The sequence below is a fragment of the Armigeres subalbatus genome, chromosome 2 (genome assembly GCF_024139115.2).
Source record: "Armigeres subalbatus isolate Guangzhou_Male chromosome 2, GZ_Asu_2, whole genome shotgun sequence".
In the NCBI taxonomy this organism is placed as follows: Eukaryota; Metazoa; Arthropoda; class Insecta; order Diptera; family Culicidae; genus Armigeres; species Armigeres subalbatus.
This window is the reverse complement of record NC_085140.1, coordinates 48310933-48599290: the sequence shown is the minus strand read 5'-3', so window position 1 is coordinate 48599290 and position 288358 is coordinate 48310933. Positions and strand designations below refer to the sequence as shown.

At 39.4% G+C, this 288358-nt stretch overlaps 10 protein-coding genes, 2 long non-coding RNA genes and 5 other non-coding genes across 20 annotated transcripts; 8 read left to right on the top strand and 9 right to left on the bottom strand.

The window, feature by feature from the left end:
* Window positions 1–109: 109 nt before the first annotated feature.
* On the bottom strand, window positions 110–225 carry Trnay-gua (transfer RNA tyrosine (anticodon GUA)). Its single transcript has 2 exons — window positions 189–225; window positions 110–145 (listed from the first exon to the last, which is right to left on the bottom strand). It is a non-coding gene; the product is annotated as a tRNA-Tyr (tRNA).
* A 4023-nt stretch (window positions 226–4248) lies between these two features.
* Trnay-gua (transfer RNA tyrosine (anticodon GUA)) lies at window positions 4249–4364 on the bottom strand. The gene is made up of 2 exons: window positions 4328–4364; window positions 4249–4284 (listed from the first exon to the last, which is right to left on the bottom strand). It is a non-coding gene; the product is annotated as a tRNA-Tyr (tRNA).
* A 314-nt stretch (window positions 4365–4678) lies between these two features.
* Window positions 4679–4795, top strand: Trnay-gua (transfer RNA tyrosine (anticodon GUA)). The gene is made up of 2 exons: window positions 4679–4715; window positions 4760–4795. It is a non-coding gene; the product is annotated as a tRNA-Tyr (tRNA).
* An 80545-nt stretch (window positions 4796–85340) lies between these two features.
* On the top strand, window positions 85341–87267 carry LOC134208957 (uncharacterized). Its single transcript, XM_062684926.1, has 3 exons — window positions 85341–85434; window positions 85912–86804; window positions 86867–87267. The coding sequence occupies exons 1-3, from the start codon at window positions 85379–85381 to the stop codon at window positions 87265–87267; spliced, it is 1350 nt and encodes a 449-aa protein (XP_062540910.1). The 5' UTR covers window positions 85341–85378.
* A 5003-nt stretch (window positions 87268–92270) lies between these two features.
* Window positions 92271–108954, bottom strand: LOC134218546 (WD repeat and HMG-box DNA-binding protein 1). The gene is made up of 6 exons (XM_062697678.1): window positions 106740–108954; window positions 106211–106678; window positions 104967–106135; window positions 104749–104907; window positions 92843–92959; window positions 92271–92781 (listed from the first exon to the last, which is right to left on the bottom strand). Exons 1-6 carry the CDS (start codon window positions 107296–107298, stop codon window positions 92317–92319), a joined length of 2937 nt encoding a protein of 978 aa, XP_062553662.1. The 5' UTR covers window positions 107299–108954; the 3' UTR covers window positions 92271–92316.
* On the bottom strand, window positions 92999–93095 carry Trnay-gua (transfer RNA tyrosine (anticodon GUA)). Its single transcript has 2 exons — window positions 93059–93095; window positions 92999–93034 (listed from the first exon to the last, which is right to left on the bottom strand). It is a non-coding gene; the product is annotated as a tRNA-Tyr (tRNA).
* Window positions 95529–95626, bottom strand: Trnay-gua (transfer RNA tyrosine (anticodon GUA)). Its single transcript has 2 exons — window positions 95590–95626; window positions 95529–95564 (listed from the first exon to the last, which is right to left on the bottom strand). It is a non-coding gene; the product is annotated as a tRNA-Tyr (tRNA).
* Window positions 108955–110054: 1100 nt separating the features above from the next.
* On the bottom strand, window positions 110055–154301 carry LOC134218547 (mitochondrial enolase superfamily member 1-like). Of its 3 annotated transcripts, none has more exons than XM_062697680.1 (11): window positions 154147–154301; window positions 153924–154078; window positions 150271–150355; window positions 150070–150203; window positions 149886–150008; window positions 111668–111818; window positions 111453–111610; window positions 111249–111391; window positions 111029–111192; window positions 110652–110961; window positions 110055–110593 (listed from the first exon to the last, which is right to left on the bottom strand). In XM_062697680.1, exons 2-10 carry the CDS (start codon window positions 154050–154052, stop codon window positions 110660–110662), a joined length of 1389 nt encoding a protein of 462 aa, XP_062553664.1. In that variant the 5' UTR covers window positions 154053–154078; window positions 154147–154301; the 3' UTR covers window positions 110055–110593; window positions 110652–110659. The 3 variants fall into 3 exon arrangements, with proteins under 3 accessions (XP_062553664.1, XP_062553665.1, XP_062553663.1); XM_062697681.1 differs by having other exon boundaries at window positions 110055–110590; XM_062697679.1 differs by having other exon boundaries at window positions 110055–110961.
* On the top strand, window positions 116128–143245 carry LOC134218545 (inner nuclear membrane protein Man1). Its single transcript, XM_062697677.1, has 4 exons — window positions 116128–116319; window positions 119887–120498; window positions 138589–139336; window positions 139573–143245. The coding sequence occupies exons 2-4, from the start codon at window positions 119979–119981 to the stop codon at window positions 140870–140872; spliced, it is 2568 nt and encodes an 855-aa protein (XP_062553661.1). The 5' UTR covers window positions 116128–116319; window positions 119887–119978; the 3' UTR covers window positions 140873–143245.
* A 7565-nt stretch (window positions 154302–161866) lies between the features above and the next one.
* LOC134214360 (uncharacterized) lies at window positions 161867–165804 on the top strand. Its single transcript, XM_062693753.1, has 4 exons — window positions 161867–162175; window positions 164132–165049; window positions 165125–165440; window positions 165687–165804. Exons 1-4 carry the CDS (start codon window positions 161913–161915, stop codon window positions 165723–165725), a joined length of 1536 nt encoding a protein of 511 aa, XP_062549737.1. The 5' UTR covers window positions 161867–161912; the 3' UTR covers window positions 165726–165804.
* A 2860-nt stretch (window positions 165805–168664) lies between these two features.
* Window positions 168665–169587, top strand: LOC134214359 (uncharacterized). 2 transcript variants are annotated; one of them, XM_062693752.1, is made up of 2 exons: window positions 168665–169059; window positions 169239–169587. In XM_062693752.1, the coding sequence occupies exons 1-2, from the start codon at window positions 168703–168705 to the stop codon at window positions 169344–169346; spliced, it is 465 nt and encodes a 154-aa protein (XP_062549736.1). In that variant the 5' UTR covers window positions 168665–168702; the 3' UTR covers window positions 169347–169587. The 2 variants fall into 2 exon arrangements, with proteins under 2 accessions (XP_062549736.1, XP_062549734.1); XM_062693750.1 differs by having other exon boundaries at window positions 168665–169134.
* Window positions 169588–170331: 744 nt separating this feature from the next.
* Window positions 170332–241815, bottom strand: LOC134218544 (peptidylglycine alpha-hydroxylating monooxygenase). Its single transcript, XM_062697676.1, has 7 exons — window positions 241185–241815; window positions 191242–191299; window positions 179506–179593; window positions 179196–179407; window positions 172688–172739; window positions 172291–172629; window positions 170332–172225 (listed from the first exon to the last, which is right to left on the bottom strand). The coding sequence occupies exons 1-7, from the start codon at window positions 241341–241343 to the stop codon at window positions 172057–172059; spliced, it is 1077 nt and encodes a 358-aa protein (XP_062553660.1). The 5' UTR covers window positions 241344–241815; the 3' UTR covers window positions 170332–172056.
* Window positions 241816–254775: 12960 nt separating this feature from the next.
* LOC134218543 (proteasome inhibitor PI31 subunit) lies at window positions 254776–256375 on the top strand. The gene is made up of 4 exons (XM_062697675.1): window positions 254776–254934; window positions 254995–255165; window positions 255240–255787; window positions 256147–256375. Exons 2-4 carry the CDS (start codon window positions 255022–255024, stop codon window positions 256280–256282), a joined length of 828 nt encoding a protein of 275 aa, XP_062553659.1. The 5' UTR covers window positions 254776–254934; window positions 254995–255021; the 3' UTR covers window positions 256283–256375.
* Window positions 256321–260623, bottom strand: LOC134218542 (E3 ubiquitin-protein ligase SHPRH). The gene is made up of 4 exons (XM_062697674.1): window positions 260321–260623; window positions 258689–260256; window positions 257040–258583; window positions 256321–256975 (listed from the first exon to the last, which is right to left on the bottom strand). Exons 1-4 carry the CDS (start codon window positions 260448–260450, stop codon window positions 256393–256395), a joined length of 3825 nt encoding a protein of 1274 aa, XP_062553658.1. The 5' UTR covers window positions 260451–260623; the 3' UTR covers window positions 256321–256392.
* Window positions 260624–272466: 11843 nt separating this feature from the next.
* LOC134214358 (uncharacterized) lies at window positions 272467–273357 on the bottom strand. Its single transcript, XR_009979750.1, has 2 exons — window positions 272972–273357; window positions 272467–272908 (listed from the first exon to the last, which is right to left on the bottom strand). It is a non-coding gene; the product is annotated as an uncharacterized LOC134214358 (long non-coding RNA).
* A 906-nt stretch (window positions 273358–274263) lies between these two features.
* LOC134214357 (uncharacterized) lies at window positions 274264–275020 on the top strand. The gene is made up of 3 exons (XR_009979749.1): window positions 274264–274410; window positions 274511–274703; window positions 274766–275020. It is a non-coding gene; the product is annotated as an uncharacterized LOC134214357 (long non-coding RNA).
* A 2426-nt stretch (window positions 275021–277446) lies between these two features.
* LOC134214356 (protein mono-ADP-ribosyltransferase PARP16-like) lies at window positions 277447–279328 on the top strand. Its single transcript, XM_062693749.1, has 2 exons — window positions 277447–277837; window positions 278334–279328. The coding sequence occupies exons 1-2, from the start codon at window positions 277640–277642 to the stop codon at window positions 279213–279215; spliced, it is 1080 nt and encodes a 359-aa protein (XP_062549733.1). The 5' UTR covers window positions 277447–277639; the 3' UTR covers window positions 279216–279328.
* The last annotated feature ends 9030 nt before the right edge of the window (window positions 279329–288358 follow it).

Genomic DNA, 288358 nt, shown 5'->3' with positions numbered 1-288358 from the left:
CTTCACACAGGTGAGGTTGCCATTATAGGTATAGCTGACGCGATACATGCTGGACAACATCAACAAAACATTTTGCAGCCAAAAAAATAACCATCAAATACAAAAAATATCCTTCGAACCGGATTTGAACCAGTGACCTATGGATAACTGACTTGATTCGTTTACAGGCGGATTTCGCCCAATCTCTCCTACAGTCCACCGCTCTACCAACTGAGCTATCGAAGGTTGATGATCGTCCATCACCTGGAAATCAAAAAAATCATACATATAAATACAGTAACCGTAAAATACGAGGATCTAAAAAATAGTAAAAGATATGTCACGAAACAATAAAAACTTCTTTTTTGTCAATTAAAAATCGACACATTTATGCCTTATTTAAATAATATTTTATCAAAGACGAAGATAGCTCAACAATAACAAATGGTGATGTGATAGCAAAATGAGACATGGACATGATTAATATAGGAGATAAAAAATCAGACAACAATATCAATCTTTTGCACTAAAATATCTTAATATCATCAATTTTTGACATCAGGTTATGAAATTTAGGATGATGAATCTCGATTAGGCGAGGATTTTTTTTTTTCAAATACTTTATTAAAGTGTTTTTCCCATAGTTTTCAGAGTTCCTCACTGAAGCGAGGATTATCTTAAACTATTACTTTCACGCTGCAGAATTTGATATGATTAAATCTGAAAAGTATATATTGTTGAATTCAATAATAGGCCTATTATTGCATCACACATATGTTATTGTGGATCCAACAATGTTTTATTGTTGAAACTACAATAATATTTTTATTTCAACAATATTTGATTTTGTTTTGAACTTGCCTAATTACGAAATAGTGTCTAATTTTTAAAGTGTACTTATTCCAAGATTTATTCCAAAAAACATTTAATATGTTAAAACGTAAACGTAAAAACATTTTTGAGGCAAAAAAACCAATGACATTGTGGAGCTTGTCAAACCACTTGAACTTCATCAAGCCCAATCCACACCCCACTAGAGGTGAACCACAACACCTTGATGCAATGAAATTAAATCACTGTAAATAGCATTGGAGCGTTGCATAATTCCCTCTCCATTCGTGGAGTCTATTTATGGTCGCCTTTTCTACTTCGTTTTGTAGGTCTTGCAGTATGCCATAGTAACTTTCACTTCTATCTCATAGCCAACCCCCCATATTGATAGCGAGGTTAAATTTAAACCAAAGCATGAGCAATTCAAATGCATTTCGCGTGCCGATGCTAACGTTGTCTACTGTGAGGTGATCGTCAAGCATTGAAGCATCATCAAACTTTGTCTATGCAAACCCAAACGTAATCAATTTTATTCTTTTTCGTCGTATTTCTTATTTTAAATATTCATTGAGCGTGGGACATAAGCTGAAAATATTTAACTTAAAAAAGTAGATTTCAAAAGAATGAAAGAATTGAGATGATACCATTGACTGTTAGTTACATATTGTAGTACAAATACAACAACAATAAAACATAATCTCATGAGCGTACGTTTGGAGTCTCTGAATATTTGTCCTACTCTCAAAAACACCATCACTTACAATTTCAAAGTGTCCTTCCCATCCGGCAACAATTATAATCTTGATAACAATTTATGGAGAGCGTACGCTGCGGCACACGCCCAACGTCACTCATCAGTCATATTTCCCCCGTGGTGGTTTTCCGTCGAACGAAAAAACAAGCACCAGGAAAATAAGAAACATAGCTTTTCCAAGACCGATCTGATCCGGCAGCCATGTTCCCCCCCCCCCTACCTTTTCCTCCCACTTCTAGTGGGTTTCGGGATTCCGAAATAAAAGTGCAATTAGAGCGAAGGAAAAACCTGTTATGTCCAACGGCTCGCCACGTGGCGCACGGTTCGATTCGGAATAGCTTCGAGATCCCGCCGTGCGATGTTTGTTTTACATCCATCACATTATTGTGTTGGCGCTGTGGAAAGACGGTCACCGTGAGATTTGCGCTTCTTCGACCCGAACGCTAGTTGGTAACAAATTGTGTTAAAAAAACGAATGGAGACAGTTTTTGGCATTTGTTTTTCATGTATATTTTGTAGTTTCAAGAAACCCTTGCATACTTTTTGATTTGATTTTAACCTAAAAGACATGAATTTTTTGCATACAATCTTTCTACCAAAATCAATGGTTTGTGAGGTGTTGCGTTGCGTTGCGTTGCGTTGTAACGGAGTATTTCGTAGATTGCATACTGATAGTTGTCATGTATATTCTTTTTACCTTTCTTACTCCATTATCCTTGCCGATGATTTTCCTCGGATGGGGCGAAGGTATTAGCCTTGCCCTGGCTAATAGCCTAGGTTTAAGCGCCTTTGCTCGCTCTCTGAAACGAAAAAAGAGCAAAAAGAAATTAAATTCCCCTTCCCCCCTGATATGATAATGATTTTGATCAACAAATGAATTCTAAGTGGATGAATAAATTATCAAACGGCTGCCAACAAGCCTCTATTGTCGTAGCAGAAGCAAACCCGCCTCAATACGACAGGCAGAAGCACATGTTTGTGATTCAAACGCGATCGACTGTTGTTCAATTTCTATACACATAATTGGGTAGAGAGAAAAGATGTGAAATATTGCTAAAGTAAGATTCGATGGATACGGGGAATTGACTCATATGCCACCGTTATTGAAATGGATAACTGTAAATTATACTTAAAAACTCTTGTAAGGAAGAGTTCTTTATTGCAATCCACCATAATGCTTAATCAGCTGCAATAGTCACGGGATATCAAACTGGAGCTTTACTCATTTATACACTTTATTTTTTTTTAACACAAATTACCTACAAAAGTTTTTTTTTTAATGAATTCTACAACAAAATCCAATGATAGCCATACGTAATATGTAATGCTAAATAAAGGAATGGGTGGTATCCAAAGATACAGTAACACAAAAAGATAACGAAAAAAAATTTATGGAACAATATTGGTTTGATCTCACCAAATTCCGTATAACTTCCGATGAAAAACCGTTCACTGTGAATACAATAGCCGCTCCTTATATACTCCTCCACCTAGAGTTCCTTCATGAACTTTTTTCCTTTTCCTCGAGGATACCGGATATCGATGGCTGCCACCCAGAAAATCGGACGGCGCTAAAATGTGTCATTTCGCTTCTGATCCGTTATTCTTTAGCTCGATTTTAGGGATTTTCGTTTTGGTAACGGTCACCAATGCTTCCTATTCGTCTTCCAGTGCATTGTAGAATTTTTCACTTTCACTTTTCACAAACGAGATAACACCAAAAACGGTAAATATGTTTCTTAAATATGTTCTTCTTGTTTAAGTCAGGGGCATTATCAGCCGAATTAAACAAAAACCGCTGGTATGGGGAGACAAAAAAAAAATCGCGCTGGCGAAAAAAATTGACGTCTACCTTCGCGCACGGTTACTACGATCCCTTCCAAAATCAATGATTTGTGAGGTGTACGACAAAAACCGCAACGAAAACATCAACAAGTTGTAAGTGGTATGGAGACTTAGTTCAAAGTTAATTGCCAAGCGTCTATCTTCAAATTCTTTGACAAACAAAATATTACTTAGTAAAATGTCGACTAAATAACTATTTAAAAATTATATTTATCTCTCACATTTCGGGTAATTGATTGCTCCTTCCATTAGCAATCGCAATAAGCGATGATGATAAAAACGTAAAAAAGCAATGCATAAGGGACCCATCTCCGCCGTAATATAATTATGGTTTGTTTATTAATGTTTCCTTTCCGAAGGATTTCAATTTTCCTTAAATTCGACAGCGAAAGCCTATGCGGTGTGCTGCACACGTTCGACGGATTATGTGCCATCGAGAGGTTATGTGCCTATGCGTATGCTACCCCGAACATGATTCTGGCTGGCGAAGGGTTGCTGTGTTGGCGGAGGAAGTCATCACGACACCGACTGACTGGGAGTCGGGCTCAAGCAGCAGCGAGCGAAAGGGTTCGATGGGCTCAGAACGTGGGAAAGTGTAATTCAAGAAGGCTTCCCATCGGATTGTTGTTGACTCACGATCGCTTTCGACGGATGGATGTTATTTTTATTGGTATTTGAAAATGCATTTGGAAAGCGTGATTGGGGGATTTCATTGGGATTTCGGGAAAGAATTGTGGGAACAAGTGGATAAGAATACTTCCATGCTCGTCATCCATCCTCCCTCTAGTATCATTTGAAACTTCTTCCCTTGAATGCAAACAATTTTGGTAAAAAAATGCTCCTTCGAACCGGATTTGAACCAGTGACCTATGGATAACTGCCTGTACTTGACTTCTTCTCGAATGCCATTAATCATTTCTACAGTCCACCGCTCTACCAACTGAGCTATCGAAGGCTGGTTGCAATCCAATAGTGGCTAGCGAAAGGAATTAAATTCAAAGTTATCATAAATTTTCAGGTGGTACACAACTGTATACATGATCATTGATGATTTATGCGAGTATTAAATCTCAGTAGGGTAAACAAAGTGAAAGGTGTTTGAAAATGGTGCATACTGGCTCGAAGTAGATGATGAATCAAAATATGACGATTGTTTATTAACTGCTGTGCTTCGAATAGTAGGGCATTCAATGCCCTTTCAATCTCAAAAGCAACGTGTGATAGCCGTTCGAATCATATTTTTCTTCGAAGCTAGCTCTGATCAACAAGCCTTCGATAGCTCAGTTGGTAGAGCGGTGGACTGTAGAAAGCGAGATTCAAGGTAATCAAACGATTAAAGTTTAAGCAGTTATCCATAGGTCACTGGTTCAAATCCGGTTCGAAGGATATTTTTTGGTGTTCCATGGAAAGATCTCGTACATTAAATGTGTTTGAAGGCTATGTGATCACTCCAAAACCGAACGTTTGATTTAAAGTTCGAATTCCCATAGTATTCGATTCCGTTCGGCTAAGCTCTACGCATTTAGGTGATGTATGTATATCATAATTCATAAACCAATTTGCTCATTTGCCGAGGAATGTTGGCCCATTGTTTCCTATTGAAAATTGGCCAAATCGTTTATTGTGTTTCGGAAATATTGAAATATGAAAATAATAGGATCTATCTCCCTAAAGTGGTGTTTTGAGTCCTCTAGTGTGGTGTTATCATTATATTTTATAATGCACTTGGATTGGTGCATCGAGCTTTTCGGAGAAGGATCGTTTGGTCGAAACCCATTCGGCCGAATGCCACTAGGACGAACAAACTATTAGGCCGAAATCCATCTGTCCGAAAGTAATTTGGCCAAAAGGGTCATTTCGCCGAACGTCGGATGAAAAGGCAAACTCGTTTTTGCTGCTTTTACAGGCTGCCAAGGATGAAAGAAAATCTCTAAAGCATTGCAATGTAGTTTGTGATAATAAACTTCGTTTGTCAGATAATCCGATTTAATTTGAGTTTGTTTGTAGGAATATGCGACTTCAACAAATGAAGATGAAATGAAGTCGTAAAAAAACCTAATGTGCGGGATAGTTTATGATTAAGCTGACAAGCTTCGCACCACAATGCGAGTTTGATGAAATTTGTATCGGTAAACGATTTGAATCGTACACTCTTATGCGATGTGTGGTTGTCTGGGTAGTGGCATTCTACCGAACGGTATTCGGCCAAACGGCCCATCCCTGAGCTTTTCTACCTCTCCATTACACAAATTGTACATAAAGACATTAGGATTACTTCAAATCCTTCAAAAATGCCGGAAATATCTTCTTTGAAATTCGTCTTTGAAATCAATGAACAGACGGTGCATTGGTACCTGCAATGCACCATCTGTTCATTGATTTCAAAGACGACATACGACAGTTTAGCCCACGTAGAGCTATGAAAAATTATGGACGAGAACAGCTCTGGCCCTGGGAAGCTTACCAGACTGATCAAAGCAACGGTGGGCAAAACTGTGTAAAGATTTCGTGCGAACACTCCACAGTTCGTTCAAATCGTGCCTGGGACTAAGACAAGGTGATAGACTTCCATGCCTATTGTTCAATATTGCGCTAGAAGGTGTCATGCGGAGAGCCGGATGTAACTTGAATCCTTGCTAACGACTGGTAACAATGTTAGTCGTGAAATAAGAAGGGACATTATCTGTGGAAGTCGGGCTTACTACGGGCTCCAGAAGAAACTGCGATCAAAAAAGATTCACCACCGCACCAAATGTATTATGTACAAGACGCTAATAAGACCGGTAGTCCTTTACGGACATGATACATGGACAATGCTCGAAGAGGACTTGCAAGTACTAGGATTATTCGAGAAACGGGTCCCAGAAGGTATCCAGAAGGTAGCTAAAGCCGGAAGGGTACGGTGGGCAGGGAAAGAATGCCGGACAGCAACCCTGCAAAGATGGTGTTCGCTTCCGATTCGGCAGGTACGAGACGGCGTCGAGCAAGGTGGGCAGACTAGGTACATAATGACTTTGCGAGCGTGGGGCGCATTCGAGGATGGAGAGATGCAGCCTCGAACCGTGTATTGTGGCGTCAAATTGTTGATTTAGTGTTATCTGTTTAGATGTGAACTGCATAAATTAAATGAATAGTGAAGAAATTTGCTTTATTCTATCTTTCAGATTTAATTTTTAAATAGTTTTGCCGAGAATTGATCTTATGCCGTTTTTAAAAAGGTGGTCGGTTGTTGGTCATTATAAAAGGTAATAAAAGGTAAAATATGTTGGCGTTATGGATGAAAATATCAATATTCATTATGTAAATGGTAACGAAATTAATTACATTGAAATAAAATACATTATACATATTTAATTAGGCTTTCAAAAATTGTCATTTTCACTCACAACGTGGCTAATAACATAACATTAGTTATAGGAATTATGGAGCACAGACAACGTAAGTTTTTTTTAGCACAAATAGAAGCTTAAAGTTACAAAATCGGTGAATTTTTTTCTAAGGTTTACTAGGTACAAAAATAAGGAGTCGCGCGCGTTGCGCAAATCCATGTGCTTCAAAAATGAGTGATAAAAGCCTTTCGATTTATTGATACAGTATCACAATGTGGGCCTCCTTAGCCTAACGGAAAGACGCGCGGCTAAAAAGCAAGACCATGCTGAGGGTCGATTCCCGGTGCCGGTCTAGGCAATATTAGGTTTGGAAATTGTTGCCACTTCCCTGGGCATAAAAATCATCGTATTAGCCTCATGATAAACGAATGCAAAATGGTAACTTGGCCTAGAAACCTTGCGTTTAATAATTGTGGAAGTACTGAATGAACACTAAGCATCGAGGTGGCAATGTCCCCAGTGGGGGATGTAATGCCAATGAGAAGAATATCACAATGACTCAGAAATCGATGAAAAGTTTTTTTAATATACAACGGCTTGTACATGAATAGCGTAACAAAATAGGGGGTGTAAAGGGGCTCAAAACGGAAGCCACGTAAAACTGTAATTTTTATTATGCCAGCGTTGCTGCGTCGCATCGTTCGTGGAATAATAAAACTCACAGTTGTGCGTGGCTTCCGTTTTGAATGGGGTACATTTAGTTTTGGATTCCAGGAGGCTTGTCCTTAAGAACTTTGAGATTTGCACAGTCAAGATCGGTGAAATAAGTCGGCAGTCGGCAGAAAATATAATGGATAGCATCGGGAAAATAAAAAAAAATCCGCAACCACTACAAGAAAAAGATTAAGAGAGAGTTGCTGAGCAGGGTTGGTAGAATCGTGCTCAAATCTCGCTCACCAAAGCCTTATGCACGAGCTGACTCGCTTGCGATTCTGTACAGAGAACATCGCGCATGAGTTTTTCACGCAGAATTGCGTCGTTTCGCTAATTCGCCAAAAAATGGTTTCGCTCTAAAAAGTGTCAATCGATGTGTATTTTATTTTTACGTATGGATTTGTTATCCATTGTTTTAAGCAAAGAAAGTTATTCCGATTAATTTAACCGAACAAGAACTTGCAAAAATCACGCAATGATGCAAATCACGAGTCGAATCATGGACGATTATCTGGGCTATCATGAGTCGGATGAGGTTTACCTCGCGTTTGATTTGAATCGTGGATGAGAGTTTTTACAGAATGATAAATTGAAAATATATTGATTTCCATGTTATGTTTATCAAGAAGAACCAGCATAGGGCTAAACATCTCGTCAATAAAGACATATTATATTAGGCATCCGAATGAACTTCGCTCTGAACTCTAATAAACGTATGTATGACAAAAGGCCGAAAGACATATGATCGAAAAACCAAAAGATCGAAAAGACAAAAGGTCGAAAAGAAAAAAACGTCGAAAGAAACAAACGGTCGAAAGGACAAAAGGACGAAAGGTACAGAAGGTCGAAAGAGACAAAAGGTCAAAAAGGACAAAACATCGAAAGGGACAAAATTTCGATCAAGAACAAGTTGATAACAAGTTGGGTGTATTCCAAAGGAATTTGTGCTATGCATTTAACTTCAAGCAGAAATAATAACACACTCATATCATCAATCAAAATTGAAGAATGAGCCATTTTCAAAGAAGTAATTTCTCCTTGAAACAAGATTATGAATATCTAAACAAGATTATGAATATCTAGATATGTAGTTCTGTTAGAGATAGAATAGATTGTTCATTAAGGAAATGAATACTCGCCTAACTTTTCAAAAGGGCCTAAGTAACATTTTTTTTATGAATCAATCTGAATAGCTATAACTCGGAATTGGGAACGAATTTCGCTTATCCCAACTGACAATCTCTTTGAAATTTATCTAGAAATGTTCCTACAAAATTTTATGGAGCTACTATTTTCCAAATTTGAATTAAGCTCTAAATACTGTTCTATTTTACAACTGAAATTTTCGCTTCTCAGTACCTCTCTCCGATGATTTGAGGCACAAAGGAACCGAATTTCGCAAAACCCAACTGACAAAAGTTTTGAATTTTTCCAACGATCATTTTGATGTAATAAAAAGTATATGTCACCGCAATAAATTTTGCAGGAAGCTCTTTTTACTTCAACCAAGTTTTTTAAATTCCATACAAAAGTTACCCTTTCGGGAGAACAGCCAACAGCATATTTTCTTGCGGCGTACGACAGGAAAGGAGCGATGAGAGCGGTAGAAAGTCCGTCAACTTTGTATCTAGCGTGACACTAGAAAAAAGCGTATTCCTATTTGTGAACTCGAGGATACCAAATATATATATAAATTGAAATCAAATATAGGAATGAGATGAGATAAACAATTGAAAATAAATAAGACAAATAAGACATATAAAACAAATAAGCCAAATAAAGCAAATAAGACACATAGGACAAATAAGACAAATAAGACAAATTCCTAAGGAAGTCCCTCAAGCTATTCCTCCAGAAGTTCCTCCGGGAATTCCTCCTGAAGTTTCTCCGGATGTTCCTCCGGGAATTCCTCCGGAAGTTCCTCCAGGAATTCCTCCGGAAGATCCTCCGGGAAATCCTCCGGAAGTTCCTCCAGGGAATCCTCCTGAAGTTCCTTCGGGCATTCCTCCGGAAGTTCCTTCGGGAATTTCTCCGGAAGTTCCTTCGGGAATTCCTCCGGAAGTTCCTCTGGGAATTCCTCCGCGAATTCCTCCGGAAGTTCCTCCGGGAATTATTCCGGAAGTTCCTCCAAGAATTCCTCCGGAAGTTCCTCCAAGAATTCCTCCGGAAGTTCCTCCGGGAATTCCTCCGGAAGATCCTACAGGAATTCCTCCGGAAGTTCCTACAGGAATTCCTCCGGAAGTTCCTACAGGAATTCCTCCGGAAGTTCCTACAGGAATTCCTCCGGAAGTTCCTACAGGAATTCCTCCGGAAGTTCCTACAGGAATTCCTCCGGAAGTTCCTACAGGAATTCCTCCGGAAGTTCCTCCAGGAAATCCTTCGGATGTTCCACCAGGAATTTCTTCGGAAGTTCCTCCAGGAATTTCTTCGGAAGTTCCTCCAAGAATTTCTTCGGAAGTTCCTCCAGGAATTTTTACGGAAGTTCCTCCAGGAATTGCTTCTGTAGTTCCTCCAGGAGTTCCTCCGGAAGTTCCTCCAGGAATTCCTCCGGAAAATCCTCCAGGAATTCCTTCGGAAGTTCCCCCAGGAATTCCTTCGGAAGTTCCTCCAGGAATTTCTTCGGAAGTTACTCCAGGAATTTCTTTGGAAGTTCCTCCAGGAATTGCTTCGGTAGTTCCTACAGGAATTCCTTCGGAAGTTCCAAGCTCCTCCTGGAATTCCTCTAGTAATTCCTCCGGAAGTTCCTTCGGAAATTCCTCCGGAAGTTCCTTCGGGAGTTCCTCCGGAAGTTCCTTCGGGAGTTCCTTTGGGAATTCCTCCGGAAGTTCCTTCGGGAATTCCTCCGGAAGTTCCTTCGGGAATTCCTCCGGAAGTTCCTTCGGAAATTCCTCCGGAAGTTCCTTCGGGAATTCCTCCGGAAGTTCCGTCTGGAATTCCTCCAGAAGTTCCTTCAGGAATTCCTCCGGAAGTTCCTTCGGAAATTCCTCCGGAAGTTCCTTCGGGAATTCCTCCGGAAGTTCCGTCTGGAATTCCTCCAGAAGTTCCTTCAGGAATTCCTCCGGAAGTTCCTTCGGGAATTTCTCCGGAAGTTCCTTCGGGAATTTCTCCGGAAGTTCCTTCGGGAATTCCTCCGGAAGTTTCTTCGGGAATTCCTCCGGAAGTTCCTTCGGGAATTCCTCCGGAAGTTCCTTCGGGAATTCCTCCGGAAGTTCCTTCGGGAATTCCTCCGGAAGTTCCTTCGGGAATTCCTCCGGAAGTTCCTTCGAATTCCTCCGGAAGTTCCTTCTGGAATTCCTCCGGAAGTTCCTTCGGAATTCCTCCGGAAGTTCCTTCGAATTCCTCGGAAGTTCCTTCGAATTCCTCCGGAAGTTCCTTCAGAATTCCTCCGGAAGTTCCTTGGGAATTCCTCCGGAAGTTCCTTCCGGGAATTCCTCCGGAAGTTCCTTCGAATTCCTCCGGAAGTTCCTTCGGGAATTCCTCCGGAAGTTCCTTCGAATTCCTCCGAAGTTCCTTCGAATTCCTCCGGAAGTTACTTCGGGAATTCCTCCGGAAGTTTCTTCGGGAATTCCATCGGAAGTTCCTTCGGAAATTCCTTCGGAAGTTCCTTCGGAAATTCCTTCGGAAGTTCCTTCGGGAATTCGTCCGCTAGTTCCTTCGGGAATTCCTCCGGAAGTTCCTTCGGGAAATCCTCCGGAAGTTCCATCGGGAATTCCTCCGGAAGTTCCTTCGGAAATTCCTCCGGAAGTTCCTTCGGAAATTCCTGCGGAAGTTCCTTCGGGAATTCCTCCGGAAGTTCCTTCGAATTCCTCCGGAAGTTCCTTCGAATTCCTCCGGAAGTTCCTTCGGAAGTTCCTCCGAAAGTTCCTGAATTCCTCCGGAAGTTCCTTCGGGAATTCCTCCGGAAGTTCCTTCGGGAATTCCTCCGGAAGTTCCTTCGGGAATTCCTCCGGAAGTTCCTTCGGGAATTCCTCCGGAAGTTCCTTCGGGAATTCCTCCGGAAGTTCCTTCGGGAATTCCTCTGGAAGTTCCTTCGGGAATTCCTCCGGAAGTTCTTTCGGGAATTCCTCCGGAAGTTCTTTCGGGAATTCCTCCGGAAGTTCTTTCGGGAATTCCTCCGGAAGTTCCTTGGGGAATTCCTCCGGAAGTTCCTTGGGGAATTCCTCCGGAAGTTCCTTGGGGAATTCCTCCGGAAGTTCCTTCAGAATTCCTCCGGAAGTTCCTTCAGAATTCCTCCGGAAGTTCCTTCGGGAATTCCTTCGGAAGTTCTTTCGGGAATTCCTTCGGAAGTTCCTTCGGGAATTCCTTCGGAAGTTCCTTCGGGAATTCCTTCGGAAGTTTCTTCGGGAATTCCTTCGGAAATTCCTTCGGGAATTCCTTCGGAAGTTTTTTCGGGAATTCCTTCGGAAGTTCCTTCGGAAGTTCCTTCGGGAATTCCTTCGGAAGTTCCTTCGGGAATTCCTTCGGAAGTTCCTTCGGGAATTCCTTCGGAAGTTCCTTCGGGAATTCCTTCGGAAGTTCCTTCGGGAATTCCTTCGGAAGTTCCTTCGGGAATTCCTTCGGAAGTTCCTTCGGGAATTCCTTCGGAAGTTCCTTCGGGAATTCCTTCGGAAGTTCCTTCGGGAATTCCTCCGGAAGTTCCTTCAGGACTTCCTCCGGAAGTTCCTTCGGGAGTTCCTCCGGAAAATCGTTCGGGAGTTCCTCCGGGAATTCCTCCGGAAAATCCTTCGGGAGTTCCTCCGGGAATTCCTCCGGAAGTTCCTCCGGAAGTTCCTCCGGGAATTCCTCCGAAAGTTCCTCCGGGAATTCCTCCGGAAGTTACTCCAGGAATTCCTTCGGAAGTTCCTCCGGGGATTGATCCGGAAGTTCCTCCAGGAATTCCTCCGGAAGTTCCTCCAGGAATTCCTCCGGAAGTTCCTCCAGGAATTCCTTCAGAAGTTCCTCCGCGAATTCCTCCGGAAGTTCCTCCGGGAATTCCTCCGGAAGTTCTTCCGGAAGTTCCTCTGGGAATTCTTCCGGAAGTTCCTCCTGGAATTATTTCTGTTATTCCTGGAGGAACTTCCGAAGGAATTTCTGGAGGAATTTCCGAGGGAATTCCTGCGGGAACTTCCGAAGGAAGTGCGCGTCTTACCGCACGGCTAAGGAGGGCCCCTTGTCCTATACAGTTGTCGAGAAAAAAAATATTTTTCACTATTTCTATGAATTGAATAAAATGCATTCAATGAGTGCAACTAATAGATGGATGTTTGGGTTTTCTAAATGTCACTTCGATCTGTCAAAAAGTGCACTCCGCAGCCACGCAGGCGCGCGCATTGATGTATTTGATGTGCGGCGTGCACCATTTTGACAGATCGATGTGACATTTAGAAAACCCAAACATCCATCTATTAGTTGTACTCACAGAATGAATTTTAATTAAGTGTTCGTCGAACTATGGGTCTCCAGGCCTTCTATAAAAAGTTTGTTTTTGAAGTGATCATATAGCCTTTCAGTACACTTAGTGTACGAGAAAAGCAAAAATGAAAACATACCACGTTTCAGTAGAAACGTAGAGTAAAAACGGACAGAAAGATGCCTCTTCGACATTTTCGAGCTCCTTCCATCATCACCAAATGGTTAACGTAGAAAAAAAGGCAACATAGAACTTTTTACCATTGATTTCGTTTTAAAATCTAAATATGTGATATGAATTGTGATTTGGTTTAGTTCCAAATTTGGGCCGGCTAGTCCCTAAAACCACAGAGAACAGACATGGAGGCTCGAACAAAATTTCTTGCAAAACATGTGTAAACAAACACACCGAACCTCAACGCCATCGACGTCGACATTGCAACTCACAATCTCATTTTGACAACACGATGGCGCTGGCATGCTCTTGCATGCATAACGACACTAGCGCACAGTGGCATTTTTTGATGACGCTAGCGCTGATTATGCACGAGATAACGGCGACATTCCAAAGTAATTTCAAAATGAACAGTAAAAAGTTATCACAACATGGCGAGTGGAGCTTCAACGTCTGTTCTCTGTGCTAAGGGGCCATCCACAAAGTACGTCACGCCTCTAGGGGGGAGGGGGGGTTCAGAATAGCGTGACGATCCATACAAAAATTTTAGAGGTTTGTTACAAAAAGCGTGACGAAGGGGGAGGGGGGGTTGAAAATCGCACATTTTTGCGTGACGTACTTTATGGATCTTCCCTAAAACCTTAATAGCCGAAACTCCACTGACCACCAACTCGAACTATACTCAACCACAGATCATGTGATAATTTCCTCTGTCAACATGCCGCATCGATATCGGCTGAAATTATGTATTCTATCAACGATAAACACTTTTGTTTAACGCGACACCATTTGCAGGACGCTGTTAATTTTCGAATGCAGACCTTATTTCTTGCTGGAATGTTTCTAATGTATTCATGAAGAAATACATGATACTATGTATTATATGTGCATTATCAACTCGTATAAAACAAGTTGTGTTGATTGGACATAGTCCGATCCGACTAACTTTCAATAGGAAGCAATGGGATAAGACCCTGCATCGAATGCAACTTGTTGCGAGCAAATCGGGTGAGGGTAAGTGCCTGAAAAAATGGCGAAACTTTTTTTACGCGTTTTCGTCGTTAAATAATGAAGTTTGGCCATAACTTCTGATCCCGTAGTCCGATCCGGCTAATTTTCAATATGAAACAATGCAATGGAACAGGAGTCTGCGTTGAATGCAACTTTAAAATCATGAAAATCGTGTGAGGGTAAGTGCTTCAAAAATTGGCGAGACTTTTTGTGCACATACACACATTTACACACAGACATCATCTCAATTTGTCGAACTGAATCGGGAATCCGGGCCTTCTATAAAATGGATGTTTTCGGAGCGAATATATAACCTTTACTCGTACTTAGTGTACCAGAAAGGCAAAAACTAATTATCTTAAGATACTATTCATACAAAGTACAAAACCAAAAATAACGTCACTAATATTCCCAGTTGTCTTTACAGTGAACAGATCCCACCAGATTTGTTCCCATGGCTGAGGCGCAATCACTTTCCGTTTTCCCAGCAAACTTGGTTGAATGCCGGGTTCCCACAGGAACTTTTAGTTTCGTTGCCTCTTCACACGATCATTTCTCATCACTTTTACGAGAAGTCAATCAAATATTAGTGCAGTATGCTCGACGCGCTTATTTTCCATTTCCATCCCACCCTTCAAGTTCCGTATCATGGCAATACAGTAACATTATTGCTTAGCTAGAGCACGTCATATCCTCGGATGCATGTGCGTTGTGGCGAGTAAGTTATATAGCGAGTGTGGAATTCTCACTTGTCCGTGGCGTTTCCCCAAAAAAAAGCAAGCTAGACTCGTCGACGGCTCGATATGAGACGCTCTCCCACAGTGTTCATACCATGCATATATTTATCATGCACTTCAGAATTTGTATCCGTCCCTAGATATTACCTACAAAACAGTTTTGCTACTGGGTCGATTATAGCTTCCTCTTTTGTGGTGCTCTTCGTTCATCCTTCCGATCTGTAATACAGCGCGACAATGCCGTTTAATCAGTAGGGATGGTCAGAAAACTTAACACTGAAAACAGTAAAAACTGAATAACTTAGTAACATGTTATTTGAATAAAGTTCCAACGTGCGTGAGGAGCCTAACCAATGCAACACGTTTCTTTCCGAATATTTTAAACATCCCTAAACTCTCCCATGTATAGAAGCAGGAAAGTCAGAACTTATAGTACCAAGAAATTCCAATAGCACAGCGTTCAAACAAATGGCAATGCAGTTCTCATCATTCCGACGAGGAAAAGTTCGCACGAGAAAATAACATTTCCCATCGTCGTTCAGCCGGTTTCGTGGTCTGGGAATGGGAAAAGACCGCAACCTGCGATCATATGGGAATCAGTATGCTGACTCCACTCGTCATGGGATTGCTGGTATGATAAAAAGAGGTTTTTTTTTGTTTATCGTCAAATCGTTGTCAGTCAGTGGGACACTGAAAGTGTTACGTGCTGTACAGAAGAAAAACATGAAACGAACAAAACAAATTGTTGAATATTAACACATGTGCGAAGAATCTGTTTCAGTGGGTCATACAGTATACAGGTCATACAGATATCACGCAAAGTTGATATGTTGAAAATTTCCACTCCTTAAGCCAGTCCACTATTGGGCATTTTTCCCTAATTATTTCGTTTGTCTTACAAAGTTTTTACCAAAGGCGCTGGTGAAGTTTTCACCAAGGGACGCAACCATTTGGTTTCATTCTGTTCACCCAATTGTCCTGAAATAGATGTGAAAAGAAGAATCTTCCTGCTAACACTACTGATAAATCTGAATGAAAGCCTCCATTGAAAAGATAATGATGAATAAATTACTGTAAAAACATTAATATAAGCGTGCCCAACTGGCGATCGTGTTTTCAATTCACATTCTCGTTAGAATAGAATAGATATGAGGCTGTGTTTTGTAAACCTATGTCTATTTTTATTCACTATGTGAGTGAGTGAAATATTTTTTTTTTAATTTTTACTAGAGATAGGTACATACATTTCATTCTTTTCACAGAAACCATCTGCATTTAATTTTAACCCAACCTGCACAATGGATTTACCATAATAGTGTTAGTTGCACAGCAGTCAGCGGCACAGTGACTTCCGACAACTACACACCTCGGGAAGGAGTGAAGTACATTATTTTCAACTATGTGAGCATCCCAGATCCAACACCGGAGCTTTTTGCACGATTACTAAATGGTGTAATATCGTTTTAATAATATGTCTCAGCTGCGCGAGCCCTTCATGAAAGGTACCGCCGCGCTTTCTGCACCCCGTTTACTTGATTCTTATGGGTGAATAGCATTGCGGTGTTTGACGCGGCCGTATCTTTCGACAGCCATTCGCCGCGTGAAGTTTTGTGCAAGTACCCATTCGGGAACATTGCAAACGCCGCGCATCCAGAAAATCTGACAATATGTTGCGCTTATCATAATGGATATGATTATTTTGTTACAGTTAGATATGGAAAGTGAATTGAACAAGTCGCTTGGATTAAACGCGTCCAAACACCTTCGCTCAACTCACTTGAACGGACAGTAAGTTGAACATGTTCATGATATAGAAGGGACCATCGAGATAGGGAGAGATCGAGGAATGGAAGGAAAATTTAAATGGGTACTAGATCCAAAACAGCTTGTTGCTATGAAAAACGACAACAAAACAAATATCATTACTTATTGTTGATCTGTATTGTTATCGTCCAAATATGGTCTAGTAGCCTAAAAATTTGAATATATCGACATAAGGAGAGTGAATCCAGAACAAAATACGATTACAACACATCGGGATAGAAAGATTTCGAGATAGGGAAGTTATCGGTATGTACACCCAACCAGCGGATGGCAGATTTTAATACAATTCTGCATAAGAACCTTACATAAACTGTATAATAATTGGGCATATACAATTTTTGAAAGATTTTAATACAATCGTTGAATTGAAATTATACAGATTTGTATTATTTTAATACAATTTCTGTATAAAAACCTTACAGATTTGTATATGCCACGTTTTTATACAATAATTGTAAGATCTGTTTTTTTGGGGTGTAGAAAGCCAAAATGTATGTAGATTGAAGGGACCGAGGAAACCATCGACATAGGGAGAGATATCGAGATATAGAACATCGAGATTTACAGAGTCGACTATATTTTGCATTCTTACTGTCAATTGTTGAGTTCATTCAGCGTCGCACTCTAGATCATTTTTAGCGCGATCGTATTGGGTTTCCTTACAACTCGCATCAATATTGTATTTTCACAATTTCTCAACTTTCTCCTCAAAATTTAGTGATATTTTATAACACAGCAGTCCTCAAGACGAATCGATTAATGAGAAACCCGTACAAATCGGTCAACCCGTTCGTGAGTTATATTGCCTCAAAGGAAATGCAAACTCATTTTTATATAGAGAGATTGTACCACAAACGTAATTATGTTTGAATTGTGTTTATATCAGACTCTCATATCGGGCAGTTTGTTCACAAAAGTTCGTTTCTCTCTGTCAAATCATATTCAAAAATTGATAACAATTTGGGAATTCTCAAAAATGGGATTATGCATGCGAGTTAATTTGAAAAGAAATCATCATTGATTTCATAAAATGAAGATAATTCAACGCGGCGTGTGACAAAAAAAATGAGCATCGCTAATACTTTCACTATACGTATACGTGAAAATATAGCTCTTATGGGCCAAACACAATGGATACGTTTGCGTGCGTTTTGGCAGTTTTCCCATGGGACACAAATAGCTTTTTTTTCTCCCTTAAATGGAACCTTTTATTTGTAAAACAGTCAATTATTTACCACGTCACTACTAAATGAGTTTGCTCGATTTTTTTCTTCCAATCATCATATAAAAATTAAGGAAGAATCGATTATTACCAAGTTATAGTCTAAATAACTTGTTTATTGAAGCTCAAGCGTCAAAGAGCATAACGAAGCCAAACTCGATAAATGTATGTAATCCTCTGAAAATAGCTGAGAAACGCTTGGATGGAGATTATGCACTGGTTCGATATTTTTTTTACATATATACCCAATTCTTTCTCAACACCTGCCAAAATTGAAACTTGTTATGCGAATGAATAAGTTTAACTGGTGTCATAAAATTATTCAAAACGATTGATCATGCTAAACAATAATCTACCATAGTAATATAAAAGCCTTCCTTAGCCATGCGGTGATATCCCAAGCAACATTACAAGTTTTATTCCGTTCTAGGGATGGTTTTCAGGATCAATTTATAAGATCTAATAATAAAACCCAATATTACACGACAACTTCCCGATGACCACTATAAGTGTAAAATATGACCAAGTGGCCCTCTCTAGATAACCACTATAAACCTATTATAAGAGTATTTAGGGAAAAAAGGGAATTTGGCTGCCGTAGCTGTAAAAAAAAAGCTTTGAAAAAAAAATTTAACACCACGCACTCTTAAAATAATGTAGTTTTGAGCATTCAATTTAAAATAACAGCAATATCCCTGATCTCCCTTGAATATATTGATATTTCTCCCTAATATATTTATAATGCAAATCAACTACCAAAAAAGTGTTTTACGTGGTGAAAACATTGTCTAATCTTGAATTATTGGAACGATTAATTGAGATGCGGTTTTCACTGAGTGAAAGCTGTTAAGTATTCCTTTTAGCTATGTAGGTTTTCTTTTAACCTGCGCTTGATGAGGAAGCGTTATTACCAGTACAACGAAAAAATAATTTTCCCCATACTAATTTGCATGCAAACTTGAAACGGCTTGTGCTAAATCAGTTTTAATCCAAATGAGCTCAAATTTTCAGAGGAGACTCAGAAAATAATAAAAAATCAGATGAGTACTGTGGAGCAAAATCATTTTTTTTGACAACCCTAATGCTCATCTTACAAGTAAATATTTTGATCATATCATCCTTGAAAATGTGATAAAAATCGTCACGTTTTCAAAAATCCTTAAGTCTTGAATGTCGGAATTCCATCGTTTTTCGAGCTCAAACAATCATTTTGTAAACTCTTATGCATCTATATATCTATAAATCATAAATCTATAAATCATAAATCTATAAATCTCTATGAATTTTGTTAATTTACATTTAAATTCAAAAAGTGTAACAAAACATAAGTAAATTGATCAGGCTCACTTCCTTGCTGTTAAAAAATACCAGTGAGTTAAACCATTGCCTAGCGGAAAATGTATTGCGAGAGATCGGCTGGTACCTGGTGCTGGGAATTTGGTTTCATCAGTACCCGCTAAGCTGCGGTGGACGATGGAGGTCCTTCGTAGCTTAGTAGGGAAAGCACCTGTCATGCGAACTGGGGTCGTGGGATCAAACCCCACCGAAGGGGCGGTTACCCTCCAATACCTTTTCCGAACTAAATCTATCACATGTTGTACATATGCATAATCAAGTTTCAGACATAGTAATTAATTTCCACTCCGGGTGGCTTAATACCCGGCATATAGGCAATTAACTTTGAATGTACTGATCTCGAGTGGCGATCTCTCTTCGCTTGTGTGGTCGTGTTGCGATCTGACGACCAAACTGGCACAACCTCACACAACCCTACTTCATTGAGCGCCGTTGCTGATGAAGCAAGTGTGTAGGAGCCGGACAATACTAAATACTCATCCTACTTGGTTGACATGATGTGTACAAAAATACATTTGAGAGAGTTAGTTCTGAAAATGTATTGCGAGAGATCGGCTGGTACCTGGTGCTGGGAATTTGGTTTCATCAGTACCCGCTAAGCTGCGGTGGACGATGGAGGTCCTTCGTAGCTTAGTAGGGAAAGCACCTGTCATGCGAACTGGGGTCGTGGGATCAAACCCCACCGAAGGGGCGGTTACCCTCCAATACCTTTTCCGAACTAAATCTATCACATGTTGTACATATGCATAATCAAGTTTCAGACATAGTAATTAATTTCCACTCCGGGTGGCTTAATACCCGGCATATAGGCAATTAACTTTGAATGTACCGAATGTTTGCTAGCCAAATGTTGAATTCAATAAATTCGGCTTCGTAAGTGTGTGTGTATAACGATCGTCATATGTTAATATATTATGCATCTCGAGATAAAATAGAATACTGCGGCTTCCTGCTGGTTGCTTTTCAGGTAATTGCAACGGTCAATAAACACAACAGTGTCAATGAAAATCTCACCCACTGTATGCACTTGCCATGATAAACACTCTCCATGTACTCAGTGACTACGGTTGTCTCTCACAAATACAATCGAACACTGCTGTCATTTCGTGGTTTTGTTTTGAGCGAGAAAATTCTGCCTATCTTTTAACACGGCGGCTATCTTGACGTTTACCTTCGCAGTCGAGCCTGCGAGTGTAAGACCGCCGCAGCATTCTAGGAAAAGATTAGCGCGACAATAGTATATTTGATAAAAGTGTTGCAGTCAAATCAGCAAACAGCAACATGGTGTGCATGGTGTGGTTCAGCGTGCGTCAATTTCGATATGGTGCACCGGCATGGTCCCGCTGGATAAGTTCAACGAGCTATATCAAATTTATTATACATTTCCACAAAAATATGCCTACCACACTTCTGCTACAACATTTGATTTTCCGTTTGCATTCGATTGAACATAATCGATTGAGTTTGCAAAAAAAACATCAAGCATCCCTATTTTTTTTTCATGATGACATTTTGAAGTGTGTGTAAAACGATCGTCATATTTTGGGTAGTTCGATTTACGTGTGTATCGATCCTTTTGGACGCGAGTTGGCGCCACATGTGGTGTCGCCAAAATTTCGTGAGAGTGAATCATATTGTTAATATAGTATATTTGCCGCTAGTCTTATTGAGCTGAATATTGGAGACCCTGTACTTCCGATAGAGATCGTTTTGGAGCAAGACATTTCTTATCAACTTAAAACATTGGAACTATCAGGACTTCGTTCATTACCTGATGAAATCGCCAATTTCCGTTGTTTAGAACTTTTTCGATGCAGAAACGTTCCGGTGCCGACATTTGAATTTGAACTTTTTTCCAACATCAAGAATATCTCAATAGTTGAGGTATTTGGAGGGTTCGTAGAAAAAATTTCAATACGAGATTCATTGCAATATCATTTGATTAGACAAATTCGTTTCTGCGAAAATAAATTAACTGCATTCAACGCTACCTCCAATAACTTTCCATCACTGAAAAATCTATTTTTAGTCAGTAACAATTTCACAACGTTGCCATGGCAGATCAAAACGTTCAAAAATCTGGTTATTCTTCATTTATCAGATAATCAAATAACATGGATTGAATTGAATGCATTTTCAGAAATGAAAAGCCTCACAGATCTTAATTTATTGAAAAATCACTTCGCCACTATAAAAGGTGAACTGCAGTTGCCAAAATTGTCGATACTTCGTTTGGAGGACAACCAGCTAACAGAACTGGACGTATCTGAGTGGACGCTACCGGCAGTGACCGAAGTTGATCTGAGCCAAAACCTGCTGAAACATGCACACTTAGAAAAAGTCGTGTAATTTTAAGTTCGATTGCATGCAAATAAAAAGAGCGGCGCATTGAACATACATTTAAGTCTGCTCTAAAAATTACATGACCATGAAAACACAAAAAAAATACACGCCGTGACGTAAAAGTCGACTTTTGAAGTTATCGTACCTTTACATCACGACGTGTAAATTAAATTGAGCTCTTGTTGTATGCGCTTTATTTTATTCACTCGAAAAATCTAATTATTTACCTGGAACTGATAATGTATTTATTCATAATTCTATCGTCAACAGGTACACATTTCAACCCTACAGACATGAGTTAAACAAACACTGATGCTAACATGTTAAAAATCTTAAAATATGTTTTCTTATAGTCGTCCTAGACAGGCTAAAGTCAAATACACAAAAACAATTATTAAATAGACGACACATACTAATTAGTGGCGCGTTATATCCCATTGGCGTAACTACCTCCGATGCCTAGGGGGGGCTATAGCCCCTTTATATTTTTTCTCGAAATTGACACTCTTTTTGAAAATTCTCGAACATTTTAACATCTCATCAAGTTATCAGCGGTAATATGACAAATGCAGTCCAACCACCTAAGGCAATTGCGGATCCATCACACTCATTCATATTATTCTCTTTTCTCAAGCACGTGCACGTGTGCACGTGTGAGCAACAACTCACAGTCTATGTTTAATTGCGCTCAACTAGCGTCAGGCAGTGGATATATTTGAATCATTTGTTTGAGAAACTGCATAAGTCCATTTTACACTGTTTCGAGAAAACGACAAAAAAAAGTTTTTGAACAAATTTGCACCGAATCTTTCGATTTCTTCGATACAGATCAATAGTTTTTGGCAAAACTCAACACCCTGGGGCACTTTTAGTGCAAAAAAATGGCCAGAATACGTATTTTTGAACGAGGATTCAGAATATATTAAAATCTTATTTTGGCCAAAAATGTTACATATGCAGTTTCTCAAACAAACGGTTCATTTGCATACTTCATAAATATTCTATCTATCTAAAAAAAAAAAATATTGCAACTTTCCATGGATTCCGCCGAGAATCTTCCAAGAATTCTGATGAGAATCCTTTAGTGATCCTGACTGGAATGTTCCAGGGACTCCGACGGGAATCTCTAGATATTTCGACATGAATCCTTCAAGAATACCGATGGGAGCCTCCAGGGATCATGAAGGGAATCCACCAGAGATTTCGGAGGGAATATTTCTGGAATTCCAACGGAAAAATTTCAAGGATTCCGACGAGAATGTACCAGGGATCCTTCACCCTCCAGGAATTTCGACGGGAATATTTCAGGAATTTGAAGGGGAATATTCCAGGGATTTCGTCGAAAACCCTCCAGGAATTCCAATATGATGGTTCCAGGTATTTCATGAGCAATGTTCCAGGGATGAAGACGCATATCGTCGAAGGATTCCGAAGCAATCCGTCGAAGGACTTCGAAGCAAATCGTCGAGCGACTCCGAATTAATCCTTCAGTTATTTCGAAAAGAATCCTCCAGCGATCCCGAAGGGAATCCTCCAAGGATTTCGAAGCAAATCGTAGAATGGTTCCAAAAAAAATTCGTTAAGGGACTCTGAACAAAATCTATTAGAAATTCTGAAGCAAACCGTCGATGTATTCCGAAACGAAACGTAGAATGATTCTGAAGCAATTCTTCGCGTGATTCCGAAGCTAATCGTCAGTCGGATTCCTTATCGTCTAGAGATCCCAACGCAGATCATTTGCAAAACGTCGAGAGACTCCGAATTAAATCTTCAAAGGATTACGAAGCAAATCGCCGAAGGATTCTGATTTGTCAAGGAATTCCTAAACCAATCTTAAAACGAATCTGGAGATATTCCGGAGCAAATCAACGAGAGATTCTAAAGCAAATCCTCTATGGATTTGAAAGGGTATTTTTCACAGATTCCCAAGGGTATTGCTTAACAATACTGGAAAGAATCCAGTAGGAATTCTTCTGGATTACGATTGGAATACTTCGATGAATCCGAAAAGAATTCTTTAGAGATTTAATTGAGAATTCTTCTCGGATTCTGATGAGAATCCTTCTTGAATGCTGATGGGAATCTTTCTCAGAATTCAGAAACAAGCAAATTTTTCTTTCACTCATTTCATTAAGTATGATAGAGTGAATATGAGAGATAACTCTTTAGTCTTCAAACTTTTTCGGTAATTCATTATGCTATATGTTGGAAACTGATATCACTGCTAACTAACTTATCAAATCCTAGGGGGGGCTATTTTTTTCTAGGGAGGGCTAAGCCCCCCCTAGCCCCCCCTTATTTCGCCAATGTTATATCCGTAGTTGGTCCTGGTTACTGGAACATGTAGAAATGTGTTGGTGCGAAGATTACGGCTTCTGATGCGGATGTTCAGCAGTCTAAGTATGCCAGGACAGTCAATGTGGAAGGTAAGAAGATCGGAGATAAATGTTGCCTTGGAAGCATCACGACGAATTCTCAAGAGATCCAGTTCAATCAGTCTGCACCTATCTTCATATCTAGGAAGATTTAGAGGATCATTCCAAGGCAGATGCCTCAAAGCAAACCGAACGAACTTTTTCTGCACTGCCTCTATCCGTTGAATTCCATTCTGGTAGAAAGGGGCCCAAACGGATGATCCATACTCGAGGATAGAACGTACCAGCGAACAATATAAAGCCTTGAGACAATACACATCTTTGAATTGTTTGGTCACTCGAAATAATAGCCCAAGCTGTGACGATGCCTTCGCTACTACATAAGATATATGATCCTTGAAGGACATTTTGGAGTCTAAAATGACGCCAAGGTCCTTAATTACGCTGGCACGTTGAAGAGCGACTCCTTGCAAAGTGTATTCATGACAAATTGGATTATGCTTTCGCGAAAATGTTATCACCGAGCATTTGGCAGGATTTAGAACCATACCATAATCCCATACCAGAACCATAATCCAATAATATGCATGTGTATAGCCGTTTTTGCCGTCGTTGATGCAACAGCAATAAAGATTCGAGAGCATGAAGGACATGTGCAGCATCGGCTGCCTTCGCACTGCAGGAAATCTTCCAAACACTCCACTTTTTTTTGTTTTTATATCACTTGTCAAGCGATCCAATCACTTTCTTCAATACACAGTAGCTTAGAAAACAACCATCAAACTTCTTTTAATCCATTACCCTTGTCACAACAGGTCACAACGATCAGAGTAAACTTAAATTCTGCGCAAGCACCTGCAGAAAAAAAGTCAGTCATCGCCCGGTTTTTTTTTGTCGTAATACGAGAGCTTGCTGATGATTACTGCAAGTTATATGCCAAGGTATATCCAATAAATAAGCACTCGTATCGTATTGAGTACACTTTATACTTTTGGAAGCAAATCACTTTCTTATTTTCCAATAACTACGCAATGGAATGAAAAATATATCGCGTTACAACACGAGCCACAAGTTCGCCACTGACGTTCGCTAATAAAATAATTGTGTACATGATGGCACAGGTCCAAATTCATGTAAATTTACATCTTATACATTCTAAAACTCCATCATTCTAAAGACGATTATGTTTTTGGAAGTACCTCAAAGGATACTTAAATATAAATCTTATTTGTGGTTGCGTCACAAAATATTTAAGTACAAAGGAGTTTCAATCGCATGTAAATTTCATATTTTTTTAGTGTGTGTGACCGGATTTACGGGCACGTTTGGCAATGCGACCGTCATTAGCCTGTATGGAACATCGTGGGATTGCGGCTGGTTGGAGGACTTATGGGGATCGATTAAACATTTGATTATCATCTATTACGATGGAAGGAAGATATGCTCCGCTCACCGTATCTTAGATGCCGACTTGCTTGTAATGGATAACGTAAATATAAGTTCTGTGAAGTATTAACGTCAGACTAAACAATTTTTAATCAATTATTACCCATCGTTATACAATGGGGTTGCTTTTTACGCGGGTGATTCTTTATGCGACTTCGTTACGCGGATTTTGGGATTCACGCGTTTTCTACAACGCGGTTTCTTTTATGTGATTTTTACACGGTATATAGGTACATATCCCCAGCGTAAAACCGACTCTTGTGTATTTTTACGAAAAGTTTTGGTGAAGCCTATTACTGCCGTGCATCGCATATCTGTCCCATCTTTGCTGGGTTTCCTATTAATATAGGACAAATGTGCGATTCACGGCACTATACTACTAGAATTCTACGATTCTTTTTCTACACGGGGGATGCGTGCCGTGTGAAAAAAATCCGTGTAAAAAAATCCGTGTTATTTCGAGAAACCATATAAAAATAATCCGTGTTATTTCGAAAATCCGTGCAAAAAAAATCTGTGTTATTTCGAGAAACCGTGTAAAAAAAGTAACCGGGTCCTTGTTAATATGGGGGATGCGTTCCGTGTAAAAATAACCCGTGCTATTTCGAGAATCCGTGTAAAAAAAGCCGTGTAAAAAAATCCGTGTGAAAATAATCCGTGTAAAACAAGAATCGGGTGTACTAGAATCTATAGATGAGCGAAAGTATGGTTGGGTTCGTTTTTTGATCGTGTACCAGCCCGTATGTAAGTGTATATGGGTAACAATTAAAAATTTTTGTTCTTTTTCTTTTATTGTACGATTTCGAATACAAATAAAACAATTTATAGTAGTACATTCAAAGTTAATTGCCTATATGCAGGGTATTAAGCCACCCGGAGTGGAAATTAATTACTATGTCTGAAATTTGATTATGCATATGTACTATCTATCACATGTTGTACATATGCATAATCAAGTTTCAGACACAATTTATAGTACATATCTATATCTTCTCTATATATAAAAATAAGTTTGCATTTGCTTTAAGGCATTATAAATCACGAACGGATGGAGCGATTCGCAAAATTTCCTCACTAATCGATTCGTCTTGTGCTCAGCTGTGTTTATGTATACTATTATTATTATTATCGACATTTTGCACATTGTAGATGCATTCGTGTCTTAAAATAACGAAAAAATTACAAATGAGTATAGAGATTTGTTTCTTTAAGGTACGCTATAAGTTTAGATTCGTCCTCAGGATTGTTACGAAGTATTGTTAAAAGGCTGGATGAATCGACGTTAGATTTTTCACGTTGGTCTTGGTATTTTCTGCAGTCCAGGAGGATATGTTGCACATTGACGACAGTTCCGCAGCATTCACATTAGGGGGAGGGGGGGTCTGATCCTTTTATTAAGTATTGGTGAGTGAGTCTTGTATATCCGATTCTGAGTCTTGTCAGGACTCTTTGGTCTGATGGTATTTTATTGTCAATCCATGAAGTTGTAGAGTGTTTTATTTCACGGAGTTTGAGGTCTCGTGAGGAATGTCAAAGCTCGTCCCAGCGTCGTCGCATGGTCCATTTAACTTCTTTTAATGCATCTTTGGTTGGGATCGGTATTTCTGGAGGTTGTTTCCTTCTACCTTCGTTAGCTAGTCGGTCTGACTTAATGTTACCTTGGATGCCTGCATGACCTGGTACCCAACAGAATAAGACTTCCTTATGTTGGATGTCATCTTCGATGTTTTGGATCCATGGATGATTTGATTTGCCCATTTCTAAAGCTGAAAGACAGCTAGCGGAGTCAGAGAGAATGGCTAGTCGGTTATCTCGGGTTGATTTGACTGCTAGGTGGATGGCGTATGCTTCAGCTGAGAACACACTACACTGTCTTGGGAGAGCTACGGAGATATCGATGTTTGTACCACAGACCCCAACCTCGACTGTTTGTTCCACCTTGGACCCCTCAGTATAAGGTGTAGTGAATCCTCGAAGTCGATTTTCAAGCAATTCTTGCACTACAGGACGGACTTTATCGGGAGGATCACCTTCTCTGATCTGCTGTTTGACTTCCCACACAATTATTGACTTAGGAGAGTTCCATTTCCGCTCTGTTCTGCGGCGTTGGAGAATACCAGGTATAGTTGAATTTGTTTTTTCTCTGTAAATAATTCGGCTGTTCTTTGAGTGATGGATTCATTACTTATTCCATTGTTTTTTTTTTTTTTAGGATACGAATAGATAGAAGCGCTAGTGATTGAAGAGCCAGCCATTCGAATGGGAGAACGCCAGATTCTGCCATGATTGCAAGAATGGGACTGGTGCAGAAAGCGCCAGAAGCCAACCTAATCATTTTGTTGTAGAAGTTTGATGATTGGGTTGCCCCCTTTGCTGACCTTTGCTGAGAAGCGCAGTTTTTCGCTGTTTTTATACCTTGTGCTTTGAAGCTGAAGGTTCGGTCTATAGTGACACCCTAAATGTTTTTTTCCTTGGGATTGCTTTGCGATCACATGTAATATTTTTCTTGGGTGGCCGGCGGGCGTTTGGGCACCCGTAGAAGATACTAGATTTATTGGAGAAATGGAAAAGCCAATGCTTTTCGCCCATTTAACAATCAGCGTTGACAGTAATTTGCAGCTTACGGCTTAAGGGCTGATTCTTTCGTCCAACAACGATCAATATGATGTTGTCCGCATAAAGAAGTATTTGTACGTCATTAGGGACCACATTAAAGACAGGTTACATTGCGACGATAAAAAGCGTAACGTACAACACTGAGCCTTGAGGAACACGAAAATGGCCATATCTCTGCGTATATCTAACGGATTTTCGATCTGCAGCCAGCATTGATCAGCATATTAATTCTAGTTTCTGGGGAATGCATAGAACATGATGGCAGTAAACGTCATATAAAATTACAAGCAGAAGAAAAAATGCATTTTTAAGATACCCTTAGAAAACCCGGAACATGCAAGGGGACAGTATACTAGAAGAGTTTCCGCGTCCGATGGTCCCAGTTTCATCAAAATCGGATCATTCTACGCAAAGCTATGCTGATTTGAACTTCGACAATTGTTTGCATATCTCAACCTTTTTGTCTAACCTCTGTAAATTCTAGTGATACGAACAAATAGAAAGGATTGATGTGCGTAGCTTTATCATTATTGTGTGGTGATTAACAGATTCAAGCAATAATTCTATCGAGCACTGTGACGATTTTCAGGTAGGTACATCCCAAGTAACATTTTAAGTTTTATAACGCTCTTGAAGACCATAATTACTCTACGAGAGTGTAATAAAGCCAGCATAAAACCAAAATGTTACTAGAGATATTTATTTGATGATACCGTTTTGTAAAAATGGAAAGATTCACTCCGCGAATGTTTGATATCTACGTTTTTTATTTTCTATAATTGACTTAATTAGGAGTAAAATAAATAGTTAAAAAATATTAAATATTGTGCGAGTTAAATGGGAAACTTATCTAAAATTATCAATCATAAACCTACGGCTTCCAAACAGTATAAGTCATTAGTTTTGTGTACAGTAAGCCGGAAATCGGGTCTATATGCCCAAGTAGTGATTTACCCTACTTCAAAAAAAGAAAAACCTGGGCAAGATCGAGCAGGTTCGCCTAATTTACAAAAAAAAAAATCCAATGGTTTGCTATTTCTCCGACTCTAAACAAAAATAAATTGTTTTTTTTCTCAATAAATTTATGTTTATTTTCTTGTTTTCTTGCTTATATTGTGGATTTACTTGACCAATGGATTCGAGGGTCGGTTCACTTGCCTATTTCTAACGTTCCCTTTTGCAGCAAGGTTTGCCAAACTCAATAAATGTTTGGTAGATTGCCTTGTTTTCGCTCCTTGTCTGTCAAAATAGATGTCAGGGCATCGGAAAAAGAAAGGGAAATCCGAGGGAAACAGCAAAAAGTACGTGGCAGACTTGACAGTCTTAACAGATTTTACTATGAAAACGGGTGTGAAGGTGAAAACGGCGATTTTAACGACTATTCAAGGAGCGACTATTTCGAACGGTCGGGTCCAATAGGGAAATCCACGTACAATAAATTGTTTCACATTTTTAATTCTTATGGTTTGGTACTGATAAACGAAATTTGAAAATTTTCTAATTTAACTGTTAGCCTTAAACAGGCATCGATAAATTTTAACATTTTAACCTAACTACTAGAGTGATTCAAATTTTGACTGTTCTCCGACGCTTAAACGACTGCATTTGCCATTTTAATAATCATCCTAAATTTTTAGCTAATTTGGATGTAATTTAAGTGAGCACGCGCAGTTTGAAGTTTGTATGGAAATTATTGTGAAAATCGACCCTTATGTGAGAAACCGCTCCTTGGGGAGGCCCATGAACTATTTTAATATTTTGACTGCATAGAATACTTCCTTTGAATTCCGTTGACTACGTTGACTACATAGAATACGTCCTATGCTGAAAGCCTGTTTTTGTTGCGTAGCGATTTGTCGTTTGGAAGCAATGGTACGAAGTAAACTAAAATGCTCATTATTGATATTGATGTTTTTCTTGTTCTGTGTTAAATTGAATTTCCCACGATTCAGTATTTCCTTAATCACTTTTTTTGCAAGCAACAAACCATTTCGAAATTTCCTATATTTCCAATGTACTCATATATTATTATAGCCTAATAGGAAGCGTCGAGGAATGGTTTTACACGAAAATTATTGTGTTCATAATAATTTTTATAGAAATTTCAAACTGCGTGTGCTCACTCAAATTACATCCAAATTAGCTAAAAATTTGGGAGGATTATTAAAATGGCAAATGCAATCAATTAAGCATCGGGGAGCAAAAAAGTCAAAATTTGAATCATTCTAATAACTACACTAATACACTCTGTTTTTTTTTACGCTGTTGGAATTAATTAATTTCTCGGTTAATCTGAACATTCACAGCATTTTAAATACCCCCTGAATTTTCTTTGATATTTTGTGATTTTTTTCGTGGAATTAACTCATTGTTTCATTTACGCTGAAGTTCTTAAACGACTAAAATCAAACCGTGTAAAAAAACCTGGGTGTACTTACATTGAAAATTTGATAACCTAGATTGGAAATAGCGCCCCAATAGCGGCCTGGGCCGAAGCTAAGCAATTGGCCCCTAACCGATCGTTACACTCATCAAAGCGCTCGTGAACTGTTTTATTAGGTACCAGTCAGACGGTGGACCTCAGATCTTCGTGTCCTGGGAGAAGTGTTGATGTTGAATCTTTAGGAACCTGTTGGGCAATCGTTGAAGCTTCAGATGATGAGTTTTAGCGCAGCTATCCCCGGCATGCCGTATTCGTTCACAGGGAGGACGATTTACTTGTAGACAGCAAGCTTATTTTTCAGGGACAATGACGACCGGCGGTTGATCAAAGGGTATAGTAGTTTCAACAAAACGTTACCATTCGTCAACCTGTTGCCGGAAAATAAGTGCAGTCCGTGGCAATGTTCTGTCTAAGGTTGTGTAAGCTGACAAAGTGACAACCTGTTTCGGCGACCTTCCCGACTCTAAGGACCAACGATCCTTAGAGCCATTGTTATCTAATGGGATCAAAGGTGCAATGGGCCGAGTATTGAATTGTAGAATGTTGGTCTTGTCAGAACGGCTTAACACAGCCTGGAAGAGCGTGGATCTTATTGGAGAAATCACTATTCCTGAGGTCCACCATTCTGGTCTGGATGATTTTTGTCGAGCGATTGCAACTTGTCTTACGCTGGAATTGCCTGCGAGTGACATTTCGCAAACGGATCAAATCTTTGGTGAGTGTATCAATGGTTATGGTGTTGCTTACTCGACGAGCTGTTGGTACATGTTGCTCCCGGGCCTCAGAAATCGCCTGTTCGATTGAGCGCAGCTCCAAGTCGATGTCCTCTGCAATTTCGAGACGCGCCTCGTAGATGATATTGGAATCGACGACCTGCTGGAACCGTTCCCAGTTTGCTCTGTGGTAATTTTGCCGGGACTGTTGATGTCGTAGTAACTTCAACACCGCTGGCCTCGATGATGCTCAGCTGGAAGCTTGGCATCAGATGACAATTAGTGTTTTAGTGAAAAACCATGACTCACCACCTCCTCTGGTCAGCCAGTCGAGTCGCACGATGCAAAAGTCTGGGATCTAGACGCTCACCTCAGGTTGTAGATGCGTATCGGTGATGAACGCCACGTCTATTTCCTTCTCCTCAAGGAAATCCTTCAGCTCGATGGTTTTGCTCTAGAGCGAGCAAACATTTCAGTTGACCAGGCCCACCCTAGCAGCCGTTTTCAATTATGAACATGCCAAGAGTGAAGACCTGGTCGAGACGAGTTTTACATCCGCGCAGCCGATTGTCGAGCTGTGCAAAGATCGGCATCAGTTACTCCGGTATGTAGAGCGGAGCAAATTCTTCAGATGGTACTTTTTTCGTTCTCCGGCTGCCGACGGTATCGAGGAGGAGGGAGCGGGGGCCATGCGCTGGAGGATGGAGCCGACGGTGTTGAAGCTTGAGCCGACGCAGCTGCAGGCTGCTGTCAGTCGATTGTGCGGTTGTAACGGTGTGGAGGATTGGAATCGTTCGACGGAGAGCCGCAATGGCCGGATAGTTCACCGCGTTGAGTAAAAGAACACAGTTCTTCTTTGGTCCTGGTGGAAGCCATCTGCTTGGTTGTGGCCCGATGTTTGTCGCCAAAATCAAAGCTTACAGTATTAGAAATGGAAAACTTTTATTACTTGGGGGTAATTTAATAGCCTAACCGACTATGTTTTGGCATAAAAGTCTGATGTAAAAATATGTTGACTGTTGAGCATTTTAAAATATTTCTAATTCAGCTGCTACACCGATTTTTCAGAGACCTTCGGATCCAGATTCGAGCTGGAGGGCGGATTGAGTCAAAACGATTGTCAAAAAGGTCTCCCAAATAAGCTGCCTAAAAGTATCCATCGCATAGAGAGAGGTTTTGAGCATTTTGAGCGTAGCCGTAGGGGAACTGTTCCGTTTTCCATCTTTACTTGCTACTGGATAAGCTCCAGTTCATCGATGAGCCTACGCCGAATGAAATATCTTCCTTCACTCCACTCTAACGCTTGCAGTCACCCTGAACGTTTAGCTATCCAACATCGCTTTGGAGGGGGTAATACGAAAGACAGGGATCGACACGAGTGGAACGATTTTTACTAAGTCCGTCCAGTTATCCGTACCGTACTTTGGACTCCGCAAGACGCAATAGAGTTCGCCGCCGTACCAAACTGACAAAACGCTCATTAGACCGGTAGGCCTCTACGGACACGTCCCGGACGATGCTCGTGGAGGACCTACGAGAACTTGACTTCAGCTCACTTCAAAATTGGGACAGTTGCTCACATTGATTCATATTTCGGACTCTTTAAAATTTCTGACAGTTTCTAATATACAAAATCCATTTTCTATTGATAAATTCTTCTTCTTATTCGCATTACATCCCCCTCTGGGACATTGTCGCCTCACAACTTAGTGCTCTCTTAGCACATTCATAGTTATTAACTGCAAGGTGTCTATGCAAAGTTACAATTTTTGCATTAGTATACCATGAGCCTAACATGATGACTTTTATGACCTAACTTTTATGCCCAGGGAAGTCGATAAAGTTCAAAACCCGAAAATTTCCTAGACCGGACCGGGAATCGAACCCAGCCACCTTCAACATGGTCAAGCTTTGTAGCCGCGCATTTTACCGCACGGCTAAGGAAGGCCACTCGATATTGATAAATTGTTTTATTTATTTATTACCAGACAGTCTACCCTCCGTATCACCCCTTTACCCTTTACCGACGGCAAATCGTCCTCCACCTGATCGATCCACCTTGCCCGCTGTGCATCTCGCCTTCTTGTTCCCGTCGGTTCGTTGTCGAGAAGCATTTTCACCGGATTACTGTCTAACATTCTGGCTACGTGCCCGGCCCACCGCAGTCTTCCGATTTTCGCGGTGTGAACGATGGATGGTTCTCCCAACAGCTGATGCAACTCGTGGTTCATTCACCTCCTCCATGTACCGTCCGCCATCTGCACCTCACCATAGATGGTATGCATCACTTTTTAAATCGTTAGATTCTATTTTAAAGTGCGCAATTATTTAGAAAAAAATGTGATTAACTGAAATAAAGTAAATTGAAATTTGCTTAAAATCGAGTGTCTATAAAAGCATCCATAATTTGAATGAGAATGATTACAGTTTTTGCTAGTCAGCATTGGTATATCGGGAGAAATAGATATGATGAGTAAATTATTTAAATCATTTTAGTGGAATGTCTTCACTTGTCATAAGAGTTCGTAAAATCCCATTAAATTCCACCACTTGATTGTAACTTTACAGGTACGTATTTCGACCTCAATAGTAAGTCTTCAGTGTCTGATACTTGAGTCGAATAAGTCAAGTACGAAATACTGGATACGGCCCTACTGTTTAGGTCTAAATACGTGTAGTAAAGTTACAATCCAGTTGTTCGAATAAAATGGTCTAAAACAAACTCGTCTTATGACAAAATGAGCAATAAACTACAATTACCCCTCATCACATCCTAAGTAAATAGGATAAATTTGATTAATCCAATCGCCCTGGTGAAGAAAAGAAAAGCCCTAGTTACACCCCTGATAAGCCCCATAGAAAACCTACATTGAATGTTAATGGAAAATAAATTACCGTGATTACATTAATATGTATCTACACTACGAACTTTCGTGTTACATATTTCTCATTCTCGTTTGAGTAGAATAGGTATAACGATGTGCTCTGTAAACCTATATTTAATTTTAATCATCATGTGAGAAAAATATTACCTTGTGCATTTTCATTTTGCATTTTTTACTGACGAACCGTTTTTATCTTTTCATAGGAACCTCCTGCCTTTAATATTGACCCATACTGCAAATTGGGAATGTCCTAGTATTACTACCTGCTTACTATACAACGCCACAATGACTTCAGACTTCTATATACCCCAGCAAGAAATGAAGTACATTGCTCTCAATTATGTGAGCATACCATATCCAACGCCGGAGCTTTATGCACGATTGCTAAACGGTACAAGATCATTTACACTTTACGGAAGCTCCACAAGCAGAATATACGTTCCCGCTGGTCTACTTGAACTGGATATTGGAAAACCTGCAGTTCCGATGGAGATCGTTTTGGAGCAAAGCGTTTCTTATCAACTCAAAACATTGGTGCTTTCAGGATTTCATTCGTTTCCAGAAAAAATTGTTAACTTCCGTTCTTTAGAACTGTTTCGATACACAAACTACCCGATGTTAACATTTGATTTCGAACTATTCTCCAATATGGAAAATTTAACATCAATTGTGGTATTTGAAGGATCTGTAGAACGTATTTTAATACGAGACTCATTAAAGTATCAGTTTATTAGTCAAATTAATTTCAGTGAAAATCGATTAACTACGTTTAATGCTACCTCGAATAACTTTCCATCGCTGGAACACCTTTTTTTAAGCGGAAACAATTTCACCACATTTCCAGAGCAGATCAAAACTTTTAAAAATCTTATAAGTGTTGAACTATCATTTAATCAACTAACATGGATCGATCTTAGCTTTTTTGCTGACATGAGTAATCTCACGATTCTTGAATTGATGAGCAACCGTATCACCACCATGATGGGGAAACTGCAACTGCCTCGATTGTCGGTCCTTCGGTTGGACGAAAATCAGCTATCAAAACTGGACGTATCCCAGTGGATGCTTCCGGCGCTAACCGAAATTAATCTAAGTCGCAACATGCTAAAACAAGTGGCTGGCTTTACGGGTACGTTCAGAAATGCGACCACCATTATCCTGCTTGGATGTTCATGGGACTGTAACTGGTTGGAGGACATACAACACTCGATCGAACGCTTGACTATCACCACTGACGGCCAAGGGAAGATGTGTTCTGCTCACCGTACCAGCATTGATGACGTTCCACTTGTCACGGTCAACACCTATGCGAAACTTGGCATCCAATGTTAAAAATAGTGAATTGAGTGGCACGTTTATTATATTTATTGTTTCGGCATTTATATGGAATTTTGTTCATTGATAAAAAATTACCTACATTAAAAAAAAAGAAAAAATGTGTTGTGTTTATATTGTAACAAGTACGCTTTTTGCTTTATTACTTTCCCACGAAAACATTTATATTAAATTTTCGTTTTATTTTTTTCATTTTGCTGCAAAAAAAATCAGTACGCTATTTTCAAATCGCTATATCTCAGTCGTTAGTGAATCGGTTTGAATAATATTGGGACTCCGAACAAATTTTCCCGTCCTCCAAGATTTGTCTTAGACCTCCGATCGGACTAAAAATGACCTTTCGGAACCTCAAAACGTCCGAGCAAGCAGGCATTTTCATACAAATTGCGATGTTCATGCTAATATAAGTAAAATATTTAGCAATCCGTACGATTTAGAAAGATGCAGTCTTCTACAAAATTGAATAAGATGTCAAAACGAAACTGTCGCAGATCATATTGCTTTGAAACTCTTCCGCTTGGCGGCGCTAGTGTATATGGGAATTGTAAGGTTGCCGTCTTCTACTAGTAATGCGCTAGTAATGCAACCGGTGCGTATGATATTATTATTTATATTCTCAGACTAAGGTCGGATTGGCCTGTGCAGTGCATAAAAGTCTCACGCAGTCTGCGGAGGGTCCGCAAATCGTTTTCAGCCTGATCGATCGACCTTGCCACTCTGTTTAAACAGCCCTCCTGCCTGGTAGTTAGTCAACGCCAGAGGCTTTGTTGTTTTCAGTCGGCCGATATCCTCCTGGATTTCCTGGAAATCCGTAGCCAGAAGATGTATGTCCTGCGCGGGTACTCCCAGGTTCATTAACATACCGATACCGATGTCTAGAGATGGGCGTTAAGATCCGGAACCGTTAAAATGATCCAGATCTTTGATGTGAGCGAATGATTCGTAGCTCATTTTATGAAAGATCCGGTTCACCAAGGTGCTTTTAGAAGTTTTCTTCGTTTTTACACGGTCATCACATCATCGCCGTTGTGTCAGCATTTCAATATGCACTAGACTATCACACCGCCTACAAGGATAAACCTACATGTATTATTTTACGACATTGAGGCTTCGAATCAGCAATCTTCTCCACAATCCAGTTCGGTGGCGATTGGAAATCATCGCTGCAAGGTGTTAGCCGTTTGCCACTGTAACAATAATTATTAGTCACCACTGTTACCCCATCCAAGAACTGAATGCTTCGCTGTGGATATTCGCATGCCATACCAGTGCTCGATCAGATCATCAGAACGAGTTGCATAGGAGTTTGAAGCACATCAAAACTACTCGCACCAGGGTGCGATTGTTCCAGTTTCGCGGAGATTAACTATACAATGCTCGAATAGCCTTGGAAAAGGTTAGTACGTGTCCAAGTGACGTATTCGTATCCATTAGACTGGCCCAGATTACTATGGGGAGAAAAAAATGTTGTCGAATTCCACGAATTCCCCCAGAATTGTGTCTTTGGGTGAGAAAATCAATCTCTGAAAGTTTCAGCTCAATCGCTTGTTGCATAAGCTGGCGCATTTGATTTGAAGTTTGTATGGGGATTTCAGCCAAAATGTATAGGAAAATACACCTCCGTCACTCATTCGACCTGGAAATTGGTTCTGATTGCTCGATTGACCTCAGAATTGCAAAAACGGCAGTTGGTATGCTACAGAACAATTTCACAGAACATTGCATGATGATTAAATGAACTTTCATATAATTTTCGTCTGATTTATTAGGAGCTGATTTGTGTATTTTTGGGTTTTTTGATCGAATCGCATCAGCCGAAACCAATATAAAAGTTCATTTAATCATCATACAATGTTCTGTGAAATTGTTCTGTAGCATACCAACTGCCGTTTTTGCAATTCTGAGGTCAATCGAGCAATCAGAACCAATTTCCAGATCGAATGAGTGACGGAGGTGTATTTTCCTATACTTTTTGGCTGAAATCCCCATACAAACTTCAAATTAAATGCGCCAGCTTATGCAACAAGCGATTGAGCTGAAATTTTCAGAGATTGATTTTCTCACCCAAAGACACAATCCTGGGGGGTACCCCGTGGAATTAGACAACCTTTTGTTTCCTGGGCCAGTCTAGTATCCATCCAGGTCTACCCGGTTTTTCTGTTTGCCAGGCACATTCCTACTTTTTTACTGCTACCCTACTCTCAAACAAGATGCCGGATGGAAGCACCAGCTCGACTACCGTGAATGATAGACTACGGGAACAACTTACTACTCGTAGGACGACACTACTAGCGCAGCTAGGCCGAGCAGAACAGTTCATCGCCCAATACGAAGGCAGAAGCTGCACAATCGATCGAAACAATAGCGATTAGTGCTGCGAATTATACTCAGGCATGGGACTCATTAATCAGTAGATATTTCAACAAATATTTATTGAAGAAGCGACATTTACAGGACCTGATGGACGTCCCACGAATGAAAAAGGAAACTGCGGCTGCGCTACATTAGACCCTGGATGAATTTCAGCGTCACATCAAAATTCTCAAGCAGATGGGTGAGCCAACAGATACATGGAGTACCTTGCTGGAACATCTTCTGTGCACCAGACTTCATGACGATACCATTAAGGCTTGGGAAGACCACGACGCTTCTGTCAACAACCAGAGCTACTCCTGTCTAGTCGAGTTTCTGGAGAAACGAGTTCACGCATTGGGATCCATTCGGCTAACCATCATGGCACTCAGCCTACTATCGCATCCCAGTCTAGCAGTTACCAATTCCGCAAGCCATTCATCAAATTGTCTTCCCATTCCGTAACAGAAAGTGCATTCCCCAAGCGTCATGCTTGTGACAACCGTCATGTTTTAGTAAAATGCCCTCATGGCCATGGCTGTTTCCGAAAGGCTACGGCTAGTGAATTCTGAGCGCCTTTGCGTTAACTGCTTCCGTCAAGACCATTTTTCCCGGGAATGTTCATCAAACTACACATGTCGAGTGTAAAAAGCGACACCATTCTCTGCTGCATTTCGAATTCTCCAATAGTTCCAGTCCATCCAACCAAGATGTCCCTTCCTCTGCATCCGGGAGAACTTCAACCCTGTTACTTCGAATAACTCGCAATTCAATGACCAACGCCGAGTCCAGTCCGCGTCTGCGACCACTGAACCGATTGAGATACAGATCAGTAATGTTGCTCGCGATACTATTCCTACGGTTTTCATGTTAACAGCAGTGCTTAAAATAGTGGATACATACGGAAAGGAACACTACGCTCGATCTGGTTTTCGGGTTTTCCAGCACACTCTGGTTGGAATCCGTCAATTATATTATTTTCAAACGTTAACTGCATATTTGAAAAAAGAACTTTCCAAACAAACTCGGGTGTCCGGAGTTTAAAGGCGTCCATAATATAAATTTGCATGATAGTATTTTTATACAGTTCCTTCATACGAGTTACAACAGGAAAAATAAGCTTCATAACCCCCTTAATGAATAGAAAACATTTTATGCAGACAATCACCCTCCTGGTAGATGTGAAAAGAAGAAACTCGCTGGTTACAACACTGGTAAACCTGATGGAAACCCTCTATTGAATGTTGATGGCATATAAATTACTGTAATTACATAAATATGATTGTACGTACATCCCAGACTTTTGTGTTATATATTTCACATTCTCATTTGAGTAGAATAGATGTAATGATGTGTTCTGTAAACCTACCTTTAATTGTATTCTTCATGTGAGAAAAGTATCGTCTTGTTAAAAAAAAACTCTATTTTAACTAACAAACCGCTTTTCGTTTTTACAGAAATCACTGGCTTTTAGTTTTGACGCAACCTGCAAAATGGTATTGCCCAAGTATTACTACCTGGGCATTAACCAATGCCACAATCACTACAGACTTCTATATACCCCAGAAAGAAATGCAGTACATTGCTCTCAATTATGTGAGCATTCCAGATCCAACGCCGGAGCTTTTTGCACAATTGCTAAACGGTACAGCATCGTTTACACTTTACGGAAGCTCCACAAGCAGAATATACGTTCCCGCTGGTCTCCTTGAACTGGACATTGGAGACCCTGTGCTTCCGATGGAGATAGTATTGGAGCAAAGCATCTCTTATAAACTCAAAGCATTGTCACTTTTAGGATTTTATTCGCTTCCGAAGGAAATATTTTATTTTAGTTCTCTAGAAGTGTTTCGATTCGCAAATTTTCCGATGTTAATATTTGATTTCGAGCTATTTTCCAATATGGAAAATTTAACAACAATTGAGTTATTTAAAGGATCTATAGAACGAATTTTAGTGCGAGGCTCATTACAATTTCCGTTTATTCGTAAAATTAGTTTCTACGACAATCGATTAACTACGTTTAATGCCACCTCGAAAAACTTTCCATCGCTGGAGCATCTTTCACTAAGCATCAACAATTTCACTACATTTCCAGAGCAGATCAAAACTTTCACAAATCTTATTAAGATTGAATTTGCATTGAATCAAATAACATGGATCGATATTAACACTTTTGCTGGCATGAGTAATCTCACAGCTCTTGAATTGATGAGCAACCACATCACCACAATGATAGGGGAACTGCAATTGCCTCGATTGTCGGTTCTTCGGTTGGACGGAAATCAGCTATCAAATCTGGACGTATCCCAGTGGATGCTACCGGCGCTGACCGAAATTAATCTTAGCCGCAACATGCTAAAGCAAGTGACTGGCTTCACGGGCACTTTTGGCAATGTGGCTACTATTTTCCTTTATGGATTTTCATGGGACTGTGCCTGGTTGGAGTACATACGGCACACGATCAAACGAATGACTGTCACCTATACCGATCAAGGAAAGATGTGTTCTGCTCACCGTATCAACATTAATTACTTTCCACTATCCACGGTCAACTCCAACATAACCCATGCTAGAAGTGACATCCAATGTTTAAAAAAGTGAATTAAATGACAAACTTTATTTTATCTATTGCTAAGCAGTTATATCATAACCAATTTAGTACATTAATAAAAAAATTACTTCAAAACCAGGAAAACACCGATGTTCTGCACAAATATTTTTAGAGAAAAAATCATTAAAATACGATTTATTCTCCTCTCCTTTCTGCGAGTCGCAAAAACTGAAGACAGAATAAGGACTATTACCTATCTGCTATGCCGGTTTTAAAGGCTTCTTAATTTCATATATTTTTATCTGAACACATATCACGGCAGCTTGCAACAATAAAGCACTTAAATGAAATAATTCTCAAGAATACATATGCAAATTCGACAACAAATGTTTTCTATATTGTAACGACTGCTTCAAATCTGCTACAATCATGTATTAAAAAATTAAAAATTAAATGCGCTTGTAAATCGAATTTCCCACTTAGGGTGCAATAAACGTTGTAGGGTTCTTATGGAAGATAAATACAGATGCTTTTTCTCCAAATTTTCTACACGTCTTATTCTCAATAACATCGGAAAAGAAAGATCTCAAATTTTTCTTCCATAAATAAAAAATATTTTTGTAAAAAAGAAACGTTGAAGCTTCGAAATTCGTTTCAGATTATGAAAGCAAAGATCTTTACTTTAATTAACAGAAAAAAAAAATTGAATCATCAAGAATCATTTGAGATCATTAAAGCATAGGTTCTACAACACCATACCTTAGATTTTTTTCCAATCTTTATTAAAGTGATTTTTCTTGTTCGAATCAAAGTTCATCACTGACAATACCTTAGAAGATTGCACTCTTCAAACATACCTAGTTCAAACAAATTTCAATAAACCAGGAAAAAAAACATTGAACCTTGAGATTCTTATGAGATCATAGACTCAAGTAAAACATCTTTCTTAGCGTAGACTCGAGGGCAGCAGGGACTAAGTCCAAGGGCTTGACAATCCCTCCCCAGGCCATCTGCGAGTTGTGGGGCTTGCCTAGGATGTGGTGGGGTTTGACAGTGGGCCCTGTTAAACCTCTATAAAAAGCTGCATGTATCCGCAAGTAGGCTCCACCAAAGCGACCGTGTACCGCTCAAAGCGCACAAGCCCAAGTCCTGGTGTTAGGTGGGACGCTAAACAGCCCTGACACGACGGCCCTCCGACGAGACAGGAGGTTTGCGCAGGCCCAATAAGCCGCCTAGAAAACCAATCATTACGAACAATATAAGAGATAATGCGACTCGATATAATCGGCAAAGACCTTGGCGACGAATACAGGATCACGATTGGAAGCTTGGAACATGGAATTGCAAGTCGCTAGGTTTCGCAGGTTGCGACAGGATGATCTACGATGAATTACATCTCCGCAACTTCGACGTCGTGGCGCTGCAGGAGATTTGCTGGACAGGACAGAAAGTGTGGAAAAGCGGGCATCGAGCGGCTACCTTCTACCAAAGCTGTGGCACCACCAACGAGCTGGGAACCGGCTTCATAGTGCTGGGTAAGATGCGCCAACGCGTGATTGGGTGGCAGCCAATCAACGCAAGGATGTGCAAGCTGAGGATTAAAGGCCGTTTCTTCAACTATAGCATCACCAAAGTGCACTGCCCACACAAAGGGAGACCCGACGACGAGAAAGAAGCGTTCTACGCACAGCTGGAGCAGACATACGATGGATGCCCACTGCGGGACGTTAAAATCGTCATCGGTGACATGAACGCACAGGTAGGAAGGGAGGAAATGTATAGACCGGTCATCGGACCGGATAGTCTGCACACCGTATCGAATGACAACGGCCAACGATGCATAAACTTCGCAGCCTCCCGCGGAATGGTAGTCCGAAGCACCTTCTTCCCCCGCAAAAATATCCACAAGGCCACATGGAGATCACCTAACCAAGAAACGGAAAACCAAATCGACCACGTTCTAATCGACGGTAAATTCTTCTCCGACATCACGAACGTCCGCACTTACCGCAGTGCGAATATTGAATCCGACCACTACCTCGTTGCAGTATGCCTGCGCTCAAAACTCTCGACGGTGTACAACACGCGTCGAAGTCGGACGCCGCGGCTTAACATTGGGCGGCTACAAGACGGTAGACTAGCCCAAGAATACGCGCAGCAGCTGGAAGTGGCACTTCCAACGGAAGAGCAGCTAGGCGCAGCATCTCTTGAAGATGGCTGGAGAGATATTCGATCCGCCATTGGTAGCACCGCAACCGCTGCACTTGACACGGTGCCCCCGGATCAGAGAAACGACTGGTATGACGGCGAATGTGAGCAGTTAGTGGAAGAGAAGAATGCAGCATGGGCGAGATTGCTGCAACACCGCACGAGGGCGAACGAGGCACGATATAAACAGGCGCGGAACAGACAAAACTCGATTTTCCGGAGGAAAAAGCGCCAGCAGGAAGATCGAGACCGTGAAGAAACGGAGCAACTGTACCGCGCTAATAACACACGAAAGTTCTATGAGAAGTTAAACCGATCACGTAAGGGCCACGTGCCACAGCCCGATATGTGTAAGGACATAAACGGGAACCTTCTTACGAACGAGCGTGAGGTGATCCAAAGGTGGCGGCAGCACTACGAAGAACACCTGAATGGCGATGTGGCTGACGAAGATGGCGGTATGGTGATGGACCTGGGAGAACGCGCGCAGGACATAATTCTACCGGCTCCGGATCTCCAGGAAATCCAGGAGGAGATTGGCCGGCTCAAGAACAACAAAGCCCCTGGGGTTGACCAACTACCAGGAGAGCTATTTAAACACGGTGGTGAGGCACTGGCTAGAGCGCTGCACTGGGCAATTACCAAGATTTGGGAGGAGGAAGTTTTGCCGCAGGAGTGGATGGAAGGTGTCGTGTGTCCCATCTACAAAAAGGGCGATAAGCTGGATTGTAGCAACTACCGCGCAATCACATTGCTGAACGCCGCCTACAAGGTACTCTCCCAAATTTTATGCCGTCGACTAGCACCAACTGCAAGGGAGTTCGTGGGGCAGTACCAGGCGGGTTTTATGGGCGAACGCTCCACCACGGACCAGGTGTTTGCCATTCGCCAAGTACTGCAGAAATGCCGCGAATACAACGTGCCCACACATCATCTATTCATCGACTTCAAAGCCGCATATGATACAATCGATCGGGACCAGCTATGGCAGCTAATGCACGAACACGGTTTTCCGGATAAACTGACACGGTTGATCAAAGCGACGATGGATCGGGTGATGTGCGTAGTTCGAGTTTCAGGGCATTCTCGAGTCCCTTCGAAACCCGCAGAGGGTTACGGCAAGGTGATGGTCTTTCGTGTTTGCTATTCAACATCGCTTTGGAAGGTGTAATACGAAGAGCAGGGATTAAAGCGAGAGGTACAATTTTCAATAAGTACGTCCAGCTATTTGGTTTCGCTGACGACATAGATATTCTGGCAAGTAACTTTGAGAAGATGGAGGAAGCCTACATCAGACTGAAGAGGGAAGCCAAGCGGATCGGACTAGTCATCAACACGTCGAAGACGAAGTACATGATAGGAAGAGGTTCAAGAGAAGACAATGTGAGCCACCCACCGCGAGTTTGCATCGGTGGTGACGAAATCGAGGTGGTAGAAGAATTTGTGTACTTGGGCTCACTGGTGACTGCCGAAAATGACACCATTAGAGAAATTCGGAGACGCATAGTGGCTGGAAATCGTACGTACTTTGACTCCGCAAGACGCTCCGATCGAATAGAGTTCGCCGCCGTACCAAACTGACAATCTACAAAACGCTAATTAGACCGGTAGTCCTCTACGGACACGAGACCTGGACGATGCTCGTGGAGGACCAACGCGCACTTGGAGTTTTCGAAAGGAAAGTGCTGCGTACCATCTATGGTGGGGTGCAGATGGCGGACGGTACGTGGAGGAGGCGAATGAACCACGAATTGCATCAGCTGTTGGGAGAACCATCCATCGTTCACACCGCGAAAATCGGACGACTGCGATGGGCCGGGCACGTAGCCAGAATGTCGGACAGTAACCCGGTGAAAATGGTTCTCGACAACGATCCGACGGGCACAAGAAGGCGAGGTGCGCAGCGGGCAAGGTGGATCGATCAGGTGGAAGATGACTTGCGGACCCTCCGTAGACTGCGTGGTTGGCGACGTGTAGCCATGGACCGAGCCGAATGGAGAAGACTCTTATATACCGCACAGGCCACTTCGGCCTTAGTCTGAATAAATAATAATAATAAGCGTAGACTTAGGAAGCTTGTTGTATGTGAGTTAGAAAGTTAGAAATACAAAACATAACATGTTCGAAGAAAGTTGTGGAAAAGTTTTTGTTAAACATGCCGCCCTTGAACAAATAAGATGTTTTGAATTCAATTTTCACGACTAGCTGATAACATATAATTTTTTGACATTCATTTGGAGTTTCAAGATGTTTGTTTAACACTCGCAAAACATAAAACATGCCGTCAGGATGATTTCACGAACTTACAAATAACATGTTCATTTTTTGACACTTGTTTTGTCGAAAGATATACAATTATGATGCGGGCTTAGTTAAAATCAGTGTTTTGAACCTAACTGCAACATCTTTTCGGATCAGAGCAACGGACATTTTTCATCAACTCTATCGTCTGCCGAGCGAGAGCGCGCCATATTGCTACTATGCAGATTTGAGAATGTGCTTACAGATGAATCCTCAAACTTTATGCTTTTGGTACAGTGCGTGTTTTTCTCCAATCAATGGCGCATGAATTTAGGAGAAGTAAAATAAAAAGTTGCGCGATGAGTATTGAGTCGCATATTATGCATCGAAATTAAATCCAAATTACATTCACATATACTTCAATAAATTTTATCGAGATGAAATTCATAGCTGATTTCACGCAAGCATTTGTTATGTCCACTTCCATCAATCAATATTCTATTTATTCTATTCTATTATATTTATTGAAATATTTGTCAACAACTTTTTATTTGTATTCAATTCAACAGATCAATTCATGCCCTGTGAATGTTTTACGATTTCTTTCCTGCGTCTGAAAGATGTTTGTAATTTATTAGTAATAACGTAAACCTGGTAGTTATTATAACTATGTTTCAGGTCGAGGAAGATACAAATAACAGATGTTGAAAATTTTAACAATTTTTACACTGTTTCGGTCGTGTGAAGGTAATGAAACAAGTTTATAGGCGAAATCATAAACAAGCTATATGTGTGAAAGATGTATTTTTTACTCCTAATCAACAAACTGTTACTTGGGCAAACATTTACTCGACACTTAAATACATTGGAGGATAAAACACTTCTGCATTATTCGAAATTTAAATAAACAGAAATGTAAAATCCTTCGAACCTTTGAGATCGATGTCGTTGTCGTCATCCGTTGAAAATATGCTTCGATCGAACTATACCCGAGCAGGAGAAATTGGCTTAATCATACCTAATTCTGTTATTGATACCATACTCTGTTATGAACTAGCCCTGCATAAGAAGTAAAATACCAAAGGAATAATACCAAAAACTAATATGCAAAATGCTTAAGCCGACGACCTCGATAACAGAAATCGATATAATTTAGCCTTGCATAAGAGGTAAAATACCAAAAACTTATATGCAGAATACTTGAGACATAACATGCTTAGGTATTTCAATACCAAACGAATAATAATTGGGTATGCATTTGGTATTGAAATTCAATTTAATAACTGATTATTTATTATTTAGCCAATTTCTCCTGCTTGGGTACCCATTATCAATGTACACGTTTCGGGAGCTCAAATATTTAAAGTCAATAATGGCGCCGGCCACGTCCTTACGGTCATATAGGAATGGAAGGATTGTTAGTCCGACTCTCGTTGCTACTAGAGACCGAGTATACCTCTGCATCTCCACGATTGTCTTGGGATAGGATATCGTTTTAGTTACAAAGGATAATTTATCTGGATTCACTTTGGTAAGCGATGCGATCTATGGGATGGGAAATAACACTAATACGAGTTAAAAGTTAAAACATGCACGCCCGGTGGCATATGAAAACTGGAGAGATTCGCGTTTTGGACGGCCGCACGGAAGCGCAGCACTCTGTACTCACTTGCTCGATGGCTACAGCAAACTATTGAAGAACGCGCTTTTTTCGACCGCACGAGACATGCGCATGAGCCACCGAACAAAAGATAGATATTTTATTTCTTTCCCGACGACTAAAACACGCACTGCACTTACTTGTTCGATGGCTACTTTTATTACCGGCCGCGCAATGCAGAACACAATATTTCGGCCGATCGCGCGATCGTCCTGCTGTTCGAAACAAGAGAAATCACGCACTGAACTGATTAACTTTATTACCGACCACGCAAATCTTTTCAAGGGGGACCAGAAGAAAAGTCGAAAATCGAATTTTTGTTTTTGATGCCAAATGACTTAAAAATGCATGAAACGTCGAGATCTGATGGGAGTGATTTTTTTTAAATCGTTTTATTATCTTAGAACACTTTTGGGACTTTTTTTCGTCGAATTTTAACACCGGACGATGCACAAACGTTTTCGTACCCAAAAATATCCCCCTATGCAAAATTTGAACTAAATCGGACATAATTTAGGGGTGCTCAAAATCTTGCTACAAAATTTTGATTTTTTTGTAACTTTGAAAACTTTTGAGATCAGACTTACGGATAAAATTATCAGATTGCTAGCCATGTTTATTACTCTGAGGTTTATTGTTACGCGGTTATTATAACGCAGAACGGCATGAATTCAAAACACAACGTGTAAAGATCAAGAAAACTGATAATGTAGAAACATGATTTATGTCATTGCGGAACTTTTTTTAACGGAATTTAAAAAATAATAATGATAAACAGTGTGACTGCTTTCACTTCTAAAGTAATGGGAAAACCTAGAATGGAAAAAAATAAAGTTTGGAAGCAAGATCGGCTACAAAGCCATACCACGCTGAGGGTGGCTGGTCTCGATTCCCGGTCCGGTCTAGGAAATTTTATCGACTTCCCTGGACATAAAAGTATTATCGTGTCGTGATAGCGTCATGACATACAAATGCAAAAATTGTGATTTGGCTTAGAGAACTCGTAGTTAATAACCGTGGAAGAGCTTAATAAACAGAAAGCTACGGGGCGGCAATTTCCCAGTGGGACATCTGTAATGCCAATGAAGAAAAGAAGAAAAGAAGTACTTGAAAATAGATAAATCTTCTTCTTCTATATCTATATCTATATCTATATCTATATCTATATCTATATCTATATCTATATATATACATAAAAATAAATTTCTGTCTGTCTGAACCTTATAGACTCGGAAACGACTGAACCGATCGACGTGAACACTTGTACGCAGAGGTTTTTGGGGCCGGGGAAGGTTCTTAAGGTGGTTCGAGACCCCTCCCCGCTTTGGAAATGGGGCTCCCATACAAATGAAACACCAATTTCTTCATAACTCGAGAATTAATCAAGCAAATGGAACCAAATTTGGCATGTGGAGGTTTTGGAAGGGAAAATATGTTTCTGTGGTGGTTCAAAACCCCTCCCATTTCTGGAAAGGGGGACAAATGAAGCATACATTTCTGCATAACTCGAGAATTAATCGGAGAATAAATCAATTTTAGGCGAAAAAAAGATCGTTAGGTCTGTTAGTGTCATATAAAGGTGGCTAAAAACGTATATTTCGGTTGTTTAATAGAACTTTTGTAAACATGTAGGGTAAAGTGCCCAATAGTGAACCCCCAACCAATAGCTTCAGCTATTTTTGCATTATTACAGCACAATCTAAACATTTTGCTATGAAATTCCGTCGGGAGCACCTACCTTACAGTCCTATGATTTGATTTTATTATTTGTCTTGTCTTGTCTTGTCTTAGCACATGCACAGCCAGTATTGAAAAGCATCCTGGAAATGTCGGTTGTATTCCCGAGCATTTTCTTGTCTGCATTAATATTTGCAGCATATCATAAATATGACAAAAGTATTAAAACGGCCAGGCCCACCGTGCAGGCTTGAATTTGGGAGAAAATCCAAAACATCCCGGCAATCAGATTATTTTGTAATAAATAACATGATCAACGAAGAGTTTTGAATCTACGAAAGGAAGAAACGAGGACAGCCGTACCAACCGTTTCACATTCAGGGGGAAAGATGATTGAAGAAATCGTTGGGAGTGACTTTGCTAAGAAGATTAATGTACACTCCTTGGGTCCTCGACGTCTTGGGATGGGGCACAGTTTTTAGTCTAGTGCCCTGGCTTATACACTGATGAGCAAAAGTATTCGCAAAAATTCAGATAGATTACTATGAAAACATGACAAATGCTTATGTACATCAGTGTACATATAGACCTAGGTTTAAGCGCCATTACTCGCTCTCTGGAACGAGAAAAAGAAACAAAAGCGATGAAAACAAGAGAAAACTCATGACGTTAAAATTATACCATATACTTACAACATCTCCATATTTTCCGTGCTTGGAATCGTTTTTTTTAAATTACCCCCGTCAAAACACAATTTACTGAAATTGCTTACCACAAATTTTCGCGAAAACTTAATGAAAAATGATCAACAGCCCTTCCGAAACAAATTTATTCGTCAAATGAATAATAATAAACTAAAAATGAAGAAATAATAATTGAGCAACGCTCAGATTGTAAACTTCATTGTACAGTCCCCATGTTTCTGATATGTATGACATGCGCATTACAAATGTGTATTAGTCGTCTAACTATTCTTAATATATTTCAATGTTCTTGTTAACATATTAAGTTAACAATATTAAAACTCGTCTCATTGTACGAAATAACTTGAATTTAAATTAAAATATACCGTTCAATTGAGTAGATAGATAGATAGATGTCTTACCTGTCAGATTGAAAACCACAACGATTCTCATGGTGGTATTTTTTAACGTACTGTCACTTTAAGTTTAGTTCCAGTTTGATTTGATTTTTTTAAACTTTATTTTTGGTAATTTTGATACCAGTGATCAGTTCTTCACTTAATTCGATATATGGGATGTAGCTTAGAAGCATATAGACGAAACATATAGGAAACACTCTTGCAGATGAATCGTTTATATTTGTTGTGTCATTTCAGTTCCCTTTTATACGCGTTTTTCTCGAAATATTTAACTTCTATCAAACGGTGCACATTTAGCTCAACATTATACTCGCCTAATTTTCTAAACTACCAATTGTGAAAATGCGTAGAATACAATTTGTGTTAACAATATATTCTTCAATATTTCATTACACTGATGATAAGATTATTCCAAACGCTAATTTTTCATGAACTTTACCTTATTCTTTAACGGTAGACAATATTTATAAAAAAAAAACTTGTGCTTGGAAGAAAGTACTGAAGAATGGGTAATATGGTAGTTAAAACTTTTCAAACAGATTCTATGCAAAAACATTGTTTGAGTGATTTCGTTTGAGAACAAGATAGAGCACCGTATACAATACATTCTCTTTAGCTAACATGCAGTTGTACAACGTGACGGGTAGTTGAAATTGGATTTGCCAGATTTTTAAAACAACTTTGTTTTTTATTGCTTGGAATGTACGCATCGCCTCGTTTGATGTATCCATCATGGCAGCCATATTGGGCATTTGATAACATTCGCGTCAGGAAGCAACCGTCTTCCCCGGGATCGCGCCGTAAGAGAACAAAAGTCATCCATAAAAGCTTGCCAAAATCTGAAGGTAATGGGGGATTATTTAAAATCCCGAAGCAATCTGTCTTCACTGCTCCTTTGGATCCTAGTTGCAGCAAGACATTCCCGCCATTGCCTAAAACCGATGTTTCCAAGTAACATCCGGTTAGCATAATCACTGAATGTAAAAATGCAATTCGCACTACCAGAAAAATATTCCGTCCAAGCGAGGATTGATCTGCTTTAAGAACCTCGTGGACCGTTTTTGAATTTGTTCAATATTCCGAATTCATTGAGGCCACTCATTGACCTCTTTATACCAACAGTAGAAAGTTATCTGAAGCAATTGACTGTTTCATGGCCCTTCTTGCAGAAATTGTATCTTTCGATGGATAATACGGCCATGCAAGATACAATCACTGTGCTGCAGTGGAACTGTCATAGTCTGAAAAATAAATTAGACGTGTTCAAGTTTTTGATTCGCAATTCCGATTGCGATATATTTGCACTCTGTGAAACATGGCTTTCTTCTGAAGATGAAATCAACTTCCACGATTTTAATATTATTCGCCAAGATCGGGATGATCATTATGGTGGCGTTCTTTTGGGGATCAAAAAGTGCTACTCCTTCTACAGAATTCCCATTCCGACTGTTAATGGCCTAGAGATCGTCGCTTGCCAAATAAATGTAAAGATCTTTGCATAGCTTCAGTGTACATTCCTCCAAATGCCTCTATTAATCGTCGACATTTTTGGAGCGCAGTCTCCCTCCTATCATCTCCAGTATTGATATTGGGTGATATGAACGCACATGGTATTGGATGGGGCGAAACGTATGACGATTATAGAGCGCCTATTTTCTATGATTTGTGTGACGATTTCAATTTGAATATTTTGAACACTGGTGAAGTAACTCGAATAGGACCAAATGGTCAACAAAGCCGTATTGATCTGTCTTTATGTTCAAATTCACTATCATTAGATTGCACGTGGAAGGTAATTCAAGATCCCCATGGTAGTGACCATATGCCGATAGTCACCACAATTAAGAGTGGCTATCAACAATCTGAGCCAGTTAATGTTCTTTTCGATCTCACGAAGAACATTGACTGGCAAAAATTTGCATCGGCGGTAAATATTGGTATTGATTGTATTCTGAGAAATCTGATGCCTTCAAGGCCTTCCGTAAACACGGAAGGTCAGAGCTTTTTGAAGAGTATTTGAGGCTCGAAAGAAAACTCAAAAATCTTCTCAAGGCAAAAAAACGTAGCTACTGGCGACGTTTTGTCGAGGGACTATCACGAGAAACCTCAATGACAACACTTTGGAAAACGGCTCGCAACATGCGGAACCGCATTTCCACCAATGAGAGTGAAGAATACTCCAATCGATGGATATTCAACTTCGCAAAAAAGGTCTGCCCAGATTCCGTACCAGCAGAACCGCTATTTCGAGAATCAGTCACTGATCCCGGTTCTTTGGGTGGACCATTCACAATGCTGGAACTTTCTATGTCTCTTCTTTCATCGAATAACTCTGCTCCGGGATGCGATAACATCAAATTCAATCTTCTTAAAACCTCCCAGATATCGCAAAAGACGATTACTTGACCTGTACAACTGTTTCATGGAGTACAACATTGTGCCACCTGAATGGCGACAGGTCAAAGTAATAGCTATTCAAAAGCCTGGGAAACCAGCGTCTAATCACAATTCATACCGACCGATTGCCATGCTATCATGCATGAGAAAATTATTGGAGAAAATGATCCTTTCAAGAGTCGACCATTGGGTCGAAGAAAATGCATTGCTTTCAAATACTCAGTTTGGATTTAGAAAAGGGAAAGGAACAAACGATTGTCTAGCGTTGCTTTCTTCAGATATACAACTGGCCTTTGCGCACAAGGAGCAATTGGCTTCAGTATTCTTGGACATTAAGGGCGCTTTTGATTCAGTTTCCATAGAAGTACTGTCAGACAATCTGCACAGTAATGGATTACCCGTTATTTTGAATAATTTCTTGTACAATTTGTTGTCAGAAAAACAAATGAACTTCACACTCGGCACTCTGACAACTTTTAGAACTAGTTACATGGGCCTTCCCCAAGGTTCATGTTTAAGTCCCTTGCTTTATAATTTCTATGTTAAAGATATTGACAATTGTTTGGAAGGACAATGCACGCAGATGATGCCGTGGTCTCTAAGAGGTCCATGTGCAGCTGTCTTGCAAGGACCATTGCAAAGTACCCTGGATAATCTGACTGTTTGGGCCAGACATTTAGGGATCGAGTTTTCACCGCAAAAAACTCAGTTGGTTGTGTTTACTAAGAAGCGGTATCCTGCTCAACTGAAACTCAAGCTGTTGAATGATGACATCAACCAATCTTTATCTTCTAAATACCTTGGGGTCGTGTTTGATTCCAAATGTACCTGGAAACTCCACATTGAGTATTTGATACAAAAATGCAGGAAAAGGATCAATTTTCTACGTTCTATCTCCGGAACATGGTGGGGTGCTCACCCGGAAGACCTCATTAAACTCTATAGAACGACTATTCTCTCTGTTTTAGAGTATGGCTCCTTCTGCTTCCTCTCAGCAGCTGATTGCCACCTGATCAAATTGGAACGAATTCAGTATCGTTGTTTGCGTATTGCCCTTGGCTGCATGCATTCAACGCATAACATGAGCCTGGAGGTGCTTGCTGGAGTCACTCCTTTAAAGCACCGTTACTGGGAGCTCTCACTTAGAATACTCATCAAATGTGGAACAAGTAACAAACTTGTTCTAGATAACTTCGATAATATGCTTGAACTAACTTGTCGTTCAAGATTCCTGAGAGTTTATCTCAACTACATATCATCAGATCTTTGTCTTCCGTGTTATAATCCCCTCGAGTTCACTTCACCAACGATAGTTCCTCGATTGTATACGATCTGTCCATGAAACATGCTATTCAAGGAATACCAGATCATCTTCGACAAATATCTATTCCCTCACTTTTTCTGAAAAATATGAACATGTCAATTGCAATAACAGATACTTCACTGATGGTTCTCGCATCAACGGATCCACTGGCTTCGGTGTTTTCAATGTAACTTCAACCACCTTCCAAAAACTTCAGGAACCGTGTTCGGTTTATGTTGCTGAGCTGGCAGCAATTAACTTCTGCTTTGGGGATAATTTCCAATCAGCCCGTAGACCATTATTTCATCTTCTCGGATAGTCTTAGTTCTATCGAGGCACTCCGGTCGATGAAACCTGTTAAGGTCTGTTAAGGACGCATCTTACTTTCTTACAAACATAAGAGAGCAGATGCGTGTTTTGGTCGAAAGATCATTCAAGATTACCTTTGTTTGGGTCCCATCTCACTGCTCAATCTACGGCAATGAGAAGGCAGACTCGCTGGCAAAGGTGGGCGCACAGGAAGGTGAGGTTTATGATAGACAATACTCGAGCAACGAGTTTTTCCCATTAGTCCGTCAGAGTACTCTTCAAAGTTGGCAAAGGAATTGGACACACAATGAACTCGGACGGTGGCTATTTTCCATAGTTCCAAAAGTTTCTGGGCGAGCGTGGTTCAGAGGTGAGGACTTAAGTCGAGGCTTCATTCGCGTGATGTCGAGACTTATGTCCAATCACTATTCACTAAACGCACATCTGTACAGAATAAACCTTGTCGATAGCAACTTATGTAGGTGCGGAGCCGGTTATGATGACATCGATCACGTAGTTTGGTTCTGCTCGGAAAATGACGCCTCCAGAGAGCGACTATTGGATACCCTAGTGGCCTGAGGTAAACAACCCTTCAGGGAAATTCGAGGTGTTTTGGGGGATCGTGATGCGGTCTATATGCAGGCCATTTATAGTTTCATTTGTGATTCTGACATCAAAATCTAATTTTTTTTTTCTTCTGTCAAAGTTTTTTTTTGTACTGTCTCTGTCTCTTTGTTCCGTAGATCTCCTGTTACTCAGGCCATCCGGAAGACGCTCCCAGTAGAACCAATCCTCGAGCACGACGACACGCCACATCGTCCCTTACGCCAAATACCCGGATGAGCAGCCGAAATTCCTTGATTCCGAATCCTAAGCCTCGTCCATCCTTTAATATTGTAAACTAACCTCGAGTCACCACGAGTACGCTGGCTCCTATCCCTCTCTTACTAACTGAAAAAAAATGACATTGATTGTATATATCACAAAGAAATATGGCTCCGTAAAGTGTTATACACGCCTGAGCCTACCAAATAAACGAACTTGGAAAAAAAAACATTCGCGTCATGTTATACCCGAATTAATCACTTTGTGTGTGTATATCACTCTTGTCAGAATTAAAAAAGAATCCACCTACCTTGCGGGGCTATACCTTAAGCCTTAGGAGTCCCTTACTTACAGTACAATATCGAATTATCCCCGATGCATCGATACGTAATGATATGAGTTTTTAAATCGATCTTGTTAGATAATATGTTATTTCGATGGAGCCACTTATCGAAACACGAACTCATCCACACGACTATCGCCTGAAACCGCTCTTGAAAACTTGATGTGCCTGAATTACGAACCATCTGAATATTCTCGATCCATCAATGTCTTCATTTGTACGGTTTTTATTGTAAGTACTGATAGTGGCACTAATAATTAGTAATAATTTTTTTTATTTAAAGAAAATTCGAAAATTAGACGGAACGTTCCTATGATTTGATTTTACTATTTTATAAAAAATAAACACAAGAGTGTCCATTATAGGAATATTTTGCGGGTCCATAATAGGAAAGAAGAACGTCCCGAAACGGAACATAAAAATCAAATGAAGTGTCTACTATAGGGAAGCAATTTCCTATTATGGACCCACAGGGGGTCTACTATAGGACGAATTCAGTCAGCCTTTAAAATGTTAATTTCAACGAATAACGTCGAATATTTGAGTGTTTTATGTATGTATCGTAAAGACGAGATGCAGAGCTTGATATTAGATATCAAGCAAAATTAATATTTTGGAAATTTCCACTCTTTATGCCAGGAAGAGCAAAATTTCGCTACTAGGGGGTCCACTATTGGGCATTTTACCCTACGAAAACCCTACTAGGTAAATAAGTGATGAACAAGTTTGCTGTCGCGACAGGGGATCGAGAGGAAAGCGTGCGATAGGTGACAGCAACAGGGATATTGTTCGACTCCTTCGTTTTTTACCTTCCGGGACTCGCATGGTCATGGACCACTCACTCATGATACAGTCGTGCCCCTTTTGTGAATGACAAGGAAGGTGTTGTACTTTTTACAACGGTGCGAGTTAATGTAGGCCCAGAACAATGAAGCATTTTTTTAATTAGCTTGAATACTTTCCAAATGCTCACGGAATCGACAATGTTTCATTTGAGTATACTCCTCTACAGCATACCGCAGATTAGTCGCATTCACTTGAATCATATTTCAGGAGATTTTCTGTATTTTCGCAAACGGTTGCGAGGATTCCATTGCTGTAGCGTCCACCAGAGTCGGTTGAGCGGTTTAGACGGGCGTAATTTTTATCGGTTCGTTTTCTCGGATGATGTGTTCGATGGTGCTATAAAACGCGGAAAGTCAAATGAAGCATTATTCATAACCTGATGCCAGTCCAGGGCAGTAATCACTGCATTGATGATTTGGTAATCACATCTAATGAAGTCGTAAGTCTACATTGGATATTGACACATATCATTTATCTTTTAACTATTCAGTTTTATCGCGAGAACGGATGTCGTCGGTTAAAACTAATGGCTTATGATGGGGTCATTTTTTTGACGATCAGATGGACACTCGAAGAGATTTATGATGCATGGATCGCTTGAGAACACCAAGTCATGAAGTTTACCTTTCGCGTTCAGAAGATCTTTGATTTGAAGCATACCGGAAATAACAAGGACTCAGATAGGGCAATTTCCTGCTCAGTTAAAACAAAATTGAATTTAAGGAACACAAAACGCCAGTGGATAGATTAAGACCGCGAAAAGATGAATCACCAAGCTAAATAATAGGGATACGGTAGGTATTTCCGTTCATCGTCATAGGGGCTAAAACCAACGAAAGCAACGTACATTTGCTAGAACTAAAAAAAAAATGAAAATATTTAAAAACAAGGGTCTAAGACTAATTTACTGGTGGACAACTGTTGCTGGGAAGATTGTACCGTTGAAGCTTGTACACCAGACCATCGTATCAGACGTTATGTTGAATTCTTTGTTTGAATCTTAGAAACAGAAATGGCCATTTTGTTCGCAAATAAGCTGTACCTAAAATAATATATCCTACCCCATTTTAAGACTCTAGGTAAATTACGTTCATCAGAAACATTACTTGCCGAAAAGGCATCCCCCTCGCAACATATAGCACGGCATACATACATAAAGTAATAAAAGTAAAGTTCCCTCTTCAGTTGTTCAAACCATTCAGTTTGTCACAAAATGTAATTTGGCTCTCAGTACGAGCAACAAAAAGATGAAAGCGAAATTAAAGGTGGCACGCGTTTGGTCACGTGGCGCCAAAATTCAAAAATGCAACCGCGCGTTTCCATCTTACTGGCAGTTGCCACCACATGTATGTATGGTAACACATCCTTATGGTTGATGATTGTTGATCGTGGGAGGAGCCGAAAGGAAATGTTAAATTCAATTTGCAGTTTCCTTCATGTGCTGCATCATTGTTCATTTCAGTGTCCATCTCTTCTTGGTGTTTTTCTTGCCAGCGTGTTTCACACTCATATTCAAATTTGCTTTTGGGCCTCATCAATGGAGGGTGTAAATCTATCGACTTGGTTTGGGGTGCGGAATGTTCAGACAACGTAGACCCAAAATTTTCAGCACTTTCAAAGAAGAATGAAATTACGCCCAAATATCGCACATTGATTAATTCAATCCAGAGCCACCACGAACACCAAGGGTCATAATTCAATTTGACACCGGATGGTCACGTATAGCTGCGTGATTCAATCATTGTCGGTGAGGTTCATTTGTCGTTGCAGCGGGCGGACGCGGGTGCAAATTAAAATTATCGGTCAAATTAAAATGGATCGCTTTTGGATGATGAGAGTCAAGTGTGTCCGGATGGTCAGTGAACATTAAAATTATTTACGATGCAAAATATTTGCGATCGTAACTCATTTGAATGGAAAGTTAATTAGCTTTCGATAGCTTTTTGAAATGATGGAATTCTACTGTATGAAATCGTATTATATGTATATATAGAATAAGGGGCTGATTTTCGTCCAGACATAACAATAGAGTGGAAATTATAATTAATGTCTTCGCTTTAAGCCAACTTTAAATATGATATTGGGAAACCGTTCCACGTTCTATTTAACTAATTTTCAGGATTTTCGGCTTTCAGTCACATGAAAATGTTGATAATTTCAAATCATTGCCAACGTTTCGATCCGGGGGTTTGGATCTTCATCAGGGCTCGAGATTAATCAATGAATGATGAAGATGAAGATCCAAACCCCCGGATGGAAACGTTGGCAATGATTTGAAATTATCAGCATTTTCATGTGACTGAAAGCCGAAAATCCTGAAAATTAGCAACTATTCCAGTCGAAAGTTCTATTTAACATTTCTAATTATATTTTATTTTGAAGCAAAAGATTAAAAATGTTATTCATTCGAAACATATATTTAATTTTTCTTACATTCTCATTTGATTTTTTATTTTATTATTAGACTAAGGCCGGAGTGGCCTGTGCTGCACAGAAACGTCTTCTCCATTCAGCTCGGTCCATTGCAGCACTTCGCCAACCACGCAGTCTGCGGAGGGTCCGCAAATCATCCTCCACCTGATCGATCCACCTTGCCAGCTGTGCACCTCGCCTTCTTGTTCCCGTCAGTTCGGTATCGAGAACCATTTTCACCGGATTACTGTTCGACATTCTGGCTACGTGCCCAGCCCACAGCAGTCTTCCGATTTTCGCGGTGTGAACGATGGATGGTTCTCCCAACAGCTGATGCAACTTGTGGTTCATTCGCCTCCTCCACGTACCGTCCGCCATCTGCACTCCACCATAGATGGTACGCAACAATTTCCTTTCAAAAACTCCCAGTGCGTGTTGGTCCTCCACGAGCATCGTCCAGGTCTCGTGTCCGTAGAGAACTACCGGTCTTATAAGCGTTTTGTAGATAGTCAGTTTGGTACGGCGGCGAGCTCTATTCGATCGGAGCGTCTTTCGGAGTCCAAAGTACGTGCGATTTCCAGCCACTATGCGGCTCAGAATTTCTCTGCTGGTATCGTTATCGGCGGTCACCAGTGAGCCCAAGTACACGAATTCTTCAACCACCTCGATTTCGTCACCACCGATAGAAACTCGTGGTGGGTGGCTTACATTGACCTCTCTTGAGCCTCTTCCTATCATGTACTTCGTCTTCGACGTGTGATGACTAGTCCAATCCGTTTAGCTTCGCTTTGCAGTCTGATGTAGGCTTCCTCCATCCTCTCAAAGTTACGTGCCATGATATCAATGTCGTCGGTGAAACCAAATAACTGGACGGACTTCGTGAAAATCGTACCACTCGTGTCAATCCCTGCCCTTCGTATTACTCCCTCCAAAGCGATGTTGAATAGCAGACACGAAAGACCATCACCTTGCCGTAACCCTCTACGCGTTTCGAAGGGACTCGAGAATGCCCCTGAAACTCGAACTACGCACATCACCCGATCCATCGTCGCCTTGATCAACCGTATCAGTTTATCCGGAAATCCGTTTTCGTGCATAAGCTGCCATAGCGGGTTCCGATCGATTGTATCATATGCGGCTTTGAAGTCGATAAATAGATGATGTGTGGGCACGTTGTATTCGCGGCATTTCTGCAATACCTGACGTAAGGCGAACACCTGGTCTGTGGAAGAGCGTTCACCCATAAATCCCGCCTGGTACTGCCCCACGGACTCTCTTGCAATTGGTGTTAGTCGGCGGCATAAAATTTGGGAGAGTACTTTGTAGGCGGCGTTCAGCAATGTGATTGCGCGGTAGTTGCTACAATCCAGCTTATCGCCCCTTTTGTAGATGGGACACACGACAACTTCCATCCACTCCTGCGGCAGAACCTCATCCTCCCAAACCTTGGTAATCAGCCAGTGCAGCGCTCTAGCCAGTGCCTCACCACCGTGTTTAAACAGCTCTCCTGGTAGTTGATCAACTCCAGGGGCTTTGTTGTTTTTCAGCCGGCCGATCTCCTCCTGGATTTCCTGGAGATTCGGAGCCGGAAGTCGCATGTCCTGCGCGCGTGCTCCTAGGTTCATTACCATACCGCCACCGTTGTCTGCCATATCGCCCTACAGCTGCTCTACGTAGTGCTGTCGCCACCTTTGGATCACCTCACGCTCGTTTGTAAGAAGGTTCCCGTTTATGTCCCTACACATATCGGACTGTGGCACGTGGCCCTTACGTGAACGGTTCAACTTCTCATAGAACTTTCGTGCGTTATTACCGCGGTACAGTTCCTCCATCTCTTCACTTTGAGCTCTTCTCTTGTCAGTTTTAAATAGGGATATGCTATAATCAGTACAACGAAAAAATCAATTTCGCCACACAACGGAACTGATTTTTCTAGGTGGAGAAAAGGTGCATTCGCTGTTGGATGGAGAAGGTGGTACTGGTAGACCTGTGCGCCGAAGTATTTTTGAGCGGCGGCGGCGTAAGGCCTTTTTTTTACCGGCGGCGTCACGCCGTAAGCAATGTTCGGCGGCGGCGTGAATCGGCGTGAAGAATTTAAAGCTGAGAAAAAAAATCTTGCTTTTTATGAATTTTAGGGGTTTTTGTACAATTGCTTTTTTTCCTTTATTTATGGTAAATGACGGCTTTGGCAGGTTTTGTTCTATTATTGTCAGGGGGGTTTTTGTTGACCAAATTGTATGGGGGTCCCAGTGAAGCCGTTAAATTAGTTTGTATAGGCCCCCATCTTTTACGAAAGAGATGAGAGCGGCGGTGCTAGCAGCGTTGTTGGATAGTGCATCCCTGATGCAGATATCTGACAACGATGCACCCTGATGCAGATATCCGATATGTTATTTTGTATGTTTGTAAAATAATTATATTGTAATATTTTTTCTTTTCTTTTCTTTTTCTTACAAACATGCAAAATAGATAATTATCACATTCAACAAATTAAGATAACTAACGATCTCTCTGTGCCCCGAGAGAAACGTCCAATGTGTTGTCCATTGCGAGATATGGCGAGGTTTCCTTATAAGATTTTGGTTCATCAGTCAAATCCCGCAAATGTGTTTTTATTGCGTTTTTGCATTTTGTCTACAACAGCCAAGTAGTTGTATACATAGCTCTATTTGGTGTAGGATTCAGATCTTATTTGGGCACCCTCAATTAATTTGTGCCATGTGGCACCAGCAATATAAAGTCTGTGTCTGGGAATTTTACTATTTATTATTTGTATTGCTTATTTTCAGGCCCAAACACAGAACATTAAGAAATGGTACGAACAGAATTCCATTCAAACATTTGTCACTTACTGGTAAGATAAAATGAACCGTAACAACAGCTTTCCTTATTCAGGTTTTTACGTCACCAAAAGGGACGGATGACCTAAAACGCTGACCCTGATATCCGTCTCCGGCAAGGAGATCTGCCGTGATGTTTCGAGGCACTCCGCAGTGCCCCAGAACCCAAGCGTGTTCGGGAGCATGGTCGCCAAGATACTTTGGATCCAGTGGTACTTATGGTCGTCGTTCTGGAGTGCGGAAATGACGCTGGCAGAGTTGTACAGGACGATAGGATTGCTACCTACAGTCAGACTTATGGGGGCAACATCCTAATAGCTAAAGCTTGTGTCTCCACGGCAAAAGTGTACATTGCATCATCCACTAGGACATTTCCGCATCACAGCACATGAGTTCATTGGAAAGTACTTCGGATATAAATCCAGAAATTCGTGTGGAAATTCTTCAAGATATTCCTCAGAAAATTCGAGAAAAGAATTCTAAGAATCAAATTAGAATTTCCTTAATGAATTCTTTCAGAATTTCCACCAAGAATTGCCTTGAAAATTCTTTCCGAAATTTCTTCAAAAGTTCCTTCATGAATTTCCTTCTACATTAGGGATTGCTTCGGAAATTCCTTTACGGACTCTTTTGGGAAGTAATTCATTCGAAACTATTTTTACGGATTCTTTTGAAAATTCCTTTAAGAATTCCTTAGAAAATCCTTCAAGAAGTTCTATAAGAACACCTACGGACACTGTTTTAGGAATACATTCGGAGCTCCATTAAGGAGAAAACCCTCGGAATTTTATTTAGAATTTTTTTTTTAGAAATTTCTTCAGGAATTTTTAATAGAAAATCTTCCAGTAATTTGAGGAATTCTTCGGAAACTCTAGGAAGATAATTTTGGTATTCTTTCAAAATTTTCCTTTGGAACTTTCTTCAGGACTTCTTTCCGAATTTCTTATAGGAATCCCTTCGGACATTCCTCCGGATATTCCTTTAGCAACTCTTCCAGAAATTCCTGTAGACCTTCGAAAATTTCCTTTTTAATTACTTTAAGTATTCTTTCGGGAATCTCTTCAGAAATTCTTTTGGAAAATTTTCGAAAATTTTGTTTGTGAATTCCTTCATTTTTTAAACCTTTGTTCAAGTGTTTTTTTTAATTCAAAATAAGTTTAATATACTCAAATACCTTTAGACATTTCTTCAAAAATTCCATTAGAAATTTCTCCAAATTCGAATTCTTTCCGGAATAGTTCCGGTAAGTAGTAATTTTGTATGGTTTACTGAAGGAATTTTCTGAAGACTCCCTGGAAGAAGTTCCAGAAGAATTTCTAAAAATATTTCAAATTATTACCTTTTCGGAGAAATTTCTGAAGAAATCCCTGGATGAATGTCCAAATTAATTCCTGGTGGCTTTTCTGAAGTGATTTTCGAAGAAATTCTTTGAGGAATTGCCGACTCATGTTGAAGGAAAAACCGAAAGAAAACTGAAAAGATTTTCGAACAGCATTTTTAAAAGAGTTTCTGAAGGAATATTCGAAAGAATTCTTAAAGTAATTTACGAAGGAATTTTGGATTGGATGGATTTTCCAAACAGCTATTGGAATTTACATAGAAATTTTTATTTTCTCCAGGAATTTCTTTGAAAAAATCCGGACAGTAGTAAAACAAACTCAGTTTTGACTCTAGAAGGAAAACTACATGCCAAGAAAAACTCCCAAAATATCGTGATTGCGGATATTCGAATATTTTGAAGCATTCCTTGGGAACTTACTGCCGGAGTTCCTTCGAAAATTTCTACAGATTTTTTTTGTAAATACCCTCAATAATTCTTTAGGAAATACATTCAGGAATTCATTCGGTAAGTCATCAAGCAACTCATTCTAGTATACCTTTAAAAATTCCGTCAGGAATTCGATCGAATTTTTCCAGGAATTCGACTAAAAAACCTCCACAAATGAAACCAATTTTTCTGTAGATTCTTCAAAAACTCTCCTAATATTAATTCTGACTATTTCATCACGAATTCCTTCAGAAACTCTTTTTGGAATAATTTTAAAAATTTCTACCCATGTAGATGGGTACACTTCCCTACAGTTGTAATGGAATTGACGCGCCCTTCCTAAAAAAGCCATCTCTTGAAAAGCTCAAAAAAGATTGCGAATCTATTTATTGATCTGTTGGATTACACTGTTGAAAGGAGATTCTCTCTATTCCGCGGGCTTCGCGCAAGTGTCTCTGCTTACGGGCCCACCACCTCCGTTTTTTACCCTTCACACAGCAGTGCATTGAAAGCAGATTGGTAATTAAATTCGATTGTAATATTGGATGGAGCCGTATGTAGAGCAAGACTCAAGTCAGGATGGTGGATAAATACATGCATACATACCAACTTAGAATTTTTTCAGGTAGGACATTCCATTCCCTCGGAAATTTATCTAGTAATTCTTAAGGAATTCCCTCTGTCATTTCCTTCCAAAATTCTAGGACGAATTTTTAAATATCTCCGTACGAATTCCTAGAGAGATTCTCAAAAGAACTCCTAAAGAATTATCTATATGCTTAAATTTCTTAAAGAATTTCTTTGCACTTTCCTCTAAGAAATTCAGATTCCTCAAGATTCTAAGAATTTTCTTTAGGTATCAGAACTTCCTCAAGGACTTCCTTCGGATATTATTTAAGGAAAACCAAGAAATTTCTTTGGGAACCATTATTTTTAGAACAATAATTATTCTTGCTATTTAAGTTCAAGGAGAGTGAAGAAAATGTCCAAATTGGTTGGTCACGTACCCAATCGTGCTCCAGCTTCAGAAGCCAAGTTACCATTATTGCATTCTGTAGCCAAGAAGATCTTGGATGATCTAACATCTAACATCTAACGCCAATGCGGGTAAAAGTGACAGAAATAAAAGTAAACAAATCTGCTAAGGGTATACCGTGGGGCATCAAAATCCGTACACTAAGCACCTTAGTATATGAAAAAGTCATCAGAAAATAGGAATCGAATGTAAATAAAACGTTTGTCATTGACACAGGCGCATGAAGGCTTCTACTTATGAAGTGTTTCACATTTACTCATTAAAAACTACGAAAAACATGATGAAATTATGAATTAAATCAACTACTCCTAACTCGAAATCCGTCCACCGTGGACGGATTTCGAATCAAAGGATCAAAATCCGTACAGCTATTTCTTAACTAAATATTTTAATTGAAACAGTCTGATTGACTAAACTACCACTGTAAATAGTTCGATACGCACCTAGAGAAGTGATCCCTTCGATTTGAATTCCGCTTATCTTATATGTAATGATATGTAATTAGAAATTAAAACACAGTTACTTTTGGTGCAATTATGCTCTACCCGAAAACAAAATGGTGGCACAAACTACGCGTTTGGTGGGTGGAGATTTGTTTTTGATTTTTGTTGTTTTAATTTCAAAGCCTTCTTTTCAATTCTATGCCCTAAAAGCTTACTGTCAAGTATCTGAACAGGATAAGATTAATTATTCCTACATAAATTACCTTTAACCTCCTTTAATTTGTTGATATCTCATGAGGTGGACGGATTTCGGTGCAGCACAATAGCAATTTAATTGATGCCTGATAGTTTGCCTTGGTTCGGCAGATGCAAACGCACTATTTACATACTGTGATTTTTGTGTTGGCCAATAATCGGCGTGAAGTACGAAATTCGGCGGCGTGGAGCCACCCGGCGTATGGCGCGCCGCCGACACCTTGATCGGCGTCGGCGTACGGCAATAAGTGTCGGCGGCGGCGGCGTGGCGCGGCGGCGCACAGGTCTAGGTACTGGTGCTTGAGCCGACACAGCTGCTGCTGGCAATCAAATGGTAGGATTGGAATCGTTCGGAGTTGGTATAACCGAACCTCGTTGAGTGCTGGAATACGTTCTTCTTTGCTAGGGTCCTGGTGGAAACCTTCTTCCTTGCTTTGGATTGCCCTTTGTGGTGATCCGATGTCTATCACCGTAGTTGATATGATTGGCCAACTCTAATCGCACAGATCTGTTGGGTGGGGGTCTCCATACCTACTTGTTGCAGAGCGGGGTCATGAGGCAATTCTGGGTGCCATGCGCAAAGTAAAAACAGTAACATTACGGTGCACGAGTTGGTATCGCTCCCAGTAAACGACAAGGCAACCTATTACGCCGACCTGCTTCAGGTTTTACCCGGTGGTGGAGGCCTACTCTATTTGCACCAAGTAAAACTGATCACGATACTTTCTCACTTTTCGTGACAAGCAGTGGACTAAAGAGCCCCGGACATTTTTTTTTTTTTTTTTTTTTTTTTATTGAAGAAAAACTTACAAACTAATTTACAGTGAGCTTGATGTGTAACAATCAATCAAGTATGTTTGATAATTCGAGCGTGGAACGCGATGTTTGAGGTGTGGTATAAATGTAACTAACATATTTACTAAAAACTAATACAATTTTTTGTCTCTCGCTTCTACTGAATTCTAATAACTCGGGGAATTGAAATCTTTCAAAGTTCTGTACATTCATTTTTCTTAGATTAATTGTTTTCAATTTATCAAGACACACTTTCCATAATGGTTTAGTAAATCTACACTCAGCAAATAAATGGGATAGCGATTCAGTCATTGCATTGCATTGTCTACATAAATTGCTGGAGCTTCGACCATGTCTAAAGTAAGAGTCCATATTCGGAATTTTTTCATTAACTAGCAAATAATATACAGATTTTTCTTCTGAATTAATTACCTTAGACAAGCTAATGTTTCTCCATATATTATTCCAAATTTTATTCGAATATTTCAAAATTATTTCTGCATGTCCTTTATTTCTAATGTAATGTTCGTATAATAATTTACAAGAAAGGCGATTCGTTATTTCTGGAGGTAACGAGTCTAATTCAGAACGCAATAAACGTATGAAATCAAAAGCAATTGAAATAGTGCAATTATTTGAGTTATTGGTCAAGAATTGATTTACTATAAAAGAGTTATCGTAATTACAGTTTGCAAATGTATTAAGAAGTAAAGACCAGCTTTTACTTTCTGGATCGTGTAATCCCAATCCGCCTGATTTCCTAGGTAATATTAGTTGATTAAAGGCTACTCTCATCCCATGATTTTGCCAAAGAAATATTCCTACCATGTTTTTTAACTTCGCACAGTACTTGTTGGTCAGCTTTATGACTGAACCGACATACCAAACATTGGATAGAGCGAATGTATTCACAAATATTTGCTTTTGAATTAAATTAAGCTTTCTAGGTTGATTTACTTGGAGAACCATAGATACATTCTGCACTACAGATTTCCAATTGTCGTCTGACATTTGTTTAAACGAATTTGAAAAATGTATTCCCAAAATTTTAATACTATTTTCTATTTCCACCCAATCAAAACTTGTGAGATTTGCCGGTCCGAATCCTATTTCAATGGCTTTTGTTTTATTAATGTTGAGCAACGCCCCTGAAACTTTTCCAAAATTTATGAATAATTGTCTAATTCTGCTTAAATCATTAATATTGTTTATTATCAACGATATGTCGTCAGCATAAGCGTTAACTAAGTCTAGTTCATTTGAACATTCGGCTACAATCCTTTGAAGCAGAGGCTCCAAATAAAGCACAAATAAATGCATGGCTATAGGATCACCTTGCCTAACTGATCGTTCTATTTTGATTTCCCTGGATAAAGTTCCGTTTACTAATATTTTGGAAAAAGAAACATTCCTGGTCATTCTCAGAAAATCAATAAACTGTCTATTCAGATTCATCGCTTGCAAAGTGTCAAACAAAAACCTTGGCTCTACTCTATCGAATGCTTTTTCTATATCGAAAGAAACTAGTATCGCTTTTCTCTTTTTGAATTGCAATTCAGCTATTCTATCTCTAATGGAACACGTGGCTTCAAAAATGTTACGCTTGGGGTTAGCACACTTTTGGTTCGAACTAACCAAATCTGGCATAAGTTTATTCAGCCTTTCTTTTAAGATCCTTGTGACAATTTTATAATCAAAATTTAACAATGTCAGTGGTCGATATCCCTCAATTTTGTTTCTCGCATTTTTTTTCCTAACTAAAACTATCATCCCATCACATAATTTTTTCTCCATGTTGCCTTCCATGATGCAATTTATTATAGCTGTTATTTCTACCTTCACTATATCCCAACTATCCATAAAAAATTCTTTTGGCAACCCATCTAAGCCAGGAGCTTTTTTCGAAGCACTGTTCTTAATTGCATGAAAAACCTCATCTTCCGTCACTTCGGCCATTAAATTTTCGTTTTGTATATTCCCCTCAGATATAATTCTCTCGGGCCTAAAATCTCTGCCGTCCTCGATCGGATGTGATTTAAAGAATGAATCAAAATGATTCACTATGTGTTCTTGAATCTCATCTGCTCTACATTCTTGTCTTCCGTCAATTTCTAACATTTTTATCTCGGTTTTACATTTTTTCTTTCTCTTTTCGCTTAATTGAAAAATCGATATTGGTTCGCCACTGAAATATATCTCATTGTTTCTAGAAATGAATGCACTAAAATCCCGTTGAAGTCTCAACATTTTTCTTTGATCCTATTAATTTCTGTGATCTTTCGAATATCCGTCAGATAATCATCGTAAGCTTTGCGCAATGCAAAGTACCAGAATTCCATATTACTTTTAAAATCTTTATAAATTAATCCTGACTTCCACTTCATAAAAGATACAATCTTAGGCTTCGCATATTCAGTCCACCAAACTAACCAGTTTCGATAATATCTTCTTTGTGTTACCCAATACTGCCATTTGGATTGAAACTCTGTACGATTTTGCTCATCGTGCAAAATCAATGATTTATAATTCCATACTCCTCTCCCGAATGGTTTTCCCAAATACGGTAACTTAATCTTAACAATTAAAGCTTTATGATCCGTGAAAGAAGAAACTTGGTATTTAGCATCAACAACATTAGTTGCAAGCGACTCGGATACATATAATCGATCAATTCTTGACCCAAACCCACTTCTTACAAAAGAGAATTCTTGTCTATTGCCGAACAAGACTTCCCACGTGTCCTGTAAACGAAGCGCCTGTCTTAATTTTTTCAACATGGGGCTGAAGTTGTTCGAATTTTGATTACTACTGTCTTTCGCATTTTCTATGCAATTTAAATCGCCACATAAAATACCTTATCAAATCAGAAGAATTCCTTTAATAAAATGGAACAGTCTGATTGAAAAATTGTTCCCTACTGTGCTGGTTCACAGAATCCGAAGGAACATAGATTTTGCAAATAATGACGTCATTATTAAGCTTCAATTTTGTAAGCCTCTAATCGAAACTTCGTTCAATATCACTACATTGAAAGTGTGCCTTCACAGCTATAGCTGTTCCCCTTTTCTCGTGATCGATATTATACACAACATCAAAACCATATAGATCCAAGTTTTCGTTTTCTACCTCTTGAAAAAGTATTACATCTACATCCATTAGATTTACAAATGTTCGAAGCGAGTTAATTTTGTTAGTATTAGATATGTTGTTCAGATTGATGCTAGCAATAGTGTATGAAATTTGTCTATTAGTATCACTGTTAGTCGCCATTGCATTAGTATTAACTTATTATACTTTCTTTCCTCTCTTTTTCTGTTAGCATTGTGTGAAGCCGTAGACTTCATTGAGCTGTCTGTCTCATAAGCAGAGTTATCGCTTGTGTCCTGTATCAGTGCGTTAAACTGATTTGAATCATCTAAACTAGGTGTATTGTTCTTACCTACTATCGTCTTATCCAAACCATCACTACCACCGATGATGCTGGAAACACGAATCACTTTGTTGGGTGTAACAAAATCTGATGTTCGTTGCTCAGAGATGTTTGCTGACGACGAGGATGGCGTATCAGTGGTAGTAATGCTTGGATTTCCGATGCTCTTATCGTGCTTTCGGTTCAAAGCGTTTAGATTAACCATTCTAGGCTCAATCCAGTCCGTTCCCGCTGACCGTTTTGGAGGTTTCGGAATATTAGTAGAACCTACACCTACATTCGCATATCCAGAAGCTGGTCGTTGCATCCTCGCGTTTACGCTACTGTGGTTACCAGTTATCTGTACCGCTTCAGCACATTTTGCGCCGTAGTGAACTTGTCTTCCGCAGTGCCTACACGTGATTTGCTGATTTTTGTAGGTGACCAATGTTGAATGTCCAGCCATGAAGATGTACGACGGGATAGTGTTCGTTAGTCGGATACGCAATTTTCTAACTCCGCTTGGTATTCCTTTCAGCTGTAGTGGTGTGTCCCAGACCTCACTCTTGATAGACAGAATTTCTCCATAAATCTCCATCTCGCGCTTGATAATGTCATCATCCATTTGAGGTGGTAAATCGTGTACTCGAACAATCGTAGCTCCATCATCCATTAGTAGTGGTACCATGAACTTGACATTGTCGAATGATACCTCGTGTTTCCTATCGTGACTTTCAACTATCTCCAATGCATATTCAAGACTGTCACACTCCACATATGTGATGCCACGTGATCCGTTGAATTGAAAAGACTTGATTCGTTCCGTGGGTATCTTAATCTTGTTGAAAATCAGATCCGTAACTATATCGACCTTTGGTTTCTTTGCCGCTTCCGAAAAATTGACCATAAACGTGTTGATTCGAGTGGTGTTGTTAGTTCCAGCGTTGTTCATGGCAGCCATGTTGAACCAATGTGTTTCCGTGTGTTTGAGTGTTCTCTACACTATTAAGCTCTGTTAAGAGGCTCACTTATTTAGATTACTCACTTTCCTCAGCGTTTAGAAATACGACCGCACTGGTCAAATGCCGAATCGAGACTTGAAAGGACATAGGATACGTTTGCGTTGCGTTTGGCATACAGTATACCCCCGCTGATCCGACAAATCTATGGCCGGACTATCGAGGTTACTCTCGTTAATTCGACTGTCAAATCCATACAAATGAATCAAAACAAAATCACAGCACAAATTTGAAAACTGACAGCATAATGCCTTTAAATGGGTGTTTATACTTTTTAATCCGGAAAATTCCGAATTAGCGAGATCCGGACTAACGAGTCGTCGGATTAGTGAGGTCCGGATAAGCGGGGGGATACTGTATTTCCCATGGGATAACTGTCAAACGCAACGCAAAGATATCCTATGTGCGACTAAGACTACAGCTTTTGATTTATCCAATTAGATCTCCTTCCTTCATGTATTTTAGGATTCGAAAAAAAACTTTGAGCCGCTTCGTATAGGGTTGATCATGAATGTAATATTTATTCCAGATTTATCATAATGCTTCTTGGTAGACATGCAGATGCATGCTGCGCTGAGAAGTGCATTTCAGGCCCTTTGCGATCAACTGTCGATTTTACGGACGCAAATTCGGTGGATCGCCTTATAAACAGTGTTAGTAAAAGCATACTCAAATCTCAATCATCCAGGCCTCATTCGCGATCTGACGCACTTTTTGCTCAAAACCACATCGTTTCACTCATTCGAATAATCAAACAAAAATTATCCTGGAATATGTTGGAGAAGTTCCCAAAAAAATACTCTGAGAAGCCTCCGATTGTGTTCCTGGAGTAATACCGGGGATCAATACTATACACGATAACCGAGAAATTAAACAAAACGTGACAATTAATGACGTTTAATATGCTACCTTCAACGTTGAACAATAGTTTGACTTCGAAATAAGCTCAGGGACGATGCCCACGTAGTGTTTTGGAACGCCATATGTGCGCAGCTTAAGAATAACACAAGTGTACATATGAGTGGCCACGCTGCATGACCGCCTTTTCCCGACGCACACCTGTATTCTTTTAACTCCAACTGCACGTAGTGATGAAAAGACAATCCGTGGACATCGAACATCTTAAGAAAAACAAAGCGTACCGTAATCCGGGGGAACATTGATTATATTTTTTATTATTTTGTAAATATTTCTTGCGTGAGCACTTTTCATATTTTTAAAACGTTTACTACTATGTGTAGAAAGGGTAGAAAGTATAAGGCGGGACGTTCTCGGTTATTTGATAATTTTAAACTTGCTTCCAAAATCTTTTTCGTTGCTCTCACATTTCACTTACCACACTTGTAATAAACCATCCAAACCCCCTCGCCATCGTCCTCATATTTCAAAATTTTCCATGAACTGCACAGACGGTTAATTAAAACGCTCCATTATTCACCAAACAACAAAAGACACAGCCAAAGCACTTCGACTCCAATGGAATTGAAAGCACGTGTTAAGTGGTTTCGCCCATCATCTGTCGGTCACTAAACATCAACCATGGCCATCGGTCGAAAACAACAATTGACCTCTAAATCTATAACAATCTTCGGTGCTTTGTTGGCACACGTAGCCGGTTGATATAAAGACAACCGTTTCGCAAATTTACAACCATAACAAACCCATCTGTTACCATCGTGAGGGGGCGGACAAATGCGTTGACTAACCTCACGTATTCGTATTCGAACATCCTCCAACGGCGTTAGATGGAATGACTTTAAATTTTGCAAAAATAACAAGAGGATCGGCAGTGAAATCGTGATGATGCAATTATTTTCCGGTGGCTCAATTAAATAGCGGATAATTTGAAGAGGGCTTGTTATAGTTCGTCCTCTCTGAATTAAGGGGAAGTAAATCGCAATTAAAAATCCTTTTAAAACCCAGCCACAAATGCAAGCACTGCACACCTTGGTTACATGTGACTTTATCAAACTACCATTCACACGAAACGATGCTGGGAAATGGCTACGATTCCCTTGGGAAACTTAAAATTCTTGAGAATCACACACAAACGATCTCGTGAAAATCCGCTTCAAATAGGCTTCGAAGGACGAGGAGGTGGAGAAAGGTCAAAACAAAAGCATTGTCACTTGCATGCTGCAAACGCACCAAAGTGGATTAATCGATGGGTAATCGCTTGGAAAGGAACACCGTTTTCACTTTTTGCACAAGGGACACCATAATTAATGCATCGAAGGTTTTTATAGGCCGCTTCTTTCCCCTCGAGATAGGAGTCATACAAATCAAACGGGGAACATCTATGAGAAACCGATTTCGTCCTGTTACCCATGTCGCAGGGAACGCTCGTTGGAAATCAGTGAAGCAAACAGGGGAGGAATGTATGTTGGACAGGCGAGGATCGGAAATTAAATTAGGAGGGTGCACCGCAATGAATGCTTATTGGGTACGGTTAGTCGAGCATGGACTTACGGAAGGATAATTTCCCTTGTTGATAGGAACAGTATCTAATTGAAAACACTCGTGGAAAGTAATCACTTCTGGAGTTCCCACCGATTTTGTTGATTGATCCGGGATTCCATTATGGGGATAACGTGGATTCATGCTATGTTTGCTTGTTGGTTTACGACAAAAATGTTACCTGCTTTATGGGACTGAGAGCGTTTATTACCACAACATAAGATTCAATGCTAAATTGGATATTTATTTAAACTGAATTTTAAAACACCAAATTTAACCGACCAAGAAAGTTCAAAAAATTTGAATAAACCTTAAAAAACAAATTCGATTTCCATAGGACTTTTTTATTGGTCTATGTCAATAAGTTAATGCAATACTATGAGCTTTCAGCACGTTTTAAAATAGCGTAGTTTTTAGGTTATGTTAGGCTGCATCTTTAGTACCGACTTAATACATTCAAAATCTAAACTGAAACCGTATTCTCCCGAATATCTGACAACAAGTAAACTCCTTCTGCAATGTCACTATCCTCACACTTCCGCTAACGAACCGTGATTGATTGCCCATCGATGAGAGGCGATTTATATTTTTCAACCCATCCAATCATAATTGAGTGCCGGTCGACTCCGCTATTAACCCCACGGGTGATGATGCGACAAGATATTGATTGGCGATGGCGATTCAAAAAAAAACTTCTAAAAGGATAGCAGAACGAATCGTCACATTTCTATTCTGGGCACGTGCGTCGCTGCAGTGGATATGGGATCAATAACGGTGCAATAAAAGTGCGTTGAAGTGCGCCACAAACCGAGATCCCGATTATTCTTCCTGGAAACGTGCAGCATCAGAATCAATTGTCTATTGACAAGAAAAAATGATTGATTACGGAATTGTATAGCGGTGTTGAGCATTCTCCTAAAGCAAGTGGAATAGAAGATATTCCAACTCTTTTCCGATCGGTCATCAATTAATGAAGTTTGTCATTTGTTCTTTTACATCTGCTTTGGAATAGTAAGCACATTACTATTTGAATCACTGTAGTAAAAGGTGCCGCGAATTTGATGAATGATGGTGGGCCATCGGGCAAATCTAAGCCTACGTTACAAAATAACTTGTTAACATATATGCAAGGAGGCCTCTCTCCATGGTCAAACTGATTGCTTGGAAAGAATTTGGAATAGGAGTTTGCACGTACGTATATGAAAAATGAGAAAAACATCAATTGGAGGAAATAAGAAACAAACATCAAGCCAATAAACTCTGCTACCGGTAATGGATCGCCGTAATTTCATGTCCGAAAGTGTTAGAAACTATTGTGAACTTGAGCTACAGGTTCTAAGCCCCGGTAATGGAGGAATGTTACGATGAGATGACTATTGCGTAAAGCAGAAATAAATAAACCCCAATGCCTAGGTGTTATGCGATCAGTACTGAGGGTAAGCAATTCAGTAAGCTGCCGTTAGTGCACTACAGCGGACCAGCTACTTGCCAACGCTGGACGAGCTACCCGGGCAGAAGCCATGAACAGAATAACAAAACTTGATATCGATTTGATTGATATAAGAGATAAAATAACAGGCAACAATATCAAAAATTTGCTCCGAAATAACATTTAAATATCAAGATATGCTATGGATAAGAACAAACTAATGGCACATGATATTGATCACTTCTTACAAATAGCATATAACTTGATCTCCTCGTGATATTTTAGTGCAAAATATTGATATTGTCGTCTGATCTTTTATTTCTTATATCAATCATGTCAAAATCACATTTTGCTATCTAATCAACATGTGATATCATTGAGCTATTTTCGTATAAGGTACACTGGGGGAAGTGGAAAAGGAAAAATCGATAGTGCATGTTTGAATTAGTGTAAAACCAGTTTAAATGATCTAAATGGGTTCAATCAAAATGGGCTATCAAAAACAGTCAATTTTGCACCAACTGAACGGTAATTCATACCATTTTGGTCGCTTGAAATTTGTGGAAAGAGATTCAAAAATAAGGAGTTGTTTTTCCACTTAACCCAGTGGGATGGGGTAAGTGTAAAACCCATTTTAACTTGATCTTCAATTGTGATGAGTAACTACTATAACTAAAATCAATACAATAATTGCTCTGAGTATCTTTTGTGGAATGATTTCATTACCTTAACGGAATAGATACTCAAGGAATTCTCGTAATAGCTAGGGAGGGCTGGTTTTGCCTTCTCGAACACTAAGTGAACGTAAAATCTATATGTTCGCCCCAAAGATGAACTTTTTATAGGAAAAATGGGACTTACAGAGTTATAAACTAATCAACTTAGTTTACCGAATTGAGATGATGTCTGTATGTGCGTATTTGTATGTATGTGTGTGTGCAAAGCACGTTCAAAATTATCAGCTATTCTTAAGCACTTGTCCTTAACCAATTTGTTCGCAAAAAAAAATGCATTCATTGGCGATACTTTTTATGAATAAAAATTAATTTGAATTATAGAATATATTTACCTATCAGTGCTATTTTGAACTTTTTTATACATTTTTTTTTCATATGTAAAACATGTGAAAGGCATCAATACCGATAGGTGGCTTAATCAGGCATTTTCTCATTTATATTAGTCCAATCATCACTGGAATCACAATGATAACAAAGAAGTAACATATTAAGATTCACAGCTATCGAAATAAACCCTGGAGGGAAGACAAAATTTGCGTTATTAGAGCATTATCCACTTCCCCAACAGTGTTTGATACCAGGGGTAAGTGTAAAATCTTTGAATTATTTGCTTTCATGGTACAAATCACTACAAATTGAATGGGATTAGTTTAATTGTATTGTAATAGTAATCTGTGATATAAATTCACTTGAAAAGGGACAATTGGTGCAAATAAGAATTGATTTTATGAATGCAAAAATCAACTTTTCGCGAAACCTTAAATTACAGTTCAAGCGTTAACCGTGTTAGTGTATGTATTATACAAATTTCAACATAGTATTAGTGTGAGGATCAAAGTATATTCTTGCATAATGTTATGATGTGGTAAAAACTGTAAAGTATGTACAATTCCAATTTTTCGAGTCGATTTTTACACTTACCCCCTTTTTCCACTTCCCCCAGTGTACCTTACTCGGGTAAAGCAGGCGCTAAACGAGCTGAAAACAGTAAAGCTACACTGAACCAAATCATCCGCCAGTTAATGTATGAAAAATCATCCATGTTAATTTGATGTTTCCTAATAATGAATGATACATCCGTTTGGATGATTTTCTGCTCGAACTTTATTTTAATGTATATCAGAAGTTGAATGCGAAAATGACAAACATTATCCCATTTTGCTTTCACATCATCACTATAACTAATTTCATTCATGGGCAGTGTGATGATTCGATTCATCTAGTTCATATGAAAATCATTCAAATGGGACTGGGTTATCGACAGTCAGAAGAGAAGAAGATTTTGCACTCGCAAGTTGGTAAATTTCATTTCTTTATTGCAAAATTGATTTTGAAAATAGCACGTACCTTATTATAATTGCATTGTATATATTGATTTTGCCAGTGGTCAAAAAGGTCTTTTCAAGATGAGCATATACAGAATGCTCTGCTAAACCCGTGGCTAAACCATTTTGTGGCGATTCACAATTGACTACGATGTGCACAAAAGTTTGTTTTTGTCTAAAGGAAAAACCTGGTAACGATGTACGAGGTAACGATATTTTCAATCTGTTTGTAGGTAACCTTATAGATTTTAGAATTAGATCCCATGAATAAAGAAAAGTTATTTTTTTCTAGATGATATCGTAGTAATGATCTACAAATGAAAGAGTCTTCAAAACAGGCTAGCGCCAGGGCTGGCGTAGTTTCCGAAAAGTTGGCGAACCACTTAACCGTCCTACATCATCAAGGTTTGATATTTTTCGTTCCAGAACATCACTTACTCTCATGTGATTAACTATAATAATGATACAAATAAAGATAATACACTTTATTATTTTCATTTATTATTAATATGAGACTATATTTTAATTATTGAGTAGAAAAAAATCCAATAATAATACAAAGTTCTTTCTTATTCGAAATAATTTTCATTAGACAAATTAGTGCTAATTCGATTACCTTTTAAATGAAAATCATCCACCTATTTATTTGTTATGATTATCATCCGAATGATTATTATTAGCATTCTGGATGACAATCATATCGATGTTCATAGAATTGGCATATGATAAACTGAATGACGGTCTTTTGAGAATCATCTGTTTTTAGTTATGGGGCTTCAGTGAGGCAAAAATCATACTGCAACTTGCGGAATTTGTCGTTCAGTGTACTGGAAAGGACGAGATCCCGGTCGAGCTTCTCAAACACGGAAGTGAGCCGCTGCATTAATCAATCCACCACATTATCCAGAAAATATGGGAGGATGAAGAACTGCCTGCCGGCTAGTTGGATGACCTCATATGCTTAATTTATAAGAATGGGCACAGACTAGAGTGTGCCAATTACAGAGGAATCACCCTTCTGAACTCGTCATACAAAATCCTGTCGCGTATCCTGTTTAACAGACTGAGACCGTTTGAGGAGTCCTCCGTTGGTGAACACCAGGCAGGTATTCGTGAGGGCCGATCAACGAAAGATCAGATGTTTGGCCTGTTCCTTGATAAATTCCGGGAGTACAACTTGCAGACTCACCATCTGTTCGTTGATTTCAAATCAGCGAACGATTCAATGAAAAGAAATGAGCTGTGGCAAATACTGTCCGAACATGGTTTTCGGCGAAACTGATTAGACTGATACGTTCACCGCTGTATGGTGCGCAATCATGTATTCGGGTTGCAGACGAAGTGTCAACCTCGTTTGTGACCTTAGAAGGATTGAAGCAGGGTGATGTACTTTCGAATTTATTGTCCAACATTGCACTCGAGGGCGCTATTATGAGATCTGGCGTGCAGAAGAACGGCACTATCATCATAGGTCGCATATGCTCCTGGGCTTTGCGGACGACATCGACCTCATTGGAATCGATCGCAGAGCAGTAGTGGAGTGTCCCACTGGCAGGTAGAGATAGAGGAAGACCTAGTGGTGTTGGTGCTAATGTAGTGCTTGATCACTTGTTGAAGAATTTGTTTACCTTGGAACGCTTGTGACATTTGTGCTTAGATCACCTCCATGGAGTCCTCATCGCTATTCTTATAATAGCGCTCCTTCCCGAGTGCTATTTTAGGATAGCGACCCATTTTCCCACCGGTGGTTTCTATTTTACGTATAGCGACTTCATAAACTTATTGAGTTCTCACTGGGTTCAACTGGGATGAATCCTATACGCTTTTGCTCGCAAAGCTAACTGAAGACCCGTCATAGTACTTAAATATATTATATCAAGCATTTTTCATTTTTTACAGTTATTCCTTCTGGATTTCCTTCCTCCTGGAAATTTACCTCGAAACAACTACCGGAAGAATCCGGCTAATTCTCTTGCAAAGTTTTTTGATGAGATTATAGTGCAATTCCAATGAAAAATCCAAAAGATTCTGAAAGAAATCCTAAAACTATTCTGGGGGAACTGCTAATAATTCTTAAAGGAACTCAATTGTAGCTGATGTATTACTTTTATTTTCTTGCTATTTAATTACGTACGCTGAAATTGTTCTGAAAAAGTAAACCAGATTTTCTGCCATTTTTATCAATACTAAAGTGAAGTTTCACAGAATAGCAACCCTGCATAGAAATTTAGCAATCCAGTATGGGCTAAATTTGGAAACTCACGGTTAATTTTGAGTTGCGTTCTCATTTTACATTCCCGTTTAGATACTACCGGTGTAGAAGCGGTTCCCTATATTTACTTACTTACTTACTTATGGATCCTGTACATCTCCGGTGGTGCAAAGGGCCGACTTGAAAGATCTCCATCCTGAGCGTTGCCCGGCTATCGCTTTAACCTGTTGCCAGGTTAGATTTCGGTCGACTTCTTTTATTTCTTTATTGAGGCTTCGCCGCCATGAGCCTCTGGGTCTGCCTCTGCTGCGATGTCCCGCTGGGTTCCAGTCTAATGCTTGTTTACAGATTTCATTTCCGCCCCTACGTAGAGTGTGGCCGACCCAGCCCCACTTCCGATCCCGAATTTCTATTGCTATCGGCCTCTGGTGACAGCGACGATGGAGCTCGTTGTTTGAGATCCAGTTGTGAGGCCACCAGGCCCGAATTATATACCGCAGGCTTCTGTTAATGAACACCTGCAACCGTTGAGTGTTCTCCACTGATACACACCATGTTTCGCTAGCGTATAACAGCACAGATTTCACGTTAGAGTTGAAAATTCGTATTTTGGTGCGTTCACTTATCTGCCTGTTTTTCTAGATAATTCTTAAACACGCAAAGGCAGCCCTTGCTTTCTTGATCCGTGCGCCTATGTCGATCTTGGTACCGCCGTCTGACGCCATTTGGCTACCAAGATATTGGAAGCTTTCAACATTCTCCACTGGTTGCCCGGCTACTATGAAACTGGAAGGAGTCACTGTGTTTACATCCAACGATTTGGCTTTGTTGACGTTGATGACTAAACCTGCCGAAGGAGCGCTCGGCAAGGTCGTTGAGCTTACTCTGCATATCAGAGCGCCGTTGCGCGAGGAGTGCAACATCATCCGCCAATTCGAAGTCATTTAGGTGCTCCATGGTTTAGGCTCCCATAACAGCCCGCGGTTTGGTTCACGGTCAATCGCATCTACAAGAATCTCGTCGATTACGATGAGGAACAGTAACGGTGATAGAATACATCCTTGCCTCACACCAGCTACGACCCGGATAGGGTCGGACAAGACCCCATTGTGCAGCACTCACATATTCTCGTGATTGAGACGGTCGAAAGCTTTTTCGTAGTCAATGAATACCAAGTAAAGGGACTCTTGGAATTCGTTGACCTGCTCCAGAATGATACGGAGCGTGACAATATGGTCCACACAGGAGCTTCCGGCACGGGATCCCTATATAGAGCCCGGAAATAGCGATAGGGACCCAGATGGGGACTTCCGTGGAGGTGCTCTTATTCTGCGTCTCGAATGACTCGAGAACCTCCATTTACGCTCTTGAATTTCTGTCGGAGCTCAGCATTCGAGATCCAATTGTGAGGCCACCAGGCCCCAATTATCAAACGTAGACATCGGTTGATAAATACTTGCAGTTAGAGTTTCCATTTCCCGGCCAATTTCGTTGTCCCGGGATTCGGGATGAACTTGTTCGTATATCCCGGGAAATCCTGGGATCCCGGGATTTTTCGGTGTTTCCTTAGGAAACTCACTTTTTGATTTAAAAATGGTTTTATTCAATGTTCAGGAGTAAAGTTCATATTTTAGAAAGGCCAGATAATACAGATTTCAAATTGGAACTCAATTCAATTCTAATTTGAATCGATTCTTTCGAAAAAAAAATAACTTCAAGAAGCAAATAATATTCACGTTTTTTTTCGGATGGTAGAGTACACGTAAAAAAATAACCTTATATGTTATGGCAAAAAACCATTCGAAAATACTTATACTCTTCATTATGCCACCTAATGAATGATCCCGTATCAAAAAGCTAATAACATTCATAAGTCATTGAAAAGTATAAGTTTCGGAATATATGTGACTAATGCGATGTATAAGTTTTTTTCTTATACATATCATTAAGCGCCTGCTTCGGCAAAAAAGTATTGGAAATCTTAATAATATATAACATTAATTTTTTTTACGTGTACCCTTTTGGAATATATGATCGCCGAGTCCGAGAAGAAGGGTTCGCTGGGGGTTGAACTCGCCTTGACTGTTTGCATTGTTTTGAACAGAGATGCCAGATTTGAAGACATGTCTTCAATTTGAAGACATTTGAATCTCTGTGAAGACATTTATTTCGTGAAGACATTTTGAAGACTTTTCAAAATATTTGAAGACTTATCTACTTATTTGAAGATACCTGAAGACAATCAATAAGCCAGCGAGTGGAAAATACAATTTATTTTTTACTTATAAATTCTGCGACTTCTATATGTAAATTATACAAAAAAAAATTATAAAAGTTATAAAAGTCTTTGTCTTGGGCCTAGAATCTCAAACATAAAAATACCTTCACACTAGCGGGCTGATAACTGCAACGCATTTCAGACCTCATACGCACTTAACTTTGAGTTGTGCGCTGGTTAAAAAATTCCCGATGGCAGATTTTTTTTTGAATTTTCCTTGGCGGTGGTGGCGTTTTTGACGTGTATGTAGAAAGGTATTTCGTGGTATTTCGATTATTACATCGGAACGCAAAAGTTGATTGAATTCTTCTATGACTTGATTTAATCTATTCAACCGTTGAGCTAGAACCTGAATATTATCCTGATTCCTTTTGAACTCATTTGATCTTTTCGGAATTTCCATGTGACTTTCCTCTAAATATCCGTCGGGAAACTCTTTTAATTTTCCGTGAATTTTTAATAGAATTTTTTGTAAAAAATTCAAAGAATTTTTCATGTAAAATAAGGAGAATTTCCGATGAAAATTATGAGGAATTTCTTGTCTTAACTCAAGAGATTTAAAGTTGGGAATTCAGTTCAAAATTTATATCTAATAATTTCCGTAAAAACATATAAAGGGAATCCTCCAAAATTTAAATTGAAAATTCTCCTTAATTTCCCCAAGTTCTGCTGAACTCCCACAATAAATCCCTTTTAATTTCCACAAGAAAATTGTTTCAATTAATTTTAATAGAATTTTTTTAAGAATCTCGAGAAGAAATTGAATTCGTTCTGGTGTTAAATGATTATTTCTCAATGATATATTATTTCTCATTATTTCCATGGTGAATTTCTACGTGAAAATCTTCCTAAAAAAATTCAGCGAAATTCCACAAAAATTAGGGATTTTTAATTAAATACTAGGTAGCAAGATCAGAGGAAACTTATGACACACTATCGTTAAATTCTTCCTTGAATTCCGTTGGTAATTCTTCAAGAAATATCTTTGACCATTCTTCCAGTATTTTCTCTGAGAATTCATCTAAGAAGTTCTTCAAATATACGTTCTGGTATTCTTTCCGAAATTCATCCAGGAAATTGTCCGGAAGTTTCAGGGATTTTTTTCGAAAAATCCTCCAGGAATTCATTTGGAAGATCCTTCAGAAGTTCCCCCAGAACTTCTTCGGTAGTTCCTTCACGAATTCCTCCAATAGTTTTTCCAGGAATTCTTTTAAAAGTTTTCCCGGGATTTCTGCGGAAGCTATTCCAGGGATCCCTCCGGATGTTCCTCCTCTGGAAGAACCTTCAAGGTTGCCGAATTACTCTCCAAGAATGCCTCCGGAAGTATACTTCTATTTCCTCCAGGATTTCTTTCGGAATTTTCTGCAGCAATACCTCAAGAAGCTTCTCCAACTACCTCCAAGAATTTCTCCAGAAGTTTCTTTTGGAATTCCACCAGAAATTGCTTCAATAATTCCTCAGGAATATCCTTCAGAAATTCATCAGGAAAATCCTTCAGGTATTTCTCCAGAAAATCCCTCCGGAATTCATCCTGAAGATTCTACAGGAATTCCTTCTTAAGTTCTTCCAAGTATTCCTCCGGAAGTTCCTCCAGAACTTTCTCCAGAAGTTCCTTCAGTAAATCCTTTGGATGTTCCAACAGGAATTCCTCAGGAAAGTTTTTCAGGAGACTTTCAGAAATAATAAGAAGCTCCATCCAGAAGAAAGTTATATGAAGCTCCATCGAGAATTTATCCGGAAGTTGATCTAGATATTTATTCGGACGTTCCTTTAGAAAGTTGTTTTTCAAGTATTTCACAGTAAATTTTGAATCCCAACAGGGTATTCTTCGAAACGAAATTTGGAATAGTTCCACGTGAAAATTCAGTTTAAAAATCCGACTCAGTACAAAATCCACTCGTTTTAAAAAAATAAGGAATTTTAAAAAAAATCCTCAAACAATTCAAACAATCTAAATGTTAAGAAAATAAACATTATTCAACATCAGTAATACAAGGAGATTATTGAATTTACACACCTAATGGGGTCTCCAGTAGCCTTGCGAGCAAAGGCGTAGGATTGCCAATCCGGAGATTGTGAGTTCGATTCTCGGTCCGGTCTAGGGTGTTTTCGGGTTGGAACATTCTCGACACCCTGGGCATAGTGTATCCATTGTACTTTTGCCACACAAGATACATACTCATGCAATGGCGGACATATAGAAAAGCTTCCAATCAATAACTGAGGAAATGCTAATTAAGTTGAAAAGCAGGCCAAGTTCCATTGGAATATAGAGCCATTGAAGAAGAAGAAGACCTATTGGATTTTGAAATTTTTCGCTGATAATCATAATCTTAATATTGAAGACATTTAAAGACATTTTTAAACAACTGTGAAGACATTGGAAAATATCATCTGGCATCCCTGGTTTTGAATATGCATACACGGAAGAAATAAACTACCCAATAGTGAGTTTAATTCACCCAACCTCGAACATCCGTACGGGAAGCCAAAATTGAGTAAGTAGGGTCGAAGTAGTTTGCCTTTACTCCCAAGTACCCAACGGAAAAATGATTGACCCAAATTTACTTTTTTAACATGGGAGTAAAGACAAACTACTTCGACCCTACTTACTCAATTTTGGCTTCCCGTACGGATGTTCGAGGTTGGGTGAATTAAACTCACTATTGGGTAGTTTATTTCTTCCGTGTAGGGTTTAGACAGTTGCTGGGATTGCATTTAATACCCTAGTGACGATAGATGGAAGATGCGCAGTAAATCGTACTAGGCCCATAACCTATTGGAGATAGGGGAACAACAATACTAGAGTATCCTCCAACCCATGGCAGGCTAATAATTGATACTTTTGCCAAGAGCTGCAGCTCTTCCTAATCTTGAACAGATCGCTTCCTAATCTTGATGTTAATCGTTAATTTATCGTTATCGCCGATAAAGTTGATTGTGTTCAACGTAATCGCTTACTGCGATAAAGATCAATCAACTCAATTATTATCGGAGTTCGATAATTTAACGTAAGTTAACTCAATAATTTAACGATAATGGGGTTAATAGATTACGCGATTAAATTTGGTATATAGTTTTGACAGAAGCCGAGAATTGGACAAATTAGTTGCAGCCTGTTGACCAGAGTTGATTTTGATCGAAGCGATACACCAAAAAAAATAGGCAGAGCATCGGGGTCGGACCCCTTGTACTTGCGCATGTGCTGGAAAGTTTGTTGTACGAACGTCGATTGGAAGGACATAAATTGGACCAAGAATTGTTTTGGAGAAAAGATATTTTAGTTACTAGATAAAGATTGTCGCTGTCGTCGCTGTCCGGAACATCTTTTGCTGGCGAGGATAGGGGAGCTAAATGTCAAAGAAGGAAAATCCATACGATTTGACAGGTATGTACCACACATGTTTCGGACAGCAGAACAAAGGGAACAGTAGCGACAATCTTTATCTAGTAACTAAAATATCTTTTTTTTGGAGGCAAGAAGTTCAGGAAGACTGATTCAATGTTGGACGGTGCGAGGAGATTAGCAAGGCGAATATCAGCTAGTGTATACAACCTCGCTGTAGACGGGATATGGGAAGGAAGCAGGCGTCAAATAGATGTAGCTGATCTTGTACTGTAGATACTTGAAGTTTAATTAATAGAGAGCTGTAGCTGCTGGAAAAAATATCAGTCAATAGTATTCCATTGAGTGGTATAGGGGAATCTAATATTTTTTGTGAAGGTGTTCTATTAACTATCTCCGATATTTTCATGTCTGTCCCTCTCTTACTAATTTAATAATAAGATGATATCGATTGTGCATCACAAAGAACCTTGGCTCCGCATACTTGCCTGAGCCTACCAAATAAACGAACTTGGAAAAAAGTAATGTTTTATGGAAGGTATAAAAATATGATATGAGTTTATCACCTAAGTTGGATTTCGCGTTCTAAACAAATAACTTTTGTAAGAAGAAAAATTGAACTGTTTGCAAACCGGAAAAGAAACTGTATTTTTTTGTTGTTTTGGATTTTCGGGATTTCCGGGATTTCAAAAATAATATCCCGGGAATCGGGAAATCCCGAATTTTACGCGGTTTTTACGCGGGTTTTTAAAATACACTGGATTCTGTTTTTACACGATTTACATTTTCTCAATTTTGCACTCATCCTAAATGTTTAACGCGTATTAATTCCCATGTGATTTTTCTATGAATTATTTAGGATTTTTTGAAATATGTTGCAAAGACTTTGGTGGCAAATTGAAGTCACACGATCCAAAATACGAGCGAAAAAAATCGTGTAAAACAGATTCCTGTGTAGTCGGAAAACTCGAGAAAACCGAGAAAAATCGATTTTCGATTTTTTTACGCGGTTCTCGGGATTCATGCGGTTTTTGGGATTCTCCCAGTTTAAACACGTTTTTTTACGCGGAACGATCCCCCGCGTAAAACCCGACTCTAGTGTACTATGTGCAAAAACTCGATTTCTGCATATGCACAACATGTGAAAAATTTAGTCCGAAAAATGTATTACAGGTAATTACTTCCTTCGGTGGGGTCTGACCACGACCCCAGTATGCTAAAGAGGTTGTTTCCCTGCTAAGCTACCTACGAAGCTGCATTATGAGATTCAATGCGAAACAATCTTATACTTGCAAGAAAAGATGTTAATAATTTGGGCTGAATTAAACTTGAAATCAGCAATGAACTTCTTGTCTGAAATTTGAACTTGTTCGCATATTGTGGCCTAATAGGGTAAAATGCCCAATAGTGGACCCCCTAGTAGCGGAATTTTGCTTTTCCTGTCATAAGGTTTAGACATTTTCAACATATTAACTCTGCTTGATATCTAAAAACAAGCTCTGCATCCCCTCTTCACGATACATACATAAAACACCCAAATACACGACGTTATTCGTTGAAATTTACATTTTAATGTCTAATAGGGAATTGCTTCCCTTTAGTCGACACTTCATTTGATTTTCATGTCCCGTTTCGGAACGTTCTTCTTCCCTGTTATGGACCCCCCAAAATATTCCTATAATGGACAGTCTCGTGTTTATTTTTTAGAGAATTGTAAAAAATCAATTTGACTTTCCATAGCATTCCAAACGCATGTAATCAAATCATACGACTGTAAGGTAGGTTCTCCCGATAGAATTTCATAGCAAAATGTTGACATTGTGCAGTAATAATGCAAACATGGCTGGAGGGTCCACTATTGGTTGGGGGTCCACTATTGGTCACTTTACCTTATGTTGCTCTGTGCAGGTATGACCGTATTGCCCCATAGTTTTGAAAAATAAAGTTTTATGATAAATTCAGATTTTTATCAGTACAAACATGTGTGCGCAATATTCAATTAGATCTTTAATAATAGATAATAGATCTTTTGATTGTGATGAATTTTTGACCTGTATTTTGATCAGTTTTGTGCTAAAACCTTATTTATAAATTTTAAATCTGCCTATGCAGCGAAAATTTATAGTGTAGTGTATTTTCATGTTTGCAAGGATGTTATCGATCATTTAGTAATTCGCGTTCGATCGATTAGTAGTTTGTCAATAAGTCATTCCAGAAGCTGAATTTGAAAATGTGTTGTGTAGTGATATATAGAATAAAGATATGTATAAATAAATTCAATTTAATTTACTAAAAAAAATAATAATAATAAAGTATATCAATGTTATCATAAAAAAAAAATGAACATAGAAACCCTTGAAATAATAAACAAACTAAGAACTCTGAGGAAAAAAACCTTTGCTATTCGATGGATTCAGTCTTTCAACGAATCTGAAGGAAGATAGACGTTTTTATCAAGAGACGGATTACACAACTTGGTATGGATGAAACCCACGGTCACAACATTGGCGCAGCCGAGTCTTCTGATATAAGTGGGTGAGTATTCCGAATTAACGGAAAGAACTAGCAAAGGGAAATCATTATGCAGATAGAGACAGAAATTCTATCTAATGGATTCCGATAGAGAAGGCGGAGACCTTTAAATTCAGTTTCCGACAGGGAAGGCTGAGATCATAGAAAAAAGGTAAAAAAATCCTTTCAAATGCGTTATTATAATGTAATTTGATGTACCATGATTCGGACTCCGATAGGGAAGGCAGAGGTTCTGAAATTGGGACTACGATAGGGAAGGCGAAGATCCTTGAACATAGGCACTGATTGAGAAGGCAGAAGCCCTGTGAAAACTTAAATGTAGTATTTAACCCTAATGTAGACTCCGATTGGGAAGGCGGAGATTCTGATGATTATTGCTCTATTCTACTCAGTCATACTTGCTTTTTTTTTTTTCTATTTACAACTACTAGCAACTACCATAGCAACACTAATAATATTCTTATAATGGTTGTTTCTCAGTAAATCGAACATGACTGAACACGAGCTACTGAAGGAAATAAAAGCTCTCCGAAACGAGAATAGAAAATTGAAAACGAAGATAAGCCACGCAGATCCGAATGAAACTAATGATGTCGAATTACTGGTACAGCAGCCAGAAGCTACACAACATGTCCGCTATAGCAGAGCTCGCATCGATACGTCATCGCCAGTAATGTCTGGGATTTCACCGGCCTCCATGAGCGGGATGCCAATCAACGCATTGGGTATTCCGGAATGTCTTCCTTCGGATGGAGAAACGGAGATAGATAGAAAATCTTATGAGCACTGGAAGCAAATCATGGAAGCATCTTTGGATTTAATGAAGTCAACTGATGAAAAGACTAGGATGGGTATTTTTAAAATAAAAGCTGGTGCAAAGTTGTTAGAAGTGTATGAAAGTACAGCAACCCGACCTGGAATGCCGGATGAGAAAATGGAACCGTATTCCAATGCCCTTGCACGATTAAACGAGTATTTTGGTTCAAGAACGTATATACTATCACAAAGAAGCAAGTTAATCAATATGGTACAAAAGAAGGATGAAAATAGTGTTCAGTTTGTAAGAAGAGTCGGAGCAGCAACAAAATTATGTGGATATCATGAGACCGAAGAAATGGAAGCTATGGTGCGTACAATAACTAGAGGAACTCTTGATAGCCGGGTGCGTATACTTGCACATAGGAATTGGGTTCGACAAGGTTCTTTAAAGGATTTGATTGATGCTGTTCGTGATTCGGAAATAGAGCGATTTAATGAGGAGGAGTTTGAAAAATCTCAACAGCGTAATCCACCAGTGAGGCACAGCCCTGCTATAATAGCAGCTGTCGGTCATTATTCCAATCAACGGAACTTTCGTCATGCAAGATTTGGTGGTATGTAATTATAAGCATAGGTTTGAATGTGTTTTTCTTAAACCAAAATTGGTTTTTATTAGCTGGCAAGCAGAATTGGAATCCAAGCGGCAGAAACGATGCGTACTATAATAACCGCCCTAGTGCAAACAGAGGACGAAGAAAGATCTTTGCGCGTAATTCAGAGTTGCCTGGTCGTAGTACTGAAGCTAACCAATGTTGGAGATGCGGCAGCACATATCACAAAGCCTCTGAGTGCCCCATGATTGACAAAGTTTGCCACAAGTGCGAAATTAAGGGTCATATTTCGCGAATGTGTACAATGAGCTCTGGACCTCGAGGGCTAAAGAGACGATTGCAAAATGAAGATTCATCGAGTTCCCGGTTCAACGAATCCCGTAGGAATGCCATTATAAGTGATCATACTGAGGAGGCTGACGAAAAGGTAGAGAAGGTATTTTCCAATGATGATTTGAATATTTAAATAACATGCTTTCTTATGGCAAGTTGGTTTCAAATTACTAAAAATAATTATTTTTGTTATTGAAATATTTTTATTGTATGTTTTCGTAATATGATTCTTTTAGTTCCTTTTCTCGAAAAAAAATATGAATAGACTTTAACTCACGTATACATCTCCGTTATTTAAATTGAAAAAAGTTCTAATTCAATATATAAGAGCTATTTTAGAGAATGGTAACTTAAGTAAATATATATTATAGATTCCTAGACTAACAGGAGATGATTCAATCTACGTTGATAAAGTCGCTGTCGGGAAAAGACATGGAAAGAAAGAAACGGCTATTATTCTTGGACAAATAGCCAATATTGATGTCGAATTTTTCATAGATTCTGGCGCTCAAGTTAATACGGTTACCAAATCTACATTCAATACTATTCTGTCGAGTGAACCCAGTAAGAAACTTATTTATGATGTTCGTTATCAATCAGACAAACCATTAAAAGGTTATGGATCAGACAAGAATATTGATGTTCTCGCAACATTTTCTGCTGAGCTACATATCACGGAAGATAGACCAAAATTCACAGAAAAATTTTATGTTGTGGACGAGGCCAGGTCATTATTAGGGTACAACACAGCATTAAGATATAGTGTACTTGCTGTGGGGCTTGACGTACCTGTGAAGGATATCGACTACAAAGTTTGGCCTTGTGAGCTGGCTCTATTAGACATGACAGAAATTAACGCAGTAGCAGCATCAAAGCATTTTCCTAAATTCAATGTTCCTCCAGTATCTTTGAAATACAATAAAAATATTCCACCATCTCGCAATGTGTATACACACATACCACCACCATTCAAAGATATGACTAAAAAGAAAATGGATGAATTACTTGCAACAGGTATTAAAAATATATTTTAAATTTATACATTACATGTTATTAACTTATTCCATTCCGGGTCAGGAATAATCGAAGAAGTGACTGAAGAAATGGACAGATCATTTTGTTCATCGCTTTTGGTTGTTCCCAAAGGAAAAGATGATATTAGAATAGTGATTGATCTTCGTGGTCCGAATAAGTGTATCTATAGAACACCATTTAAAATGCCTACGTTTGAATCAATACTCATGGAGCTTCACGGATCAACATTCTTTTCAACCATCGACCTCACCAGTGCATACTTTCACGTAGAACTTGATGAAGATTCTAGACATTTAACCAACTTTTTCGCTGGGGATGCTTGATACCGTTACTGCAGATTGCCTTTTGGGCTATGTAATGCACAAGATATTTTTCAAGAAATACTTCAGTCAATCATCTGGAAGGGCTGCAAAGGAACTGTGAATTACTTAGATGATATATTAGTTCACGGAGAAACCAAGGAGGAGCACGACAAAATCTGGCTGAAGTTTTAAACCGATTGAAAAATAATAATGTTTGCATAAATCTTTCAAAATGTGCGTTTGGACAAAAATCAGTTAGGTTTCTTGGATTCAGATTATCAGAAGAAGGATGGAGCATTGAAGATGATAAAATAAAAGCTATTCAAAATTTTCGAGCCCCTCAATCGTTAGCGGAAGCCAAAAGTTTTTTAGGATTGATTACATTTGTTGAAAAGTTCATACATCAAAGAGCGGACAAAACAAGACATTTGCGCGAACTTATCAAGGAAGGTGTTTTTTATTGGGATCAACAGTTAGAAGACGAATTTGAATATTTGAAAAATAATGCATGGAGAAGTATTCGAACATTAGGATATTTCAGTAAGGAAGATCGTACCGAATTATATGTGGACGCTTCTTCGTATGGCTTAGGTAATAAACTTATATATATTATTTGAATAAATAATTAAAAATTGACTAATAAATTATAGGCGCTGTTCTTGTACAGTTTGATGAAGATTCTAAACCTCGCATTATTGCATGTGCTTCAAAGTCTCTCACGATTGCGGAAAAAAAATATCCACACACCCAAAAAGAAGCTTTGGCTATGGTTTGGGGTGTGGAGAAATTTTCTATATATTTATTGTCAAATTCTTTCATAATTCGGTCTGATGCGGAATCCAATGAGTTCATTTTCAATAGTAAGCACAGAATCGGGAAACGAGCAGTTTCTAGGGCAGAAAGCTGGGCATTAAGGCTACAACCTTATACTTTTGAAGTAAAAAGCATTCCGGGATCGTTGAATATTGCCGATGCGTTATCAAGATTAGTTGAAGAATATAAACCTGCAGAATCTTTTGATGAATCTTTCGATAAACACCTTCTGTATAAACTAGATGCTGGCATCATTGATATATCATGGAATGAAATAGAGAAAATGTCGGAATCTGATATTGAACTTTCAAGAATTAGACAATGTTTGAGTATTGGAATATGGGAGACAGGATTACAACGATATGAAGTTCAAGCTGATCATCTGCGTACCTTAGGAAGTTTGGTTTTCAAGGATGATCGAATAATAGTCCCTGATCGTTTGCGAAGCAAGGTTTTAGAATCAGCACACCGGGGACACATGGGTATTGCCTCAACAAAACGAATTCTTCGTGAATATTTTTGGTGGCCTGGTATGAGCACAGAGGCTGAAAACTTCGTCAAAAAATGCAGAACTTGCTTACAACTTTCGAAGAAAAATCCACCAATTCCATTGTCCACAAGAAAATTACCTCATGGTCCTTGGGAAATTCTTCAGATTGATTTTTTCACCGCTAAGGACTTTGGAAAAGGAGAATTTCTCGTAATCGTTGATATATATTCAAGGTAATGTAGTTAAAAATAAAAATTACAAATACATCTGTTTCTACTATACATAAAAAAAAAACAAAATTACAGATATTTGCATGTCATTGAAATGGATAGTATGGATGCCGATAAAACTAATGAAGCGTTGAATAAAGTATTTTTGGTTTGGGGATGCCCGCTCATAATCCAAAGCGATAACGGACCCCCATTCCAAAGCGAAAGATTTATTTCTACGTGGGAAAATAAGGGGGTCAGAGTAAGGAAGTCAATACCGTTGAGCCCACAATCAAATGGTGCTGTAGAGCGGCAGAACAGAGGAATCAAAGAAGCACTAGCAGCTGCAAAACTGGATGAAGTTAACTGGAAATCTGCTTTAAACAATTATGTGCATATTCACAACAAAGTAAGGCCTTTGTCTAGCTTAGGGGTTACACCGTTCGAACTGTTGGTGGGATGGAAGTTTAGAGGAACTTATCCATGTCTTTGGGAAAGCTCGACAAATACTCCTATAGATAGAGAAAATATAAAAGAGAAGAACGAGTTATACAAGTTCTAGGCTAAGCAATAGACAGATAGTAGAAGAGAAGCAAAAGATTCAAACATTACAGTGGGTGATAATGTTCTTCTAGCTGAAAACTAAAAGGTCAAAACGGATCCGACATTTGGAGCTGAAAGGTTTACTGTCATCGCCAGAGAGGGAGCAAAAGTTGTAATTAGAAGCGATCGTTCAATATTCCAGAAATGTCCAGGATGTTAAGAAAATAGTGCACGATAATGAACTATCACAAGAGGATAAAACAACAAGTCAAGTACAATAAGGCTGTGAACTGGAGGAAGAAACAAATGAAGAAAACGTAGCAACAGAGCGAGTTGAAAGACCAAAACGAAATATTGTTATTCCTAATAGATTCAAAGACATGCACTTGTATTCAATTTTTCAATGAGAGTAGAAATAGAGAGTAATGTAGTGATATATAGAATAAAGATATGTATAAATAAATTCAATTTAATTTACTAAAAAAAATAATAATAATAAAGTATATCAATGTTATCATAAAAAAAAATGAACATAGAAACCCTTGAAATAATAAACAAACTAAGAACTCTGAGGAAAAAAACCTTTGCTATTCGATGGATTCAGTCTTTCAACGAATCTGAAGGAAGATAGACGTTTTTATCAAGAGACGGATTACACAACTTGGTATGGATGAAACCCACGGTCACAACATGTTGTATAGTGGAGTTCTAGTGTGAAGGTTTTTCTACAACTCTGCCTAATGGTTCGTTGTTAGAATTTAACTAATAACGGAGTTGTAGCGCTAGTTGCAGTAACTTAAACTAAATGATTGGAATTTTGTTATCATTTAGTCTAAGTGACTGCAACTAACGCTATAACTCCGTTATTAGTTGAATTATAACAACGAACCATTAGGAAGAGTTATAGAAAAAGCTTCACACTAGAAGTCCACTATACAACACATTTTCAAATTCAGCTTTTGGAATGAGTTATTGACAAATTACTAAATGATCGAACGCAAATTATTAAATGATCGATAACATCCTTGCATGTTTGAATTGAATTTTAATGCGGTTTCCACGTTGTGGGATATGTGGAACAAAAACTGGTCAACAAGCTCAAATTGAGGGTGACACACATTGCTCCGTATGTTAATATTGCCCATACTGCCCCTACAAAAAGGGCCTCCAAAAACCGTGGTTCGAATGACCCCTTCTGGCCACATCGCACAAAAAATCCGCTTGAAAGCAATCTTTCAGTTGACTAACACGTGTGGTTACTTAAAAGTATGTTTACAGTTTAAATTCCTATTCCTAGCCCTAACAGAAATTATTTAGATTCCATGTCAATTTCACGCTTTTCAATTTCACCCAATGGAAAAATGTGCAGCAAAAAAGAAAATAATGGAAACTCTTAATCGTTTGACATCCAAATGTTGTTAATTCTCATACGGATACGATAAATGCAGAAGTTTTCTTTCTTTTCAACCTCTAATTGCTCGGTTTCTCGGTTTGTCACATACTTTTTGTCCTGCTGTCACTCAACCCTCCCCTGCACACAAAAAAGGTGAGAAAAGGTTGCATTTTCTCGGTCGTCGTTTTAGAACATTCGTCTAGCACAGTCAAAAGTTTCTAGCTACGATGCGACACGTACCTACCAAGAAATGGCACAAAAACAGGAATAAACAAATTAATGGTTTCAATCTCCCCCATGGATGACAAACTTAGAGAACGTTCGGATAATTAATGATACCTTCCTGGGATAAACATTTCATTAACGTTAGCTCTTATATTAAAGAAAGATAAAGTCATCAATTCTTGACGAACCCAAACTTGGCCAGTTTGGCCACTCCAGATTCCCCCTGTTCGCCATCGTCACGCTTTCGTTTCTCGTTACCGGCCTGCGGCGTCAAGTAAGTGTTAAGTGTTCTGAACTGCTTCAAGGCGATTTTGATCAGTTCCTGTTCGCTTGCGGTCGGATATTCCTCTACCAGCTGGGTCTTGTTCCTTTCAAACCAAGCCGGAAATTTCTGTCCGTTCGAGGGGGTGCTGCTGGTAGGGGTGTTGGCTCCACTTTTCGGTAGATTTTCATTTGTCACGCCGTTATCAGCAGTACCGCTTTGCTGAACTGAGCCCGAGGAGTTGTCAAATGCGCTTGGGGAAGGGAACCCGATTGCATTGGAAGTGAGGTGGCGCAAAGGGTTCCGCGTTGCGGGACTATTTGCAGCGCTTTGACTTTTTTTGAAAGGATTTTTACGCGCAACTGGTATGGGTTCCTGCAGAGAAAAAAAAGCTGTCATTTCTAGATACGCTTAGATTAAACAAAACTTATCTTACAATTTTGGGGGCTTTATCTTTTTTCGTTACCGCTTCCAGATTGATGTGTTCCAGTTCGCTGACCATAGCCGCATTTTCTCGGATCATTTCCAACTCATGGCGTTCCTCCTCTTTTTCCTGATCATGCAATGAAAATAAAAAGAACAAAAAATTAACTCCTTCGAACCGGATTTGAACCAGTGACCTATGGATATCTGCACGTTTTGAAAATGCCCACTACAGTCCACCGCTCTACCAACTGAGCTATCGAAGGGTCGATGAAATTGGGATTCCAGTAACGGAGTTGCTATGGAAATGATACAACAAGAAGAGGAAGAAAACTGTGGAAGGGTTGGGTTGCCAGATAATCTAAAATTTATTACTCTGTTTTAACCCTCTCCCGCCCATGGTGTCTGTGGAGCACCATCGAATTTTGCACCTTCTAACCTTCATCGAATTGTTTCAACAACAAAAAGGAATATTTGACACATCTTTATGGTTCCATTAGACTGCAAATATAATAAATTTTGAGCACAAATAGTGAAACTATTGAAAACAATCAATTAACTATTGATTTACAATCAAAAACTTTTTTTTTCGTTTTCCACTAATTTTGGCTAGGCCAAATAACTTTTGTTCTAGCATTTTTCTCAAAGATGATTTCTTCCTATTGAAAACTTTGAAAAAAGTTCTGGTCGGGAAAGGGTTAAATATTAAATTAACATTTTACTCGATTCGAATAATTGCGTCTAAATTTTCAAAACTGTCTACATATTGGTAAAAAGAAACACTGGTGCATCGGATGTATCCATGAACACTGCACGTATAATTTTTGAGAGGTTTGTGTTTTGATGACTGTCACAGAAAACACATTCGCCGTTTTGCGATTTGGGCGTAGCTTATTTAGTGAACAAACATTGGAAGGCGAATTCCTGATAAAGAAAGCATTTTCCGATATGTATGTAACAATAAATTTTGGAGAAAATCGCTTGCATTCTACGGAATCTGTAAAACAATGTTTGTTTATAAAACAAGTTACGATCAAATTGCAAATCAAACCCGACGTTTATTTAATCCTTTTTTAAAGGACTCGAAATTTGTGAAGAAAAAAAAATCTAATGCCTACATAGATTTTTCGAATCGGATAGCTCTCCCACGCAAACCCATATGCTTAGCTTAGCTTAGCTTAGCTTAGACTGACTGTACATATCAATGGTTGCTACTCCGTGATTGATCAGAACTGGTGCAAATTGCACTACGATCCAAGTGAATAGTGGTTGGGATTTACCAACTATTCTCGAAGTGCACGTTTCAGCAGCTCGCAAATGTTGATCAATAACGGCGCCGGCCAAGTCCTTACAGTCAGTTGGGAATGGGAGGGATGTGAGTGTGTGGTAATTGTTGCTACAAGAAACCGAGAATACCTCTGCATCTCCACAATTACCACGGAAAGGAAGTTGGGTTAGTTGGGCGGGGTTAACAAAAACATAGATCAAAATTCACCATGGAAAGTGATGTGACCTATGAAACTTCTACACAGCAGTATTAGCATTTCCTTAATTTGTTCAATTGTTCATTCTTCGCGAGAATAAACAATCAATCGCTCAAAGTGAGCGATTGTTCATTTGAATTTCGGATTAGGCGCCCGCGTTATCATTTCATTAACGTAAGAAAAGTAAAAAAGAAATGGGATTAAAATTGAAAATAATTGATAGTGATCGGAAAGCTAATGTTATTCAGCAACCCTTATTTTATCTCTATTTGACGTTAAGAAAGAATGTAAGTTTACGTTCATTTTACATGTCGTTTATTTTGCATGTGTGCGCGCGTATGTGTGTCACTGACCAGTATACCGTAATCAGGATCTCACTGGTATTAATCCTGATGTGCCGGTTGGCACTCGTGTTGGGCTTGTGCGCTTTGAGCGGCACACGGTCGCTTCCCAGTCTACACAAAACCGCACATGGTGCAATACAAGATGCTAAATTGGAGACGATATACATACATGTTGTGTGGAAAAGTACCTCTATCGCCTGCACTTCAGCATCCTACACGACACCATATACGTTCATGTGTTGACTGGGTTTGATAGGGCCTGCTTATGGACACATGCAGCTTTTTGTAGAGGTTTAACAGAGCCCACTGTCAAACCCCACCACATCCTAGGCAGACCCCCTAACTCGCAGTGGCCATGGGGAGGGGTCGTCAAGCCCTTGGACATAGTCCCTGCTGCCCCTAATAGCTCTCCCACGCAAACCCATATGATATAGATAGTCTGAGTTATTTTTATGTGATTTAAGTTATGAATTCAATAACAATTGGAAAATATAGGTAATCAAATTCGTGCCTCTGTAGGTATTTTCAGTGATTATTATACGTAAAATTGTTGTTACCCAAATGGTCCTCTTCTCTAATCTTTTCGTTTTCAGAAATAAGCTTAGCTTTCCATATTTCCATACAAAACACATTAATGTGCATTAATCATTAATCAATTTCGAGCTCTATCTAAAGTAACGACGACATCCCCTGTTTTAAATAAAAGTGACTGACAAGCAAATGATTTGTTTGTGGTGGTCTGAGGATCAGAATTGTAAATAAAATCCTCTGCTGGTGACTTTTATTTGAAGGAGGGAAGAACTTTCTTGAGACATTTTCCAGGATAGAACTTGATTTATTTGGCAAGATAAGAGACTTCAAAAAAAAAATATCCTTCGAACCGGATTTGAACCAGTGACCTATGGATAACTGCTACAAGCGAAATCGACCAACTACAGTCCACCGCTCTACCAACTGAGCTATCGAAGGTTGACAAACTGAGGTTCTAAAAGCCTATTATAAGCTGCAGGTAGTAACATAATAATCATTATTAGTAAAATGAATTGCATACTACAGTGTTTACCAAACTACGGAGCTCACCGACCATGTTGTCAATCAGCAGCTTGTAACTTCATAATTATTCAAATACAAAAAAAAGTGTAAATACCTTGTAGATCTGTTTGAAATTTAGAAAATATCGAATTCAAAATATTCTAGGAAATATATTTTCATCAATGAATCTAAAAACAAAGTGATAAGAATCGGCATGAATCGACGACACGCTTCAATGTGAATTATTGTTTATACTAAAGGAACATGCATTGAAATAAATTTTGAATTTCACTGAGTTTAGCTGAGCAAATAAAAATTAACACTGAAGTCGCTTTTTACGAGAATAGATTTTATCATTTTCTCGGTTCTCGTGATGCAAAAAACAGGGGGACGCAACTAATAAACCCATCTTCTGCAAAGTTGATTGAGGTCCCAAAACTATATTTATAAAAACCATTGGTGTACTTACGGTGGGCTAAGGGGCTCTAAGCCCTGCTAGACAAATCCTAGCCTCCCTATAGGATTTTAAAAGTTAATTAGAAGTGATATCAGTTCTGAACAGAATAGAATATTGAAGTACTGAAAAAGTTTGAAGATAAAAGTGTTACCCCTTTATTCATACTATCATAACGGAATAAATAAAAATTATTTTTTTTCGTTTCTGAGATTTTTGTTTAATGCTAGCCAGGCATTATTACTGAAATTAGTTCGTTTGTGTAGTGCGGTGTAGAGATGCCATGAACATTTATCAGATGTCTATTTTCCATCAATATTCAGCACTAAATAGATTCCATTAACCTGAATTTTGGTACAGGAACTCCATAAGTTGTTACTTTTAAAAATTCATCTAAAAGTTTGTCAGTTTTTAATGATGTTTCGAATCAATTCGAGATTTCTATTCCAGTTGAAAGCCTTTGCTCTTATAGATAAAACAAGTAAATCCTTTGTTTCGTACCAGTATTCGTGAACTGTGTTCGAATGACTGTTCGAAAGATACTCTCGGGGTGGATTTTAACGTTCTTCTAGTACCAGTTCGACTTAATGTTAGTAAAGTGCAGCAATTTATGACAAACGAAATCAAAATAAATTTTGCAAATTGAATAATGTCCAGGTCCAGGGATTGAATCCTGAAGAGAATGAACCAGTCTCTCACTTATCATCTCTTTATATATATACGATATGCAGCATATCGCGAGAGACTTTTTTCGCAAGCTGTCATGATAGAGAACTGATTCAGGAGGCCCCATGACAAATTTCTTTTAGAAAGCTCCAAATGTGGGGAGCACTGGCTCCGATGATACATTTCAACATGTTATATACAGCTGTGCAGTAACCAACACGAAACGAGCGAAAACAAAGCGCGAATCACCATTTTTCTGTGGGTGCTGCCAATCCGATTCTGTTTTTTTTCGCACTTGTATACAAGTTTGATAAATTTGTTATCATGGCTTGTTATGCTTCGGATCAGTTTTGCCTCTCTTTTATCGTTGTTCGTTATCTATTGAGAGCGATTTCCGCAAACCCTGTCCAGGTCCAACACTCGAAAATGTTCATTCCCACCCAAGTAACATTTTTGGTTTTACATATATAAACGGTCTTGCAGGCAATGATATACTCTACAAAACTGCTTTGAAACCATTATAAAGCTTCAATTTTACTGGGAATTCATACAGTGGGCAATGATACGGCGCACCAATATGAACAATCGCATAACATGAAGTTACCGCTCCTGCGATTTTCGTGGCTTTATTTTATTATTTGAGGGGCGAATCAATATTTGATTGGTTATTTACATACTGATGGGCTTTTAAACTGATTCACTTATAAGAGCGGTTAAGAGGTGAGTTAGAAAGAATAAGTATATTTTCGGGACACCATTTGTAATGTGATGTCTTACGTCAACTTTTGTTACCTTTCCCAAAGGGCCCAGCTTTTTCAAAGGGTCCATAAATTTTAGTCCAACATTCGTTTGAAATAGTAAGTAGGGAGTAGTAAAGAGGCTGCACTCATAACAAAGAGACGCAGTGTCAAAATTGGAACGGCGCGCTTGTTGTCAAATCAGTTGTCCCAATCGAGCACAAGGTTCTTAAGAGTAAGGTGCCCGCCAGAGTAAACGCGACGTGCGATGCGACGCGACGTGCGATGCGACGCGACGCGACTCACGTAAAAGAATAACAATCATTATCAACAGGCTGTCAAATTGCACTGTCGCGTCGCGTCGCATCGCACGTCGCGTTTACTCTGGCTTCACCCTAAGAGTATTGCCCCACTTGAATAATGCAGGCACTTTAAGGAGTAGGTGCTGTGAATGGCAATATTATTGCAGGCGGCGGAATCAATTGCAGTCCTTTCCCAAGGCAACTTGTTAACATTTCGTGGATAAAGGGGAAAATAAGGGCTTGATTACATTTACATTTTGTGCGAACTTCTGGAAGAAGATTCTTTTTAATTACCATAGATAATTACCATAGACCACCGCATACGTGTCCTTGTTTATGGAACCACCCCAACCATTTTTACCCTTCATACCAGGAGTTAGATGAAATACAAACAATAAATATAAATCAGTGCTGCCCAATACACAGCGCGCGGGCCGATTGTGGCCCTTGGCTCAAATTTTTCTGGCCTCCGGCGTGTAAAAAAAAATACTTCAGAACCGGCCCGCAACTTTTATTGATTCAAATTATTGGTGGAAAGTGAATTATCGAAGCAACAAACTTTCTTCATTCGGGCAAACACGAAGTCGAAAATTGTAGTACGGGCCAGTTTTCCCTTCATTGAGTGTCGTGACTTCGCGTCCACCCATCAATGACACACTAGTGGTATTCGTACCATGGTTATTGACAAACTACTAAATGATCGAACGCAAATTACTAAATGATCGATAACATCCTTGATTTTTATGTAGTTAGACGTGTGAACATTCGTTTTGACACGTTGAAAAATTAACACGGTTTTTCGGCAAAAAAGAAATAAAATGATCTAATCAATTACTAAACAGAGAATTATTTGGAATCACAAAGCTTATGAATCTTTATAAAGAAAAATTGTTAAAAAAAACTTAATGAATCCAAAATTATGATCACATTTTTAAAATACGATATTTATTAATGAAAAATAACATTTTTAATTGAAACAAATTTAAATACATATAGAGTCCATTTGCCTTTTGTTTTTTCGAGACCCTGATCTCGGTTTCATTAAAAACAATAACTCATATATAACATGAATTTTACCGAACCTAAGTTTTCTAAGTTTCAAGTTTCGTAAAATGTGATCCAAAATCTTGAATTTGATGCAGAAATTGCTTTGGAAAACTCTGATTTTTTTTCAGAAATTTCAGCGGAAGTTGATTTTCTGTGGAAAACCTTTTGAAAATTTCTAGGATTTTTTTTTCAGAAATTGTGCAGAAAATACTTCAATCCTTATGAAATCTATCTCCAGGAGTTCAAATGAAAATTCCAACAGAAATCCGATGGTGAATGTCAGCACAACAACTTCCGGAAATTATTTCATACCATAAATTCAAGGCAGAATATTTTGTAGACATTCCTGCTGTCTTTCAGGAATTTCCACGGAAACTGCACGTCAATTACTATAAAAACTTCTCCGCGAATCCCTGAAAAAAATCTCCTTCAAATACAAGTGGATTATTTCATGAATTCCGGTATAAATCTTTTTGAGATTAGATATCAGATATTGTTTGGTGAATTCCTAAGAAAAACCTTCCGAAAATTATTTCCCAAATTCAAGGCGGAATTTCTACGGAATTTTACATAAAGATTTAATCGCTACAGAAATTACAGTGAAAGTTCCTATAAGAGAAACAAAGTTAGGAAGCTTTTTATAACGAAGGTGGATTTTTCTCTAGATACAGGCAACTTACCCAATTTAGGAAGTAGTGCGCTGGATTCGCATAAAGATGCGCTAAACAACGCATCAATTAGTTTGACAGATAAAACTTCCGAAGAAAGTTCGGTTCGGAAGTCCTGATGTCCGAATTCTAATGTGGTGCTACGCCGACAATATCATGCTGTGTGATTCGTCGTCGAGGGGTTAATCAATCAGAAACTAAGAAATATCTCGGAATTATGTCAAAATTGACGTGACAAAAAATGGATATTCAGAAACGATAAAAATGACAACAAGTGAAATTCTTACCCTTGAAATGCTTATTAAACGAGTGCTCAAGAGTATAATGCATTCAATAATGGCTTGGAAATATCCAAACAATTGGGTAGGCTTAGACTTCTCAACGACATTTTGCTAAGTATCGAAAACAAAACCCTATACGCTCCTTATTTATTAAACTTCCACCCAAAACTAAATCCGTTATGTAAATCCGCATCAAATCCGCGAGAATAGCAAAAACCGCGAAATCCTCGTAGTCGTAACAATCCTGCGCTTTATATACGGCGCTGCCTAAACGTATGCCCAAGCTTCGCTGAGTGGTCTGTCTGTGTGTCTCTCGATCCCGAAGTCCACGGTTCGAACCCACTCTGCCTTTCATAAGACGGCCTTGGAGCAATTTTTCAAACTTTATATATTTTGCTAACAGATTTACATTTGATTTGGTTGATGATAATGGTAGATACAAATGATTTTTATTTTGAACTTTTTTTTTACAAACGGTGGTGCGAAAATAGTGACTTTAGTGACCATTTCCCGAAAAATAGTGACTTTAGTGACTTTTGGATGCAAATAGTGACTTTTTAGTGACTAGGCTCAAAATAGTGACCAAGTCACTAAAAAGTGACTTGCTACCAGCCCTGGGTCAGGGAATCAATTTTTCTGGAATGCACTTGCGAAACAAGCGACAAAAGAGAACCAACGACAAAGCTTTGTTTTTGTCGGAGATATAATGACAAAGATCCGAAGATTTTTGTCAGCAACAAAAAAGAAGACAATATTGTTGCTAACTTTTCATCCCGTTATTTTGCATTATTTCTTCAACAAATTTCAGTTTTATGCTATCATAGTTTCTGCTTTTATGGAAATATTCGAGAATCGAACAATGATTACAAAACTATCAGAGCATGCAAGGCAAATGATTCTTGTCATATTGTGTTCAGGTTCTGATAAAGGTTTGTCGCTAGGTGCGTTTGTCAGTAACAAACTCTGTTGATGACAAAGAGTATAATGCTGTCCAATGAGCAGTTCAAAGTAGCTCGAAGTTGTACCCGTCCTGCTCGCTCTTTTCTGTCAACAAATGGGCATGAGCAGGACAGGAACAAACTTCGAGCTACTTCAAGCTCTCATTGGACAGCACTTATATTGTTAGGCTTTGCTCGAATATTAGTGCTGTCCAATGAGAGCTTGAAGTAGCTCTAAGTTTCTCCCTGTCCTGCTCATGCCCATTTGTTGACAAAAAAGAACGAGCAGGACGGGAACAACTTTGAGCTACTTCGAGCTGCTCATTTGACAGCACTATTGATTCCCTCCTTGAGACTTTTTTTTTTTTTTTTTTTTTCGGGAGTTGACCAGTTGTAGTTTTAATAGACTGGTATCTCGGCTGGGCTCTCCATGTGATACACAATACTAGCAGACGACTCAAGCTATGTTGCTCACTAGGTCACTGCGGCCTGGGTTTGTATTGTGATCATACCGATACATTATTCTTTCTATCTACAGTCTGTCAATTATAAACCGAACAAATAATGGAAGCTCAACATGTACATAGATGTTTTCTGAATAAGTAGTTAACATGTAAATTTAATTATTAGTTACTTGGAGCCGACATTCAATACCTAATAGTAGTCTATGTTGACAACGGGTGGTACTGTTGCCATTTCCAAGTAACAATTTCGAATAAAGATGTAATATCATTCTGGTAGGGTAGTTTCAAAATAGATTAATTTAAGTACTATTGTAATAAATGGACACATTGAAGAGCTTCCCTTATTTTAACACGATTGAGTATCGGATGTTTGTCAATACGTCGTCGAGTTAATTGTATCCTATCAGTCACAATAGTGTCATATGTTAAAGTTTCAGTAGTCTAATAGTGATCCTTATACAAAATTTCTGTCCAGTTGTTCCGTAATTGCTATTTTTTGGTCAAGTTCTATTCCCTTTTCTAATATTCAAACCTTTAGTATTTATTTAAATAATGATGTCTAAAATTCAGTTATTCAGATTCAGGGTATACTATATTCAATATAATAGTGGATGAACGCATCATATGGTCTATCCTCATTTCCGTAAATGGTCAAGTTATTAGTCTTGTAGCAATAATAGTGGTACTAGTTATTCTCTATCTTGTGAGTGCAATGGTCTCAATTAACTATTGTAAACAGAACTCTGTCTCTTGTCTTTCTGTCCACCGATGGTCATGTATTTATTTTCGTTTTTTATTATTTATTTGATATCTTTAAATTTCAGTCATTTATTTTACTATCGGTCATTTATTTTATTATAAGGTCAGCGAATTTGTCTTAATACGAGAAACACTAAGTCATGTCCCCTATATATCCGCTAATTTTTCTAACTAACCTAATAGAAGGAAGAGAGAAACAGTTTTTTTGCGTTGATCCATGCAGCTAGAGAGACTAAAATAAAAAGATTATCGAGAAGATATAATAGATACATTCACTATCTCCAATGCCAAATTAGTAAATCTACAAATTCTACTTTTCACTACTAAAATTCTACTTCAGCTATACGGGTACAAAATGAATTATTGTTAGCTACTACTACAAGTATAAATAGATGTATGCTATTTGGATAAGCGTTTGTTTCAGGGTCTTGTTAGTATTAGAGTTATGTTAGTTAGACCCTTCTGAGCCCTGCCGGCACCTCCAAATTTACCAATAGGCAGTTGTTGTTAGATCGTGCGACACTAACCATTAGTTAACTTGGAGGCATGGTACCTCAAGTGTTTGGTATAACTGTTGACCTTATTTAAGTAAGATGTGATAAAAGTTTCTCTACGGAGCTTATTTTCAAACCATTACCATTAAAATAACGATATTCTTGTGAAGGAGATATAAAAAATGGAAAAATATCTTAATTTTTTAATTTAGTGTTGAACTTAACCTTTGTTTGAAAAAAGCACTCTATTAAACAACAAAAATAAAAATAAAATAAAAATCTTTTTAAGACACTTGAAATATCAACGTCAAGTCCCTTATCCATGGACAGGGAGTGATTCCCTCCTTGAGACTTATTTTACATTTACCAGTAATGTATTATTGATATGATTATTTCTACTACTGCTGCACATCTTGATATTATTATGGCATAATTTATTGTTTATGCCAGCCCTTCCTTCATCCTTAAGCTGGTTTACGATCAAATACTGCTCATCAAAGCACTTCTCCTGTACAGCGTTACCATGTAACAAAATTAAGATATTAACAACGAATGCCCAGAGATCCTTAAGATGTGTCAAATAAAACATAATTGGATATACTGGACTACTGTCGACAAGTTTCCAGAGTTTCCAGACAAAACTTAAGTCGCTTTCGAGAAAATATCGATCAAGCGGAATCAGGAATCCACAAGCTGCAACGAAATGCTATTGAGCTTTTCCATGGACTCCTGGAGATATCATTGGTCTTAGAAACCTGCTGAAGCGTAGATAGCATGATGCTTTCCATCATCAGTAGCGAGAAGGGCTCTGGCTTACCATTATCATTATACAACTAACTAAGCCGGGCACCTCAAATAATTTTTTTTTTTCATGTTTTACACTAGAATAGTTATCCATGATTTAATGAAAAGAACAACAGTTACTGATTACTTTTTTCCCGATTTTTTGTATAATTTTGAGAAATTTCCGACTTTTTCCCGCATTTCCCGCATGGACTTTAAATTCCCGCATATTTCCCGCATTCCCGATTTCCCGACTCAATGGCCACCCTGTTTTACTTATGTATGCACAGATATAAAACTTATGTTTCTTTTCTAATAGTTGAAAATTATAAAATTCACATATAGTTGCTACGTTTGAGCGTTCCAAAATAAGGAACAATAGTGCGATCTGGTTAGATATTCAATCCTTGTATTTCCTGTCTAAATTTTATTTTCTATATTAATTAGGTAGTTCCTTTATTTAAGCACCTTAGTTAAGTTTTGAAAAGGGTCGATGGACATCTAAAAATCTGACCGAAGGCTACCTTCATGAAAAACAACGTTTCCAAAAAACCTATCATCGAAACGCTGCTTCTCCAACGAAAAGGACATAGAAATGTGCATGATGGCTTTTCCGGCGGCTGCGTGTGAAAAGAAGGTCGGTATGGACGGGGTCAGCTTTAGATAAAACTCTTTCCCGGTCCGAGCGATTTATCTTGCGGAAAACGGATGATAATAATATTATGTGAATACCGGCATATAAAGTTTAAAACCTCGAACATAAAGTTTATTTTTTTGATAAGACATAAAAGTTTTAAACCCAAACATATTTTTTTAAAGCTTTATGTGTTTTTTGAACGTTACAATAAGTTCAACACGGAACGCCCAAACATAATCTAATAATAATTATTATTATGTCTCGCGTACATATTACTTCTCAGGTATTACTTATTCAAAAGCACAATTTGCAAAAATCTATATGATTTCGAACATAAAGGATATACGGAATACGGAAAATATCCTCAGTGCATAGATGCTGATCAAATTTATGAGCATTGGCTATAATAATTTTCACTTATCTAAACACACGACGCACTCTACTTTACCGATATTGAAGCAATGAAAGAAGGGGAAATCGATGAAAGCGCAATCTATAAATAGCACATTCGCATCATTGCGGTTTATAGAGAAGAGAGAGAGAGAGTAATCTTGCACGCTAAAATTCATTAGCAAAATTTTGTTACATTCACACACAATCCTGGACCAACATAAATCACGTGTTGTATTGTCGATGCATCGCCATGAATGAATAATTGATTGACAATAATTCGAAGCAACGTACCACACAAAGGCAGAGCGGGCAGAGCTGAACGGCAGTGCATGTCACGAAAATGTTTACACAGCGTTTCGTTCATAGACTCCATCGTAGAAGCATTAATAAAGTTTAGCGTGCAACTGCAATAACCTTTTCTCAAAACCGAACCTACCTGCTCTTGAAATGTGGGCTGCAATGATGCCAGACTTTCCGCCACGTGGACTCGATTGATTTTTTTGGCGTACTTGCTGGCAAGCGGAATCAGTTGGCTAGACGCAATCGTTTCTATTAATTCCTTGGCCCGCTGGTCCATTTCAGCTCGGCAAGCCAGCTGAAATAAGACAGTTAAAATAGAAAATGTATTTAATTTTGCAAAAAATAAGCACATACCGCAAACAACTTGATGGCCGTTTCCTTCATCAATTTTTCTGCATCATCGTGCCTAAAGTAGATACTCTGCAGCAATTCATTCTCCAAGCCACCTTTCTCACTGTCCATCTCACAAACCGGCACCTGAAGTTTTGCATTCATCGGGATGGGTCGTGGGTTCGTTTGGGGATACTTCGCACCTCGACAGACGATAATGTGAGCTTCTCGTGTCGATTCGGACACTTTTACAATAAACAAACTATCCGACGCCCCAACTTTGTGATCTTCGGCGTCCAAGATCGGAAACCACAGATTGGATGCCGCATGGTAGAGACGCATAATTCCTTCTGAATCGTAGATGACCGGGGATCCCTTATCTGAATAACCGAGCCAGCGCAGCTTCGATTCAGCCGACAACGGAATCGGTATCTCGCGGCACCTCAGTTTGTAGTTTACACATGTGATCACCATCAGATTGAGATGTTGATCCTCACTTGCGGGGGAACGGTGGTAGGCTACAAGAAAGTGATCACCATAAGCCGCTAAAGAAACGAGTGGGCCTGGAATAGACAGCACTTCTCTTTGAGTGCCTCTGGAAGTAAAGACACGCAATAAACGGGCATCGGTTGCCACAACTACGATTTTATCGGAAGCTATAACCCCGATTATCTCTTCCGTTCCAGGCATAGTACAGCTCCATTCTCGATTTCCAAATGCTACGAAATTGATGCATACTAGTTTACTGCTTTTGCTCTCCGATCCAGCAGGGCAAGCCATAGCCAATACAGACTCGCTAAGACCGGCCATAGTATGATTAAGAAAGTTTTTCATGTGAATACCATGATGCTGCGATGAGTCGTGAAATTCCACTTCGATATAGTTTTCCCTATCGTCGGAATGAGCCCTCACAATTCCTACGTGATTGTACACCAAATAACGATGCTCCAGATGATCAGGCGTTGAACTGGATTGGAAATACTTCTGCATGAGAAAGGTCTTTAGTTTTGCACTCGCCACAGATTGAGCATCATCATCGTCATCTGCCTCACTGTGATGCGATTCAGTACCACCATGATCATCAGCACTCTGACCATCGTCCATAGCAGCGTACTGGCTCTTAATGTCGAGCACGGAGATAGTGTTTTCGTCATCTTTTGACTCTTCGTCAACTATTTTCTTCGCAGCCACGTCTGAAAATATGAAATTTTTCAGTATTTAGTTCACTTTAATTTTGTAAATATTGAAAAAAAAAGTTTGTTTCTTACGTTTTGTATAAATGTCGTGTATATCAACATCATCATCATCATCTTGATTAATTACTCCATCAGCTTCCTTCTCGGCCATTTCCATCAAATCATTATCGTCGTCTTCATCAGTATCAATGCAAATATCCGTCACACTCCCCATCTGTCCCTGATCATCGCAGATCAACAGCTCCCCGTTGTTGCTCGGATTCCACGTTATCATTGATATTGGATAAGAATCAACCGTTGCCTTCTGCCCATTGATTACTTTCCCTGTTTTGTAGTCCCACACCACAATTTCTCCCTCTGCATTTGCGGCAGCGTAATATTCCGCAAGCGGGGAAAAAACTCCACACGCTATGTCAGTAGTCACTTCCTCCGATTTCAACACTTTGTGTTGTTCCCAAGTATTTGTATTCAACACAACTATCTCACTGCCTTTGGGAAAAGCCAACAGACCACCATGCCTTGGATCGAAACTTGGAGTTGCTGTAATAGGAAATATGATGTTAATAAAAATCTGGAAAGAACATTTAGGTACATCATTTACCGAAAAAAGCGCATCCCTCGAAACTCTTTACTTTCCGCAAGCCATCCACTGTCTTCAACAACTTTTTGGTTGTTAAATCCCAAACTCGTAGCTTCCCATCCCCGCAACTTGCCGCAAGCAGATTTTTCGCACTCAAATCCATACTCAGCACCGGACCATTCTGTCCTCCCAGTTCAAATTCCTCCGCTTTTTCTCCTAATGACTTAACTTTGATCATCCCATCTTCGGAACCGGCTGCCAAAAATTGCCCATTACGTACCAAACTGGTAACAAAAGCCGTGAACCTAAACTCGATTCCGTCTTTCTCTATTTCCGGAAATTTATACGCCTGAACCAAGTTCAAATCGGAGCCAACAAGAATCCGGTCGTCGTACTGCAACACGGCCCACACATTCTCGGCCACGCAGCTCGAAGAGGCATCGTCATCGAACATACTCTCCCAGATCCGAAGCTCACCATCATTTCCGGCGGTGATAATCCGCTTGCCGTCACCTTGATAAATCGCACTGGTGAATCCAGCGATATGGGCGTATCGCATAGAAGAACGCTTGTACGGCATTTTGCGTCGGCTTTAAACGTGGAACTAAAATACACTCTGAACAACGTAATTATACAAAAATTACGGATGAAAATTAAAACATCACAAACTATACGAAACCTCTCCAACTCAACAACCACCAGGTCGCTTGGCGCGCCAAAATTGAAATATTTCAGAGTTGTATCAAAATAATAATGAAACGTGCCAAAATACATTTTTATGTTGCATTCAAATTCAACACGCTAAAAATCTGAGATCTAAAAATCAGCACTGAAATTCAAAATTATCCAAAATAAACACACTGACAAAAATCCAATCATATCCATTATGTGTGGCAAAAGATATTTTAGTTACTACACTCAAATAAATCCAGGAGGGTTTTCCATCAGAAATATCTTATAAGCTTAATATGTTGCTCAACACATAAGTTTTATATGCATCCCAATAGGTTCCACAAGATTGGTCATTCAAATTTATAAACGCTCATATAAATTATAACCATATCAGTTATTGTTAAAAGTATGTGCTTATGTCATGTTCGGTGCATATACTATGCATATAACCCCGATATAGATCATATTATGTAGTAAAAGCTATATGTCTTGCTATAGATAAAGATTGTCGCTTCGGTTTCCTTTGTTCTGCTGTCCGAAACATGTGTGGTACATGTCGTATCCCAAAGAAGTCCGCCGATGCGAGCGTTGCAAAAGTCGTATTCTGTTGTTATTAGTTTGCATCCGGTAAATTGATCTGCAATATTACTTTTCTTGTTACATTTTTCAAAAACTCTGTGAGATGCAAGCTAATTTATTTTATTAATATTATATGACTATTGAAAAAAAAGCATAATCCTGTCAAATCGTATGGATTTTCCTTCTTTGACATTTAGCTCCCCTATCCTCGCCAGCAAAAGATGTTCCGGACAGCGACGACAGCGACAATCTTTAACTAGTAACTAAAATATCTTTTTGTGTGGCACACATAAATTTTGACTATAGCATTTCCCACATAACAGCTATGTGAATTTGCATAGCATATATGTGGAAGCACACATAACCCTTATTAACTAATAACATTTATGTGGATTCTCCTATCCAGCTTTCCACGCTCGGTAATGGCGGCTTGTCGGTGTGTAAAAATCAATTGGTCACTGTACTGTTTGAAACTAGCTGGAGGAAAGCTCACTGGCGTTCCTGATGGGTGAGAGGAAGGGAAAAAAGGCCTTTTCGCCACTAAGTTTTCCTCCAGCTAGTGTCAAAAAGTACAGCGACCGTTTGATTTTTGCATACCGACAAACCGCCATTACCAAGCGTTGAAAGCTGGATAGCGGGTGGTTATTAACGCACACATAAAATTTATTTGTAAATTTCTTCAGATTTTTGCCATTAAAAATGTGTGGATTTTTATTAGTGCAGTGACTATGGCCTTTTAATTTATTTATTTATTTATTTATTTATTTATTTAAATAAATAAATAAATCATCTATTAACTGCGAGGTTTCTAAGCCAGGTTACCATTTTTGCATTCGTATATCATGAGGCTAGCACGATGATACTTTTATGCCCAGGGAAGTCGACACAATTTCCAATCCGAAAATTGCCTAGACCGGCACCGGGAATCGAACCCAGCCACCCTCAGCATGGTCTTGCTTTGTAGCCGCACGTCTTACCGCACGGCTAAGGAGGGCCCCTATCACTGTCACTTTCATAGATGAACTGTCAATTAACGATAAAATCAGCTGATTTTAAACGTCTCGTGAAAAGGCCTACACTGACAAAAATCCAATCATATCCATTATGTGTGGCACTCATAAATTTTGACTAAAGCATTTCCCACATAATTGCTATGTGAATTCGCATAGCATATATGTGGAAACACACATAACCCTTATTAACTAATAACCTTTATGTGGATTCTCCTATAGCGGGTGGTTATTAACGCACAAATAAAATTTATTTGTAAATTTCTTTAGATTTTTCCGAGCCGGTGACAAGCGTGGTGTCATCATCATCAATAGACATTGACTGCTGTCATCATTGAAACGCAGTATGAAAAAAAAAATATAGCCCGGGACATCCTGGCTACGATCTGGCGATGGGCTAAACAATAGGATGTCAATAGCCTGGATTTTTCCCAATAAAAATGTGTGGATTTTTATTAGTGTAGATCTGGGTGCTGCGGATAGAGCCGCTTTTCTGCTCTCAAGCGAGTAGAGGGATATTTTGAAATCAATCCCATAAGCAAAATTATTTTGCAGTTCCTTGGCTGTCAAACATTTCCTGCTCTTCGATTTTCTCTCTCCATGCTGCATGAGGGCGTACAAATGCGCGAGACTCTGCATGACTTTACGATGGTTTACATACATTCCTGCTCCAATCAGTTGTTGAATCTCGTGAAATTTCGTAACGAGTGCTTTTTAATTGCATTCTTACTAATTTTCCACTCGAAATATAATATAAACATATTTGTTGCAAAGAATATAAAACTCAAACTTAATTTGTTTTTATTTTTTCCCGAATAATAACAACCCAGGTAACCATTAAGCACTTTAATAAGCCTTTTATAAACCATAAAACAACATTTCAGTGCCTATAAGCTGTATATATGATTTTCAAGTGCTAATTAGCCGTATAAACTTCAAGCATTAAGAGAAGCCGTATATCGGTATATAACGCTTTGATATAAGCTTTGTGGACTCAAGCCGAATAAGGGAATTATTATTACCAATTTAGAGCTACTATCTATGACGTTTTGGTAGAAACAATAACAATCACATCTAGAATTTTATAACCTGTCTCTTTTACTCGCATTAGAAACATTTTTTTTTGTAAATTCTTGTACACTGGATTCTGTTTTTACACGATTTACATTTTTTTAATTTTGCACTCATCCTGAATGTTAAACGCATATTAATTATCATGTGATTTTTCTTCGATTTATTCTGGATTTTTTGAAACATGTTGCGAAGATTTTGGTGGTAAGTTGAAGTCACACGGTCAAAAATACGAGCGAAAAAAAATCGTGTAAAAACAAAATCCTGTGTATTGTATTTGTATTGTATTGTATTCTCAATTCCCTGGAGGTACATTATTCACAAGGAACGGTTGTATTACTGTTCAAGTACGAAATTTGTTTGTGAAAAAATGAATTTTGATACGGTTAACATTCTTAACAACCCATTATTCGTATGGTCGAGTTTCAAAAAACGGTTAGTACTATGGTCAAAACTTTATTCAGTTATAGTTACCTTAAGGTCCTGGTCACCATTCTGATTATGGTTTTGAAAGGAATATATACCGTAGTCTTTGATGTTCTGCTATGGTTTAGAATTATGCGGGAATTCCTCTATATTTTTCGAAATTTTTTATACATACCTATATTCCTAATATGTCTCTTTCTTGAAAATACCACCAGCAAACATTTTCTGCCATTCCGATCCGATTGGATATTCATACATTGACACAGATTCTGGTTTCAGCTCTGTGGAGTACCCAGGTGCAGTAGGTGCTAAGTAGCATGCATTGTCGTTGATTACCGCAGGATATATGAACTGTTCATGTTGCTGATCGACAAACTCCACCATTCGTTCTTGTTTGGTGCATGATACCGATGTATAGTCCCACATTTGTAAGTGCTGTACCATCTCACACAGTCCAACGCCACCGGCATGGGGGCAAACTTTAACTGCGAATATACATTTAAGCGTTTCATCACATCTTTGTGGAATCTGAGATATCAAGATTTATATTACCGTTAAACTTTTTAGCCATCAGATAAACCGCTAAAATTTCATTCACCCCACCAATCCTGGCTGAATCAATCTGACAAAATTCCAACGCGTTTGCCTGTAAAAACTGCTTGAACAAAACTCGATTGGCGCACATTTCACCAGTAGCGACACCTATATTATATTCCCTTCAAAAACAGGTTATTCAAAAAATATGTCAAAATATTTGAACTTGAATGCGTACCTCATAGCTTCAGCTATTATTTTGTGACCTAAAACATCATCTGGCGATGTTGGCTCCTCAATCCACAATAGTTGAAATTCCTTCAAGTTTTTCATCCAATCAATGGCAGTGCTCACATCCCAGATTTGGTTTGCGTCAACCATCTGCGAGGAGAACAAAATGAAAAGTAATATTATAAAAGAATAAATGTTCACACTACTCTACCAGTTTGTTGTCCCATCCTATTTCTTCTCTAACCAATTTGCACCGTTTGATGTCATTCTCGAGATTTTGACCGACTTTGATTTTGAACGCTGTGAATCCCGCCTGAAGATACTTCTGGCACAATGTCCGAATCTGCTCATCGCTGTACCCCAACCATCCTGTTCAAATTAAAATGATAGCGCCATTTGCAGAGCATAACATGAAAATAAACTTACCAACTTGGGTTGTGTAAGCGGGATAGCCATTCTTTACCAGATCTTCGATATTTTGTTTACGCAAAGGATTAGATTTTTGCAACATATCAACCGCCTCGGCTGGAGTTAGGGCATCCGTGATGTAGCGGAAATCGATCGTGGAAACCAGCTCCTATCCATGGTGAAATGTGAGAATGAAATATGAAAGATGATATGAATTTTCTCCTTTAGATGTAGTGATGTAGAGAAAAAGGATGTGTGAACATTAACATCGAAGGTTGAGAGCTACTTAGAGTAGAAACATATCCATTCTGTGTGGTCCTTCACTCCACATCGTATTAAATATGTATACTAAACCACTTAAGGCCGTTTTCTTCACCTCCGCTTAACTCTTAAGCGGTGCTTACCCATACGTTTAAACTTGGTTTAAGCACTAAGCGGAAGTGAAGAAATTGGCCCTTAAGCGTATGGGTAAGCACCGCTTAAGAATTAGGTGGTGGTGAAGAAATTGGCACTAAGGGCTGATTTCTTCACCCTCACTTAACTCTTAAGCGGTGCTTACCCATACGCTTAAACCTGGCTTAACACCTAAGCGGAGGTGAAGAAATTGGTCCTAACTGTTTTAAAAATCGATGTTCGTTCAAAATCGGGCAAATGTTAGGCCAATCTTAAAAACCAGCGCTTTTTCGTTTTGTTTTAAATTTTAAAAAAATACTTAGAGGCGACAAAAAATATGCAAAAAATTCTCTGGGAAAGTTGACCTTAAATAAAATAAAGATTTGATTGAGCGAATAAAAAAAATGACGGGAAAGATCAGTAGGCCTTTTCATGTGGCACTGCCGAGACTGAACTTGTCTACACTCGCTAAACAGGCCGCGCAAACTCGAAAATGTCATTTTCATAGAAGAACTGTCAATTTACAATGAAATCAGCTGACTTTAAACCTCTCGTTAAAGGTAGCCTCACACCTCGGGAATTTTGTTCGCGGAATTTTTCCCCATGCATTTTTACATATGCGATGTTTTCGGGATTTGGGCACGGAAAATCAAAATTCCGGCCCCATTTAAAATACACGGGGGCAAAAATCCGGCGGAAAAATTTTCCCGAGGTGTAAGGCAGCCTTAGGCTGTGAACCATTCCATCGATTCGTTTAAGTTTTAGTTAAAATTTGACAGTTCGATGGTTATTTCGCCGTGGTTAAAAATAACCCTGCTCCGGAGCATGGTTAGACTTGACAGTTCAATAGTTAAACTTTGTTCGCGAGAAAATTGGCGCCAAATCCATTTCGTTCCGAATAACTATTAATCTGTCAAAACTCAAATGGGTCGGCTTCGAAGTAAAATTTTAACCACGATGGGAAAATAACCATCGAAGTGTCAAATTTTAACTAAAAGTTAAACGAATCGGTGGAATGGTTCACAGCCTTAAAGGCTACCTTACACCTCGGGAAAATTTTCCGCCGGATTTTGGTCCCCGTGCATTTTAAATGGGGACGGGATTTTGATCTTTCGTGCCCAAATCCCGAAAACATCGCATATGCAAAAATGCATGGGGAAAAAATCCGCGGAACAAATTCCCGAGGTGTGAGGCTACCTTAAAGGTAGCCTCACACCTCGGGAATTTGGTTCGCGGATTTTTTCCCCATGCATTTTTGCATATGCGATGTTTTCGGAATTTGGACACGGAAAATCAAAATCCCGGCCCCATTTAAAATACACGGGGCTCAAAATCCGCTGGAAAATTTTCCCGATGTGTGAGGCAGCCTTAAAAGGCATCCCTAATAAAAATCCCAAAAGAATTACAATAGAAATTTTTGTAACAGTACGATGAAATTAATAGTAATAACAGTAAACTCTATTGTGGGCCACAATTTTTGGCTCACAATAGAAAAACACTAAGAGCAAGATTACCGGTGGTGAGTTTAAGCCGTTTGGCAGCGCAGTATCATTACTTGACACTTTACCGGTCGCTACTAAACGCGTTGCTATAACAGTAGCGCGACTGACAGGTGACTAAATTTGGTAGCGCAATAAGAGCGCTACTAATTGATGAACTGTCAACTGTCAAACTTCACCGGTACGGAATACAGCAACCAAATTGAGAGCCGAAAATGATGAATGATACGGAAACGAGTGACGAAACTAAAATGAAAGCGCTGCGCGGGTAATTAAAATGCTCGCGACCGATAATGATGCTCTAAAGATTATTTTTTCCCCCATAAAGCCTATTGTAAATCTCAGTTTTACGAAACAAAATAGGGGTTGTTATTGCCTGATTTTCTCAAAATTTAACGCGGCGAACCCTTCATGAAAGGTACCGCCGCGCTTTCTGCACCACGTTTCTCGATTCTTAAGCTCCAAACGCAATACAACGGAACGGCGACGGATACGGAAAATTTGACAGTTAGCACATATATTTTCTGTCAAATTTGCCGTTTCCGTCGCCGTTCCGTTATATTGCGTTCGGGGCTTTATGGGTGAATCATTGCGGTGTATCGTTTGGCGCGGTCGTATTGTCTGATTTTGTCAAAATTTCACGCGGCGAACCCTTCAGGAAAGGTACCACCGCGCTTTCTGCACCCCGTTTACTTGATTCTTATGGGTGAATAGCATTGCGGTGTATCGTTTGGCGCGGCCGTACCTTTCGACAAGTACCCATTTGGGAACATTACAAACGCCGCGCAGTGTATCACATCTAGAGAATCTGGCAATATACCTTTCGACAGTCATTCGCCGCGTGAAGTTTTGTGCAAGTACCCATTTGGGAACATTGCAAACGCCGCGCAGTGTATCATATCCAGAAAATCTGACAATATGTATCTTTGCAATAAAAAAAAACGATTTTTTCTCGAACAAATTTTTGCCGCTACAATTGAATTTATTGTTATTCTATTGCCAACATTGGCAATAGGCCTTCTCATGTGACACTGCCGGGACTGCACTTGTTTAAACCCGCTGAGCAAACCGTTCAAATCCGACGCTGTCACTTTCATAGAAGAACTGTCAATTGACGGTAAAATCAGCTGTTTTCAAACGTCTCGTGAAAAGGCCTATATACTTTATTGTACGTCTATTGGAACAACAATATGACACTTCAATTGGTGATAGAAAAACAATAGAATTTAATGCTCATCAATAAAATGTATCGTACATATTTTTTGTATGATGTTTTATTGCAAGTCTATTGTATTTTTTATCCGGGATATTGCTTTTCTCACCGAAGAATAGACTACCGTGCAAATTTGTCGAAGTATTAAAACAAATGCTCTCACGTCCAATTGTATGGAAATTAGCGAAAGCACAATCCAAAACATCATTCTTGCACCTTATTTCACACCCCAACACAAGCTCTTCCTTGTAGTGGAGACGTCATCCATATGGAAAAACTAGTGGGAACATATTTTGGTGGGACAAATGGGAGTCGAACACGGCGCAAAATTCGCAATATTTATTATGCGCGACGTGCACTCAGAATAATCTGCACGTAATAAATATGTGTACACTAATAGATTGTGATCAGTTAAAGGCCACCTTACACCTCGGGAAAATTTTCCTCCGGATTTTGGTCCCCGTGCATTTTAAATGGGGCCGGGATTTTGATTTTCCGTGCCCAAATCCCGAAAACATCGCACTCCAAATAATCTAAACGTTTTTTCCACCTGAATTTTCAGGTACATTTTACGTGCACACGTAGCTGCAAATGCTTCAGAAAATTCAGGTGAAACTTACGTGTCCGGTGAATTCTATCCAAAACTCAGGTAGAACTTACCTGTTTTTCACGTAGAATGAGAATTCTATCAAAAAATCAGGTAAAAGTTACGTGAATTTCAGGTGGAAAAAAATCTACGTACTTTTTCAGGTGGAAACAACGTGCAGATTTTTTTGGGTGCGCATATGCAAAAATGCATGGGGAAAAAATCCGCGGACCAAATTCCGGAGGTGTGAGGCTGCCTTAAGGTAGCCTCACACCTCGGGAATTTGATCCGCGGATTTTTCCCCATGTATTTTTGCATATGCGATGTTTTCGGGATTTGGGCACGGAAAATAAAAATCCCGGCCCCATTTAAAATGCACGGGGACCAAAATCCGGAGGAAAATTTTCCCGAGGTGTAAGGTGGCCTTTAACCACGCATTTGTGATGCATTTGTTCGACTAATAAAAATCGTTTTACGCTAATGAAAAATATGTGCAGATGCTAATGATATGTATTACACTTATTTGTTATAAGTGCCTCCTGGGATAGTAAATGGTTATGTGCGCACACTTAAATCTTAAAATTATATTTTATGGATTTTTGCCAATAAATATGTGCGGATTATCCTCAGTGTGCAGACAAAAACGATTCATTTCTATTCGGGTAAGTTTATTATTTTTTTTACCCAAATTATTTAACCGTGTAGAGTGCAACATCACTGGAAATATTTCGTTTCGTTTCCGAGTGCTCCTCGGTAGTGTTTTGACAGACAAGAGATGAAAATATTTTTTTCACTTTCGGCAGTCTTGCGAGGAGTGTGCGTTGTTTGTGATCCGTACGGGTACAAAGTTTGTATTTTTCTCGTAAATTTGATTTTAAAAGTGTTGAAAATTAGTCGCGAGCTAGAGCTTTTACTATTGACAAGATTTATAAACGTTTTTCGTAATGAAAAATAGGTGAAAAATTGATATTTTGCTACTGTAAGTTGACCCCCTTCAAGAATAAGTGGGTTTTTGCGCTCGGATTCCAGTGTGGTGAAGCGGCGACTTCGTTAAATATGTGACTGTGTGAGAGAAACGAAAGCATCCGAAGTTCCTTCATGAAAAATACCGCAAAGTCGTGTATATTCGTGTAGCGTGATAAGTGTTCGTGCGTACGAAGGTGTCGGATAAGGCAGGGTTGCTAGTTTTTTTTTACCTGAGACTACCTTTTGTAGATATTGAAACTTGAGATTGGATTGGATTGGGTAAAACAAACAATTTGTAACCCCCGAAGCTGAACTTTTTGTTTGCTCCTACTGATAGTCTAATTCTCGCGTAACATATGATTACGGTTTATAAACCAAAACCATGATTTTTCATTTTCTAGCATAAACGATTGCTTTGTAAATGATTCTTTATCCTAGGTAAAACTTCGTACTTAATATCTCTTAAGAAACACATTCATTGCTATTTTGAGTGAAAGTCACATGAACCATTTGCACCATAGTGGTTTTTAAGTCCTTTGTTGGCGCCCTTAACTACCATGCGGAATGTTTGCTTTGGTTTTTACGCCGTTCACTTTATATTGTCTATTTAGAAAAAATAACTACAAGTTATTTTAAAATGTATATTCTTACTAGGTTTTTGATATATCGCATAGCAGAATTACTCTGGCTAACAAATCTAAACAAATCAGATGGTGTTAATAGCTTTGAGCAAACGGCTTAAAAACCAGACGTGTTTGCTGGTAATGCGAGTAAACGGCGCGATTTTTGTTTTAGCTGAAATTTTGAAGATTTCGAATGTTTTTTTCAATTAATCTTAATCTGTTGTTATAATATGACCCTTTACGTACGGCATTGACATGGGTTTTGCAATGAAATGAGTTTCTACTTCAATAAATGAATTAAATTAGTCATAGAAAACTTGAACCTCATTTTTCTCGGCTCAGCATTGTTGGGTTTTCGGCCCTAATCATATGTTGCTCGAGAATTTTGCATGAAGAAAAATAAACAAAGCATACAAAGAAGTTTTGAAAAAAAAACTGTACAGACTTCAGAAAAATATACAAAGCTCTTTTAGTGGAATGTATTCAACCGTCTGAGAAGAATTAAGTACTCTCCATTTATTTGGTGCAATTAAATGGAGAGTACTTAATTCGTCTTAGACGGTTGTACAGACTTGTCACTAATTAAAATATTAAAATTCAAAATCGATATGTTGATGCGTGGTTATTGGTGGTTTGATGTTGTACGAAGAAGAAGAAACAGAAAAGAAGATAAACAACATTGCACGGGAAATAAACGAAGAAATTTTCAATTTTTTGAAACTTTAATAATTCTAAAAGCATTTTGATTAAAAACGGTTTGCGAAGCTGAATTTTTCTTATACTTTGTACAAAAGATTTTATATAAAACAAAATTTAGAAGCGAAACAAAATCTTGGTTTATTTACAAGAAGAAGTGTCCAACCCCGTACTGCAAACCGTTTTTAAATAAATTGTTTGCTTTAGAACTTTTGAGTAGAGTTTCAAAAATTTCTTCGTATGCTATCCATAACCGCAATGCAAGCTCCATAACTCTTTTTTAATTAATTTCATTCAGGATTCAGGTTTCTTGTAGGAATATTTTATGTCTGATCAAATACGTTCGACTTTAAACATCTTGTAGATCATAATATTGCATTCATATAGGGTAAAATGCCCGATAGCGAACTGCGAAGAAGTTGCTGCTATAAGGCGAGGAAACTTCCATATATTAAAATCGCGTAATGACAAAAAAAAAACAAGTTCTGCATCTCCTTTGCGCCATACATACATACAACACTCAAATACTTGACGTTGTTCTGTGAATTAAATATTTGAAAGTCGTACTATATTTCTCGCTTAACTTTTCAAAAGGACCTAAGTAACATTTTTTTCATGAATTAATTTAAGTAATGCAATCAATAGCTTTCATGTTGTTCTGTTGACTGCGCTATTCAAATTATTTCATGAAAAAAATGTCACTTAGGTCCTTTTGAAAAGTTAAGCGAGATTTGTCCTCTAGTATATCCCCTGGGGGTCTTTAATAGGAAAGATGTTAAATTTGGGGTTGTTTTTCTTCCCTTTTATGGATTCCTATGCACTGCTAATAATAACTATATATGTATAGTATATGTGTCGCGATTATAAATTTTTGCAATAGCGTCACCCTAATATATCGATATGAATTCACACATAAATCAAATTATTGCTTATAATATATTCCAATATATTGCTTATTAAAATTATTGCATACATAAAATTTATTTCTGTATGTATTTTATAAGTGGTTTGCGTGAAGAATGGTTATGGGTACGCTTATTAGTTTATTATTTTATTAGCTTATTAGTTTTGCCAATAAAAATGTGTGGTTTCCGTCGTGATTTTTTTTCAAATTAAATTGTAAAGAAATATTTATTTTTACATTCCTTGGCATTTCCAATGCATGTAATTATATTAGTGCTGTCCAATGAGAGCTTGAAGTATAGCTCGAAGTTTCTTCCTGTCCTGCTCATGCCCATTTGTTGACAAAAAGAACGAGCAGGACGGGAACAACTTCGAGCTAATCCAAGCTAACCCAAGCACTATACTCCATTGCACAGTGACGTCACGCACGACTTTTGACAGGTACTGGTCCTGTTGTTTACAGACGACTTTATTTTAACTTTGAGATACTTCTATCATTCTTTAAATTTTCTGATCGATAATTACCTAAACTTATCGATAATTACCAATATTTGAATGCGGAATGTACGGAATGTCTTCAACATCGTGAAATATGCAAATTTAATTTGAATCAAAAAAATTCTAAGTTCGAAACGTAAACAACAGGACCAGTACCTGTCAAAATAGTGAGGTTAGGTTTGCCGCGCGCAATGACCTATTGTTGGGTCGTTGGAATGTGAGTTGTTTTAAGCAACTGCGCGAAAAAACCGTAGTCCCCAAAAACGTAGATTTTCGGCGGAGGCTGCTTCTCCGATTCTATTTTTTTGCACATACTATTTTTTTTGGCCGTAGTTTTGATCGTGTGGCTTCTATTTATTATCAAAATATATGCAACAAGAAATCCTAAATAATTTTAAAACCAGGCGGTAAAAAATATACGGTGCACCTTTAGAATGGAACTAAAATTGAGGAAATGTAAATCGTGTAAAAACAGGTGCGATAAACTTGTTTTCATAACTTATTTATAACTCGCGAGATTTGTGTCTCTCCTTGAAGGGAACTTAATTTTCGGTACAGTGGGAATAATAAAGCTAAAATGTAAGAAGGCAACTCGGTTTTAAATAAATTTCAACAATGACTGGCACCCCGGATTTAAATTAATTCGACTCTGGCGCCGTGTGCGTGGGAACTAAAACGGGATGCAAATAAACACTGCCCGCCTGATGGCTTTCGTTTCTATCTTTACCACACAAGAACAAGCGCCACTACCAGAACTAGAGAAGAGAGGAAGCCGCCGCGATTCCGAGGCAGAAGCAGTACCTATGTAGGATTTTGTGTGATTGTGTGTTTGGTTAAATTTTCTCTTGAATCATCGACAGAAAAAGATTTCTGGTTCGTGTGTTTGGTGAAAGGATTAACGCAGATTCGCGACTACGAACACGGTGTCCATTGCGTACGATTAAAGGCCGAGATGAGCAGCCGGATGGACAATCTGGACGTTCTGACGGACGACGAGTTGCGGCATCGTTTGATGCAGTATGGCTTCCAGAATTTGCCCATCACAAGCAACACTCGGAAGTTGCTGATCAAGAAGCTCCGCAATCACATGGAGAATGAGAAAGGAAAACTGAGGCGCGATACGAATTTCGCGACGCGCTACTCATCCGGGGAGGAATCCGACGGAGAAAAACGTTCGACGAAGAGTGCTGGTCGTAGAACGACTACTGCGGCCAGTGCTTCTAGGTCGACGATGCCACCGCCGGCGATGCGGCCAACCAGCCGACGGGCCACCACCAGTAGCAGCATCAGTTCTACCATATCAAGAAACAGCAGCCCATTGACGAATAACAACAACAATAACAGCACCAGTCACAACAAATCGATTTCTCCGGGATCCAGTCGGAGTGCGGTGTACATTTCGCCAGTGATTATCAACGATAGTGAAGAGGAGGATTACTCCGGCAGTTTGAGGACAACAAATCGTGTTTTAGGTGAGTTTTTATCCATTACAAACATCTACAAGTAGATAATTTAAAAGCTAATTTTCATTAGGATTACCAAAATATATTTTAGTTACTAGATAAAGATTGTCGCTTCGGTTCCCTTTGTTCTGCTGCCCGGAACATGTTGGGTACCAAGCTGTCAAATCGTATGGATTTTCCGGATTTTCCTTCTTTGACATTTAGCTCCCCTATCCTCGCCAGCAAAAGATGTTCCGGACAGCGACAATCTTTATCTAGTAACTAAAATATCTTCTGGATTACCTCTTCTGTAGTTTTATTTTGCTCCTTAAAATTGTGAGAAACTGCTACAATTTTTAGTTAAGTTTAGCATCTGTTTCTCGCAGTGTTAATTAACGTTTGTTTATAACAAAATATTCTATTTCTGTGTGTTTTGCGTTGGATCTGGCAGTTAGCCAGTTAAGTTAAGTTCTTCGAACTTAGTTCCTCTTATTAGCATTCAACAGTTATGCTGCTCAATCGAAACAATTTCGAAACAACCCAATCGGCCATTACGTTTTGGAGTTATTGAAAACACATTGATTTTTTCCCCATTTTTCCCAAGGGTCAAAACCGATTTTTTTTTTTCAAAAACTGCTGCAATGCATTCAAATGACCGCAAATAAATATGAATTGATGGAATTAACTGAATCTATCTCCCTAAAGTACAATTTTGACCTCTCTTATGTGCTTTTCTTGTTATTTTTCATGTGTTTCACGAGAACGGCACCATCACCGCTAGGTGGATTATTCTGGGTTTTGCATGATATTTTTAGTTTTTCAAGGGTCGATTGTAAGTCATGACAGTAACCTAACTGTCTCGGTCAGTAACTCACGTAGCAGACGAGTACCCTGGCAACAACAATTGCGCGTCGACCGCAATTAGGTACCTCTATATTCACATACTGGAGTTGTTCTCGCAGTCCACCCGCGACATGTTTGTTGCCAGGGTGAACTAGCTATTCACAATATCACAGGTCTCTACTGCAGCAACTACTGGCGTTGTTCAAAACGCCACCATCGCTGCAGCTTCGACATAATATGTTGAGCTGCTGTGTTCACCGCATTCCAAATATCCTCGTCACCTCGTCCCGATTCGGCACACCCTATCAGTGAGGTTGTCTGGTGTGTCCATACGCTAGGAGAAAAGTCAAGAAAGAAAAAGTAGAATCATCGGTTATACCTTGCCGTTTTTATTTTTTTGTGATTCTACTTTTTCTCTGATGACAGGATTCATCCGATTCTCCTAGCCCATGGCAGGTGATCTGCGTGTCGTTTAAGCTGCGGTTCAATCCATGTGCTAATAATGACACCAATTCTCTTAAACCTATATTTAAATTATCATTCTCAAAACGCCCTCCAACATCAACATTTGTTTTGCATAGAACAAAATGGAATGATTTGAAGACATTTCAAGCTTTATTTCCCATAGCTCAGCGGTTTTTAATCTGGGTACGTGTATCACTGGGCCTGGGGGTACCTTCGGTGGTCCCAGTGGGTACCTCGGACAAAAATACGTAATGGCGGATGTACTTTAATTGAGGGGGTTAGAAGCAGAGGGGTGTAAGTGACATTTGGATCTAAATTGAGTTGACTACAGCAAAATATTATAATACTTCAGTTCTAGAGTTGTTTATAAAAAATGTGAAAATACACAGAAAATTTGTAATATTTTGAACCTCCATACAATTTGTATTAAACGAACAATATTGAACCCATTTTTCTCAACACCCATTTTTCTCAACACATAAGCAAATTTTAAAAATCTTCAATGTGATCTACCTGATTGAGGCAGAATGTTGAATAACATTCTTTTCTGAACAAAAATCTAAATAGTCGTAAGCTTCTGTTTGAGAGACAAGATAGCCTATTTCCGAAAACTAAGTAGCTTTGTTGCAAGATGCTTTGAAGCCTGCTTTTAAGAAGCTCCTTCCAAAGTAGCTTGTAAGTTTTCTCCAAGAGGCTCGAAAGCCTCCTTCAAGAGGATCAGAAGCCGCCAAAAAAACTTGTTACAATAGGCCTAAAACTGTTTTCGAAGCAAAACATTGAGTGCAGATAATAATAAACTTTACACCTTTTAGTAAAACAAGTTGAGTTCAGTTCCGCAGCATGTGCTTTTATTGAAGCTTGAAACCTAACTGGCTCACCAACTGCGAGTCTACCCAGAAACGGAAGTTACGTCTACAGTTCATCTGCAAGAAATTTATATTCTAGGTCATACATATCAAGACATTTTGACGTTTCTGTTGCTATAAAAAAGGTATCGGTACATAATTACAATACTATAGTCGGCCATACTGACACTAGTCGTCCTCGGCTTAAAATCCTTGCAACAACTCATCTTCATCGAATCCTAAGAACCCTTCATCTTCAGATATAATTTCTGACGCTTCTGTATCAACCTCAACTACATCACCAGCAATAACATGAGGCTTCCATTTGCTCATAGTATTTGGTCCTAATATACCTTCAAAAGGACGTTGAGAGATTTGCATACCAGGAATGTCAGTTACCACATAGAGATTGTTGTCAAGGTATTTTTTCACAACATACGGTCCTCGATTCTTTGGTTGAAGCTTAAAATTGACGCCAGGAGTTGGGTTGTTTTTCAGCATGACATATTCTCCTTCCTTGAACGTTGTATTAGCTCGCACCTTCTCATCGTGATATTTCTTATTTGCTTCTTGAACTTGAGCAGAGGTCTTAATTGCTGTTTTTCTAATCTGTTCCAGAGGCCTTTCATCGTTCAGATCTATTTTCAAGAGGTCATCTAGTAGACTGGTTTCTTGTCCTCTACGTTGATTTACCCCAAACAATACCATACTTGGAGTATTATTTACAGAACGACAAAGTGTGTTGTTCAAATAATACTCAACATCATTCAAATATTTGTCCCAGTTCTGCTCATCGCCCTCGTTACGAATTTTAGATAATACTGGAGCAATTACTCGATTAAATCGCTCGATGGCTCCGTTCGCTTGTGGATTAGCAGTGGCGTTCAAAACATGCTTTATATCATAAGAATCAGCAAATGATCTGAACTCCTCACTAGTAAAAGAAGTACCCCTATCAGATACGATCCTCCGTGGTACAGAATACTGACGAAAATAGTTTTCCAGGCATTTCACTACTTCCCCAGAACCAGTACTTTTCGTTGCATACAGCTTGATGTATCTTGTGAATGCATCTATCACTGCAAAAATATGCTTATTTCGCCTCGAAGTCATCTGCAACGGTCCCAAGTGATCAATATGGATTGTGTCGAACGGCTCTGTTCCTTTGTCGATATTCTTTAACCCATTCTCGTGTCTAGCTTGCTTCTTAGTGTATATTATACACTTCAGGCAATTTCCTACGTGTTGCTTCGCTTTGTCGTTCATTTTCGGAAACCAGTATTGACGCCTGAGGTATTCCAACATTTTGGTACTCCCGAAATGTCCCATTTTCTCGTGTGCCTCGAATAGCAAACTAAGCTCCATCTCTGAAGGTACATAGAAAAGCAATTTGGAACCGTCTTTCCTATACACCATGCCGTCCCTTAATTCAAACAACTTGTTTTCACGTTGCTCAAGATCGGTCCGAATTTTCTCGATTTGTGCATCTCGAAGCTGACATGCGATCAAAGCTGTTGACAATGAATCGCGCTCTTCCACAATACCAACCATATGACATCGACTTAACGCATCTACGTGATGCATTTTATTACTTTCACGATGCTTCATATTGAAATTGTAGTTCGACAAAAATAGAGACCAACGAGCAATCTTAGGATTAATATCTTTTTTGTTAAGGGTTTGTACCAGTGAGTTGCAATCTGTGATGAGGTCAAAACTATTGAGACCATATAAATAAACATGAAACCTCTGCAAACAATACACAACCGCCAGAGTCTCTAGCTCAAAACTGTGGAGCCTTGATTCAGATTCAGAGGCTCTTTTGCTAAAGTACATCACAGGGTGCATACCCCCTCCTTGTCCTTCTTGCAACAGAATACCTCCGAATCCCAATGCACTTGCATCAGTATGCAGCTCCGTCCTCGCTGTAGGCGAATAGATCGCAAGTACTGGTTGACTCATTAATTTATCTTTCAATTCCAGGAACGACTTCAAACAGGCATCGTCGAACGAAAAATTGTTCTGCTTAACAATCTGATACAACGGATGAGCTATGGTCGAATAATTCTGAATAAATTTACGAAAATATGATGTCAGTCCAATGAACCTTTGCACCTCAATGATGTTTCTTGGTACCGGAAAATCCTCAACAGCGTGAACATGACTCTGACTTGGACGCACTCCGTGCTGGTTCACATCGTATCCCAAATATGTCACATTAGTTTTCAAAATTTGACATTTCGAAGTTTGTAGCTCCAGTTTATTTTCGCTCATTTTCGTTAACACTTCCCGAAGAATTTGGATATGCTCTTCTACTGTAGCTGTAGCTATCATTACATCATCCATGTAAACCACTATTTTGCCTTCACGAATGAGATCCTTGAAGATTAGGTTAATGAAACGCATGAACACCGCCGGAGAATTACACAGACCAAATGGAACACGAGTAAACTCAAATTGTCCCATGTGTGTGACGAAAGATGTGTAATGTGTACTACCTTCGTCAATAGGAATGTGGAAAAACCCACTTCGAAGATCAAGTGTGGAAAAGTACTTCTTTCCTTGCAACTTATCAATGTGGTCTTCTATCAATGGCATAGGAAACCTGTCTTTGACCACCAGTTTGTTCAGTGAACGAAAATCGACACACATCCTATTTTCCCCATTCTTCTTTTTAACTAGCAAAATTCGACTCGCGTACGGTGAAGAACTTTCCTTTATAACTCCCTTTGCGAGAAGATCTTCGATGATTACTTCCACATTTGCCCGTTCACTGTAAGACAATCGCCGTGGAGTGCAACTGAAAGGTTCCTCTTTTTGCAAAATAATTTTCATTTTATAGCACACTTTTGGATTTGGCGGTCGAAAAGCATCGATGTAGCAATCCTTCAGAACACGTTTAACTTCATAAATTGCGTCAGATGATGTTCCGCTATCTCCGATATCGAATTGGTCCACTTCCCAATCGGCATTATCATCCAGATCTCCAATACTCATTACCGACTTCAACCAACCGTCATGGTCAATAGTTTTGTTTTCATGAAACGCCAGACATGATCGCTCCAACCACATTTTCCCATCATAAACGGCCTTTAGACCATTACTGGTAACAAAATCTCTACCTATTAGCAAAGGAGCCTTCATAGTCTTATCGGACACTACTCGGAAATAGCATGGAAATTTATCACTGTCCACTACTAACTTTCCGTAAAAGACACCTTTGAATAATATCTCGGAATTGTTGATTCCAACGTATCTCTCCTTAAAACTGACTTCTTTCGTCGCTATCCCTGCATCCCTAACAACCGAATCATGAATTAGCGTTATTGGTGACCCTGTATCTATCAAACCTGCTGTTTGTACTGCAATGTCGTTTACATAAACAGTGAAAGTTGTTAGGTCCCTACCTTCATCGATTACAGCAACTCCAATCTCCTTCGATGGTCCGGGCAGTGATACCGGCGTCGGTTGACGCATGACCGCTCCTGTTTCTGCTTTCCTGTTATTCGCACCGCGTAGTCGGCAATCTCGAGCGAAATGTCCTCTGTTATTGCAATAGTTGCACCGAATGTCTCCTTCTCCTGAACGCCAGTCCATCGATTTTTTATCCGTCGTCTCGTCCTCCAAAGTTGCAGCCTCGTAGCGCTTGATGAAGTTGATTAGATCTTGACAGCTTTCGAAAAATTCTCCTTTCAAACGAGACTGCATGGTAGTGTTGTTCAATCCCCGTACAACATATGTCACAATGGCACTTGTTGACATTTTAGCCGGCTTTGCAATCTCCATCATACGGTAGATATATATTTCGTATTGCATATCCTTAGGCCGAACAAACTTTTGCATATCGAAATGTATTTTCGCCTCATTAACGTGGTTCGGGAAAGCATTAACCACCGCTGTCTTAAAATCGTCCCATGTCCAGATATCTCCACGATGCGCATCATACCAAACTTTCGCCGTTCCTTCCAGTCGACTTATGGCGTACGTCATTGTTGCCAAATCCGACCAGGCATACATTCCTTGAAAGTTGTCCAGTCGTTCAACCCAATCCTCGCAATCACCTCGTCCGTCGTATGGTGCAATTAGTGCCTTGACTAGATCCATATTCAGCAATACTTCCGGTTGACGTCTCCGGATAATTTCATTTCGGAGCGACTTCAACTCATCGTCTTTGATATCTTCTTCATCATTTTCGTCATTCTCCACTTTCGTCGTCAAAGGCGTTTCCTGAAGAAACTTTTTTCGATTCTTCCGAACCATTTCTACTTATTTTCCGCTGATCCCACTTCTGAACTTTAGTAAAACAAGTTGAGTTCAGTTCCGCAGCATGTGCTTTTATTGAAGCTTGAAACCTAACTGGCTCACCAACTGCGAGTCTACCCAGAAACGGAAGTTACGTCTACAGTTCATCTGCAAGAAATTTATATTCTAGGTCATACATATCAAGACATTTTGACGTTTCTGTTGCTATAAAAAAGGTATCGGTACATAATTACAATACTATAACCTTATCAATTAAACTGGTTATATAGATTCATCTGTTCAATTTAAGTTGCATTTCTGGTTGTTTCTGGGAAACCCTTGGTGAGCGAGGGCTTGCTCTAATGCTCATTAGTGCATATCAAAAAAAAAACAAGCTTTTCAGTTTTGAAACATAAAAATATTTATAATCAAAATGGAAAAATGGCAATAGATCGGTTGAACATTTAATACACCTGTGTTCAGAGCAGCGGAAGCCGTTTTTCATACAAAATGGTCAATTTTGACAAGCTGTAATTTCGTACCCCGATGACCGATTGAGCTGAAATTTTGGCAGTGAACTACAAATATGTTGAAATTTACACATGCTAGGTATCGATTCGAATGACAGTTTTCCGTTCAGTTTCTGAGACGGACAGACGTGTTTTCGATTGCACTCTCCGATAGTCAAGCGATTTAATCCGGTGGTTTATTTTTCATCCGTTCGTGCCGTGCGCTTCTTGTGTTTCGTGATGAGACGAGAAAACACTTTTCGAATAGACTATTCGCGCTTCCCTGTGAAACCTTCTTTCGAAAAGGTGCATGGCTTTTGCCGCACAGTTCTAGGACTGCAGAAAGAAGATGTAGTGAGACTTCAGTGCCACCGCGTTCGTCAAGGTGAAGGACCTGACGCTCGCACAAAAAATTGTGAATGAACAGACGAAAAACATGAGGATATTGTAGGGTAGAAGCATAAGTTCCATATAACTATGGAAGATGGAAGTGTAGAAGTGAAAGTGCACGATCTACCGGAAAACATTCCCGAAGAGAAGATTGTGCAATTCCTCAGTGCGTTCGGGGAAGTGATTTCGCTGCGGGAATTAACGTGGGGTGATGGATTCGAGTTCGGTGGAATTCCGCTCGGTGTTTGGTCGGCTCGTATGCTGATCCATCGAAACATCGACTCGTGGGTCACGATCGATGGTCAGCAGGCATACATCCACTACAGGGGCCAGATTGCCTCGTGCAAACACTGCAAAGGTCAGACCCACACTGGCATATCTTGTGTGCAGAACAATAAACTGCTGATTAAAAAAAGCCGAATAGCTGGCAATGAGACGGATGACTCACCAACATCTACGAGGAGTAGCCGAAGCCTAGGATGCCCGGCAAGAAACAGCGATACGACAACGGCGACGACGAGCGGGACGAGAATTAGAATTCATAAATGGCTCTCACGTCCTATAACCTCGCGTCAATAAACATCGGAACCATCACCAACCCTACAAAACTCAACGCGCTCCGAAACTTTATTAGCAGTCAATGTCTCGATATCGTGTGTCTGCAGGAGGTTGAGAACGAACAGCTTTCCTTGTCTGGCTTTGTTGTTTTCGCGATTGTGGACCACACGATGAGAGGTACAGCTGTTGCAGTGTAGGAGCACATCCAGGTCACTCACGTCGAGAAAAGTCTGGACAGCCGGCTGATCGCGCTCAGAGTGCACTATACGACCATCTGCAACGTCTACGCTCCCTCCGGTTCTACGTAGCGATTGTCCAGAGAAGCATTTTTCAATGGCACGCTGGCGTACGCCACCACACCGAAAACGTGATCCTCGCTGGCGATTTCAATTGCGTGCTGCGTACATGCGATTCGTCCAGCCCGAATACTAGTCCGTCCCTCCAAACCTCCATACAGCAGCTGCCGCTACACGATGTGTGGGAGAAGCTGTGCCCACGTGATGCCGGCTTTACGTACATCAATCGACATGCGCGGTCTCGACTTGATCGTATTTACGTGAGCCGGGGACTACGCGACAAACTGCAGTCCGCCTTTACACACGTTTGTTGCTTTACAGACCACAAAGCGCTAACGGCCAGAATCTGTCTCCCCTCGTTGGGACACGAGCCCGGGCGTGGTTTCTGGGCCCTTCGACCGCATCTCCTTACTGAGGAAAACGTTGCCGAGTTCCAGTATAAGTGGCAATATTGGACTCGACAACGCAGAAACTATGGGTCATGGATGGATTGGTGGCTGTCGCACGCGCGGTATCGTCTAAAATCAAATCGTTTTTCAAGTGAAAATCACGATGCGCACCAGCATCTCTATGCGCAATTACGGCAAGCGTACGACGGCTACTCTCAGCATAATGATAACCACCATCAACCGGCTGAAAGGTGAAATGTTGGCACTGCAGCGCAATTTTTCATACATGTTTATGCGTATCAACGAGACGTACGTGGCCGGGGAGCCAATGTCGATCTTCCAGCTGGGGGAAAGACGACGAAAGAAAACTCAAAGGTGCAGCCCAATCGGGTTGTACGCAAAGGTGACGTAGGACTACGTAGCTATTTGAAATTGATGGTATTTGCCATAATAAATTGTGTCGTTTTATTTACATTGAGCAAACTGCTCGGAGGCCAACTGAATCAAGAAGTCGAATAGTTGTTCCCAGATGGATGGACTTTGAGTCTCTAACCGTGGAATTAACATTACTCATCGGCCGCTGAAGCCACTCGACTGGCTTTCAGTCGGGGACATCACAATCCTTACTTTGCCACGTACGCTTACATCGCGGGCGACAACCAAACGTTGCAAATAAATATGTTTGCGTTTGGTTTCACGCCACTTCTGATTCTGTTTATTTCTCCTTTATTTCGGCCATTTTCGAGGATGGTGCTCTCCAAAAAGAAGGTTGATCCGACAATCCGATATGAACTTTCTTCAAAGTGCAAAACTCAATCGTAACTAGCAAATTTGATAGCGCGGCGGAGGGAGATGATGCAATTAATTTGAACGGATGGAATCACTAACAGCAGCTAAGCTACCACGCTAAACCCAATGCCGCCGAAACAATCCATTTTCGCAATTAACTCTTTCTTTCTATAAAATGCTGGTCCTGAGAAGAACCAATTTTCTTTTCTCATTGCCAAGTTTTCCAATAACTAACTGTATCCAAACGCTTGTCAGCACCTTGCGTTGAAATTGTCCGACCGCCACTTGATGATTTTTCGCTAAGCCTCCACCGTTTGGAATTAATTTTCAGCATTGCCACTGCTATCCACGCTTTCATGCTGCTGTGTCCGCTCCGCTGCATCAAATTTTGTCGAACCGCTCATTCCGCTCTTTCGCCGGAATCCCGAGCAAAATAGCTCGCGCGCGCCGGAAAGCAGCTTTCTTGTATTCAATCAATTAAGCCCGTTAGCCCCGCCCCTTTGTGATCTCTATGGTTGTAAATATAATGTGCACTCATAACGATTATTGAAGGGGCGGGACTAATGAAATTACTTCATTAGCTATAAGAAAGCTGCTTTCTGGCGCGCGCGAGCCATTTTGATCGGAATTCCGCAGCAGACAACGGACCGTTCGGAGAATGACAAATTCTAAGAATCTTATGAAATTTTCTCGCAAGATTCTGAATTTGGTTATGAGCTGTTGGTTATCTAAGATGCAACCGTCTAAGACGTCTTAGACGGTTGAATACATTCCACTAAAAGAGCTTTATATATTTTTCTATCTAAGATGCGTTTTGTTGCGAAGAGTAACAACAGAAATTTGACTCAAGACGAAGTTTCTTTATATCACCAAACATTATCTCTTGGCATCTGTCTGTCCGAGCAACGTTCACCGATGGGTGGTTGCTGTAGATAGTTTCCACATAGGTGGCGTCTTCATTGATTTTATACAAAAGAAGGTTGATCCGACTATCCGAAATAAACTTTCTTCAAAGTACAAAACTCAATCGTAAATAGCGAATTTGATAGCGCGTCGGAGGGAGATGATGCAGTAAATTTGAATGGATGGAATCACTAACAGCAACCAAGTTACCACGCCAAACCCGATGCCACCGGAACAGTCCATTTTCGCGATTGACTCTTTCCATAAAATGTTGGTCCTGAGAAGAACCAGTTTTCTTTTCCCAATGCGCCTTCTGTCCAGTTAGCAGCCAATCGCTAGTCAACACCTTGCGTTGCAACTGTCCGATCGCCACTTGATGATGTTTCGCATAGCCTCCAAAAGTAGAAATAAATTTTCAGCATTGCCACCCACTCCTTCGTGCTGCTGTGTCCGCTCCGCTGCATCGAATGTCGAACCGCTCTCTGTGGAATCCCGATCAAAATAGCTCGCGCGCGCCAAACAGCAGCTTTCTTGTATTTAATAAATTAAGCCCGTTAGCCCCGCCCCTTTGTGATCTGATATGGGTGTGAATAGATTTTGCACTCATAACGATTAATGAAGGGGCGGGGCTAATGGAATTAGGGGAAAAGACGGCTTTGGCAGGTTTTGTTCTATTATTGGCAGGGGGGTTTTTGTCGACCGAATTTTATGAAATTTGGCCACAATATTCTTTTATATGCATAGAATGTTTAGGCCAAATTTGAGCATAATCAGTCATAAAAAAACCCCCTGACAATAATAGAACAAAACCTGCCAAAGCCGTCATTCCCCCTACTTCATTAAATATAAGAAAACTGCTTTTCGGCGCGCGCGAGCCATTTCGATCGGGATCCCGCAGACAACGAACCATTCGGAGAATGACAAATTCTAACAATCCTATGAAATTTTCTCGCAAGATTCTGAATTTGATTATGAGATGTTGTTTATCCAAAATGCGTATTGTTGCGAGGAATAACAGCAGAAATTTGACTCAAGACGAAGTTTCCTCATATTAACATTATCTCTTGGCATCTGTTTGTCCGAGCGACGTTCACCGATGGGTGGTTGCTGTAGATAGTTTCCACTGAGGTGGCGTCTTCATTGATTTTATACAAAAGAAGGTTGATCCTAAACTTTCTTCAAAGTGCAAAACTCAATCGTAAATAGCGAATTTGATAGCGCGTCGGAGGGAGATGATGTAGTGAATTTTAATGGATGGAATCACTAACAGCAACTAAGCTACCACGCCAAAACCGATGCCACCGAAACAGTTTATTTTCGCAATTAACTCTTTCTTTTCATAAAATGTTGGCCCTGAGAAGAACCAATTTTCTTTTCCCAATGCTCCTTACTAACTGACACCACAATTTGTAATAAATTTTCAGCATAGGCACTGGCGGTGCGGGATCGCCACAGTGCTATTTTTATGGTCAACCCTCTCTTAATATGAAATGCTGGTTCGTTGAGGTTGAATGATCTGCAGCAACACATCGAGCACTACCACCAATGCGATGGATTTCCTTTGAAAATGTTATTAGCGCCTCCGTGATGCTGTGTCCGCTCCGCTGCAATCGCTTTGATGCGTCCGCTCTGCGTAAAATCTTGTTCAAACTAAGGATTAGATCCAAACCCGCAAGTGATTGGTTTTTGATGTCTGTGCTAGTGATGCATGTACGTGATTGGTTAGTTCACCTATTTCTAAATTTTTTTTATCAATTTTCGATAATAAATAGTTAAAAAATAGTATTTTCATATAAATACAAAGAAGCGTTGACTCATCCTTGATCGAATGGTCCAAAAAATTTAAAATCCATCGAGAAACCGCTTAGATAATAAAGTTTAAAATCTATCATATTTTCGTGACGGTCCCCGATTTTCGCAATTGTAAAATCCCAACTAACAATTTTGGTGCTAAAAGCTTCAACTTCTAGCCTTTGGCTGTATAATATTTGAATAAAAGCAGCCAAAGCTGAATAAAAGAAAAGCCTCCGCAAATAATCCCTTAAACTTCAACTCGACTATTACCCAAATCAGAGGCGATTCGTCCATACGTTCTACCTGTTCATGGAACAGGTGACCATTTTTAGGTCAGAAGTAGGAAATTAATGTCTTGGCAATTAATTGTTAGGGCAAATAATTTACCCAGTAAATTTTTTGAACAAAGCTTCACGTAATATTTCCAATGATTTTAACATCTAAAGAAACAAAATATTTCGATCAAGTTAACGCCACATGCTTGGCGTACAGTCAAATTGCAGCTAAATGTGTGTTTTTCCGACACACCACACCCCATCAAATAGAAAGCTTTTGCCAGTCGTACGATCCATAATGAAGAACCAACAGCAGCGCTGCCAGATGTCAAATTTAAAGTTTTGTGCCATGACAAATGATTTGAAATAATTTACTCCTTGGTATGCTCACTTGTTCTCCGCGCGCAGAGAACCAGCGTGAGCGTTGCCAGCTTTCTCCGTTTCCTCACATCATCCTCTTTCGCATGCGAAGCATAAGCACGTTTAGATGCAAGTTCTGCTATGCGCGCAGGAGTCAAACCCGTTCGACGCGCTGCGAGAACAATCAACGACGCGACGCACCTTCGGTTAGACTCGATCGTAGTGTCGGGCTGTGCTTTGCCGAAAGGCGCACCGCGCACGCTTCCGTTCATACTCCGATGATTGGAAACAGTTTGTTTTTCTTTTTTCTCCTGATGAATATGCAATGCATCAAGAACAATATTAAATTAATGTTTGCGTTTTCAAAAAAGAGTTTTTACTAAATTTGAAAAATTAAATAACTGGAACACATTTCAGCTTCTAAATGTGACTCATTGTTCGTCACAATCTGGGGTCGCATCAAACAATAATTGTATAATTATATTCTAATTATATACTATAATTAATAATTATTAATTATTAATTATTATACTAATAATGGTTAATAACATTTCATTCATAGCAACAAAATATGTGAGAGTTTAAATATTAGCGGCGATGGGACCCGTGTACCCCGAATAGTGGAATGAGCCGATTTGAAAGATCTCTATTCTGAGCAATATCCAGTTATTGCCAACTGCTACCAAGTTAGATTTTAGACGATTTGCGAGAGTTTAAAATTTCAAGTGCATCTAAATTTAAAACATTTTTGTTACAAAAGAGATTAATAAGCTATTTATTGTTTTGTAAATCCTTTCTACCTATATATTTTTTTCTAATATTTGGTTAAGTTGTACAAAAAAGGTTGTAATATTAGATTAAATGCACAACTTTCATTCGAAACCACTCAGCTTGATGAATATTTTTTATCAGCATGGTAGAACAGGTGTACCAAAAGTCCACGAGACGCCCCTGACCCAAATATCTATCAGCTAGTCAGTTTGTGCCGAATATTTTTCATCTTTTATCGTTTATGCAGCTTTCATATATATATATATATATTAGAGTGGGGCGTCATGGTCATTTTTTCAAATCAATGGTTTTTCGAAGCCATTCTGGGTCCTGAACAACTGTGCAGAATTTGGGACCGATTGGTTGCTTCCTCGCTTTCCGCATCGCGTTTGAAGTTTGTATGGAAATTAGTATGAGAGAACGTACATTTTTGCATTTCTACTACTAAAGGCTTCAGTTCATCGTAAACCAAGTGGCACATTGCGTTAAAGTATAACCCAAAGGATGCCGAAGAACTTTGCTGAAGAAGGCACGTTGCTGGAACGTCCACGAAAAAAGTTATAACGCTTAGAACATTGAGTGTTCAAACTATATGCAAAAAATCGTTTATTCTGCCAGCACTGCCGTACTACGTAGACCAATAATTTAATTGAGTGTTATTTCAAAATAATTGATATTATAGGGCTTTAGAGCTAATGGGAGCTATCCGGATTCATTTCACAAAGAAAAAAATCCGACGAGAAGGAAGATGGGTTTTGTCCTTCGAGAACCATAGGTTGTCCGGTAGTGCTGGCAGAAACATTGATTTCTTGCATATGGTTTACCCAATCAATTTTCGAAACGTAATAACATATTGTAGACCTTCCAGCTACGTACCTTCTTCGGCAAAGTCTTTCAGCATCTTCCAGACTAGATGCTAACGTATTGAGTCACGTGATTGATGATAAATTGAAGCCGCTAAGAGCAAAATTGTAAAAAAGTACAAACAGCTCTGTCTGAATTAGCAACAAAGCTTATCGGTTAAGAGCTCATGTGTGTAATTAAGTTGCTTGTTAGCAACTTCCTATATTACGGTGAGTAGCATTCACAATGAAAATGTTTTCGCTGTTGTTATAGCACTAACAATATAACGTAATGGCGCTATAAATGAACTAACGAAGCTTTTAGGCAACTTCTGTATCTTTGAAGATTACACAACGTTTAAGTAAACCTTATACTGCTCCTTTTAATAGCTTATCAGTATGGAACGTCAAAACCGCAATGTTTACATTTGATTTTTGTTGCTATTGATTTCTGTAACGCAGCTACAAAGGTATTCACCTGTTTTTCTAGCAACTGACAAAGCGCTGTCATTAATGCTAGCATATAGTGTAAGAAAACAAGCCATTAAGAAGCGATATTGCTCTTGACAGCTACTGTTAAACGATTAGCAGCAGAGTAACATCTATACAGATCGAGAAAATGTTGCCTAAAAACAATTTCAGCGATTGATGATGCATAAAAGTTAGCCCACAGAACATGCTGACAGATGTTTGAATAATGGTTGAAATAATGCTGAAAGCATAATTTTTAAGCTTATGTGCTGAAAGCAGCATGTATGCCTCTTTCTAACGTTTATACAGCATGAATCTGAAAATTGCGTTAGTAAAACAACCTATAGGGTATGCGAAGAAGCACATCCATAATTTTCTTTGTTATTTACATATGTCAAAGTGACGGCGATGACAGAGCAGCGGCCATTGAATCAGGAGATCAGGAGTTCGAATCTAGGTAGCAACAACATTGATATTTGAGTTTTCACAAAAAAAAAACATTGAATAAACTCCGAAATTTACTCTCCTCTCAAATAATATTTATATAGTGGCTGTATAAAACTTATTTAACAGATTTAAAAAATCTGAATAAGGTTTAATAAAGATTGAGAAAAAATTGTGTAACATGCTGTAAAGTAGTTGTGCAGGCACGCCAAAAACAGCTGAACAGATTCGCCAGATTTGCTGGTAAAAGCATTGAATAGAAGTTCTTGATCATATATATAGCACACATTCAGCTTGAAGCCGTATAGACGAGTTGAAATAACATTAACATTGACATTAAATGTTAGTTGGGGTGTACCCCAATATAGAAAACATAGACGTAGTCCTACGTCAAAACAAGAATCACACAGTGCAGACGGGAGATGATAAAATAAGTTCTGTCCAATGAGAGCTTGAAGTAGCTCGAAGTTTCTCGCTGTCCTGCTCATGCCCATTTGTTGACAAAAAAGAACGAGCTACTTCGAGCTGCTCGTTGGACAGCACTATTGTCGTCGAGCCTCAGGCTATAGAATCGAAGCTGTTTGGTTTCTTCTCGAGCCTCTATGCAGAAGAAGCAACACAAAACGACGGCAATAAAACAACAACGGGAACAACTATTTAAAAACATTCCAAAACTTTTGTAGTTCATGTTGAAGGTATATAATTACAATTACGGACACAAAGAAAAAAATAATTTTTTTCCCGTTTTGGCATCATCCCCATTTTGGCAACATAAAAATCTGGTCGTTTTGCCAAAATCACTAAGAGACTATAATCCCAAACTGCACGTACCTCTATCATATCAATCTACATAGCTTCTTCGATAATCACCAGAAAACGGATTTCAATCATTTCCCGTCTACCATAAGTATAAATCATCTGAAAAGTTTCTCAACTATAACGAACTCTATCGTAGCGATCCCGAACTGTCTGAACATCTATCATGAATATAAACACAACCGTTTCTATCTCTACAAACAGTTCTCGAATAAATATGTTCCATAGCAGTCGCTAGAGCCGGAAGTGGACAACAAGCCGCTCCACATTCTCCTCCTCTATCTTCTATTCTTTTATAAGTTTAATACCCTGAAACTGAACTGTTTCGGACCCCTTATGGGTCTGAAGCAGAGGACGGGACGCTCGAACCTACCAGTCAGTGGATGGAAAGGTCCGTTGTGATCACAACCCTCGGATAACCTGTAATAAGTTTTCCACGAGGCGAGATCACATTGATTTCATGAGTTCGATATAGTAATCGTCACGTTGAAAATTTAAGCCAGCAGTGTAAACGTATTGCCTAGTGTCATACAACGTAGATTGGCCACGACCCGGGGATGCATTGAGTATAACAAGTACCTACATAATTGATTTTTATAGCTGATGAATTTGTTGACAATCAAGCTTAACAATCAAGCTCACGCGAGCGAGCAAACTAGTTCGCGATCTTAAAGGTAAGCACTGCCTTTTAATTTTCAAATCAAAATCGGATTGCTCTTCTGAAACTGCTGTTTCATTTGAAAGGACAAGCTTCCATGTGAATAACATTCGGAGAGATGCTGATCGCGATTTATTCTAATCATTATTTCTAGACCAACATTTGAAAAGGGCGTAACAGTCAAAATTTATTCCTTCTGATTCTTCGTCCACATATATAGCTATATATGTAGACGAAGAATCAGAAGGAATAAATTTTGGCTGTTACGTCCTTTTCAAAATTTGGTCTAGATTTAGTGGGTAAATGGTAACAACTACATAGGCATACATTATCAAAGCTCTGAAGCAATTAAATTTGAAATCCAACTTTATATCTGGATGGATAATAAGAATCAGTACATGCGCTTAACAGGTGTAATGCTGATGGCAAATAATTATCATAATAATCCTAAACCTAACCTAAGCATAATTAATAGAACTTTTTGGATACGTTTTCGATATGCATTCTAAGCACTAGTATTGAACTAAAGGAATAAAAAATTGCACAGAAACAACAATTTGAATAATATTTTGCGAAGGGAGTATAGTTTTGTTCGATGTGACTGACTTGCGATATTTTTTCCCATTTTTCTAGAACAAACTTCTCGTAAAGAATAGCATAACAACATAACACATAGTACATGTGAAAATAAAGTGAAATATGCTAATAACTAAAAATTGACAAAAAGTCAGATGTGCTCGACTTGCAATTAGCGCAGATTAGTTGGCCTATCCGTGGCGCGCGCATCGGTTCTGCTCAAGTTTGTCGTTTGCTCACTACCGCCATCAAATTCATGATTTGCCCAACTTAGTGAATACAGCAGATGTCGTTAGTGTTTGTACGACGATGAATTTGATGAGTGAATTTTCAACGTGTTATGTCTGTATGTCTGTGATAAAATCATAGCTCAAGCGAGTTCAGTTCCTACCTAAATTTTATTTTGACCGGTCGGCATGGAACCAACTTTCCAGAGACAGGGATGATTAAAGAAAAGACACTATAAACAAAGACGCGAAATCTGATCCCTGAGCAAACAAATCAACCGGCAAGCTTACTAGCTCAGGAAGCCCCATTCTCCTTTGATTAATTCAAGTTTAGATTGATTTTCATTTACCTTTTTTTCTGCATTGCACATTAATTAGATTTTCGCTCTATTCGTGAAATGATTCGATAAATCTCGAGTTTGACGGGTTGGTCCAGACCTACGTCCACTACGCGGTTATGTTACAGAAATTACCTACTGTTCATTTTTTTCACATTCTATTAACAAGATAGAACTTGAGGTTTATTCTCATTTCATGGAATCATCAAACATTTACCATCAAGGCTATTTGATCTCACAATTGTCTAATAAATATTAGGTACGTTATTTCCATAAATAATGAAATTATGTTCTCCGTTTCACTTTTTCTCCACATAAGGGACCCAATCACCATCGGCAAGCGCATTGTTTCGACGAACTACAACTGCCAGCGCCTATTCGACACCTACACGACCTGCTACAGCGGCAGCGATATCCCCTCTATCAACAACTACGATTCCATCTGCCACCACCAGCTTTCGAGCTACGATTGGCGGCCTTGGTTCCACACCCAATTCCGGTCTGGACCTGAACAGTTCGACCAACTCCAACGGAAGCGCATCGGATTCACCCTTTGTCAGTGAGTACACCAAACGGTTACTGCAGCTCCGCGGTGACACGGTGTCCCACGAAAACTATAACAACGCCATCGGAAATGCTATAGCAAGTGGAATCAGTACTGGTGCAAGTCCCCTCACCACCGGAAGTAATCTCAGCTTGAATCACAGCGGAGCGCCGATCAGTGGGAATCACTTCCGCAGTCGGTACAGCAGCTACGCGAATCGGTATGGTGTTGGGAATCAAGCTGGTGTCGATGGCAGCGGCGGCAGCAGCAACAGTAGCAGCGGAACATTTAACGAAAATGATATTGTGACACATGCTCAACCGGATCCGGAACCACCGCAGATTCCGCTGCGAGTCGCAATGGGAAATTTGATTTCTAAGCTGGACGAACATTACGGTTTCAAGCAGACGTTCATCCCGTGCGCGCTGTTATGCCTGTTTATTGCCTTTCTTGTGTTTGTGGCCTTCATGTATATGACCATCAGTACGGACATTGCCAGTACACTAAGTTCAATTGATACGAGGTAAGTTCATTTTATATTTAAGCCCATGATAGATTTTTGATTCCTTCATCAAGCCCCTCAATTTTGTTTTAAGCATCATTACCAAAATCTATTTTAACATTCTGTCATATTTCTCTGTAACGATAAATTGACCTTAAATTGAGCAAAGTCTACTGATGAATCTAATAAAGTTAATCTAATTATTTCCCAACACCATAAAACATGACTTGAGTTAAATATATTAATTTTTACTACAGGTATGATCTATGTGACAGCACAATAAAAGACACAAACAAATGCGTTTCCCAGTCGGAGCTCGAAGCAGCGCTGGAGCTTTTGAAGGTCGTTGGAAGCGAACTGAAAAGCCAAGCAGTACACAGCAAATGCGTTGATTCTAACGTCCCATACTGGATTAGCGCCAACGAGGTGCTGAAACTGGCCAAGGAGCACAGCCCAAACATTCTGATCCCACAACTGGCCAAGCATCTGCACACGATGGAATACCTGATCGACCGAAATCCTCAATGGGGGATAAACCACTGTGACCAGGACGGGAACGAAATTGACTTCTTAGAAGTAATCCGCAGGCGACCAACCAAGAGTAATTACTTTGCCATATTGCGACCGAAGTTACCGTTCACGTGCATGCTATATAACAAGTTCCACACTTTCTTCGTGATAATTGGCGTTCTGGGATTGGTCGGTATAATTACATATCTGGTTAATTATTTCCTTAAATTCGTGATCTACGTGAAGGAAAAACGCAAAAATCAAGTAAATGTTTTAATTAGTGAGATTATTCAAGCGGTAAGCCAGGCCGCAAATGAACAATCGGATGAAGCTGGCGTAGTCGTGGTTAATCATTTGCGGGATAGGTTGATCACACTTGATAACCGAAAGAAACTGGAATGGGCATGGGTGGAAGCGCTCCAGTTCTTAGAGCAAAACGAAAGCCGTATACAGTTTGAAGTTGGGAACCGCGGAGGGGAAGACTTCAAAATGATGCGATGGATCGATATTGCGCCATTGCCCTCAACCACTCGTCCCGTGCCAGGGGGCGCCAAGAAGTGGCAAAGTCCTGCATTTGATAACACCAACAAAATTCCAGATCCACCAACGCCTTGTCTCAAAATTCGGCAAATGTTCGACAAGTACGAAGTAAACGATCCCAATCTTAAAACCATTGTCCAGGACGCCATTCTGGAAAAGGTTGGAGTGCGGTGCAAAATTTACGATATCCAACTGGACAGGAGTTCCTGCTGCGTGTACGTTCGCTGCGCTTCAGCCAAGGATGCCGGAATCGTACATGACGAAATCAACGGATGGTGGTTTGATAATCGATTAGTTTCGATCAAATTCCTGCGGCTAGAACGTTTTCTGGTTCGGTTTCCGCGCTCAGCCGGCGGTCCAACGTGTCTGAAGCCTTCGAATCGTAACAACAGCTCAATGTCACAGCAGGCAGACCGGTTACCGACGAATCCGCTGGAACGGGACGATGATGAGGAAGAAGAAGAGGATGAGGATGATCTGGAGCTCGAACAGGAGGCCGACTGCTAAGTTGTTTTAGATTTTATTTTGTTTACTAATTCTTGAATAATTTTAATTGTAAATTAACCTGGTTGCTTTAAATGTGGAGCCATTCGATCGAAGAATTGTAACAAATTGTAGCGATTTCCCATCAATTTTATCAAATTTTCCAGGAATATCTAAACGAAGTCAAAAGGTTCTTGATACCTATCTAGTATTTTTTCATTCACTAATAACTTCTGACGTACATGCGCCGCCCATTGAGAGTGGCCATGTTTTTTTTTTATGAATTTGACAGACATGTCAAGCTGAAATATTTCCCTAATTTCCCATGTGTTAGGTTCTCAGGCCGCGTATTCATTAGGACTAAATTTCTTTCCCACGGCAGCTCTGAAAGTCAACTATTTGACATGTGTAGGTATAATAGAGGTCGCTTAAGACAGACAACATAATAACTTCCTCTATGACACGTAAAGTTTGTGTTCCGGGTTTAAACAAGCTTATGTACTCATTATAATTATACTCGTCAGCAAAAAATTGGAACGCCAAATGTTTTGTAACTCTTTTTTGAGATTTTTTAGCAGTGAGCACGAAAAATGGCAATAATTAAAACCGCATCATTTTTTTTTCAAATCGATAAATGTTGGAGTGTGTCATTAATTTAATTAACGATTCAAATTCTCTATATGTTCTCTTGTTGGGATATGATGATTTAAAATAATATTCTTTTCTTTCTAATTAGAATGTATTGCCTATTCATGGTTTCAAGAAACCATTACCATTAGTGTATCGGCAGATATTCCGCGCACGTTATTGCACTTCGGCATACCCATCTAAAACCGCAATTGCATCTTTAGGTTTAATGCCAAATAGCTACATCGTAAATTCTCGAGCGATTACGGGGGAGTTTTGGCAAAATAATGTTTAAATCTTTGGTTTTTGAGACTGTGCCGGGAATGGGATCCTGCCGGCAATATCTTCCATAACCCTACACCCTGGTTGGAATATATGTAACGGAAGTCATGTTAGATAATCAAAATCTGGATTCCCAGCGATTATATTGCGTTGAAATCGGTCCAGCTCAAAAAGCCATAATTGTCAGTTATTTGTTTGCATTTTTATTGCCCATGCCTATTATTTCAGTTGGAAATAATTTTGAACTTGTATAGAGTTTCTTATATGGCTTCATATTTTTCCTCACCATGAGCATGAGCAATCACAAAACATATGAATAACTTTCATTGATTGAAAATTTAATTCATTTTGAGCTGGAAGAGAAAATATCAACTCATATATAATAGCTAGGAATCGAGAAGCTGATCCGTAAACATGATAATTTTGTATAGAAATAAACTGCCGTGAACCGCATATTTGTCCCATATGAATAGGAAATCCAGCAAAGATGGGACAGATATGCGATTCGCGGCAGTAAATGTCTGGCGTTATATGTTTTGCAGTGCAGTGTATGTATTACAATTTAAAAATATAAACAGAATGATAGAAAAGAATTTCACATTTGATATCTTGCATTCCTGAACATTTGTAAGAATAAAACAGAATTTGTAAGAATAATACAGATGGCTATTTGATGTCGATGATGATTTCTAAGGACTCTATACTAGATTAATACATCACCGACTTAAATTTGTTTCACAATTTTACTTTTTTTGCGGCAAGTGATGATAGAAATAACGGAGATGCATTTCAATAGTCTTCCAGGAAGAAAAACAAAAAAAAATGGTCTATTAATTTATGTGTCTGAATCTCAGACAGTTCTGAAAGAATAATCGCATAATCGCTAAGACACAATCAAAAATAGTTGCAAATTGTTCGATCGTATAACTCTTGTAGGACAGTATAGTGTTAACTGATAAATTGTTCGTGAGTTGAATTTCGAGCGTATTTTTTTAAGTAACAGAAAATATAATAAATTTGGTATCTGGCGCTGCATAAAATATCGTTGACGTTAGGAAATAAATCACAAATGAATAGAATAAAATCTTCGTTATTGTACTGTTGAGACGACGTTTGAAAAAACAAAAAAAGCACTTAATCATTCGTGAGCAGAAATGATCATTTTACATTGGGGTGATTCCAACTGTTTACAAATGAGCTCAAACGAGGATAATACATTTTACGAGAGGACTGTTATCGCTATTATTTTTCTTTTACAATTCGTACCGAGTATGTTAAGACAAAACTGATACGGGGTGGGTGCAGTTGACCACACGAGACAACAAACACAGATGTAAACCGACAAGATGCGCTATCATAATTTTAAGTTTGTAATGAAATAAATCTTAACAAATATCTGATAGGGACAAACAAAAACCTGGAACTTATTAATGTAAGAAAATAATGTAAAAAAAAATACTACGGTCAAGAAATAAACCTTTACTAAGATTTCTTTTAGACTCTTTCAACCATAATATCACTTTCATTTCAAATGTAGGGTAAGGTGGGACAATATGGGTCACGGAGTAAGGTGGATCAGGGTCGCATCGTATTCATTTTAATCTCCAATCCGGAGATGGCTAGTTCGATGTTCGATTCTCGGTCCGGTCTACGATATTTTCGGGTGGGAAACATTTTCGACTCCATGGGCCTAGTGTGTTCATTGTGCTTGCCACACGAGATACATAAAGGAAAGTGGGGCGAGACAGTCAACATTGATTATGACTTAGGTGAGCATTATATGCACATTGTAATTACGAGGGATGGTTACAAATAATGTAAAATGGTTATGTAACTGAAAAAAAAAAACACTTTAACAACCTCACCTGTTCTTGAAATATTGATTTTAAGATGGTTTAGTTGAAATTCGAATTTTCTTATAATCTTGTAGTTACATAATTTAAGATTTAGAGCCTAAATTACTCATTTTCAGCACAAACTGATATTTACAAAGCTTTTTATATAACTAAAGCCTATCAACATTTATAATATGAGGAGATTTACCGGAATTATGATTAAACGATGTAAATCTTTGGATATATGTCGGCTTGGGGTATTGCCAGCTGTATACCAGCTGTATATATATGAGGAACAAGGTCATATCCAGGATTAATAGTCGCCTAACCTTCATATGCATTTCAAAACCAAATAGTTTCTGCATGAATCAGAGACGTATTAAAACAACGGATATGGTTTATTCGTAAACATTAAGTTTAGGCAAATTCAGATATTGTCATAGAGCCAGTGGTCAACAAATCAACATGTAATACGACATTTTCAAGCGAAGCATCATTTGAACATAATAAAACTAGAAGTGCAAGAAATGTGTCACCCGATCTAAATAATTTCAGCACACTTTTGATATATTTTTTTGGTGCTTGCTCGTCTTGCCCCAAGGGTGTGACTATATCGCCCCATATGGTAAATATAGGCATCATAAAAAAACTCTGAAACTAGTTTATAATATACTGAAATGTCATTAATCAATAGTTATTGATACTTATGTCAAAGACAGGTCATCATACAGGTTTCATGGACAAATCAGCAGAATTCGAAGGAGTTTTACTATTTTACTACCGCGTGTACTCGGATTCTGATGTCTTTCCCGCAAATGGGACCTTTATGAGGTCTTGTTGTGTAGGGGTCTATCTAAAGAGTAGGAAGGTTCGAGTCCCTCCAAGACACATAGAGTCTTTTTCGCAAATTTCATATCAATTTGTCCATTTTGAAACATGTGCTGTGCATATGCATAGCCAAGATATTTAACAAAAAAATGTCTGTCTGTATCTGTGTGTGTGCGTGTGCGAAAAACCGCAAAACATCAGTCAACTATTCTTATAGTAATCCTTAACCGATTTTCTCGCGATCGGCTATTGCGTTCAAAAGTTATAAAGAAAATGGTGTATCGAACCATGTAAGGTTGGTTGGTTGATTTGTTACATAGCCGTAAGGTTGGCAATTATTTTTAGTACCTATCATAACTAAGGCAAAACCAAAAGATTGAATTGAGAAGTTTTTCTTTTGATTTTTTTGGCGTAAAACCTCTGCGTCCATTAAGTTGAACTTTTTGTGGTATACCCCTGATTACTATTCGCATATTGTATGTTGATGACCATTTATCAAGTAAACACCTAAAACGGAAAGGAAAAGCGGGCATCGAGCGGCTACCTTCTACCAAAGCTGTGGCACCACCAACGAGCTGGGAACCGACTTCATAGTGCTGGGAAACATGAGCCAACGCGTGATTGGGTGGCAGCCAATCAATGCAAGGATGTGCAAGCTGAGGATAAAAGGCCGTTTTTTCAACTATAGCATCATCAACGTGCACTGCCCGCACGATGGGATACCTGACGACGAGAAAGAGCGTTCTATGCACTAATACCAATAGCAAGAGAGTTCGTGGGGCAGTACCAGGCGGGATTTATGGGTGAATGCTCTACCACAGACCAGGTGTTCGCCATACGTCAGGCATTGCAGAAATGCCGCGAATACAACGTGCCCACTAGAGTGGGGCGTCATGGTCATTTTTTCAAATCAATGGTTTTTCGAAGCCATTCTGGGTCCTGAACAACTGTGCAGAATTTGGGACCGATTGGTTGCTTCCTCGCTTTCCGCATCGCGTTTGAAGTTTGTATGGAAATTAGTATGAGATAACGTATATTTTTGCATTTCTACTACTAGAGGTTTCAGTTCATCGTAAACCAAGTGGCACATTGCGTTAAAGTATAACCCAAAGGATGCCGAAAAACTTTGCTGAAGAAGGAACGTTGCTGGAACGTCCACGAAAAAAGTTATAACGCTTCGATGATTGAGTGTTCAAACCATATGCAAAAAATCGTTTATTCTGCCAGCACTGCCGAACTACGTAGACCAATAGTTTAACTGAGTGTTATTTTAAAATAATTGATCTTATAGGGCTTTAGAGCTAATGGGAGCTATCCGGAATCATTTCACAAAGAAAAAAATCCGATAAGAAGGAAGATGGGTTTTACCCTACGATATCCATAGGTCGTCCGGTAGTGCTGGCAGAAACATTGATTTCTTGCATATGGTTTGAACAATTAATTTTCGAAACGTAATAACATTTTTTGTAGACCTTCCAGCTACGTACCTCCTTCGGCAAAGTTTTTCGTACCTCCTTCGGCAAAGTTTTACATGCTAACGTATTGAGTCACGTGATTGATGATAAATTGAAGCCGCTAATAGCAAAAATGTAAAAAAGTACGTTTTCCCATACTAATCTGCATGTAAATTTAAAACGCGATGCGGCATGCGAGGTTGCAACCAATCGAGCCCATATTTTGCACAGTGGATTGGGGTCCCAAAACGATTCAGAAAAACCTTGATCTCACTTGATCGGACGAAGTTTGAGTTTTTCCATACAACTGCGCCCCACTCTAGTGCCCACACATCATCTATTTATCGACTTGGTCTATTCAACATCGCTTTGGTGGGAGTAATATGAAGGGCAGGGATTGACCCGAGTGGTACGATTTTCACGAAGTCCGTCCAGTTATTTGGTTTCGCTGACAACATTGATATCATGGCACGTAACTTAGAGAGGATGGAGGAAGCCTACATCAGCCACAGTGAACCACGAGTTGCATCAGCTGTTGGAAGAACCATCCATCGTTCACACCGCGCAAATCGGAAGACAGCGGTGGGCCGGGCACGTAGCCAGAATGTCGGACGGTAATCCGGTGAAAATGGTTCTCGACAATGATCCGACGAGAACAAGAAGGCGAGGTGCACAGCGGGCAGGATGGATCATTCAGGTGGAGGACGATTTGCGGACCCTCCGCAGACTGCGTGGTTGGCGAAGTGCAGCCATGGACCGAGCTGGATGGAGAAAACTTTTATGTATTGCACAGGCCACTCCGGACTTAGTCTGGTAATAAATAAAATAAATAAATAAATCTACACTTTTTTAATAATTGGGTAAGCATGCCCTGAGCCATGATGAGACTCTCTGAACCAATGGCCTTAGGGTCGGCACGCTCACCTCAAGCTACTCGCGGGCAGAGAACTCTCGCAATCAATATGCAGGGAAAACCACAGAACTTCACTTTGCGTAAATTTTTCGCTTCCTTAATGAAATCCGATTGAGCTGAAATTTCGCATAGGGACTATTTTCGAGGAGAACAAGTCCTGTTCCTCAGTCACATGACAGATCGTAGCAGCCATCGTATGCAAGAGACACATTCGCAGTCAGTCAATTCCTCCTTCATCATGAGATGAGTCGCGTGTGCAAGCCATGTAAACATGATGGGTGATTCATATGTGCGATGTTGAATTGCACAGGGATGTTTTAATCAGCTCGCATATTAAGTCATTTCCGCTTCATACTCACGATTCTGGATTCCATTCAAGAAAACTTGAGGAACTACCAAATCCATCATCTTCTCTGGTTATGGTTATAGCGTTATAGAAATAGTTTTGACTGCTATGGTTTGTAATACTAATTGCGAGTACGAACATCTGTAAACATGAAGTTGTGCAATTAATTGCATATTATTCGCCAACTCGGCAGTAGGAAAAGCATTTTTTGTTAAACATCTTGGCTGTGCATATGGACAGCACATGTTTCGAAATGGACAAATTGATATGAAATTTGCGAAAAAGAATCTACGTGTCTTGGAGGGACTCGAACCCTCAACCTCTTACTCTTAAAGGTCACGTTTGCGGAAAAGCCATCAGAATCCGAGTACCAACCTCCACCGCGATTAGCTCTTTTTTGCAAAATGAATATCTTTCGAATACTTGATTTGTCCAATCTAGAGAGTAGGAGGTTGAGTTCGAGTCCCTCCGAGACACGTGGATTCTTTTTCCCAAATTTCATATCAATTTGCCCATTTCGAAACATGTGCCAAGCCAAGATATTTAACAAAAAAAAAAGAAGTTGTAGTTTAAAATCATACAGAAAGAGTAATATTTTATTAAGTCTCCAGTAGCCTTGAAAGCAGGCCTAGGATTGCCATTCCGGAGATGGTTCGATTTTCGTTCCGGTCTAGGATGTTTTCGGGTTGGAAACTTTCTCGACACCCTGGCCATAGAAAATCCATTGTACTGGTCACACAAGATACACACTCATGCAATGGCGGGCGTAGAAAAGCGTTCAATTAATAACTGACGAAATGTTAATAGAATACTAAGTTGAAAAGCCGACCAAGTTCCGCTCGGTGTTTGATGCATTTCAGAAGAAAACGCTCCGAAAATTGTGCCAACAAAAATTTTGCGCGTATTCCATCAGCTTAAGTTCCAGATCGCGCGAATTTAGCGCGGATTTCATTTTAGTCGGCGCGGAAAATATTTCGGGATCCCCGTAGCAACCCTGTAATTATGCACGATTTCCTGACACAATGAGGTGGTTGTTCATGTAACGAACTTCGACTTCAACGTGTCGATCTTGATCACTAGTCCGACCCGCTTGGTCCCGCTCTTCAGCTCGTAGATTTTCTCCATCTTCTCAGTTACAGCGTCGTTAGACCAGACGTTTCGCAGAACGTTTGGTGCGTTTGCGTGTCTGGGGTTGATCAACTACCAGGAAAGCTACTTGAACACGATGGTACTGGCTAGACAGCTCATATCATTTCATTTATTAAATTTACATCTAAACAGATAACACAGAATCAACAATTTTACTACTACATAGAACGGTTTGAGGTAACATATCATCATCGTCGGTTGCGGCCAAAGTTCGCCAAATCGTTTTGTACTTGGTCCGCCCACCTGCACTCCAGGTACAAGAAGCTGACGGGTTGGAAGCGAACACCATCTATGCAGGATTGCTGTCCGGCATTCTTGCAACATGTTCTACCTATTTAGCTACTGGATAGTGTGGGTTCGCTATGTGGTGAGCTGGAAGGACTAGACTGAGCATTACCAGCATGTATATCTGCCTGAATAGATTATTTTCATGTTTGTTTGTAAGAGGATGTAATAAACTTTTATTACATCACAAACATTGTCAGGACGAACGGCAGACAGTTGATCCTGCCTGTGGAGAAACATGGAAATAAGAAAGCAAAGAGAACGAACGATTGCTATCCTTTTTCGAATAATAAAACTAGTCTTAGCAGACCTTCGACTGTACTGGAACTAGGTGCTTAGTCGTAGGCCATTTTCGTTCTTCAGTTGGCGGTGGGCGCTGAAATTCTCAATAGTCGGTTTGATCTCTTCCTCCTGGCCAACCTTAGCGTTTAAATATCCTGTAACGATCTTGACGTCGTGGCTTGGGCAGCTGTCGTATTCATGTTCCAGCTGCGCGTAGAATGCGTCCTTATCATAATTTGTGCTTCCGGAGTGTGGGTTGTGGACGTTGATTATGCTACAGTTGGAGAACCGGCCTTTAATCCTCAACCTGCACAATCTCTTATTGATAGGCCACCACCCGATCATGCGTCTCTGCATATTTTGCCCATCACTATGAAAGCTGTTTCTGATTATCTACAAAACGCTGATTAGACCGGTAGTCCTCTACGGACACGAGACCTGAACAATGCTCGTGGAGGACCAAAGCGCACTTGGAGTTTTCGAGGTACATGGAGGAGGTGAATGAACTACAAGTTGCATCAGCTGCTGGGAGAACAATCCATCGTTCACACCGCTAATATCAGACAATAACCCGGTGAAAATTATTCCCGATAGCGACCGACGAGCACAAGAAGGCGAGGTGAGCAGCAAAGTAAGGAGGATCGAACAGGTAGATGACAATTTGCTGACCCTTCGTAGATTGTGTGGTTGGCGACGTTCAGCCATGGCCCGAGCCGAATGGAGACGGCTTTTATGTACTGCACAGGCCATCACTACCTTAGTCTGAATAAATAATAGCCTAGAGATAAGAATTTAGTGAAAAGACCAAGATAAACCACATGGTAGGGGTGAGGGCGATAATAAAATCGTGGCTTCTGGGTGACCCCAAACAATATACTCAGAAGACAAGTGAAAAGTTCCGTCGTGCTGGGGTGGAAATTGATCACATAGCTGCGAGGCGGCGATGTCCCAGTGGGAGATGTAATGCCAATGCAGAAGAAGAAGTTGTCTGAATAGACCGCCTCGCCAAATGTTTTGTCATTTAGGAAGTACTTACCTCCGGTTCCATTTCAGTCAGTAGTCTCCATACAGGAACACCCCGAATCTTGCCCCACAAATCCCACAAAGCGTTGATAATCGCTGCCACTGCGAGATGGGTAACACCTTTTTCAGGACCAATCTGAAATTCAGCGAAGCCTTATTGAAAGTAATGAAAATATTAAGCAATAAAATCATCTCACCCATCTCAGCTGTGAATCGCTCGTTATTTCGCGCCAAAATTTCGCGAAATCCGCATAAATGCTCACCGTAGTGCGGTTCTCAACGAATCGCTTCATCGCCTTGACAGCCATAAGGACGATATCCGTCCCGCGACCTGCAAATAAATGTTCAAACGTGATAATAAAGGCAATCACCAAATGAACGAAAATTGCAAACCTTACCCAAAGTGAAAGTCAATCCATATCCTCGTGTCCCTTCTGCGGTGTGAATCGTCACGTACACGCACGAATAATCCGGATCCGTGTGCTTTTGGCGACGTGGTGGCATGGAAAATCAAACGGAATGAAATTAATAATCATCAGTTACGCACGTTGTCTTATTTTGTAAAAACTGAATTAAAATTTAAATACATTTGGTGTTATTTCACATATGTACCTACTCAAAAATGCCAGTGATTGGAAATGTAAAACAAATGTCATGGAATGGCCTGTGGAATGGCTATTACCAAATTTATTAATAATTAGGTATTAAATATTGGAAAGTTCAAAGACTATTGGAAAGTTCAGCGCTCACCGCCTGACGAACGAAAACGGCCTACGACTAATTGATTTCGCCGCCTCCAAGAAAAGGGCCATTCGCAGCACCTACTTCCAACACAGCCTCCCGTATCGGTACACCTGGAGATCACCACTGCAGACAGAATCACAAATCGACCACGTTCTGATTGATGGACGGCACTTCTCCGACATTATCGACGTCAGGACATATCGTGGCGCTAACATCGACTCTGACCACTATCTGGTGATGGTTAAACTGCGCCCAAAACTATCCGTCATCAACAATGTTCGGTACCGACGACCGCCGCGGTACGACCTAGAGCGATTGAAGCAACCTGATGTCGCCACTGCATACGCGCAGCATCTCGAGGCAGCGTTGCCGGAAGAGGGTGAGCTCGATGGGCCCCTCTTGAGGACTGCTGGAATACAGTCAAAGCAGCCATTAACGACGCAGCGGAGAACAACGTCGGGTATATGGGACGAAGTCGACGGAACGATTGGTTCGACGAAGAGTGCAGACAGATTCTGGAGGAGAAGGACGCAGTGCGGGCGGTCGCGCTGCAGCAAGGTACCCGACAGAACGTGGAACGTTATAGACGGAAGCGGAGACAGCAGACCCGCCTTTTTCAGGAGAAGAAACGCCGCCTGGAAGAAGCGGAGTGCGAGGAGATGGAACAGCTGTGCCGTTCTCAAGAAACACGCAAGTTCTACCAGAAGCTCAACGCATCCCGCAAAGGCTTCGTGCCGCGAGCCGAAATGTGCCGGGATAAGGATGGGAGCATCTTGACGGACGAACGTGTGGTGATCGAAAGGTGGAAGCAGCACTACGAGGAACATCTGAATGGCGCTGAGAGTACAGGCAGTGAAAGTCAAGGCAGCGGAGGAGATGACTACGTCAGTTCAGCGGACGATGGAAGCCAACCAGCCCCACCTTGAGGGAAGTTAAGGATGCCATTCAACAGCTAAAGACCAACAAAGCCGCTGGTAAGGATGGTATCGGAGCTGAGCTCATCAAGATGGGCCCGGAAAAGCTGGCCACTTGCCTGCACAAACTGATAGTCAGAATCTTGGAAACCGAACAGCTACCGGAGGAGTGGAAGGAAGGGGTTATATGCCCCATCTACAAGAAAGGCGACAAACTGGAGTGTGAGAACTTTCGAGCGATCACCATCCTTAATGCCGCCTACAAAGTGATATCCCAGATCATCTTCCGTCGTCTGTCACCATTAGTGAACGAGTTCGTGGGAAGTTATCAAGCCGGCTTCGTTGACGGCCGCTCGACATACGGACCAGATCTTTACTGTACGGCAAATCCTTCAAAAATGCCGTGAATACCAGGTTCCAACGCACCATCTGTTCGTTGATTTCAAGGCGGCATACGACAGTCTAGACCGCGTAGAGCTATGGAAAATTATGGACGAGAACAGCTTCCCTGGGAAGCTTACCAGACTGATCAAAGCAACGGTGGATGGTGTGCAAAACTGTGTGAAGATTTCGGGCGAACACTCCAGTTCGTTCGAATCGCGCCGGGGACTAAGACAAGGTGATGGACTTTCGTGCCTGTTGTTCAACATTGCGCTAGAAGGTGTTATGCGGAGAGCCGGGTGTAACAGCCGGGGTACGATTTTCAACAGATCCAGTCAATTTATTTGCTTCGCGGATGACATGGACATTGTCGGCCGAACATTTGCAAAGGTGGCAGAACTGTACACCCGCCTGAAACGTGAAGCAACAAAAGTTGGACTGGTGGTGAATGCGTCAAAGACAAAGTACATGCTTGTGGGCGGAACCGAGCGCGACAGGGCCCGCCTGGGAAGCAGTGTTACGATAGACGGGGATACCTTCGAGGTGGTCGAGGAATTCGTCTACCTCGGATCCTTGCTAACGGCTGACAACAACGTTAGTCGTGAAATACGAAGGCACATCATCTGTGGAAGTCGGGCCTACTACGGGCTCCAGAAGAAACTGCGGTCGAAAAAGATTCGCCACCGCACCAAATGTGTCATGTACAAGACGTTAATAAGACCGGTTGTCCTCTACGGACATGAAACATGGACAATGCTCGAGGAGGACTTGCAAGCACTCGGAGTATTCGAGAGACGGGTGCTTAGGACCATCTTTGGCGGTGTGCAAGAAGACGGTGTGTGGCGGCGAAGAATGAACCATGAGCTCGCCCAACTCTACGGCCAACCCAGTATCCAGAAGGTAGCTAAAGCCGGAAGGGTACGATGGGCAGGACATGTTGCTAGAATGCCGGACAGCAACCCTGCAAAGATGGTGTTCGCTTCCGATCCGGCAGGTACGAGACGGCGTGGAGCGCAGCGAGCGAGATGGGCAGACCAGGTGCAGAACGACTTGGCGAGCGTGGGGCGTATCCGAGGATGGAGAGATGCGGCCTCGAACCGTGCATTGTGGCGTCAAATTGTTGATTCAGTGTTATCTGTTTAGATGTTAACTAAATAAATGAAATGAATGAATAAATATTTATTTAAAATAAGTGCAGAGTGTTCCCTGTATCGAAAATCATAAAAAGCTTTAAAAAAATGGCACTTTTCAAAAGTTATTAACAATTCAGATGTTTTGATTGACATGTAATGCTTATAAAGAATTCTAAACCGTTGTCAGACAGATCATTGTTCTAAATACAAAGTGTGAGGCAGGAGAACGAAATTTAAAAAAATGTCACGGAATGTCATGTGATTTGACACTAAAAGTTTTAGGATCCTTTAGGTAAATAACTTGTGAAAAAATTAACAAAATAGTCCCATGATATCGAAATGTGAGTATACTATCTTGATACTTTTGCCTATTCTACAATCTTATTCTATATATATAACAAAGTTGGTATATATATATACAAAATTTGTACGACCGCGCATCACACAGGAATATACAGGCCAATTTTTGCTAATTTATATTCGTTTTCTTCGTCTTTTTACGAGGAAAAACGTTATGATGAAATTGGAATGCTTTGAAAATCAAAATTCAATCTTTTCGATGAAATAGTTTTTCGTACAATTTGCATGGAATTTTAAAATTTTAATCATCTATATATATTAAACAAAGTTATGAAAAAAATGAGAGATCATTCTGAAGAACGGATTTGTTTTCTAGATAAATTATGCACGTAAAAAATTGTATCAGAAAATTTACCAATTTTTGGCGAGACAAAGTTCGCCGGGTCAGCTAGTTTTATTACTTACTCCCAGCTCCTCATTCAAATATTCTTAATTGATAGCCGGATTGATAGAACGTCATCCAAAGGAAGTTTCTCTTCTATGTAATATAAAAATCTTAAAAGCGCGTTAAATTCATACCATCGCATCCGATCCGTGAGCCCCGAGTGAAGTTGGCCAGCGAATGTCTTTTGCGTCCAGGGTTGTAATGTTTAAGCATGGATCATTTGCAGATGAAGGCAGTTTGCCAGTTTCCTTAGAATGCGACATCTTGTGGGTCAATTGTGATAACTCGGCTGTTCGTAAAGAGGGATAATTTTTCAATTTCTACTAAAAATCTTTAGTCTGAGAAATAGACACTTACTAGAAACTCCTACTTCTTCAGAAAGAAAAGACAACAAGTTTACTATCCAGTGTTGGACGAGGTGCGTCTATTTATATTACTCAGAGAGGATCCGTTGATTAGTGTGTTGAAGCTATTTGATACGGCAATGTTTGAATGCCCATAATGTGATTCAAAGATCATCTCTCACTTCCACACGTTAACCGATGCAACAAGCTGCTTGTGCGACCGACTAACCGTCATGCAGCTAAAGAGAACACACGCTTCTAAAATAGAGGAAGCTGGGATAAGATGGACATTACACAACCATTAAATGATTTACGTGCCATAAAGTGATAGAATTGTCTCTTTGTTTTAAGCCTTTCATTTTTTTTTCTGCCTGTAATTTTGCTCAACTCATCTTTATAGTTTGTTGCATTTTGGTTCTAAAAATGTTTTATATTGTGAAGCCACCCAGAATGTAATGCTTTCTAAGTGTCTATTATTTATTTAATTAGAATCTCGTTTTCAGAGCAACAATAAATTACAATAAGGTAGTTTCCAACTAGCAATAATCGCACCTCGGTTGTACCCAGGCTATTGACATCATGTTGTTTAGCCCATCGCCAGATTGTAGCCAGGATGTCCCGGGGTATTATTTTTTTTTCATACTGCGGTTTAATGATGACAGAGGGCTATGTCTATTGATGATGATGACACTGCGATATTGATACGATATATCGAGTATCGATATTTCCGCTCCGATTTTCCGATATTTTGTATCGATTTTTTGATGTCCGATATTTGACCGTTTCGATCTTTTGACGGTGTTATAGGATTTCGATATTTTCTTTTCACTTAGAGTTACAGATGTTGCGATAAAAGACTCTGTAGAAATATGAAACGTAGAACTTATTTTTAACCTTGGTGTTTTTTTTTGCTCATCTGTTTAATTTGTAAAGCATATCGATAAATCGATGTTTCAGCTCCGATATTTTATGGCATCGATTCTTCGCTGCTCAAAACATCGATCCAGCAATATCGATGAGCTTCTGACAGATACTTCTGCCAGCAGCTGCAGCTCTCTTTATTCCAAACAACAGGTAGGGTAACTGAACCCAAGTCTTGGTCATGTTCCTAATTTGACTAGTTTCTCGCATAACTCTAATAGTAAAGCAATGTTTGAGGGTTTTATTAGCTTTAACAGGAGATAATATCTCCTTTATCTTTCTTCGCTTTTAAAACTGATCGATATTTTTTGGAAAACATGCAGGTTGGCCAAATTAGGCACTAAGGCGGCCAAAACCGGTACACTTCCCCTATGTACAACCACGTACAACCAACAATAAAAAATATTCCTTAATCTGCCCAAGAGCAGCCACAACTAACCGGCGCCTGCTTCCTACTCATTTTCTGTCGACATCAAAGTGTAACACACTATCCGATATTCAACTTCTTAATGTGCACGCCTCTCAACACTCTTCGCTCCTCCTAAAAAAATGGTATAATACGTTGTCCGTATAAATGGCCCTCCATCCGTTTATACAGTAATCTCTGTTGACCCCCTCCTGCATGTACGGCACATAGTTCCTCCTGGACTCCTGCTATAACGAATACTTTTGGAGGAAGACAGCGTACATTGACAGGAATACAGCGAAGTCACGCACACTTTTATTTATTTGGAGAAGTCAATATTAAACAAGAGGGCTATACAATCAGCAATAACAATATTCCTTAATGTACCCAAGAACAACTATAATCAACCAGCAGCGCTTACTTCCTACCCATCTTCTGTCGACACCGACGTGTCCCACACTATCTGATATTCCTACAGACTCGACTTTGTCACGTCCCGAATTGGTTTTCAACCCGATATTGTCATGCGTGCTCTGATTTTAATACATAGTATTGGGAATAAAGTTTACAGCTTTGCACCTGCGAACAGTATCAATTGATTTTCACAAAATTTCCATATCTGTATGTTTGCTTATTACTAGAAATACTAGAATAAGAGATCAGCGAAGACGCCATCTTGTTTCCAATCGAACCGTCAATAGCGGTTCCAATTCGACTTGTTTACATTTTGCATCCATAAGAAGCAAGCAAAAAGTTCAAGTGCTGCTAGTATTATTTCCACGAAATGCATTTGCATACGTTGCCATTTCGACAGTTTTTCACTCCGCCGGTCTCTGGTTGTAGTGTTGCTACTTATTACGAATCCTTCCAAGATGTCTGTCACACTGATAGCTATTGTAAGTCTGTATGCCAAGGCCATTTACCGCTTATACATTTTACCTTCCAAACCATAAAGAGATGAGAACATGATTTTGAGCTTTTAGTGGACTGCCCATGTTATTTTTTGTGGATTTTGACTTTTTACCATAGAGCAGTCTATTTTGATGTATACTTTTAGAAAACTCTAGCAGATTTCGAACTTTGTTCGGAAAATCATTGAAAACAACATCAAGTCTGTTTGTCCCATTGCTTAACTTCTACGCATAATTGTCTTTCGGGGATTTAATTCATTATTATGGCGTATTCTGTTATTTTATGGAGCAACACTCATTGAAATATTATTTTCTGTTTAGATCTTCCAATCTTAGGTGCCCGCCAGAGTAAACGCGACGTGCGATGCGACGCGACACGACTCACGTAAAAGAATAACAATCATTATCAACAGGCTGTCAAATTGCACTGTCGCGTCGCGTCGCATCGCACGTCGCGTCTACTCTGGCTTCGCCCTTAGCCTGTTCTGTACAACACTCATTTTAAGGTCACTCCTGACGGAATCCAAGTTTCAAAGTGCTCACGTTTTCGGGGGCACACCACTCGATACGGAGGCGGTGCACAACTGTCATTTTTGTTGATTTAGTTTTGCTGCGTCGCAGCATGCGTGAAAAAAAAAGATAGTTGTGCGTTTCTTCCGTATCGAGTGGTGTGCCCCCGAAAACGCGAGCACTTTGAAACTTAGATTCCGTCAGGAGTGACCTTAAGCGACATAATCACTTCAACCGCGTGGATGGTTCACTTCCATAGATAAAGCATGGAGAGACATGTGTCAATCGAAGTAGTCATCACGAAATCATGTAGTGAGCGGGACTGATATGCGTCAGAGTCTATTCTATAGAGTTGCGCAAAGAGGATCTTCTTACACTTATTCTGAATGATGCTCTTGTTATTCTGTTGGCAACTTTCATTTTTGTTCAACCCTTCAAGTCACTTGACGGGAGTGTTCGCTTCTAATGCTTTTTAATTCGATAACCAAATCATCCACAGAATGCGAACACATGAGCATCTTGTTGCTACTTTATTGGGGAATGTATTGAAGTTTTTTGAAGCTGTTTCTAGATCAAATCTAATACATTTCAATTCATATAATTTTATTCGCCATAATAAACAATAGGCGATAACAATACTTCCGCCTCACCAACAAGCATTTGTTTACTTTGGTCGATAGGTAGACGGTTTGACAGTTCAATAGGTAGATTTGGTTTGGCTTCCCTCTTTGCGCAACTCTATATAAAATAGACTCTGATATGCGTAGGAACCACCAAAGAAATGCTGTATTTCTCGGCATAACTGTCCCACTAAAATATTTCATGATCATGGTCTCAAATTCTGTTTGTGGGTGAGAAATAAGAATGATTTCGATGAAATTAAGTCTTCTGAATGGTCCTGTGATGTAATAATCTTTCATTCCGGTTATACGTCAGCAATGAAAATTAGGGTTCAATTTAAAAAGCCATTTTCTCATTTGTCATTTTTTGAATTTGGTATAAGCATGCGTAGAACGGGAATGGAATGCCTGGAATGTCGATTTTTAAAATAGTTGGCAATGCTGATCTCAAATAAATGAAAGAATCCAAACCTACTAAAGCAATAAAAAGAGACGACATATTTGACGGGAAAGGTAAATTGCATCAGCTGTTGGGATAACCATCCGTCGGCGTCGTTCATACTGCGAACAACAGACGACAGCGGTGGTCTGAGCACGTAGCCAGAATGTCTGACAATAATCCATAGTGAAAAAGGTTTGCGAGCGAGATGAACGGGCTATTAAGAAGACCCTTCGTAGACTGCGCGGTTGGCGACGTACAGTTATGAACTAAGAAGAATAGAAATATCGTTTATGTTCTGCACTTGCCACTTTGATAATAATAAACATGTCGACTTATGTTAAATTTAGATTAGGCAAGTGAGTTGATTAACTCAATTGAACAGAATTGATTTAGACCGTCCAAACATTATCGAACGTGGAAAGTTCAAAATACCCCATCATTCCATAAACATTTGATTTATAGAAGCTAAATGTGCAACGGCAACTGTGTATGTGTCTTCTTATCGTGGTCTCGTTATCAGCTCCATTAAGATAGGTTTGTTTTGGGTGGCTAGGGTTGGTGTGAGAAAGAATAAAGCTTCCAGTATACATTTTTGTCACATCGTGATGTAATATGTGTGTTTATACTCAGCCAGAGTGGTATTTATGCCGAATGTAAAATAAACCCGGATTAATCCACCTAGCAGTGGTGGTACCTTTCTTGTGAATGAATCACGTCACGCGCTTTGAGCGATTCGACACGCTTACCCGCTGTATTTGCGGGAAAGGGTTTTTACTGTATGCTTTCTATATCGCATAATTCAAAACGATAGTAAAACCATAATTTTAAACGGTTTACGATCCACGTGGTACCATAATTATAAAGGTACTGTACCATAATGGCACTGGTTTGATACCTTTTTAACCGAAGTGAGGTTTTTGTAGACCGGGCTGTATGAGCAATGGTTTGTTAAGAATGTTCACCAAAAGGAAACGCGATTTTTGGAGGAAAGATTTTATCAATATTATATTGCTTATGGTTTGTAGACTTAATAGCTCTCGTTGATTAGTATTTGTAATAGTTTTATCATAAATTTGTCTTGTTCGAAGAACTTAGTGTTAATTGTTACGACATATATTATATCCACGTTATATTTGTAACTGTACGAAGAAGGTAAATGATTATGAGGGTTGTGCTCCGATGAAGAAAATGCGATTGTTGTCATGAATAAACATGGTTATAAATCAAGTGTCTTAGACATGATTAACTCTGGGCCGTATGAAGAGCCTAAATACAAGAAAGGTTGATCGCGAGAACCCCGGAACAGATTCAGTTTCAACTGATTAGTTGCCTTATCAATTGCACGTAACTTTAGTATCGATGGTTTTCCTATCATCTAGGCATGATGTCATGAACGCAGTTAGATCACCTCCCTGTATACTATAGGGACACGACCGAGTTTGTAAACCAGCATATGATCGACAGGAAAAGGGCGAATCAAATGTGACGTCCAGTAATTTTCGAGATTTCAAGCACATCCCCTGGAGCAAGACTTTTTCGTATGTTAAATATAGGCTATGAAATATATGTATATATATATATATATATACATATAAAGACATCCAGGAAGGATGATGAAGAAGCAGAGTGAGGCCAACCATGCTACACGAAGTGAAACAGGCTGTTCGATAGCTAGGCCGCAGGGAAGGACGGCGAATAGAATAAAGGAGGGGGAAGAATGACTTGATGGCCTCATGACGCTAGATGGGTCCAAATCGATCAATCTGGTGAGCCATCCATTTCGTTCGTGACGTTAGATGCATTGAAGCAAGGTGATATGCTCTTCAATCTGTTATTCAACATAGCTCTTGAAGGTACAAATCGAAGACCTGACGTTCAAGAAAAGAAACCATCATCAACAAGTCTTACATGCTCCTTGGTTTTGCGGATGACATCAGCCAATTCGATGTCATTTAGGCGCTCCGTGGTTATAGACTGCCACGGATTGGTTAATGGTCAATCCCACCTACCAGAATTACCGTGGATAATCAAAATTCGGACACACTCAAACTTCGGACGCTTGTATTCGTATGGGAAATTTTGTGAAATATTTCATCGAAATGTTTCGTCAAGCTGGAACGGAAGGACTAATAGTTTTTGCTTGTTTTAGTATAGTTACATTTTAATAAGACATGTTAATACAATGCGACGAAATGATTAAAGGACAGTCTGAGCTGTGCAGCGAGAATTGTTTTCAATAATTCTTCCCGGTACTGTGTAATCAGGTGTCCGAAGTTTGAATCTTTGTGTCCGAAATATGAATCCAACCCCGCCGGTGTCCGAGGTTTGAATCAAACAGAAGCCGAACATTTTCATAAATTGCAAACATTCTTTGCAATATTCTGCACGTATTAAATACGTAGTTCAAAGATGAATACTGTACTCAGTGATTGCAATGGTGATTTAAACGGTGTGATTTAAAATGCGAGTTAACAGGATGTTTGTATATCAGAAAGTGCTTAAGCGTCCGAAGTTTGAGTTTGCACGGTACAAAGAGAAGCAGTTGCTGTGATAGAATACATCATTACCGCACACCAGCTACGACCGGGATGGGGTCGGACAAGACCACGTTGTGTGGCCTCGTACTATACCTAGATGAGGCTGATGATTTTCTTAGGGACCCTCTTGCGTCGCAGCGTGCCCACATGTTCTGGTGATTTAAACAGTAGAAAGGTTTTTCAGCGTCAATGAAAACCAAATAAAGGGACTCATTGAATTCGTTGACCTGCCTCATAATGATACTGAGCGTAACGATATGGTCCACACATGATCTTCCGGCCTGCATCGATCTTGAGCACTTTGCTTTGAAACTTGAAAACGGTACACAGCAACATAATGTCACGCCAGTTTTTGAGCATCTTCACTAAGATACACCCAATCGACCAGAAAATTTGTATAGTCCCAGATATTACGGAATAAAAGATGCAATAGTTGTGCAAATGTCATGGGGTCAGCTTTAAGTATCTCGAATGATACATAATCGAACCAGCGTTTCAGAAGGTCAGTTGGGCCGGTCAGTAGCTGACGAGTCGCATCTTTCACAGGAATTGTGGCATTCATATTCGCCCCGCTACCTTACACCTCGGGAAAATTTTCCGCCGGATTTTGGTCCCCGTACATTTTAAATGGAGCCGGGATATTGATTTTCAAAATTCCCGAGGTGTGAGGCTACCTTAAGGACGAAATTTACGGAATCCAATTTTGTCTAATCTCGTGTTTTCAAGGGCACTGTTATCATTATTGAAGCAACGCAACGAGCAGCTGTCATCTTTTTATTCTGCGCATGCTACGCAGCAAAGCCAAAATAAGAAGATTACAGTTATTCGTTGTTTGTTTATCTAGATTGGTGCCTCTGAAAACGCGAGGTATAATTTATTTGACTTCTTGACAGTTTCACCTTAAGCATCGTGATATTTCCCAGAGGAGGCGAATTTCCCCGGTTGTTGCGGCATTCTCTAATCTCTCCTGCTTCGACGTGAGACTGCAATCACGCTCGCTTGTCACGTCGACATTAGCGAGTACCATTGACGAGGAAGATCTCTGGTTACTTTGGTTTTTGTTCGCCCTATAGCGGCTCCTCTATCTCTATCTATCCTCTTCTTTCAGATCTCATCAGTGAACGGATGTTTAGTCTGGGTACACAGTACTCCCAGATTATTCTTACTGATGGCGAGGAAGACGTTCTTGTTGCCAGTCCACTGGCCTTCCACGCTGCCACCTTCAAGAATATTTGCAGCACAAGTCTGCAGTACTTCAAGAAAGAACCGTCTGTAGTGTACAAATGAGTTTGATTAAAAATATGTTTTAAAAAAATAATTAACTTAGGAGACAAAGGCATCAGAGTAGTTAAAGCCAAATTATTTATGATAATAAATTCAGTCTTAAGTGATATTTGAGCACGGCAAGTCAAGTGTCTTTCAATAGCTCCAAATGGAGCTGAACAATTCGGATGCCTCCGAAGATGGCGTCAGTATATCCGCCGATTGGAGGGGTTCCGGTGACGAGGCTCCCGTCGAGTTCAGCGTTCTCCCATCGGTAGATTCTCCATCCAACTTCCGGCGTGGATCATTCAAATCAGGTTCCGCTCCTGTTCCGCAATACCGTGCCAAGCTCCGACGGTATGCGACTGACGAATCTAGCTGGAGGATCGAGGAAGATTCGAGCCACTACAATGGCGCAAATGCTCCCAAAACGTGAGTAAAGTGATTTTAAAAAAAAAAATAGTCAAGATTGCTTGTAATGTCGGTTTGTTGGACGAATTTGAATCTTGGTAGTGCAGTTCTCTCAGTACTGAAATTGTGTTTTTTTTTAAAGAAATACTGAATTTGAGTTAATTTTGAAGTGTGTTCTCACAGTACAAGAGTTGTGTTAGTTTGTTGAGGAAATTCAAAATATGCACGAAAGTATCTGATGTTTTCGGTGAAACCAAATGGAAAATTTTCAGTTGATTTTTCATCGATCGGTATTGTTATTTTCTATCAACGTATCCATGAGCAACACACTTATAGAAACCAACAAAGTTGACGCGTACAGGATAGTGGATCATGAAGAAAAGTGATTTCTGTTTTCCAAAAAAAAAAGAATTGTTGAAAATGACGGTTTACCGAGATAGATTTGAATCGTTTAGGTGTGATATTTGAATTTTCCAATCAATTTGCCTAAATTTAAAAAACAGTGTGATAGTGGGTTATGGTGTTATTTAAAAATGTGCATGAAATAATTTAATATTTTCAATGAAACAGATCGAAAATTTTCAGTTGATTTTATATATGCATCGATATTGTTATTTCCAATCAACATATTTCTTAGCAACGCGCTTGTACCCAGCATAGGTGTCGCGTACCTGAAAATGAATCATGGAAATGTTTCAGAGATGTGGATGTTTTCTATTAATTTTCATGGTATCACTGTCGTCATTCAGTTGTTATTTTCGAAAGCCAGAATTGATTTATGGATGAGTTATTAGACTTCTGGATGTGCACAATTATTGAGAAGAAGCGAATGATTCATGAGAGATTAATGACAACGTAAATGATCTTACTAAGTGTCAAGCGACTATTTGGGAGGTGCATGTGGAGTGTATGATCTCATGCAGTCCCAAGCTGCAAAAAAAAACAATCGCATTCTGGGAGGTGCATAGAAAAATCAGTCGCTATCGAACTCTGGGAGGTTCATAGTGGAGTTAACAATCGTAGAAGGTCTCAAACTGTAGAGCTATCGCACTCTGGGAGGTGCATGGCGAATAAAAACTACTTTGAAACAAAAAGACCACATTTGTTTTTTCATTACTATTTAGATGAAGCGATTGAACCTTGAGAGGCTGATGACGACATAAGTGGTCTAACATTACTGAGTGGTTGGACTATCGCACTCTGGGAGGTGCATAGCAAAAAAAGACTTAGCACTATTGAACTCTGGGAGGTTCATGGTGAAGTAAATGTTTCAAAGCAGCCCAAGCTACAGAACTATCGCACTCAGGGAGGTGCATAGCATAAGAGAAAACTTACTATCGAACTCTGGGAGGTTCATGGTGTAGTAAACGATTGTTAACAGTCTCAAGGTATAAAGCTATCGCACTTTGGGAGGTGCATAGTAAGAGACAATTCACTATCGTGCTCTGGGAGGTACATAGTGAAGTTACTTGTCCTTCATATTCTCGAGCAAAAGTACTTTAGTACTTTGCGAGGTGCAAATCTGATATGATCCACAGAATAAAATAATGAAAAATAAACAGCGCGTAAAACTTTACATGCACAAATTTACGCTATTATACGCTGAAATGGTCCTCTTCTTAACAAGATTGATTACAACTTGTATACAATATTGCTGATTCACGTCAAATACTGTATACATTTAGGCTATAACCCGTGAGGAATTACGCTAATAATGGCGTTCCATTTATGTGCATGATTTTTAGTGTAAATTTCAGTGGATTTTTCTATCTGTGTCGTTATCGAATCGAATTTTTTTTTTCAAAAAGCTATGATACAGTTACTTTGAGTTGTGATACGAAAAATATTTAGAGAGAGACTAGACCTAAGATACTTGTTCGTACTGATTGCGGTCCCTCTATATTCAAATCTTTTGAAATAAATTTGTTTGTTCTTCTGCTATACTAAAATTGGTATCTAATTTTTATTTCTTAATAGAGCTCAAAAGAAATCAATAAAACAGCGAATGAAGTTATTAAAAAAAGCATTGAAAGAACAGACAAAAATAAGTGCGACTTTAGCAGAAAAACTTAAAATGTCCTCAGAAACGAGGCAGCGTTCTCAATGTGCAACGGTTTCCAATACTGACGATTTCCGCGATGTCATGAATTCTACTTCTAATGAAATGCCAAATACAAGACATAATAGTGTTTCGAATGAATCTTCATTACTCAGTTGCATGAATAACTTTTCAATCGCATCCCTCAATGTTCCGGAATGTAAATCCCCTGACGGAGATGAAGAGATTGACAGAAAAACGTTTGAGAAATGGAAAGACATGCTAGAAGCTTCTATACAACTAGTTGGAGTTTCAGATGCATCAACCAAAATTAGAATTTTCAAAATCAAGGCAGGTTTTAAGCTACTTGATTGCCTTGATGGTACAGTATCTGCCCATGATTTTCCAAACCCAGTGACGCATCCATATTCCAATGCTATGGCAAGATTAACAAGTTTGTTCAGCTCACGTGACTACTGTCTAATGCAACGTCAGAAGCTACGATCAATTACTCAAAACGCAGATGAAACGGATTTGAAATTTGTCAAACGGGTGATTGCGGCTGCTAAGCTATGTAACTTCGGGGAAGAACAATTACTGGAAAATGTAGTATTTATAATACAATCGTCTGCGGTAAACATTAAAGTTCGGGAAGCGAGCCGTAAGGTGCTCAGAAAAGGAGGCAACCTAACATCACTTCTTGATAAGATACAAGCATGTGAAATGGAGAAGTTAAACGAAGAAATGTACAGGAAAAACCACAGGAAAACAAACAACGCAGAAGTAGCGGCAGTATCGTATTCTCATAAAACTGAAACCGGCTCTCAAGTGAAAGGATATGGAAGTAGCTATCACAGGTATTTTTTTTTCTCTTTTGTTATATATCCGATAAACCTAAATTTCACAAGTTAATAATTCACGCAACATTATAGTCGACCGTTTATTCGGAAATGGGATTTGTCGCAACAAAAAGGGCAACATTTCCGTCAAAGTGTTAAATACGAAAACCGAAATCCTTGCACAAGATGTACAAGTACTCGTCATTTGACTTCAGAATGTCATGCCATTGACAAAATTTGCAGAAAATGCCATCGCAAAGGTCATTTGGAGCGTGCATGTGGCATTATACCAGCATCGACACACAACATAATGAAAAGGAAAAATGATGACCAACAGCAGGGGCCTCCACCCAAAGTTCGTCAAATTGCAGCGGTCTCCCAAACAGACTTGCATGTCGATGAACCAGTTGTAAGTAGTGAGGATTCATACTGAGCTAATTGAAATCTGTTATCCTACACTATATATATAATTTGCTAATCATGTTATTCAAATATAAAATATAATAAATATGGAATGTATTATTAGATGATTGGGAGTTAAGGTTTTAACCTTTGCATTATAACACAACTAACACAATTCTATGATGTGAGGATAGCAAGGTTTTGTTATAAATTAACGAAATCAATGTTTTAAGTGATCCTTTTGATTTTTCAGGAAGCAAATCATGCAATCAATATTTCCAAAAAAGATTGAAATTGTGTCATTGTTGGTTATATCGCCAATTGTGCTATATCATTTTTGATCGATTCGGGGGCAGAAGTTAATACAATTGATTCAAATACGTTCAATCTCTTAAAAAATGCAACGTGTCATCCAGATCTCTTTACTGTATAACAGAAGGATCAGATAAAAATCTCAAAGGATATGCTACTTCAAGAAACATCAATGTTCTAGCCACATTTGTTGCGGAGTTGGTAGTTTCTGAAGATCGCCCTACATTTTTTGAAAAATTCTACGTCATTGCCGACGCTATACCGTTACTGGGAAGAAATACTGCAATTCGCTATAGTGTTCTTCAAGTGGGTTTGAACGTCCCCATTTTAAATTCACCTAACGCTTTGTGCCGCGACAAGTTGTTTGCAGGAGAAATTTGCAATGTTTCAGAAGAATTTCCCAAATTCAATGTACCACCGGTAGTTCTTGCATATGACAGAACTAAACCTCCCAGCAGAAATATCTACACCAGTATTCCGCCTGCATTCAAAGATGAAACAAATCGTCGTTTGCAAGATCTTTTGTTATCGGGAATTATCAAAGAAGTTACTGAAGAAATGGATAAATCCTTTTGTTCATCTTTGCTGGTCGTACCAAAAGGCAAAAATGACATCAGATTCAAGGATGTTAACGATCATTCAGTAATTTGCGTTCGATCATTTAGTAGTTTGTCAATAACACATTCTAGAAGCTGAATATCAAATCATGTTGTATGGTGGACTTCTAGTGCACAGGTTTTTCTACAACTTTGCCTAATGGTTCGTTATTAGAATTCAACTAATAACGGAGTTAGAGCGCTAGTTGCAGTAACTTAAACTAAATGATTGGAATTTTGTTATCATTTAGTCTAAGTTACTGAAACTATAGCTATAACTCCGTTACTAGTGGAATTCAAACAACGAACCATTAGGCAGAGTTGTAGAAAAACCTTCGCACTAGAAGTCCACCATACAACATATTTTGAAATTCAGCTTCTGGAATGTGTTATGAACAAACTACTAAATGATCGAACGCAAATTACTGAATGATCGTTAACACCCTTGATCAGATTAGTCGTAGATTTACGAGGACCAAACAAATGCATTATTAGAACACCTTTTCGCATGCCGACTTTGGAAGACATAGTTTCTAAATTAAATGGTGCAATGTGGTTTTCTAGCATTGATCTTACCAACGCTTTCTTCCACGTTGTGTTAGACCCCAGTTCCAGGCATTTGACGATTTTTTTTGCCGGGGAATCAACATACAGATTTATGCGACTACCATTGGGTTTGTGTAATGCGCCGGATATTTTTCAAGAAATACTGCAAACGGTCGTGTTAGCTGACAGCGAAGGCGTGGTAAATTATTTAGACGATGTTCTTATATTTGGTAACACGAAGGAAGAACATGATGCGAACTTAAAGGCAGTATTGGACAAGTTACATCAACATGGAGTAAAACTAAATGAGAAAAAATGCGTTTTTAGACAGCAGTCCGTGAAGTTCATAGGTTTTATGATAACTAAAGATGGTTTGAGTTTAGATGAAGAGAAACTGAAAGCGATACGTGAATTCAGACGTCCAGAATCTCAACAAGAGGTAAAAAGTTTTCTAGGACTCATGAATTTCACAGAGCGCTTCATCTTCAAAAGAGCGGAAAAGACATACAAACTGAGATTGCTTGCTAAATCGGACAAATTTTACTGGACAAAGGATGAAGATGACGAGTTCAATTTTTTGAAATACGAAGCGCTTAAATCAATTCAGAAGCTGGGATATTTCGACTATACAAGGATAGAACAGAATTATATGTAGATGCTTCTCCAATAGGTCTTGGAGCTGTGCTAGTACAGTTTAACGAAAATGGAACACCCCGTATAATATCTTGTGCTTCCAAATCCCTAACATCAACGGAAACAAAGTATCCACACACGCAAAAGGAAGCCTTAGCCATAGTTCGGGGAATCGAGCGTTTCAGATTCTATTTATTGGGAATTTCTTTCGTTGTTCGAACTGACTCTGAAGCAAATGAATTCATTTTTGGAAGCGCTTTCCGAACCGGCAAAAGAGCTTTGTCTCGCGCAGAAGGTTGGGCGTTACGATTGCAATCATACGACTTCACTGTGAAATATATTCCAGGTCACCTCAATGTTGCTGACGCATTGTCTAGGCTGATCGCAGGATCAAAAATTGATGAATCTTTCGATGAGGACAACGATAAGCATTTACTTTACGTTCTAGATGCTGGATCAATGAATATTACATGGAGTGATATTGATCTTGCTTCAGAATGTGATGAAGAGCTCGAGATCGTTAGGCTGGCACTTAAATCCAGTAAATGGCCTCCGAATCTAGGTCGCTACGAAGCTCATGCTAAAAATCTCCGAAATTTGGGTCCCCGGGTTTTTAAAGAAGACAAAGTAATACTTCCTAAAAGACTTCGCGATAAGGCTTTAAAAACAGCACATCAGGGTCATATTGGTTGTGCTGCAATGAAGAGAATAATACGCGACTACTTTTGGTGGCCTGGGCTGAGCCATGACGTGGAAGAGTTCGTAAAAAAGTGTGAAACATGTTTGATTATTTCAAGAAGAAATCCGCCAATACCATTGTCTAGTAGAGAGTTGCCAGATGGACCATGGGAAATAATTCAAAATGATTTCCTGTCAGTTCCTAAATGTGGCTCGGGAGAATTTCTTGTGGCTGTAGACACTTATTCAAGATATATCTCTGTCATTGAAATAAAATGCATTGACGCCAAGAACACGAACCTAGCACTGAATCGGATATTTTTCACTTGGGGCCTACCGTTAATAATGCAAAGTGACTATGGGCCACCATTTCAAAGTTACGAGTTTGTCAATCACTGGGAGGCTAAAGGGGTCAAGGTCAAAAAATCCATACCTCTAAGTCCGCAATCGAATGGTGTAGTGGAAAGACAAAATCAAGGTATCATAAAGGCTATAACAGGAGCAATGCAAGATGAGACGAATTGGAAGCAGGCGTTGAATATCTATGTGCATACACATAATACCATGAAACCACATTCCCGTCTCGGTATTACACCGTTCGAACTACTTGTCGGATGGAAATATAGGGGTACATTCGTGAGCCTTTGGGTGCCTCCGAAACAGATCGACCGTGATGCCGTTCGAGATAAAGATGCAGAAGCAAAACTAGTCAGCAAAAAGTATGCAGATCTCCATAGGGGAGCGAAAGAATCTAATATAACAATTGGCGACAGGGTGTTATTGGCCACTAAAAGGCATTGCAAGACTGACCCAACATTTTCAAAGGAGAAATACACGATTATTGCGAGAGATGGCGCCAAGGTTATTATTCAAAGCGATAGAGGTGTGCAAATTACAAGAAATATTCAGGATGTTAAAAGTATATCAAATTTTGAAGTAAGTCGTATCTTTTCTTAAATTTTGTTTGCTGTCTCTTTTTACTCAATTTATATTTTATTCTTTCGTATATTACTTGTTCACTATTTATCTTATTAACGCAGTTGGAGTCACAAGAATCCTTGGAAGCATCAAGCAAGGAAGATCGAGCACTCATGTTTGGATCAGACAATGAGCAACTGATGGACAGTAACCCTGTGGAACATAACTAACAGCAGGACATAAACATTTCCAGACCTAGAAGAAATATTCAGAAACCCAGTAGATTTAAAACTATGTTCATGTATCATGTATATCAATAATCAGTAGGGGTAGTAAAGAATGTAGTGTACAAATGAGTTTGATTAAAAATATGTTTTAAAAAAATAATTAACTTAGGAGACACAGGCATCAGAGTAGTTAAAGCCAAATTATTTATGATAATAAATTCAGTCTTAAGTGATATTTGAGCACGGCAAGTCAAGTGTCTTTCAATAGCTCCAAATGGAGCTGAACAATTCGGATGCCTCCGAAGATGGCGTCAGTATATCCGCCGATTGGAGGGGTTCTGGTGACGAGGCTCCCGTCGAGTTCAGCGTTCTCCCATCGGTAGATTCTCCATCCAACTTCCGGCGTGGATCATTCAAATCAGGTTCCGCTCCTGTTCCGCAACACCGTGCCAAGCTCCGACGGTATGCGACTGACGAATCTAGCTGGAGGATCGAGGAAGATTCGAGCCACTACACCGTCGTCGAAGTCCATCCCATTTTGACTGCGTACTGGTCCTTGTACAAAAATGTAATCGTCCCCCTTTGTAACCAGTATGAAACCGGTCGACAAAAAAATCATTTATCGTTTTCAAGAACCAAGTGTTGTGTCCAGTCTTGCGTAGCGATTTCTGTGCGTGACGCATTTCTTACGTTAGCACAATTCACAAAAATGAGCATGATAGAAAAACTGTTGAAATTATTAACACAACATGATATCAACTCGTTATTCTCTTTTACTTGAGATTAGTTAAAAAAATACAACTACAACTATCACAATTATATCCCAAGCCAGTTGTGGGGATGCAGAGGTATAGTCGCACTCTAGCAGCAACGGGCGTCAAGGTCCTGTTTCTTCTATGACCGTCGTTATTGACTGAAAATGCATGAATTCCGAACCGATTATAGCTTCAAAGAATTTCTTTCTTTTATTACTAAAAAATAGTCATGATTTTAAGAATATGAATACTAGTTTCTTTTGTTTTATTGTGCCTCATACACTTTGTTGCTTGTTATCATATATAGATCTGTCTATTTTGTTATGGTAATGTTGTATATCCCATAGTTTTTTTTATAGTGTGTGTATGTATATAAGATTTTTATTACACATACTTTCGATTCAAACAATTTCCAGGCCTTATCCATTAAGTTGGCCCTTCTACACACTTCTCTAATATATTGGAGGTTTTTATAGTCAAATCCCATACCAGACATGATTTTTTGTCAATATCCGAACAATAATTAGTAATGGTAAATTATGTCACAATTAAGAGGATCTTGCAAAGGTTTTCTCGCTTTTCAGTTTCCGATTATGGTACAGACTTTCTGCTACTTTGTTAAGGAAACTGAAGGGAAACGAGACTGCTTTAATTATTATTCTCTATCTTATGTGTGTGTTGTATTAGGATTTTCTTCAATGAAAGCACTTTGCACTTGCATGCACTTGCTTTTCACACGATTCACGGTGGAAAATGCTATCAGGGGGTTCAGGTTACAACATGGAATGATTCAGTTTCATATTAACTCATAAGGAATGTTGTATTATGGTTACACCGATAGATATAACTTGTGAGTCTCTTTGTATTAAAATTACATACTTTTGCTACCTTTTTCATGCTTTTGTGATAAAAATGTGTTTTCTGTATAATTGAACCTGTCCTTGCTAATATCTAATGATTTACGATAACGTTTCAGGGGGATGACAAAGGTGTAACACACCTGGCATGTTTTAAGTTGAAGCATACCTAAGAATGCAGTTTAAGTACATGCACAATCCAATTCCTGAAATTGTTTTTTCTTGTATTTCACAGCAAAGGTCGATTTGTCGACTGTTGATTAACGAAAAGATCTATCAAAAAATTAATATAAACGTAACAAGCCTAAGTATCCCAGAGTCCAGTCTCCTGTTCATAAATAGTATTAAGTAGCACAAAAAGTTTCATTCTCTGTACTGCACGATAAACATTTCTGCAACAATCATTTAAACAAATTCATTTCACAGCGTTCTCTTGTACCATCGATATTATTTGCCACTTTTGATTTGCCTACAAACTTTACCCGCCTTTTACAAAACATGTATGCTTAAAAATCTATTACATGTGACAACGCAGCGCAGCAATAAATAATATTATTCAAAAAAATATATACTAATAATCGGTTGCCAACGTTACTTTATTACGCTGTCGGCTCATCCGGAGATACTTTGAATTTGTATGTTTTTAGCAGATCTACAACATTTCTGAAAATGCTTAATTTGTGACTAGACTAAAGCGTGCTGAAAAAATTGAGAAGGATTTTATATTCTCTATATGTGATCCTTTGCCTTCTGTCCATACACTCATCTTTTGTAACATGTGCTTTTCGAGCTCCGTGTCTAGTTTTAAAACCTTTTATCTGATATGGTTCGAAAGAGTGATTTTTTTTCCGTTTTGTCAAGCTTGTCTCTTGTTCATGATAAGTTTAAAAATTTAACTGTTATAGTAGCTCTTTTTCTGTTTGTTGTATTATACACATTAGCTGCCCTCTTCTAGTGTTTAGTTTCTAAACAGGTATCTAAATATAATTTACGATGTAAGATGATGTGTGCTTTGTGATGCTCTCTCCCTTTTCAGAGCGCATTGCTCAGTGCATGTGATTTGTGGTTGTAGATGAGGAGGTTTGCTTTGAAATCCATAATTTACAGGTGACTTGCGTCATAATCTGGAATGTTGTTGAGCTCGGTATCCTTGTTGTGCCAGTAGAAATACGGAGGACCGCTGCTGAAGCAGTACTTCATTTGTAATGGTTCGTCGTTCTCGACGTAGTACATCAGATAGAAGTTGCACATTTCATCATTGTTGGTAGCACTGATGCCAAAACAGGGGAAACATTATCAATTCACAAACAATACCAAAGAAAATTGAGGACTTACCCAATATTTGTGATGGTGCTGCGATTGCTTTCCATTGTACACCGCGCAGCAAGACGGTCCCCTCGGCGGATGGGTTCGGTGCTTTCCACTGGGTAGAACATCTGCGGAGTCAGGGGATCTCGTTTGCCCAGCAGTGTCCACTGGTTCTGGCCTTGCTCGTCGACCTTCACCCGGTAGCCGGAAACCACTCGGCCCAAGCTGTGCGTGTGGGTCCGATAGGCAAACGGGTGAATGGTTTTATTTTCGCTAATGTTGCAAACGGTTTCCATATGTTCTACTTGATTGGGAGGAATATAACCACCAGTGCCGAGCAGCAGTACGCCCGCTTGTTTGTTCATTCTGTTGGGTTTAAAAGTTTAAGTTATGCAACATTTTTGATGTTTTGAAAAGTACTCACTGTTTTAAAGTATAGTGCAGAAATATTCCGGAGTCGTCATAAGTGGTACCATCTGGAAGGAATTTATGAATTATTAACGATTATACTTCTGCTTGAAACTAACGTGGTGCCTTTTCGTCTGAAGGACGAATTGTGACATTAAGAACTGAAACATTGAAATCTCATAAGGTTGCGGTCAAATATAGAGTTTTTATCTAAATAGAAATTCTTATGAGAAAATGCTAATAGAATACTAAGTTGGAAAGCAGGCCAAGTTTCAGTTGGAATGCCCCAAAAGCCCTGCGTGTAATCAACAAAAAGGATGGCGGACCCAAACACCCCACAAGCTACACCCTTCAACGTGCTAAAAACAATCCACACTTTTTCAAAATCTGAGCCGTTGTCTGACTCAGAGGGCGTAGCCAGAGGGGGGCAGGGGGGGCCGTCGCCCCCCCCTAAATGGTGGAAAGATTGAACGGGTACTGAAATGAGTTCGCTTAAACATGTGCACTTTACGATCCAATCATATTCAGAAATAGGTTTTTGAAATTCAAGAGATTCCCAAAAAAACTTATAAGGGTATCCAGGATCCATACTATAATAAATTTCAAAACAACTCGAAACGTTTCGGGCTCAAGAATTCTCCTAGAAATCCTTCTAGAAGCTCCCCTGTGAACTTCTAAATTCCTCCGGAAAGTTATCCACAAATTCCTCTGAAAATCGTTTGAAAATCCTTCTCCTGTTATTGTAATTTCTCCTTATCTAGAAACCCCCAACTAATTTTTTTTAGGAGATTCATGTGGAAGTTTCTTGAAGATTTCTTTTCTTCCCTTCAAGTTTTACTTCTAGACATTTCTCGCTTAACTTTTCAAAAGGACCTAAGTAACATTTTTTCATGAATTAATTTGAATACTGCAATCAAAAGCTTTCATGTTTTTCTGTTGATTGCGCTATTCAAATTAATTCATGAAAAAAATGTTACTTAGGTCCTTTTGAAAAGTTAAGCGAGATTTCTTCGGCTATTCTTCCAGGAAAATCTGCGACATTTCCTTCAGGAATGCATTCAAGAGTTCCTCCCAGAATACATACGGAATTTCCTCCCAAAATTCAACTAGAAGTTTCTTCAGTAATTTATGACGGAAATCCTCCGATTTCGCTCCATAATTTCATCTGCTAATCTATAAGAAACTGCTCCGGGCATTCCTCCAGGAACTCTTCTTTAAATTCCTCCGGGATAACTTCCAGGACTTTTTTCAGGAATACCTCTATAAATTCAATAGCGAAATCCTATAGAATTACATTTTGGAATTCTTTCCGCAATTATTTCAGAATATCTTTCAAGAATTCCTCTAGAAATTTCTTTAGGAATTTCTCCAAGAATTCGTCCAAGTATTTCCCCGGAAATTCTTCTCTTCCTTCAGGAATTTCTCCGGGATTTTTTCCGCGAAATTGTCCTAGAATTCTTTCCGGACTTCACTCGGAATTTACTCCAGAATTTCATTCGGAAATTAATGTTAGAGTTCCTCCAGGATATCTTTCAAGACTTCTTCCAGGAATTTCTTCAGAACAAACAAAGAACAGCAACTCATCTGGGAATACTTTCTGGATTTCATCTGGTAATTTCTGCATTAATTCCTCCTGGTATTTTTTCGGGAATTCCTTCTGATATTTCTCCAGAAATTCCTTCATGAACTTGAACCTTCAGTACTACCTTGTGAGAATTCCTCTGGAAGTGCTTGTGGGAGTTCCTCCGGGAGCTCCCCCAGGAGTTTTTCCAAAAGTTCCTCTAGTAATCTCTCCAGGAACTTCCAGGGGATTTTTTTGAGGATAGGCAGGAATTTCAAGGGAAATGGGATTTCGGAAGTTCCTCTAGAAATTCAACTCCGGGTATTCCATCGGCTATTCCTCTGAAAATTTCTCCGGAAGTTCCACTAGTAGTTCCTCCGGAAATTCATTCAGACTTTCTTTCAGGAGTTCATTAAGGCTTTCTTTGGGAATTTATCTACAAATTCCTTCAGAAGTTCCTCGGAAAATTTCTCTGGGAGCTCCTCCGGGAGGTCCTTTAAGAATTCTTCCAGGAGTTTGTCCTGGAATTCATCCAGAAGTTCTTACGAGAGTTCCTCCAGGATTTCTTCCGGAAATTCTTCCTGTAGTTCTTCAATAAATTCATCTAGAAGTTCCTCTGGTAGTTCTTCCGAAAATTCCTCTGATACTTTCTCCGGGAATTCCTACAGAAATTCCTCTGGGAGTTCCTCCGGAAATTACTCCAGGAGTTCCTTCTCAAAGGAACTGCCGGTGAAACTCCCGAAGAAATGCTCATAAAAACTGCTGGTGGATCTCCCGGAGGAACTCACGTAGGAACTGCCGGAGGAGCTCCCGTAAGAACTCCCGGAGGAATTTCAGGAGAAACTCCTAGAAGAATTCCTAGAGGACCTCTCGGAGGAACTCCCAGAAAAACTATCGGAAGAACTTCGGGAGGAATTTCCAGCTAGTTTTCTGAAGAAAGCCTAAATGATTTCCTGAAAAAAGCCTGAATGATCTCCTGGAAGAGCTACTGGTGGAACACCCGGAGGAATTTCTAAAGAAACTCCCGGGAGAATTTTTAAATGAACCTGCCAGTGGAGGAACTGCCAGTGAATCCAGAAGACTTCTCGGAAAAAAATCTTGGAGAATTCATCTTATAGACAAATCTCATCTAGCTGAAACCTTTGTAGGGGTATGTAGCAGGACCACCATCATCATCAGAGGAGAATTCCTTGAAAAGCTCCCAGATAAATTCCCGGAGGAAATTCTGGAGAAATTTCTGGAAGAATTTTCAGAGAGCCTCCGTAGAAACAGCCGATATAACTACCGGAATAATTCTCGGAGGAAATCCTGGAGGAATTCTTGGAGGATCTGCCGGTTGAATTCCTGGAAGAATTCCCGGAGGAACTCCCGGAGGAATTTTCAAAGAAACTCCTGAGGAAGTGCAGTGGAAATCTTGAAGTTTCCACCGGAATTCTTTCTGGATTTCTTTGGGAATTAATCTTGGAACTCCTCCAAAAATTCCATTGTTGATTTATTTTCGGTATAATTTCTGTATAAATTTTCGGTGGAATTCCTGGAGAAATCCTTTGAAATTTTCAAAAGAAATTATTCAAAAAATTCACGAAAAAAAAAATGGAATTTACACAGGAAGTTCGAAGATTTTTCGCGAAATTCTCAGGAATGTTTATTGGCAATTCTGCGGAATTTCCACGGAATATTCTTAGGAATTCCACGGTGCAATTTTTCAGATTTTTTTATGAGAAACAGCACGAAAGAAATATCTGAAGAATTCCCTGCAGAACTTATAAAAGAATTTGTGGAGGATTTCTTGGAGTAAATAATGGTGGAATTTTCGGTCAATCCCGGCGAAATTGATGGTGGAATTCCTGAAGACATTGCCGAAGAAATTGCTGGAGGCATTCCTGAAGAATCCGGACGTGAATGCGTCACGTTTATTGGCATTACGTTTTAGTACAAAACGCTGACTTCAACGCTGACGCGCAACGCGCTGTTGAGATTCAGCCTTTACTGTTGGTTGTGGATTTGGTTTCAAAGTGTTTGGAGCTTAGAAGGGAAAAGTATCAAGCACTAATATTCATGTGTTTTTATAAAACGATTCAGAAGACCTAAAAAATTTGCCCCCTCCCCCCTAATCGAAATCCTGGCTACGCCCATGTCAGACAATAATGGCGCCTTAAGATCGGAGGCTATACCCCAACCACAACGGCGTCTAAAGACGGTATCGGGAGAGGCAAACAATCACGATCGACCTCGGCACTCAGTGTACGAAGAAACACCAAACAAGAATAGCCAGTTAAGATCCTCAGGTTGTATCACCCCCCACCCTCCTCTACCGTCTCGCATGCGAATGTACTGGGACTGGGGAACACCCCTCGGCGCCAATAGACGGAATAGACTTTTCCCCCTGCAAGCAAGTTGTCAAGCACAAGGTATCAAGCCGCTACTTCTCCGACAACGACGAGCAACGTGTCAACCATTCCGCTGTTAGAACGTCCGACGCTGTGAGTCGTAAGCTTATTTCCATTGAAGACGAATAAGAAGATATAACGTTCTAGGCTTCCCAGGTACTCCAACCAGATGCGTTATAATTTCTACATATTCCAGCATCTTCATCCAGCTCCTTCTTCCGACCCTATCTCCAGGTCCAGTAATCACGTAAATCTGACCCGTAGATAACAGCACCCCTTCGGATACATCCGAAGGACAGACACCATCACAACACATAACCTGGTTTCTCCCAACAATATAATATAATCGACGTTTCTCCTTTCCTTGTTCTCCTGGGGTGATTGCAGTTCTAATCCCCAAGGTAGCGCCCTGCTTGAATCGTTCGAGATTGCGGCCTTGTACCGCTCAACAATGATTCTCCTACCTTCTGTAATGGCAAATCGGCCACTGTCAAGTGGGGAGTGTCTGCAAACTTATTCCTGCAGATCTCGCTACCGGACATCACCTGGAGGCCAAGATGGCGCTCCACATCCCTCCCCGACCTCACAGAAACCGTCCGCCGTTGCCTGTGTCCCGCAAACCAGCACCCGACAGGACGACAGGCACTTCGCTGGTGGTCTGATGATACGCGTTGTGTTATCGAGCTCGAGAGCATCGAACATGCTTTGGGAGTATGTACTTTGCCGGGCAAGTGTCGGTAAAGGACAACTACAGCGAGTTCCAGCCGTAGCATTTTTTCCCTTACAACCTTTCAGGTTCCCCTAGATTTACAAAATTCTGGCTTCCATATATGTCTTTCTGCTGCCTAGCGGCCCTCTCCAATAGCAATGAAATGTCCTCTGGTCTCGACGGGAATTGATACCATATCCTCAACAGCATTTTGTCTGCCGCCAAGATCCGGTTCCTAGAGTAAGACAACCGAACTTTCCCACATGAGTAGCGAAAAAGCTTGATCATCCCCATTCCTAAGAACACCATCTCCCCCGGGATGTAACCAAGGACCGGCCCATCTCATTGACCTCTTGTATGCCAAAGGTCGTCGAGAGGTTCGTGATGTGGCGGCTGCGTGACAAATTAGAAGCAGAAGGTAGATACCGATTCTGACAGCACGCGTTCCTTCCAAACTTTCAACAGCACTTAAACCTCCTTCGTCCTCCAGCAGTTGAGTGAGTGGGGATTTCCGGCTTTCTTTGCTTTTGTCCAGAATTTCCACTCAGAGGACCTATGTATTGTTAAGTTGGGAAACATCGTGCATCGTGTCATTTAGCTATCGTGTGCAGGCGGTCATCTGCCGTAAAGCCGCCTCTTTCGACGCTGTAACTTACGGAGAACAATCTGGATTAAAAAGACAATGCGAGACAGTCGGAAAACGATAAGGAGAGGTTCCACTATCGGACAGCGTCGTTAACTCAAGGGCTCCACCTCGGCCTGGACTGATCTAGACAACCTTAAGGAACAGCAACTTGATTCTCGGATCCGAACCGGATACACTCGGTGGTATAACTTTGGCGGAGCCCCTGGTGAGAGAGTGGAACTTTTTATCTATCATGGTACCAATCAGCACTCTCAGACGTTGCAGTCAGCATTACTGTCCTCATTTATTTTTTCAAGGATGGTGGTTTGTATAGGCATATTTAAACCTTAACGGCTTCACGGGCATCCCGAGGATAACCTCGGGAGGAACAATACGAGGCTTTCGGGTCTGCCTTTGATCAATCCAAGGATATAATACCCCTCCCTCCAGCGACCAGGCAGCTTGGGATTATTTCTCAAAATTCATATAAATAAAGAAGGAAACAATTGTACGACAAGGAGGAGCTGCTAGGGAGTAGAATTCAAACATTGGGATACTTAGGGTATCGTGACCAATTACTAAGGAACTTGTTACGACGACAAGACAATTTTCGAACATTCTTCAATCACTCTTCGCTTACAATTAAGGAGTTATGTCTCTTTGTTTTTTTTGTGCTTGGCCAAACTACCGTACGCTAGTCGTGATTAGCTGTGAAACAACAAATATAAACAGTTGATGAGCCTGTGAGCCTGCGGCCTCGAACCGTGCATTGTGGCGTCAAATTGTTGATTCAGTGTTATCTGTTTAGATGTTAACTAAATAAATGAATGAGCCTGTGATTAGCAAACGAAAATTAGTTCAACAATGCCACAAGAGACTGAAGAATCCTCTGTATCTCCATGTGCACCGCGGGGAAAGGATAGTTGTCACGATGAAAAGATTATCTACATATGGGAAGTTGCATCGGTAAGCAACTTAATAATTATTTTTTATGAAGTTGTGTCAAAGTAATTTACTGATTCGCACACAGCAGAACCAAATATTTCGATGACCACGTGATCGTTCTGCGTGCACAAGAAAATACGAAAAACGGGAATTTTTCATTATTTGCTCACTATGTCTATGAGTTTTTATGTACGGGAAAGGAAAACCCACTATTTCTTAAATATTAATAAAATTACATCCAGGACCAACAATACATGTCTTATCCCTAATACCAGTGTGCGTAATTCAACTTACCTTTGAATTTGTCAATATGAGCGTAATGAACTTGCAGCACTATGTACTTGATGGGCGAATCCAGTCCCACTTTAAAACCTACGCCGTCCTGCAGTTCCAGCTTCGGTGCGTCACGGGCCCACGCGTAAATGATTTGCGAGGATGATCCGGCCCCGCACGGGCTACCCGTTTCCTCTTTTACGTCATCACTTTTGGCCATCTCACCGCAGTTCCTGAACGGGGGGTGTGGGGAGAAAGAGGAACGGATTACATTGGCTATGCAAATTTAGATCAATTACGACCGTGACAGGGAGAGAGTGGATCCACTTACCACACTGCCGATTCGGATCCGGGCGCTCCGCAACCGTACAGTAGCATGTGATGGGCGGTTGCCATCGTGGCGTTAGGCTCGAAGCCCACTGCGAATCGGAATAGAAATGGATACGGAATAAGTTATTTAAATTATCGAAATATGATGACAAAATTCAAAATGAGCAGGGTGAGTGATGATTATATTTTTTTTGCAATTCCTGAACATAATAACTGGTTTACAGTTCGTCTTTGAATGATAAAACGGCCTACTTTTCCATACCAACGGAATTGGTGCTTTAATGACCATTATGTAACTCAAATGGGTTGCATAAAATTCATTACAGCACCGGGTGCTATAATGAAAAACCAACATTTGGACATGAATACATTTTGATGAATTAGCTTGGGTGAGTGTTCAAAAAGTGTATTCTCTGCGTCTCGTAATAAATGAAATAGTTTGATGGACATGAAATCATAATTTTCCAAAGGCAAGTCCATCTATTGCTTGATGACTTGTCGAGGTAGGCAATATGGCACGATAACATGAAATCTGATTGTTCTCTGCCGCAACATAATTTATTGGCATGAGTGATCTTGTAGTGATGAACTTTGTCCAATTAAAAATCACTTTAATAAAGAAATAAAATAAAAAATCAGTGATCATGTGGACTAAATTCGATTGTACGATTTTGGTATAGTTTTATCATTTAATTCCCATTTTTCGTCATTGCAGAAAATAGCGGGTGCAACTCGTTGCAAAACTCGATTTTTTCAGCACTCGTAGTATTTATCCTCGTTAAGCCTCGTTGGATAAACGTACAACTCGTGCAATCATTTTTTTTGCAACTAATTGAACAAACTACTATATTTAAATCTACTACTAGTCGGTTGGATTTAAAAAATACATATATCAAAATTTTAACATTTCAGAAACTTTATTTTTTTTTTCAAAATAATGCTGAGATATGGCGACTTAGCACAAATTAATTATTATTTTTAATTATGAATAATGATATGTACTCAAGTTCGAGTCAAATTTCACAATAAAGTTGTTTTAGAATAGTTCATCCAAGATATGAGGATGCACGAGCACGGTATTACCAAGCCTGAGCTTCCCGGTCCGGCATTTTCTCGATTTCTCTGAACATAATTTATAATCCATCCACACGAAATATAAATTTATTCCTTTGGTTGGCATCGAATACTCCCAATTAATAACTGTGGAATGAACACTAGAACACTAATTTGAGAGTAGGCTATGAGCTTATTGTCATAAGCAATAAACTTGCAGCAATCCAAAAAACAACTATGTCGTTATTCAACCTGACAATAATGGTCTTATCTTCTTCTCTAAATAATAAAAATGAAATGGTTTGTGTTCGTATCCGCATAATTCGAAAACGGCTGGATGGATTTCCTTCATTTCTTCAGCAAATATCTTCGTTTACATTTCCGACGGGTTTGTATGATATTTCCTCATGCAAAAATCCTGAGTAAGGTTGAGTAAATCATGAAAAACTAAAATTAAAAATCGTATGGAAACTTTTCATGGGCAGTTCAGAACGCGAATTTTCGCCTACTTTGCAGGACAACGTCTGCCGAGTGCCGGGTCTACTAACTTCTGAATAAAATATAGCCTGTCTTGCAATAAAATTAGTATATTTTATCACCCGCATGGTTCCACTTCATGAAAGCATCGTAAAATTGCATTAGAAATTCCACTATTTGGTTTGAGTCTATGCTAAATAACAATATTTATAGTGGAATTAAAAATATAACCGGTTGGATTTAGGGTAAAGTGCCCAATAGTGGACCCCCAACTAATAGTGGACCCTCCAGCCATTTTTGCATTATTACAGCACAATGTATACATTTTGCTATGAAATTCCATCGGGAGAACCTACCTTACAGTCCTATGATTTGATTCCATGCATTGGAAATGCTATGGAAAGTAAAACTAGATGATTTTTTAAAATTCTATAAAAAATAAACACGAGAGTGTCCATTATAGGAACATTTTGGGGGGTCCATAATAGGGAACAAGAACGTCCCGAAACGAAACATGAAAATCAAATGAAGTGTCGACTATAGGGAAGCAATTTCCTATTATGGACCCACAGGGGGTCTACTATAGGACGAATTCAGTCAGACTTTAAATTGTAAATTTCAACTAAAAACGTCGTGTATTTGAGTGTTCTATGTATGTATCGTGAAGAGGAGATGCATAACTTATTATTAGACATCAAGCAAAACTAATATGTCGAAAACTTCTACTCCTTATGACAGGAAGAGCAAAATTCCGCTACTAGGGGGTCCACTATTGGGTATTTTACCCTAATACATTTACGGTAAAATTATAAGATTTGTCCCTTAGGTCGAAAGACGTCGGAACTGTTTTAATCATACCATAAAATGGTAAATGCTACTACAAAGTTTTATTCAATGTAAGAAGAAGCTTGTGTTTATTTTGGAGCTTCAATTCGTAAGGTTGATCGAAGACCTCGGGCAACAATATCAAAAATTCGCACCGAAATATCATTTAAATATCAAGATATGCTACTGATAAGAACAAATTAATTGCACATGATATTGATATAATGATATGATTAAGGGGTCCTCCTTAGCCGTGCGGTAAGACGCGCGGCTACAAAGCAAGACCATGCTGAGGGTGGCTGGGTTCGATTCCCGTTGTCGGTCTAGGCAATTTTCGGATTGGAAATTGTCTCGACTTCCCTGGGCATAAAAGTATCATCATGTTAGCCTCATGATATACGAATGCAAAAATGGTAACCTGGCTTAGAAACCTCGCAGTTAATAACTGTAGAAGTGCTTAATGAACACTAAGCTGCGAGGCGGCTCTGTCCCAGTGTGGGGATGTAATGCCAATAAGAAGAAGAAGAAGAAGATATTGATCACTTCTCACAAATAGCATAACTTGATCTCCTCATGACTTTTTAGTGCAAAATATTGATAATATCGTCTGATCTTTTATCTCTTATATCAATCATGTCCATATCTCATTTTGCTATCTTATCAACAGTTGATATTATTGAGCTATTTCCGACTACTCGGGACGTCATGACGACCTGAAGTTTTAATGTTCTTCTGGGGAGGTCTGTCGTCTTGTATAACTTGTAAAGAGGAAATAAAGGTGAAGGTTGACCCTTTCTTTTTAAGAGGGGGAGTTTTGAAGTGTGGCACAAGTCATTTTTTGAGTAAATTCTCAGTATTTTGAAATTTTTAGCGTCATAACAGGTATTTTAGTAATTAATGGTTGCCAACAATAGCCATATAGACATACATTAGCCACCGATAGACCACCAAACAGGTTCCGTAAACCCAGAATATCCGGTATAAAAGGCCAACATAGAACCACGAAATAAATCGGTCTTCCGATACCTCATGAATAATTTAGGAAACGCCTTAGTTTCTTGGTAGGGTAAAACTGGCCATGCGATGGAAACGGAACATGTTTCGGAAATTCGGAATTTCCGGTACAAAAGGCCAACATAAAACTACAAAACAAGTCAGTCTTCCGACACATCAAACTTCTCAGAATCTAATGAGTAATTTAGAAACGCCATAGTTTCTTGGTAGAGCAAAACTGGCCATGCGATGGCCACGGAGTAGGTTCTGGAAACCCGGAAATTTCGCTAAAAAAAATCCAAAATGGAACTACAAAACAAATTAAAGTCTTCCGACACCTCAAACTTCTCTGAATCTCATAAATAACTTAGAAAATGCCTTCGTTTCTTGGTAGAGTTGAATCGGCCATGAGATGGCCACGGAACACAGTTTAAGAGATAGTTTCAAGAAAGAATTTATTAATAATGAGCAGACTTGGATCGATATTTTGCTGGTCTGGTTAGAGCTACCAGTTGGCGAGTTAAAATATCTTTGAAGAGTAACTTCAAATCTTTTACATCTTTGTTATAAACTCTTTTCATCTTCCAGATGGTGAAAATGTAGCATTGACAGTTGTTCGGCGCCGCTGACGACGATTTTGGGTCGGCGCGCCAATGATCATAATTTTGCCACGCTGATGACTAACCCTAGTAGCACAGTTCATATCGAATTGGTTGCAGCAACTCCAATGTGACTGGATTTGGTTGCATATGAGTCACAGTGTCTGATATGTGATAAGTGTGCTACTTGGGAATCTTTGAAAATTCCTTCGGAAAAGGAGGCTTTTGTATTTTTTTCAACAATTATTTCTGAAAGTCTTTTAGACACAGTTGTGGTCGAAATACGTATCTGTAAAGATAACAAAACGTGGTGGAATTATATGGAGAGTACTAAACTCGTCATTGACGGTTGATTTTTTAGAAATTCTTTCAAAAAATTAATTAGTAACGGAAAAAAATAGTTTATTTAAGGAAAAAAATTCTGGAGGAGCTCTGAAGGAGGAGAGTTTTTGAAGAAATTCACAAAGGATTTTGTGCAGGAATTCCCAAATGAGTTTTTGAAGGCATTTCCAAAAGAGAACCTGAAAGGATTTTCAAAAATGATTCCTGGAAAAAACTGCTTAAAGAGTTTCTAAAGCTACTTCTAAAAGAGAACCAAAAAAAATTAAAGGAATTTCCAGAGGATTCCTAAACAAATGTGAAGGAATTTCCGAAGGAATTCTTAAAAACTTTTACGAGGAAATTCCTCGTACAATTCCAGAGAAAATGCCTACTGGTATTTCTGAAGTAATTCCTAGATTTCTCAAGGAATTCCTTCGGATTCTTTTTAGTAATCTCGCAATTTACTTCAGAATTTTTTTTGGAGCTTTGTCCGGTATTCCCTCGGAATTTGCCTCGAATAGTTCTACAAAAACTCCTCCGAAAGTCTTTCGGAAATGCTGTTGTGTATTTCTTGGAATTTTTTTTTGGGACTATTTTGAAATAGAAAAACCTTGGGAAATTTGTTAAGGTATTCTTCAGCAAATACTTACATAAATTCTTCTAATTACTCTTTTGAAATTCTTTCCAAAGTTCTAGGACGAACAAGTTGCTGAAAGGATATTCGATTCTGAAGACACGTCCAACGATCTTAGATTTCTCCAAGAATTTGTTTGGACATTCCTCCAAGACTTCGATCAGAAATTCCTCTACGGATTTCTTCGAAAAATCCACCGAAATTTGTAATGGACATCTAGAAATCAAATAAATTTTGAAATTTCTTATGACATTCTCCCAAAAATTCAAACAAGCGTTTCTTAGAACTATTTCAGAACTTTCTTCGGGAATCCTTTAAGAATTTCCTCCAGGAATTCTTTTGGACATTCCTTCGAAATTACTCAAGAAAATCCTTAGCAAATTACACCAGGAATTGCTTCGTAAAATCCTTTAGATTTTTTTTCGAAATTCCCTTCGGACACACCTTTTGAAAATCCTTGTTTTAGAAGCTCCTTTAAAAATTCTCTGAAAATTCCTTCTGAAGTTCATTTACGGATTCCTAAGGAAATTTCTTTAGGCTTTGGAAATTTGCATAGAAATTTCTTCTGAAATTATTTTAGGAATTCCTTTGGAAAATTCTTTTAGGTATTCCCTCGGGTTTTTTTTTAGAAATTTCTTCAGAAATTTCTTATAAATTCCTCTATGGATTCCTTAGCGCGCTCCTTGACAATTTTTCCTGAAACTCCCATAGGAATTCTTTCAAACTACCTTAAGCAATTCCTTGGGACGATGCTTGATCGCAACAATTGTGGTAAGTTTCCTGGATCTAGCCGTTTCAATTATCTCCGGAGAGTAATACTCAACGACTTCTGGGACCTGAATGTTGTTAGTATTAAGAGTTAGTATTAGTGCCATAGGAAGATTCCGCAGTTGGACCTGAGGGAGGCCATCCTGCCACCTCCCCCTGCCAAGTGCCTCTGGTCTTGGTGCTCTTGACAAGTGAAAAACTTAAAATTACAAAATTTACATAAATAAAGGTCGAAAAAAAAATCCTTGGGAAATTCTCCGGGTAATCTTTAGAAAATTCCTTCAGTATGTTTGGTAACTTTTGGAAGAAACTTTTGGCCATTTTCCTTTTCAACATTCTCCATTTTTTTGCGGGGATCTCTTCAGAATATCATTCAAAAAACCTTTAGATTTTTTTTTTGTAAATTTATTTGAATATTGCCTTTGAGATGCATTCGGAAATTCGGCTACGAATTCTTTTGGAAATGTCTGTAGGGACTTCTACGAAATGTCCTTAAAAGGTTTTTTTCTGATTTTTCTTCGGAAATTTCTTCAGTTTCCTAAGTTCATCCGAAAATTCCTTCAAAAAGTCAGCTAGAAATGCCTTCAAAAACTCTTTCGGACACTACTTCAGGAATTCACTTGAAAAGTCCTTTACCATCGGAAACTATTTCATTCCTTAATGAATTTCCGAATGAATTCCAGCAGGAATATTGTATGGTTTTACTAAAGGAATATTCCAAAGAGAACATGAACATGAATAGGTTTTCGAAAGAATACCTATATGAACTTCCGCAGAAATTCTTAAAGGATTTTACCAAGACGAGCTCGATGGTCTAGTGGTTATCACTTCTGCCTCATAAGAAGGAGAACGTGCGTTCAATCACAGACTCGTCTCTTAGATTTTTCTGTGTTTCACGTTCTACCAAAACTATCCAAATACTTCCCGTGACATCAATGACAGGTCGTAGAGTTTTCTGCATCTTTCTGAAGTAGCAGCTGGTATTGAAATGAAAATTGAAGTTTACGAATAAAAGTATGAATTATTTGAATGCATTGAAACTTGATCAAAGCAAATATACTAAGCTCGATATACAGAATAAAAGTAACAAAAGAGACGATTAGGATACGAATCTTTGGTACTTTGATTATGTATCACTAGAACCACATGTTCCTGCTGGACATACTTGCGAGTACACAGCCCATGACAATTCAGATATTCGACGGATGTCCTAAGGATATTCGCTCGGCTGCGACAGGTGCCCAACTAATAATCCTTCCAATTGTACATCATTCGCAAGGACGTGGCCAGGGCAGATCTCACCTGTTGGATCTCACCTGTTGGATCTCACCTGTTGGATCTCACCTGTTGGATCTCACCTTGCTTCCATCTCAGAAATAGTGACTAGTCCTAAATCAATATCTGTGGTAACATATGAAAGAAATGCTATTCTCTATGTTTGTACCACCTACGAATTTGTGCGAATTGCTCAATGCCAATGCTAATGCTAAATTCTCATAGGACCTTACCAAGTAATTTTTTAGTAAAATAAAGGAAATTTGAAATAAATCCTACTTTCCTCCAGAAATTCTTTCAGGAACTCCACCTAGAACTTTTTTGGCATATTTAACCAAATTTCAGGGAAAATATTCAATATGGTTGGTCATCTTGTAGCAGTCTTACTCAGTCGGTGCTCATATTCAGTTATGCTGAACACCTATTGAGATTTGTGTATACAAGAACGCGAGGTGCGAAATAAACTGTCCGTTGTAGCTAGTCCTGTGAGTAACACCGAGATCTAATTCTCAGCACTGCTCAGGGGTCACGAAAAGTGAAGCAGAATTTATTGATAAAATTTAATTCATCAAAATCAGGGAAAATCAGGATAGATGTCGTCAGCAATTGACTATTGAATATCTTCTTCTTCTTCATCATCATCCCACACTGGTACAGAGCCGCCTCGCAGCTTAGTGTTCTCATTAGGCACTTCCACAGTTATTAAACTCGATTTTGTTCAGTTGATTTATAAATTATTTTTCATGTCGTCATTTTTTTGTAGGAAATGATTTCTAAATATTCAGAATAATTCGGAAAGACTTTGAATGATTCCTCATGTTTCGAAAAGTATCGAATGATAGAACAACATGTGGTTAAGCTGATTTGAAAAAAAAAAATTACCTACTTCGGAAGATTCAAAAACAATAATCGAAAATGAACTTAATCTGAAAATTAGTCCCTTCGCTTCATTTTATTGACCAAGTTACTAATTCCACTGCACAGTGGTGGGCCCTCATAAAAATCCCGGACAAAACCTGAGATTGCGCTCAAAACTTCGACACAGAGTAATTTTGAAACGTTGAATTCATTTTGAGGTTAAAATGGTTATCCGACATACTTTATGTTATCCAAAGGCTTCCGCAAGCCCAGGCCCTAGGATCTAGAACAAAGACTGCGTCCTCATTCTAACATGTCAATTTCCCGGTTTGGCGCAGCTATGCGCAATTCACCACACTAACCACCGGAAAGAAGACAAAAAATAGATTTTAATACATAATACCTGGTCTTTCCGAATCTTTCCCAAAAAAGTTTAACCAAATTTCATTTTCCCATACATATGTGTTCAGGAAACACGTTACGGAATGAACTTCAACAAGACACCAAACATTTAATTTACGAGCTACAATCAAAATTTTGGAATTAGCTCATTCAATATACACCCAGGTTTTTTTACACGGTTTGGTTTTAGTCGTCTAAGACCTTCAGCGTCGATGAAACAATGCGTTAACCCCACGAAAAAAATCACAAAAAATCAAAGAAAATTCAGGTGGTATTTAAAAAGCTGTGAAAGTTCGGGTTACCCGAAAAATTAATGAATTCCAATCGCGTAAAAAAAACTGGGTGTATAAGTTAAATTAAAAAAATATGGGTTTCACGAAAATCACGAAAAAAAATTGAGGTTTTGTCAGGCTTTCCCCACTGGTAAAGTTGACCACATTTTAATGCCTCCGGAATAAGCAGAACAAATTATTGACTGTACCGCCATCGGGGGTGACAATGGGTCTGGGGGGTGAGAATGGGTCAGCGCTCTCACCGACAGCCTGGAGGTCGGATAGCAAAATCTTTCAAAAAGGCACCTTATATTTTAGTCATCTTGCCCTCAGATACATTTAATCTATTCTATAAGCATTCTAAGTAGTTGAAACAGTGACCCATTCTCACCCCCATTTGACCCATTGTCACCCCCGACGACGGTATGAAAAATCTCGCGTAGAAGCACCTGTTGTCATTGACTGTTAAAAACCAACTTAATTCACCGAGTGGTGACACTACCTTTCTCGCATTTAGCCAAGACACCAACTTTATATGGCGCTTACATAGTTCGATTCTATTTTCTTAATAATATTGAAACGCAATGGTCGATCGTTATCAAATTCAATAGTGATCAACTAGGGTTTGTCCCCCGTCGAATGCAACTTGTTGCGAAAAAATCGGTTAAGAATTACTATATGAAAAAGTGGCTAATGTTTTTCGGTTTTCGTGTGCACACACACACACACACACACATACACACGGACAGACAGACATTTGTTCAGCTCGACGAGCTGAGTCGATTGGTATATAACATTATGGGTCTACAAGACTTCTAAAAAAAGTTCGATTTTGGAGTGAAATGATAGCCTTTCGGTACAACTTTGTTGTACAAGAAAGGCAAAACCTTAAGAAAAGTCGATCAATGAATAATACAAAACGGCATAGATAGCATTATTTTAAAAGCAACACTAGTAAAATAACAACATCTCACACTTTCTATGGGTTTCGTCAACTTTCTTTGTTGAGAGATAAGTAAGCCGAGGACTGTAAATCTCTCTAATCTAAACGCAAATGTATGAACTTTCTATGTATGAATAATGTAGAATCAATGAAAAAACGGGACGAAATGATATTTTTTTGGGTTACGACGGGACAGCACAAAAATGTCTAAAAAATGAGACTGTCCCGTTAAATACGGTACGAATAGTCAGCCTAGACTTTGCGTCCAGTTTCTTTGTAACAAGTAAAATAATGACCGCAACGGATCGTGTTCCATTTTCCTCTAATGTTTATAACAGACTAGTCCCAACTGATAAAGTGCTGGTGAACATCGCTCCTAGTAGCACAGTTCTGGCAGATTTGGTTGCAGCAACTCTTATATGACCCAATTTGGTCGCATATGAGTCACAGAATCTCCTTTATAAGGAGTGTGTTGCTCGGGCTGTTTTATTATAATGCTTAAAATGAAACACTTCATATAATCTCATTCTATTCTGGAGTATGGGTGATTAGTTTTTCAATTTGATGAATACATGGCAAAATTTATTTTAAAAACTACAGTTGTCTATTTTTAAATGATTTCAAAGAAAAAATCTGTTCTAAACAGAAAATATCTGTTTCTAAACAGAAATCTATCGTTTTCATCGACACAATGTACACAGCAAAAAATATTTGAAACATGAAAAATTATGTGTAATTGGAAAAGATATTTTAGTTAGGGTAAGACGGTATAATGCGCCCCACCTGGCCAAAGCGCCCCCCTTTGATTTCTAGAAAACTATAACTAACTAAGGGTCAAATTCAGTTGGTACCTTTAAATATTTGTAAAACCATCATCCTATGTGAATATGGGAGTATTTTTGTATTACATAATGAAAATATTTGCAAAATACAAAAAGTCACAGTTTTGATGTAACTTTTAATGTTTGTTTGCTCAACATTCTGGAGCGACGCTAGCATACTGTTCGCAAAACTTGCACTGGAACACTTAGTTGGGCAACAAAATAACTATTCTCAGTGGTTAATCTTCTTCTCTTATATATAAAAATGAAATGGTCTGTGTTCGTATCCGCATAACTCAAAAACGGCTGGATGGATTTTTTTCATGTCTTCAGCAGAAACATTCGTAATAGTTTCCGACGGGTTTATATGATATTCCCCAAATTACGAGTAAAGTTGAGCAAATCGTGAAAAACTAAAATTGTGATTCCTATGCGAACTTTGCATGGGCAGTTCGGAACGCGCATTCTCGCCTACTATGCAGGACAACGTCTGCCGGGTCAACTAGTATGATATAAAATTGCTTCCATCTTCAAAAATATAACGTTTTACAAAAACATGTTTCACTGGTCAAAACGCCCCAGTGTAGGCAGGACAATATGCCCTTACCAATTGGACACAAGCGCGGCGAGCTTGCATCAGTTGCTTCCAAATTGTATGGACAATATTGAAATGTAATTCAAACCTGTTTAAATGGACTTGTGTTGGTTTTTTATTGTCAAGCATATAAGAATTTGTAACCTTTTTATTATGTGATTGATAAAATGCTAATGAAGGGCTATGAAACGTCTTTGGTTAAGGTGGGGCGTATTGCCCAGGCACTTTTTGAAATCCATTTTTTAAAAGTTTTATTACGTGTTATCTGTAATATTTATATATGACTATTTACGGGCAATGCATTAGCGACTTCCTGGACTACCAAATAACACAAAGTTTGCATAAATTGCGTTGAAAAGTAAAAAGTTATCGAGGAGTTGCCTTAGGGGCGGCATATTATACCGTCTTACCCTACTGGATAAATATTGTCACTGTCGTCGCTGTCCGGAACATCTTTTGCTGGCGATGATAGGGGAGCTAAATGTCAAAGAAGGAAAATCCATACGATTCGACAGCTTAGAGCTTAGTACCCAACATGTTCCGGACAGCAGAACAAAGGGAACCGAAGCGACAATCTTTATCTAGTAACTAAAATATCTTTTGTAATTGGCGTCAACTCCAACCGACGCTCAAGAAAGTCCAGTCTAGCCAGTTACAGCAACACGCACGCAGAAGGAAATTAATTCAAGAATTCCTTCGAAAGCGCAATACTTAGAGAACGAACCGCATCACAGGCGAAGATCCTGTAATGTTCGTTCTCCCTTACTACATAACAATGTAAATGACTCCTGAGTCCGGAACCTATATGCAAATAATCCCACTTGAAAACCAAAGTTTGTCCAAAGTTCTATTTTTGTTCGTTCAATCAAAGTTATAACTTAATCAAAAGCCAAGCACTTACCTATGTAATAGCTCTTAGTGTAATCCACCTTGACTGGTGTGCAGAGGTACAGTTCGGGCTGAAACGAGGAGAAAAGTAAATCGTTCAGATTTTCAAATATTGTTATGGAGGCAAGTGGCCAAAAATAGCTACACCATTGATTGGCGGTTTCGAAATCGTGGGTAGATGCCTGATACCGTAATGCTTCATAAATTCAACTGGAATCCTGTGCAGCGTTTGTTACGAGAGAAAGTTTCTATTATTGTCCGCCAAAAGCTGGAAAGCAACGTTCATGGGAGCGGATGTGGCAACGGATCAAAATCTACCAGCAAAAAATATAAAACGTGGGAGTGAATTTTGTGAAACAGATATTATCGTGGTTGAAAGAGGATAAATAATAATTCTTGAGAATTCCAAAAGCGAAGTCGTTGTACGACAGGTTGTTTCTTTAAATATCTTAAATCATGTTATTGATCACATATATTTTGGATTTTGACATATGGTATGGATGAGCCATACCGAATTCATTAGGCCACAAATCAGCGTTATCATTTCATGAGCTTATCATCATCCTTTAATTCCAATGACGTCATTACGTAGTACGAAAAATCTATGCATGCACCTACGTATTGATATCCAAATGATTCATTGTTTTATTTTTTGGCATTCGCATCGATCAGAAACACTCGATACCGATATGAAAACAACCATTATCACACACTTGAGTTAGCCCTAGAAGTTAGCCTTCAATGAAAGCTATCATATCTACCCAGTACAGGACGAGCGTGAAGTGGATAGCGGTATAATGGAATGATAAAATGCTCAAAAATCGGTCACATGTATAGCTGGGACTTCTAGCTATTGAGAAGTTTAGTCATATGCTATTGATTGGATTAAAACATTTAAGTTTTTAAACATTAGAAATGTATATAACATATTTTTATATGAGAAATGTCTTTAAGATAGCCATATAACTTGTTACAAGTCTGAACATCGACAAATCTCTGACTCTGACAACGTATTGAACTCTAGAGAATCACAGTGCCAAGCGAGAGATATGAAAACCAATTCCCACTCCCTGTCGCCAACCAAATACCTAGGAGCAGCACTCCTCCTGTATCCGAATGATACCAGGAACAAGGCGATACCCGACTGGTATTGTATCAATCAGGAGAAAGCTTGATGGTTTTGTGTGACTGTCTGTTTAACATTTTATCCTTCCCGGTCGGAGCCAATGTCGTTGATGACGTAGTCATTCATTTCCCAGATCTCGGATGTGACAACGTAGGGGAAATGTAGTCAATATGCGCCCCCTATGCGCCCGAATCTTTCAACGGTGATTTCATCCGAAAACATGTATTTTCGAAGTGTTTATCAATAATTTAACATAACGGGCTTTGTATATGGTTCAAAAATCTTCATGTAAAACCAACAATATTGGAACAAAACGATTTTATTCCAAAATTGAGAATTTCCATCCAAAATGAACGATACTGAACAATATGTGCCATCCAACAATGATAATCAAAATATTCCAATATTTTTCACCAAAATTTTCAAACTCTTAACAAGATTAGTGTCAGCCCTGTCCTTTAAGCTAGTCAATGTCTCAGACTACCAGCGATTATAAGGAGAAAATACTGTTTGTATCAAAAGAAAAAGCAATGATGACGTAAACGCCGAAATTCCGTTAATAAGAACCAAAATAACATTTAATTTTTTAAAATTTCAATACAGAGTTTTTGACCAAGTTTTTTTATTTGACGGCCTACAAACGTTTTTTGGCTTCAGCTACTTACTATTTTCAGACAAAATTTGCGTTAAAAATTAACAACAGGTGGTGGCGCATTTTACCCAACCGGCGCATTTTATACATATTTCCCCTACTACTTACTCTACTCCCCCACCGGGGAGCACAGACGTTAAAGAATATCAAATAAAACCAACTAGTCAATTTGAAATTCAAACTCATTTATATCATGGGGCCTCCGCACTCAAGCAGTTGAGATTTCTGAATTAAGAAAGTTCTTGACTTGAAGGATTTGACGAGCATTGAGAGATTAAACACTTGAAATAGGCTCGCTTGAATTGGAAGAACACACCTTATGGCAGTAATCTAAATCCAATCTTAGCAAAGCCTACACGTACTTATGAATTAATAGGATATTCTGTAAATAACGTTTCGCTTATTGAAGCCCGCAATATCGAACGGTACAAAGGAGGGCTTTGTCGGTCTCGTTCTGAATATTTCAAACCAATCCAAAATTTCAGGCACATCTGCGTTTGTATTGCGCCACGTTTTGGCAGTTCCGTTGGAACAGAACCATCATTCATACCATATACATAGTATCTGTTTGGAGATGGCGAGCGAATAAACGCTATCATCGGGGGAAAGCAGAAACGTAGAAATTTAACAGGGCAACGAAGAGGAACTGTACTTTATATTCCATTGAAAATGGTTCGACGCGCGTGATTAGAAAGAAATATTTTCCGAGCCCTTTCCAAGAACAAAAAATCATTTCAATATTAACAGTCTGACAAATATACACGGCAATCGCGGCATGGTTCAGGGGAGCCTTCAATATAAATTTAAATTTACATGACGTTTGTAATTACATCAAATAACGTTTATTGTTGCTTTAGATACTATTATACATGTCATTTGAACCGTTTGTTTGAGAAACTGCATATGTAACATAACGTAACAAACAAACTGCATATGCCCCCCGTCCGAAATCGCACGTTACTATGTACTACCAGAACGTTGGCGGAATGAATGGTCTAGTGGAAGATTATCGACTAGCGGTCATGGATCATTGTTACGATATCGTAGTTCTGACCGAAACTTGGCTAGACTCTCGCACAATTTCAAGCTATATTTTTGGAACTGGGTACGAGGTTTTTCGATGTGATCGAAACTCGAATAACAGCAGGAAATCGACAGGAGGTGGCATCATAATCGCTGTAAGTTCTAGGCTGAAGGCATCAGTAATCGAAGACGATTCGTTCAACACCGTGGAGCAGGTTTGGGTGTCTATTCAGCTAGGAGGCCGTAAACTATTTGTTTGTGCGGTGTACATTCCTCCAGACCGAACTCGAGACTTGGAACTCATCGACACGCACTGCCGATCAGTCTTCTTTGCGTCGGAAATAGCGTCTCCCAACGATGAAATCATCGTTCTGGGCGACTTCAACCTTGCAGGAGTCGCGTGGGTTCAAACTCTCAACGGTTTCCTACGCCCTGATCAGGAGCATTCCTCGTTTCATCCGGGAGCTCTCAGGTTGCTGGATAATTACAGTACTGCAACGTTATCTCAAGTTAATTGCATCGTGAATGAGAATAATCGCTTGCTGGATCTGTGCTTCGTCGGCGGTCGTTACACCGCTCCATTTATTTCCACTGCACCTGTTCCTTTGGTCAAGGCTTCCCCTCACCATCCATCTCTTGTAATCGGAGTTGAGAATGATGACGTCCGTGACTATGTTGGTACTTCAACGGCTGTGTCATATGTTTTTCGCAAGGCGAATTATTGCAGTATTGCGGAGATCGAAGCAGGCTCTTCGCGCGGTCGGTTGACAGCATATTTTTCACCTTTCGTTTTCGCTGAAGTTTTTTCTCGATTTGGCTGGTGCTACGCCACCAGGGACAATGTTGGTCTAATTTTTCGGGTCTCGTCGGTGTAAGGGCTCAAGATTCTGCGGAGTGCGCGAGTGTTAGGCAGTTTTTTCCAGAATAGTACAAGTTCTCTTGTTGGAAAAAGTAGGAAGCAGTTTTTACGTCCTGCCGATTGTTGGAAATTTCGAATTACTTACATATTTCCAAAAAAAAACTAATTTTATGAGTACGCGACTGTCAGGACCTAGAGAAGGGTGAATCATATTGTGGACGAACCAGGCTCATTCAGAAATTAGGAAGCTATTCAATGGATCAAGCAATGCGGTGATTGTTCCGATTTACGCCTCCGTCGAATTAACTAAATCATCTGCGATTCCAAGAGTCAGATATGTAAAGAAGCATTTAATCTATCCGATATGATTCTCAGTGGTACTCTGGATATGTCGGTAAGTTGTAAGAGTGTCCAATCCTGGCTTCAGATATTGGCTCGCAAGGTAGGTGTATGCTTTCTTCAGTTATACATACATTTTATTGATATATTCATTAGTGCGTTAACTACATGTTGTGTTGTCACAGGCCCGAGGTAATTGTCATAGTAAACGACGCGAAAGTTCTCAATCGATAGGTCGGTATAGATTGCATTCATTATTGCTACTGCACCCAAATTATTGCTTGCGGTTTGTGGTGTAACGAACTTTAAATGATATTATTCTTGCACGATTGTCATGATGCATAGTTAGTAATATTTTAACTTTTTAGGCAAATTGTCATATCAATGTAGCACAATATTCCACTATTAAGGAAATTATTTATTGCCGTATGAAAAAATTGTGCTATTTCGAGAACTCATGTAAAAACAATCCATACCATTTCGAGAATCCGTGCAATTCAAATCGTTTTATTTCTAGAATCCGTGTAAAAGACGTGCAGAAAATATACGTGTAAAAATGACCGGGTCTTTATGAAAATAGGGAATGCGTTTCGTGTAAAAATAAATCAGTGTGATATATAAATATGCCTTAACATAATCAGGATAACGATTCCAGGTACGAAAAGTATGCAGCTATTGTAAGTTGGTATGTTGTGGTTGGTATGTGGTATATTTTCATCGTCTTTTGGCTTTGCGCTTGCTTTTCATCGCTATTGTTTCTTTTTTTCGTTCCAGAGGGCGAGTAAAGGCGCTTGAACCTAGGCTTGTATATATGTTGATGGACATAAGTATTCGTCATGTTTTCATAGTAATCTGTGTGGCTTCACAAGAATACTTTTGTTCACCAGTGTATAAGCCAGGGCACTAGACTAAAAACTGTGTCCCATCCCAAGACGTCGAGGACTCAAGGAGTGTACATTAATCTTCTTAGCAAAGTCACTCCCAACGATTTATCAATCATCACTTAGTAACGGAACGGTTGGTACGAGATGTCCCCGTTCTATATCTTGAATGTGAAATCAAGTTAAGCATTGATATTCACAGTAAATTTAAATAACGCTGCACAGTAGGCCTGGCCGCTTTTATGTTTGAACTACATTTATGATGTGCTTCAAACATAAATATTGACAAGAAAATTGATAGATGTAGTCGAATCTATCACTTTCCAGGATTCTGTCACGAACTGGCTGTGTATGTGTAGACTAGACTAGACTAGACTAGGCGAATTATTGCAGTATTGCCGAAGTGCTGTCTAACTTGGATTGGCAGAGTATCCTCGACCCGGCCGATGCAAATATCGCTGCACAGACTTTTTCTCATGTCTTGGCATATGTCATTGACAGACATGTTCCAAAGAAGATTGCCCATACCGACTCTAAGGTTCCGTGGATGACAAGCGACCTTCGTTCGTTGAAAAGGACAAAAAAGGCCGTCCTGAAAAGGTTCACAAGGTTCCGCACTCTTCCCTTGAAGCACCATTATGCTAGGCTGAACAACGAATACAAACGGTTAAGTCGTTTCTATTTTAAACGTTACCAGCGGAGGATACAGCAACGGCTTAAAACCCATCCTTTTGGAACTACGTAAACGAGCAGCGTAAGGAAGTAGGTCTCCCATCGTCCATGGTCTACAATGGAGACATGGCTTCAACTCAACAAGAGATTTGTAACCTATTCTCGGCCAAGTTTGCTAGCGTGTTTGTCGATGAGCGCCTCTCCAATGACTCCATAACCAGCGCAGCGGGTAATGTACCCTTAACGAATCAAACGCTAAACGCTGTCGATGCAAGTACAGATGCCATAGCGAGAGCAGCCACGCGGCTAAAAACGTCGTACAAATCGGGACCTGACGGTGTTCCGTCGGTTTTCCTAAAAACGAACATTTCCTGCCTTCTGGACCCACTTCATCGAATCTTCCAGCTCTCCTCTCTCTAATGGTGTATTTCCGTCCTGCTGGAAGACAGCTGAAATGTTTCCTGTGTACAAAAAGGGAAGCAAGCGCGATATAAATAATTATCGAGGAATCACGTCGCTATGCGCTGTATCGAAGTTGTTTGAGCTGGTCGTCATGGATTCTCTAAATGGTCACTGTAAACATTATATCAGTACCGATCAACATGGCTTTATGGAAAAACGTTCTACATGTACGAATCTACTGTGTCTTACATCATACGTTACAGACAGTATGCTTACTTGTAATCAAACAGATGTAATTTATACGGATCTAACTACAGCATTTGATAAGTTGAACCACAGCATTGCGATCGCCAAGCTTGACAGATTGGGAATTGGAGGCAGCCTACTTGCATGGTTTGGTTCGTACCTTACTGAGCGCCAGCTGACAGTTGCTCTAGGCGATTGTCGCTCGGAAAGCTTCTTTGCGATGTCTGGCATACCGCAGGGTAGTCATCTGGGACCGTTGATATTCCTTCTCTACTTCAACGACGTGCATCTAGTTCTAAAAGGACCGCGATTATCATTTGCAGATGATCTTAAAATGTTTTTGCGCATATGCTCAATAGCCGATTGTCACTTACTACAAGACCAGATCGATGCTTTCGCTCATTGGTGCGATCTAAATCGACTTGTAGTTAACCCGAAAAAGTGCTCGATCATAACTTTTTCTCAGAAGAAACAACCGATTACCTTCAACTACTGCCTGTTCGGAACGACTATTGAAAGAGTGCACTGTGTGAAAGATCTCGGTGTTCTATTGGACTCCAAACTGACATACTCGGATCACATTTCATATGTTGTTGATAGAGCATCCAGGTCTCTTGGATTTGTGATCAAAGTGACAAAGACTTTCACAGACATCTACTGTTTGAAAACTTTGTATTGCTCTCTCGTGCGATCTACGTTAGAATACTGCTCTGCGGTCTGGAGTCCAAACTATAATAATGGTGTCGAACGCATCGAATCCGTTCAACGTCGATTTATACGGTACGCACTCCGCAACCTTCCCTGGAGAGATCCGCTACGACTTCCTCGCTACGAGAGCCGTTGTCAGCTAATCAGCTTAGAACCTCTGTGTATCCGAAGGGATGTATGCAGAGCATTAACCGTCGCCGATATTTTGCAAGGAAGAATAGATTGTGACACTCTGCTGCGGCAAATAAACATCAACGCACAACCCCGACAACTGCGGAGTAACCTAATGCTAAGACTTCCTTTTCGTCGCACAAACTATGGGCTGCGTAGTGCTCTCCATGGTTTGCAGCGTGTCTTCAATAGAGTGGCGTCGGTGTTTGATTTCCACTTGACACGAGATGTCCTCCGCCGGTTCTTCACATAATTTTTTACCGACCAGAACAATTGACGCACATAGACTATAGTTAATGTATTTGTGATTGTATTGTATTTTAATCCTTGACAATGTTTTTAATGTAGTGATGTGATATTGTATTTATATATATTTTTTAAACCATCATTGGGGCTGTATCAAGTCTGTTGATGTAATAAATAATAAATAAATAAATAAATTTTTGGCCAAAATGAGATTTTTATATATTCTGAATCCTCGTCCAAAAATACGTATTCTGGCAAAAAAAACGAAAAAAAAAATTTTGTTCAGGAATGTATGATTTTTTTTTAGTTTGTTTGAGAAACTACATATGTCCACGTACTTTGAAGAGTAACTGTGGAGTACTGCTTACATTTTTTACACTGAAAGTGCCCCAGGGTGTTGAGTTTTACTAAAAACTATTGATCTGTATCGAAGAAATCGAAAGATTCGGTGCGAATTTGTTCAAAAACAGTTTTTTGTTGTTTTCTCGAAAAGGTGTAAAATGGACTTATGCAGTTTCTCAAACAAATGATTCATTTATTTCCATTACTTCAAGCATACATACCTGTATTTATTTAAAAACCAAAATAATCTTTGAATATTTTGGGAGCGCGATCAATTGTGTTTCGTTTAGGACACGTAGCATTTTCGAGATCCTAGTGATTTTTTTCGTTTTGTGCGGTCGGTAGATTAATTAATGTGCGATCGATCGTGTGTCGTATAACAGAAAGCGCATTTTATTGTGCTTTGAACAGCACACAGAACGATCACATGATGGTCTAAAATATTTTGTTCTGCTTTGTGCGGTCAATAAGTTAACTAATCGTGGTTACGTTTGGCACGCCAGTTCGATAGGAAAGAAGATACAGTTGAATAATCAAAAATTGTTGGCAAACTCGTATTCAGCAAGTTGTGATATAAACAATTATAATTAACTCTTCCTCCTCGATGTGTTATCTAACTCTATGTAAATCGATGCCTATTCTGATCGGTTGGTTCACACTCAGCAAAAAATAACATGATTATCATGCATTATAAAAAATATATTTCGACTAGCACCCCTATATCCAGAGACCGGCGGAGTAAAAAACTGTCGAAATGGCAACGTATGAAAATGCATAGAATCGGGAAAATAATACTGGCATCACTTGAACTTTTTGCTTGCTTCTTATGGATGCAAAATGTAAACAAGTCGAATTGGAACGGCTTTTGACGGTTCGATTGGAAACAAGATGGCGTCTTCACCGATCTCTTATTGTAGTATTTCTAATTTTGACCATAACTTTTGAACCCATGTTCCGATCCGATCAATTTTCAATAAGAAACAATTCAAGACAAAATCTTCAAAGCAACTTATCTGCTTTTGTAAACAAAGATTCAAACTTCGATTTTACGAATCTGATAGCTCTCCGACGCAAACCCACACCATCAATAGGTAGCGGAAACCTTCACCTTCCTATTGGTGGTGTTGGTTTGCGTGGAGAGCTTTCAGATTCGTCAAATCTTGAATCTTTGTTTACAAAAGCTGTTAAGTCGTTTTGAAAATTTGGTCTTGAATTCACGAATCAACAATTAAATAAAGTATCGAACACAGTTTTTCCGTCAAGGTTCGTGACGTATTATAAGACGTGGTATACATATCAAAAAGAGTAATAATTTGACTCTAATCACTCAACAATAATTATTACTCCATCCTAGAAAATCGGTCCAGGGATGATGTTTTGTTTACAAACGTTGTGTTGTCAGTGGGGCCTACGATGCGTTGAACCCTAGAGATGTAATTTAACCACGATTAGTAGAGTAGAGTGGGGCAAGAGTGCGCGTGGGGTAAGAGTACGTTTTCGATTTTTTGAAGTAATAAAAAAAAGATAAACTAGCAGCACTGCATCAGTTTGACAGGTATTCTGGCCAACTATTGTCATGTGTAATTGTAAACGATTTGAATAAACAACAAGGGAGATATGGAGTTAGATAACTTTTTCGTCATTTTGCTAAAAATATTTGGGTTTCCGCAACTACTGTTTCATTACCATATATACGTTCAATCAGGTGAACATTATACCATTTCGATAACCTATTGGGTCGTATGAATAAAAAGTAGTAAGTTCAACTTTACTACATTTTCAGTAGTAAACGTCACTTGTGGAACATGTTCGTATTAATAAAAGAGACTTTACTACACTACACGTTTCGAACATACTACAAACAACTGATTCGGTATGAATAAAACAAGAGTTTACTACTGATTTCTTGTAGTCTGCTCAAGACGTTGCTACTCATGTTCCAAATGCAGATTATTCATCAGAATCGAAGCGAATCGGCTTTGTTCTTGAAAATAGAAGTCCAATTTAGGAAAAACAAACAAAACAGACATGTCTTTTGTTGATTAGCCGCAAAAAAATGATGAAATCATCATTGTCATCATGGGGTCTATTTTGTTTTGACGTTTCTCCGTGTAGTAAATGGTAGTAAACTGTAGTAAAGGCTAAGTTCGAATGTAGCATATGCCATAAGTTCGAAAATGTTTTTATTCATATCAAACATGTAGTTTTCTCTGTGGACTTTATTTTTGAGTAGAAACTACAAGCGCTGAGTTTTGCTACTTTTTATTCATACGACCCATTGTATAGAGTACTTTATGGTACAGAACACCAATCCGGTTGGTTTTCCAAGAAGTCAAAACCATTACTTGAATAATTTTTGGGACTGTGGGGTAAAAGTACGCAGGAACCGGTGGGGCAAGAGTACGCAAAGGAATCTTCAAGTTATGATGTCGAACCCGTATCTCCGGCCGAAATAAGACTTCTTCCAAAGCGTAAAGATCCACAACTAAGAAAAAAGTGAAAGAATTCGAAATTATCACAAGTTTTTAGGATAAATTGAAGTAATTCGGTGTTGGAAAGGACTTAGCGAACCAAGCACTGAAGCGAAATAATGAAATTGTATTAGGACTTGTTGTACACCTAAACATAGTACGAAAACACAATTTCATCTAAATGATAATTTCATTTAATCAAAAGAAACATTCATAAATTACGCAACGTTTAGCTGGGAGGGGTTGCGAGATGTGTGACGATCCATATAATTTTTAGAGAATTCATACAAATAGTGTAAAATAGGGGGAGGGGTGATGAAATAGCCAAATTTTACGTTACGTGATTGGTGGACTTTCTTTAAGGAAAATGCCTTTGTATAGGGGAAGGTGGGTAGACTTGATCCCCGGGGAGACTTGATCACCCCCTGTTTTATCGAGAACTAAAGTAGTTTTGATAAGAAAAATATTTTGAGCTTTTTAGTGGAATGTTTTCACCTGTCATAAGACGAGTTTAAACAATCCCATTGAATTCCACCACTTAATTGTATCCTGACAGATACGTATTTCGACCTCAACAGTAAGGCCGTCTTCAGTGTCTTGTACTTGACTCGACTTGAAGAAAATGATCGCAGCTTACACTATTTATACTATGCGTAGGTATAATAATTTATCTAGGTACTTATCTTACTACGGTGCTTATTTCTACTCGCTTGATGCGCTTAATGCTTAGGTATAAACTTGAAGAGCCAGGAGCTACCATTTCCTTGATCTTTATTCAACAACCGCGTTTGTACCTGTCGGTAGATTTCCAAGCTCTCAGCAACATCAAGTTTCCACGGAGAAGAGACATTTCTTAAAATTTTAATGTTTGATGTCGTAATTGAATGATTTTCCTGATATACATGTTCAGCTACCTTAGACCTAAACTCATAATTTAATCCCTTATCAGTTTCCCTCTTAGCCTTACTTACTTCAGCAATATGTTCTTTGAACCTTACATCTAACGATCTTTTTGTTTGACCTACATATACTTTATCACACTGTGAACAATTAATTTGATAAACCCCGGCCTTATTTAACATTTCTACTCTATCCTTTGTGGATAGAGACACTGTTGGGCTCCACAAAGGATAGAGTAGAAATGTTAAATAAGGCAAAAATACAGATCAAAAGAATCAATCATTCAAGTTTGTGCCTGAAGCACCAGGCTGAGTCAGCCATATCTGTCAAGATCAGTAATGGTGATTCAATGGGATCGGCTAAACTAAACTAGTAAACCATCAGATAATTTGTTCTAGTGTATTTTTTAGTATAGATCCTCTAGACAATTGACCTTTTTGTGGTGAGTTATTTTTTAGATTGACAACCTTATTTATTCTGCAGGGCGGTTTGCATGTTTTGACCTTCCTAAAGATTTTTTTATTGGCCACGCAAAATTTGAATAACTTTTCATAACAATGACCAAATGCTTTCGTTTTTTCACAGCACAATGCCATAAATGTGCTTAATGATTTGTACTGATGAAAATGTCAACATTTCATCAAAGTTTTAGGATATTTGGATTTGAAGTTATTGCCTCAATATGGGGACATTTGATCCCCCATTAGTCACCCATACAAAAAATTGGCGAAAAAATTCAAAAAAATATAAATCTGTTCTCAGGCTTCTAATTTTGTGTAGATTTGACAGATTTGATGAAGGGTTGGCAGGAAAAATTATTTATTGCGTAGATATCATAGAAAGGGGATCAAGTCTCCCCAAATTTTAAAATTGCATGTGCTGTCGAATTCAATAACAAAAATCGTTCATGTATACGTACAGCAATTCGAAAATTGCGCGTATTTTGAAGGAAAAATATTTAAAAAATCTGAGGGCACCTTTCTAATTTTATCAAAGCAAGTTCTTGGAGAGGGATCAATTTCCCCCGAATATTTTAAAAGTAGATTTTTGACAGCACTCTAAAAAATCGATTGTGTATCAATAACAACAATAATTTAAGGACTGTCATACATCAGTAAAGTTAAATACTATATTCCTTAGAGAGTCTGTGTGGAAATCGCGTATGTTTATTTATTTTTGGCTGTGATACATCCGAAATCAGAAAAGGGGATCAAGTCTACCCAGTCTCCCCTACGGCACGCGAAACCTGATATATATTTTTACCTTTGTAGTTTTTTTGTATATATAAAAAAACAATGGTTTTTCGTATGAAAGTGCACATTTTTAGGACCCCCTCCCCCTTTAAGAGTTACGTAATCTTTAAATAATCCCTAATATATGCTCATTAAACATCAATTAAATGTTATTAACTCTTTTTTGTGTTAATATATACTTAAAGCTCATTATTGGATAAATGCGTACTCTTACCCCACCCGATGTGCACTTTTACCCACCGGTGGGGTAAAAGTGCGTTTTTCACTTGTCTTGCAATAAGCGTTCTACTAAAACGAATCTCAATAATTTCAATATTTTTTCCACTGGGTAACGTAAAGAAAGAGTATATGAATCATCGACACTAATTTTATATGCAGAAGCTTGCTTTATTAGGGCCACATGATCGATTGAAAACTAAGTGCGTACTCTTGCCCCACTCTACTCTACCCATTGGAGAGATAGATTATGCCAGTAGGGTTCTAATTTCTTGTCCAGATACCATTTATCTTCTTGATACATTTATGTTTGTCCTGGAAAGCTGCCAATGGCAATGATTAGAACTAGAAGCTGATTGGTACCGGAGCATTAAACGGCTACGAATTGACATCCTGTTGAGTTGCGAACAGCAAGGAACGCAGAGTTGTCACATACAAATATAATCATCATATAAATCTTAAATTTTAACTAATTTTTATTCTAATTTGTGGAAAAATATAAAAATGAGTTTGCAATTCCTTTGAGGCAATATAACTCGCGAACGCATGGACCGATTGGCAAGATGTTCCTCACCAATCGATCCATCTGCTGCTTGTAGCAGGATAATAATGAAAATGCAAAGGTCTGGTGTGTTGTGGTGAAAACAATCATGCTTGCACTGAAATCGATCTAGAGAACACTGAAAATCTAACTTTTAATTCAAAGTAGTATAACTCTGGAGTTCGGACGAGTTCGGATAAGCTCTTGGCAGCAATAGAAGCGTGGAAAAGCTATCTTTCATTCTGTTCTGTTTTCAGAATTCTATTCTATTTTATTCACAACTAAAACTTAATTTTAAATTTTGAGAAAAATCATTAGCGTGTCTGAACGAGTGTTTAAAATACGCTTAGAGTGCATAAACAACTCAAATAAACTTACATATTATTTCATCATATGAACTAACATACCTCAAACTAGAAAGTCCATATTGAAAAGTCCATCAAAATAGTAAATAACGCTGCGAATAACTCATTTTATGAGCATATTGGAATGGAGAAAAACGCTATTAATTTTATTTAAAAAACAACAGACTTTCATCGACTATCTTTCAATGTAGACATACTTGTTTCGTCCTGAAAACCCCGCATGGTTATTCTACAAACTATATATTATGGAATGGAACTATATTTGTTTGGGTTTATTCAATTTCACAAATGTGGTTTATGGCCAGGTATTGACTATAGATACTCCTTAGTGCGGCGCTGCAATGAGCTCATCTATTGACAGTTTGAACGCAAAAAATACAAACCCGACCAAGATCGGGCGTGTTCTACTACATAGTTCAAAATAAAATAAATTCAAGAAGAAAACTTAAAATTCAGGAATATAAATACGCAATTTTTGAAAGCTAGAAATCTAGAATTTTGAATCTCGACCTAAATATAATTAAATATAAGCATTAAAAAAAAGCATTCAATAAAATCCAAAATCAAGACATAATGAAATATGCTGAGGAATACATTTAAAAATGACAAATTGAAGTGCATTGAAATATTTATTTATACCAGACGGGCATGAAGAAAATTCCAGCAATCGCCGAGCACCGCGGCCAAAGCGAGTTTTCGTGACAAAATTACGGGAATCATTAGGGGGAAATCTCCCAGTGCCGGACACATAAGCCATTTAATGAAAAACTTTATAATTATCCGGATTATGTATACTTGTATACCATACAAGCTATACGTGCTCGGGACTGAAAAGTAGATTATGCAATTGAAATGTCCAATGCTGTAGCACGAAACTCACAAAGGTAGATCTACCGCGCATCGAATTGTATCTATGTATCGATCTATTTTTATACACTTTTATGGCCTATCTTCCTTTTTAATAGACATCTTTCAAAAATAAAGAATATGTGTACCAAATCTGGTTGGAATTGGTCCTAAGTGTTGGGAGTTACACTGAATTGCTCGTTTTCTAAAGCCATCCCTTTCCCCAATGACTCTCCTACCTCCTTTGTCATCTGCTCCTTAAGACAGAGAATATGTGCACCAAATTTGGTGGAAATCGGTCCTGGGAGTTGGGAGTTACATTAAATTGCTCGTTTTAAAAAAAAACCACCCCTCTCTTTATACCCTCCCCCTTTTTCCAATGACCGACCCACCCCTTTTGTTATCTTCTCCTTAGGATAGAGAATGTGTGTATCAAATTTGGTTGACATCGGCACAGGGTTTCAGAATTTACTCTGAATTGCCCGTTTTCTGAACAATACCCTTTGCTCCAGACCCCTCTCCCATTCCCAAAATACCCTCCCATATGATCGTCTCGTCATAGTGAATATGTGTACCAAATTTGGTTGAAATCGGTCCTGGGAGTAAAAAGATACACACAATTGTTCGCTTTCTAAATAAAACCCCTCCCACCAGACCTTCTCCTATTTCAAATGACCCTCTCACCCCTTTGTTAACTTCCCCTGAGGATAGAGAATTTGTGTACCAAATTTGGTTGGAATCGGTCAAGTGGTTCAGAGGTAGTTAGCGAACATACATACATACATAGATTGGTTTTTATATTTTTTATCAGTTCGTTAAATAATTTTGGCTCAATTGTTTAACAAAAAACTCTACGGAGCCGAAAACATTGGATATAATATTACAAATTATTCCGAAGAAGTATCAGAAGTTTCTCTGCGGGATGTCTTCTTTGGTGGGGATCGGTCTAATGATCCTACCGTAGTAAAATTCTCTCGCCGCTAACTCGTCGCTTGCACTAGTTTCTTTTTCTCTTCTTCCTCTTTCATTTTCCTGTAATGGTCCGTGTAGTCCAGTACTCCTTTCTTCACAAACCAGATCCGATCTGTTTTGTTTTTGAACATCATTGTTTCCGCTAGCTTCTCGCGTTCCAGCATCGAATCGGGTATTTCGAATGTTTCCGTTCGTTCCGTAGTACCAGTGTCCAATTCAACTGCATCTTCCTCTGGCACTTCGATGACATCATTCTTCAATTCGACACTTCAAGCGATGAAGGAATCTCTTTCTTCACATCGATATACACACCTCTCACTCCGGTGTACATATGGTCCAGACCTAAGTTTGTCGGAAATTTTTCCCGGACGATCTACTTCCTCGTTCTTCGCAAGACGCTGTTTTAGGTCGTTATCCGCTAGCTCTGGTGGTAAGTCGAATACTCGGATGTAGTGTGCGTTGCTACCAGCAACCATCATATTCACTTCCACTGAAATCCCGCTAGAATACTGGAATTTTCGCGGTTCCATATTCTTTCTTAATGACTCCTGCATTGCATCCAACGAAACGAATTTCACGAACAGCGAACGATTTGTCGCTGTTTTATATACCGTTTCCATGAGGGATACATCGGTATCCAGTTGTTGCACAAACCCGGCAATCTCCACCCATGATGGTCGGGGAGTGGTAGGTGGGAAACGAAATTGAACGGTAGGGGAGACTGGGGAGACTAGATCCCCTTTTCTGCAGAATAAATAAGGTTGTCAATCCAAAAAATAACTCACCACGTAAAGGTCATTTGTCTAGAGCAGCGGTTCTCAACCTTTTTCTTGAGAGGTACCCCTTCGATTTTTTTTAATGCGTTTTTCGAGCCACTTAAAAGGAAGCTTCCGTTGCATCTTGAATGAACGCTTCTGAGCCTCTTGATAGTATGCTTCCAAGCCTATTGAAAGAAGAATTCTGAGCTACTTGTAACGAGACTTCCGAGCCTCTTGAAAGGAGGTTGTCGAGCCTCTTGAAAGAAGGCAACCTAACCACTTGAAAGGAGGCTTCCGAACCTCTTGAAAAGAGGCTTCCGAGCCTCTCGAAAGGAGTCTGCCGATCCTCTTGGAAAAAGGCTTCAGAGCCTCTTGAAAGGAGGATTTTGAGCCTCTTGAAAGAAGGCTTCCGAGCCTCTTGAAAGGCTTCCGAGCATCTTGCAAGGAGGTTTTTGAGTCTCTAGAAAAGTAGGCTTTTGAGCCTCTGGAAAAGAAGGCTTTTGAGATTCTTGAAAGAAGGATTCCGAGCCTCTTGGAAGGAGACTTCCGAGCCTCTTGAAAGGATCCTGCTTCGGGGCCTCTTTAAAGGAGGCTTTTGAGCCTCTTGAAAAGAGGCTTTCGAGCCTCAAGAAAGGCTCTTGAAAGGAGCTTTCCGAGCCTCTTGAAAGGAGGCTTCCGAGCCTCTTGAGACCAATCTTCCTAGTCTCTTGAGGGGAGCCTTCTAAGCCTCTTTAGAGGAAGCTTCTGAGCCTCTTGAGAGGAGGCTTCCGAGCCTCTTGAGGAGAGGCTTCCGAGCCTCTTGAGAGGAGGCTTCCGAGCCTCTTGAGAGGAGGCTTCCGAGCCTCTTGAGAGGAGGCTTCCGAGCCTCTTGAGAGGAGGCTTCCGAGCCTCTTGAGAGGAGGCTTCCGAGCCGCTCGAGAGGAGGCGTCCAGGCCGCTTGGGAGGAGGCTTAAAAGCCTCTTGAGAGGAGGCTTCAGGCCTCTTGAGAGGAGGCTTCCAGGCCTCTTGAGAGGAGGCTTCAGGCCTCTTGAGGAGGAGGCTTCGAGGCCTCTTGAGAGGAGGCTTCCAGGCCTCTGAGAGGAGGCTTCCGGGCCTCTTGAGAGGAGGCTTCCAGGCCTCTTGAGAGGAGGCTTCCGAGCCTCTTGAGAGGAGGCTTCCGAGCCTCTTGAGAGGAGGCTTCCGAGCCTCTTGAGAGGAGGCTTCCGAGCCTCTTGAGAGGAGGCTTCCGAGCCTCTTGAGAGGAGACTGCCGAGGCTCTTGAGATGAGGCTTCCGAACCTCTTGAAAGGAGGCTTCCGAACCTCTTGAAAGGAGGCTTCCGAGCCTCTTGAAAGAGGGCAGCCTAACCACTTGAAAGGAGGCTTCCGAGCCTCTTGAAAGGAAGCTTTCGAGCTGCTTGGAAGAAGGCTTCCGAGAGGCGTAAAAGGATGCTTCTAATCCTCTTGCAACGAAGCAACCGAGTTTTAGTGAAAAAAAAAATCATTTTGTTCATTCGACATTTGCTCGTTTGATCTTTTGTTCCGCAGCCCTTCATACATTGTGCTGGCTGTGGAAGGCATGATTCAATTGGGATTTATTGATCGCATTATATATTATGTACAATATAAATTTTTGAAATAGAAAATACACAATTATCAAAACTTTAACAATGAATTTTATTTGAAATTGTAATATGTCCGCCATTACGCATTTTTGTCAGAGGTACCCCCTAACTTAAAGGTGAAACTCATTACATTTTTGTGGTAAAATTCATTCTTCCGGAAAAGATCATGAAAAAATAATAAATATTAGAAGGATTGCCGACAACATTGATATTATGGCACATCACTTTGAGAAAATGTAGGAAGACTACATCAGACTGCAAAGAGATGCTTAACGGATCGGACTAGTCACCAACACGTCGACGACGAAGTACATAATAGGACGAGACTCAAGAGAGGACAATTTAACGGCTCCGTAACACACAATGGCAAATGAGCCTATCAAATAAACGAAAGATAAAAAAGAGGACAATTTAAGCCACCCACAACTAGTTTGCATCAGTCGTGACGAAATCAAGATGGTTGAAAAATTCGTGTACTTGGGCTCACTGGTGACCACCGATAATGATACCAGCAGAGAAATTCGGAATCGCATCATGGCAGGAAATCGTAAGTGTTTTGGACTCCGCAAAAAGTTACGATACGATTGAATAGAGTTCGTTCACTAGACCGACAGGTATTCCTTTACAGGCACGAGACAAGATGGAGGAATCGGGCACGAGGACGATGCTCATGAAGGACGAAAAGTGCGAAAAGTGCTACGAATCCAAGTGAAAGAAAATACCTACTGCACCAAAGAAACTACATCTATGGTGGGGTGCAGATGGCGGATGGTACGTTGAGGAGGCGAACAAACCACAAGTTGCATCATCTGTTGATGGTGTAGATAATTAACAGAGCTTATAATATTTCTTTAACCTAAATCAATTAATCAATTAGTTTTTAATTAGAAATCGTATAGATTAAAAAAAAATCCCGATGATTGTGGCATGTACATAACACATGTCATCATACCCTTTAATAAAGTTTACATCACCTAAAGGAGACTCAGACAATATTTTCCCACGTATTCGATATGCTCGTGGATGCATGGCTTGCGTTATTTGAGAGTATGATTTTGTTCACACAGTCATGCCGTGTGTGAAGAGCTAAGGGCTTATATTACATATGATTTCGATACACCTCGTGTCAAGTAGGGTAAGGTACAATATTACCGTCACACCTACCCCGTTATAACGTAATAACGAGAATAACGTAATGTATTGCGTTGTTTGTATATTTGTTACTTGAGAATTAACATTGTTTGAGCCTTTACAATTTCAGTTGTTATGTATTATAATTTTAATTGTGTATTACAAAAAAATCTTTACTGTTAATTACTTCCGTTTACATATCTTCCTATATTTTTTTTCAGTTTTTTTTGTTTTTATATTTTACTCACTCTTCCCTTTTTCAAAATATATTGTTTGTGTATGAAGGTATCCATTTTATTATATTTTAACTAACCTTGATTTATGCACTTCGATTCTTTTATCTTGACTGTCTACAATGATTGCATTTGATATTGATGTTTCTGCGACTCTAAATGGACCTGAATAAAGCTGTTCTAGTTTGTGTTTATTTTCATTTTTCAAGTAGACTGTATCATTTGTTTGTATAACTGTTGGTTTAATGCTTTCATTCATATTCTGAGTTCTACGTTGTTTTGTTTTATTAATTTCGTTTACAATATGTTTGTGTATTTGTTGTAGTCTGAACTTTAATTCTTTATCGTATGCTTCGAGATTGTATAGTGGACTTGGTTCAAAACAGTTGGAAAATTCGAATGAATTAACTTTTCGACCAAAAACTAATTCAAATGGTGCGTAACCATGGTCAGTATTTGGTGTAGTATTGTAGCAAAAATTGTAGTATGCTAGCCATTCATCCCAATTATTATGAACATTGTTCGTGAAAATCCTTAAGTATTCGTTTAAACACTTATGGTTTCGTTCCAATGCTCCAATTGTTTGCGGATGATAGGCCGTCGAGCATGTATGATCTATCTGTAATAATTTGCAAACTTCGTCGAATATGCCTTTGTATTCAGTCCCTTGATCAGTTTTAATACATCCAATTGGACCGAATATCAAAACACAGTTTTCGACTACAGCTCTTGCAATTGTTTCCAATGATTTATTTGGTATTGGTATTGTTATAATATATTTGGACAAGTCACATTGGATTGTGATTGCGTAGCGATTTCCTTTCTCAGTTAATGTGAAAGGACCGACAGTATCCATGGATACTACGTCGAATGGTTTTGGCGGTGTAGTTGTTTTCACTGCCTCTGCTTTGACTGGTATAAAATGTTTATTCAGCTTACACAAATCACACGACTTGACGTAATCCAGAGGCGTCGCGTGAACAATTCTTCAACCTGTGCACCGCGAGGTGCACCGTTTGATTAAAGTCAAATATTTCGAGAGAAACACGTGTAAAAGGAACCTGAAATGGCATATCCCATATAAATGATTCATCTTCAAGCGTGATTTTCATATGTTTGCCATTATTCATCCCACGTCCCATTTATCGAATTGAACTCAAACTAAACTTAAACGTGACAGTTGTTACGGTATACTTCGTAGATTGGACACTAGTGATACTAATGTTTCTTATGGAATCCTTATCCAGATTGCTATCGGAAATCAAGGTGGGGAGTTACCCTTGATTCCAATTTAAGATCAAAATGGCATAAGCATGAGGATTACTACTCCCGGCCACGCCCATCTTTACCGTAACTAGGGATAGGAAAGGAAATGTTGATGTAGAACTTACTTAACGAGAGGCCCCCGACTTGGCGACGACCTCATAAGTTCTACGGAGTTGGTGGTTTGATAGGGTAAGGTAGGTCATGGAGGTTTGCCTCAAGCTGGCAATTCGACCCACAGACTATGTTGTTTACCTGTTTTTATTTAAACTTTTGCCAGCCGGCTGTCGAAAGAGTATGCTAATATCGATTTTATTTACAGTTTATTCTTTAAATAATTTACAGACGATTTCTCAACCTCAATCTATCAACAACTATCCGTTGAACCAATCTAAATTTAACAAATTTGTACTTTCTGCGCAGTGAGCAAAACGATTCTTTTAGGTTCATCAAATACAAAAATCAAACCATGCCTTTTAAAGATAATTATACTAAACATTTTACAAAGTTTTATTTCAAGTATTTTCGCTATATGATATAAACTAAACTTAAAAGTGACAGTGGGTAAAATCAAAAAATTACCACCATAAGAATCGTTAAACCTTTTAATATGACAGATAAGACAGCTAGCTTCTATCTATTCAATAAAACGGACACTTTGAATTCCAATTTGAGTTATTTCCTAGTCAGTCTTAATTGTTGTATGTTAACCAGAAAATTGAAATATTTCAAGCATGATTAGATGACTAATTCACGTTTGTAATAAGCATGTCTGGGGTGTGAACAATAAAGTTTATAGTTTACAGTTTCTCAATTATTGATTATTCTATTTTTAGGAATAAAGTATGATAAACATTATTTTCGTAAGGGGCTGTCCTCATATCACGTGGACAGATGCTGTATTTGAAAATGGACCAGTATCCCAATCAATATATTTTTGTATATATCTTTATTGGCGCTTTGATGTTGCATGAAGAAGAAGAAGCAGAAAGATGATAATCGAAAAAATCTCCACGGGAAACCATACGAAGAAGTTTCTAAAACTCTTCTCAAAAATTCTAGAAGCAATTTAATTAAAAACGGTAAACAGTACGGGGTTGGACTTTTCTTATACTGTGTATTAAGTGTAATATCACAATATAAAATTTCGAATAGTAATATTGTGTTTATTATACAGTAGAAGAAAAGTCCAACCCCGTACTGCTTACCGTTTTTAATTAAATTGCTTCTAGAATTTTTGGGAAGAGTTTTAAAAACTTCGTCGTATGGTTTCCCGTGGAAATTTTTTCGATTATCATCTTTCTGCTTCTTCTTCTTCATGCAACATCAAAGCGCCAATTAACGAGCAGGCTGGCTAATATCTGGCAATATAAAATATTAAAAGCGCTTTTGCTCCGCAGAGCCGGACTTTCGTCATGGAACGCTTTGAGAGAGCAGAAAATTTATTTAATCACCGCCTCTTTTCTCTTTCTATTCTCTTCCGGTCGCGCGCTGTTCACCGAATCGCGCATGCGCTTTACCTACTACATCGGCACCAAACTGTGCACTGCCGACGAAGAACGCTTTGACTACCTACATCGCCGATTGCGGTTAGAGCGGATGACCTACACATGCAAAATAATGCGTGTATGATGCATGACAACCCGAGTAGACGAGGATAGCTCAATAATATCAAATGTTGATAAGATAGCAAAATGAGGTATGGATATGATTGATATAAGAGATAAAAGATCAGACGATAATATCAAAATTTTGCACTAAAATATCATGTGAAGATCAAGTTATGCTATTTGTAATAAGTGAACAATATCATGTGCCATTAGTTTGTTCTTATCCATAGCATATATTGATATTTAAATGATATTTCGGTGCAAATTTTTGATATTGTTGCCTGTTCTTTTATCTCTTATATCAATCAAGTCCATATCATGTTTTGTTATTCTGTTCATGGCTTCTGCCCGGGAAAGCGTTCTCGCTGAAAGTGCACGTGTCGAGCAACATGCGGTGGCGGTGAGTCGTTTCGGTATCGTAGAGTAAAATATAACGCGCCTCCATCGCAGCATTTCGGTAGCCTTATATGCATATCACATATCGGGACTGCTTTGCGATTTGGGCGTAACTTATTTTGTAAACAAACATTGCTTCATAGATTCCGAAGAATGCAAGCATTTTCATCCCAAACTAATTCCCTTATCTGGTAGAGGAAAGCTTAATCTGTCGTATCCATACCATGGTTTCCTCATGAAATGCTTGTTTTAGCAGGAATTCGCCTTCCAATGTTTGTTTACAAAATAAGTTACGCCCAAATCGCAAATCGGTCCCGATATGTCGCCTATAAAAAATTCGAGCCTATTGTACGATTATGTATTTACACCTAATCGTCAAATTTGTTCAAAACATACGACGATCCAAGGCACATAATACAAACATATATTTGGATAAGGAATCTATAGGACAATAAATCTATTGAAAAATTCAATGTTATGGACAAAATTGCTACATGTGCAGTGCACAGGTTGCACATGCGGACGCGACGCCTCTGACGTAATCTGATATAATCTCTTTCATATTTTTTTTGTATAAACGGTGTATTCCTGTATGTCCACCGACAGGACTGTCGTGATATTGCTTAAGAATTTTATATATGTCTTCAAGTGTATTTATATTAATCGGCCTTTAAATATATTATTATAGTAACATATTTTAAAATTCGGTTACCAATTTGTTTGAATAAGTTGACGTCAATATATTTGAATAATAAATCATTTCACGCAATTGCTAGTTTTCTGGGAATTTTACATCCAGTAATGCATATTTTATCATCGGGAGTATTTACTCTACCGGGGTCGACATTACGACCAGGGGCCCCATTTTCAATAAAATAGAATAACTGCTGTAAAGCAGATTCATAGTTTTGCTTCAAATTCAGAGTAAGTCCTAGAACTTTTCTCTTCTTATAATGCTTATTACTAATACTTACATTTAACCTTTCTATTGCATTATCTATTATTTCCTATAAACTCATGGGTGAAAAGGCTAAAAATCCCCAGAAAGGCTTAAAATCCATAGCAAGGAATGCCTGGGTGCTTAAGAATAGTAGAAAAAAGGGTTTGCAGGCCTGCACCCACTTATGTATTTATTGATGAATTTTTAATATTGCCCCAGATGCCCGGATCAAAAGGATACCGGATGCCCGGAAGAAGTAATGGCCAAGCTCTAATGTTTGAAGCATAAATTTATTTGAAAAGCGACCAGATTAGTCTGCGCACGCTATTTTTTTTATTATTACCCGGATGCCTGCCTTAATGAAGAGCAGAAGGACGTCATAGAGTGTAGGAAAATTTATTTATCGGCAAAAGTAATTTTGTCACTGATAGCGTGTTATAAAACAAATTTAAATGTCCTTGTATATTTATTAACTATGATTGAATTCGAACACATCTGTTCTTAATTATATTATTTTGTTCATAATAAAATAAATCTTTCTATTGTATATTTCGTAAGACGTTACGAATTCTACAGAAGAAATAAAAATTGAATAAAATTTATGAGAACCTTCCTAATCCTAATGATTATGATATACGTCGATTGAATTTCTCCAGATGCTTTATAAAAATTCATATTGAGACGCTTAAATTGATTTAATTACCAGTTCAATTCTTTAAAAACAAGAAAATGTTATTCATTGCAACGTTCAAACACAGAAGCCTGATCAACTTCATGTGTACGAAGCAGTTACAAATGGAAAAACATTTCTCTTATCTTATTTCAGACTTATATATAATTATATAGAAGCCAAAATGTCTACGTATAGGACTATTAGCATTGACGTTGATTCCAAATAAATAATAGCCTTCTCCAAATCAATAGATAAATACAAAGAATAATATTTTTGTTCTGAATAATCCAGTTACCAGTTTGAATAATTACAGTTACCAGGTGATAATGATAATGTTTTTAACCACACCCAACAAATAAAAAAAAATACTTTGCTTCAAAACATAGACATATAAAGTAGCTTGAAATTCAAACAAATGACATATTTTTTTCATACATTGATAAAAAACCCAAATCAAAACGACTTTACAATACTTAGGAAGACTGCTATAATAATATATAAAAACCCAATTGAAGTATTAAATGAAACAGAAATCAAAAACATCCTTTTCCTTTTATAACACAACACCAAACATTCAACAAAACTTATTTGAATTGAAACTTACACGTTATTTGAATTTAGCAATAAGTACCATTGTACAATCTAGATTTATATCAAATAGAATTAAAATTTAAATAAAAGTAGTACACAAAAATATTATAAAAACTTCACAATCAGAAAAAAAATCAAGAAAACAAATATAATGAAAAAAAAAAAAATGAGATGTCAATCTGATTCAGCTAGTATCTACATTACTAAGGTTGTTACAATTTTGTGGAAAAAATTGCCTAGGGGGGAGGAATGATAGATCATAGAAGTTCCCTTCTATATATAGTTAACTAATGCATAATTTGTTTTCATAATATATATTTTAATCAAACATGGTTTTGCTATTGATATTCTGTACCCATACTTTTGTGAGAGATAATCGAAGCCATTCATTTCCATAGGGGGATGGTGTGGCATGTGCATAACACATGTCATCATACCTTTTAATAATTTCTCACACTTTCAATCGATGTACAACGAACGCTCAAATCCGTTCGTTGACATCAATGAAGTCTCAGCAATTTTAGTCCGAGACCTCAAATTGCAATGCACACATTTTTAGTGCCACTTACTAAGTTGTGCTGTCTCCAATGGCCTTCTCTAATTACACTGGCTTCGACTGTCTCCCGTAGGTAAAATTGTATTTGAGAATCGCTAATAGAATCATTATTCTAACCATACATTGATCAACACATTATTTGTTATTGGTGACACGGGACCCAAAGTTCCACTACATGATGTTTTATATCATCCTACCTCTTCTTCTTTTATCCTCACGAATTCGTAAATACGAAGAGCAGGAATTTAAACAAGTTAAGTACAGATAACATGAAGGAAGCCTCGAATTCGAATAACACAAGGAATAAAATGAAGACAAGACAACATGTGCCCCAATACCAAGAATTGCAATTCATTTTATTAAAAACTCCAACTCAATCCGTTTCGCTCTATCTAGAACCGATAGTGTAGCTATTTAAAATTAAACTTGTCATGGTAAAAAGTAAACCACGCAAAACAGTAAATATCAACCGGATTTATATTCTTCTAATGCTCCCCTACATTTATGATTAGATGTTAGAGGAAGCTGGAAGAAGTAAAAGATGAATAATTTCAGTAAACACTTGTGTGGCTCGTTGAGAAAAAGTAGCTTTGATTATGGCAACTGTCAGCCGAATGCCTCGGAGTCGGATGGGAGAAATTCAATCCCGCCAATTCAAAGCATGAAGCTATGCATAAACGGTTGCCACTACGAAAACTCCAACGGCAGAGGCCTTGAGGGGACATGAGTCAGGAACTTCTACCCGGTTCGGTTTGTTAGCGTGGGTGCGCGGTGGGTGATAAAAAGATTCTTCGTCTTCGTCGGTTGGTGGGCGTTGGGATAACTGCCATTATATTGTAAAATGCGAGCAGCTTCATGCCTGCTCTTGATAGTTTTAGTCTCGTTAGGAGGTCGCACTTCGACCGACCGGGGACCGACAACGGTTGCGAGGAGATGAAAGTTATCCTTCGTAATTAATAATCACGATGTCCTTTGCAAAGGAAGCTGCACGACATGGGTGTTCCATGGAATGGCTCAGAGTCGGGTCGCCATGCGTTGGCGGTTAAACAACCCAGAAGAGGCCACTCGCCTCGAGTATACCAATTTAGCCGAGATTGTTTTACGACCTGGCGAGACTAATTTTTCTGACTAATTAGAAAACAGTTTACGGTGTTTCGTTCGTTAGTTCTACCAGCATACCACACACAGTAAATTGAATTTGAAATTCTAGTGAAACATTTGCGCTTGGGAGTGCTTATCAGATGTTTTGTAAGACGACAAACATGATTGAAACGTTGCCTTATTCACTACCGCTTTTTACTGATTGCTAAATAAAAACAACGCATATTTGTTCAGTCGTTTCGTGTACAAACGGTACTTCCCCGTATATTCTCAACGATTGGGATAACATGTTCCACCGTCCGTATTTATTCTTTGGAAAGATGTAAATAAAAGCACACATCATTACCTACTATTAACAAATTTCTAACAGAGCAGAACATATAAAATCTTCAAAATGATGCCTACTGACTAGGCATATCTACACTCAAAGCCATGCTGATGAATTCAGAAGGGGGCTTCGATATGAATTATTATGCTGACTCCATAACTTTGTAACTTCACATATATGTATTTTGACCTCAACAGTAGACTCGACATTTTTCCTATTTTGCACAAATTTATTATTGACAATTTCTAACGCTTGTTCGGACCGTTTTCAGTGTTTTATACTTAACTCGAGTTGAGTGGGTGACTGACTACTTATACACATCACTTTCTTCAAATTTTACGGCTATTTAAAATTCTTTTTACTATGCCACCAAATGAATAAGAATTAGAACATTTAAGAGACATTCTTTCGAATTCACACAAAAATTCGTTTGGAAATTCAGGAAATAGGAACTTTGGAAGAATTTCTCATGGAAATTGAAGAAAAATGTGGATGAATAGAAGAACAGCGAAAGCTGATTTTTCGTTTTTATAACCCTGTACTAAATAGCTCATGTCAAATTATTTATGGAACTGGAAACAGTCAAGCACTATCAGCGCGGTGAAATCCGCACAAACGTAAGCTCAATGGAATACCAAGATCTCAGCAAACATTGGTAGATTTTCTGAAAATTATTTTCTGTGTTTCAGAAAATAAACGTTACTGCTAAGAATATGTTTGCTGAATTGGCTAGGAATTTATGTATTTTTCTAAAAAAAATTGTCAATAAACATAAAGAAACTCTATTGAAGGGCCTTTTTTGCAAAAAGGTTCTTCCCTGTGAAAATTCTTAGAGCAACGCATAAACAAATTTCAAAGAATAAAGAAATAGAGATTAAAAAATAAATTTTGATAATTTTTCAGGAAAACCTTATAATTTCAGGAGAAGCTAAAAAAAAACAAGAAAAAACTACTAAGACACTGCGCGAACAAATCTATTTCTCTTCGTTCTTCATGAAAGTTAGAAAACAAGGTCCGAAGCTGTAAGTTTTGATAGCTAGAAGCCTTGCTGTTTTGTAATTTCTATATGCAGTGAGAAAGAGATAAAGCTCATCCATGCAGGGTGCAGTGCTCTATTTCGAAGATCTTTTCTTAGTAATATTGTTTCAATATTTAGTACTATGAACCCAATATTATCCATCAAGCAACATTTGATACCCTAAGGCGAACTTAATACGAACGAATTACGCTATTAACTATGTAAAACATTTATGACCCATCTACGAATCTGATCTCGGGGGTCTCCTGTAGCCTTGCGAGGCGTAGGATTTCCAATCCGGAGATGCCGAGTTCAATTCTTGGTCCGGCCTAGGATGTTTTCGGGTTGGAATCTTTCTCGACACCTTGCACTTGCCACACAAGACACATACTGCTTTGGCTCAAATCCCGAACATTACTCATATTTCAAGCGCCTAAAACTAAAACTTTCATTGGTTTTCGCACTGATGATCTCGATTTCAAACGAATTCAAGCTCTTGTGTAGAAAATTACACGAATGAAGCCAAAATGGCCATTTAAAAGGTAATGTTCAGAATATAAGTCATGTTCGGAATTTGAGTCAAAACGGTACTAATGCAGTGGCGGGCATAGAAAAGCGTTCAATTAATAACTGAGAAAGCGCTAATAGAATACTTGGTTAAAAAGCCGGCCAAGTTACAGTTGGAATGTAGAGCCATTGAAGAAGAAGGCGAATCTGATCTCATGAATTGCTCCTAGAATATATTGCTGAGAACAATGTAATCGCATCCCCGTTGATCAGCTTGTCCTCGCATTACGGTACGCACAATGTCCTAGCTACAAACAAGTGAACGAAACATCCGTTTTTTCACATCATCGATATTATGTTTGTTTGTGACGATATGCGTAGGAAGGGCTCCTTATTTTACCACCCTAATGGAATAAAGCAAATCGATCCAATAGATGTGGGTTGTGGGTAGTTTCCTCAGCAACGATAGAGAAAAATATGATGACTTATTTTGATACGGTGAATTGTGAAATTATCGGATCTGTTCACTCGGTTCAACAGGTTCCAGCGGTTCGAATATGAAAATCAACAGCAGAAAGGTATTTCTGTAATTTGAAATGAAAATCTATTTCTGCTGATCGTGAAGGTAAACAGAAAACTAATTATTATGTTGATAACAAGAAGACATACGCCGTAGGGGAAATATGTATAAAATGTGTGGGTTGGTTAAAATGCCCCACCCCATTTTCTTAGTTATTGCCCCGAATTTTGTCGCCAAATCGAAAACAGCTGAAGCCAATAACATTTATAAGCCCCCACACAGAAGAATCTAATCAAAATTTCACAAATAGATAGTTCAAAATAAAAATGTTTTGGCTCTTTCTGAAGCAATTTCGGCGTTGCTCTCCTCGACGCTTTTCATTAGATAATAAAAATGTTTCCTCCTTATTACACTAAAGCGACCAGACGTGCTGGATTATGGGAGACTTTCCCGGATCAGAGTGCTTGTCCCGCATTGCCAGGCGTCCCGAAAAACGTCCCGCATTTAATATTGAATCTGTAACGTCTGGAAAATCTATGTAATTCGTAGGAAATGGGATGTCTGAAAAAGCTATAACATATTCGGATAATCAGAAGAAAGAAACTTGGGCAGTGAACGACTCCTTATGAAAAGCAGAAAAAAATCTAAAATTAATATGTAAACATATGAAAATTTGAAAATATGTAATTATGAAATTATGAAATACTGAAATTGTGAAATAGTCAATATAAAACATATAAATATGGAAATGTGAGAAAACAAATAGTGAGTCCGCGTGAGTCATTGTAGGTTATGCATCGTAGACTGGACACTACTAATACTCATGTTTCCTTTGAAATCTCTCAAATCTAATCCAAATCCAACCCTAATCCAATCCAAATTCAACTTAAATCCAATCCAAATCCAATCCAAATTCTATCCAAATTCAATCAAAATCCAATTCAAATCCAATCCAAATCAAATCCAAATCCAATCCAAATCCAAATCCAAATCCAACCCAAATCCAATCCAAATCCAATCCAAATCCAAATCCAATCCAAATCCAATCCAAATCCAATCCAAATCCAATCCAAATCCAAATCCAAATCCAAATCCAAATCCAATCCAAATATAATTCAAATATAATCCAAATCCAATCCAAATTCAATCCAAATCTAATTCAAATACAATCCAAATCCAATCCAAATCCAATCCACATCAAATCCAATCCAAATCCAATCCAAATCCAATCCAAATCAAATCCAAATCAAATCCAAATCCAATCCAAATAAAAATCCAATCCAATCCAAATCCAATCCAAAACCATTCTAAATCCAATCCAAATCCAATCCAAATCCAATCCAATCCAATCCAAATCCAATCCAAATCCAATCCAAATCCAATCCAAATCCAATCCAAATCCAATCCAAATCCAATCCAAATCCAATCCAAATCAATCCAAATCAATCCAAATCAATCCAAATCAATCCAAATCAATCCAAATCAATCCAAATCAATCCAATCCAAATCAATCCAATCCAAATCAATCCAAATCAAATCAATCAAATCCAAATCCATCCAAACCAATCCAAATCAATCAAATCCAATCCAATCCAGTCAAATCCAATCCAAATCAATCAAACCAATCCAAATCAATCCAAACCAATCCAAATCAACCAAATCAATCCAAACCAATCCAAACCAATCAAATCCAATCCAAATCAATCCAAATCAATCCAAACCAATCCAAATCAATCCAAATCAATCCAAACCAATCAAATCAATCCAAATCAATCCAAATCAATCCAAATCAATCCAAATCAATCCAAATCAATCAAATCAATCAAATCCAGTCAATCCAAATCAATCAAATCAATCCAAATCCAATCCAAATCCAATCCAAATCCAATCCAAATCCAATCCAAATCCAATCCAAATGCAATCCAAATCCAATCCAAATCCAAGCCAAATCCAATCCAAATCCAATCCAAATCCAATCCAAATCCAATTCAAATCCAATACAAATCCAATCCAAATCGAATCCAAATCCAATCCAAATCGAATCCAAATCCTATCCAAATCCAATCCAAATTCAAATTTAATCCAAATCCAATCCAAATCCAAATTTAATCCAAATCCAATCCAAATTTAATCCAAATCCAATGCAAATCCAATCCAAATCCAATCCTAATTCAATCCAAATCCAATCCAAATCACTGGCGGAGCCGGCTATTGTTTTTTGGTGGGGCACCACTAAGCGCAATAACAATAGCCTTCGAGAACAATGATGTGATTGCATCGGGGTTTGCCCCACCTCTGTCTTCGCCAGTGATCCAAATCCAACCCAAATCTAATCCAAATCCAATTTAAATCCAATCCAAATCCAATCCAAATCCAATCCAAATCCAATTCAAATCCAATTCAAATCCAATCCAAATCCAATCCAAATCCAATCTAAATCCAATCCAAATCCAATACAAATCCAATCCAAATCCAATCCAAATCCAATTCAAATCCAATCCAAATCCAATCCAAATCCAATCCAAATCCAATCCAAATCCAATCCGAATCCAATCCAAATCCAATCCAATCCAAATCCAATCCAAATCCAAATCCAAATCCAATCCAAATCCAATCCCAATCCAATATAAACCCAATCAAAATCCAATCCAAATCCAATCCAAATCCATACCAAATCCAATCCAATCCAAATCCAATCCAAATCCCATCAAAATCCCATCCAAATCCAATTCATTCCAATCCAAATTCTGTTCAAATCCAACCCAAATCCAATCCTAATTCAATTCAAATCCAGTCCAAATTCAATCCAAATCCAATCCAAATCACTGGCGGAGCCAGCTATTGTTTTTTGGTGGGGCACCACTAAGCGCAATAACAATAGCCTTCGAGAACAATGGTGTGATTGCATCGGGGTTTGCCCCACCTCTGTCTTCGCCAGTGATCCAAATCTAACCCAAATCTAATCCAAATCCAATTTAAATCCAATCCAAATCCAATCCAAATCCAAATCCAATCCAAATCCAATCCAAATCCATTCCAAATCCAATCCAATCCAAATCCAATCCAAATCCTATCAAAATCCCATCCAAATCCAATTCATTCAATCCAAATTCTGTTCAAATCCAACCCAAATCCAATTTAAATTCCTTCCAAGTAAAATAAAAAATTGTTGAGATTTTGGACGGCAGTGTGGAATGCTGTGGGTCACATATCCAAAAAGTTTGGGAACCTCTGCCAATGAATTTGGATGGACCTGACCCGGACACGACTCCTCCAGTTTTTATGAAAAAAATAGCAAAAGAACGCACTACTCCATTATTTTGACTTTCCCAATAAGTCCCTAGAATCTGGCATCTTCCCAAAAATATGGAAAAGCAGATTTCTAGTACCTACCGTGCGGGACCGAAATCCGTACAGCACCGAAATCCGTCCACCTCATGAGATATCAACAAATTAAAGGGGGTTAAAGGTAATTAATGTAGAAATAATTTATCTTATCCTGTTCAGATACTTGGCAGTAAGTTTTTAGGGCAGAGAAATGGAAAGAAGGCTTTGAAATTAAAACAACAAAAACCAAAAACAAATCTCCATCCACCAAACGCGGAGTTTTTGCCGCCATTTTGTTTTCGGGTAGAGCATAATTGCACCAAAAGTAACTGTGTTTTAATTGCTAATTGCGAATCATTACATAAGATGAGCGGAATACAAATCGAAGGGATGGCTTCTCAAGGTGCGTATCGAACTATTTACAGTGGTAGTTTAGTCAATCAGATTGCTTCAATTTAAATATTTAGGTAAAAAATAACTGTACGGATTTTGATCCTTTGATTCGAAATCCGTCCACGGTGGACGGATTTCGAGTCGGGAGTAGTTGAATTTATTCATTATTTTATCATGTTTTTCGTAGTTTTTAATGAGTAAATGTCACACACTTCAAAGGTAGAGGCTTCACGCTCCTGTGTCAATGACAAATGTTTTATTTACATTCGATTCCTATTTTCTAATGACTTTTTCATATACTAAGGTGCTAAAGTGTACGGATTTCGATGCCCCACGGTACCCATATTTAAATCTGGCCGAAAATCAGACATGCGTAATTATCGTGACATTGTCCTTATCTCTTGCATTCCAAAACTTTTCGAAGCAATTGTCAACGAAAAGTTATTTTTGCAAATTAAAAATAGAATCACTGACACGCAACACGGCTTTTTTAAAGGTCACTCGACCTTAAAAACTTGCTTCAATTCGTGGACTATCCAGCTTTTTACGCAGGCCATGCCATAAATTTTGAATCACCCCTATCTGACGTTTGAGGTGTCCACTATAATTTTTATAATTTGATCAAAGTATGCTTTGTTATGTTGAACAATGTTGATTGCACATGGAAACGATGGAAACGTCAACATGTTTATCTAACATTTTTGAAAACGATTTCACTAGTTTAGCTTTTCTGAATTTTTTCTATTTTTTAGGCAATTCAAGAGCTGCTGTCGGTTGAGCGTGTTATTCAACACGCCTAGAGGGGACGAGACCATTGATTATAAATGCAAGGATAAGAAAATTATAGGTTTTTGAGGTGCTCTGGCGGGCAATTGAGGTGCGCTCGAAATATCGTAATGTGGTTTCCACCTGCGGCTTATCCAGCAAAAAGTTGTTTCAGCTTCACCTTGCCAGACTGATAATTTTCCTTACCATCAGCCTCTTCCTGTCGATTGTGATAAGAGATCCTCCGTTCCAGCACGGTGAATCGATCTACCAACAGATCTACTGCATTCTGTCCCACTCAAAGCATTTCTAAAACTGTTCATTATTTGATGTCACTGGCGACGCGGGTTTCATAGATGGCCACTGGGTGTGATTCCTCTGAGCGGTATCTGTGAATACCACTTGTCTTAAGATTCAGCATCAACTGCTGAACATGGAGACCTGACTCATACATAAACTGTGAGAACGTTGAACGACAGAGTGGCAATTTGCTGGGTTTCGGAATTGATATGAGTACCCTTTGCTCGTAGTCATATCAATTCCGAAACCCTCGTGGGGATTGGAGGGATTGAAGTCGCAAAATAAACACATTAAAAAGAGCAAATTACTTAAGAGTTTTTGAGTGAACCATTGTTGTCTCATGGTAAAATCCTTCATAACCCCCTCCATCATAAGTTATACAGTTTGCGAGCTCAAAGTAATGATTCGTGCAGTCTTAATGCTGAGAGAAAAGTATAATTCGGTTATGTGTTTTCTTCAATGCATCTCATTCTGCAATTAATTTCTTTTGTTGGACTAGAAATGTCTAAAATATAAAAGTTGGTATTATTCTGAAAAAAAAAATCAAATTAATTTACCTCTGCATGTGAAAATGTATGGCAGGTTGCAAAAAAAAACATTCTATGGCTACTATGATGCAGTTATAAAATCTGTACACAGTATATGTCATGATTGAGGGGTGATCACATAGTTTATGGCTAGCGTAAAAAGCTGGATTCATTAAATGTGCAATGGACAACGGCAACCATGTAGATTGTAGAAGCTCTATATACGAACTCTAGCAAGGCATTTTGATATACCGATGCTGTTACAAAAAAATGAAATTGAGCCAGGTCTCCTGAAATGGCTTGAATCACACCTAACTGACCGCCAACAAATTATCAGTTTATATCGAAACCAATTCAAGTCACTTCGGGTGTCCCTCAAGGATCTCAGTTGGGCCCTCTCCTTTTTATCTTGTACGCAAACGACATTTGCTTCATTTAGAAAAATCAAGTGTTAAAAAAAGACATGTATTCCGACATCAAAATAGATCAATTTTGCATATGGTGCAAGGAAAGCCTATTACAACCGAATGTAAAAACAACTAATTAATCCACCTAGCGGTGATGCCTTTCTCGTGCGTTTAAACATGCTAAAAAATCATATGAGAAAAGTCTAATATTACTGATACGGAGATAAGCCCAAATTTTAACATTCGTAAAATCTCACGTCGATCGCAACTTGCTGTCTATTGTCTATAAGTATAAGTACAGTCGCCTCTCCACATCTCGACTTCAAATCAATTGCGCCAGCTTATACAATAACCGATCAGGTTGAAATTTTCAGAGAATGATTTTCTTACCCAAAGGCAAAATCCTGGGGGGTGCCCCGTAGAATCGGACGACTTTTTGTATCCTGGGCCATTCTAATATATATATATATATATATATATATATATATATATATATATATATATATATATATATATATATATATATATATATATATATATATATATATATATATATATATATATATATATATATATATATATATATATATATATATATATATATATATATATATATATATATTATGAGTATGAGTATAAGTATATATTTTTCCTAAACAGGATTTGAAAATAGTATTTCTGCCATAACTTTTGAGCCCACAGTTTTACTAAATTTAAATTTTCGTAGACTGGAATTAAAAGAAAACAGATTCTGTACAGGGTTCTGCATTGAATGCCACTTGTTGCGAGTAAATCGGTTAAGGATAAGTGCCTAAAAAATGAGTTAGACTTTTACACGCGGTTTTCATATTCGGCTTCCCTGGGCAATTGGGCATGACAGTATCATCGTGTTAGCCTCATGAGATACGAATGCAAAAATGTTAACTTGGCTTAGAAACCTCGCAGTTAACAACTGTGGAAGTGCTGAATGAACACAAGCCGCAAGGCAATGTCCCAGTGAGGGATGTAATAATAAGAAGATGATAATGTTTTATCTGAAATTATATTTTCTTATTTCATGGACTGCAGTTATCTTATTCCATTATTTTAGCAACACTTCTATCACGACGAAAATGACGCTGTTGGCTACGTCATCTTTCATGAAGCACTTGGAATGTTTCAGAGTTTCATCCTGCACGCGAAACGAATTCCGGAGAAGCCTTATTCGATTAGTCTAGTCGCATTTGTGAATACAATCTCATAAATATTTTCTGGTTGAAGCGAATAAGAAAATTGAATCATTTTTTTTCACCAGAGAGGCGGAATAAAGCGTATCATCTCTTTTTGAAAGTATTTTATAGTATTGTTTCATTTTTTTAAATAAAAAATATGAAACATAGACGAGAACACTCGTTCGACCTAACAGTATTGTTGCCTTTCTCGAAACAATAGTTTCGTCTACCTACTGGTGATGATGGTTTTCTCGTATATTTTTAATTGTATTGAGAAAATCACATCATTATGGTCGAAAAAAAGCAAGATCGTGCTGAAAATGGCTGGGTTCGATTCCCGGTTCGATCAAGGGAATTTTTTCTTCTTTTGTACTTCTAATTTTATGCCTGTATTTTTTTAAATAATCTCCAATACATAAGCTATATGTAGCTATTTGACAATTCAATTCCTGATGAGCTACGTTTTAGATTTTTTTACACGCCGCCGTCAGGTTCATGGTTCGTATTAATCGTACCGCTACCCATATTGAATCACAACAACCAGAAGGCAACAAGCAAGCAAGCATGCGGCAAGGATAACAAGGTGAAAGCTATTTCTTCTTTTGAGGTACCTATATCTCTTCTACTTTGAAATGGAGCACTTTTCCGCCCACTGACTGCTGTGCTGCGATGTTCCTTCCATATCCATCTCGAATAACTTTCATCGGAAAGAGTGGTGCGGTGGCAGTGGGTGGTGGCATAGCAGCCGGCCACGTATTTACTAAAACACTCTTTTTCCCATTTAGGTCGAACGAATGGAAAACAAGAATACCTACACTCGGCATATCATCCACCCACACGATTTGTTATGTTTGCTTTGTGTGCAGACTGCAGTGCCGTCAGGACTCAGGAGAGAGCACTATGCAACTACAAATGGGACCATCATTGCAAAAATCACATATCGTTAGGATCAAATCGATATGGCAACTATTGTGAATTTCCTTCCATAATAAGGACTGTCACGTCATGCCTTCGTGAACCATTGTTCCAGCACTGTTAACTAATGGATACAAGAAAGCTCATCGAACTTGATAATCATCATACACCGAGTGGGATGAAACCTAATCGAAATGAATCCAAGGATTTTGGGAATGGGGTTAGGAGACTAAGTGATGCTGCAGGGTATTGAACGATGTTCGCCCACTTGAAGGTGGTTGTAGTGGGCTAAATTTGATTCATTTCAGATGGAAGGGGTGAGCTCTTCAAATTTATATTAAAAATAGAAGATTAATATATTAGGAATTATTTACGGTGGATACATTTTCGACTGTTCTCGCTTCTCGACCTTTGGTAACGAACTTCTCAACTGTCAACAAATTAACCGACTCTAGAGTTGTCTTTGCGTAGTGTCTACCAATTGGAGGTTGTTTTGGTAAGAAAATTATTTTAAGCTTTTTAGTGGAATGTCTTCACTTGTCATAAGACGAGTTTGTACAATCCCATTGAAATTCCACCACTTAATTGTATCTTGACAGATACGTATTTCGACCTCAACAGTAAGGCCGTCTTCAGTGTCTCGTACTTGATACGACTTGAGGTCGAAATACGTATCTGTCAAGATACAATTAAGTGGTGGAATTTCAATGGGATTGTACAAACTCGTCTTAAAGCCTGTCCACGTTAAATTTCGGACAGTTGGACAATGTTCAATTGATTTGTCGCCATTCCATCAATTTGAACAAGAGCTAAGACATGCTGAAAGCAGCAGTAAAGCGAAGAGATTGAGCTGTCATGTAAATAGATCGTCTCAGTGGTTGGTAAAAATGTTTAAAAATCGCGTTTGTAGATGGGTGTCCGAAATTTAACGTGGACAGGCTTTATGACAAGTGAATTGGAGGTTGTTTAGAGGTGAGCCAGCATAGGGCTGCAAGCCTCTTTAATTAAAAAAAAAAGATTGTTGCTGTCGTCACTGGCGAAATATCGAAAAAAAAAGGCCGAGCAGAACTAAGTGTGTATAAGGACTAAAGAAAGTATCGGTTTAAAGATTGTACATACGCTTTCTTTGGGGACTGGTGGATTTGTTAGCTAGCATTATTGATTGGCTGGATTGCTCGATGAACTCGTTAGAGCCAGTTCGGCTGTTGGAACGCAGAACTAGGTGTATAGCCAATGAACGGGCGAATAACGTTTGAGGCCAATTCGGACAGCGATGAACCGTACTGAGCTGGCGTAGGCCAATTCAGACGGCGGGGGTCTGCACTAGCAGGCAATGGACGTAGCTAGGGAAATTCGGACGGCGACGGTTACAATTGGTAGAGAAACTCCTAAACCAGCGGAATCAATGATGCCTATATGATGTTTAGGCACAGAGAACAGACGTTCATCTTCATGCTTGTGTAAAGTTTTTACTGGTCATTTTGAAGTATGTCGTTATGCCCCCGTTGCGCGGTGCTAGTGTGCTGATAAATATGGTTAAAATTTGCCGTGTTTTACTTTTTAGCGCTAGTGTTCATTCCGAATTGCTTCTAGGCTCGCTCCTAGGTGGCAGCACTACATTGTTTATGTAGTGTATACCAACGCCATCACTTAGTGAGATTGAGTTTTTATGTCGGGCAGCCTGCGTTGGCGGCGCTGAGGTGCGATTTAAATCTTTACACACGTTTATACCGAAATTTTGTTCGAGCATCCATGTCTGTTCTCTGTGGTTTAGGTGATAATTATCTCGTGATTATCGCCTTCAAGCGAGATCTCACAACCTCTGACGCTTTCCATCGTTAAGTATTTCCTGATGTTGTTAAATGACCTCATTTTATGGACAAATGAATTGATGATGGCTTTATTTATTCTAATGTTTTTATTAAAAAAAAAAAAGCCAATAAAAGCATCATAACGTCGTCCCTGTTATTAAACTTCTAAGCATATTCTGTTACAAGGTAAATTGATCAAGATTCACTTGTCATAAGACGAGTTTGTACAATCCCATCCTCAACAGTAAGGCCGTCATCAGTGTCTCGTACTTGACTCGACTTTCGTTGAGGTCGAAATACGTATCTGTCAAGATACAATTAAGTGGTGGAATTCAATGGGATTGTACAAACTCGTCTTATGACAAGTGAAGACATTCCACTAAAAAGCTCAAAATAATTTTCTTAACAAAATGATCAAGATTGCAAAATGTTTGCCTTTCTCGTGTATAGTAGGATGTAAGTAAGGGTTATATGATCACTCCAAAATCAATAAGTGGTGAACTATATGTTGTCTCGAAAAATCATTATAGCAAAGCCTAAAAAAGTCCGAAATCAAACTTTTTATAAAAGGTTTGGAGACCCATAGTGTTATATGTATAGTGACCGATTTGGGCGTACATGATTTAATAAACAAACTTTGGAAGGAGATTTCCAGCTGAAGCAAGCATTTCCTAAGAAAACAACGTTATGTATCCTATAAGAATAAGCTTTCCTCTACCACAGCAGTTGTCAACCTGGGGTACATGAAAATGCGTAATGGCGGATTTTGTATTAAAATTGCAAAAAACTAATTATAGGAATATTCTTCTAATAGGCTTAATTGTATTTGAAATTGAAAACAACTAATGCTCTCTTTATTAAATCTATTCCATTCACTTTACGTTACTACCAAATAGAATGGAATCTTTGCTTTTTGTTGGGCACTGAAACCCTTGACGTTATTCAGAGCTTGCTGACGTTTGATCATCCCTCTCTTGTACGCGCACAGGATGGATAGGATTTGTTTTCATCGGGAAACGCTTCGGAAGCGTTTCCCGATGAAAACAAATCCTATCTCCTCCGTGCGCGTGCAAGAGAAAGATGATTAAATAACGTCAGCACTATCTTATTTGCAACATTGGTCAGAATGTTCGGAGCGGTGGGTGCAGTTGACCTCCAGAAACGTCAAATCAGAGACTAACCCGCAGGCAAGCTGGCGGCCATTACCGCTCGCGGAAAACTGGATAGGGCACTAACGTATTTATGCTAAACCTTCCTACAGTGCTCAAAAAAACTCACACTTACGGTGTTCGAGTCATATTGACCCGGATTTGACTTAGCAATATCTCAGGCATTTTTTAGCCAAATTCACATGTTTATATACCAAAACAATCATCAGCTCATACATTTTCCGAAACTGACTTCAGATTGTTGATCGACCGCACCTACATCTTTTATTCTTTGGAGGAAGGATCGTCAGTTGACCACTTTTATATGGACGAAAATTGCACACGAATTTTCGCAAATGAACGATTTTATTGCTGTTTTTTTCTCTATGGTGCCTATACAGGCCCTTGCAGGGCATGCGCATAATTTATGATCGAGATATGTGTCAACCGGATGTTCTAAGATCTACAAAATATTGTGGAGTTCAGACGAATTGATCTACCAAGATTACTGGGCTCGATATCAAGCTAATAACAACCCATACAGACCCTTAGAGGCCATGCGCATTATCCACGGTCTATAAATGTCCAAACCGGATGTTCTAAGTTCTCCAAAACATTCTGGAGTTCAGACGAATTGGTCTACCAAGACAACTGGGCTCGATATCAATCCAGTAACAACCCTTACAGGCCCTTAGAGGCCATGTGTATCATTTAGGGTCTAGATATGTCCAAAACGGATATTCTAAGTTCTCCAAATCATTCTGAAGCTCAGACTAATTGGTCTACCAAGTCAACTGAGCTCAATACAAAGCCAATTGCAACCGATAGTGTCCTTACAGGCTTAAAAGGTCATGCGCATAATTTAGGATTCAGATATGCCCCAATCGGATGTTCTAAGTTCTCCAAACCATTCTGGAGTTCAGACGAATTGATCTACCAAGATTACTGGGTTCGATATCAAGCCAATAACAACCCATACAAGCCCTTAGAGGCCATGCGCATGATTTACGATCTAGATATGTCCAAACTGTATGTTCTAAGTTCTCCAAATCGTTCGAGTCCAGACGAATTGGTCTACCAAGACAACAGGACTCGAAAAAAAGTCAATAACAACCCATGATGCCCATACATGCCTTTAGAGCCCATGTGCATAATTTACGATCTTACGATATATGATTACGATTTGGGATATATGTCCAACCGGGATGTTCTAAGAATGTCATTCTGGAGCTCAGACCTATTGGTTCACCAAGTTAACTGGGAACAATGCAAAGCCAGCAGCATCCCATGGTGTCCATACAAGACCATGCGCATGATTTAAAACCTAGACATGCCCAAACCGGGTGTTCTAAGTTCTAAAAATAATTATGGAGCTCAGACCCATTGGTCTAACAAGTCAACTAGGCTCGATACTAAGCCAATAGCAACCCATGGTGTTTACAGGCCCTTAGAGATCATGCGCATGATTAATGATCTAGATACGTCCAAACTGGATGTTCTAAGTTCTCCAATTCATTCTGGAGTTGGATTGAATTGGTCTACCAATTCAACTGGGCTCAATATAAAGCCAATAACAAACCATGGTGTTCATACAGACCCTAAGAGGCCATATACATGATTTACGATCTAAATATGACCAAAACTCGATTTTTCGGAGGAAAAAGCGCCAGCAGGAAGATCGAGACCGTGAAGAGACGGAGGAATTGTACCGCGCTAATAACGCACGAAAGTTCTATGAGAAGTTGAACCGTTCACGTAAGGGCCGCGTGCCACAGCCCGATATGTGTAAAGACATAATCGGGAATCTTCTTACAAACGAGCGTGAGGTGATTCAAAGGTGGTGACAGCACTACGAAGAGCACCTGAATGGCGTTATGGCAGACAACGATGGCGGTATGGTAATTAACCTAGGAGCACGCGCGCAGGACATGCGACTTCCGGCTCCGAATCTCCAGGAAATCCAGGAGAAGATCGGCCGGCTGAAAAACAACAAAGCCCCTGGAGTTGACCAACTACCAAGAGAGCTGTTTAAACACGGTGGTGAGGCACTGGCTAGAGCGCTGCACTGGGTGATTACCAAGCTTTGGGAGGATGAGGTTCCTGCGCAGGAGTGGATGGAAGGAGCTGGTTTGTAGCAACTACCGCGCAATCACATTGCTGAACGCCGCCTACAAGGAACTCTCCCAAATTTTATGCCGCCGACTAACACCAATTGCAAGAGAGTTCGTGGGGCAGTACCAGGCGGGATTTATGAGTGAACGCTCTACTACAGACCAGGTGTTCGCCGTACGTCAGGTATTGCAGAAATGCCGCGAATACAACGTGCCCACACATAATCTATTTATCGACTGCTGAATCGCCGACTATTGCGTGTACATCTAATTCAAGACCACTCGTGCCAGATATGCAGGAAGTTAATCAGTCTCTCAACCCATTCTTATTTCCGGTTGACAACCGTTATGAAGCTCTCCAGTCTGCAACTTCTACCGACTCACTCGAAAGCTCATCTTATATTCTTCGAGTCTACTACCAGAATGTGCGTGGACTAAGGACAAAAATTGATACCTTCTTTTTGTCTGTATCGGAGGCAGTGTATGATTTGATCGTCCTGACAGAAACCTGGCTTGACGATCGTATTTACTCTACACAACTTTTCGGTTCACTCTACACCGTCTACAGGACCGACCGATCTTACCTGAACAGTAACAAGTCACGTGGTGGAGGAGTATTGATTGCTGTCTCCAATAAAATGGCCAGCTACATCGACCCAACGCCTATCTCCGAAACGCTCGAGCAGCTGTGGTTTGTTGTTGAAATTCCTCAAAAAACACTAAGTGTCGGTGTAGTTTACATGCCTCCCGACCGAAAGAACGATTGCACGATTATCAACTCGCACATCGAATCGGTGAGATCCATCTCATCTCGAATAGGTTTCCAGTCTCCTGCTCTTCTGTTCGGTGACTATAATCAAGCGGGTCTTCCTTGGTGCTTTCCCAACAATGGTACACCTTTCATCGACCCAATGCTATCGCACATGCCCGCAGCCTGCCTGCACTTCTTGACGGATTCAACTTGCACGGGTTCTTCCAAATCAATACCAACTTGAATCGCAACGATCGCTTACTGGATCTCGTCTTAGTGAACGACTACGCTTTGCCGAGCTCAACTGTTTCCTTGCCGCTTGAGTCGTTAGTTGATCTTGACGCTGACCACCCCGCCCTAGCTTTGTCATTAAATTTGCCTTCGCCTGTAGTGTTTGAACAGTCTCCCGAAAACTATTCATTTGATTTTCGGCGGACCGACTACAGTGCACTGAGCATCACGCTTTCTGAAATCGATTGGCAAGTTATTGAAACATCCAATCATATCAACGACGCTGTGGATTACTTCTGTAACAAGGTAGAAGAGGCAATTTTCCATGTTGCACCAGCTCGCAGACCTCCACAAAAACCGCCATGGTCTAACTCCCGTTTACGGACACTAAAGCGAGAACGATCAGCTGCTCTCCGGAAATACAGTAATTCACGATCAACTTATTACAAACGACTATTCAATGTTGCTAGCCAGAGCTACCGTAACTATAACCATTGCCTGTACAATCAGTACGTAAGCGAACGGAACCTAGTCTTCGTGCTAATCCCAAGAGATTCTGGTCATTCGTGAACGAGAAGAGGAAAGAATCAGGACTGCCATGCTCAATGTTTCTAGGAGACACGACGGCCAACAATTAACGCGAGAAATGCAATCTATTTGCACGTCATTTTCAACGCGTTTTCAACGCATTTTCTGCATCTGAAGTGCAAGTGGACGATGCAATCGTTGATATGCCAGGCGATGTCTTCAACTTCGAACTTCCCCACATTACAGTTGACACGGTGATAGCAGCAACGCAGAAATTGAAGCTATCGTTCGCTCCAGGTCCCGACGGAATACCTGCATCCGTGCTAAAACTATGCAAAGACGTTTTGAACCACCCATTAGCAATGCTATTTAACTTCATACTTCCGGTTCACAAAAAAGGAGACAAACGCGATATTGCAAACTATCGGGGCATTACTTCCTTGTGCTCTTGCTCCAAGTTATTTGAAATAATAGTGGATGATTGCCTATTTAGGTGTTGCAAAAACTACATCGACAAAGATCAGCACGGATTCTACCCGAAGCGTTCTGTATCCACGAATTTGATACAGTTTACTTCCTCCTGCTTACAGAGCATGGACTTATGTTGGCAGGTTGATGCTGCATACATGGATTTGAAGGCAGCGTTCGACACAGTTAACCACGGAATTCTGCTTGCCAAACTGGAGAGACTCGGAGCATCCTCAAGGAGCGTAGACTGGTTTAGATCCTACTTGCGAAACCGTTCAGTCAGCGTAAAAATAGGTTGTTCGGAATCCCAACTGTTTGTCAATAACTCTGGAGTCCCGCAAGGCAGCAATCTTGGGCCTCTTCTATTTTCTATTTTCATAAATGACGCCTCCCTGTTGCTACCTCCTGGATGCCGCTACTAGTTCGCAGACGACACAAAAATAGTCAAAATATCTCGTTTCATCGGAAAAATCAGCCGTTCACATTCGACTACGTCCTCAACGGACAGACTCTTCTTTGGGTTCAGCAAGTTAAGGACCTTGGTGTTATTCTGGACAGTGTCCTCACATTCCGTGTCCACTATAACGATATCGTGAACAGAGCTAATCGTCAACTTGGCTTTATGTTCAAAATCGCTGATGAGTTCAGGGATCCGATGTGCCTCAGGTCTCTCTATTGCTCGATTGTGAGATCTTTATTGGAATCGAATGCTGTTGTATGGTGTCCTTTTCAAGCCAATTGGATTACTCGAATAGAAGCCGTTCAAAAAAAATTGTACGGTATGCACTACGCTTTATTGGTTGGCGTGACCAATGGAATTTGCCACCGTACGAGGAGCGATGTCGTCTTTTGAGAATCGAACCACTTGACGTGAGAAGAAGATTCGCTCAAGCTACGTTTGCAGGAAAATTGCTCACAGGTGACATCGATTGTCCAGCATTGCTGGCCCAAATTCGAATATACGCACCGGAAAGACCGCTTCGTCATCGTAACTTTCTTTTTCTGGAACCGAGGAACAGCAATTATGCTTTGAACGATCCCGTCCGTTCAATCTGCCATCAATTAAATAATTTTTTTCATACTTTAACTACAATGTTTCTGCTGACGTGTTTCGACAACGACCACTAGAATTTTTTTTTTTTTTTTTTAATTTCTTTATTAACGTGATTTTTTAAGGTTTGACATAAGTTCATCACGGTTCGACCACTAGAAGTTTTCCGTACCGCCGGACGTTAAAATAGATTTAGAATAGAATAAGTCATATTCATTGAGACAATCATTGTCAGTTGGATAATAAACAAACAAATAACTTCAAAGCCCCATATGATACAATCGATCGGGACCAGCTATGTTAGCTAATGCACGAACACGGATTTCCGGATAATCTGACACGGTTGATCAAAGCGACGATGGATCGGGTGATGTGCGTAGTTTGAGTTTTAGGGGCATTCTCGAGTCCCTTCGAAACGCGCAGAGGGTTACGGCAAGGTGATGGTCTTTCGTGTCTGCTATTCAACATCGCTTTGGAGGGAGTAATACGAAGGGCAGGGAGTGACACGAGTGGTACGATTTTCACGAAGTCCGTCCAGTTATTTGGTTTCGCCGACGACATTGATATCATGGCACGTAACTTTGAGAGGATGGAGGAAGCCAGACGAAGCTAAACGGATTGGACTCGTCATCAACAAGTCGAAGACGAAGTACATGATAGGAAGAGGCTCAAGAGATGTCAATGTAAGCCACCCACTACGAGTTTCTATCGGTGGTGACGAATTCGAGGTGGTTGACGAATTCGTGTACTTGGGCTCACTGGCGACCGCAAAACGCTCCGATCGAATAGAGTTCGCCGCCGTACCAAACTGACTATCTACAAAACGCTTATAAGACCGGTAGTTCTCTACGGGCACGAGACCTGAACGATGCGCACTGGGAGTTTTTGAAAGGAAAGTGTTGCGTACCATCTATGATGGGGTGCAGATGGCGGACGGTACGTGGAGGAGGCGAATGAACCACGAGTTGCATCAGCTGTTGGGAGAACCATCCATCGTTCACACCGCGAAAATCGGAAGACTGCGGTGGGCCGGGCACGTAGCCAGAATGTCGGACAGTAATCCGGTGAAAATGGTTCTCGACAACGATCCGACGGGAACAATAAGGCGAGGTGGCTGTATTAACGATTCACCCGTATTCAATGTTTGTTGGCTAGAGGTAGCACATATGGCCACTACATGGAAAATAATTAGTAAAATTATTATTAATAAACAGAAAAACGTACCTATGATTTGGTAGTGGCTACTGAACTTTTACTTTGGTCAAGGAAGTTTTACGATAAAAACGTTTTTCAAAGAAATAAATGTGGGAAGACTCTTCGCTAAGTTAGATAAAACTTCCGTAAAGCTGGTAGATCACTTTTAAAGCTATGTCCATTTAGAATCCGGAATAATAAAATCATCTATAGAGTAGAGTGGGGCAAGAGTGCGCGTGGGGTAAGAGTACGTTTTCGATTTTTTGAAGTAATAAAAAAAGATAAACTAGCAGCACTGCATCAGTTTGACTGGTATTCTGGCCAACTATTATTATGTGTAATTGTAAACGATTTGAATAAACAACAAGGGAGATATGGAGTTAGATAACTTTTTGGTCATTTTGCTAAAAATAATTGGATTTCCGCAACTAGTATTTCATTACCATATATACGTTCAATCAGGTGAACATTATACCATTTCGAAAACCTATTGTATAGAGTACTTTATGGTACAGAACATCAATCCGGTTGGTTTTCCAAGAAGTCAAAACCATTACTTGAATATTTTTTGGGACTGTGGGGTAAAAGTACGCAGGAACCGGTGGGGCAAGAGTACGCATATGAATCTTCAAGTTATGATGTCAAACCCGTATCTCCAGCCGAAATGAGACTTCTTCCAAAGCGTAAAGATCCACAACTAAGAAAAAAGGGGCAGAATTTGAAATTATCACAAGTTTTTAGGATAAGTTGAATTCTCGGTTGAATTAATTTGGTGTTAGAAAGGACTTAGCGAACAAAGCACTGAAGCGAAATAATGAAAGTGTATTAGGACTTGTTGTACACCTAAACATACTACGAAAACACAATTTCATCTAAATGATAATTTCATTTAATCAAAAGAAACACTCATAAATTACGCAACGTTTAGCTGGGAGGGGTTGTGAGATGTGTGACGATCAATATAATTTTTAGAGGATTCATACAAATAGTGTAAGATAGGGGTGGAGGGGTGATGAAATAGCCAAATTTAACGTTACGTGATTGGTGGACTTTCTTTAAGGAAAATGCCTTTGTATATGTCACGCGAAACCTGATATATATTTTTACCTCTGTAGTTTTTTCTATATATAAAAAACAATGGTTTTTCCGTATGAACGTGCACATTTTTAGGACCCCCTCCCCCTTTAAGAGTTACGTAATCTTTAAACATTCCCTAATATATGCTCATTAAACATCAATTAAATGTTATTAACTCTTATTTGTGTTAATATATACTTAAAGCACATGATTGGATAAATGCGTACTCTTACCCCACCCGATGCGCACTTTTACCCCACCGGTGGGGTAAGAGTGCGTTTTTCACTTGTCTTGCAATAAGGGTTCTACTAAAGCGAATCCCAACAATTTCAATATTTTTTCCACTGGGTAACATAAAGGAAGAGTATATGAATCATCGACACTGATTTGATATGCAGAAGCTTGCTTCATAAGGGCCACATGATCGATTGAAAACTAAGTGCGTACTCTTGCCCCACTCTACTCTACATATCTCGGTAACGGATTGACGTACAAAGAAGGTTAATACATCAAAACAAGAGTAATTCACTGTACTTTAAGGAAAAAATATTGATACAAATAATTTCTTCTTGTTTCTAGTGAAAATTCGCACCTTCTTCTTTATTCCTCTCACCAAAATGTCTCAATGGGCCGGAGCTGTGGGCAGTTGCTTGGATTTATGATTTTATCGATGAAATCTTTGTTATTATCGCGGTACCACTGGATGACTTCCCGGCTGTAGTGGCAACTCGCCAAATCTGGCCAAAACTTCACGTGACCTTTATGGGCTTTATGGAAGGTCGATCGCGGTTTTTGAGACATTCCTCTTTGTACAGCTTTGAGTCCATCGTCTTAGTCGCCACAAACACTTATGTCTTTGCCCCACAATTGCATATCCCTTGCCAAAATCATCCGTTTTTTTGCAAGTTTGTCCAAAAATCAAACTTAAACTTCGCAAGAACTACTCCTCGTGCCGTCATCATGTAGAATTTTTGGCTAGGAAGCTGTCCGAAATCCATTTTGACGTAGGTTCCATCGTCGATGAGCAGGATTATCAACGTGGGTGTGCAGACTTTTTTCTCTCCTGTCGGCTTTCATCTGGAATAATTTTTGACACGCTGCACGAAACTTCGTGAAATTTATACCACAGCAAGTAGGCGCCTAGGTAGAAAAACCGCTGTAAAAGAATTCTTGCAGCGGTCACTTTCCGTGCCGCTGCAATAGAATAAATGATTCCGGATTCTAAATGGACATAGCTTTATGTAGTGTTTTACGGTGTAAGATCTACCAAACTGAGCCCTAGCTTAATCCATTTTTCAAGCTAGGGCAATAAGTGCGTACTCTTGCCCCACTCTACTCTACATATCTCGGTAACGGATTGACGTACAAAGAAGGTTAATACATCAAAACAAGAGTAATTCACTGTACTTTAAGGAAAAAATATTGATACAAATAATTTCTTCTTGTTTCTAGTGAAAATTCGCACCTTCTTCTTTATTCCTCTCACCAAAATGTCTCAATGGGCCGGAGCTGTGGGCAGTTGCTTGGATTTATGATTTTATCGATGAAATCTTTGTTATTATCGCGGTACCACTGGATGACTTCCCGGCTGTAGTGGCAACTCGCCAAATCTGGCCAAAACTTCACGTGACCTTTATGGGCTTTATGGAAGGTCGATCGCGGTTTTTGAGACATTCCTCTTTGTACAGCTTTGAGTCCATCGTCTTATTCGCCACAAACACTTATGTCTTTGCCCCACAATTGCATATCCCTTGCCAAAATCATCCGTTTTTTTGCAAGTTTGTCCAAAAATCAAACTTAAACTTCGCAAGAACTACTCCTCGTGCCGTCATCATGTAGAATTTTTGGCTAGGAAGCTGTCCGAACTGTTGTGGTATTTCAAAGATTTATCGTATTTAGTCCTCTCTACCAATTGCAGTTTTTGAATTATAACAAAATTAACTCTACCCTGCACATGGTTGAAAGACTCAAATTCCTCTCGTTTGAGGATAAATTGCATGCAGCGGAAACAGATTTTCTAGCAATTAGTTATAAAACCAGGGCCCATCGACCTAGGCTGAACCAACTGCTGTAAAAAGTTCGTATTAGGGTTCTATGGATGTACTAACTCTTCATGAACTGGTAAACAATGGTTCGAGGAACACACGGAAATTCTTGTTACTGAACACAACTTCTCTAGATTGAAATGGTCTTGTAGATAGAGCTAAATCCCGGGTTTGTAGCTTTACTGGTGATATTCTAGAAGCGAGACAAGGATGTGGCTAGGGCTCTGATGCATGGTCAATTAACAGTATGACTGTTCTGTTTTCTCAAGAAAAGATTTGATAAGGGGCGCGCCTTCAATGAGATTGCTCTATGTGAAGGGTCTAAATAGCGGGACCGTGTCATGTACGCTTGGAAAAACAAAAGAAGAACTGAATCAAAACCGATACTTTATTGCTTCTCAATAGTAATGGAGTAAATCGACATACACTTAAACACTAAGGATACGGTGAATGCTACAATAGATCTAATAACTGGTCGCAGTGGCACACGCGAACAGGAAAAAAAAGTTAGGTAAATATTTTAGTAACTAAAAATCACGGGCAACGAAAAAAAAGAAATTGATGTCATTGGAACCACTAATATCCCCCATATTAGACACTTGTGGTATTCGTACCATGGTACAAAAATCTAGAAATGAGTGTCATACCAATAATTGTCTTCATTAAAGATAGCCTTGAAATTATTTTCTTGTCGCCTTCTACCATGGTACGAATACCACAATTGTGTGCCCCATATAATTAAACGCACCAATTCTTTACAAGAATCAAACATTTTTTCTATGGAATAATTCTAAATGCCCACAATGCGTTGAACCGGTTTTCTCAAAACCTCGCACCTTTCCTTTCTGTCCGGTTTATGTAGGTACGTGACCGCAGCCAAGCAATACGCTGCAAGCTCTGCTTCGTCTTGAATGAATATTTGTCAACATGATAAGGCTGCACTAACAAGACTAACAGCCAGCAAATTGTTGAACAACGCACGATTTTAAGAGTGATTCCCCATCCCAGTGATTCACAACAGGTAAGCTGGCAGCCCTTTCCACGTGCAAAACTTTCCTTGATGAAGATGGAATACAAGCCAGCTGCTAACGATTCCCGTATACGTAGTGCAGCCGCTGCTCAACCTTCAGCCCACTCAGCTTTCTTGCTGCAATTTAACCTTGACTTGAGCACTACCTATCCCTTCCTCCCCTTAGGCCCAACAAAAAGGGTAATCTATCTCCGCAATTTTGACTCACCTTGTATGGAATAACTTTTGGCATCAAAAATGGGAATCGTCCCACCGTGGTCGTGCTGCTAGACTCCGATAATCCATTGGCAAGCCTCAGCAGCAACGCAACAGATAGAACCGTCAGAGCCGATGCTACCATATGGAAGTGTTCCAACCTGGTTTGCATATTTTTGGGTGATAAACTCAATACTTTCGAACCAGTGTGACGTTTTCCCACAAAGAACACCTTGAACTTTTGGGCAATTTATGATCAATTTTCCCACACTTGTACTGCTAAAACACTTCTTCACAAACTCGACAGAAGCTCTTTCTGCACTTCGCAGCTAACTCTATTCTTCACCACCATCAGGGAATCACTGGACCATTCACAAAATAATTAGCACTACTTCCACAAGCTGGCGATTCACACATCCTCCATTCGTCCGGGAATTTGAAGCTATTTTGCCAACGTAGCTAAACCTTCCGCACGGCAGACGTTGCTACAATTTACAGTGCAAAACTATTTCCTCAAGCGAAATGGATCTAAAATCTATCCTCATGAAATGCACCCAATGATGACAAACTTGACACTTGCGTTGCACTTTATTGCGAGGTTTCGCGTCTTGACCGTGCTGGATTCAAAAGTAATCTGATGCGAGCAATGAGCAAAACCGAGCGACGACGGGGTTCATGTTTTTATGCTGGCCTTATGCTCTCTTCGCTCTTGACTTTGACTGAACGCGAGCGTCATTCACATACCTATCGTCATCAGGCGAAGCTTTGGTTTGGTATAGCATGGGTCTGCCGCCATGCTGCATGGAGCATAGATAAAAGCTGCACTTGTTGCAAGGCTGGAAGATGCCCGTTTTTGGTGGATATTGAATAGAATTAGAATGAGAATTAAAAAAATCATTCAATGTTAACTCGCTAATCACCTCAAGTTTGCATTGCATCTGAATTAATGTTTACTTTATTTACATGTGCTTGTAACATTTGTATGTACATTTGAATATGACTATTTTTTATATGCTTGGTTTGATGGCGAAAGGATTTTGCATCACTCTACGCGATATTGCAATTCTGTATTATCGACAATCAAAAATTTGTATCATTGATTTGTCGGTTTCTGCTTAAAATTCTTTATATGTAGATTAATGTAGATTGTAGATAAAATTTGCTCATGTGTTAAAGTCATAGCAAGAGGTAAAGTGAATTGCAGACATTTCTATACAATCAAATAATCTGTCACACTAATTAGTCATAACTAATTTCTTAACTTCATTAGATAGCATTATTATTTATAGTACAACTTGTCTTCATGTTCTTGCCTATTTGATCACATATCAATACCAATGTTCTAACTAGAATATCGTTTCCATACTTTCGTCTTTCATTATACCATTCTATAATGAAAATCTATGTTTTGGAACGCGTAAACTAAACGAATGAAGTACATAATAACACCCAGCTGATCTAACAAAGCTGCTTATATTAAATTTATCACAAATAACCGCAAAGTTTCAATATTGGCAACATTGCTTTGACGTCCATTTTTAGTTTGAGTCAGTAAAAGCTTCCTCATAGTCATTATCATTCAAGCTTTCTGTTTCGATGGTTCTCTCAATTTGTTTGAGAGAGAATGAGAAATTCATCAATCAAAGCTACAACAGATGGCATTTCACGTGGTGATGACGTCTTTGTATTAAAGGAAGAATGATCTGAAACGTACTAAGTACAACAAATCTACGAGTAGACAGGGTATACAATTAATGCAATCACTCGAAGAATGGTTGCTAAAGTAAGCATTTTTTATCTTTATTAGTGTGAATTTTGGAGATTGGAATCCAGAAAGATAACAACTGGAGATGGCCAACTACCAAGATAGCAGGTGATGGCTAGAGCGATGCTCTGGATTTGGGAGAAGGAGGTTCAGCCGGAGGAGTGATTAGAAGGTCTTGTTTCGTTTCATGCGTCGGTTTTGGGCGATGTTCCTACAGTATCCCTGAACGAGGCCGATAGTAATGAAGGGGGCTAAGCTAATAATTCAAATGTCGTTTGTTCGATATGTACCGGCTTCCCGTTTGTAATTTATTTTTCATCTTGTCCCTAGTAGCACCATCGGGGTGAAAATGGATCTGGGGGGTGAGGACGGGTCATCGCTCTCACCGGCAGTCTGGAGGTCGGTCAGCAAATTCGTTCGAAAGGGTATTTTATATTTTAGTTGCTAGTTTTTGTTAAATGCATACTCCACTTTTGGGCGAACAGGAAGCGCAGGAACAAACGAGGGAATAAAATATGTTATCATCTTTCATGTATTGGCGAATAAACGTTGAATGAAGAAGAAGAAGAAGAAGAAGAAGAAGAAGCAGAAAGATAAGATCCGAAAAAAATGCGCGAATTGAAGTGAGGAATGCGAAGTGAAAAAGAAGTAGAACAGAAGAAGAAAGAAGGAAGTAGGAAGAAACAGGAAAGAAGGAAGAATAAAGAATAGAGTAGAGGCAAGGAAGAAGAAAGATTAAGAAAGAAGGAGAAAGAAGGAAGACAGAAGAGGAAGAAGAAGAAGGAGAAGGAAGAGCTAAAGACAGAAGGAAGAAGGTAGAAGGAAGAAAAAAGCAAAGAAGAATGACGGAAGAAAAAGGAGTAAGAATTGAGGAAGAAGAAGAAAGAGGGATAAAGGAAGAATGAAGAAGAAAAAAAGATAAAGTAAGAAGGAACAAAGAAGAAGAAAGAAGAAGTAAGGAACAGAAAGAAGGAAGAAGGAAGAGAGAAGAAAGGAGAAGAATGAGGAAGGAAGAATGAAAAAGGAAGGAAAAAGAAGGAAGAACGAAAAAGGAAGAGGAAGAGGAAGAAGGAAAAAGGAAGAAGGAAGAATGAAAAAGGAAGGAAAAAGAAGGAAGAAGGAAAAAGGAAGAGGAAGAGGAAGAGGAAGAAGGAAAAAGGAAGAAGGAAGTAGAAAAAAGAAAGAAGGAATAGTAATAAAGTAACAAACAACGAAAAAAGAAGGAAGAACGAAAAAGAAAAAAAATAAGAAAAACAATTACAGATGAAGGAAGAAGCAAGAAGGGAGAAGGAAGAAGGGGTAAGGTGAAGGGAGAACTTCTCATTTTTCACTTTTTGCTTATTTCTGATCATTCAGCCTCATGACCTTCGGCCAAATGGCTTGACACCAAACATTTCAGACCCCGTACTGCTAACAGTTTTTAATTAAATTTCTTTTAGATTGTAAAAAGCGAAAAAAAAGTCCCCACTCCTCCAGTGACCGGGCAGCCCGGGAACCCCAACCCGGGTTCTGAGTCCCTCGCAACATTATCCTCCGATTTCAACAAGATCAGCTGGGGAGCATCGCACTCTCCTAATTCCATTACTGTCGCCTCACTCGCATAGCCATTAATTCGCTGGTCTGTTTGATGCAGCAATGCAAGATCGAATATGCTGATTTCGGTTATACTGAAACATTTTTCGAAATGTTATTTTATTATTTACTGCCAATCTTTACCTCAAACACTCCGTACTTCCTTTCCTGTAGTTGTATTATTTTAACTTTATTGTCATAGTTTCCTCCCATCGACCACTTTTAGTCATTAATCACTTCTACTCAAATTTTAAAGTGTTAGTATTAAGTGGTATTAAGTTTAAAAATGTTAATATTAAGTTCGTTTGAATTGAAATTTGCCATTGGAAGGTCCCATGGTTGAACCTGAGGGCGGCCATCCTGCCCCCTCCCCCTGCCAAGTGCCCCTGGCCTTGGTTCTCTCGACGAGTGCATATAATTCATCGTCGTTCAAACACTAACGACAGCTATTGATTTCAATTAGTTGTGCAAATCACGAACCAGATGGCGGTAGTGAGCAAACGTCAAACTAGAGCAAAACCGATGCGCGCGTCACGAGTGATCGATTGGCCAACTCAGAGATGCATCCTGAACATAACATGAGCCAAGAGCGCGCCTTGGTGTTCTTAGTTTTGAACTCTGAACACAGTTCAGTGTGCACTGGGTTGGTACGCAAGCAAAACGATCATGGTAACTAAGATTCCTTAGATTTGAAACTATGCAAAAACATACGAGCATGCTTGATTTCTATCCGTTAGATGCCCACGTGTTCCGTTACTAGCCGAAAAATGTGTAGCATGCCGTCGCTTGAATTTGTTTTCCTAGGATACAAGTTGCTAAGTTAGGTCAGTGCTCTTGAACAGTGTGCAGTGTTCAGAACGTTTTGAACACGATCACGCGTTCTCGTGTTCAGATGCATATCTGGGCCAACTAATGATTATTTGAATTGACCAGTAAATCAGTGAACGATGGAAATTTGACAAGTTTTATGTCTGTTTGTCTTTGCTTTTAGATTGGCAACACGAAAATTGAATTATTTTGATTAAAAAAACATGTGTTGATAGGTAGTCTAACATGTAGTTTTCCAAAATTCTAACCCTAGGTATTTAAAAGTTGTCAGTATAACTCTGCTAAACACATTTCAAAAGCATTTACATAAATAATCCCTATCTTCACCATGTCGAAATACAGTGATTTCACGCACACGTCCATATCCGCAAGATGGCAGCAGCGCGGCTTCGTCAAGGCGAATAGGGTGCTAAATGTCAATGAAGGAAAAATACATATATGCATCCCAAGATAAACACTCAGATCGTGATCATCTCCGTCGAAAAGGGTTGTTTTTGTTCAGTTGTTCATTTATTTGAACGCTCACTCGCCGTACTCAGCTTTACAGAGCTAATAACATGTTTACTATCATTACAACAGTAATTAACAAAAGTTATTTAAACTATAATTTTTCTTCGAAGACATTTTTTCCCAGTCGAATTTGCACATGATGAACCTGTATACTTCACCAAATTTCAATAAATCAAGCTCTATCTGGTAAAAGGGCGAATGTCGCAAGAGAGAATTCTCTTCGTCGACTTCCCCTCATTTGAATAAAAGTGACAAGCAGAGTTTTTCTTTGCAGTTTATCACCTCAGAATGCAAGTTTGCATTGTTTTCTATCGTTCTGAGGTGATAAACCACAAAGAAATCAGCTGCTTGTCACTTTTATTTAAAAGAGGGGAAGTCGACGAAGAGAATCCTCTCTTGCGACATTCGCCCTTATTCCAGATAGAGCTTGAAATATGCTTCAATTGTCGAATCATTCATTTAGGGAGGCAGATCGTATATCCTCATAGTCACTGCTTCAGAATATACAGAATACTGGAATACGAAATTCTTTACCCGAACAAACCATTGTTCTTTTCAAGTGCTCCAACTGGTAGCCTTAGCCGTGCGGTAAGACGCGCGGCTACAAAGCAAGACCATGCTGAGGGTGGCTGGGTTCGATTCCCGGTGCAGGTCTAGGCAATTTTCGGATTGGAAATTGTCTCGACTTCCCTGGGCATAAAAGTATCATCGTGCTAGCCTCATGATCTACGAATGCAAAAATGATAACTTGTCTTAGATACCTCGCAGTTAATAACTGTGGAAGTGCTTAAGGCTCAAGACTCCATCACAATGTTTTGAAAATTAATGACTGTATCGCTTGCTTGTAATAGTGATGCAGTTGGTAAGAAAAAGTGCAGCAGTGATAAATAAATTTTGTTTACAACTGGGGTGGGTGGAAATGGGGTGTTAAAAATATGCCAGCTGATGCATAATGTTGCCAGACTTGACGAAATGTTTATTTTATATCATAACACATGTTCACAGTGTATCAAATATATGGGTATTTATCGGTTTACAAATTTTTATACACCTCTTAGAATGTAACAGAAGCTTACATAACATGTTTAAGTATTTATTTCTGGTTGATTTATTCAATCCGACAAACAGCAATGATTTTTTTCCAATAAATAAATCTGACAACGGTGAAGAGATGATTATTTTCTTGTGTATGCACACCTTTGTTTGCGTGTTGGCTGGCGTACACGTTGTATTGTTCGGATTGAATGAAGTTGCTTCGCGTAGATTTTGTGCTCACTGTGGTATTCTAGAATAATCGTGTAGATTGGGAATCGAGTAGTTTTGAGGTAGGCGTGGATGAGAGTGTCAATGTGGAGTGAAATGAAGAGCAGTGTTTTGGTGAATAAATATAGAACCTGTAATTAAGAATGATATTGTGTTGTGTTCAAATATGGAATATCACATTGGCGATCCTAGCCATGAAATAATCAGCTGAAGCAATGGTAATTATGGTTATGCGAGCGGTAAATCGAAGTGTTTTGTTTTTGTCAAACGGTAAGTTTTTGTTTTTTTTGTCGCGCTGAAGGCATCATGATGCGATGATTGTGAGATTGTGACAGAAGAAAGGAGGCATAGTGAATTATTCTATTAGGGTCTCGCCGACATTTCTCACCAACACGAACGCAGGTTCGTGGTTGCAAACAATCCCATTTGATTTTGCCGTGACAGCTGCTCGTGGTTGCAAACAAACCGAGTAAAAGTGTGAGTGAAACGTGCGTGTATGTACACGATCGCTGAAAGCCTAATATGCCCTGTTTGTTTTTGAAAATACACGGTTAAGTAAATCAAACCAAACATAAATATAAATAAAAGTTCGTTTAAGTTGAGAGTAAATATAAAATTACTCATAATGCAATTTGATCATTATACCTTTTGTTTTTTCCGTTGATTCTGTTGATGGGTTGCATTCCTTGCATGATTATTTAAGAAATTGGAAAATCTTTATATAGAAAGAGCATTTCGCCGCAAAATTTCGCATGATAAGCTTCGATTTGCGAAGCATTATTGTGTATCCGGAATAAATTTATACCGCTTTTTATACCGAAGTTGGGTTTTTCTCCAGATACAGGCAACTTTCATAACTTCGGAAGTAGTGCACTGGATTCGCCCAAAGAGGCGCTAAACAACGGAAGAAAGTTCGGTTCGGAAGTCCTGACTTCCGAATTCTAACTTGGTGCTACGCCGACAATACAAACGTATTCAGTATTTCAGTATTTATAATTTGGCATGAAAAGATCTTTTGGGTTCGAAAGTAGCTTTTAAGAAAGATGTATTTGTTTTTGAAACTTCAACTCGGAAACTGTTTGTAAGGTAAATAAGTGACTGAGAAGGAATTATGGTAAGAAATCAATCTAGTTTTAATTAATAAAAATATAGTAAACAAAGGTTTTTTTTTTCATTGTGCATATCGCAATGCTCCAAACACTTAACACACATCCTATTGTTTCAAATACGAGGCTTAACATAAATTTCATCTGATTGGAGAGTGGAGAGTGGTTAGGTGTGCTATTATAGATTTTATTAGTTGAACTTATCGATTGTTGACAGTAAAAATGTATTAATTTATTACAGTGAAATGATTTAAATCTGGAAATATCTTTCTTCAAGAATTGATAGATAGCAAAAACTAAAGACGATGTAGATTTTTTTTTCAATGATGATTAAATTAATAATTGAAGCTCAATCAACCATTGTATTTCAATGATTTTTTTCAAGTCCTGGTAGAAGGGTTGAGTGTTGTGTTGGGTGTTGTTGGAGATGAGTCGGGTTAGGCCCAAGGCCATCTAGTGTTCGTTGAATAGTTGAAAGAGATGAGTCGGGTTAAGCCCAAGGCCATCTGTTATTTGTTTTCACTGCGGAGATAGATGAGTCGGGTTAAGCCCAAGGCCATCTAGTGCTGGTTGAATAGTTGAAAGAGATGAGTCGGGTTAAGCCCAAGGCCATCTGGTGTCGTTGTGTATATTGAAGAGATGAGTCGGGTTGAGCCCAAGGCCATCTGTTATTTGTTTTCACTGCGGAGATAGATGAGTCGGGTTAAGCCCAAGGCCATCTAGTGCTGGTTGAATAGTTGAAAGAGATGAGTCGGGTTAAGCCTAAGGCCATCTGGTGTCGTTGTGTATATTGAAAAGATGAGTCGGGTTGAGCCCAAGGCCATCTGGTGTCGTTGTATATATTGAAGAGATGAGTCGGGTTGAGCCCAAGGCCATCTGTTATTTGTTTTCACTGCGGAGATAGACGAGTCGGGTTAAGCCCAAGGCCATCTGATGTTCGTTGAATAGTTGAAAGAGATGAGTCGGGTTAAGCCCAAGGCCATCTGGTGTTTGTTCTCATAGCGGAGATGGATGGATTGGGCTAATCCCAAGGCCATTTGGAGTTTGTTTTCGCGGAGATAGATGAGTCGGGTGAAGCCCAAGACCATGGTGTTAGTTGAACAGTTAAAAGAGATTAGTCGGGTAAAGCCCAAGTAGGTAAACTGGTGTTTGTAAAAAAGGTTGAGCCGAGTAAAGTCCAAAATTTGGAGTTTGTTACATCGTTGTGAGAAACTAAACCCAAGGCCAGTTTATTCCATCGATGGTGAGGACAAAGCCACCTGGTGTCCGTTTTAATGCTATCTTCTAAAATAGTCCTCAATTACTTTTTGGACATGCTATATTGTAAAATAGATGGAATTCTTAATGTGCGTTCAAACTTTGTTCACATCTGTGCGGATAGGGTAAATGGCAAGCGGTATAAAGTATTCATCCTGTCGAGAAAAGTTGTAAGCCGAAAGAGTAAATTGACTCTTACTAATTATAGTTCATTCCAAACAAAACTCAATTTCTTGAGTCATTCCAAATCTATCGAGGATTTCAATAAAAGAAAAGGTGTGAATTATTTTACAATTGGCACTTGAATATATGCGAAGCAATCGACAAAATCTTTGAAATAATTAAAAAAAAAAAAGATTGGCGTAATGAAAATTTATTGTGAGAAAATAGAAACGGGTACGTAAAACATTGAGAGAAAATTTGCAGGTTCCAAGTAAAATAGCTTGAAATTTGAATTGTATCGAGTTTTCCGCTCCCTGTATTCGACATTGGAATTTAAAAAAAAATAGAGCTTGTTATTTAGCCGAATGAAACCCCTCATTGAAATACAATCATTCAAATAGGAGTATCATGAGATCATATGTAAATTTTAATTTTTGGCTTATAAAAAAAAAAAAAAACAAAATATTTTTAAAGTGTTTGTAATATGAAGCATAACAGAAGTAACATGCCACACACGATGAATATTTAAAACAAACGAATCTGGTTGAACCCAACATTGCCGACAAGAGTAATTCAAATTTATGGCCATATGCATCGCGATTACCTATTCCCCACTTCGAAGCTGGTATGGATGAAACAAAGAGTAAATAGACGTTCTCCACATGAACTTTCCAACTCTGTTTAGTATTGCGCTACAAGATACTTCTAACGCTAGAGTCTCATTTTTCGGAGATAGATTCAATCAAATTGTTGAAAAATATTGGAGAAAAAACTACATACAACTTGCAAAGATTTCTGATAATCGAAAAAGTTAAATTCAAGGTATTGCCTTGTTAGTGCCTCTGCAGTAGACAAATTATGCTGAAGGCTGTATGGCTTGTTTAGAAAAACGCTCCGAGCTAAAAAAAACAGTAGGTGTGAGATATGATCTAAGAAACGTTGGGCACTGTTTACTAGTTTTGATAAAACATATTCAAATTCAATTCAGAAAAATATCGAAGCATCAAATAAAATGTTAGTGGCCTACTCGTTTATTGAATAAAAAGGTGGAAATATATATGAGAATAAAATTTTTATGTTTAATAAAATCGATACTATTATTTTTTTTGTGTGAATGATTACTATAATATTTTTGTTTATATTGGGTATTTCATCATAAATAAAAGGAAACATTAGTGGTATATTCTATTCGATTTTTAACAAGAATCGCTATTGTGTTTTTTTTGGTTATAGCTCCGGAATGTAATTATCAATCAGGTTGTAATTAGCATCATAATAAAAATGCTATGAGTTTTATACTAGAATAACTTCCTGACGACAAACAGATGTCATCACTCTAGTATATCTACTTATGCTTATAAAAATATTGTACCTTATCCATATATTTGTTTTGTTAATGTTATTTTTCAGCTAAGTTCTATATTCCTCAGCAAATATTTTCTAGGTTAACAGCGATCAATTAAAGTTTTGGTTGATATTCGACTTGGACTTTAAAGCAGCCTGCGACTCAGTGAAATGGAACGAACTGTGGCAGAGAATGCTAGAACATGACTTTCGATCATTGCTGATTAAATTGATTCTTGCGACGCTATTTGGGTAAAAATCGAGCTTCGGAACAAACAGTGGAACATTCGATTCATTCATGACATTGGGGGAACTGAATCAGGGCGATACGCAAGTGCTGTTCAACTTAGCCTTTGAAGGTGTTTAGGAACGGAACAAGTTATACACACTAATTTTGGTTTGGCGGATGACATCGATATCATTTGCAGAGTAATGGGAAAAGCAAGTTTGAGCGGAAAAAAGCGGCGCTCAATACTTGGAGGCGTGGTGCAAAATGGAGAATGGCGCAGATGTATGAATCATGAGCTGTACTTAGTGAACAAGAATATAGAAATCGACAGGCCCATAAAATATGGCAAATTACAGGGACCTGAACATGTAGTTTTGTTTACCAGAGGAGAGAGCTGAAAATTGGCTGATGATTGGCAACCAAAGAACAAGCAACCTGGGAAATGGATTGTTTGACCATCAAAGAGATAAGTGGAAAGCTGCTAAGAATGCAAATGAAAACCAAATGCTGAAGGGCGGAAACCAAGCAGTTTGACAGATTGTGTTGATTTATTTCCATAATTTCAACAAATATAACATAATTATTTCCTTTTTTTTCAGTTACTGTTTTCATTGTCACCGGAGGAAGATGAGGTTAAACGACATTACAACTGTATCTATGATAGCATGTCAACCGATAATCGTACTGAATGATTCGACCGGCCACAACACAACCGTACGGACTTAAGAACGAACTTCGTCTGCTGATTACACTTTTCTGTTACATTAATAATTTAGTACATTCTTATTTCTGTCAGGGGAGGATGTGGTATTCTAGAATAATCGTGTAGATTGGGAATCGAGTAGTTTTGAGGTAGGCGTGGATGAGAGTGTCAATGTGGAGTGAAATGAAGAGCAGTGTTTTGGTGAATAAATATAGAACCTGTAATTAAGAATGATATTGTGTTGTGTTCAAATATGGAATATCACACTCACCATTTCACTTATTTCGCTAGTGAATTTGAGTCCTCCGCATTTTATTACATTCACAATACGGTCGTTAAATTTGTCTCTCACCTCGATTTTTGGAAAGCAGTTTTCGACAGTTTTTGAACGTGGAGTGAATTAATTAGTGTCCAGGACTAAAGAAAAATGTGAAACTAAATTGGTGAATAGCTTTTAGCAGTGATAAAATCACGAAAACAGTGGGAAAAAATCAAGTGAAAAATCAAGTGGGTGTGTATGTGTTTGATCCGAGCGTTCGAGCGTTAGTATGCGTTCGATGAACATACGAACGTCGGCCGAAGAAAAAAGCAGTTTTCAGTGTTTTTCCAGTAATTTCTCAGTAATTGCTAGTTTTGATAAGTGAAAAATTAATATGGAAATGCCATGAATATATTATGATGGAGGGTAAGTCGGTAAATAGCCCCAAAATATTAAATTTATTTCAATAGTGCATTATAGTATTGGTGCGGATTCGAGTAAATCATCGTCATAATCGGATTGATTACGGTTTAGAGCCTTAATGAACATTAAGCTGCGAGGCGGCTCTGTCCCAGTGTGGGGATGTAATGCCAATAAGAAGAAGAAGAAGAAGAAGAAGAAGAAGAAGAATTGGTAGCGCGGTGCAATATCCTTATCACCCATTTCGATCAGCGGGAATTATGCAGCTGTATGCTTTTGATATCGGAGTATTGAATTTTAATTTCATAATTCAAAAACTGCTGTACACTTTTAACATCCGGACGAGATGGAAGGACACTAAAATCAACTATTGTCGGCGTAGCACCAAGTTAGAATTCGGAAGTCGGGACTTCCGAACCGAACTTTCTTCCGAAGTTTTGTTTGTCAAACTAGGATGCGTTGTTTAGCGCATCTTTAGGCGAATCCAGCGCACTACTTCCGAAGTTGGGAAAGTTGCCTGTATCTGGAAAAAAATCAAACTTCGGTATAAAAAGCGGTATAAATTGAACCGGTGCCAGCGAAAGTGGTACATGTTACAATGAGTAAATTTTACAGGAGACGCATTTTTCCAAAAACTTCGAAAATAAAATTCAAATTAGCATATTTCTGCATCTCAACTGTACCAACGTGTTATGAGTGATGTGCCTAAAGGTGGTAATGAGAAATATGCGAAGTTTCTTGACAAATTTCAAGTTTGATGGAACAAAAGGCACATGCGGAAACATCTGTGTTGTAAATTTTTCTCTTCAATAAGCTTATCTTAGTGAGTATAACTGCACATGTACCACTTTTCCTGGCAACGAAATTGCCATTGTGATATATACCAGAAATTAAAAAGTGCATATCTCCAGATTTAGTTGTCAAAAATCACTTTTCCGTTATTCCCTTACTAAACCTTTGCTCACAGAAGCAGTTGGTGTAAAAAACACAAAATCGACAAAAATGGATTATGTACCACTTTCGCTGGCACCGGTTCAATTTATTCCGGATACACAATATTAAAGTGTTTTTCGTGCACTGTACATTTTTTCCACAAACTGAATAACGAAAGAGTTAATAGTGCTGTCCAATGAGCAGCTCGAAGTAGCTCGAAGTTGTTCCCGTCCTGCTCGTTCTTTTTTGTCAACAAACGGGCCTGAGCGTGACAGGAACAACTTCGAGCTATTTCGAGCTGCTCATTGGACAGCATTTATGTGAACACGTCCGGAGAAAGCAAATATGTATAGAGATGAGTGACGTTTAGCGCTCGCACACTACTGTGCAGTTCGGCATGTGTAGATACATGTTTGTTTTCCTTCTGCTCATAACCTCCGCAGCCCCCAGATTCGGACGTGAGAATCTCAAGAGGCAAACGACTGAATAGGCTTTTTCATGTGACACTGCTGAGACATGCACTTGTTAACATAGGTTAACATCCGCTGAACAGGCCCACAACCCCGAAGCTGTCAAATCAGCTGTTTTTAAACGTCTCGTGAAAAGTCCCATAGGCCTTTTCATGTGACACTAGCGAGACTGCACTTGTTTACAACCGCTGAACAGGCCTGCAAGTCCGAAGCTGTCACTTTCATAGAAGAACTGTCAATTGACGGTAAAATCAGCTGATTTTTAACGTCTCGTGAAAAGGCCTATTGTCAGCGTAGCACCAAGTTAGAATTCGGAAGTCGGGACTTCCGAACCGAACTTTCTTCCGAAGTTTTATCTGTCAAACTAGTTGATGCGTTGTTTAGCGCATCTTTAGGCGAATCCCGCGCACTACTTCCGAAGTTGGGAAAATCGAGGAAAATTGCCTATATCTGGAGAAAATTCCAACTTCGGTATAAAAAGCGGTATAAATTTGTTCCGGATAGACAATAGGCCTTTTCACGAGACGTTTAAAATCAGCTGCCGGTGACAAGCGCGGTGTCATCATCATCAATAGACATAGACCGCTGTCATCATTGAAACGCAGTACGAAAAAAAAATTATAGCCCGGGACATCCTGGCTACGATCTGGCGATGAGCTAAACAATAGGATGTCAATAGGCTGGATTTTACCGTCAATTGACAGTTCTTCTATGAATGTGACAGCTTCGGACTTGCAGGCCTGTTCAGCGGTTGCAGCCTCGGCAGTGTCACATGAAAAGGCCTATATCAACCAAGCTATCGACTTTTGCATCCGATACCACCGAAACCACGCAAACAAAAAGGAAACAAAACAACACTTTTTGAAACTCATTCTGTTTACTGATTTACCGGAATTTGCTGTTGTGCGCCGTGAATTAGCTGATAAAATTATTTAACTTTTGGTAAGTTTTCTCCGATTATCAGAAAAATATAGACGAAATAACTGATTATTATTCAAACAGAAAAAGGAGCGAAATAGGACAAAAATCATGTCGGATTCCGACTATTTTGGATTCGAACTGGTGTACAAATCAGTCGAACCATTCATCCAAACGAAATCCGACGTACTGATGGCGATCGTCCATTGGTACCTAATTAAAAATTCATTCCGAAACGTTGGCCTCGGAGATGACGTAAGTTGCGTGGGGGAACTGCTACAAATGATAGTCGGCCTGGTTTTTCTTTTCTTTCAATATGCCTTTTGTAGAAAACACTTTCTGAGTCAGAGGAGAAGAGCGAACTCTTGCCCGAGGGATGGAACAGTAATCCGCACTCATATGCCCTGCGATACGTCAATAACGACCAGCTCTATATTCTGCACGGAATCAACAGCGAGGGGACGATGATCCTGAACCTGTTGCAAGTCAAATCGCTGAATGTATCGAACACCACTTTTCAAATCGATGAAACGGTGAAAGCTTTGAAGGGCACTATTTCGACCTTGGTGCCAGACGTGGCCACCGTTTTGGACCGAGTTCGCAAAGAGTTGCTGGTGCCGGTGTTCGAGAGCAACAAGAAGGATGGTGAGACTCAAACAAAGAAGGAATCCGAGAAGATCGACCTAGTTGACCCGTTGCGTCGACCGGTTAACCCATTACTAATCGGACCACGCTTCGGGCCCGGAATGACGGGATCCGACCCACTGGGAGTGGGTAATGTAGGTCGCGGAGATCTGGACCCTTTTGGCCGTGGTGGGGGGATGATTTTCGAGCCACCTGGTGGGTTCAATCCGTTGGCAAATCTTCGTCGTCCCGGGTAAGTGCATTAAGGAGACAGGGTCATTGTAAATTGTTAAAAGGGGGAACCACTCTGTTTTCGCTGCTGCGCTAATTGTGTTACTTTCACTTTCTCCATTTGAAAAACAAATTCACTTGAGGCTACATAGGGGAACAGATGGCTTTGGCAGGTTTTGTTCTATTATTGGCAGGGGGGTTTTTGTCGACCGAATTTTATGAAATTTGGCCACAATATTCTTTGATATGCAAAGAATGTTTGGACCAAATTTGAGCATAATCAGTCATAAAAAAACCACTGCCAATAATAGAACAAAACCTGCCAAAGCCGTCATTACCCCTACTATAAAGTTACCAAAAAAATTTAAATAATTATGACAGGCCCAGTGGAATCGTACCCGGAGCACGATTCGACCCATTTGGTCCCACGGTCGGCACCAATCCAAGAGCGTTCCGCAATCCGGATCCCGATCCAGACCACATGCCACCCCCCGGATACGATGATATGTTCATGTGAAGTAAAGGATTTGCGCATTTTTCAGAAGAAGACTCAACTTGAATTCGTATTTTGTATTTTATCAATTTGATTAAAATGGAATGATAAATGTTACATCTAACACAACTCATTTAATCGTTATAGAGAACAATTTCATCGTCTTCCAGTTGAAAGAGCTGTTCCAAATGTCGAACGGTAACCTGTTTGGAGCTCCAGAGTCCGCTCTGGTCGTTCTGGATGGTTCGATGGATCGTTTCTTCGATAGTTTTCTGTACGATGAACCGATGCACGAATGTTGGCTTTGTTTGACCAATACGGTGCACACGTCCGACGGCTTGCAGTTCCTCGCCGGGATTGAGAATCGGTTCCACCAGAAAGACATGCGTCGCCTCCGTCAGGTTGAGCCCCTTGGAGCCGTACTTTAGCGGTAGCAACATGCAGGTGATCTCGTTGCGGTACTCTTTGAACTCCTCGATGCCTTTGTAGAATTTGGTTGTTTTTGCCCGAAAAGTGATGTTGTTTTGCTCTAGAGCTGCGGCCAAGATCGATAAAATGGGGTCCCAGTGGGAAAAGATGATGATTTTTACTTCGGGATCGCTTTGCTTAAGTTGCAGAACGGTTTCCACGATCTTTATGATTTTGCTCGAAAAGTTTCCTCGCACTGTGATTTCTTTTTCGGGGCAACCCATTTGGGAACAAGTGACGTAGTAGATGCTGAAAGTAGCCAAATTTCTGATGGTACTCCATTTTATTTTATATTTTATACTCTCATACTTACTCTGGTACGCGCTGCCGATGACGACAAACAACACAAGCAATGACGTTTCCACTTTTCCTGGCGATTCGTAAAATTTCCGGAGCACATGCCACACAGAAGTGGTGACCGCACTGTAGCACAGCATACTTATCCTTCGGAGTGTACTGACAAATCGGGCAAACATCGATTTCCTTAGCACTGCCCAAGTGCTGCAGATACTTGAGTGTGCCCTTTAAACGTACGAATTCTCGTTCCGAGTTCATCTTCTGCACCTTCAAATCATCGAGGGTTTCGTCCACCTCGCAGTCCAGAATCTGTTGGATAGTTTTCCGGGTGTTGCTTTCCTCCAACTCCTCGACGGTGACCACCTGAAGGCGGGACCGACACATATTTAGCTCATCGTAGGCCGCCGCCGTGTAGTTTATCTCCACCCAGTATTTGGAGTATTGTTTGAACTCCGTTTTCAGGGCTTCCACGTATGCAAGGTAGAGATCACCGGCCTCTATAATTTCCGATTCCAAATTATCTCTTTTGGAAAAGGAATGTATTTGTCGAAGAACCAGTTCCTGTGTGGTTATCTGCCAGGAACCTTTCGTCTTCGCGTTCGGCCCATTTTCAACGACTTCCATTTGGAAGATCACACACTCGTACTGAGTTAGAACTGACTTAACATTGCAAAGCACACACGTAGGGCGCTTCATTCGCTCCTTCATCGGGAGATCTGGCAGATCTGGATCCAGATGGCACAAAAATGCAGTTCTTACCAGCTTCTCAATAGCATCTTTTTCAGTGGCTGGCCATAAATGTTTCGGTTTAAGATTCTTTACAAAATAGTCAATCGATTTGAATGCTTTCTGCAACTGTAATCGGTTCTGGGCCAATTTATCCAGCCAAACGGTGAGTGTGTAGTCGAGGCCTCGGACGGTTTCAATCGGTCGGGCCATCCCATCATGATTTCGAATATCCACGTTCAATTTAAGGAGAAAATTCGCAGTTTTTAGAGCATCTCTATCCACCCGATAAATCACGCTTCTCCACCAGCGACCATCGATTTTGCCATCGAGTTTGGATGTCACCTCTCGAATCTTTTCCGTGGCGGGTTTCAGTTCCAGTTCAACGCCTTTAACAATGTTCGAATATGTTTCGATGTACTTCCACTCCAGTTTAGCGCATCGTTCTTCATAGGCTGAAATGTCTTCCGGAGCGATCTGCTCTCCATTCTGCACCTGCATTTGAAACACTTCCAGAATATTGTGCAGAGCATGGATCTGTAGTAAGGAATCAACACTGACGTTTCCCTTATAATCGTCCGCCCAACGGAGTGCCGATTTGTACATTTTGATAGCCTGTTCGTACTCGTTACGAATCACGTGTATTGCGGCCATTCCGTTGATGCTGGAAACGATCGATCGAAGCTGAGATTTGCAATCCATTTCATTGCTCGTAACCAGATGATTGTGTAGTTCGGTCGGGGTAAGCATCTTCTTCATGGTCAATTGATCTGATCGGTGTAGAACCGATGGAATGGTACAATCCTGTCGAAGTTTGCGCATCGGCTCCATCAGCTGTAACGAAAATACCGTTTACTATACAGTTGGACTTCGGAAACGTATTGACAAAAATTGGCTTAACGTTCTTGTCTATTGCTTGTTAAGTTTTTTTTTACTTACCAAATTTAACGTCTGAATGCTTAGGCGCGCCATACTGGTGTCCTCTGCCACAAGTTTAACAGCCTTATCCCGGAATGCTATCGCGCACTTGGCATGCTCCATTCGGTAGAACAGATTTTGCAAATCCGACATCGTGATGTAGTGGACCACCTCCGTCTGCGGTGGAATTCCAAGCTGATCCAGAACCGCCATTTTGCTCGTGCGCCACATAATACGGGACATGGCATGCACTAAAGGTCGTGGAATTCCCAACTGGAAAAGTCGAGTAAACTCACTCCACAACCGATAATCGTTATATGGTACATAATCGAGGAAATGGACCAGTCCGTACAAATTATCCATGCTTTTCTCAATGGGCGTACCGGTAACCGTCCAGCGGTGTACTGCCGGTAGAATCTTCACCATTTTGGTCGTCTGGTTGTGGACGCCTTCAACCATTTGAGCTTCATCCAAACAAACACGCCACCAACGCATCAGTGGCAGAGGAGATGCCGGCCTCAGGAATCGTTTCTCGTGACGAGAAGTTCGTTCATTTTCAGCCGTAAAATAAATCTCCGATTTTAGCACATTATAATCCGTTAGAACCACATCGTATCGCGCCAAATCCAACGGACTAATCCAACCACTTGCGGAAACTCCTTCGTAGATAAAAATTTTAAACGAAGGGTCATTGATATGTTTGGCGATCTCCGAAGCCCATTGCATTTTAATAGAAACCGGAGAAACTATAATTGTCGTGCCAGACTCTATCAAGGGCTCCGACCGCCAACATTCTGGACAAATATACTTCCTTGTTGCCGGATCGCAATGCTTCATAACGCATTTTTTGTGCTGTCTTAAGCCACACTTCCTGCATGTTATCAGATGCTTGTCAGAACTTTTGGTACAAATGCACCGGATTTCTTTTGCCTGCATCTCGTCATCATCCTCATCTTCATCGGATTCTTGTAGCTCTTTCAATTTACGTTTCTTCTTTCGATTGTACAACAACAGTCCCAATATCTCAACCGTTTTTCCCATTCCCATTTCATCAGCCAGAATTCCCCCAGGAGGAATCACTATTTCCTGCGGAAGTTCATCCACCACTTCGCAGCTGTCCAAATACATAAAGAATTCAACTCCCTGAACGTTCGGACACCTTAGCCTTGAATACTGCGCCGGCAAAGTCTTTCGAATGGTTTCTCGATCTAGCATCCATCGAATGGCTTGGCTTTGGTACGGTCTCAATGTTGGCCTCAAATTCTCGTGGCTCACATCCTCCGGAATCGATTGATCCAATACGTCTCCCAAATGACACTCCCTCAAACGCTCATAGAATTGACCAACACTCAAAGGGGCTCCAAGTCCATCTGATTCCTCCCGAAGTTGAAGTTCCCCTAAGCGAACAAAGTCGTGACGCTCCACTTCGTCGAAGAAAATCTGCACCATACGTCTGCGCTGCTCAATGCAGCCAAAATCGTTCCACTCTTCCGGCCGTAATCGCCGCAAAAACAAGCCCAGGTATATTGTTTCACTGTCCGATGCTTCCGTTCGCTGATGAAGTTCATATTCCGGGAGGCGATTCACATCTGCATCATGAGAAAACGCAAGCATTACTATAAAAATTATAATTGTCATCGTTTGTTAACTTACCTCGCAGTAAAGCTTTCACATTCAGCGATTCATTTAGTTGGAAGTAATTTTTCCCTTCGTACTTGAAGGTAGTTCCATCTTTGGATGACTCATTTCGTAAAATTGCGATGTCCGCCAAGCAGTACTGCATTGTACATAGAATAAAATACCACCTTTACTTATGCGATGTGCTTTTCAAGTTTTTGTTGAACTTTTAATCAATAAAATGTCCAAAAAGTGAAACAAAATTACAAAAAGTTAAATTTCTTGATTACTAGAAAACACATCAACCAACTCCTCCGTTTGTATGCAAAATGTATACGTCAATTGACAATTTTGTGTTGTTGTAAACAGATATTGGAATCTTTGATCGAATTTGTTTTGTATCGAACATTATTTTACCAAAAGTCTGACTATACACGTTAACCTGGACCTACCCAAAATCATGTCAAAGTGACCCAGATTCAGCAAACCGTGCACGGTTAGCAAAAAGTTTTTATGACTGGAAAGTGCTCGCTGGTTGAGCGACGCGACAATAGAGGTAATAAACTATAGAGGACGATTGTCGCTGCGGTTTCCTTTGTTATCGTTCCTAAACATGTTGGGTACCTATCTGTCAAAACGTACTGGTTTTTCCTTTGTTGACATTTAGTGCCCTATCATTGCCAGCAAAAGATGTTTCGCCAGTGACGACAGCGACAATCTTCCTCTATACACTACTAAAAATCCACACATATTTATTGGCAAAAATCCATAGATTTTACTTATGATGTATATCAGCGCACACATAACCATTCTCCACGCGAACTACTTATAAAATATATATCCAAATAAACTTTATGTGTGGTCTCGAATTAGCAATTATTTAATTTATGTGTGGTTCCATATCGATTATATTAGGGTGGAGCTATTGCAAAAATTTATAACGGCGACACATATATCTTATATAGATATTTTTGGCAGTGTAGTTTATTACCTCTATTGACGCGACGGCTCATCAGCGACGTTCCAGCGATGACTCGCATAGAAAATAGGCACTTTTTTTTCTCTTGCACCTCCCGCTTCTTTTTGAGGAGTGCACCTCCCGCTTCTTTTTGGTTTCGATCATATGACGGAAATCGGACTCCGGGCGGAAATTGCATTCTTGTAGCTTATCATTGTAAATATATGAAATATATGTAATATATGAAAAAAAAACACGAAATTCATTAATTAACCAATAAAATTCAACACGATTATACATCAAAGTCATTAAGAAAACAAGCGAACATGTCAAGCCGTTCAATCCAAATCGATTTGTTTTACACGTTAATACCGTGTGGATGTTTCATGAACGGATGATGAGTTTCGATTGAGCGAAGTCGTAAGTTTTACACATGACATTGATTTGCTTTGACAATTTGCGCAAATGTATGTGTAAAGCACACGGTCCTCTTGTGTATTTTTTTTTATAGTGTATGCGATGTTTTCGGGATTTGGGCACGGAAAATCAAAATCCCGGCCCAATTTAAAATGCACGGGGACCAAAATCCGCCGGAAAATTTTCCCGAGGTGCAAGGTAGCCTTTACGGCAGTGTTGAACTTCTATAAAAAGCTGCATGTGTCCCCAAGCAGGCCCTATCAAAGCCGCCGTGTGCCGCTCAAAGCCCACTAGCCTAGTTCTGATGTAGGGTGGAACTTTAAACAAATTTGACCCGACTGATCGAGCGTCTGTTCATCAAGGAGGTGCGACTCCAACAGTGTCTGTTCTGGCATCCAGCGGCTGAGTATGGAATGCTACTCCCCGGAAGCTATACCTAAGATGACAGCTCCATCCCGGTGGATAGGGAACCTTGGGCCAACAACCTACTGTTCCCGAAACATCAATTTGTTCGAGAATCCGATAATGAAAGAATACGGACTGATTTTACGGCGATGACTCTTAGCGCGAAAGAACGGACACGAATAGGAACATGGAACGTTTTAACCTTAGCCCAGCAGGGTAAATTGGCACAACTTGCCAATGAGGCACGCCGCATGAAGTTTGAGATCCTGGGACTGAGTAAAGTCCGTTGGCCAAACTTTGGAGAACACAGAACGCCGTCGGGACAAGTTCTGCTATACTCTGGTTTACGAGGCGAACACGCTCCCCGGCATCGCGGAGTTGGCTTCCTACTAAACGCTCAGGCACACTCGGCGCTTATGATGTGGGAACCTATAAGTGAAAGGATAATCGTTGCCAGATTTGGAACACGGGTCCGAAACCTTACTATAATCCAATGTTATGCGCCAACCGATGCTGCCGATCTGCAAGACAAAGAGAACTTCTACAGTCAACTCAATGCCGTCGTAGATAGAATTCCGAAGGGTGATATCAAGATCTGTTTGGGCGACTTCAATGCGAAGATCGAATCCGACAACTCGAACCATGAGCGCATTATGGGACGCCATGGTCTCGGAGAAATGAGCGAAAACGGAGAGCTGTTTGCAGAATTTTGTGATAATAACGACATTGTGATCGGGGGATCGCTCTTCTCTCATCGACCGGTTCTCAAGGTCACGTGGGTCTCCCGTGACGGCTTTACAGAAAATCAAATCGACCACATCTGCATCAGCCGAAAATGGAAACGGAGCCTTCTTGATGTACGGAATAAACGTAGTGCCGATATCGCGTCTGATCATCACCTCCTCATCGGCGAAATACGCCTGCGTATTGTGCGGATTCGTCGACAGGAGGAAAGAGTTGGACGACGGTTCAACACACGCCGACTGAAAGATGCCACGGTAAAACGGTCCTTGGTTGAAGAATTGGAGACGCGTGCTGCAGATATTCCAGAAGATAGCAGCGTGAAAGACCAATGGACCACCATCAGGATTGCCTTCATCGCAACAAGTGAGAACAATCTGGGCGAACTGCGCACCCAGAGAAAACAATGAATCACCGATGAGACCTGGAGGATCGATGAGAAGCCAAAGCCGCGATAGAGCGATCAAAAACCAGAGGAGCCAAAGATAATCGGCTCTTGAGAAGGAAGTAAAACGCTCATGTCGACGGGACAAGCGAGCATGGGCAGACTATCTGGCCGACGAAGGAGAGAGAGCCGCACCAACCGGGGACATTCGCCTCCTCTACGATATCTCACGACGCTTAAGCGGGGCGAAGACGAATGCAACGATGCCTGTGAAAGACGCGAATGATCAGTTATTGACCGACCCAATTGTCCAGCTGAAACGCTGGTTCGAGCACTTCGAACAACTTTTTCAAGTGCCAGCCAGGCCATCACCACCTCGGCATGATCTGCCTAGGATCCGACGTATAACACGCGTCAATACCGAAGCTCAATCACTGCTAGAGATTCAAACAGCCATCCAAAGCATGAAATCGAATAAAGCCACAGGGGTCGATCGCATATCAGCCGAGATGCTGAAAGCTGACCCCATGACATCCACTCAACAACTGCGTCGTTTCGTAATATCTGGGACACCGCAACTTTCCCGGTCGACTGGATGCAAGGTATTTTAGTGAAGGTGCCCAAAAAGGGTGACCTTACTGTATGCGATATCTGGCGATGCATTATGTTGCTGTGTTCCGCCCTCAAAGTTTTATGCAAAGTCATCCTTGCCCGGATTCAGGAGAAGATCGATGCGACTCTCCGGCGGCAGCAGGCCGGATTCCGTGCCGGAAGATCCTGTGTGGACCATATTGTCACGCACCGCATCATTCTGGAGCAGGTCAACGAATTCCAAGAGTCCCTTTACTTGGTATTCATTGACTACGAAAAAGCTTTCGACCATCTCAATCACGAGAATATTTGGGGCGCCCTGAGACGCGATTCCGACGGGTTCCTGAAAAAATCATCAGCCTCATTGAGGCACAGTACGGGGCCTTTTCTTGTCTAGAGTGCTGCACAATGGGGTCTTGTCCGACCCTATCCGGGTCGTAGCTGGTGTGATGCAAGGATGTATTCTATCACCGTTACTGTTCCTCATCGTAATCGACAAGATTCTGGTAGGTGCGATTGACCGTGAACCAAACCGCGGGCTGTTATGGCAGCACCTAAACGACTTGGCTGATGACGTTGCACTCCTCGCTCAACGGCGCTCTGATATGCAGAGTAAGCTCAATGACCTTGCCGAGCGCTCCTCTTCGGCAGGTTTAGTCATCAACGTCAACAAAACCAAATCGTTGGTAATGTTACTTTACGGTATATAGTTTGGGTATCATATTTTTTATTCGGGTAGCCATTTAGAATGACTTTTAATATATTTAGTATAGATATTTCTCAGAGTGTATTCTATCTGCACCACCCTGCCACCAGGTATGGGAAAAATCGGTTCATTTAGCGCTAATCTTTCACTCACCTCTACACACAATCGCAAATTAGGCAACTGTACACGAGCCCTTCCAAAATTTTCAATTTCGATTGTCTGCCGTTTGGCTTCAGTTAGTGACGAATCATGCCAAAAAACAAACAGACAAAATTCACCACCGAATCTTTCCCACAGACAGCAAATGATGCATAGCCGAGTATTTGTTAACATTCGATTCGCATACGATTGAAATCGCAATTGAGTGGTGAGTGAGCATTCGGCAGCAAGATTCGGTCCGCAAAACAAACCATTGAGTCTAAATTGAAACAATTTTCTGAGTCCAACTCAGTGTTTTCTACTGCACTCAATACACATCGGTTCATTCAAAAGATATTTTAGTTACTAGATAAAGATTGTCGCTTCGGTTCCCTTTGTTCTGCTGTCCGAAACATGTGTGGTACATACCTGTCAAATCGTATGGATTTTCCTTCTTTGACATTTAGCTCCCCTATCCTCACCAGCAAAAGATGTTCCGGACAGCGACGACAGCGACAATCTTTATCTAGTAACTAAAATGTCTTTTGTTCATTCTCATCTCTCGATTTGATTTCGCACTATTTGTGGTTTCATTTCTCCCTGCGGGGGTGGGGGGGCACTCAGTAGGTATGAATCGTTTGTTTGTTCGCTGTTGGGTTGAGTATAGCATTAATTTTGCAATCGTGTGTTCACTGATGGATAGGGATTTTAAAGCGGTGTGGTTCGTGTGAGTGAGTGAGTTTTCCCACATAGCTGCCTGCCACCCAGCTTAAATTTCAGATAAAAATACTCAATTTTGGGTTCTCACATTAAACCCTCCATTTGAGAGAAAAATAATGTTGATATTGTAATCGGAGTCCAAGCTACCATTGGTTCTCTTCAACACTACCTTAACAACCTATTGATTAAAACTAAATAGAAAATTCTGTTCATTCCATTTTTGAACTCTCCACACGACTAGTCCAATAAATATTTTGTTCTCTGTTAAACCACTGTGCATTACTAATCACAAGAGGTTATGGGCGACTCACGAAGAGAAACAGTTCACGGAATAGTTACGTTTTCCGGGATTGGGTATGAAAATTGGAAATTTCGGGTGGAGCGTTATTTAAAGTCCGTTGAGCTGTTAGATGCGATAATCCAGGATGCACCAGCAGCTGCGGAAGACCAAGCAAAATTTGAAAAAATGGACAATAAGGCTGCGAACGTAATTATTTCCTTCATTCACGACGACCTCCTGGATCTGATGCGCGAGAAGACTACAGCAAAGGAAATTTGGACCGTTTTGGAAAACGTTTATGCGAAGAAGTCGGTGTCGTCTCAAACATTTGTTCGGAAGCAACTCGCAAGGCTCAAGATGGCAGAAGGATCGTTGATCAAGGATCATTTGAAGGTGTTCGACGAGCTGGTGAGACAACTCAAGTCAGCTGGCGCAAAGTTGGAGGAAGCCGACATGGTGTCGCAGTTATTTGTAACATTGCCTGAATCCTATGACACACTTGTAACGGCGTTGGAGAACCTAGGAGAAAAGCAGTTAACTCTGGATGTTGTACGCGAACGATTGATGGCTGAAGACCCGAAAAAGTCCGATAGAATGGTGGATACGGGTAAAGAGAAACCTGCAGCCTTCGCTGGATTCAAGCAGAAGCCACGGAAGTTCAACGGAAAATGCAACAGGTGCCAGAAGAAGGACCATATGGCGAAAGATTGTCGTGTCAAGTTGCAAGCGGAAGCTAACGTAATTACGAATAACAAGGCTGTTGCATTCATGGTTGGAGTAAATGGAGCTGAGGATACCCGACGTAGTATGGTGACATTCAAGCTAGATTCCGGGGCGAGTCATCATCTTGCAAACGAAAAGAAAGTGTTCAAATCATTAAAGAAGTTAGATGAACCTGTCGTAATCGGTGTGGCGAAGAATGACCAGTCAATGACCGCATGGTATAAAGGTACTATTTGTGGAGTTAATCGTCAAGGTGTGAAAATGACCATTTACGACGTGCTGTTTGTACCGAATCTTCGAGCTAATTTGTTATCAGTCAAGCGGATGACCAAGGCCGGTGTGATGGTAAAATTTGGACCTAAAGTAGGAGAAATTAAGCATGAAAACTCGGTGATCGCAAGATGTCCGCTTAGAGGTGATTTCTACGAACTCGATGTGTTCTACTCGGTTGACGGATTTGCAAACTTGTGTGCTATGCAAGACATCAATCTTTGGCATCGTCGGTTAGGCCACATTGGAAGTGGTAATTTAGAAGCGCTGGTGAAATTCGATATGGTTACAGGCATTTCAAGGCTGAATGGTAAACTGGAAATGTGTGATGCTTGTGTTTTTGGGAAGCAATGCCGTGAACCGTTTAATGGCACCCGACCTCGCACTTTTCGTCCGCTAGAAAGAATCCATTCGGATGTTTGCGGTCCAATCACTCCTGTAGCCATGGATGGGTTGTGGTATTTTTTGTCATTTGTAGACGATTTTACGCATTTTGCAGTTGTTTACCTAGTCAAGGCAAAGTCTGAAGTCTTTGAGAAATTTCGTTGTTACGAGGCAATGGCAACTGCAGCAATGGGTCATGCTATTTCCAATCTCACCGTTGATCAAGGCCGTGAATATTGTTCTAATAATCCAAAACGATACTACGAAGAAAAAGGCATACAACTTGAAACTACAGCCGCTTATACACCTCAGCAGAATGGAGTAGCCGAAAGATTAAATAGGACCATAATTGAGAAAGTGCGTTCGATGTTGGTGGAATCAAGTGTTCCTAAATCTATGTGGGGCGAAGCGGTACTTGCTTCAGTTTACCTAATTAACAGAAGTCCAACACGTGCTATCGTTGACCGAAAAACCCCTGCCGAGCTTTGGACGAGTGAAAAACCGGATTTGACGAAGCTTCGAGTGTTTGGATGCAAAGCTTATGCATGGATACCGTCGCAACAAAGGAGAAAGCTTGATCCGAAGAGCAAAGTTGCAGTAATGGTCGGCTATGCACTAAATGGCTACCGACTATGGAACATTGAATCAAGGCAGCTGTTCATATCCAGGGATGTTAAATTCGATGAATTCTCTTTTCCGTACGCTGATAAGAAACAATCGAAGACTCTTTTAATGGTGGTTCCATACGATCTGAATTTAGAAATCAATGATCAAATCCAAAACGAAATTCCAACTGCACCAAGGCCCGAGCAAGAGGGGGAGAACGCTGATCATGCCGGCTCCGGTGCGATGCTTTTGACCGATGATGAATCCGAAGAAGATGAATTCAACCCTGGACCTTCAATACCAGCAGCGCTCCCTTCGCAACAAGAACTTGGTTCAAACCTTGATATGGAAACCACGAGGCACAGCGAACGGGAGCGCAGACTCCCTGGTAAGTTTAAAGATTTCTTGACTGGACGTATATTTTCTGCCGTACAATATTCACCTACAGACATTGGAACAATATCCACGTATCCTATCGATGTTCCTGAATCGTATGATGAAATCTTCGGACGTCCGGATGAAACGTTTTGGCTTCTAGCTGTGAAGGAAGAATTGGAATCACTTAAGAAAAACAATGTTTGGGTCTGGAAGAGTGTCCCAAAGGAATAAAGCCTATCAAAACCAAATGGATTTTTCGTATCAAGGAAAACGAAGACGGAAACCCTGTCCGCTACAAAGCCCGTCTCGTAGCCAAGGGGTTCCAACAAAAGGCTGGCTTGGACTATGGTGAAACCTACGCACCTGTAGCAAGACTGGCAACAATTCGGACCGTCCTATCAGTAGCTGTTCAACGGAAGGTGTACATTCAACAACTGGATGTCAAGACTGCCTTCCTGTATGGCGATCTCGAAGAAGATGTTTATTTAGCAGTTCCAGATGGCGTAAAAGCAGAGTCAAACTTGGTGTGCAAGCTTAGAAAATCGCTTTATGGGTTGAAGCAAAGTCCCCGTTGCTGGAATAATAAGCTCAACGAAATACTGCTGGCAAATGGATTTCTACGATCGCAACATGATTATTGTCTATATACCAAGTCAAACAAGCAAGGCAACATTTATATAATAATATATGTCGATGACGTGTTAATTTTCGGAGATGAACTCAAATTTGTATTGGAAGCTAAGAAGATGTTGAGCAAAGAATTCCAAATGACTGATTGTGGTGAAGTCAACTGTTTTCTGGGTATAAAGATAAATTACAATAGAACGGAAGGAAAACTGCACCTTTCGCATGAAGCTGGGATCAATCGCATTCTAGTCAAGTTCGGACTGCAAGATTGTAATCCGGCGAAGACCCCAATGGAGAAAGGATGTCAGTTAAGCGCTAAAGATAGAAATTCAACCACACATCCTTATAGGGAGCTGCTGGGGAGTATGATGTACACGATGCTATGTGTCAGACCGGATATCAGCTATGCTGTCGGATACCTTGGAAGATATCAACAGAATCCAGGAGATCCCCATTTTCAAGCTCTGAAAAGGATTGCTCGTTACCTGAAAGGCACGAAAAACATCAAGCTTGAATATACGAGTAACAGGACCTCAGAAGCTTTAATAGGATTTGCCGACGCGGACTGGGCATCTGATACTGTGGACAGGAAATCAGTAAGCGGGTACGTTTTTCAAGTTTTCGGAAATACGGTTTCTTGGGCCAGCAGGAAACAACAAACAGTGGCCTTATCTTCAAGCGAAGCGGAATATGGTGCTTTAAGTCTGGCTGTCTCTGAAGGCATCTGGCTGAAAGGAATTCTTACAGATTTGAAGATCATATCATCGAATGAACCATTCACAATATATGAAGATAACCACGGATGTAAGCTATGGCAAAGAACTTACTTGATACTTGATGGGCTACAGCTCTTCGATGAACCTACGCCGAATGGAGTATCCTTCTCCATTGGACTCGATCCTGGGCCAATCGCTTCCAGTCGCCCTGAACATTGAGCGCCCTCAGGTCCTTTTCAACTGCAAAAAGCCATCGTGTACGCGGCCTTCCACGAAGCCTGCGGCCTCTTCCGGGTTCTCTACTAAATATTATCTTCGCTAGTCGTTCTTCCGGCATACGAACAACGTGACCAGCCCACCGGGCTGCAAAATGGTGGGTTGACATCAAGGAAGGAGCGCCCAACAGAGCTCTGGTCCCCACCAGTCCCTATCTCACGCTTCCACGGGTCGTCCGATGACAAAAGACCGCCAGCTAAGTGTTGTGTACTTAGCTGGTAGTGCAGCCTGGGCACTGTTGTCCTTCTGACATCAGCTAGAGTGAGAAGGTACGCCTCGAGCGTCTGTTCACCAGGAGGTGCGGCTCAAACAGCGTCTGCCTGGTACCCAGCGGCTGATTAACGAAATGCTGTATCGCGTCAGCTATACCTAAGATGGCACCCCATCATCGCGATGTAGGTAACGCGACCCCGGTAAGGTAGCTTACTGAAGCCTCTCATATACCACGAAAAATGGAGATAGAAGAAAAAGAGAACGTTGTTTTTGGCAACCGACCCGGCAACGAAATAAGGACTATGATTGGAAACTCGGTACCTGGAATGTCAGGACCCTAAATGGCAAAGAACATTGAATGCAAAAGGGCTAAACACATTGATGTGAAGCACCACTTCCTGCGAGATCATGTTGTCAAAGGGAATATCAAAATTCAATCGGTTCCATCAAACCGAAGACCACTGTATCAAGAAGACTGGCAGCTCTGGCATTTTTCCATACAAGCGGTCAACTTCATTGCCGACAGAGCCTCTTCTGAGTTGAAGTGGTAGCTTGTTGTCTGTGTGGTAGTGATCTTAACTGACAAAAGTAAATGGGATCTAATAAAGGTGCGGAGGAAATCGATGTCTGCTAGTGTAAGTTAACTGCCAACAAATAACTTTTAGAAGAAATATTTTCCACAGTAGGGAAAAGTAGAATTCTACTCTAAATTGTGTCGACATCGCACATGCCAAAAAATTTGTCATGAAGCCTGTATACTAACTATTTTCGCAAATCGCCAGTACCAGTCAATTTACATTGGCCATCCACGATTATGCCCTTCAGTTAATTGCCTAGCTTCTGGCTATTAGTCAACCGGCACTACGAACTCTCGCCGCTTGGTTCGCCGGGTTACAAAATTTCTCTTTTATGTTTATTTTGCTGAAGATCTACCAACACAAGCAAACGTCGATGAACCCCGCACCTTTATTATTTGCAATGGAATATAGCTGTCAATTCACAAAGCAAACCACACGAAATCACAAATCAGCTCAGTTTTGTACAGGCAGAAAAATTCCTCGTGAAAATGAGTTTGAAACAAAAAAAGTTTTTCGTGGCAATTTAGAAAAAACACAAGGAACTAAACTAATTCGAAATTATTATTTGTATGAAAATCTCGCATGGGCAGTTCCTTAGTACTTAACACCAATCAATAGAGAGAGTCAGAGTGTAAGTTTGAAATTGAGGCTGTTTACTTAGTTTTATATGCTTTAAACTTATTTCTTTGGGGTCTTTTTTGTGTTCTTATACGTTTGTCTACAAAATAAAGTGTTGTAATTTAAAAACGAATTTGAACCTATTGCAACGGTAGAAACATCAAAAACTGAAAAGCGATAAAAATGAGTTTTATTTGCATCGGAAAATTATTAATCTGTCAAAATTCTGGCTTGCTCCAAGGTAGCATAATCACGGCTAGTGAATTAACATTCTCAATATTTGCCGTTTTTTTCTATATAGGGTAGAGAACCATTTGGGCAGTACCCCCTATTCCCGTCCACAACGTTCATTACTCGATCGCATTACAACCGAGTTACTTGGTTTCTAGTACAGAGGTTCCCAAACTTTTGGATATGCGACCCACCTAGCAGAATCTCATATTGCTTGCGACCCACCACCCACGACATCCATTGATTTTGTGAAATTGGATAAAAATGAGTTCGCGTTAGATTGAACAAATTATAATAAATTGCTTTATATCCCATCATTGTATTTGTCAAAAATCCGCCAATTTTTTGGATTGGATGTGGATTAGATTTGAATAGAATTTGAATTGAATTTGGATTGGATTTGAAATATATTCGGATTGAATTTGAATTGGATTTCGATTTGATGAGGATTGGATTTGGATTGGATTTGAATTAGATTTGGATTGGATTTGAATTAGATTTCGATTGGATTTTAAATTGATTTGGATTTGATTTAGATCGGATTCAAATTGGATTAGGATTGGTTTTGGATTGGGTTCGGGGCTTACATTTGCATTGTTTAAGACTTCTTTCTACTTGCCTAAATATTGTATAACAAAAAATCATTACACGAAAGAAAAATCTCACAATGAATGTATTCGACAAAACACATACATTTTTGCCATTGTGGTTTCTTAATCTTATATATAAAAATGAAATGGTCTGTGTTCGTATCCGCATAACTCGAAAACGGCTGGATGGATTTTTTTCATTTCTTCAGCAGAAACATTCGTTATAGTTTCCGACGGGTTTATATGATATTTCCTAATGCGAAAATTACAAGTAAAGTTGAGCAAATCGTGAAAAACTAAAATTGTGATTCCTATGCGAACTTTGCATGGGCAGTTCGGAACGCACATTCTCGCCTACTATGCAGGACAACGTCTGCTGGGTCGACTAGTGGAATATAAAACAAATGGCAATGAAGGTTATGCGGCACTGCATAAGATAATCATAACATGAAACTTATACATTTCATGTAAAATAAGTATATACATCATAAGAGATTTTAAATAATAAATATAAAGTTAATTTATGTTTTACATTGGGGAAATAGTAATAAAATCATTAGATTGATAAATGTAGATTATTGTTTTTACGAATGCTGTTTTCTTGAATCTGAAATGAATTTAAACTCGAAAATCTTAGGCATTTTGTTTATTAACAATCATGTTATTATTGGCAGTATTGCAAACGAAACACCGCACTGGATGCTCGGAAGATTCCTGTTTGCGGTAAACACATGAAACGCTGCACATTAAGGGGATCCAAATAATCTTCCTTATGCACCGCTTGCAATTCTCCGGTGTCGGTATCGAAAAGCTCGATGGATTGTATACCTAATGTGCGATGAAAACTATATAACGTTTCACAGATTAACTCCCCGGCATTCTACGGCCGTACTGCCGGATGGACCCGCCTAGGGAATCAGCATCGTTTTTATGCTCCACCACGACTGCTTAACTTTCCGTACAATCTGGATCGGGCTTAGCATGCGCGTCCTCATAAGATCGTGTAGTCGGTAGTTCCCGATGAGGTTGCATCGAATTTCACGGCAAACCATCCCCGGAGCGGCTCAGAATAACTGCAATATAAAATTTGCTTTGAATTTATTGATTGATGCGTATAAATATGTGATATTATTTACCATTTTTATTGCATTTTCACACTTTTTTCTCTGCAACACTTTTCCTCCAGCAGCAGAATGAATACCACTGACGACTGTTTTTTCTCTCTCATATCGCAACGTAGTCAAAAGTATAAGTTTTGCTTAATACAATTTTGCCATTAAGCAAAACTTATACTTTTCATTCGATACGATAATACTCAATATATGCACTCTAAATAAGCATAATTCAGATTTGTTATGATAATCATATTCAACATCTAATTGATAATAAAAACGAAATTTAATAAATATATTAATTAATTTTTTTTACGTGTAGTTAGATTCTAATTCTAAATATGGAATAGATTTGTGGGACAGAATAGTAACAAAATTATGAATTAAGATTTGTCTTTCGCGACCCACCACTGAACAGCCCATGACCCCCCTGGGGGTCGCGACCCACAGTTTGGGAACCTCTGTTCTAGTACATGGTTAGTTTCTGTCGACATATAGTGATGTACAAAAAATCAAGCGACTTGGTTGGAACGCGGTCGAGTTATTAACGTTGCGGACGGGAATAGGGGGTGCTGCCCAAATGGTCCCGCTCCCTATTAACATCTATTTTTGTTATCTATCATCTGAATTTTCTCAATGAATTATTAGCAATGACTGGTTTCCTACTCGCAGCTGTCAGGCGCTAATGTATATGTGCAAACAGCCAGCATTCGCCGGAAATTTGTTTGGCGAAAAACATCTAACGCGGGTTTTCTCAAAGTTAGGAATTTTCAAGAAAAACTATTTGGTACTATTTCTGTACACGCCCGTTTCAAATTACTCAAAGACTAAGTGAAATTGACGTCTCTTTTTTCTGACGGAAATCTTTCTCATTTTTTCGTAAAAAATGGAACTAATGAAAATTTGAGTAGTTCCACTTTTTACGAAAAATTAGTAAGATTTTCGAGAGATAAAAAGATACGGCAATTCAGCAATACAATTTCACTCAGTCTCTGAGTGAAGAGTTCATTTTCTACTATGTCTAGGATAGCAGAACCTTTTCGAACCTTTGGGTTTTTAAGCAAGTTAAGAAAAATCTACACAGAAAAACAAATTATTGTGAAACTGAATATTTCGTACTTTCCATCTGAAAAGCGTTAAATTTTTGTTAAAATAAAAGTAATATTGATTATCGTGACTGTGGTAACTTTAATTTAAAAGTGCCTTTCGTTTTTCTTGAGTGTAGATTTAAAAGTTCTCCCTTTTACGATAAAAATTGTTGAACAGTCAAACCACCCGCTTATGTCAAGTCTATCGAGTGGACTTAATGACAGCAAAAGTGATCGAATTATTATTGTATTGTTTTTAAATTATCATCAGATCCCGCGTATACGAATTCGATCCGAAACATTTTTTTTTAAAGTTTGGATTGCGACGTCTGCAGCGGCAAGGGTTGATATTCTGTTAGCTTCCTCGAGATAAAGGTAAGTAAATACTCTATATTAATGACTGGCCTGCTGCTGATTACCGCACCGTCGACCTTCGGCAAACGAATAATTGATTTGCTTATTTCCCTTATTTCAGAATCAAGCCATGACCGTTTCCGCAATTTGTTTGGTTCTGGAGCACTTTCATGCTGCCCGCTCCCCTTTTTTGTTATTCATGATGAAATTCACTGCTCACCTACATCGAACGCTCGTGCATTTACTAGCAGTGTACTCAGATAATTTACTAGCGGTGGCGAAGACTTACATACCGAATAAAAGCGGAGCGCCAGGTAAAACATATTATGAATTTGCGTTTATTATGTTACTCTAAAATAGTTCTATACGTTTACAGGCTGCTTAGGGTGGAAAATCGCAAGCGATTGTATGCAGCGAATCAAAATAAATTGGCGGCGATATAGAAAATCACCGAAGATGTTCTCCTAGTATTTCGAAATTGCCATGTCTTCCGCATTCCAGCACCAGGCAGAAGCGCAGTATTGACTCCAGCGCAGAGATACTCACAACGGCAACAGTTCTTAATTTAAAAGTTCATAGTTTTCGTTGGAAACAGCATGTCTTTTAATAAAACTTCCATTTCAATGTTGATTTTGACAAGCAAACTATTCAAAACATGAATGTTTAAAAGGTTGTAAGTCAAAAAAGGAGCAAGATTTTTTGTCTTGGTTTATTTTTGATTTACGATCTTTTGAAAGTTCATGTTTGCGTTATTCATTCAGTTTCCTCGGTTTCTCCTAAAACAATCACTCTTTCATTCACATTGTAACCATTTGGATTTGACAGTTCTATAGTTTTGTTTAGAAAAGTTTAAACTTTTAATTTCAGAGTTGCATGCCACTTTTGAACCGTCGTTGACGCAAAAGTTGCTGTACTTTTATTTCAAACATACGGAACTCTCTACGAAAAAGAACCAACGCAACTTTTTATTTTAACCAATGTTTTTTTTTATTCTATCAATGATTTTTCTTTCTGTGTAGAGAGTAAATTGTTTCAAATCAAATCATGAAAACAGTCTTCAGTCAAAATGTGAAGGAAATTAACAGGTCCGTACGGAAATTGATATAGAGTGCCGCTCTTTAATCGTCAGCTCAAGACAAAATTCCAAATATTATTCGGCTTAAAGTTATGCTGATCTCATAAAATTGAAATACGTTTAATCTCAGTGTACTTCTCGAGAGTTTTTTTTAGCATAATTTAAATGTAGTTTTAATGTATTTTGATTGATCGTGTAACTGAGGTTACAGTGTCAATTCACTCACACAAACATACATAGTACCACCTCGGCTCACCGACAGCGCTGCTAACAGTGTCGCCCGATTTCAGGCTGTGTTGCCAGTCTTCTTGATAATGTGGTCTTCGATCAAACAAACAATTAGCAGACGTTTTACTAAAGCACTCGATAATAGCCGGTTTCAAGAACTTCGAAAATCGCTCGGGTTGACCGATTGAGAGGGGGTGTTGATATTGTAATCGGAGTCCAAGCTACCATTGGTTCTCTTCAACACTACCTTACACGGAGAAACACGTTTACTCATTAATGGGTACTTTTTCTTTGCTATCTCTTTCCCCCTGCTGAAAAATTTACCCATTTTGAGAGAATAAGTGGATCTACTCATTTAAATGAGTAAATCCACTTATTCTCCCAAAATGGGTAAATTTTTCAGCAGAGAGAAAGAGATAGCAGACAAAAAGTACCCATTAATGAGTAAACGATTTTTACCGGGTAGCAACCTATTGATTAAAACTAAATAGAAAATTCTGTTCATTCCATTTTTGAACTCTCCACACGACTAGTCCAATAAATATTTTGTTTTCTGTTAAACCACTGTGAATTACCTGAGAGAGAGAAGCCAGCTCACTGACAGATCGTTTATTTACTATGTCTTCTTCTTCTTTATTTGTGTGGAAAACGTGGAAACTCAACAAATCAAAGTAACATTTCATAACGTCGGAAGCAACATTTTTCACTCCAATAAAAACTTGTTCGAATTAGCTGATTTTAATGGTTATGAACTTCCTAACGTGGAACAAAACCGATTTCTCATAATACGGGATCATTCACATGGATAATTACGGGTTCAATTCACTGTAGCAGATACAGTATTGGTAGTTTTCGTGACTGTCATGTGAAAGCGAAAACAGTTGCATTTTCATTTTCAAGAGACCAAATGAAAATGTAGCTGTCTCCCGGTCACCTGTCACATTACAAGCAGTCATGATGGGAATGTTGCTTTGTTTTGAAATCTAAATTTCTAAATAATTTTAAAAGATCTGAGCATATAACGATGACTAGTCCATAAAATGATTGTATTGTTTTTGATTTTCGTGTCAGAAGTAACATTATTGAAGAAGAAACAGCGTGTTTACAATAGTTTGGTTCGCTTTCATGAAATAAAAATCAGTGAAAATAGGGCAGAATTCCTTTCATTGTTTATGTTTTCTATGAAAGCGGGAGAGAATAAAATGTAAATATCGCGTGACCTCTCTCAATGAAAATGAAAATCGCAGTACTGAGCAGATATAAGAAAAGTTGCGAAAATAAATTGCCAAATGAATAATTCTGGTTACGACCATTTGAAGTTGCATCGCAGTGTTTACTTTTTCGGTTCGCAGTGACTGGATCGCAGTGACATTAGGATGAACGTAAATAAAGCGAGCTGTCTTCTCTCTCTCAGTGCATTACTAATCACAAGAAATAACTCAAGACAAAATTTTCAAAACGACTTATCTGCTTTTGTAAACAAAGATTCAAACGACGATTTGACGAATCTGATATCTCTCCCACGCAAACTAACCCCATCAACAGGAAGCGGAAACCTTCATCTACCTATTGATGATGTTGGTTTGCGTGGGAGAGCTAGCAGATTCGTCAAATCGACGTTTGAATCTTTGTTTACAAAGTAGATAAGTCGTTTTGAAAATTTTGTCTTGAACTATCCTGAGGCACTTTTTTCTTACCGTGTTGTAAATTTGAGTTGATTTGATTCTTTGTGTACGTCAATTGACAACAATCATTGTTTTCTTTCCAGAGTGCACTCTGTTTTCATTTTTATTCAAGTGTACACAAAAGAAAATTCTTATCATAAGCTTATCATTCTACGTTCGAAAAAGTGTGAAATTGCCTAATATCTCAGACATAACAGTGATATTTTGTTCAGCACTCAGAGCATAACTATATTTTGCGAGCTAGGAAGCATATTTTTTCTCAATGGATAACCCAAACTCTTCAATGGCTTCGGAAAAACGTTCCTCCCTGAAAGAAGCAATCGGTCGTGATCCTTTGGCGGCCGATTTTCGTCTGTCGCTGTTTGTGTCCGCCGCCCGGTCATTCAAGTACGATTCTTGCCTGCAACCATTCCCACCGGACTTCGTTTCCAGCAACAAAGAGAAGAACATTGACGAACTGGTAAGATGCACTTACGTGGTGATTGTTATCGAGGAACACGTATATCCCGAGTAGCAATGGAGAACATAATGTTATTCAATTTTGTACAGGATGGCATTATTATTATTTCCCTATTTATTTTAACTTTTTCTTGATCATATTTGATTCATGGGTCAAAATCACGTTTGTTCTCAGAAAATATAAAAAAATATTTATAATGATTTAAAATCTTTTAATTTATAATCATGCAATAGGTAAATTTTTGGCCTTTCTCGCACTCTGAAGTTGTATCGAAAAAATCACACCAAATATCATTTAAGATTTGTCTGTTTGTCCGTGTGTATGTGTGTCCATGTGAGAACGAAACCAAAAAAAAAGTTTTATAATAGTTAGATTTTCTCCCAACAAGTTACGTGCGACTAAGGATAAAGCCTAGTTAATTACTATTGCTATTGCTTAAAAGCTATAACGAATAAATTTGGTTTTATAAAAATTAGTTCTGAAAATCTCTTTGCAGAATCGTATCCTAGAAAGCATCCAACCCTTGGCGGATTTGAATGTTGCGTCTTTGGAGGGCAAATCATTGGATCTGCTGCACTGGATCATTTGCAAGCAATCTAATCCGGGATTGCGCACGGTGCCGAAAACGGACTTCGATGATGTATTTGCCAAAGCGCCCTGTTTGGCTGCCTTCCAGCGGCCACAGCAAATTTTTGAAGTTGTATACCGCGAGGACGCCCACTCGGAACGACGGTTCCGGGAGAATCAGGATCAATTTAGCAGCTACTACGCGTACCACGGAAGCAAGTTGTTCAATTTCTACTCCATTTTGAATTATGGCCTGCAGCAACACCTCAACAAAACGGCATTATTTGGTGAGGGAATTTATCTGTCGGCAGAGCTTCATGTGAGTCAAATGTTCGCTCCTACCGGAGCTGGATGGGCAAGGTCAGATTTGGGTAGTCATTTGGCGTGCACAGCGCTTTGTCAGTACATTGACAATCCGAGCTACGTCAAGTGCCAGGAAGAGAATTCAAATACGTCCGACATACCGGAAAAGTACATCTTGGTTAAGAATAATGAGTTGGTGCAGGTCAGATATTTGCTGGTTTACGGAAGCAATCGAAGAAAGGTGGCATCAAGTGAGGTAAGTAGCAATCAGCCACAGTGGCAACAACGGGTGCAACCGATGATGGGTGAACGGGCGCGGCCAAGTCGGTGTGTGCAATGGATTGCGGCAAATAAAAGTTGGCTCATGGCGGGTGGGTATTTCATGATGTTGTTTGCAATTGGGCTGATGAACAATCCCAATGCGCACTACATGAAGCAAATGTTTTTGCAAAAGATCAATCACGTCTGTAACGCATTGTTTGGTGGGATGAATGAGAGAGATGCATGATGGTTAGTGGGTGGATGAGTAATGTAAGAATTTTTGGGTATACTGCTTTAAAGTTTAAATTAGATTTAAGTCTGTATTTGTATTATTTACATAATATAACGTAATTACATTCATATGAATGTCTTCTTTTTTTTCCGAATTCCTCTAGACTTATGTAGGGAGAGGCATGTGTGTCTACATTAGTTATCCCGGATAAAGTGACTATTAACTTTTTATTAGGACTATGCTCAGTAGGGTGGTTCAAAAAATCGATTTTGCTCCACAGTGCTCATCTGATTCTTTACCATGTTCAGAGTGTACTCTGAAAATTTGAGCTCATTTGGATTAAAACTGATTTAGCACAAGCCGTTTCAAGATTGCATGCAAATTAGTATGGGGAAATTTATTTTTTCATTATACTGTTAATGACGCTTCCCCATCAAGCGCCTGTTAAAAGAAAACCTACATAGATAAAAGGCATACTCAACAGCTTTCACTCAGTGAAAACCGCATCTCAATTAATCGTTCCAATAATTAGTAATCGAATTTAATCTATACCGTGGTTTTCTGGAGCTAATTGCATAACTCATCAACAGGCAACATTGCTGCTCGTGGCGCGAAAGATAGCACACACAAATTCAGGCTACTATGTTGCACTGCACATTTCAGTGATGCCCGCAAAGAAGTTTAACGATCATGACTCTCAGATCATGACTAAAGATTTGCAACCTGTCTTAAAATCGATTACTAATTATTGGGACGAATAATCAACATGCGGTTTTCGTTGAGTGAAAGCTGTTGAGTATCCCTTTTAGCTATGTAGGTTTTCTTTTAACCTGCGCTTAATGGGGAAACGTCAATAACAGTATAATGAAAAAATAAATCTCCCCATACTAATTTGCATGCAAACTTGAAACGGCTTGTGCTAAATCAGTTTTAATCCAAATGAGCTCAAATTTTCAGAGTACACTCTGAACATGGTAAAGAATCAGATGAGCACTGTGGAACCAGTCAAATCAAGGCACGAAACATTTCTTAATGGAAAGTCCGAGAGCTTTTGTTCCCAAGGGGGGACCCTTGGAAAAAAAAACACAATTTCGTCTAACATCTAAAAACCAAATATACAGAAAGGAAAATCTTTTTTCACGCTAATTACGCCATAATCTAACACAGGAGATTCAAAATAATTAATACCAACGAGAAAAAATATATCTTTGTCGTTTTTTTAACGAATTATAAATGGAAATCCTTCTTCCACTCGAAACTTACGATCTGTTCGTAAAAAAACTGTTCTCAAATTGACATTTCAATTTTTTTATGGCTCAAATTCATCTGGGGGATTACTAGGTAGCCAATAAAGCCACTACATAGAAAATAATAATTAGAGCTCTTGTTAATAAATAGAAAAAAATCTGAAGGGTTATGTACAAGACACGACCGCCCAACGTAAACTACGTAGAACAGTTTGGTGCATTGAGGAATGTAGTCATATTTTAAGATAATTCATTTGATTACTTATGTCACTGGTTTAGAACAAAATTACAATACACCCAGGTTTTTTTTACACGGTTTGGTTTTGGTCGTTTAAGACCTTCAGCGTCAATGAAGCAATGAGTTAACCCCACGAAAAAATTCACAAAAAATCAAAGAAAATTCAGGGGGTATTTACAAAGCTGTGAAAGTTCAGGTTAACCGAGAAATTAATGAATTCCAACCGTGTAAAAAAAACCTGGGTGTAACTTAAAATATAAAAAAGTGTTGGATACTGTAGTCAGGGGTGACGTCCGAGCCCTCACCGACAGTCTGGAGCTCGGATAACAAAACCGTTCAAAAAGGTCACTTATAATTCAGTTTTATTGTTCTCAGATACATTAAATCTATTCTACAAGCATTATATGTAGTTGAAACAGTGACCCATTCTCACCCCCATTTGAACCGTTGTCTCCCCGACGACGGTACGATAACTTAAAATTTTAACTTTAAAACCCCAAGTGGTAATAATGCTTTTCGCAATTCCAACTGTTGCATTCGACTTAGAGTAGAATTAGTACGGATTCAGTTTCATTCCAAATTTTCGACCACTATTCTAGTTTATTTGTAGTAATATATAGGTGGAAATAATGAAGTATGATTATTAAATAATACTATTCTGAAATAAAAATAACTCACTAGCGTTACATGGTTATGATATCCCAAGCAACACACGTTGAGCCAATCTTGTTGCAGTAACCATATTGTGAGAGAATTCGGGCATATATAAGTTACTGTGATCGATGTGCTATATGTTTGTTGCTGGGGTGAATACTGGTGAGTGCGTGTACCACAATTTAGCGATTTAACGACAGATGCGAGACGATACGCATCGGCCCTGGACCTTGCAAAGAATCTATGCACTGGCTACGGACAAACAGGTGCCTCTGTCCAATGGTAGTCAGAGCATCGAGTCATCACTGGTGGAAGAATACGAGCCTTGGACCTTTGGCAGAATCTCCGCCTTCTGTTATTTGGAGTGACGAGGAATAGTTGGCAGAGAAGGTCGTATTGTTGAGTCCGACAAAGAAGCGCGAGTCGATAAAACCCGGTTGCGCCAACTAGAAATCAACAAATACTAGCCATGTACCGTTTTGACTCAAATTCCGAACATGACTTATATTCCGAACTTTAGCTTTTAAATGCCCATTTTAACTTTATTCGTGTAATTTTCTCCACAGGAGTTAGAATTCGTTTGTTATCTTGATCCTCAGTGCAGAAAACCAATGACAGTTTTAGTTTTAGGGCGCTAAAACGCCAGTGTTCGGAATATGAGTCATATTCGGGATTTGAGTCAGAACGGTTCCAAAAACCAAGCCATTCGGTTGAGATGCGCCAGAGTACACTCCAAATAATCTAAACGTGGCTTCCACCTGAATTTTCAGGTACATTTTACGTGCACACGTAACTGAAAATGCTTCAGAAAATTCAGGTGAAACTTGCGTGTCCGGTGAATTCTATCCAAAACTCAGGTAGAACTTACCTGATTTTTACGTAGAATGAAAATTCTATCAAAAAATCAGGTAAAAGTTACGTGAATTCCAGGTGGAAAAATTCTACGTACTTTTTCAGGTGGAAACAACGTGCAGATTTTGTTGGGTGTAGTAAACGGTGCGGACGGGAATAGGGTATTTGTGCTATTTTATTACAATCTAACTCCCACTATCTGGCAGTGGCATTATGGATAACATACTCGTGCAACCATATTATGAATATAATTGCAAGAATCTTAGATCCGGGAGCTAGAAAGTAATAGTTCTATTGTAACCTATAGCCCGTTTCAATAAAGTATGCGTTCCGAAGCTATAGCCATTTACAATAAGCCCCGCATGATTGTACCCACAGAGTATCTGAAGTGCATTCAAACTTCCTGAATTAAAATTGAATTCTTTTGATTTTGGCGCATATTTAATAATAAAAATATAATTAACAATTTGCAGTTTATCATAAAATGGCTCACCATTTTCCTAAGTTATCTTTGAATCGAAAATGTTTGTTCATTTGCATTGCGATTATCGCATTATGACATTGCATTGCCGTTGCTAAAAATCGATCATCCTATCCTTGCACAAACATGCGCTTGTATGTATATTGCCGACTGCAGTCACTGCTGTGGCCCTACTTTTTGTGGCTAACTGGTGCGAAGCACCGCACAAAAAGAAGAGCGCAACTACACTGAACGACGGCCGAATGAGACGTTGCGAACGGGAAAAAGAGGTGCTGCCAAAATGGACCCATACCCAACTTTAACGTTGATAATCAAATGTTTCAATATTACTGGAAAATTCGTGGAGAGTTTCCGAGTCGATTGATATATAAATCTCAAAAATCCATCGAAAGATGAATGCGCTATTAAAGTTCAAAATCTTACATGATTTCGTGACGGTCTAGGATTTGGAAATTTTCATTTGTCACCCTGTATCCGTGTCTTCCCCTTAGACGTAGTTTACGTCAAAACATATAATATAGTTGCCACTGCCTTATAAAGGGTTAAGTCCCCTCTAATATTTTCAGGGGGAGAAGGCGGAGCACTGAGTCCCTACCCCGACATGTGCTGGTTCTAAAATGTAAACAACAGTGTTAATTCTCTACCACCTTTTTGTTATGGCGAGGAATTTTTTAAGCACACTTATGTTTTCGATATTTTATCAAAATTAAAGACTCAGGCCCTTGAATATTTTAGATTATTTAGTTTGAGGAATTGTGTCAGAGTAGTTTTGATTTTTTTTGCAGTTTTCTCATCAGTCATGTTCCCTTTAAACAAAAAAAGTTTTGAAAGTTCGTTCAAATACTTAATCATCAACCGCGAGAATCTGATATTGGGATATTGGAAGAAATGCGATCTATCTTGATAAATTTAAATTGCTGATTTGTAACCAACTCTAATATATCATATTACCTTTTGATAAAAATGCAGCGCCCAATTTTTCGAAAATGATCTAGTCTAAGCAGTCTAAACTGAATCAAATGGCTAAAATGGCCATAGTTCTGAACCAATCCACAAATAATCATCAATAATGTTCAACCAACAACCCACAGCTAGACATTTAAAGGCTTGTTGAAAGAAAACGCCGAATACTATCTTTGAAGACCTTTCACAACACTCCACAGCTTCGGCATCATCTCCAAACAAGATTCTGTATGTTAGGTTTTGAAAACATGTTGTGAACTTTCTTGATGATGGGCTTATAAAGTCATTGTTCGATCCTCAAGTCCTTAGGTGGTCAAATTACTAGTCATGTGAAGAGAATGACAGTGGATTAAAGCATCATATGATTTACCTCATGTACGTAGGTGGCGATAGTCTCAATGAAACGTTTGCTCGATACTCCATAACCATACTCGGACGCAAGAGGAGGATAATGTTGTTGTCAATGGTAATGTTTCAGTTCAACATTCGTTGCTTTTGATGTTTGTAAAACAATTTTATCAGGAAATATTTTGGTTAATCTTTGAGAATTTTGTCCAGAAATTACTTCAGTGAAAATGCTTTAGTATATTTTGTGAAAACAATTACTCCCTTCAGAAAATTTTCTAAATTACTTCAGAATTCTCACTGAAACATAAAAAAAATCCCAGAGGATTTCCAAGAGCTCGCTCAACAGTTTAATCCTGGAACTCCTTGATGGATGTTTAGTAGATTTTTTCCAAAGCTGCGCTCCAAAAACTTTGTAGGTTTACTCAAATTTGAATTGAAATGTCTCCGTTGAAGAATTCATACACAAAATATGCCAAGGAATCTTCAAACATGTTTCTTCGAGTTCTATAAAAAACTCCATTAGATGTTCCTTATAAAGTTTCATTGCCTGTTGTACTCTTACATCTAGTTGAAAGTAGTTGAACTTTTTATAAATAAAACATTGCTGGAATTTCAAGACCTTCGATTCCCTTTTGGCAATCAAAAATCGATAAAAATCGATAAAATAAATTGAGTAGGTATAGCTTCCCTTAGCATATGCGACTGGTTATGCCACTTCTTTACAAACATGACCTTTTTTATTTTTTGACATTTTTCCATTGGCTAAGGCCCCAATCGACAAATATTAAACGACCTGAGTGTATGCAGTATTGCATGGTTAGAATGTGTTTCTGGGCTGTAAGTGCTGCATGGATTTATGTGAGCTTGTAGGGATTGAATTCTTGATTATCTGGAAGATTGCAGCGTCCGTGACTATTTTTAGAAGTCCATTTACTCCACATAGAGTGAATAAGAATTCTTACTCCGTAAGTATTCTTAAGAGCCAATGGAGGTTTCTCAATGTCCACAAAAATACATAACCCGTAAATTTTTTAACGGAATTAGAAGGATTTCTAGAAGCTCCCACGATTGTTCAAAAAGTTGTTCAAAAGTGGTGTCAAAAGAGTCGTGTCAGTATTCTTGGAGGTGCATTGGGACTCCAGGGAGTCCGTGTGAATTCCCAATGGTGGATGATTGCACCAGAAAGTTTATAACATTGGAGCAAATTTTGGAAAGATGTGAATTATGAAATCCTTCCAGGAGTTCTTGAGCTTGAGCTTGATTGACTGCTCGTAGTTGCTACTCCATTATGACCAGATCAGCTGTTCTTGCACAGAGAACCAACAGATGTTTGCTTGGGACTAGCACACATCTTCAATGTACAAGTACTGGTGATCTCATTTGTTAGGTCATACTGGCGCCTGCCACGTCAGAATGCAAGTCAATGTAGGGAAGGGGGAGGAAATGATGATGCAATCACTCGCCCACTGCAAGCCGAATATACCTCTGCACTTGCCACGAGTTCATGCGGAATGTTTTTGAATTTCTGGGTTAGGTTGGAGAGGCAGAGGTCCGTCTTGGTTAACGAGCTGCCAATGTGATAGATAGGAGAAGGTAACTGATGGAATTTCTAATTGGATGTAGGAAACGAGCTCTATAGTTCATTTCCAATTCTAGTAGATTACTGTTAGAATACTCAAGTTGAAGGTATAGGAATAGTAATGGAAACGGTATGGAAGTCCATTTCCAGTTCTAGCGATTGCTAGAACATGAGAAATAAAGAGAAAGATACAAAGTAGGAGAATGGAACGGACCTGGGATTGAACCCACGACCTCCTGCGTATGAGGCAGAAGCAGTAGCCATATGACTACCAAGCCCGCTTCTATGAAAACCTTCCAGGAGTTCTGCGCATTTACTTGATTCTTTGTGAACGACCAGAACTACCTATTAAATTCTACATATCTACATATCCTTAATTTTTTAAGTAACGGAGAACTATAACTCATAATATCTGGGACACCGCAACTTTCCCGGTCGACTGGATGCAAGGTATCTTAGTAAAGGTGCCCAAAAAGGGTGACCTGACTGTATGCGATAACTGGCGAGGCATTATGTTGCTGTGTACCGTTCTCAAAGTTCTGTGCAAAATTATCCTAGCCCGGATTCAGGAGAAGATCGATGCGACTCTCCGGCGGCAGCAAGCCGGATTCCGTGCCGGAAGATCCTGTGTGGACCATATTGTCACGCTCCGCATCATTCACGCTCCGCATCTGAGACGCAAGGGAGTTCCTGAGAAAATCATCGGCCTCATCGAAGCACAGTTCGAGGCCTTTTCGTGTAGAGTGCTGCACAATGGGGTCTTGTCCGACCCTATCCGGGTCGTAGCTGGTGTGAGGCAAGGATGTATTCTATCACCGTTACTGTTCCTCATCGTAATCGATTAGATTCTGGTAGATGCGATTGATCGTGAACCAAACCGCGGGCTGTTATGGCAGCCTATAACCATGGAGCACCTAAACGACTTCGAATTGGCTGATGACGTTGCACTCCTCGCGCAACGGCGCTCTGATATGCAGAGTAAGCTCAACGACCTTGCCGAGCGCTCCTCTTCGGCAGGTTTAGTCATCAACGTCAACAAAACCAAATCGTGGGATGTAAACACGGTGATTCCTTCCAGTTTCACAGTAGCCGGGCAACCAGTGGAGAACGTTGAAAGCTTCCAATATCTTGGTAGCCAAATGGCGTCAGACGGCGGTACCAAGATCGACATAGGCGCACGGATCAAGAAAGCAAGGGCTGCCTTTGCGAGTTTAAGAAATATCTGGAAAAACAGGCAGATAAGTGAACGCACCAAAATACGAATTTTCAACTCTAACGTGAAATCTATGCTGTTATACGCTAGCGAAACATAGTGTGTATCAGTGGAGAACACTCAACGGCTGCAGGTGTTCATTAACAGATGCCAGCGGTATATACATAATTCGGGCCTGGTGGCCTCACAAGTGGATCTCAAACAACGAGCTCCATCGTCGTTGTCACCAGAGGTCGATAGCAACAGAAATTCGGGATCGGAAGTGGGGCTGTGTCGGCCACACTATGTAGGGGCGGAAACGAAATCTATAAACAAGCATTAGACTGGAACCCAGCGGAACATCACAGCAGAGGCAGACCCAGAGGCTCATGGCGGCGAAGCCTCAATAAAGAAATAAAAGAAGTCGACCGAAATCTAACCTGGCAACAGGTTAAAGCGATAGCCGGGCAACGCTCAGGATGGAGATCTTTCAAGTCGGCCCTTTGCACCACCGGAGGTGTACAGGAACCATAAGTAAGTAAGTAAATCTGGAAGTTCTTTCAGGAATACCTCTGGAAAGTCCTCCACGTAAATGGTTATATTATAACAGCTGATCAAGATTAATTGAAAAACCATTCGAAATCTACAAAATTTCAGCTAAAACAAAAATCGCGCCGTTTACTCGCATCACCGGCAACACGTCTGGTTTTTAAGCCGTTTGCTCAAAGCTACTAACACCATCGGATTTGTTTAGATTTGTTAGCCAGAGCAGTTCTGCTATGCGATATATAGAAAACCTAGTAAGTATATACATTTTAAAATAACTTGAAGCTAGTTTTTCTAAATAAACAATATAAAGTGAACGGCCTTAAAACCAAAGCAAACATTCCGCATGGTAGTTAAGGGCGTCAACAAAGGAATTAAAAACCACTACGATGCAAATGGTTCATAAGACGTTCACTCAAAATAGCAATTACAGGGCTGGTAGCGACCGAAGCCATTCAAAATAGTGACTTTAGTGACCAAAGCTGACGAAAAAAGGGATCAAATAGTGACTTTCAGTTGCAGAAAAAGTGACCAAATAGTGACTTCCAATTTCAGTTGCAAGCTCAATGAGACAAAATCAAGCGTTTTTGGGTCGAAGGAAAATAATTTGTGGCGAAAAACTTGTTTCACTCACCACTCTTTTCTCTTAGAACAAACTCAGAAGAGAAACGAAAATCGTACACGCTAACTTTTATCCACTCAGGGTCTGTCTCATTTGGAGAAATAAACTTAAAAGTGACAGTTCGAAGATTAGCAAATAACCCGGTTATAAGAATGGCCTGTGGTACCCAGCAATTCCAATAAGACATCGATGCAAAATGATTCGATATCTGTCAAAAGTAATCATGCTCTGCGAGCAGGGTTATTCGATAATTATTGTAATGTCACTTTTAAGTTTAATTTCAGTTTAATTCTCCAAATGAGACAGAGCCTCAGTGACTAAGAAAAAATGGAATATCCTCTCTTTTAACCCCACGAAAATTTTACTCAATATCAGTCGAAAGCAGGACTACTCAAACTTATGAGTAGTCTTGCAAGCAAATCAAATTTTTACGCCA

Bases quoted from the DNA above. Each gene is read 5' to 3' on its own strand.
- LOC134214359 (XM_062693750.1), top strand. From the start codon at position 168,703: ATGCAAGATGAGACGAATTGGAAGCAGGCGTTGAATATCTATGTGCAT. The intron at 169,135-169,238 runs GTAAGTCGTATC...TTATTAACGCAG, and splicing joins AAAGTATATCAAATTTTGAA to TTGGAGTCACAAGAATCCTT.
- LOC134218542 (XM_062697674.1), bottom strand. From the start codon at position 260,450: ATGCAGTACTGCTTGGCGGACATCGCAATTTTACGAAATGAGTCATCC. The intron at 258,584-258,688 runs GTAAGTAAAAAA...TTTTCGTTACAG, and splicing joins GCATTCAGACGTTAAATTTG to CTGATGGAGCCGATGCGCAA. The intron at 256,976-257,039 runs GTAAGTATGAGA...GGCTACTTTCAG, and splicing joins CATCGGCAGCGCGTACCAGA to CATCTACTACGTCACTTGTT.
- LOC134208957 (XM_062684926.1), top strand. From the start codon at position 85,379: ATGGATGAAACCCACGGTCACAACATTGGCGCAGCCGAGTCTTCTGAT. The intron at 85,435-85,911 runs GTGAGTATTCCG...GTTGTTTCTCAG, and splicing joins GAGTCTTCTGATATAAGTGG to TAAATCGAACATGACTGAAC. The intron at 86,805-86,866 runs GTATGTAATTAT...GGTTTTTATTAG, and splicing joins TCGTCATGCAAGATTTGGTG to CTGGCAAGCAGAATTGGAAT.
- LOC134218547 (XM_062697679.1), bottom strand. From the start codon at position 154,052: ATGTCGCATTCTAAGGAAACTGGCAAACTGCCTTCATCTGCAAATGAT. The intron at 150,204-150,270 runs GTAAGGTTTGCA...ATTTATTTGCAG, and splicing joins TGGATTGACTTTCACTTTGG to GTCGCGGGACGGATATCGTC. The intron at 111,193-111,248 runs GTACGCATTCAA...CTGTTTTTGAAG, and splicing joins ATAATAGCTGAAGCTATGAG to GGAATATAATATAGGTGTCG.
- LOC134218543 (XM_062697675.1), top strand. From the start codon at position 255,022: ATGTCGGATTCCGACTATTTTGGATTCGAACTGGTGTACAAATCAGTC. The intron at 255,166-255,239 runs GTAAGTTGCGTG...TGCCTTTTGTAG, and splicing joins ACGTTGGCCTCGGAGATGAC to AAAACACTTTCTGAGTCAGA. The intron at 255,788-256,146 runs GTAAGTGCATTA...TAATTATGACAG, and splicing joins GCAAATCTTCGTCGTCCCGG to GCCCAGTGGAATCGTACCCG.
- LOC134214356 (XM_062693749.1), top strand. From the start codon at position 277,640: ATGGATAACCCAAACTCTTCAATGGCTTCGGAAAAACGTTCCTCCCTG. The intron at 277,838-278,333 runs GTAAGATGCACT...ATCTCTTTGCAG, and splicing joins AGAAGAACATTGACGAACTG to AATCGTATCCTAGAAAGCAT.
- LOC134218544 (XM_062697676.1), bottom strand. From the start codon at position 241,343: ATGCAAACCAGGTTGGAACACTTCCATATGGTAGCATCGGCTCTGACG. The intron at 191,300-241,184 runs GTGAGTCAAAAT...TCCTCGTTTCAG, and splicing joins CAAAAGTTATTCCATACAAG to CCCGAACTGTACCTCTGCAC. The intron at 172,630-172,687 runs GTGAGTACTTTT...TAAACCCAACAG, and splicing joins CTGCACTATACTTTAAAACA to AATGAACAAACAAGCGGGCG.
- LOC134218546 (XM_062697678.1), bottom strand. From the start codon at position 107,298: ATGCCGTACAAGCGTTCTTCTATGCGATACGCCCATATCGCTGGATTC. The intron at 106,679-106,739 runs GTAAATGATGTA...TTCCTATTACAG, and splicing joins CGAGGGATGCGCTTTTTTCG to CAACTCCAAGTTTCGATCCA. The intron at 104,908-104,966 runs GTATGTGCTTAT...GTCTTATTTCAG, and splicing joins CGGCCATCAAGTTGTTTGCG to CTGGCTTGCCGAGCTGAAAT.
- LOC134218545 (XM_062697677.1), top strand. From the start codon at position 119,979: ATGAGCAGCCGGATGGACAATCTGGACGTTCTGACGGACGACGAGTTG. The intron at 120,499-138,588 runs GTGAGTTTTTAT...TCTCCACATAAG, and splicing joins GACAACAAATCGTGTTTTAG to GGACCCAATCACCATCGGCA. The intron at 139,337-139,572 runs GTAAGTTCATTT...TTTTTACTACAG, and splicing joins CTAAGTTCAATTGATACGAG to GTATGATCTATGTGACAGCA.
- LOC134214360 (XM_062693753.1), top strand. From the start codon at position 161,913: ATGGAGCTGAACAATTCGGATGCCTCCGAAGATGGCGTCAGTATATCC. The intron at 165,050-165,124 runs GTATTTTTTTTT...GCAACATTATAG, and splicing joins TATGGAAGTAGCTATCACAG to TCGACCGTTTATTCGGAAAT. The intron at 165,441-165,686 runs GTAAGTAGTGAG...TTGATTTTTCAG, and splicing joins TGCATGTCGATGAACCAGTT to GAAGCAAATCATGCAATCAA.